A 288,358-nucleotide genomic window follows, 5' to 3' on the forward strand; every position below is an offset into this window, starting at 1 on the left:
CCCTTCTCCTTAGACTCAGGGCAGCTTACAACATGTTAGCAATAGCACTTTTTTAACAGAGCTACGCTATTGCCCCCACAATCTGGGTCCTCATTTTACTCACCTCGGAAGGATGGAAGGCTAGTGTCTGACTGGTGTCTGATTGGTGGAGATCATCATCAAGGGTTTTCATCCTGCAGAAGATAGGTTTCCTATTTATCTATCCATCTATCTATCTATCTATCTATCTATCTATCTATCTATCTATCTATCTATCTATCTATCTATCTATCTATTTGTTGGATTTGTATGCCGCCCCTCTCCGTAGACTCGGGGCGGCTAACAACAATGATAAAAAAACAGCATGTAACAATCCATTCCAATACTAAAATAACTAAAAAAAACCTTATTATAAAACCAAACATACATACAAACATACCATGCATAAATTGTAAAGGCCTAGGGGGAAAGAATATCTCAGTTCGCCCATGCCTAACGCCAGAGGTGGGTTTTAAGAAGCTTACGAAAGGCGAGAAGGGTGGAGGCAATTCTAATCTCTGGGGGGAGTTGTTTCCAAAGGGCCGGGGCCGCCACAGAGAAGGCTCTTCCCCTGGGTCCTGACAAAGAATGTCAGTCTAAGTAGTTATTAAAGGAACGGAAAGGCTTCTTTTCTTTGTTCAGGATTTAAAACGGGAGAAATTCCCCCCAATTCCCTCCTGGTCCCCAAATAGCTCTTCAGGACAGATAGATATTGAAGGAGGAATGAAAAATAATAGCAATCCTGTTCCCTTTTTTCTTTCTTTAACATAATTAGAATTCCTTGAAGTGCTACTCTGGATACAGCCTATTATAACACTTGCTACATTTAGCAAAACCTGACAGCTGAGCAATTACTGTAAGAGTACATTGTAGATACAACATATGGACCATCTCTTCCACTCATTAATAACTACTTCCTTAGAAAATAACTTCTAAATTATATGTGCTTGTCAGCACCCATATAACTTAGAACTTTTGTCTTAACACTAATACTCTTACAAGTTAATTTAATATTCTGCCTTCACACATACAGCTGGCTTCGTGTTCACAACATGTTAGACAATCTTAAAAAAAAACCTGTATGGTGTGGGGATAAGGGAGGAGTGACCCATTTTATTTTATTTTTTTAATGTGCGAGAACTTTCTTTCATTGAGATCTTTAGGTCAGACAGTTCTAGAACATTTCAAGATCTTTCCATGTCATCAAACTGTCCATTCATCTTTCTGACCCAGAACTGCCACAGAAGCAATAGATACTGGACTTTGGGAGAGGAAAATATAAAAGGAGGTCCAAAATGGAACATCCTTATTAGAAATAAGAACTCTTTATCATTTGGCTCCTGATGAATTATTTGGGCAATGCAAAATCTTTTTTTTTAAATTTCACTGAAAGCTTGATTATGTGAAAAATTATCTTGACGATGCAAGAATCATACTGTACAATGAATTAAGATCTCAGATTCTTATTAATCATGATGTTGAAATAATAAAATAATATAACCGACAATAACATTAACGTCTCTTAAAATTAATGTCTCTTAGAAACCACCATTAAGAAGTGTATTTTAAACATGTGAGCTATTTAATAAAAGAAGAAACAAATTGTAATAATTGGATATCATCAAACTTTTTTTCCCAAATTGCCTGTATACCTAATGATCCATTTGTTATTCAGCTAGCACTAATAGTTTCATTTCAAAAATAAAGCAAAACAATCTCCACACTACCACCGCCAAGCCCTACTAATTTGCAAGCTATGGTTGCTGAAATAATTTGCATTTAAACACTTTATTTCTCTAACACTCTATTTTTACCCAATGTTTTGGCATATATTGATGATCACTGCATGCAAAGAGAAGTCTGAATGTAAGAAAGCTGATAAACATTAAACTATTTTATTGGATTCTAATAATCTAAATCAAATTAGGTTTGCAGGGTCTTTTTAGCATTGTATCCAGAATGGGAAATGCTCCAGATCTATTTATGGATGCTTAATGACAAATACTGTACATTATCTAATTTTAATCTTCTCATCTTGGCCCTGAAATGACAAATGAATCTCTCCATTCTTCCCCATTTTGGGATGCCTTTCATAGACTAAAATAGCTAATTTATAGTGTAATCATACTTAAATGATATTCTGAAATTTTCCACATATACATCACATATACATCCATACATACCTAGCATGCTATTCTTTTTCAGCTTAAGAATCATTGTGGAAATCATTATGACAAGAAATCATCAAGGAACATTGTATGAAATACAGTTGGGGAATATAGATACAATGTGTTTACAACATCATTCGAGATATTCTTTGGATTCAATATTTGGCCCAATTGAACTATTCACAATTTTGCAGTTCTTATTTAGCATAACATGCTGTATTCATACTGTATCTTTTGTGGGTGCTTTATATTATTTATTATTATTTATTAGACTTGTATGCCTCCTCTCTCTGAAGACTTGGAGAGGTTCACAACAAATACAAAGCACAAATCGAATATTAAAAACCCATTATAAAACAGTCATACCATCCAATTAAACCATACATAAAATGAAACAGAATGGGTCGGTTATGTCCCCCAATCCTGGTGGCATAGGTGGGTTTTCAGTAATTTGCAAAAGGCAAGGAGGGTGGGGGCAGTTCTGATCACTGGGGGGAGTTGATTCCAGAGGGCCGGGGCTGCCACAGAGAAGGCTCTTCTCTTGGGGCCCACCAGACGGCATTGTTTTGTCAACGGGACCCGGAGAAGGCCAGCTCTGTGGGACCTAATCAGTCACTGGGATTCGTGGGGCAGAAGGCGGTCCCGAAGGTATTCTGGTCCAATGCCATGTAGGACTTTATAGGCCATAACCAACACTTTCAATTGTGACTGGTAACTGATTGGCAGCCAGTGCAGACCACGGAGTGTTGATGAGACATGGGCATATTTAGGAAAGTCCATGATAGCTCTCGCAGCCGCATTCTGCACGATCTGAAGTTTCCGAACACTTTTCAAAGGTAGCCCCATGTAGAGACCATTACAGTAGTTGAACCTCGAGGTGATGAGGGTATGAGTGACTGTGAGCAGTGACTCCCTGTCCAAATAGGGCCGCAACTGGTGCACCAGGTGAACCTGGGCAAATGCCCTCCTTGCCACAGCTGAAAGATGGTGCTCTAATGTTAGCTGTGGATCGAGGAAAACGCCCAAGTTGCAGACCCTCTCTGAGGGGGTCAGTAACTCCCCTCCCCAGGATAATGGACACTTTAAAAGTAGAAAATGATTAAAACAGTATAAAACAGAAATATATAACCTCACTGTTACTAAATGAATATAAAAATAAGAATGTTATTTTCTGTGTCTCGGTCAGATGTTGCATTGTCAAAAGATGTGCTCTTATTTCACATAACAAATATCATGTGGAAACTGTGCTTTAATAATAATATGCAAAAACTGTAAGGGAATTGAACTCAAGAGGGTAGAAATAAAGTGTAGCCTGAATTCATTTGGGAACATTTTTTTAAAAAAAATGTTTGCATCCTCCCTAATCTAAGTATAACTAACAAATTAATTGTGGAAATTGAATATTCAATTATTTCCCTTTCTTACTTCTAAGATATCTCAATGACAGGCAAAAACAAAATGGTTCATAGGAAAGTCATCTAAATAAATTATTTAGAATGTGAAGACTAGAGAAAAAGGAATGAAATTACTAACTGTCTCATTAAGGTTCTATAGCCATACTTTAAAAAAAAAAAAACCAAACAGATATATAACTAAAATAAATATTACAAATAAAGTAGTCAATATAGTACTTAATCTCATCTAAATTTGTTTCATTTTTGTTTTGGAATTACTATGATGATTGTAATAAAACAATATGTTATTCCGTAGACAAGGGGTTAAGATATTTTAGAAGTAAAGTATTCGAAAATCAAGATATCTATACCTCTTAAACAATCTGTGGAAACTATGATGTTTTCAGCCTTGATTGTCCATATTCAGGAGAAAAAGCCAAGAATAGAATTGAACTGATAGAATGCATGAAAATTCCATTTTCTCTATAGTCTTGGTGCATGCCAAGAGACAGAGCTTCAAAATCACTTTGAAAATGCACTTAGAATAGGGACCGTAATATTGTTCTATTTTTATGTTGCTACTGTTGCCATTTTCCTCCTTTTATCCCTTCCTTGTGGATGTTGCTAATTAAAAACAAAACAAAACCCAATACTATTCATGTGAGCTCACACAATTCCATATTTTCTTAATCCTGGCTTCATCCCTCGTTTTCACCCGAAACTCCAACTAGCTGAGTCTATTAGATGAAAAAGACCATATGCTTAAACTATGGATCTATGTTGACTAGAAAGGAAAAACAGAAATGGCATGAAGGAAAAAAAAATAGAACTAACCCTCTCCTTGAAACCCTTCACTAATCTATATATTGTTTATAGCTTCTAAGCAGGATTTGAGTGTTGTTGAGCCTCAATCCTGTTTAGAAGCTATAACCAATATAACCTAAGGGTTGAACCTCAAGGTAGAAACAAGTGAGGGCAAAGATATAAGAGGCTGCTTTTTTAAAAATTTGGAATTGCAGCAAGTCTAAAATTCAGCAACCTCGCTGATGAATAGAGCTGCTTAATTGACAGTTTTAATACCTTTAATACCTTTAGTTTGATGTTCTACTATAAATTAGAAATAAAGATTGCTAATGAGAATCCATTGGAGTTGAACAGTTTATTCAGATAAATAAATATGGTACAATAAAACAAACAAACAAGATACTTCGGCAGTCCCAGCATCAACAATCTCGGTTTCTATTAGACACTACACAGGTTTATTAAAAAAGAGTGATCTTGTTTCATGATGCATTACTTCAGTTCTCAATCATTGTCATGTAATGAGTCAGTGACCATTTGAAAAAAAAGTGATCTAAGCTTTGAATGCCTGCCACAGGGATTACCCACTAATTACCCACCACTACCCACTAACCTCGATGAATTTAAACATCAGATAACAACAGCGATCAACTCAGTCAATTGTGATATGCTGATACGCACCTGGGAGGAATTATCTTATTGCATTGCTGTTGCCCATGCTGCAGGTGGTGACCACATTGAACACTTGTAAGACAGGAAATAAAAGTTGATTGTAAGTAGAACACTTGTGACTTGGCTGGTGTTTTGTTTTACTTTTCCTTAATAAAATATTGTGTCATGAAATTGGTTTATTCTTTTCGAATAACCCTGTATTTCAAAATAATTTACAGTTTGAAAGGCTATAGTTTAGGTCACAGGGGGAGGCAAAGTTGGCTCTTCTGTGACATGTGGACTTCAACTCCCAGAATTCCTGAGCTAGCATAATTGGCTAAGGAATTCTGGGAGTTGAAGTCCACAAGTCACAGAAGAGCCAAATTTGTCTACCCCATTTTAGGAGATGGTGAAAATGTATCTTTTTTTAACATAGGTGTTTAGGCTTTTAGGTTACAGACCTGTGGTTCAACAATAATTATTATTGCTATTTATTTATTTAACTGATTTATATTGCCACTCTTCTATCTAGAGAACTCTGGGTGGTGAATAGGTTGTGGTGTTTTGGTTTAAACTCACAAAATCCATTGCTATTGATCCTGCAAGCTAGGGCTGAGAGTAATTGAAATCCAGAAGATTATTCATTTCTTTTTAATATGAATGTATTATTTATGAATGTCACTGCATTAACTTGTAGAGCTGAAGAATGTATAAGCTAAAGAAGAGTTTGATAATCTGATTAGAAATCAGAACTATTATAGGCCACAGGCCTCAGTATTGTGCAGCTGTATACTAGCTTGTAGATACAACTGTTAAATGTAAAGTATCAGATTAAACCATTTTTAGTTCAATGGTAATTACATTACAAATTTTGTGCAATTTATAGGTTTATACTTCATTGTCTAGACTTGAACTATACCTTTAAGGCTCAAAACATTCTTCTTTCAATATTATTTTTAATAACTGAGACCTACTTCCTGTATTTTTGAAGTCTCCATATTATCTTGACTTGCTGCAAAGAAAATGGTTTTATCATGGTAGTGTTCCAGATTTAATTAATTTGTAAAATGAAAAGAATGAAACGTGAAAAAGGTTGGTCTTACAAGGACAATAACATACAAATATTTCACTATTAGATAATAACATTTAATAATGCATTAGACATGAATGAAGAAAGTAAAGTCAGCTAGTATATTACCTGTAAAACCTGGAGAGGTCAAAGCTGAATTAGCAAGAAGAATATTTAATCAATTTTCCCCAGACATCTGGTCCTGTTGCCTGTGATTTCCCCCCCACCTTTTTTCTGGGCAATTATCCATCCGTTAGCACAGATTTGTATTTTTAATTGGCCTGGCCCACACCTGGCACATCCAGATTCCCTGTCTCAGAAGCAAAGAGATTGAAAATTAGTATCTAGAGGGAGGAGGAACTTAATTTTAAAACACTCTGGGATGGACCTGTTTAAAAATCATTAATACAGAAAGGCAAGAATAATATGCATGATGAGAAAAAGAACTAAAACAAAGAGATTAATATAGCAAATGGTTTGCCAAAATAGAAAGATAGCTCTCTGATGATTGCCAATGTCAATGAAAATTTAGCCTCACTGGCTTTGCCATGGAGTGGGTTCTGCCTTTGTGTCTCTGTGTGTGATTGATTAAAGAGATAGAGAGAAAGAGAGGAGGTGAAAGAGAAGCTACAGTATTTTTCCCAATGAAGCTGTAGTGAGGTTTGTGGGAGAAAAATAGTGAACAGGTGTATAAACCTCCTAGAGGGTAGCACCTCTCAGCTGGTTGACAAGCCAACAGGATTGGATTGTCAGCTCCTCGGCAGGTGTGTAGACAAACTGCAGGTCATCTTCACTTGCTTTTGACCTTGTCTACTTCTCAGACTTGAGTTTAACATTGAAGTTCAGAACTCTGTAAAATACTAAATATAATGGAAGTGAATATATAGCTGGACCTAAAGAAGAAAACTCAAAGATTAATATATTTTGCATTGTAATCTTATCTTCAATAATGTGATCCATTAAAAATCACACCTTTGGTGTTTTTGGTGCTACAACCATGGGTGGATTACTGCCTGGATGGTGGGGGACGCAGTGGGGTAGCAAAAATGGAGGTCCATTCCAGAGCACCCAATTTGCACTGAAAGATGTTGAAAGAAAATGCAGGGTGTCCTGCATAAGCCACACCCACGGTGTGGTAGTAAACATTTTGGTAGCCCTTCATTGGCTACAACCATGCCCCATCCTAAAAAAAGATCCAGACTTAAGATTTCGTTTGACTATTTAGAAGAAATATTACACCAACAAAACTAGAGAAAATATTGGATTCTTAAGAATATACATCACACTGTAGGAAATATGTTTCATGGAACTACAGTAACTTCAGAACACCTTTAGCATATCTCTTCATCCTGTTTTCCACTAATGGATTGGTCTTTCTGGATCTTTTAAAATTTCTAAATCCATTCCTGCTTTCATATTGGTTCTCCAGCAGTCTGATATAGGAGTTTGATGTAAATTGCTACAAGTGGTTTGGTAAAATAAACTCTAAAAGTTTTCGGATTCAACTAGCCTAAGATTAAGACAGCAAGAATGCCTTCAGAGGATTGGAATCCCTCAAAAGATGTCTGACGTACTACATACATATTCTAAAAAAAATGTGACATATATGAGAAATCAGAATGCTTTTTCTTAAAATAATATATGTGAAAAACTGCCAAAGCTAAAAGCAAAGGGTCTCACAACAGTCAACTTGCATGTCAAGTGACAGAAGCAGGAGGAGTTATAAGAGGAAGTATGTTTATCAGGTGGGGGTTCCTACTTACCATTGCTACTAGTGCAATGCGCGTGCAGCTCCGCATTGCCAGTGTGCATGCATGTGCATCCCAGCGAGCTTTTGTTTCTGTGCATGCAAACGAAGCAAAATCTCACAAGAGGACATGTGTGCGAGAGAGATTTTGGGATTTTTTTTTTTGCTTCTGCACATGCACAGAAGCAAAAGAATAGCTGAAATCTCATGCATGCATGTACCTCTTGTGAGATTTTGCTTCGTTTGCATGCACAGAAGCAAAAGCTCGCTGGGATGCACATGCATGCACACTGTTTGTTTGTTTGTTTGTTTGTTTGTTTATTTATTTATTTATTTGTTTATTTATTAGATTTGTATGCCGCCCCTCTCTGAAGACTCGGGGCGGCTAACAACAATAAAAAAGACAATGTAAACAAATCAAATATTAAAAATAATCTAAAAAACCCCAATTTAAAAAACCAATCATACATACAAGCATACCATGTATAAATTCTATAAGCCTAGGGGGAAGGGAAAAAATTTCAATTCCCCCATGCCTGACGACAGAGGTGGGTTTTAAGGAGCTTGCGAAAGGCAAGGAGGGTGGGGGCAACTCTGATATCTGGACATGTAGACATGTTTTCGCTACCAGTGCGCAGTGTGGCGCGTACCAGGTAGCAATCCAATACTGATGTTTATGCATATTTTGTTTAGGATCCAATTTGGGTCCATCACTGGGGCCAAACATTTAGTCTTGCAAGCTTTTAGATTCGTGCTGGAGCCCATTCTCAGGGAACTTCTCTCTACCAGAACATGTGCTTTTGGGATATTTTGCATAGTATTTACAGTATGTGGTGCCCGGTTGTGTATTTTGTTGTTGTTGTTGATTGGGGTGTTGATGGTCAGTTATTAAGTTGTTTGCCAATTCTTTTTTTTCATATAACTCTTCAAAAGAAATTACTCATTTTCAGCTTACTACTCTCATGTTCTTATTCTTATTAATTAGATTTGAATGCCGCCCCTTTCCGTAGACTCGGAGCAATAATAAAAACAGTGTACAATAACAAATCTAATATTTAAAAATATCTAAAAACCCATTATTTAAAAAGACATACACACAAGCATACCATACATACCGTATATACTCGAGTATAAGCCGACCCGAGTATAAGCCGAGGCACCAGTTTTTGCCACAAAAACTGGGAAAACTTATTGACCCGAGTATAAGCCAAGGTTAGAAAATGCAGTGGCTACTGGTAACTTATAAAAATGGAAACCAATAAAATTACATTAATTGAGACATCAGTAGATTAAACGTTTTAGAATATTTATTTTAAAGAAAACCAGTAAACTAGCTCTGTAAATTTAAAAGAGGGTAAACAAAAGTAATCTGGTAATAACAATAAATTAAAAAGTAAAAAAAGTAGCTCAATCAGCAACCAAGCTAAAACCTATTTCTAAACCTAACCCAGGGCTCTTTAAACTTGACAGTTTTAAGATTAGTGGACTTCAACTCCCAGAATTCCTGCACCAGCCATGCTACTTCAGGAGTAGGAGTTGAAGTCCACAAGCCTTAATCTTTCCAGGTTTGAAGACTCTTGCATTTCTAACCCTAACCCAGGGCTCTTTAAACTTGACAGTTTTAAGACTAGTGGACTTCAACTCCCAGAATTCCTGCACCAGCCATGCTACTTCAGGAGTAGGAGTTGAAGTCCACAAGCCTTAATCTTTCCAGGTTTGAAGACTCTTGCATTTCTAACCCTAACCCAGGGCTCTTTAAAATTGAGTTTTTAGAAGCCTGGAGAGAGCTCATGCTGTTCCCCTCCCCCCCTTTAGCTTGCTGGCTGGCTCGTTGGCTGGATCTTCCACCCCATCCACCCTCCTCCTCGCCTCCCTTTACTGCTCCATGTGTTGTGCAGGAAAGCAGATTTGCTAAAGAGATCCACTTGGGACGACAGCAGGGGGAGGAGGAGGAAAGGAATGAGCTGTTCTCCTCCTCCTTCCCCAGCTGCCGTACCAAGTGGATCCCTTTAACAAATCTGCTTCTCTCTCCAGTTGGGGGCTTCTAAAGCCTGGAGAGAGTTCATGCCGTTTCCCCCACCCCCACTTTAGCTTGCTGGCTCTCTCCTCCCCCATTTCCCTTTATTGCCCCATGTGTTGTTCCAGGAAGCAGATTTGCTAAGGGAGGGCAGCAGGGAATGCTGGAGGAGGAGGAGATCCAGAGTAGCCTGCAGCCGCAGAGGAAAAGGAGGAAGAGGAAAGAAAGAAGAACCCTCGCCGACAGCATAATTATTTATTTAAGTACCGGTATTTTAAAAATAAATTTAAACTCCTTGTAGCGGCAGGAGAGCGAGAGAGAGAGAAACGAGCCTTTTCCTCGGAGGAGCAGTTGGCTGGCGTCTTTGCTTGAGCCGGGGAGAGGAGGCAATGGCCCCACCCTCCCCACAGCTGCTTCTCTAGGAGAGCGGCTGTGGGGAGGGTGGGGCCGTTGCCTCCTCTCCCCGGCTCAAGCAAAGATGCCAGCCAACTGCTCCTCCGAGGAAAAGGCTCGTTTCTCTCTCTCTTGCTCTCCTGCCGCTACAAGGAGTTTAAATTTATTTTTAAAATACCGGTACTTAAATAAATAATTATGCTGTCGGCGAGGGTTCTTCTTTCTTTCCTCTTCCTCCTTTTCCTCTGCGGCTGCAGGCTACTCTGGATCTCCTCCTCCTCCATTCCCTGCTGCCCTCCCAAGTGGATCTCCTTAGCAAATCTGGAGCTTCTGTCTTCTCGCAAGTGCCTCCTCTCCCCGGCTCAAGCAAAGGCGCCAGCCAACCACTCGAACGGCGCACAAGAGGGGGAAAATGGGAAGCCAGTGAGGTGGGGGAGGGGTGAGAAGACAGAAGCACGAATCCACCCCCCCCTCACTGGCTTCCCATTGCGTTTTTCCCTTCTTGCATGCCGTCGGAACTGTGGGAGGGGTGGGGCAGGTGCCTCCTCTTCCCGGCTCAAGTAAAGGCACCAGCCAACCATAGCCCCAAGAGCTCCGGCATCGTTGGAGCTGCGGAGGATGTAAAAGTGTGACCTCCACAGCCCAGTCCCTGCGTCTAGCCTTCCCAAAGGCACCCCCGAAGCTGCCTCAGCAGGCACCTGCAATAGCTCCCTCCCCCGCCCAAGCCAGAAATGTCTGCCGGGCTCCCGCGGGGTGCCCTCTTGTGGTGATTCGGCGCCCTCTTGTGGTGACCCGAGTATAAGCCGAGGTCGGGTTTTTCAGCCCATTTTTGGGGCTGAAAAACTCGGCTTATACTCGAGTATATACGGTAAACTATATAGGCCTGGGGGGAGATGTCTCAATTCCCCCATGCCTGACAGCAGAGGTGGGTTTTAATGAGTTTATGAAAGGCAAGGAGGGTGGGAGCAGTTCTAATCTCCGGGGGGGAGCTGGTTCCAGAGAGTCGGGGCCACCACAGAGAAGGCTCTTCCCCTGGTTCCCTCCAGATGACATTGTTTAGTCGACGGGACCCAGAGAAAGTCAACTCTGTGGGACCTAACTGATCGCTGGGATTTGTGCGGCAGAAGGCAGTCTCGGAGATATTCTGGTCCGATGCCATGAAGGGCTTTATAGGTCATAACCAATACTTTGAATTGTGACCGGAAACTAATCGTCAACCAATGCAGACTGTGGAGTGTTGGTGTAACATGGGCATACCTGGGGAAGCCCATTATTGCTCTCACAGCTGCATTCTGCACGATCTGAAGTTTCCAAACACTTTTCAAAGGTAGCCCCATGTAGAGAGCGTTACAGTAGTTGAACCTCGAGGTGATGAGGGCATGAGTGACTGTAAGCAGTTCCTTAACATGCTGATAAAATACTTCCAAAAATTTAAGAAGGCAGATATCTGGAAGAAATTTGAAGCTTTTGAAAAAGTATTTGGAAGGAGGGAATAGTAAATACTTATATAAAGTAAGTTATATTCATATGGGAATTCGCAAAGATTGAATTACTCATATTCTTTGTTTTAGCAGAAGTATGTTTCATTTTATCGCATAGCTTGATTTGAAAGTTTGGTCTCTGGAGAACATATCTTAACATAGATATTTTTCTTTGGCTGAGAATTTTATTGTGAAATGAGGTAACAGCACAATACATGAAAAATATCTTGACTTTTTTCTTCTATTTTCATCTTGTCAACTTTGAATTCTTGCCAAAGCTGGATTTATTTTTCTACCAGTATACTTTTAGTGCCTCAGAATTGCCCTCATTGTGTCAAATGTATATTTTCACTGCACTAACTTCATATTCTCCTGTGACTATAAAGTTTTTTTAATCTTTTAATTTTTTTTCCTGATTTTTCACCTGTTGCTACTGGGGGTTGGAAATATAACTTTTAAGCAGAAAGAATAAAATACTCATATTTAAATATATGTTTAATGAAGCGTATAGTGTATATTCCGAGTGTCAAAAGAGATAATTCTTCTGAAAGGTAATTGCAATTATTTTATTCTATGCAGAATACCAGTTAACTTGTAATATCATCTACATTAGCCAACTAGCTGCCGCCACCCTCCTTCTCCTCCTCCTTCTCATCATCACGCATGCATGTGACATCCCCCCAAACCCCCCACCCCTTGCATGAATGTGCATCTCCTGCATGCCTCTGCCTTCAGTGCATGTGCGACAGAGATCCAAAAACCAGTTGGCCAGTGAGAGGCTCAAATGCATGAGCGGTGGAGCTGAACTGGGGTGATAATTTATGTGCCTGCCGAGAGGGCTCTATGTGCCACCTATGATATGCATGCCTTAGGTTCACCATGCAGCTCTAAGGGGATCACAACTAAAAACACTTTTAAGACATACAGTAGAATTCTTTTACTCAAAAGAATAAAAGATAGCAAAGATGACAAAAAACAGATTGGAACAAAAGAGGAAATAAATCCATGTAATCAAAGAGACTTAAGAGGTTTGACTCACTCTCACCAAAGGCCTGGGACAAAAGCTACAAGCATCTTCAAAACACCAGTAAGTTGATGCTATGTCAATCTCAGGAGGATGAGATTCCAAAGGATGGGTGCTACTACAGAAAATATGTGGTTCTAGCTTGGTAATTATTTGATTGACTGACTGATTAAAAATATATATGCCTCCCATCTCACCAAGAGAGTTACCATTGGTTAATGAAAAGGACCTGGAGTACCACTATCCTATCAGATCTAATTGGCTAGGCAAATAGTATTCATATTTCTGTAGCTGAAATTCAGTTTAAATCAATTCTTAGTGGCATATTTATGCATTCTGTGCATAATCAACTAAGTGATGTTGTCCCAAGGGTGCTTTTCCAAAAGGTAACTAGACTTCCTTGTTCTTTTTCTTTCCTTGAAGATGTTTCACTTTTAATCCAAGAAGTTTATTGGATGAAAAGCTAAATGTTTTCAAACAATAAACCAACAAAGTCCAGTTGCCTTCTGGAAAGCACCCTTGGGACTGTGTATACATTGAATGAGAGGAGAAGACCATAGTAGTTTCTATCACCTAACGTGGTAGCATCTCAACCTACTTCACATAGATTAAAGGGAGGAGAAGGCCTGAGAAGAAACAAACTGGTGGGGCATGATCCAATTCAAGACAAGGATAGAACTTTAGATCAGGGGCAATGTTCCCTCTAATATTTTTCGGTGTGGGCAGAAAAGTATAGTGTCTGAGCGGCAGTCCCTTTGGGACTCAGCAGCATAGAAGTGTGTGTGTGTGTGTGTGTGTGTGTGTATATATATATATATATGTCACATGGTTTTTTTGCTGAATTTGAAAATTAAGGGAGACTAGGATAGATCTATTTCGGCCTTATTTCGGCCTCATCAGCTAGACATACCCTATATATATACATGTATGTAAGCAAGCAAGCAAGCAAGCAAGCAAGCAAGCAAGCAAGCAAGCAAGCAAGCAAGCAAGCAAGCAAGCAAGCAAGCAAGCAAGCAAGCAAGCAAGCAAGCAAGCAAGTAATTTCTTTTCTCTGGGCGCTGGCAGAGCTTTATTCCCTCTCCAAGGAAAATGCTTTGTTCACTCTGGACTGCCAAAGCCTCCTTAAGCACCACCAAAAGGCTTCTCTGACAGCCCGAAAAGCCCGAGATGGCTGGGATTAAAGGGGGAATGGCAGGAAACTGGCTGGGCCTTTGTGCTGCTCTCAAATTTCCTGGGAAATTTTTCCGGGCTTGGGTTCTTAAGTAGAAAATGGTTCTTAACTGTTCTGTCTGGGTTCCCCCAGATGCCAACACCAACTAAAAAGAGTATCCAGACACGCTGGTAAAAAGCAAAGTCATTTTATATCTTTGAAAACAAACACAGATAACAAAAACTGTTCTTACAAACTGGAATGCTGTGAAGCTTCACAGAAGAGTCACGACGGCCAGACAATACAACAGGCTTCTTGCTGGCACACACACCACTGTAGATAATAAAACCCACACCTCCCCCAAGTTTTCAGCCTTCGAGGCCACAAGCCAGAATCAGAGCCGCCAAGGATCGAAGCAAGGTCACAGGACTCCCAAAAGATAACTCTCCACAATACAGGAAGGGCGGGCCTGCCTTTTCAACCTTTCTGAGGAGAACCACACCCAAAACCAGCTGTTGCCTATTAGGGATGGAAGTACCTGGCTAATTGTCCCCTTCTTTGTGCTGCCCTTCTCTGCCTCATATCTATGATGGCTTGTGCGTTCTCATCTAATGACTCCAGGCTACTCGCTGGGGAGAGCTCCCCCCCCGGGGGTCTCAGGCTGTTCCCCCTCCTCCTCGTCCTGACATTCCTCTTCCCCATCTGCCTGGTCCTCCTCCTCCTCCTGTTCCTCGTCCTCCCCCTCTGAGCATGGAGCCGGCAGAGTTCCAGCCGTTCCCTGAGGAACCTCAGACTGAATCACAACATTAACAAGAGGCAAAAAAATCTTGAACATCCCTTTATAATAAACAGAAAGATCAATATATTAGACAAATGGCCTATTTGGGATCTATTCATTAGAACATCCTATTTTAGATGTGGCCAGAGCCCAACTATTATTATAATATGATTTTTATCTGAATTTGACCATATAATTGAACTGAAAATATAGATCTGCTTACAGTAAATGGTAGAAGTGACACTGAAACCATAGCATAAGGCAGAGACACCAGGAAATGGACTATAAATATGCATACACATGCACATTTATGTATGTGAATATACATATTTGCATAAAAATTCAGGACCTTTTTCCTCCAGTAGCTACTTATATAGTTTAAAAAAGAAATTGTAGAGGACCAAATAAAACATATTTAAAAAGATGAAAATTACCAGCCACTGACAAAGATTTTGAATAGCTACTGTACTTAACAGCTTTAAAATTGTATATATATATGTGTGTGTGTGTGTGTGTGTGTGTGTTGATAGGTATATAGAGTAAACATATCTACAATATGATTTTATCAGAGGTGAGATTACATAATTTTCCTACCTGTTCACCCAGTACCGGAAAATGTGACTAAATAGGATGGTATAGCCCCAGGGTGGGTTGGTGGGATGGACCTACCCACCGCAGGTTGCTACTATTGATCTAAACCGGCTAAATACCACCTCTGGATTTTATACAAACAATAGCATGAAAAAATGTTTTTAGATTAACATTAGATACAGATTTGATAAATGTAAGACTTTTTTTATTTTGTTAGAATGAGTCAATTATCACATCTTCCTAGTCTTGAGAACTCAAGAGGGATTTTTTGTGATGCTTAAAGAGGAACAATTCAATCTTGCACAAATATTAGACTTAATTGCTCCACACAATACCAAATGAATGACTGTATTGACAATCCAAATGAAAATTAATCAGTAGGGGAGGTTTTTTTGCGGGGGAGGTAGTTCTTGTGTCACCTTTCTCTGTGAACACTTCAAAAGACAGAATGCACCCAACAATGTTTTCAGGTTTATATTGCCACCAGACATATTAAACTGTCAATATAATGAAGCTAAATGAAGCCCATTATCTTTTGACATGATATCCAGCACCATCTGGAAAGCGTGCAAATAAAAGAATTGCAAACAACATTGAAAAGCCCACTAGAATATTCTAGAATTCTGTCTATGAATGAATAAAGGTTTTGTTTCACTGCTTCCTTCCATAGCATTCTTACTGTATTTCTGCTGGCTTTGTAGGCAACAATTGCAACTGTCAAATGGTTTGTAGACCTATGCCCAATGACAAGTTGTGAAAACTGATTTCAATTAATCAATAGATAACTTACTATATGAGAAATGTGTCTCCCAGTAGACTTTCCCAATGCAACCTTAAGGATTGAAACTGAGTACATAGCCAGATGGATTTGTTAAAATCAAATATTCCCAATTGTGAGCTGGCAAGAAGGTTCTGGCCTAAATTGTACAGTTCACTTTGCTGAGCCTTTTTTCTCTTTCAGAAATAGTCTTATGAATGCTGTTGTCCATAAAGTTTTAATGCAGGACAAATTAAAGAAGGTGATTAGTGAATCTCCATAGCCCTTCTTTCTTCTTGTGTTGGATGTGGAATAAAACAAGAGCATGAAAGCTGGGTAATAAGGGCTACTTTATTAAATATAAACATAGAAGACCTGCAGAAGTCACTAAATGGGGTGGAAGTTCCTATGTGTAACATACTTAAATGGGCGTAACTCCAGCCTGGGCATTGTTAGTCTATCTTTAGCTTACGCCCAGCCCTGTAAGCCACGCCATTAATCTTAGAAGCCACAAAAGCTAGCTGGTAGAATCTTTAGATTCTTTGTAACCTCTGAGTTTGTCATTTCCTATAGCAGTGTTTCCCAGCCTTGGCCACTTAAAGAACTTCAACTCTCAGAATGCCATGCATCTTCAAGTAGCCAAGGTTGAGAAACACCCTATTACAATGAAGACAATGCTTACTCAAAAATTACTACAAGATGTTTTATAGATGGTATTTGGGTTTCTCAAGATTAGCAAAAATTTATCCAAATTTGAATTCGACATGTTGGAAATTTATTTATTTGTTTGTTTGTTTGTTTGTTTGTTTGTTTATTTATTTATTTATTTATTTATTTATTTATTTATTTATTTATTTATTTATTTATTTATTTATTTATTTATTTATTTATTTATTTATTTATTTATTTATTTATTTATTTATTTATTTGGCGCCCCTCTCCGAAGACTCGGGGCGGCTAACAACAGTAAAGAAAACAATGTAACAAATCTAATATTAAAAGAAATGCAACAAAGAAATTGGCACCTTCTTTCATTTGTGGTGGAAATGTCCCAAACCAAAAGGATTCTGGAAAACAATTCATAAGTGGCTATTGGAGATAACAGAAATGGGTAAAGAACTCACTCCAGAATGTATGCTTTTAGGAATAAGGATGAAAAAATACTCCACAAAAAATACAATATTTAATTACCCACATAATTATGGCTGCAAGAATATCATAAACACAATTTTGGAAAAACAAAGAGACCCCACCAGAAAACAATATCATAGACAAAATTTACAGATGTGCAGTGAAATGATCCGAGTAAACTGCTTTGAGTTAAAACGCTTTATTCTTTCACAGAGAAACAACAGCCGCGGCTTACTTTCACTGCCGAATGCAATCTGACAGGAGACGCGTAAGCCCGGTAGCACAGGAAAACTTTCGCCCGGCAACAAGCGACGCCTGACAGCTCTTTTAGTTTGGCGCCCAAAGCCCAGCGGCCAATCAGAGGTAAGTAAACAGTCCTGTCTGACTCTAATGACTTTTGCTTAACAATAACTCTTTAACTAATTTCCCTGGTAACAGAAACTTCTGGATTTAACATCCCTCCCCCTTCTGGTTGATTTATTACAGATGTTCACTCAGATAAATATGTAATAAATTCGTCCAAACGGGCTGGTCTTCTGGGTGCCCGCTCAGACCTTCGTGGTTCTTGGAGGACCTGGGTATCCACCGATGAAGATGGCTCTTCCGGATGAGACTGTCCAGCACCCCCATGGCTGGAGCCTTGCGGAGCTGCAGCTGCGCTGGCTTGACTAGGAAATCCAGGTAAGTCCCAGTCTATTTGTTCCTGGTTCCTAGTAGGTCTTGAGTAATTTCCTGTGGGGTGTGAAGGAGGAGAGGCCCCATTACTTATGGCAGCCATATTGTCCCTTATACTGGCAGATGCCAATCTCCCTCTAATGTGATCTATGTGCCTCTTCCAGAGGCGGCCATCACTTAGGGCAATTGTATATGTTTTTGGACCTGTTTGCTCTGTGACTATTCCACTCTCCCACAATGTGCCCTTATCAAAATTTTTAACATACACATTTTGACCGATACATACCGAGCGTTCCGGAGTGGTGACATTTACCGTTTTTAACTGGACATAGGCTGGGTGCAGCCTATCCAAAGGTGACCTTAACTTCCTCCCCATCAGTAATTCAGCCGGGCTTCTATTTGTAGTCATACTTGGTGTGATATGTTGCATTAGAAGGAAAGTGTCCAGTCTGCCTTGAATTTCCCCTGGGGATGATCTTTTGATGGCCTCTTTGGCCACTCGGACATACCTTTCAGCCATCCCATTAGCCCACGCTGCGTGGACTGAGACCAAAGCATGTTTCACCCCCAACCCAGCGAGGAACATTTCAAACTCCTTGGAAGTAAATTGGGGCCCATTATCCGATACCAGAACATCTGGACACCCATGTGTCGCAAACAATTTCCGTAACACCTTTGACACTGATATTGTTGTAGTGGACCCTAGTAACAGTATCTCCAACCACTTGGAGTATGCATCCACCACTATTAAGAACATGTTATTGTTCACTGGCCCCGCTAGGTCGATATGTATTCTTGACCAAGGGCCCCTAGGGGTGTCCCACTGTGCAGGGGTGGTTTTGGGAGGATTTGGTCTGGTCTCCTGACAGGACTTACAAGTAGCAACCCAGTCCTCTATAGCCCTGTCCAGCCCTGGCCACCATAAATACCCCCTAGCCAAGGCCTTCATCCTGACCACCCCGGGGTGTCCTTGATGCAGCAGCTGCATCACTTGAGGCCTTAGGGAATGGGGGATGACTACCCTATCACCCCACAACACACATTCATGCATAACCGACAGTTCTAGACGTTTTGTCTTAAACTCACCTACTATTGGGTCATCCCCATTGGCTGGCCATCCTTTTAGAATATAGTGAAGGACTCTTCCTAAGACAGGGTCAAGTTTTGTTTCCTTGGCTACCTCTTCTGCTGTCACGAGGGATGGAGTGCCTATGTCTATTAAGAGGACATCTCCAGCAGGGGCTGGGTCTACCACCTGCTGACCCAATGGGCAGCGGCTCAAGGCATCGGCATGATTAATTTGAGAGCCACCTTTATGCACTAGAATATAATCATAGCCAGCTAAAAATATAGCCCACCTGGACATGCGGGGGGACATGAATGGAGGAGTAGGTTTCCCAGTGGCTAATAATCCCAGCAACGGTTTGTGGTCAGTAATCAATTGGAAAGGGCGGCCCAACAAATAATTATGGAATTTTTTAACGCCGGCAACCAAAGCTAAAGCTTCTCTATCAATTTGGGCATAATTTCGTTCAGCCTGGGATAAGGTTCTTGAAAAGTAAGCTATAGGTGCCTCCTGACCATTTGGTAATAAATGGGCTAGGACAGATCCCATCCTCGTCGCCAATGAAATGATCCGAGTAAACTGCTTTGAGTTAAAACGCTTTATTCTTTCACAGAGAAACAACAGCCGCGGCTTACTTTCACTGCCGAATGCAATCTGACAGGAGACGCGTAAGCCCGGTAGCACAGGAAAACTTTCGCCCGGCAACAAGCGACGCCTGACAGCTCTTTTAGTTTGGCGCCCAAAGCCCAGCGGCCAATCAGAGGTAAGTAAACAGTCCTGTCTGACTCTAATGACTTTTGCTTAACAATAACTCTTTAACTAATTTCCCTGGTAACAGAAACTTCTGGATTTAACATGCAGAAATGGATAGAATGACCTTGGAGATTAAGGGAACTAGGAACTCAGAATACCATGAGATTGGGAATAATTGGTATAATTGGATTGACAAGAAAGGCAAAAGATAGAGATAAAGTGTGAAAGGGCATATAAAAAACGAGAAATATATAAACGTGTAATGTGATATATGTACTTATGAAGAGATAATGAAAGAAATGTAACAAATATGAGAAAACAGGCATAAATCTGTGTTTAATGTTTTTAAAATTTGGAAAAAATAATAAATAATTTTTTTAAAAAAGACAATGCTTACTCTGTCCATGATACAGGAAAGGCCTAGAATTCCCAGTGAACACACAAAAGTATCTCAAATACTCATCTTTTGAGGACTGATGTGCAACTATTGTAGCATGTCTGCTTCATGAGACATTCCATAATTTCTCAATAGGCATCCAACTGGATCAGCCTAGCTTTAAAGTAGTGTTCAAGATAATCATTATCATCATCTTAAAAAGTGGTGTGTTGGCTTGAACCACAGTGCCCTATAAGTACCAATGATGATCATTGTTGATCCTTTTTTTAAAAAGCAGGATAGTTAACCTAGTCCTTTGATGGACATGCTATTTTAATAATTTACCCTGCCCTGGCATAATGGCATTCAACTAAGTTTTGGGAAATGAAAGAATGGTTCTACATTGTAGAGCATATTCATAGAAGTCTCCTGAGGTTTCATAAAGCAGATAATTTTTACAAGATACAATAGATTCCTAATTATTATTATGAATTCTTACATCACTATTACACATGGAAAAATATTGTTTACTTCAACCACTGGAAGAATATAACAAAGACATATATTCAGGTACCTTACCCATAATTAGGAGAAAGCAGGAAGGTTTCAGGCTAAATAAAATGCATACAATGAATTCATAGATATGGTGCAGGTGTATTGCTACCAGAAGATACAATAAGGCATCTGAATTGTTGGTATTCAGATGCCTTAAAGAATTGTTTAGAGAAATACACAGAGGGCAAGCTACTAGCCATATTTCAGCAATTTCTGCTTCAGGGTCAGCTGTTGGGTGGGAGACAGAAGCAAGAAATTACCGTTGCACTGAAATTCTGCTTGCAAACTTTCCCTAAATATAGCCTTATTTACAAATACTGAAAGAAATAAGCTTTGTCCTTCTTCCCCCTCCTCCCATCTCTGTCTTTTTACCTTTATGATAGCAGTAATCCTAATAGCAATGTTGTTTAGTAATTTAAGCTTATTTTCCTTACATTACAGATAAGGCACTGAAATCAACACAGTATGTCTATCTGAGACCGAAACCATATAAAGCTCTATTAAACTCGGTAGAGATTTGTCCTGAGTAACATGTAGAGGTTAGAATCCATCATCTTATGGGTACATTTCAGAGACAGAATTTGGACAAAGAATGATCAGCTCTAGAATTAGAGCTGTAATAATGTAATGGGCTAGAATAATGTGATGTTAGTCAACCTGTATCACATTATTGGTTCTGATGCAGTAAGATGTTGCGCTAACTAGCAGCCATATAGCATAAGTGAATTATAAAGGCTTGATTTGGGGCAACATTTAGGTTCTGTGTAATTCTGAATATCCCTCCTTATTCAGTAGTATATTGCTATAGTGCCCATATGGCATTTACTGGATCTTCCCAGGAAGTTTGGTTGACACCTGTGGTCATTTATGTTGGTCTTTGACAGGACCCAATGAAACAATTCTTATCTTGCTGTAGCGCATTAAAAAATTAAGGCTGGTGCACGCTTTTTAAAGGCTGTGCAGAGACAAGGGTGGCAGGGGGTCCCCCATCCCCACCGTGGCGTTTCGTGCTTCCTCCTCCACCTCCACCTCAATGGCGGGTGCTCCCTCCCCCGGCGGCAGCATTGCTGTTGCTGCTGCTTCTGGCTGGAGGTTGATGGCCAGGCTGGGTGGGCGTGGGGAGTGGAACCAGGGGCCTTGGATGGTGGGAGGTGGGAGTGGGGTGGCAGTTTGCAAGGGGGCAAGGCGGGGGGTTGGCCTGCACTGGGATGGAAGGGGGAGGCTGCGGCCGTGGCTCTGTGGGGCTTTGAGCTGATGTCAAGGCCTGAGCCCAGGAAAGCGGCATGCTTTTCAAACACACACTTTTCAAATGCACCGCTTTCCTGGGCAGCTGGCTTTGCCTCTTCTCCCGCCACTGCGCTGGGGTCTGCCCCCTGCTGCCGGGTCTCCTCTGCTGCCCAATCCCATGTTGGTGCCAGGGGCGATGGGCCTGGAACTCATCCCCGAGCTTCACCTCCTCCCCTGCTGCCACACTGGGGGCTGCCCCCACCATCAAAGATGAGTAAGAGATGACAGCGGCCCGCATTGAGAGCATGGACCCCACCACCAATGAACAGGTAGCAAGAGGGGGGTGAGAGAAAGAGAGAGAAAGAGAGAAAGAGAAAGAAAGAAAGAAAGAGAGAGAAAGAGAAAGAGAGTGAGAGAAAGAAAGTGTGTGTGTGTGAGAGAGAGAGAAAGCAAGATAGACACAGAGAGAAAGAAATTGAGAGAGAGAAAGCAAGCAAGAGAGAGAGAAAGAGTGTGTGTGTGTGTGTGAGAGAGAGAGATAAAGCAAGAAAGAGAGAGAGAAAGAAAGCAAGAGAGAGTGAGAGAGAAAAGGAGAGGAAGGGAGAGAGAGAAAAATGAGAGCAAAAGGGGGAGGAAAAAAAGAGAAATGAGAAAATGATTGAGGCAGAGAATGAGAGGAAAGAGAGAGAAACAAAAGAGAGAGAAGTGACTCTTGATATGGTAAATAACAGAGAAAACCCCCCAGCCCTCACCTGTTTTTGGAAATGGTTCAAGAGTTTACACACACACATACACACACATGGGGGGGAGAGATAGAGATGGAAAAAGAAAGGAGAAGTGAGAGGGGAAAGGAATGAGAGAAAAAGGGAGGAAGAGGGAGAAATGAGAAACAAATGAGAGAGAAAAGGGGGGAGACAGGAGAGGTACCCAGAAATGAGACAGTGGTAGAAATTTGAGGAGGGATGATTGATTATTAAATATGAATTGACTATGGAATGATGGTAAAATATATATTTAGGTGTTGTTTAATATTAGGATATATTAATTTGTAAAATTGGATTAGAATTTTAGAAGTATATAGGTAAAATTAATGGAAGATACATAGAATAAATAAGGGGTTTATGATATGTATGTCTGATTTTATGACTTTGTATTATGGATTTAAAATATATTTGGAAATGTAGAAGATTGATGAAAGTTAATAATGCTAAATGCTAAGTCCTGAAAATTAATTGAGCTTGGAAATGTTGAATGAAATTATAGAAAAGCAATGTTTGTTTGTTTGTTTGTTTGTTTGTTTGTTTGTTTATTAGATTTCTATGCCGCCCTTCTCTGAGACTCGTCTTACTTGCGTTTAATATGAAAAATAATAAACAAAATCTATGAAATTGCTGAAATTGATAAATTGACAATGGAAATTCGACAAAAAGACAATACAGAATTCTACCAGACGTGGAAAAGATGGTATAACTGGGTTGACCAAAAAAACTACTTAAAACTTTAAATAATCACATTACAGTCAAATATGTTAATTACAAGCAATCTTGTTACTCTTTATTATTCCTTTACTACAAAATACTGGATATAAGTGTGAAACATACTCAGCCAAGATTTATGTAAATATATGAATATAGAAAACAACAGTGAAAGCTGTAACAACAAGGCCAACTTGTAGGTTGGCAAATATATGTTAATTTGTTTGTTTTGTTTTGTTTTTCTTTTTTCTTTTCTTTTCTTTTATTTCTTTGTTTCCTTTTTTCTTCTTTCTTTTTCTTTTTTCTATATTGTAATTGTCTTGTCTTCCTTTTAGTGTAAATAAATAATAGAGATTATTATTATTATTTTTTAAAAAAGAAAAATATGATGTGACATAGGAACAGGAAGGCAAATTGGGGCTGTGGGAGTGTGGGTGCAATTAAGTGCATTATCAGCGTAGAATCATTACATTGTCACAAGCAGTCCAAGTCCAGCCCACCCCCCTACCCCGCATTGAATCCCAGAGATACTTATCTGTTGTCAATTTAGATTTGAACTTTTGACTAGATCTAGTTGACTAGATTCTTACATGAAGGCTTGATCAATAAATCTTTCCAAACTGCAACTTAATGCATAGTCCTTATCCTTTGTGTCTGACAGTTGAGCTTTTTAAAAAAATCTTTGGCTAAAAAAACCAAGAACAGCTCACTTAACAAATGACAAGAACTGTATATATTTAAACAGATACAAATCTGGTATAAAACTTTCTCTCTTTTTCAATAGATGCAAGAGACATCGATATATACCCTAAAAGTGGAATGACTTTTTTAAAAGCCTCTTTACCTTGATTTATTCAACGCTTTCTTTTACTTATCTATAATTCTAAATATTAGATATAAGGAAATGAGCTGGTGAAAATATAACTAGTTAATAATCTTAACACAGTTCTACCGTACACCAGCCCACTCCTTTCTTCCCTTTACTCTTCTTCTTTCTTTTTTCTTTCCTTTCCTTTTGTAGGTCTGTATGTTTATGGACTGTTTTGTTTATTTGTTTTGGTTTATTGTCAAAGTATACAATTACTGCCTATGTAATTCGTCATGTTTTTCATTGTCAATCGTAATTATATGTTCTTATGTATTTAGTGTATATTTGTAAATAAAATATTTTAAAATTAAAAAAAAATCTTTCAAATTGCAGTGGTTGGATACTTAGCCCATTTTAAAGGGCTTTATTAATTATTTTGAAGGGTGTCATTTATGAAAAGGGGACATCCCCCTCCCCAACATATTGAAATGCTGACACTATATGGTCTAGCTAAGGTATTGTTTGTGTTGAAAGAGATCTATTTATCTAACTATCCATCACATTCATATCCTGCCTTTCATCCATCAGACTAAGGATGGCATGCAGGGGATTTCTGATTTTATACCTACAAAACTCTGATGAGAGAAGCTGAAAGATAATAACTTGCCTATAATAACGATATCTGTTTCACGGTTGAGTGGGGATATTGAAAGAAATCTCCCCTGCTGAAGTCCTGTACACAATGCCTGCTAGCACACTGGATTTCAGTGAGAATCAATCAAAGCACCAGCAGCATGTGGGGAGTTTATCTAGCAACTGGGATTGTTCTGAAGGAACAGGTATGTTCATTCACAGCATTGGTTATGAAAGTATCTAATCCCACATGTCATGTCAATCAGAGGCTGTGATCTGACAAATTGGCACCAGAACAAAAAAGACTGGGCTATCATTTCCAATAACAGGGATTTTGCTGAGGACTTCAACATCAGGAATAAAGTCTCTCCTTGAAAACTATTTTACCAGAGCAGACTAAATTATTTAAAATACTTCTGCTAATTTAGGAAAATGAGGCAGCGGAATCTGAGTTTTTCCCAAGGGATCTTGAAAGACATTGAGCACAGACCACAATGAGACGAGTACTTCTGAAGTGAGATTTTATGAACCTGTAGGATTTTTAAAAATATGGGTTTTTTTACCCACAGAAAATAATGAGAATGTTATCTCTGCTATCTCTGAAAGATCCCTTTCCAGAAAGATTGGAACAAGCTGTAACACCAGAAGCTGTGGCGGTAGCACTGACAAAGTATCTTCATAGCTAAAATCAAAAGAAAGGTTATAATCAGGCAAAACTGGAAAAGCATGCTGAATTGTGTGTGTGTGTGTGTGTGTGTGAAAGAGAGGGAAGGTGGGGGGAAGGAGGGAAGGGAGGGAGGGAGAGAGACAGAGATAGAGACAGAGACCAAGAAACAGATGGAGAGACAGACAGACAGACAGACAGACAGCTTAATTTCCTTTCTCCTCTGGATTATTTGAATTTACCTTCTTTCTAATAAAAATGTGATGCTACAAATAGAATATCCTGTTTTGCCTTTACAATGCCAGTGAGAGATAAATTAATCCAAGAAATAGTGAGATATTGGACTAGAAGCCTGCGTTGGTAAGGTATCAATCAAACCCACACTTCAAGCCTGCTTGCTCTGCTGCTGCAAAGGAGATATGATTAAACAAAAAGAGGGGAGGTAAAGGAAGAGAAGGATGGGGAATTAGCATTTTGGAGAAACAGAATGTAATACCCAATCATGGGAGCCACTGCCCTGTGGAATCTGCAACCTTTTGAGAGAAAGTGTTTTCCCCAAAGTGGTTGGTCAAAAGATTGTTCTGCCGGGCTCTCTGGTAGGAGCCTCCCGAAAATTCAAGGGTACAAATTTTAGACACACACACATTTGAAAATTCAAAACAATGTTCTTTATCACAAAATTCAAAATAAACTAAGCACTCTTTTTGTATTGCAAAGAGCACTCGTCCCAAAACCCGAGTCCGCGGAGAGGGGCGGCATACAAATCTAAATAATAAAATAAAATAAATAATAATAAAAAAACAACCGGGTAGTCTGTACAATTTCCCTTAAGCAGTCATTAAGTACTTAGCTAGCAGCTGTGAAGAAACTTCACATCCCTTCTTCTTCCAACAAAGTGAGACACACACACACACACGTTGCTCTGCTTTGGTTTCAAAGGCGTGAAAAATCAACAAAGTCCAGAAAACAGCAACATGGGATTCCTGAAGAACTGCGATCAGATACTCTTCCACAACAGCCAAACCCACATGCTGCTATTTATAGCAGCAGCCCTAATTACTAGAGCCCGACCCAAACACAGGTGGCCTCTCTTATCTCCTGTATTATGTCCTTACTTGGTTTCTTCTATGCATAATTCTGTGCTTGCGTGGGTCCAAGACGTCTTCATCCAAATCAATGGAAGATAATGGAGATTGACTGCCTGGGCTGTGTGCCAAGCCCCCCTCTTCCAAGACACTCCCACCTTCTTCTTCGTCCGAGGAAACTAAACTCTGAACTGACTCTGTCGGCAATAACACAGGCCTATGACATGTTGAAGTTTCCCCTGCATCCACCTCCACATTCCCTGAGGCAGGAGCTGAGCCAGAGCCAACCACAACAAAGATATTGAATGGTTTTACCCTGAAAGAATTTTTCCACAAGAGATGTCTGAATTAATTTCTAATTGTACAATTCTAAAAATATTAATAGTCTGTATTAGTTTAATGCATGTCTTTTCTTCTTTCTAGGTTCAAGATTTCATTAATACGCATAGGGAAGTTCAGGACTCTGGATCAGGTTACATAAACCCATTCAATCTCTGTGAATATATTTGTGTGTGCTGAGGACATTTTCAAATTATGCATATTGCACCATAAAATGACAAGATTAACTAAAATTCAGGTCTTATATAGTATAGCACTGGTACCAGAAAACTCTTTTGTAAAACAAATGGCATATCAGAAGATCATATGAAAGAGAGAGATGCTTTAAATGGAAAACACAAAGACAAATTGCTAAACAATGATATGCAAAATAAATACAGCAGACAAGCATAACAGCAGGTAATTATGTAAGTGAGGTAATCATTATTAGGCTGTGAGGAATGAATTTTATCACATTCTGTAGTGTTGCAGTCAATATATTGTAGATAACAGACTTGTGCTGATATTAGCTACCCAAACACATTCAACTAATTTAGCAAGTGCAGCCTGGTAATGAGAATCATCAGTAATGATGTCTTTGTTGTTGTAACTGCAGTAAAACAGAGATATGCTGAAGTCTGAAAATTGCTGAAATGAATTAGAAATGTTCATAAAGCCTGCATTCAATGAGAAAGAGAAGGGATTATGCTTAATCGGGTTCCAACTTTTACAACTTGCACTCTGAATATTCAGTATAGTGTGTCAAGAGAGTTTAATCCTCGAATATAGTTAGAATACCAATGGTTTAAATCCTGGTAGCTAGTGTTGGGCAAACCAAACTTGCAAAGTTCGGGTTCGTATCGAACTTTGCAGTGCTCGGCATGCTGAACCCGAACTCGAACTTTTTAAAAAGTTTGGGTAAATTTCGGGTTTGGGTTCGCCGTTTGCTTGAACAACGCGAAATGCCGCTGCCTGGGAGGAGAGTGGGGAATCCCATTGTGGGATAACCCACCTCCTTTTGCTTGCGGCACCGTAAGCAAAAGGAGGTGGGGAATCCCATGATGGGATTCCGGGGGCGGGGCTTTGAAATCATGGAGATTACTTCCTGGCTGGCCGAAATGGGGAGGAAGGAGTCTCCGGCATGAGTGATGTTGAGTTGGCCATGCCCACTCTGGCACCCTAAAGTCAAACACAACCCTGATACAGCCCTCAATGAAATTGAGTTTGATACTCCTGCTCTAGAAAGTACATTTAGTCTTTCACAAATCAAACACACCAGATTCATTGTTGTGAGCCGCTCCGAGTCGTCAGAGAGGGGCGGCATACAAATCTAATGAAACAAACAAACAAACAAACAAACAAACAAGTAAATAAATAAATAAATAAATAAATAAATAAATAAATAAATAAATGAATAAATGAATAAATAAATAAATAAATACCTTCTAGGGAAAAAATATCTTGTCAAAAGTATCAGCAAATTTTCTTACTGCAAAAATATTTCAGTCTAGAATTTTCTTCTATTCCCTGAAAATAAATTATATCATCATCTTCAACAGTTGAGTAAAAAGCAAAACAATCACATAACTTATAGTGGTGCTTTTAAATATCACGTTTCATGTACTAATTAACCTTTCTAGTCCCATAATTAGGAAAAGAAACCTGGGATTTCAGCAAACCCATTTTCTCTTTGCTTGCCTCAGTTGTCCAGAGGGACATATTGACAAAGTTTAATGGCCTTTGGTTTTTATAGTTCCATTTTTCTAAGAACTGAGACTTCAAGTAGAATCTTTAGTGCATTTATTCAATACAATTTAAAGAGATTTGGAATAGCCTAACCTGCAGAAAATGAATAATCGTGAGGGGGGAAGATGTTGAACCAATGAAAGTGATAAGTAGCCCTCCCTTACTTCAGTTACTTTGATCACTGTATCATTCAGGTAAGGAGAACCATCCAAATTTCAATAGGTCTTCTAGAACACTTAGTCGATTTGTCTTCTTTGACTTGCCCTTTGTGCTGTCAGTTGTTTCAAACAATACATGGAGGTTTTATCCCTGCAATTTGCCACACCTGAAAGAGGCCTTCAGATCTTACCCCACCGATAATTTGCCACCAATAATTTGTGGTAAAGAGTTTATGTTCAATCTTTTGTGGTGCTGGTGGTTGTTTGATTTTCTTCATATCTTGAACTTGTTGCAGGGTGTTTCCCACAAAAAAAACCTTGGAAGTGTCAACATTGGGAGTTTTACTCACTCTACAGCTACCAAAAAGCCCTGCATGGAACAGTTCTCCTTAGAGGAAAATTATTTTGATCTATTTCAAGAAGTATAGAAGAACAAGACTATATAAATACCTGTAAAGGGTAGTGAAAATAACCTTTGGAAATAAAAAGAAGAGCCACAGGCTAGACAATGGTCTCATAAGAGAAATATGAGTTGAAAAGAAGGGTGATAAGAATTGAAAAGAAGGGTGGATAGAAAAAGCATGTTATTTCACATGGTTTTGGTTTCCTGCCTTGATCAATGAATGTTTCAAGTATGAGTGTTGAATGATTGGTTTGATAGGTTTTACCTCTTTTAATAGAATTAATAGTTGTTTTTAATGTAGTATTAATTGGATTTATATTATTGTTCTGTTTGTTTGTTTTTATATATGCTATGAGCCGCCCCACATACAAATCCAATTAAATAAATAAATAAATATGGCTGTGTTATGTCTTCCTGGCATTCTTTCCAGTACTCGCTGCCTGAAATAATTATCCCATGCTGCCTTAGGATAAGTCTCACTCGATAAAAAACTCTGAATCCCTCTCATCATGTCTTTCTTATTGTGATTTTTTTTGCCTTTACTACTTAGCATACATTGAAACAAATCTAATATGTAGAAATAACAGAACAAAACTGGAATCCAAAAAATCACAGTTTTGAATTTTGCCTCCTTAGTTTATTGGCTTGGAGGATTATTAGGTGGAAAGAGTAACTAGTAATATCCAGGAGCATTTGTGATGGGTGGGATCAAAGCAGTCCAGATAATCACAACTGCACAAGTGAAGCCCCCTCTCTTTTGTGCAGCTGCTTGTGATGCATGTAAACTTAAAGTCATTACCAACATCCTACTTTTCCAACACCATGTCTCACAAATACCCTAGTGGTATCAGAAACCTTTATTAATATTTGAAAGAATCTTATTCATAGCATGCATACCATACAATTTATAAATGTTTTGTTATAATTGAACAAACAGGCTGAATACTCATATAACCTAACATTTAATGATGTCAGATATTCAGCAATCAATATTATATTTGTTTTGGAAACTCACCCTTTATAGAGCAACAATCAGAATTTAATAATGTAACAATTTTCTTGCAGGAAGTGCAGCATTTTTTATATTACTCTCCTTAATTCACCTGCACAAAATAGAAATATCTAATACTATTTTTTTTTCTAAATAGCACACAGTGAATTTTGAAGTGAATCAGATCGTTCATATCCAAAGCATGGGTGGGTTTCTCTCGGTTCGGACCAAATGGCCCGAACCTGTAGGGACCAACTGAACTGGTGGTAGCCACTGAACTGGATTGGCTGGTGTCAGTCTGTGGGCATCGCCATCTTTAAAAAAATAGCAATTTTTGAAGTATTTTCCTGTTCTGCTGCTTGTAAAAGGCCCTCTCACCTGTCGCTGGGTCTATACTAACCTTTATTCCTTTCCACAAATCACTGCTGATTGGCTCCTCAACTGTGTTTTGGGCTGATTCGAGCTACAGAATGTTCTGTCTGGGTCACTCCGGAAGCTATGACCAATCCAAAAAGATAAGCCAGACACACCGGTAGAATTCAAATACAGTTTTATAATGTTCAAGAGAAACGAAGCTAACAAAAAATGTCCTTACAAAGCAGGAAAACACTGGAATTCCAAATATATATACGAAGGCAATTGTCCATGCATCAATATAGGATTCTTGCTGCCAAGACGAGGCTGTAGATAACAGACATACACCTCCCACGGGTCTTCAAGACTGCTGGGCCACGAGCCAGGAACAGAAACGCCGAGAAACAATGCAGGTTACAGTAACTCCAAACTGATAACACTCCACATGGCTTCAAGCGTTTGCCTGCCTTATAAACCCCTGCTAATGAGGACCACACCCAAGCCCTGGTGTTCCTTATTCAATGCTGATAATATTTCTTCAATTGATCCTTCCTTTGATCTAGACGTCTCTGTCGCATGTTAATGACAGCTTGTGCTTCGTCCCCTAATGACTCCAAAGTCTCCAAGCTACTGGCTGGGGAGAGCCCCTCCCCGGGGCTCCCATGCTGTTCTTCATCGTCATATTCCTGACTGTACTCTCCCCCGTCCGACTGCCCAGACCCCTCCTCTTTGCTGTCATCCTGTTCTGGGCATGGAGCCAGCAGAGACGCAGCTGGTCTTTGATCTGCCTCAGGCTGAACCACAACACAGAACATGCACAGTTACATAATTGCACACACAGCCCAATATTTTGCCTTTTCCTGACGAATTAGTTTCTTGCAGGAAGTGTAGATGTAACTTTCTAACATTTTAGTAACAGGCTTTATAGATATATAGCTCATCATATGAAATGATCATCATCTCACCCTTTCATTTTTTTTTCATGAATAGATAAAGTTGCTGTAATAAAGGTTATTGCTCCCTGCCCCCCTTGGGTCAGAGCCCCGCGCTGCCCAGCTGCTCTGGCTCTCTGAACCATACCCACCCCTGCCGATCCTCCCTTCACTGTTTCTTTTTGGCGGGGGAGAGAAAGAATGAGAGAGGGAGAAGAGAGAAACAAATGAGAGAGAGAAGGGAAAGAAAGAAAAAGGGAGACGAAGAGGAAAGAGAGAGAAAAACAGAAATGAAAGTGAGAGAAATTAGGGCAAAAAGGCAGGAGAAACAAATGAGAGAGAGAGAGAACAAATGAGAGAAGGAAGGAAGGGAGAGGGATAGGTACACAGAAATGAGAGAGACCTGGAGGGAGAGAATGAAAGAGAGGGGAAAGAGGGGAAAGAGAGAGAAAGAGAGAAGTAGAAAGAGAGAAAGAAAAGGGAAAGAGAGGGAGGGAAAGAGAAGTGTAGAGGAAGGAAGGAGGCAGGGAGGGAAGGAAGGAAGGAAAGAAGGAAGAAGAAGAAATGGAGGGAACAAGGAAGGAACGAAGGAAGGAAGGAAGGAAGGAGAAATGGAGAGAACAAGGAAGGAAGGAGGAAGAATGAAATGAATAGAGGAACAGAGGAAGGAAGGACTTTTGGGGGGTGGGATTTTTTATTTTTCTCTCAACATACGTTCAAACAATACAGTGTACCATCTAATTATCCATGAATGAAATGCAGTATTTTGTTAGTAGCTAATATCAATCATCAAAAAAGTTGCAAAAGTTTTTTTTTCTAATTTTGTCATCCAGTTGCATACATTTTCTTTTAATTAAATTCCCTCCTTAATGTTCAAGGCTCGCCTTGAAGGGACATAAATAGTACCGGTACATGGTACAGGTTCCACCAGAAATCTGACAACACCAAAGGGTTCACCTGAAGAAAAAAGGTTGAAAAACACTGGAGTACTCTATATTTCAGTTGCACAGTGAAGATCCAGGGGAAGTCATGACAGAATCCAAACTGAGTAACTCACCAGGACTCCTAAGTGAATGCCTCACATCTCAGTAACTAACTCACACTGGATCCTGAACTTTATCTTGAGAGACATATATTTGCTTTCATTCAACAAATCTGGAGCTGCCAGCCAATACAGTAAATACATTAGGACAGGGAATGGAAGGTACACTGGTGCACTTATGCACACCCCTTATGGGGCATGGGGGCATTTTAATGGAGTCAGACAAACAAAGGGGAAGTTTAAGCAGCCTTGAATGGAAAAAGAGATAACTAAAAATAAGCAGCTGTGTAAGATTAGAAATAACTCTAAAATTTTGACTATTTTTAGTGAGGATTTAACATAGAAATTGAGTATTTTGTTACTTTGTTGACCAGAATTTTGGATTGGAGAGCAACATCTGGTGGTGGGGAAAACAATTACAACCTTTTCTCTTTTTTTATCAATTATCCTTGACTTGTAAGCTTTGAGAAGTTTTAAGGAGGGTTTGTTTTCTTACAAACTGTTTGATTTCAACAATCAAATAAGGTGGATTAATAGAATCTTAAATTGAAGTAAAAACATTGTGGAAGCAACAAAATGTCACAGGAATTAATTGAAATAATTAAAGTGATGCATGTATCATAAAATTTGAACATAATATTCTTTGCACATATTTACAGTCATTGTATATTTCTTTATTTGATTTAAAACCTATAAGCATACCTTTGCACAAAAATACCCTATTATCTTTTTACTAGCTTTATTTTCCTTCAAGAAGGCTCAGATACAGTAGTTTTTTGCCATAACATTCATTTTTATTGCTTTCTAGGGTGCTGTAAGGGTGTGTTCATGTGTTTCAAGTTATACATAAATTTGCACCTCTACTTAACTTTCAGAAACAAGTCCTTGCTCCCCCATCTTTCTTTGAACCTGCTCTTCATCTTTCTTTCATGAGTTCAATACTGTATACCAAATCTCCATGGACTCTTAACTGTTTAAGATCTTTGTGTTGGCCTTTAGATAATTAACTTCTTTCGATCTATTTTACACTTTAGACTGTTGATTGAAATGGCTGAAAAGTAAAATGATTATTTGATTGCTTGGCATGCCATTAGCCTAAAATATTCTTTAGGAAAATATATTATTTATTAATTATATTCTTTGTTTTGAAACTCCAAAATATCTTTTGTAATAAATTTCAGTGTTCCAATCTTACTAAAACTAGCAATGCAGGAGGTCACAGTTCATATTACAATAGCAACCCTGGAACTGGGAAGTGTGCTGAAAGAACAACCACTCCCAACAAAATCAAACACTATTCTTTGAAGCAAGGGAAGTGGTTCATTGTTATTTTGACATAGCACCGGCTTTTGAAATACCATTTCTCTATTCAAAGAGCTGGCATGAAGAATGATTGCCAGTGTATATCCCAGGTGTCAGTGTCATATGAATTCATGCACTGTCAGTTGAAAGACTTGTTAGCTTAGTTCAGGTAAAAAATAATAGCTTATGCTGAATTCAACTGAACAAATACTGGCATCTGAGAGATAATGATCTTAATGATGAAAGCGATGAGTAAATAATGAGTATACTGTAAAGTACATGTCATACATTAGACCTTAAATGGCAAAGTCTAATGAACAACTGCATGAGAAAATGTAACTCACTGACAATTCTAGTCCTATCATTTTCAGTGAGCAAAAAACAGCCCCCAGAGCATCAAAGCTTAGGCTGTAATGAAAACCTTTTCATTAAAGTGCCACAAGATTTTTGTTTTCACTGGAATAGATTAATGAGACTACTGCAAATAACTTTGATTGGATCACAAGAGTTATATTTAAGTCATGACTGTTCCAGCATGCTTTAACCTACATTGGTATTAAGGTTTGTTCCATTTTTAATGCATGGACTGTCATTTTTATTGTATAGGAACCCCAATTAAAATAGAAAAGTAATGCCACAAAGCTTTCCAATAAGATTAGCAGCATTTTCCGGGAGGTTTTTATAGATTCACATATGACTTTCTAAAGCCAAGTTAAAATTAATCTCAAAGAAATGCTCCACAATTGTTCCTGAAAAAAAAATTCTACTGGAGTGAAAAGTTTTATTACTTTGTCAGAAATTGTGTCCTACTTAAGTTTATTTCTGCATCCAGAGATTGCCTCACAGTTCACATCAAAGGCCTTGTAAGTGCAAATATTGTGCAATATGAACCTCTGTTCATCAAGAAGTGTCCTTGGAGAAGACACTCTTAAGGTGAAAAATCCATGTCTTGCTACATCAAAGAATTCATACGAGGTATGTACTGTTCCCCAGGTACTCAAGGGATTGTTCAGTACTTCAGTGGTTCTACTGCAGGACAGAGATAGTAATCCAGAAATATGTTTCCTTGGAGAGCTTCGAAGAATGGTGAACTGAGCAATGAAAATAATAATGAGAAGTTGGCAGCCTATAGTATTTCTTTCCTCCCAAGGTTCTCTTAAATTGTATTTTTTTTGCCCAGCATGTCTTTAATCCAGCTGTAACATAACATACCTATCATCTCTTCCCATAAATTAGGCTACCAGCCAAGAGTCTATTCACTTAAAATATTCAGTTCAGAGCTCTGCTGTTTAAATCACACTGCTGAATTCTCTAGCCGTCTCCATTCATTAAGCACGTGTTAGCCCATTACCAAACTTTATAATAGGGCCCTGAAATGATGCAGCTTTTAATTATTAGTTAGACATATTAATTTTTTTTAAAGTACAGATAAGAGGAGTCAGCAATAGATATATATGTGGAAGTGCCCTTGAATATCTGAAGTAAAATACCAATGATGTTGAAGGAGATGCAACAAAAAACAATTTCATGACCCAGCACAATCCTTTAGAGAAAGGTTAAAGCAGTGAAGGTTGTGGGTTTTTAAAAATTTGATTCAGTAAAAAAGTGGTGGCTAATGTAAAGAAGAAAGCAGGTAATTTTTTAGGGGAAAGCACACTGGACAATTGCCCTTGAAACCTAGGATCAACCAGGAAAGTTGAATGCTGTTAGAGAAAAGCAAAACATACCGTATTTTTCGCTCTATAAGACGCACCTGCTGATAAGACGCACCTAGATTTTAGAGGAGGAAAATAGAAAAAAAATATTTTGAGCCAAAAAGGGGAGAGGAAGAGAGGAAGGAGTGAAAGAAGGGAGTGAGGGAGGAAAGAAGGGAGGAAGGAAAAGGAAAGCAAGAAATGGAGGGAGGAAAGGAAGGAAAGAAAGAAAGAAAGAAAGGGGGAAGGAACAGGAACAGAAGAAGGAAGCAAGGAAACTTATGAAAGGGGAGAGTAAGAGAGGAAGGACTGAAGGGAGGGAGGGAGGGAAGAAGGTAGGAAGGAGAAAGAAAAGAAGAAATAGAGGAAGGGAAGGTAAAAGAGAGAAAGAAAAAGAGCAAGAAAGAAAGCAAGAAAGAGAGAAAGAAAATGAAAGAGAAATAAAAATAGAGAGGGGGAATGAAAGAAATGGAAGGAGGGAAGGAAGGAGAGAAAGCAAGAGAAAGAAAGAAAGAAAGAAAGAAAAAAGAATGAAAGAGCAAGAGAGCAAGAGAGAAAAAGAAAGAAAGAAAGAAAGAAAGAAAGGCAACTTCAAAGAAAGGCTCACTGAGCATCTCTCTCTCTCTCTCTCTTTCTATCCCTCTTTCTTTCTTTCTCTTCCTTTCTCTCTCTCCTCTTCCTTTATCTCCTCTCTCTCCCTCCCTCTCTTTCTCTCCCCCTTTCCCTCTCTCTTTCTCTCTCTCCCTCTCTTGCTATCTCTCCCCCCTCTCCCTCTCTCTTTCTCTCCCCCCTTTCCCTCTCTCTTTCTCTCTCTCCCCCTCTTGCTATCTCTCCCCCCTCTCCCTCTCTCTTTCTCTCCCCCCTTTCCCTCTCTCTTTCTCTCTCTCCCTCTCTTGCTATCTCCCCCCCACTCCCTCTCTCTTTCTCTCCCCCCTTTCCCTCTCTCTCTCTCCCCCCTTTCCCTCTCTCTCTCTCTCCCTCTCTTGCTAGCTCTCCCCCCTCTCCCACTCTCTTTCTCCCTCTCCCTCTCTTTCTCTCTCTCCCCCTCTCTTTCTCTCTCTCCCCCCTTTCTCTCACTCTCTCTTTCTCACTATCTTGCTGTCTGTTGCTCTCACTCACTCTCGTTCTCTCTCCGTTCTTCTCAGCGGTGACGCGCGCACGCCCTGCCCGCCTCACCTTTGCCGAGAGCTCTCAGCAAGGGGGTTGTAGGAGAGGCGGGGCCGGCGGCAAAGGTGATATTCAATGTCGGGGGCGCACGGGTGGTTGCACGCGCTCCCTATCTCCCTGCTAGCCCACTCGGAATATTCAAAATAAGAAAAACCTTAACCGGCAAAGGCTTTTCTTATTTTGAATATTCCGAGTGGGCTAGCAGGGAGATAGGGAGCGCGTGCAACCGCCCGTGCGCCCCCGACATTGAATATCACCTTTGCCGCCGGCCCCGCCTCTCCTACAACCCCCTTGCTGAGAGCTCTCGGCAAAGGTGAGGCGGGCAGGGCATTGAATATCGCCTTCGCCGGCCTCCGCTGAGAAAAGCCTTTGTCGGCATTTCCTCTCGGCGCAGCGGCGGGCGGAGAGAGGGAAGGGGGGGCAGCCGCGTCCCTCCTGGCCTTGGCGGGCCGCCCGACCCTCCCCACCTCCTGCAAACGCGGCGGGCGGCGGGTGGAGAGCGAGGAGCCGGTTCCGGCGGGCAGGGCTTGGCTGGCTGGCTGGCGGGGGGAGCGCCGCTGGTGGTGAGGAGGGAGACCCTCCTCCGGGAGGGAGGGGGCCAGGCAGCAGCTAGCCAGCCAGCCGGCAGGATGGCGCTTCCGACTCCGCAGCCTCCCCCCCCCTCCCTGCCTGCATCTTCGCTCCATAAGACGAGGCTGATTTTTCATCCTACTTTGGGAGGAAAAAAACTGCGTCTTATGGAGCGAAAAATACGGTATATAATTTGAGGGGGAAATGTTGTTCCCAGCTTTTAAATGTTATGTTCCAATTGCTTATGTCTAAAACAAATTAAAAATTGCTTACATTCATCATAAACTTCGCTTGGCAATGAAAATTATGCATTTTTTCTATAGAAACAGACGATTTGGCATCTTCTCATTTATGCAGTCAGACAAAGAACACTATAGGCATTGCAAATTTACACAGATTACCAAAAACTGTTCAGAAGTGTATGGTTTTCCGAGATTTACGACTATACTGCAAATCAGTTTCACGAATCAATCCCCAAATATAGTTGCCCATCATGTTTTTGTTATCTTGTCCTTGGTAACAGCGTTCAAAGTTCATAATGTCCTGGTGAAAGCGCTTGCCTTGCTCCTCCGAATAAGCTCCCATGTTCTCTTTGAACTTATCAAGAGGAGCATCAATGATATGGATTTTGAGTGACATCTTGCAGAACTATTGCAGCATAGTTCTTTATCAGAGTCTGAAACAGTTGTACATAGTTTTCATCTTCCTCTGATATGTGACTTGGCTTTCATCTAATAAGTTCCATTGCTTGAGCCTTGATGTCAGAAGCTCAGCGTTGGACTTGGTGAGACCAAGGTCTCTGATCAGATCGTTGAGGTCTTTTTGGTTAGGGTAGTCTGGCTTCCACTCCTCATCTGCATATGAAGAGAAATCGTGATCTTCAACGTCTTCCACGGTGTCTGACCTGCTGCTTTCTTTTGAAGGTGGTGTAGCTCTGTCTGGAGGTGTTGGTACAGGAAGTTCAGGGCAGTGTGGTACTGGGGCAATACATGAAGGAATGTCAAGATACGTTACAGGCGGTGAATTTTTGTCAGTGCGATGTTTGGAAGGGTCCACCATGCAGAAGTAGCAATTTGTTGAGTGATCAGTTGGTTCACACCAAATTCTTGGGATAGCAAAATGCATGGCTCTCTTCTCTCCACTGTACCAACCTATAAGCAAACAAATTAAAATTTGGATTGAGAATTTGATTTACACCTATTTCACACTAATGACTAGTGATATTTACAATACTAACACAGTTAATCTGCTATTTAAGAGAGTAGCATTTATCCACTTACCTTCAAGAGTTTTCGTGCAGTGCTCACATGTGAAATGAGGAGCCCATGGTTTGTCTTGGTCACCAACAGGCATGGCAAAGTATGCTTTTTAGACCTCACACATCTTAGCAGATGCTTCCACAGAGTTCTTTTTCATTCTTGTCTTTATAAACTGGCCACATACATAGCAAAATGCATCTGATGGATGTATGCAACCTCTTTATGCCATCTAAATTGACTAAGTTGCTGTGTACTGTAAGGAAAAAGGATGTCTCTCCAAACTTGATAAAAAAAAATGGTCTTTATTCCATGCAGTATTAAAGTACAAGGCTGTACTGAGGATTCAGCAGAGCAAGATTGATCACCCGGTACCAGTGTAACGCAATATATATACATTTACATTCCTAAGCTTCTTCTGTAATGGGTGTGGGGTGAAGTGTGAATACTGTCATTATCAGAATCTGAATAGATATTGAATTCACACCTGTCTATCTAAGTCTTCCCCTTTGTCTGTGATGGCCATTGCCCACTTACTATGCAATCCCAATCAATTAGATCCTGTCTCTCCATCTCTCAGGAAGGGCTATAGTGGCTGTATATAACTGTAGTAGTAGTAGTAGTTGTTGTTGTTATTATTATTATTATTATTATTATTATTATTATTAATTAGATTTGTATGCCGCCCCTCTCCGTAGACTCCATTATAGATAGTTATACAGCTACCTACAATTCTGTACAGTGCCAGAAAGGTCTAGGTAATTCTGGACAGTTCTAGAAACTTATTGATAGTTCTCACAATTCCAGAAGCTTCTTAAGTACTGAATATCCTTAAAAATAGATCAATTTCAAAATATCATTGTGCTGACCACAAAAGCAAAGTTTACAGGGAATAATAACTTTTTTCTATTTATTTAAGGTACAATCAGGAAAACATACGTAACAACTGGGAACATTTTTTTTTTAATTGTTACATGGTTCTCATTGAGTATGTATGTCTGAGTCAGTTTTTCACTCTTGTTACTGCAAAGTCTTGGCAAAGTTTCTTGGAAGTGATTTGCCATTACTTTCTTCCTAGGACTGAGAGAGGGTGACTGACCCAAGGTCACCTAGCCAGCTTTTTAACCATGGTGGGTTTAGAATTCATTGTCTCATGATTTCAAACTTGATGTCTTAAAACATTACACCAAACTGCCTCTCATCACCTCAATAATAATGACTAAGATTAATGTAAGGGTAGGTAAAGAGTTAAAACAGTTCATGGAAAAGTATGGTATTTTTTAATGCTGCATATTATAACTCAGGGGTGTGTTCCATTTACCTTTGTCTCTGGTTTGCATTCTGATATTTTGCAAACGTGCATGCATGCTCCACTCACAAGCACACGTCCCCTCAAGCAATTTCACTTCTGTACATGCTCAGTAGCTGGAATTGGCTCAAAATACAGCTGAGAAGCTGTTCAGCTGTGCTTCTGGTGAAGAAATAACGGTCAGTATTAATCCGGGGCGGGCAGGTGGGCCATTTTTCAAGCAGCAAAAGAGGAGAAGCCATCCAAATACTGATTCCCATCTGCTCCATGCCAATGTAACATTTTTTTCAGGATCTCCGGGAATCAAAAAACATTCAGAATGGTTTGTAATTTTTTTAAAAAAGACTACTTATTCAGGTTTCTTATGCTTTATCAGCAAGTTGGCATTTTCTGACACGTTCAAACTTTAGAAAGGTAAACCAGAGCTTTAGCTGAATTTAAATGTAGCCCAAAACCTCGAGTGTATTACTTGTCTGATTCCATGATAAATTATTATGTAAGAGAGATCAGTGCAGCAGTAGGAGCTACTGGGTCAAAATCTCCCTTAGGACACTTCATAGAGGTTGTACAATGTTACTGCGGAGGGCCAGACCATGCTCAAAAGTTCTGTTTCTTCTTTGAATTCTTATGTCTCAAGATGAATGAATGTTTTCATAGTTAAGCCTTTTTTCTACTTTGTCAGAAGAAAGCAACTATTAAAACAATCAAGAATAGGAATACAATTTGTTAGAGAAACCAGAGAAAAGTACATCTTGTGTTTTTACACAAGGAAATGTTCTTACAGGTGAAATTTGAAAAATTAGAATAGCGTGGAAAAGTTCATTTATTTCAGTCATGCAGCTTAAAAGGTGAAACTTAATATATGAGAGAGACTGCTCATAACATGCAAGGCAAAATAGTTCAAGCCATGATTTGTCATAATTGTGATGATTATGGGGTACAGCTCATAAAAACCGCAAATCCACAAGCTCAGAAAATTAGAATATTACATGAAATCAATACAACAAAGATTGTACATAGAACAATATCAGACCTCTGAAAAGTATGAGGATGCATATGTATTCAGTGCTTGGTTTGGGCTGAAGTATTATGGAAGACCAGGATGCTTCATAGCATCCTTCAGCTCTTCTGTATTGTTTGTCTCATATCTCTCATCTTTCTCTTGGCAATGCCACATAGATTCTCTATGGCAGGCAAGTTTGCTTGCCAATCAAGCACAATAATCCCATGGCCATTGAACCAGGTTTTGATGCTTTTGGCAGTGTGTCAGGTGCCAGGTCCTGCTGGAAAATAAAGTCAGCATCCCCATAAAGCTCATCTGTAGAAGGAATCATGAAGTGCTCCAAAGTCTTCTGGTAGACCTTGGACTTAATAAAGCACAGTGGACCAACACCAGCAGATGACATGGTTCTCCAAATCAACAGACTATGGGAAACTTTACACAGGACTTCAAGCATCTTGCAGTGTGTTTAACTCAATTCTTCCTCCATACTCTGGGTCCTTGGTTTTCCAATGAGATGCAAAAGTTTCCACAGTCTTTCCGCATGGCTCACAGATTTGGTGAGCCATGTTATCTGCTGGTCTTGGTCCACTGTGCTTCATTAAGTCCAAGGTCAAAGTCCAAGGTCTAGCAAACTTTTTTGAGTTTCATCTGTAATAGAGCATAGTGTTTACCCCGTGAGGAGAGTCACTGATGATTATTAAAACAGTCATGTGGTTTTAACTGTTTTGTCAAAATAATGGGAAGATGAGCCTAATTCTGTCAAAGATCTTAGAATACTCATATCAAATGATCTAAGTGCCAAAGTCCACTGCAAAATAATAACTAAGTGATCCTTTCAGTCTAGCTCCTAGTGTGAATGGGAGTAATAAATGACTTAATAGAGCAGAATGTACAGTACATTTGAAAATGAAGTTTGTCTAATTAAATTTCTAAATGCTTTTAAAAGGTTTTGATAAGCTTCAATTGTACTCAAAAAAATAGAGAAAAAATGGACGAATTTAAAGAAAAATATGCAATTATATCATTTAGATAACTTTGAGGGGGAATAAATAAAAGTGCCTAGTATAGGTTCAGATATCATCAGTGTTGTGGTTCAGCCTGAGCAAGATCAAAGACCAGCTGCGTCTCTGCTGGCTCCATGCCCGGGGGAGGCTGAGAGCGAAGAGGAGAGTTCTTGGCAGCCAGACTGGGGAGATAACAATCTGGAAAGCGATGAGGAAGAGGGGCCTGGGAGCCCTCCGGAGGGGCTCTCTCAAGCAAGTAGCTTGGAGTCTCTGGAGTCATTGGATGATGAGGCACAAGCTATCATTAGTATGCGACAGAGACGCATAGATCAAAGGAGGCAGCAACTGAATAGATATTATCAGCGTTGAATGAGGAACACCAGGGCTTGGGTGTGGTCCTCATTAACAGGGAAGGGTTTATAAGGCATGAGAACCATTCCAGCAGCGTGGAGTGTTATCACAGTGGAGTTGGAGTTATCTGCCTTTCCCTCAGCGTTTTGTTCCTGGCTTGTGGCCCAGCAGTCTTGAAGACCTGTGGGAGGTTTGTGCCTGTTAGCAACAGCCTCATTTGTCATAAGGATCCTGTGTTTTTGTATGAACAATTGCCTTTGTGTATCCATTTGGAGTTCCAGTGCTTTCCTGACTTGTAAGGACATTTTCTGTTGGCTTCTTTTCTCTTTACCATTATAAAACTGTGTTTGGATTCAACCGGTTTGTCTGGCTTATCTTTTTGGGTTAGTCATAGCTTCCGTAGTGACCCAGACAGAACAATCAGTATATAAATAAAATTCAGCTTGACATCTTTAGCCCTATCTGTCCAAATTATGCTGGCAAAATTCATCCCCACTTCCTTAAATCTGTGGAAAGCAAAAAGAGGAGCAACAGACTTTGGTTTAATTCAAGCAAGACTGATGTCTTGCAGAGCCCTGAGCTTTGGGAACGTCCGTTGTTAAGATTGCATGGAGTTGCACTTTCCCAGACAGAATCAGGGCACTATTTGGCAGTCCAGATGTATAACTGGTTAAGATTATATAACCTTATATAATCAGCAGAGTAAATTAGTTGATAACTTATAGTAGCAAATAGAGGGTGAAGTAAGGATGGTGAGATAATGAGAGAGGCACTACAAACTAATAGCTTATTGAACTGAACAAGTACATCTTTCCTGTGACAACTTAATGTTGATGTTTTACCATTTCTAAGGGTTATTTTCTAGCAGCCTTATTCCCCAGCACTGCTGGGAATTACTATCTCCTTATTAGTGTCTCCTAGAATCCTAATCAACTTCCTTTGTGTCTAAAGGTTTTATGGCTGATTTAACAGTTCATTGTCCCAGAGAAAGTGTATTTTTGGAGTGGGTAACTTACTTGCTTCCTATAACATCATTTTCTCACAACAGTATGTTCCAGCTCACCTCTACATTGTCACCTTGTGTGGGAGCCAAGAATAATTCTTTTTAAAAGTGTGTTGCTGTCTGAGGCAGTCATAGTTTAGATTCTAAAGAAGGAATGGAAGTGAGGATCAATACAACTAACCATACTTTATTGATTAATTCTCTATTAAAGTTCTTTTCCAGTCAACTGCAGTGAGTATGGGGAACAATGGGACAGATTAACCATGACTCCTCTTCAACTCAGGAATTACTCACTTTAGGTTTTGAAAAACAAATCAGGAAGCAGCAGCATGATTTAGGCATCAGGGAGGAAATTAGCAGAGATTAGCTGTATCGAGAGGTCCTTAATATTCTCTGAGTGTGGTTGTTAGCATTGATGATGTTACCTACCTTGGATAATTGAATGTCTGCAAGAAAACAACTAAGCTCAGAGAACACCAAGGACCCCTTATTTCAACCCTAAATAATCATTCTTTTTTATTAGCTATATTATTAAGTGTCTAATTGGGACCTAGCTTCTAGTTAAGACAAACATGGGAAATGATTGACTAAAGTATGATTTTATTCTTTTTATATTAATGTTTTTTAACTATGGTATGTTTTTTAAATAAATATATCAGCCACTTAAGTGAAATGAATCATGTATAGAAGAATTACAGGTGACAATCAGAACATATAGCCAGGGAGATAAAATATTCTGGCCAGGTGGCAAAATTTCAATAATATATTGTTTTTAGATTTACTCAATGTATACAATTTTAGGGGAACTTTTTTTAAAAAGTTAATTTTTCCCCTAAGATTTAACCTTACTAATTATCAAATGCCTTCATACAGAAACAGAAGATGTTTATACCCCATTTTGACAACCAACCTTTAACCTTAGCATTATTATAAATGTTGTTACACAAGAAACACCCTCTTAATTTGCATTTTTTGGGTTTAGGAAAAATTGGACAATGACAGTTTTGCTTTACAACTATAACTTGCTTTGTTGCCATTTTTTTCTATACATGTAGCTTTCTCCTTGAAATGATGATGATAGCAATAGCACTTAAGAGTGATCCTATTGACCCCAACAATCCGGGTCCTCATTTTGTCAGCCTCAGAAGGATGGAAAGCTGAGTCAACCTTGAGCTGGTCACAATCAAATTTCTGGCAGTCAGCAGAGTTAGCCTTCAGTACTGCACTGTAACCATTTGTGCCACCACGGCTCATGTTATCTACTTGGCTGTATATGACTCCACATTTTTCAAACTTGTACTGTTTGTTTGAGTGTTTCTATGCTCTGATTAGTGTCAGCTTTGATAGTGTCCAGCTTTTATATTATTTGAGCAGTGGGTGAGCAGTGTGATCGGGCAGTAGGAAAAGCAAGTAGGATGCTTGGCTGCATAGCTAGAGGTATAACAAGCAGGAAGAGGGAGATTGTGATCCCCTTATATAGAGCACTGGTGAGACCACATTTCGAATACTGTGTTCAGTTCTGGAGACCTCACCTACAAAAAGATATTGACAAAATTGAACGGGTCCAAAGATGGGCTACAAGAATGGTGGAAGGTCTTAAGCATAAAACGTATCAGGAAAGACTTAATGAACTCAATCTGTATAGTCATAGAAACATAGAAACATAGAAGTCTGACGGCAGAAAAAGACCTCATGGTCCATCTAGTCTGCCCTTATACTATTTTCTGTATTTTATCTTAGGATGGATATATGTTTATCCCAGGCATGTTTAAATTCAGTTACTGTGGATTTATCTACCACATCTGCTGGAAGTTTGTTCCAAGGATCTACTACTCTTTCAGTAAAATAATATTTTCTCATGTTGCTTTTGATCTTTCCCCCAACCAACTTCAGATTGTGTCCCCTTGTTCTTGTGTTCACTTTCCTATTAAAAACACTTCCCTCCTGGACCTTATTTAACCCTTTAATATATTTAAATGTTTCGATCATGTCCCCCCTTTTCCTTCTGTCCTCCAGACTATACAGATTGAGTTCATTAAGTCTTTCCTGATACGTTTTATGCTTAAGACCTTCCACCATTCTTGTAACCCGTCTTTGGAGGACAGTCTGGAGGACAGAAGGAAAAGGGGGGACATGATCGAAACATTTAAATATGTTAAAGGGTTAAATAAGGTTCAGGAGGGAAGTGTTTTTAATAGGAAAGTGAACACAAGAACAAGGGGACACAATCTGAAGTTAGTTGGGGGAAAGATCAAAAGCAACGTGAGGAAATATTATTTCACTGAAAGAGTAGTAGATCCTTGGAACAAACTTCTAGCAGACGTGGTTGGTAAATCCACAGTAACTGAATTTAAACATGCCTGGGATAAACATATATCCATTGTAAGATAAAATACAGGAAATAGTATAAGGGCAGACTAGATGGACCATGAGGTCTTTTTCTGCCGTCGGTCTTCTATGTTTCTATGTTTCTATGTTTCTATGTTTCTATGTTTCTATGTTTCTATGTTTCTATGTTTCTATGTTTCTATGTTTCTATGTTTCTATGTTTCTATGTTTCTATGTTTCTATGTTTCTATGTTTCTATGTTTCTATGTTTCTATGTTTCTATGTTTCTATGTTTCTATGTTTGATGGCCCGGTTTCTTTTTTATCACACATGCTTCCAAACATAATTGCTTTCTCCAGTAAATTTCCTCATTCAATAGTCAAGGAGATGAGATACATTTTCATTATTTTGCTATCTAGTGATATGCCTGGTGATACACACTTCAGTACTTGCTTCTTTCCCTTGATATGGTTCTCCACAAATGCTCATCATTTTGTGCCCAATCAAATAATATTGTAGGTGCTGATTTCTTTCTGGAAATCCTGTTTCTTTAGATGGACAGAGGCAGAATAATTTCTTAGTGTATAAATTGTCTTGCTTTGACATTGATGGCCTTAAGTTGATTCTAGCATCAATGGGCCTTGCAGAAAATTAGAAGCTTCCATAATTCTTTTTTTAAAGAATATACAAATTTGGATTAAGTACGTCTAAGTGGAAAGATTTACCCACTATTATCTTATGCACAAGTGTAGACCTATCTACACTTATCATCAAATACTTGGGCCAAGAAGTCAAAATAGCATTCTTTTCAGAAAGTCAAGGCTGTTTTACCTTGCAGCTGTGATAAGGTGACCGGCAGGCATCTCCAGTTTTGGATGGTGCCTGATTGGATCATGTGGTGGACATGCAGCTGCTGGGCAGGCTCTTGAACTTTCTTTTAAAAATGTTATTTTGACTATATATCACCCACACTCCATATAATCCCCCCTCCCATTTTCCCAGAGTAGAAAAATGGGGCAGGCCTTAAGGTAAAAGATGGCTTCCAGGTCTGACAACCATTCCATCGCATAGAAATAGTCAGATACTGATAAAGAGTCTATAAATGAAATGTATCATGAGGTAAAAACAAACAAACCATAACTTAAATACTTGTACCAGCTGAGTTTGCATCATAACTTTGCTTCATGTATGCCGTCATTGTGAAATAATGTGGTTTGGCTGGCACTACTGTTGAATTTAAGGCAAATATTCTCCCAGTCCATGAATTTGTCCACAAATTTATCTTAGCCTACAAATTTTACCATTAACTATTGTCTGTGGTTTGAAACAATGTATTTTCCAAGTTTCCAAGAGAGACTGTTGATTTCTCTCACACTATACAGTATTGTATTTCTTTTCCCTCATCTCTCTCTTCTTTCTTTAAAAGCTGTATCAGAAAAAAAAATGTTTTTTTTTCCACATGAGAAGTAAGAGATAATGGGGTCAGCAAAAAAGGCCATTCATTGAACTGATGGAAAGAGCTACTTCTTCTGTTCAACAAAGGCATTGCCTCCTGGGATGCGGCCTGCTGAAAGAGGAATGTACAAATGTTTTTGTACAGCCTTTAAAAATTACTATTATAGGTTAAAAAAAAAAGCGGTGAATTGATTCCCATGAAGAAAGCCCTGAAGGACCTTTTCAGAAGAAGACAAAGCATTTTCAATGTAACAATAAAATCAAACTTTTGATTGATTTTATGCAGTGCACACATTTTAGTGAGAGAGCAGCAGGTGTCAATCTGAAGCTTTAAGGAAATTATTGTGCACCTTCAAGAAGAATTTAACCATGGAATTTGTGACTTCTGACATAAGTATTTTGCATCTTTCCTGAAGAGTTGGAGACAGAGAGAATGGGAGGTTTCAGGGCTCAATATGAATTTATATATAATTTCTTTGGATTTTAGTACTCTAGTATAAAAAGCTTGGGTGAGAGAGGAAAAAAAGTTATTTGTTAAAATGGTCAGTGCTAACATGCTGAAAAAAAGATATCAAGTCCCGAGTTGAAATCAGATAGTCACTTAGTAATTGTATTCCAAATGAGCTCACCTGCTGTTCTATGGGGGGGGGGGGGAATCAAAGGTAGAGTCCTTTGAGGGGTCTTTGATGCTATCTAAGCTTGGTTCTTATCCAAACTAGATAACATAATCAATGCTAGATAACATATACTGGTCTAAGCTGCTGGAGGAAAGATAGAATCTCTACCTCAGGTATGCTAAAACATGTATACTATCCAAACAATAGCATACATTGTTGTTTAAATTAAACACAGTGCTGGAACACTTGTGAAGTCAGATTCTCAAATATAACAAGGTACACCCAGGAAATAGGGTCAATATAAAGGTAAGAGGAAGTATTCCAAAATGCAATTGGCCTTTTGAAACTTAAGAACTGCAAAGCAATTTGGATTTCAAAGATCATTCTGATACAATAAAGGCAGTTCTAAGAGGTTGAAGATGGACTTCTTTACTGACTAGTGCAAAATCTGGAGTTGCTAATCTTTAACCTTAGAAAATTCTTTACTGCAAATCTTTTCTTTGAGCACAGATTTTATTCATACGCACATACATAATGTTCATAAAACTATTCGTTATTATATGTTTTGGACACAGCATTGGATTATAGAAAAATAAGATTAAATGAACAATATTAATGTAAAATTGGTGAATTAGGAAGGCAAGTGCATCAAAAAAAAACTCAGTATCTTTTGAATTGATCCAGTATTGGTCAGAATTCCATTCTACTTGATATTGTTTGACATGTCTTGTCAAAGATATTGGCAATTGCACCAAAAATATCTGAACTGGCCTAAGAAAAACATCTTCATTAATAAGTCAATACTTATCTATCACAGACCTTTAATAATTAATTTTATAAATTATTAAATTATTAAAATTCATGCTGAATTCTTTGAATTCTTGTATATGGAATGCTTTTTAACCTTTCTGTTTTAGTTCTATTTTGCAGCATATCAAATATAAACTCTATCTCTATGTTGTCTTTAGTAAACAGATTTCATATTTGCAATCAAAGGTTATCTTATTCCATAAGGTGTTTTTCCCCCATAAACTAAATAGTTTAGATTTAGTAGGAAAAGCAAATCCCCGATTCTTTCTTTTCCTTTATGTATATATTCCCAATATTATAAATAGAACATATTGATAAATCATTAATCAGTGTTAGTTCAACAATTTCTGCAAATGCACCAAACAAAATGCAAAGAGATTGTTTTGTTTTATTTCTTTCAAATTTTTCATAATTAGGCTGCAGCTGTTGAGATTTATTTATTTTTCAAAAAAAGAAGTGTAAATCTGGGTTTGAAAAAACTGTGGAAGACAAATAAGATTGTTGTGGTAATTGCAACAGAAGAAAGATATATTTTGCTATAAATTTGCAATTGGGTAAAATCCCAAGAAGACAAATGATTGTTTCATATCTTTGCATGTTTATGTCTTCATGACTGCAAAAGCAGATGATCAACTGATTGAAAACATCTTCAGGTGAGATTAGATATTATGCCTACCTGAAAAGGCTTAATTTGGTACTCTAAGAAGCTGGTTCTATGCAAAATATCTTGATTGAGAGGCTGATCTGATGGTATCACAGAATACATTCATTCTAGTACAATATTGCTTGATTCTGTTTGAATCAATTTATCTACCATTGCTTGAGTTGATGATGCCGTTCAGAATAAAAGAATAAACTATATCTATTGTTACAAACGAAACTGTTTCATTTGTACCTATGAATACCTAAAGCATTCCTAAGGTTAAGGTTCTATAATTCTTGTTTATGAAATATTTTGATATCTAATGACTGGAACTATTTAAAATGCATTTGTTTAAAATTACATATATTGTTTAAGTATTTTTATTAGTTTTAATTACAATATAAGACTCACACAACATAAAACAAGTGTTTTGTTAATTGTGCCCACCACCAGACAAACTTTCATACCCCACCACCAATCGGGGGTGTTTCTTGTATAAACCATTTTAATCCAAGGGCAAAATATCTATTTACATATTATAAAGTGATTCCAATTTGTTTCTTGTAGCTTGTTCTCGGATTCTACTCGCCATTTATCATCTTACCTTGTCCCATTGTCCCATCAGTTGTTGCAAGTCAGTTTCATTAACCAAATTCATCCTTTTGTCCATAATCTCAAATTGAATGTGGTCCACCATGTACCGGTACCAATTTTGCATTGTCCATTTTGTCACATCATTCCAACCCAAGACTATTATCGCCTGAGTGCTTTCTATCGCTGTTTGTTTTACTTCTCTAAATTCTCTCATCTCATTACTTTTGACTAATACTGCCATTTCCTTAGTAATTATCCATCTTATATTTAACATCCTATTAATATCCTCTTGCACTTTTTGCCAAAAAGTGTGCACTACTGGGCATTCTCAAAACATATGCATAAACACTCCTTTATCTTGGCACCCATGCCAACAAATAAAATTACATATATTTATGATAAATAAGTGATTTCCTTTCTGTATCTGTGTTGTTTTGTAATATTTAAGAAAATTGCTTTATTCTTTGGGGCCATAAGGTGCTAGAATAGAAGGTAATAAGATATGAAAGAGAAGGTTTTTTGTGCCTCTAATATGTTTATATGAGAGCAAATTTACTGATATTCTCTTCTTTACCCATTATAAAAGATCTCCATCCTTTCTAGCATCTAGGAATTATTATTATTATTATTTATTTTCATTTATAACTATACATTTAGTACTAGATTTCGTACTATACTAAGTTAAATTATTTAATTCTATTTTTTTTTTAAAAAGAAATGTGCTAGACACATGAAAATTCTGATTTTAAGCTAGATTCATGAATACCTCTGTTTACATAGTGCTCTGACGCTAATTAACACACATATGTGCTGCTCAATATGCTTGCTTGTTCTGAACTGAGTATTACTAAGTAAAAACCCTACTGTGCATGGCTGGAAAGGTATGCAAATGACATATTTCTGTTTTGTTTAGCAGACATTCAGTTATCCCCTCCCACGCCCATCCCAAAAAGCTATTGCATTTTATTAACCAGCCATTTACTTCTATGTTTGTACGAAATTATCATTTCAGTCCAATTGAACTAAAGATTCACAAAACGGTTTATGTACAAATTTTACACATGAAAGTAAATTATGTGTTCTCCCTGACTTTGTCAATCAGCTGGAGATCTATTATGGATTATTATTTTATTGTTTATATAGTTTTATAGCTTATCTAGTTATTTAAGTATAATGCAATTTATGTTTAGGCAGAGATGTAGAGATAACATTTATTCTGATGATATAGCTCAGTGATGGTGAACCTATGGCATGCATGCCACAGTGATACATGGAGCCATATCTGCTGGCACATGAGCTGTTCCCCTAATTCAGCTTCAGAGTGCATGTGCATGTCAGCCAGCTAATTTCTGGCTCATATGGAGGCTCTGGGAGGGCATTTTTAGCTTCCAGAGGGTCTCCAGGTGTTGGGGGAGGGTGTTTTCATCCTCCCCATGCTTCAGGAAAGCCTCTGGAGCCTGGGGAAGGTGAAAAACAGCCCTATTGAGCCCACCAGAAGTTAGGAAACAAGCCATTTCCAGCCTCCAGAGGGCCTTTGCATGGGGGTGTGGGGGATCATTTTCACCCTCCCCAGGCATTGAATTATGGGTGTGGGCACTCACACATGCATGATAGCACATGCACACATGCTTTCGGCACCCATGGGATAAAAGGTTCACCATCACTGATATATCTTAATGAATGGGGAACCCAATATGTTATTTGATCTTATTAATGACTAATCATCTGTTTATTACACGCTATCTAACCAAAAGCTCTGGTACCTGTAAAGAATTATAATTAAACTTGGTCTGGCCAGAGAAAGAATTTTGAATTCTATGAATAGCAATAGACCTTGGACATATATACCATTTTATAGTGCTTTCTAAGTGGTTTACAGAAGTCAGACTATTGCCCTCAGCAATATGAGTCCACATTTTATAAGCTTCTGAAGCATGGAAGGCTGAGTGAACCTTAAGATAATCAGGATCAAACTTCATGCAATTATATAATAAGATAATACTGCATTCTGACCATGGCACCACCACAACTCCTTAAATCAGGCAATTCAGAAAAAAATACCATAGATAATATTACAAGATCCAAATGTCTTGATTTGTTCATTAGAATACAAAATTGGATAGAATTTGTGCCAGACTGAGTGCTAAGTATGGGTGCACTTTCTATTTCAATTGCACTTTCTATTTTTTCTATTTTACACAGAAATATTAATATCGTCAGAGCACAGGTTATTTCTAGCCCAGTGTCACTGATACAAATTGGACCAGCTGTCTGGATTTCAAGTAAATATGTTACGTCTCCAGTTTTAGAAGACAATTGGCAGGTTTTTTTAGAAGACAGTTGAATCTGATGCCTTTTACATGTAAATTTATGTAACCTGCCACCAAACAATGTCCTTCTATGTTAGGGCTACTATAGCTGGATTACAAACTTCAATCTGCTCTTGTGGTTCAGTTCTTTAGTCGCATTAACTGTTTATACCTTGATAGATGTAATTTCATTAGAATTATCTGACAGCAACCTTTTCTTTGAATTGTTAAATTCCTTGTGTGTCCAATCACATTTGGCCAATAAAAAATTCTATTCTATTCTATTCTATTCTATTCCTGTCATCAGATACTATCCAGTTTCATTGACTTCTTTTAAAAATTCTATTTTGCTTTGTCCAAGTATTGTAGCAGGATCTTCTCCAGTGACTCTGGTCTTTATCTTCTACATATTTAAACTTTACTACAGTATTCATGTTTTCCAGTGAGTTGAATGTTTTCACTAAATCTAAGCAGTGGAATATTTATTATTCTGGAGATTTAAGTTATTCTGAATAATTTCCTCTAACACTACATTTGGAAGCCATCCATGTTTCTTTATTCATCTGTCACAACCATATTTTACAGTTGGCCATGGCTTTGCACAACACTACATACCATTAACATCTAATATTATATTGGATTTAATTCTCACTAACAGAGATGAAATGGTAGAAGATGTTGAAGTTACAGGAACCTTGGGGGCAAGTGATCATGGAATATTGGAATTCAATATTATGGAAACACAAGCCGTAGAACAAAGTAAAACTAGAGTCTTGGACTTTAAGAGAGCTAAGTTCAATAAACTTAGAGAGTGCTTGGGAAGGATTCCACGGATGAGAATCCTCAAGGGGAAAACAACTCAAGAAGCTCAGGACATTTTGAAAAGCGAGATTATAAAAGCCCAGTCTAGCACAATACCAATGAAGAAGAAAAATACCAATGAAGAAGAAAATAATAGGTCCTGAAAGAAACCAGCATGGCTGCATAAAGAACTCTGTGACAAATTGAAAGACAAAAAGGACAAGTATAAAAAGTGGAAAGAAGGGGAAATAACTAAGACAGAATACCATCAAATAGCCCAAGCCTGTAATGATGAAGTGAGGAAAGCTAAGGCTCACAATGAACAAAAGTTTGTGACAAAATTTAAAAGTAATATGATGTTTTTAATTTATTTATTATTTGGATTTGTATGCCGCCCCTCTCCGAAGACTCGGGGTGGCTCACAACAAGTGAAACAATCATGATAATCCAATTAATTAAAATATTTAAAGATTTAAGAAAAACCCCATATACTAACAGACACACACACAAGCATACTATGTATAAATTAAACGTGCCCAGGGGAGATGTTTAATTTCCCCATGCCTGACAGCAAAGGTGGGGTTTAAGGAGTTTACGGAAGGCAGGAAGAGTAGGGGCAGTTCTAATCTCCGGGGGGAGTTGGTTCCAGAGAGCCGGTGCCGCCACAGAGAAGGCTCTTCCCCTGGGGCCTGCCAACCAACATTGTTTAGTTGACGGGACCCGGAGAAGGCCCTCTCTGTGGGACCTAATCGGTCACTGGGATTCGTGCGGCAGGAGGCGGTCTCGGAGATATTCTGGTCCGATGCCATGAAGGGCTTTAAAGGTCATAACCAACACTTTGAATTGTGACCGGAAATTGATCAGCAGCCAATGCAGACTGCGGAGTGATGGTGAAACATGGGCATACCTAGGTAAGCCCATGACTGCTCTCACAGCTGCGTTCTGCACATTTGTTCCTAGCAAAATTATCAAATTGAATTCATGGTAGTAACAATAATAAATATTGATTGATTATTAAATGGTGTTTTATTCAATACTATATAAAGTAGTACCTGGTGATATGAATCCCTTGTCATACAAACTTTTCAAGATACGAACCCGGGGTTCAGAATTTTTTTGCCTCTTCTTACGAACTTTTTTCGCCTTACGAACCCGCCACCACAAACGCCGAATCTGGAAGTTTGGCAAAAGTTTGGGTTTGGGTTTGGGTTCGGGAGAACACTGAGAAGCACCGCGACCCGGCAGTCACCTTCACAGAAGAGTTGTGGAGCTGTCGGCCGGTTGGGAGGCTCAAACGGAGGTGAGGAATCCCAATAGGGAATTCCAGGGGCAGAGCTTTGACGTCACAGAGACGTCCTTCCTGGCTGGCCAAAACGTGGACTCAAAACTCCATCCCTGGAATTCCCTATTGGGATTCCCCACCTCCATTTGAGCCTCCCGACCGTCCGACAGCTCCACGGCTCTTCTGGGAAGGTGACAGCCGGACAGCGGCACCTCTCGGTGTTCTCCTGAACCTGAACGCTGAACCCAAACTTTTGCCGAATTTCTGCGTTTGGCATTCAGGAGAATGCGGAGAAGGTGACAGCCGGGCAGCGGCGCCCAGCCGAGCGCCGTTTTTGCTATTTTTTGTGGGGGGCTTGCACGCATTAATCGTTTTTCCATTGTTTCCTATGGGAAACATTGTTTCGTGTTACAAACTTTTCACCTTATGAACCTCCTCCCGGAACCAATTAAGTTCGTAAGACAAGGTATCACTGTAGTTAGATCATCAAATGTTTAGGAATAACTTCTTATGCATAAAATGCTTTTTTATTTTTATTATTATATATGTATTTACTGTATTACAAACATTATATATTAATGTATTTATTTTAACTCAAAATTACAGATTTGGGGATTTGTATGTCATTCAGAATCAGATGATTGTATTGGTTAATAGGGCCTGTAAATAAAATTTAAAATAACAAAATATAACAACACAATGTAATACATTTGAATATTGTGTTCAGTGAAAATCCTACATATTTGCAATTCCTTTGCTCTTTTTTTAAATAAAATTATACTACTGCAGCATCATGTGTCTCTTATTACTCCTTTCTTATATGTTTTTTAAACACTTCTTTTATACTTTTGCTGAGATAGAAACAAAAGATGTCCAACATCCTTTCAACCTTATTCTTTTCTGTACATTTTTGGCAGAATCTTTCTTTCTCTGAAATTATGCAAAATTCAGCTCCCTTTGTGCCTTTATAAGCACAAGTGCACAACCAATTTTAAATTATAAAAAATATCAAAATACCTATATCATAAATATTCAATTTCTTCTCCACATTTATAACATTATCAAAACTTTATAATTTGGTCTTAATTACGATGTTCTGCAAACCAATAACAACAAATTAGCAGGATTAAATAAGTTCCTTGGATGAGAAGTGAAACATTTTCAAAGAAAATGACCAAGAAAATTATGTTGTCTTTTTGAAAAAACATCTTGGGGTCAACCATTGTATGGATGATTTATAATCTCCTGACAACAAAAATAACAACAATATAATTTGCTTTTCAGATGTGTGTGTGTGTGTGTGTGTGTGTGTGTGTGTGTGCAATGTGCTCTTTTTCTCCTTGTGTGATGTGGTGATCGAGAGTTTTCTTGCATTCCAGCTCTGAAAGGAAGTGGACATGAGAGCAAATTGTCCTTTGAGCTTGTTAGGAAGTTCTTGTAGGAAAGCTTAGCTATCTATAGGATAGATAGCTATCCTATCCCATTTAACCAAAGATTAGCACACTTTATCTATCTAGGACAGTTGTTCTTTTTCACTGATCATGCAGCTTTGGGATAAATGCACATGTAATGGTGAGGGAATAAGTGTCCCATTTTATCATTCATAATCAATGACATCAATGCTGGTGCTCAGTAGAATGATAGATATTATCCAGAAGTGTCTTACAATAAAGTTCTGAAATGAAAAAGACAGTAGAATAAGATTACACTTGTATAGATATTAGAATGCTCCAGAGGAGAACCATTGTTGAAATTAAGAGGACAGTCTTAAAAAAATTAAGTTGCTTGCAAGCAAGCCTTACCAAATTCATTCTATAGATTTTAAACAATTCTAAACAAATCTATAAATGCATGTTCTGTAAGATGTAATCCATAAATGGTGCTCCTTTATTAAGTTTGAGCTATTTGTTTTCATGAAGTAAAGGTTAAATGGGAGAAGCAGAAGAAGTTCAACTTCTTTGTGGAGGTATAATACTAGAAGTTCCTCTAATTGAAGCAAAAATGTAGAGACAAAAGGAACATATAGCCCATGTCCTACATTTTCTAACAAAGTGATGACTCGGGTTTTACACATATATTTTACTTAACCTTTTTAATTTCTAGGCCATTAGCCCCAGTGGCTTTTGTTCCAGCCAACTTCCTAAGTTCAAAGTTTTAAGTCACAATTGTAGCATGTTTAAGCAAAAATCATAGCTCCAGTCTTTTCTATTTTACCCTCTAACATTTTATTGTTAGAACACTGCTAACATTTTAGTGATGCTGACAAAGTTCAATTTCATCTTTTGAAAGGAAATAGAGATCCTGGGAGGGGGGGGGGATGTTTCTATGGAAAAAAAAATCAGGGAATGGGTGAATCAAGAACTGAATAACATTCACTGTGCACTCATAACATGCAATTTTTTTGTCATAGTGACAAATGAAAGCTGTCAAAAGCCTTATGTGGAATCCCAATGGAGTATGCAGAATCAGACTGGAAGTATTCTGTCCCAGTGTGGAGCCCCCCCAAAATAAAATGCACACCACCAGATTTAGTTTTAAAAGTTTACTACTGATAAAAGTCTTAGCAGTTTTGAGTCTTTTCTAAAAGAAGGCAATACAGTCTTCACTACACTGCCAATAATGTCTTAGCAGCTGGCCAGAGTTCAAAGAATGGGTAAACACAATAGTAATTACTAGAAATTCCTTATCATAGATTTACAGAGGATGGCTGGAATCCTGGAGTGAATTAATACAGACAAGAATGTGGTTCTTTTAAAATCACAAGCGGAGACAAGAGATGCAGCAAGAATCTGGAACAAAATGGTTTTGTCCTCTGCACTGAAGCGTCACGTGGCTCTGCTTTAAATAGCCTGAGGGCATGACCCAGTAGCCAGCAGTGCAACTCATGAGTAAGCCTCATCCTGAGTAACCACTCTTGCCTCCCATAGGTCCTGTAAGTCCTAGCATCAAGAAGAGGCTCTTCCTGTTCTCCTGAGTCACTCATCTCAGGAAGTGCAGAAGCCCTGGTTGCTTTTCAGCCTCTGACATTACATCCTCTTCAATCTCAGGCTTGTGCGCCAGGAACACAGGTTATTTGTACTGTGCCTCCACTGTCTCTGAGTCCTCTGGATCCATTGCTATTTGTGCAGGACATAAATGGGCCACAACAGGACAGATCCTTTGAGGTTTTCTATTCCAGACACCTGCTCAAGCAGGAGATACTATACCATTTCAAAGAGATAGCTGTACAGCAGTGGTGGGATTCAATGAAATGTCTGCAGGAAAACAAAACCAGATCAGTGAGCACTAAGGACTCAACCCTGAGATACATATTTATTCTCTTTTATTAATAGCAGCGTCTACATAAAAATCTGGGAATATTCACAATCTCAACTAACCCCTTTAACTTCACCACCTGTATTATTTATCTGCAAATATATTAAAATATATTAAATATATTAAACCCCAGGGAGGATCTTTTAAAACAACAACAATAATATCTTACTGTCTTTTCCTGCTCATTATTGAACCAATTACTTACCACTGCATGTTACATACTTGTTTTCATTCCATTCAATTACCAACCTTAGACTTTATATTCATACTCAACATTTTTAGCACTCTCTTATTCATTTTTATAACATACTTTCTCTAAGACAACATTGAGATGAACTTTCTGTCTCACATTTGTATCACTTTTCATTGATCTCCTAAAGAGTAAAAATATAGTTCTCATGCTTACTGCTTAGAATAAAACATGACTGCACTTCCCAAACTCTGTCCATTTTTTCCTATTGCACACTTTTTCTTAAAATTGTGCCAAACACTACTTTAAGCACATTCATAAAACAATAATTAAATGTAGCTTTTGCATTTACTTCACTTCAGAATTCAAAATTTTGGAAAAAAGAATGAAGCAACTGCAATGACTTGTATAGCAAAAAGGAGAGGGAATTTATTATTTGTGTGTATTTTGTCTAAATATGTTTCTGAATTCCATGTTTGGCAAAGCTAATACCACACAGCTGAAGATAGCTAATAACCAGCAGGAAATACAGTAATAGATAACGTGGTTCTGTATGCACTAAAGGCTGGAAAATAAGATTTCTGGTGCAAATGATGAGTGACAGAGGGAAAGAAAACAGCCATGTAATTTGATTTACAGACCTCATGTAATCTAATTGTAATTGAATAAAAAAAATGTGTACACTGAACAACCTCACACGTGTTTGAACAAGCTATATTAACTTTAGATAAGAGACACTGCTATTCAATAGTTATATTTTCATTTATTGAAATGCTTCATTTTTCCTTCAAATCAACATTTCCCCCAGCTTGTTTGCTTTGTAGGAATAACTGTTGGAGTAGGACTTGTCAGAATGAAATAAATAAAATTAAATATTTGTTTTGATCATAGAACAGCAGAAGCAGGATGGGACACAGTCATTTAAACCAATACATGAGGATCTAAATGGGGTTTTAAATCTAAAAGAAGAAGGTAGGAATATTAAATAAATGTGGGGGATTATTAAAAATTAGTAATGTGGGAGACTATAACAAATTACAAATCATTCTGATATAGCAGACTAGTTACTCATTCAATCTCATTATCTGCGCAGAACCTGGCAACACTGTAAAGCAGCAGGGTGGTGTAAACTACTCCTGGGTACCCTGAGTACAAGTCTGTGCATGTATCCTCAGAAATATACCTTGTTACCAAGCACTGTAATGCTATGTAAACTAATGATCCATGGAAGTTACGATTTTCTAATTTTTAAAAAGAGAACTTCTAACTGTGTGTGTGGCTTTTGAATAATGGATAAGGTAAATTAAAATGTTCTTGCTATATCTGGCCTGTAACCATAAAAGTTATAAAAAAGGTTTTTAAAAAGTTTTCATCTTTTTGCAGTTGTGTGATTGTCTGGATTTTTTTCAAGCCAGATATGATTGGATTAGATTACTCAGATTGAAATGTAAAATAGTATCCTGAATGTGAGCACAATGTGAGATTATTCCATGCAACCCTGCTATGACATATTTTGCTAATCTCCGCTATCTCTTATGCTATACTTCACAGTCTATGTCATTACAATGAAGTCTCACCTCTACAATTTCTCCGTATGTTGCTCACAGTACCCATGGTAGATTATTATCCCCAGGTTGTTTTGCAGCCATATGAACAATATTTCTAACCAGGGCTAAAAGTCCCTGTGTTGCATTTCTACACATCATCAGGTGTTGTCATTTACTTATTCTTGATTCTTTCCCATGCAATGGCATTCTCATGTATTTTGCATTGGTTTATACTGGATTCATTATAATTGATTACATAGGGAAGTATTTTCCCCCCATAGCTGGAGATAGGTTCCTACTAGTTGTAACTAGTTGTTTAGAACTGCTAGTAAACTGGTGGTGATGTCACAGAGCCGGTTTATCGGTGCCATTCCATGGGAGCTGCTGGCTAATTTTTGCATCTGCACATGAGCAGAAGCTGACTTGCCCGCATGGTGCAGGAGGAAGTAAACTAGCAGTGAGATAAGTTAAAACCCACCCTTGTCCATAGTCTCATTCTCTGATTTGATCCCCTTCATACATCACTCCCATTGTTCTGTTTCATTTTTCTTATGTGAAGTTTCAATCATCTTTGTAACTCCCTGTCTAAATTTCTATTTTTATTGATTTAATTGACCAAATATTACTCTGTTCTTACTTCTTCTTCCAACACTTTGACTAAGAGAGGATTAAATCCAAATGTCATTTTTTTCTCCCTTTGCTGCCACCAGCTATTTTGGGCTTAAAGTAAACTGAACGTTCACGGGAGTTGGAGACAGAAATCCATTTACATTTTTTTTTCTGACAGTGATCTATTTGTCAGTCTATCTATGTACATAGGTATAGACATAGGCATCATAAGAAGGCTGTGGAGCTCTGGATTGGTTAATTTGGTAGAAATCAAAATGTAAGTTTCACTGGGACCTTGTATGTAGTGGCTAAGATATTAATGATTACACTGAATTAAATACCGATTACACCAAATAATAATCATAAACTGTTTTTTGAAATGTTGGAATCAGATGCACTTGAAAAAGATTGTGGTAAACTTCTGTTAATCAATATAACATGTACTGCAATTTGTACATCAAATGCTAAATAGTATGGAAGGAACTCCTATTTTTCATCACTATTTTTTTGTCCATCATGAAGAAAGAAGTCATATTGGAATTTGCAAATAGCAATATCAATATCAATAGCACTTAGACTTATATACCATTTACAGTGCTTTACAGCAGTTTACCGAGTCAGCATATCATCCCCAACAATCTGAATTCTCATTTTACCCACCTCAGAAGATGGAAGGTTGAGTCAACCTTGATGCTGATGAGATTTGAACTGGTGAACTGCCAGCAGTCAGCAGGAGCAGCTTGCAGTACTGCACTCTAACTACTGTGTTACCAAGATGCTTAGCCTTGAAATCTCTTGAAAGGATACAATATTATAATTGCTACATAATTTCATCTCATTGGGTTGATATTTCAACCCTTTCAGCTTGTTAAACTGTCCAGAAAGAAGCCCATTTTTTCTGTAACTGCTGTTTAGACCAGCTTTATCATCGCTTATTGCATATAATAAGCGTTTAAGGCTAAGGTTATGGCTACTCAGATAAAATTGAGAATATTAAAAAGGTCACAATAATTATAATCCAGGTTCATGTTCACAATAATAATCCAATTCATGTTCTAAATACCTGGCACTAAATTATAAGGGCAATGGACAATTGATATTCTATTTTCACATTGCAATTTAATAGCCCTTTCCTTTTCAGTATTATAAGTTGTTCCTTAAATTCAAGAATGGTTCTAGAGCTTCAGATGTTGAATTCCTAAAGGTCATTTGAAACTTTGAAGTAACAGTGTGTAGAAAAACAGATTTTCTTCCTTTCTTTCTCTACACTTCAGTGTTAAAGAAAAGACTCTAAAAATAGCATTGGAATCATGGATGGATAGCCACATGAGCTCTCTACTTCCATTAATAAATGGGAAGACACAAGCAGCATCTGCAGGATTTGTCCATCATATTTGTAAAGCATGTGCGATGCAACAACCCTATTTTTGTTTGTTTCTTTGTTTGTTTTTGCCAAGCATGTATAAGATACAGATATAAGTATAAACATGTTTGTGAACACATGAAATGGATATAGGGATAGTAGGCATTATGGTGCACTTATGCCTGCCCTTACCGACCTTTTAGGAATGGGGTGAGATCAAAAGTAGATAGTCCAAGGTTAAAATAATGGGGATTTAGTGAAGAAACCACAGAGCCAAGTAGTGCATTCCAGGCATTGACCATTCTGTTGTTGAAGTTGTATTTTCTGCAATTTAGATTGGAGTGATTTGTCTTAAGTTTATATCTATAGTGTGCTTGTGTATTGATGTGGTTGAAGCTGAAGTAGTCATTGACAGGTAGGACATTGTAGCAGATAATTTTATGTACTACACTTAGGTCAGATTGAAGACAGCATAATTCTAAATTGTCTAAATCCCAATTTTCAAGCTTGGTGGCATAAGGTCTTCTATTGCAAGCAGAGGAGTGGAGGACTCTGCTCATGAAATATCTCTGGACGTGTTCAATTATATCAATATCTGAAATTCAGTGTCGATTCCAGATAGATGAGCTGTATTTGAGAATTGGTCTAACAAATATTTTGTATGCTCTAGTTAGTAGTATAATATTACCTGAGAAGAAGCTACCCAAGATTAGGTTAACAACTCTTAATGCCTTTTTGGCAATGCTGTTAAAGTGGGCTCTGACACTAAGTAGAAGGTAATGGATTGGTTTATGATCGATTCCATTACTTTTAAAGTGATGCAACATAAAGAGATTGGTCTATAATTTTCAACTAGGCTGTGGTTTCCCTTTTTGAAGATAGGGATGACCATGGCTAGTGACCAGAGTTTGGGCAAGATTTTTCAAAGATTATGCTTAAATGTTCTGCTATGGCAATGGAAAGCTTTTTTAAAAAAGTAGGCACATAATCCATCAGGTCCAATAGATAGAGATGGTTTTAGGCTGCATAGTGCCTTTTCAACATTCTGTAAAATTGCTATGTATTAGATCATTGTAATTAGTTGTGGAACAACCTGGAAATATAGGGCATGAGCCATTGCTGTTTACAAAGACTGAGCCAAAGAATGTGTTTTAAAGAGGCATGCTTTAATGGTTTCATCATTACAGACTTTACCATTAGGTCCTTTTAGGAGTGGGATGCATCTTGATTCTTTAAGATTGTTGTTTATAAAATTATAGAAGACATAGGTGGATTTCGTGCACAGAAGGTTTTTCTGTTGTTTGGTGTGATGATTGGTGTATTCTATCTTTATCTAGTGGCATAAGGTTTTGTAGTGGCTTTTAAAGTTAGCTATGTAGCCATTTTTTAAAAAAAAAATTGCTGAAGAGGATTTTTTTGGATTGGAGCTCCTTTATCATTATGGGTAATTTGTTCCCCCCCCCCTGATTTTGGGGGTTATTAGTAGTATGTATAGTTTTATGACTCTTGACTTCAAGCATAAAAATGTTATAATGGTCTTCAGCAGTATTACAGCCAGTGAATAGAGTTTGCCAATCAGGAGTTGAGATGTTATCATTTATGAGATGACCACATTTGCTCTCTCGACAAAGGGGTAAGCAGGAGTTCAGATCCGAATTATAAAATATAAATACTAATTCATAAATACCATATTTTTCAGAGTATAAGAAAAAAAGAGGGTAAAAATCTGTGTGGATCTTATTCTATGAATGTAGCCAAAACTAGTCTCTGAAATGGAGATACAGAAAAGAAGCCTTTCAAACGGAGCTTCGGAAAAGAAGCATCTCAAACAGAGCTTCGGAAAAGAAGCCTCTGAAATAAAGGTTTCAGAGGCAGAAAAATAAAGCAAGGAACAGAGCTCACAACCAACAAATCTGTTGCTAAAATTCATCTCTGAGAACATCTGATTAGGGGTATTCTGGGAGCATCTGCCAATCAGCTAAGGTATGTCTTACACGGTAAATAAAATTCAGAGAAAAAAAACCTATTGAGTGTTGTATTTCAGGAGGATAGATAAATTATCTCCATTTAATGTCCTCTGCCTCAGTATTGTGAAATGGTAGCTGTGAACCTGAGTGACAAATATGGATATGGTATGAATGGATAGATCAATGGGACCTGGCCTGGGACAGTATTTTGCTGGATGCTGAAGTTTGAACAAATCATTAGAGCATGCTTCCCCTAATACAAAGCATAGCTAATACAAAGCATAGCTAATACAAAGCATAGCTTCATACCAATAAGAACATCTCAAGCTCCAGCTAGATAAAGTTCATTCATAATGGTCATTTGCAAAACATAACACTTTAAAATATGGATTTTAAATCTTTTTTCCCATATACAACTAAGGCAGCGAACATACCTATTATTATTATTATTATTATTATTATTATTATTATTATTATTTATTAGATTTGTATGCTGCCCCTTTCTGAAGACTCGGGGCGGCTCACAACAGTAATAAAAACAATATAGCAGTGGAACAAATCTAATATTAAAAAACATATAAAACCCTATCATTATTTTTAAAAAACCAAACAGCACATTCATACCAAACATTAAAAAAAGTATATTAAAAAAAGCCTGGGGGAAAGGTGTCTCAACTCCCCCATGCCTGGCGGTATAAGTGAGTCTTGAGTAACTTGCGAAAGACAAGGAGGGTGGGGGCAGTTCTAATCTCTGGGAGGGAGTTGGTTCCAGAGGGCCGGGGCCACCACAGAGAAGGCTCTTCCCCTGGGGCCTGCCAAACGACATTGTTTAGTCAACGGGACCCTGAGAAGGCCAACTCCGTGGGACCTTATCGGTCGCTGGGATTCGTGCAGTAGTAGGCGGTTCCGGAGGTACTCTGGTCCAATGCCATGTAGGGCTTTAAATGTCATGACCAACACTTTGAATTGTGACCAGAAACTGATCGGCAGCCACTGCAAGCCGCGGAGTGTTGAAGAAACATGGGTGAATCTTGGAAGCCCCATGATGGCTCTCTTGGCTGTGTTCTGCACAATCTGAAGTTTCCGAACACTTTTCAAAGGTAGCCCCATGCAGAGAGCGTTGCAGTAATCGAACCTCGAGGTGATGAGGGCATGAGCGACTGTGAGCAATGACTCCCTGTCCAAATAGGGCCGCAACTATTTTCCTCATCACAACAATCTTGGGAGGTGAAGGATTAGTCAAAATTCCTTCCAGTGGTTTTTCATGCTTAAGACAGGGCTAAAACTCCTTATTTCTAAGTCAACATATAGGTATGTTTCTGTCCATTGCATAGCAATAGCACTTAAACTAATATACAACTTCATAGTGCTTTACAGCCCTCTCTAAGTAGTTTATAGAATCAGCACATTGCCCCCCAAGAATCTAAGTCCTCATTTATTTACCAATGTCAGAAGGCGGGAAGGCTGAGTCAACCTTGACCTGGTGAGAATCAAACTCTTGGAATGAGGAGTAAGTTAGCCTGTAGTTAGCATTCTAAGCACTGTGCTACCTTGGATACATTCACCGTCGGTTTTCAGGAGCAAGGTCTTCATTACAATGTGGAAGAGAATACCAGCAGGTTAATCTTCTCTTCTTACTGCCAGCAGAGGGAGGAAGTTCACTAGACACAGGTTGTTCTCCCTCCCTCTCTTAAAACAGCAATTGGTTTTGCTGTTTTGCTGCTCTTCTTTCAGTCATATAAAATTGCAACACACTGAATACCAGTAGTATATTTAGCATTATATACATTGATGTGGGTAAAATTGTTGAAAGCATATTTTGAAATACTTAGCACTATGAACAATTACATGTAATAGCATAAAATTATGGCTGTTTGTTTAACCTTACACAATCAAGCTCCAGTATTTGTGTTATTTTTCTTTCCTCTGCAATTTGGTATATTCATTTCATTTGAAACAAATCTAGTGCTCTTGTTCAGAATATGTAGCCATCGATCAAAAGCACATACAAAATTATCTTCTAAAGAGTTTGAGGTTGCTGATATCGCAATGCACCTGAAATGTAATCCGAGTTTACATTATATCTATCTAGCTATCCGCTTTCTGTCTGTCTATCGTCTATCATCATTTTCTAACTTATCTATATATCATAATTTTTTCAGCATAAAAAAGTTGATTTCTTTCACAAAAAATATGGATAAGGAAATACGAAAATATTTCTCATAGATTCCAGAAAGTTGCAAAATAAACATAACAACAAATATTCTAAAATTACATTTTGGCAAAAAATGGTTGGATATATAAACTATTGCCAGTGAATACAACTTCATTTGAAACATCTGTTTATAACTAATGTACAGAGTAGATATTTTCTTGAGATATTATAAATAAACATATTTAGAGAAAAGCCTGTCTTTATACACAATTAATTTTATTGTAGATGGATGATACTGAAATATAAAGCAAACATTTGGAACCATGTTGTAAACACAACATATCTACTTGGAAGAATTATACATGGGTACATATCCACACACAACCATTATTTGGGGGATGAAGCACAAGTAATCGAAATATAATAGAGGCAGTCCTTGACTTAGGACTATTCATTTTATTTATTCTTAGGATCACCCTTTGCGAACTTCTGACAAGCAAAATCACTGGGGAAATCAGATTCCCTTAACAACTCTGTTGCTAATTTAACTGCAGAGATTCACTTAACAACTCTGACAAGAAAGATAATAAAATGAGGTAAAACACATTTAACAACTGTCTTGTTTAGCGATTGACATTTTGGGCTCAAGGACTACCTGTACATGTATTCAGTTTTTTGTATGTTGATGACATAATAACTATATACACCGTGTTTTTCGGAGTATAAGACGCACCAGGAATATAAGACACACCTTAGTTTTTGGGGAGGAAAATAGGGAAAAGAATCTGCTTACCAGGTATTCATCTGGCTAACATCCTTAGTCTGGTCAGCTGCAGCACATTATCTTACTCCTGGTTAAGGGCTTAAAAAAATTATTCTGAGAGACTAGCAATTAAAGCTTGCAAGCCAGTAAGAGCTGGGAACATCATTAGCACCTGGAAAGAAACAGTCTGAGCAAGTAGAGGTATGGAAAAAACCCTGCAAAGGCTTAGGGCTTGGAAAGCATTCTTCATTGCAGAGAGTAGCAATGAAAGATCTTGCAAGCGGGTAAGAGCTGGGAACATCTTTAGCACCTGGTTTGGGCTGGAAAGAAACATTTGGAGCAAATAGAGAATGAAAAAAATAATAATCAAAGACAGGGTTTGGAAAACATTCTTTCCAGAGAGTAACAATGAAAGAGCTTGCAAGGTGGTAAGAGCTGGGAACATTGTTAGCACCTGGTTATGGCTGGAAAGAAACTTACTCAGAGCAAGTTAGAGTAATGGAATAACCTCTGCAAACACTTAGGGCTTGGAAATCATCCTTCACAGAGAGTAATAATGAAAGAGCTTGGATTATTATTTTTTTATTATTATTTATTACATTTGTATGCTGCCCCTCTCCGTAGACTTGGGGCGGCTCACAACAATAACAAAGACAATGTAAGAACAAATCTAATAATTTAAAAAACACTAAAAAACCCATTATTAAAAGCAAGCATACACACAAACATACCATGTATAAACTGTATAGGCCTGGGGGAGATGTCTCAGTTCCCCCATGCCTGACAGCAGATATGGGTCTTATAAACTTTACGAAAGGCAAGGAGGGTGGGGGCAGTTTTGATCTCCGGGGGGAGCTGGTTCCAGAGGGTCGGGTTATTATCAGCCTCTTTTAGGGAGGAAAAAGGTGCATCTTATACACTGAAAAATACAGTAATTTCTTTGATGGATTTATTTTTCTAATTTGCTCAATGAATATATTTAAAAAATCTCTAATTTTGGTTTTAGCCAATTTAGATAGAATTTAATATTATTTATTATAATTCTGATCTTATTGCCAAGGCTTTTTGACTATCGTCATTACAATCTCAGATATTTAAAAGCATGGTGAGAGTAAATCCAGCCACCCCAAACACGATTGTTCTCTTCCACTTCCTAAAACTGTTAGCAGAGGGTGATGTTGTAAACTGCCTAATTGATAAAGCATATTTACCTAAACCAACAGTCAGTTCCTGTTATTCCTCAAATAGATTGATCCTTGCTCAGCCTGTACAGCGAGAGAGCGAGAAGCAGGAAATGAGGAAAAACATCAGTCAGAAGGAATACAAATTAATTATGAGCTGATTCTCAATCTCAGAGAGGTTTGATCGAGTTTGTTTGAACATGGATGCATCATTGATAACTTCTGGATAAGGTAATTTTCAAGATGCTACACCAGCAACCGAAAGACTAAGGTTCTGGTTCACCATCGATCATGAAATCTCACTGGATAATTTTAGTTTTTGTTGTAGGGAAAACTATAGGAGGTAGTACCTCAATCTCTATCTTATTATCCATCCGTCTGTCCGTCTGTCTATCATCTAATAAATGCATAATATTAATATATTTCAAGAAGTCTATTTAATCTTAGAAGAGTGTCATTCTAGTATCTTTGTCTTCATCCTTAAGTATAAAAACAAATTTATTCAAGACAAATAATGGAAAGATAAAGGATTTAGAGATTTGTTAAAAGAAAGCATTACTGCTGAGTGGATTTTGCAGAAGGATTTAAGTTTCAATTTACCAAGAGAAGATAATATTTGTAGCTCAGGGTTGAACTGTTAGTCCTTGGTGTTCTCTGAGCTTAGATGTTTTTCTTGCAATTGTTTCATTCCCCAACTAGGTAGCATAATCTTCACTGAATCATTATACATTACACGAGTTGAGTAATGAAACATGTTGAGGAAAACAACCAAGCTCAGAGAGCCAAAGAGGTCTCAAATGAGTAAAATTCAAGAATTTCTTTGTTACTCATTTAGATTTTATTTATTAAGTTTATGAAAAAATATTTAAAGAATGATGTGCATTTATTCCCTTTAAAAGCTAGGATTATAACCAATATGTTATAAAGCTCTTATAAATATTTCAAGTTTCCCTTGAAAGCTCAAAGGGGAGAAAATATGGGATCCATACCTAATGAATCTTATTGACTGTTTACTGCATACAATTCCTTTTAAAACCACCACGCCACTCAATAAAATTAAATTATAAAAACTGTAACTTTTAAAGTTTATGTTAGTGGGGTAACAAGGTGATTTACACATATTACTGTTGTTGCTGGCAATGGTGATGATAATCAATTCTTTTCACTGAAAGTTTCTGCAGAAATTGGGAGAGTCACTGAATAATTTTTCACTAAGAGTCAGGTATATTGTTATGTTTCCAAATGACTATAAACTGCTACAGCTTAAGAAATTGATGTGATTCATTTTAGCCATTATACTTGCAAGTGAAAATAGAGAATATATCCAATCTGCACTCATAAGCCATTTCTGTCCTTTACTCATACACTCTAACTCTAAGTTAGACCTAAGAATAACCTGCTCTGAATGAGATACTTTTGTCAAAAGTTTGAAAAGATTGTACAATATTTCCATGACTACCCCCTTCAACTTTCCATTCTTTAAATAGAAAGAAAACAATCTAGCTCAGAGACTATCAAGACTTATTTATTTATTGGATTTGTATGCCGCTCCTCTCCATAGACTCAGGGCGGTTAACAACAGTAATAAAAACAGCATATAAACAATCCAATATTAAAACAGTTAAGAACTCTTATTATAAAACCAAACATACATACAGATATACCATGCATAAAATTGTAAAGGCCTCGGGGGAAAGAGTATCTCAGTTCCCCCATGCCTGGCGGCAGAGGTGGGTTTTAAAAAGCTTACCAAAGGCAAGCAGGGTGGGGGCAATTCTAATCTCTGGGGGGAGTTGGTTCCAGAGGGCCGGGGCCACCACAGAGAAGGCTCTTCCCCTGGGTCCCGCCAAGTGACATTGTTTAGTTGATGGGACCCGGAGAACACCCACTCTGTGGGACCTAACTGGTCTCTGGGATTCATGCGGCAGAAGGCGGTTCCTGAGATAGTCTGGTCTGGTGCCATGAAGGGCTGTATAGGTCATAACCAACACTTTGAATTGTGATCGGAAACTGATTGTCAACCAATGCAGACTGTGGAGTGTTGGTGTAACATGGGCATATTTGGGAAAGCCCATGATTGCTCTCGCAGTTCCATTCTGCACGACCTGAAGTTTCTGAACACTTTTCAAAGGTAGCCCCATGTAGAGAGCATTACAGTAGTCGAGCCTCAAGGTGATGAGGGCATGAGTGACTGTGAGCAGTGACTCCCGGTCCAAATAGGGCCACAACTGGTGCACCAGGTGAACCTGGGCAAATGCCCCCCTCGCCACAGCCGAAAGATGTGAGCTGTGGATCGAGGAGGACGCCCAAGTTGCGGACCCTCTCTGAGAGGGTCAATAATTCCCCTCCCAGGGTGATGGACGGACGGATGGAATTGTCCTTGGGAGGCAAAACCCACAGCCACTCCGTTTTGCAATTTTGATCTACAAATATTCTGTTCTATCAGACGTATCGCCCAATAGTTTTTGGGGTACTTTGCATATCAATCAAGAGTTACAATTACTATACTAATTAAACAAATATTTTATTAACTATTTTATTAATTTATCTTTGTTAATTTTTAAAAGTTAAATAAAAAACTATTTATTTATTTATTCGATTTTTATGCCGCCCTTCTCCTTAGATTCAGGGTGGTTTATGTTAAATACTCTGTTTATGCCTGAGGTAACTGTTACTAGGGAAGTTATGCTAATAGCCAGCGCCTGATTGGTTAAGGCGCTGACAGCTTGTTTTGGGCGGGAGAAAAAATAGTATAAATACAGCCGGTTTTCCATTGCCCAGCTGAGACACGTTCCAGCTGATTGTCACTTGCAAAAAGAGCTTAATAAAGAACCGTCTCGTAGCTGTGTCTCAAGACTCTTCACCTGGCGACGAGAGAAGAACGAACCTACGCCTGCTGGAATGGAATCCCTGGCCGTCGGGAGAGCGCCGGAATACTTCGACCCGGAGAAGTCTACTTGGGATGCCTACCTCGCTAAATTCGACGTTTTCCTCGAGGCTGCCGGCATGAGAGACGCTATCGACGATCGGAAAAGAGTGATTTTCCTGAATTACTGTGGAGCGGAGATGTTCGACCTCGCACAGACACTCACCGACCCAGCGCCAGTGAATTCGGTTTCCTGGGACGCTTTGAAAACGAAGCTTTCGGCTCACTTCAAGCCAACAAAGCCGGCGATCGTCTACAGGCACCAATTCTCCAGAATGGGCCAGACGGAATCCGAGAGCATCAACCAATTTGCTACGCGCCTAAGAACCGTGCTGTCAAAATGCCGCTTCGAGAACCCGGAAGCACGCCTAATAGATGCTCTTATCTTCGGCATGCGAAATGCAACCGTCAGAAACAAACTCCTTACTGAGGAAGAACCTTCCCTGCAACAAGTCATCAAACTCGCTCAAACAGCCGAGGTGGCTGAATCTGCGGCAAAAGAGCTGAAACAGAACGACAAGCAGGAAGTCGTAGCCCACATCTCCTCTCCTAATCCACCGACCGACTCTGCAAATGCAATCAAACCATCTACCAGCTCTGAAAACGACTGCTGTTTTATCCGGCAAGCTTTTCCTCGACCCTTCAAGCAATCACAACAATCTCTTCCTTGTTCTGGCTGCCGTGGCAACCATTCCCGTCACCGTTGCCCATTCCGAGATTCAAATTGCCACCGTTGTGGTCGCCGAGGGCATATCGCTGAGGCTTGCCGAGCCTCCCTACCGGAGGAAGCTTTCTCAACTCCACGGGCTCCACGTTTCCAAAATCAACCGCGCGAAAACAAGGCATTCAAATCTTCTAGTCGCTACAATTACTCCAACTCTAACCGCGACTACTTAGGAGGTAACAGGGGAATTTCCATTAATAACACTGTAACTGCTAACAGATCTAAAATTAACATTTCTTTACTTTTAAATTCTCAACCTTGCCAGATGGAACTAGACACTGGCTCTAGCTATAGCATTATGCCATGGTCTAAGGTCAAATTGTATATGCCTCATGTTAACAAAACTGATTTATTGTATTCTGATGTACTTATTAAGGATTTTCAAGGGAAAATTATACCTGTTTTAGGCCTGTTAACTGTCCCAATTGTACACAAAAAATTTGCAGCTACCCTACCTTTACTAGTAGTGTCTGGACCCACCCACTCACTTTTGGGTTTAGACTGGATGTCCCCCCTTGGAATAGAGATATCTGGCGTTCACAGAATATCTAATACTATGGTTCCAGATTTCGTCAAGGAATTTCCTGACGTTTTTAGTCCAGCTTTAGGATCTTATAAAGGGCCCCCTATTTCATTCTCCATTGATCCTAGTGTTCCTCCTATCCGACTAAAACCACGTAGGGTTCCCTTGCCTTTGCTCCCTAAACTTGACGCTGAACTTGATAAGCTCATTCATCAGGGTATTTTGGTCCCTGTAGACCAAGCTCCATGGGAAACCCCAATTGTGACTCCTCTTAAGCAGGATGGCTCCCTGCGAGTCTGTGCAGACTATAAGTCCACTCTGAATAAGGCTTTAAAACATCATCCCTACCCAATACCTGTAGTGCAACATTTACTCCATTCCCTTGGGGAGGGTAACCTGTTTGCAAAGATTGACCTCGCGCAAGCTTACCAGCAGCTCCCCGTAGACGGCCCTACCTCTTTAGCCCAGACTATTGTTACCCATAGGGGAGCTTTCAGATGCACCCGCTTACAGTTCGGGGTCAGTGTGGCACCAGGACTTTTTCAGAGTTTTATGGAGCGCTTATTAATAGGAATTAAGGGAACCTTGCCTTATTTTGATGATATTCTTATTTCAGGAAAGGATCAGGCCCAGCTAAACTCAAGAATACGGGAGGTGTTAACTAGGCTAAGAGACAAGGGGCTTAAGGTTAAACCTGGTAAATGTGTTTGGGGTACAAAGTGTATCCAATTTTTGGGATATAATATAGATGGCGAAGGAATCCATCCTACATGCGATAAAGTCAAGGCAATACAAGAGGCCCCAGAGCCTAAAAATAAGACAGAGCTGCAGGCTTTCTTAGGCCTCCTTAACTTCTACTCTGTTTTTTTAAAACAGAAGGCCACAGCGGCAGAACCACTTCACCGTCTATTGCAGAAAGAAGTCCCATGGAGTTGGGGGAACAGTGAAAGTAAAGCCTTTTCTCAAATAAAAAACCTTTTAACATCCAAAAGTGTAGTGGTACAATACAGTACTTCACTTCCCTTACGCCTCACCTGTGATGCTTCACCTTATGGAGTGGGTAGTGTTTTGGCTCATGTGCTGCCTAACGGCACTGAGGCCCCTATAGCGTTTTTCTCTAAAACTCTGTCAAGCGCAGAGAGGAATTATAGTCAACTTGACAGGGAAGCTCTGGCATTGGTCGCAGGGGTTAAAAAATTCCATCATTATATTTTTGGTAGACATTTTGAATTGATTACAGATCATAAGCCGTTATTAGGACTCCTAGCCCCAGACAAGCCAACTCCACCCTTCATGTCCCCACGATTGATAAGATGGGCCATTTTTTTATCTGCCTATGATTATACCTTAACTCACAGGGGAGGGACTAGTATTAACCATGCGGATGGCCTTAGCAGATGTCCTATTTCTGAGTTAGTACAAGACCCTGCCCCCTCTGCAGACGTATTACTCATTGAGTTAGAGGATAAACCCCTGACTACTGCCACGGAAGTGGCAGAACATACCAAACAGGACCCTATTCTTATGAGAGTAATAAATTGTGTGCTACGGGGGTAGGATGCTGATTGTAATAGGCCAGATATTGTGGATTTCAAAAACAAAAGGTTGGAATTATCAATTGTTAAAGGTTGTTTATTATGGGGTGACCGGGTCATCATTCCCAAAACATTGAGAAAAAAAGTGTTACAAATGCTGCATGTAGGACATCCTGGTATTGTAAGGATGAAGGGCTTGGCAAGGGGCCATTTTTGGTGGCCAGGACTTGATTCTGAAATTGAGGGATGGGTGGCAAGGTGTGACCCCTGTCAGGAGTCTAGGCCAAAACTCCCTAAAACCACTCCAATGGATTGGGACCAACCAAAAGGGCCTTGGTCCCGTATTCACATAGATTTTGCTGGCCCCATTCAAACTAAGTATTTCCTAGTAGTGGTTGATGCATTGTCTAAATGGGTTGAGATTATTGTCCTGCCAAACATTACAACATGTGCTACCATAAAAGCTTTACGCCATTTGTTTGCCACACATGGTTGCCCAGATGTATTAGTTTCTGACAATGGGCCCCAGCTTACTTCCAGGCAATTTGAAATGTTCCTGGACCAATTAGGAATCAGGCATGCGCTCATATCTCCTTTTTCCCCGTGGGCTAATGGATTGGCTGAGAGGTATGTGCGTGTTGCCAAGGAGGCTTTAAGAAGGGCTGGCCCAGGGGAAGTGCAAGAGCACTTAGATGAATTTCTATTGGCCCAACATATAACCCCAAATGCCACAAGCCGAAGAAGCCCTGCTGAAATTCTTATGGGCAGGAAACTCAGGTCTACTTTAGATAGATTGCACCCCATGTACTGTACAACTAATGTTATGCCTGTTGATTCTGAGAGACATTTGTTTATTGGGCAGTGTGTATTTGCTAAGAATTTTGACAAAGGCCTTAATTGGCTCAAAGGGACTGTACTGCAACAAAAAGCTCCTAAAACTTTTGAAATATTGTTACTCGATGGCCGAGTATGGACTAGGCACATCGACCATCTGCGTAAATGCCCTGAATCCGAACTGGATAGGACTGCAGAAATTTCAACAGGAATCAACGCAACACCAGCCGAAATCGAATTAAAAATGGACTCACCACTTTGTTGCGGCTCGCCCAGCCCATCGACCTTCCCTACGACAGCCGAGACCGATGTGGTGCCCACTTGTTCTGTTCCAGGCACCGGAGCTCAGCTAGGCCCACTGGAGGTCCCAGAAGGAACCAACGATCCGACATCCTTCCTCGCCAACAGCGGAAATCCAAATGAACTGCGCAGGTCAGCCAGGACAATACAAAGACCGCAGCGATTGGCTGACTATGTCACATGGCTCTCTGTGTAATTGTAAGTTTTTTTTATCTAAAAAGGGAGGGGTGTTAAATACTCTGTTTATGCCTGAGGTAACTGTTACTAGGGAAGTTATGCTAATAGCCAGCGCCTGATTGGTTAAGGCGCTGACAGCTTGTTTTGGGCGGGAGAAAAAATAGTATAAATACAGCCGGTTTTCCATTGCCCAGCTGAGACGCGTTCCAGCTGATTGTCACTTGCAAAAAGAGCTTAATAAAGAACCATCTCGTAGCTGTGTCTCAAGACTCTTCAGTTTACATCATGTTAGCAATAGCACTTTTTAACAGAGCCATCATATTATCCCCACAAACTGGGTCCTCCTTTTACCCACCTCAGAAGGAGGGAAGGCTGAGTCAACCTTGAGCCGGTGATGAGATTTGAACCGCTGACCTACAGATCTACAGTCAGCTTCAGTGGCCTGCAGTACAGCACTCTACCTGCTGTGCCAACCCGGGTCTTAAAACTTCACAACTTTATTAATTAAAAACAAACTTTAAAATGCATATTAAAATACAGGCTAAGTAAAAAATACAGGACATGTTAAAAAGTGGCAAAAAATAAAATAAAACAAATATACAGCAATACTGAACTTTAACATTTTCCCGTAGAAAGATAATAATACAATACAAGGTCTTTCTAAGTTTAGATAAGTAAGTGAATATCTTCAAATACTAATGACATCCTAAAAAATATTTGAAGTATATTCTCTTAATTTTAATCTAATATATAATACATTTTCAAATATGAATAACATAGTTTTAAAAAACCACAATATTTTTTCTAGTCAAATCCAATCTAATTTTCAAATCCCCAAACCATAAACTGTTTTTCTCCTTATTTTGAAAGACATCTAAGAGCAGTTTCTAAGTCACAACAGATTTAGTCAAATTGTTGTCCCTAAGCAATACAGTCAATTTCACCATTTCAGCTAGCTTCATTAATTTCAAGAGCCATCTTAAAGAGAAATTGGGACGATAAGGTAAATAGGCATTTCTTCCTTTGAGAATGCCAATCAAAAGGAATGTGCTTATCTGGAACAAAATAAACCACAGCAGGCAAGTTTGGCACAACACTTGAGCTGATACTAGCTAGAAAACACAACTTCTAAATTGGAAAACATAAGCCAAAGGTCACATTCAGAGGGTGGAGGTAAATGGAACGTGAAAACATTCTGGAAAAATGTCATTTTTTTCCAGAACCTTTTGATTCATAGCATGTCAACAACTTCTGTATATATCCAGAAGTGTGCCTTTCATTAGTTGTTTACTTTATTATTGATGTCAGCTACAATCCCCACATCTGCCGCAAAGAATTATCTTACCTCTGTAGAAGAATCTGTCTGTATGTGAAATATACTCAACCCTGACATGATGGAGCGGCTGTGGGTTTTGCCTCCCAAGGACAATTCCATCTGTCCGTCCATTACCCTGGGGGGGGGGATTACTGACCCCCTCATAGAGGGTTTGCAACTTGGCTGTCCTCCTCGATCCACAGCTTACATTAGAGAACCATTCTTTGGCTGTGGCGAGGAGGGCGTTTGCCCAAGTTCACCCGGTGCACCAGTTGCAGCCCTATTTGAACCGGGAGTCACTGCTCACAGTCACTCATGCCCTCATCACCTCGAGCTTCGACTACTGTAACACTCTCTACATGGGGCTACCTTTGAAAAGTTTTTGGAAACTTCAGATCATGCAGAATGCGGCTGCGAGAGCAATAATGGGCTTCCCCAGATACGCCCATATTTCATCAACACTCCACAGCCTGCACTGGTTTCTGATCAGTTTCAGATCACAATTCAAAGTGTTGGTTATGATCTATAAAGCCCTGCATGGCATTGGACCAGAATACCTTCGGGACCGCCTTCTGCCGCACGAATCCCAGCGACCGATTAGGTCCCACAGAGTTGGCCTTCTCCGAGTCCTGTCGACTAAACAATGTCATCTGGCGGGACCAAGGAGAAGAGCCTTCTCTGTAGTGGCCCCGGCCATCTGGAATCAACTCCCCCCAGAGATCAGAACTGCTCCCACCCTCCTTGCCTTTCGCAAGCTCCTAAAAACCCACCTATGTTGCCAGGCTTGGGGAAGTTGATATGCCCCTTAGCTAATACAAGTTATATATGGTTTTGTTTGGGTTGTGTGATGAACTTTTTTATGACAAGGGTTTTTATCTGTTTTTAATATTGGATTTGTATATTCTGTATTGTATTGTGAACCGCCCCGAATCTTCGGAAAGGGACGGCATACAAATCTTTATTTATTACTTAGATTTGTATGCCGCCCCTCTCCGAAGACTCGGGGCGGCTCACAACATGTGGAAACAAATCATAAATAATCTGACAATTTAAAATATTTAAAGATTTAAGAAAGACCCCATATACTAACAGACATACACACAAGCATACCATATATAAATTAAACATGCCCAGGGGGAGATGTTTCAGTTCCCCCATGCCTGACGGCAAAGGTGGGTTTTAAGGAGTTTACGGAAGGCAGGAAGAGTAGGGGCAGTTCTAATCTCTGGGGGGAGTTGGTTGATTTTATAATATGTCCTTAACTCTTACTGGGGCAACGAAAAAAGGTTCACCATCACTGATCTATATCTACCTATCATCTATCATCTGCCTTTCTATCTTCTCTCTGTGTCTCTCTCTGTTTCTCTGTCTCTATATCTCTGTAGCTATCTATCAAGCCACCCAGCTCTATTTCTGTAACTAAATCTTTACAGAGCACTGTGGCATTTCTCTCCATGCCAGTTCATGACCATATTCCCCGTTCTATTCTTTTGCTGAAATCTTCTTAGTTCCTTAGTCTTCTGAATTACCTTCATTTATTTCTTTGTTTGATGGTAAAGCCATCAACCATCTCACTTAGAGCTACCTTGTTTCTACTTATTCTAAGTGTGTGCTGTTGCTTTCTTGTTTCCATACAGCCTTTTCTCTTTCCGCCTCTATATCCCAAATTAATCAGATAAACTCAGCTAGAGGCATCCCTCTCATCAGAGTGGGTCTATATAGAGCTTGTTGGCTTTTTGATTTGCCAGACTCCTTTGGGCTCTTCACTAAGAAGAAATGGGAAGGAAAACCTTTCTTTGCTGAGGTCCTTAGGTAATCATTAGAGGAGCTTCTTTAAAGATATGCTAAAAAGAGCTTTAACTTGAGTACTCCAAATCCACGAGAAACACCTGCTCAGATTTCCTTTGAGTCTAAAACGTGTAGGAGAAGGGCATTTTTCTTCCTATGCCAAATTTAAAAGTGCCCCTGAATTAACATAGAAATAGGAACAGGTGTTGCTTTTGGAAAATATTCTCAATGATCAGTAGTGTTAATCTCATACTTCAAGAGGTTTCCTTGTGTTTTTTACTGTATATTTCCCTACTGCTCTTTTCTGGATGAACTATTTTATAGTCTATCCTTGCAAAGTACAAGCTAACAAGTGCCGCCTGTCATTTTAGTTTCCTGGTTATCTTTGGATCCTATGTATTCCCTTCTTTACAGATGATTGTGATTTGGTTCATTTGACAGCCTATTACAACTTGTCAGAGCTAATTTTCCAGTGCCAAATGGCTGAATTGTAGGTAGCTGTGCAATTTGCCGGGGCTATGTAAATATGTATATGTGAGTATACATACATACACACTCACACATATATAGTGTCCCTTACAAAAACATAATAAAGCTATAGCTCAATTTTAACATAAAATCTCCCAAAATCAATTTATATAAGATCTATGTAACTTTGGGGTTATTACTTTATGTTCATCTGAGTGCAAGTGATCAATGACTCACTACAATCTTATACTTTAGAAAACAAAACAATTGTTTGGATTATATCTAATTGTTGGTATTTACTGTATGGGTTTTTGATCACATATTAAGTATTATTAGGTTGGTTTGGAGGGGGTCTCAATAAAATTAGTATCTATGACCTGGTGGCAAAGTCCATTTAGTTATCCTGGCTGAAATAATTTTTCAAAATGGAAAAAACCACGCATCTGTAATGAGTACTTTTATTATATATGTTTCTATTTTCCAGGATTAAAAGAATGGTGCAGTAAAAGAAATTAATTCAAGCATTATTATTATTTTCTATTTTAATATAACAAATATTGGAAAATTTAAAAAGCTATTAATATAATTTTAAAAAGAAAATGATGGGAGATTGTATTGGCTGTAAAGAAACACAATAGAAAAAGAGATTTATTTACCATATCTATGGCCTCAACGATTGAACTGGTAAATTCTTGATTTACTAATAGGGAAAAAGGAATTTATTAATTTCATATGTCTGTTGAATGGAAAATTAGATTTTACATTTGAGTGCTGCCATTTCACATATATAGAAAATGGTGAATAAGATTTTTCAACAATGAAAGGGTAAACAGATTTTGTCTATAGCATCTCAAATTTCTTAAACCAAGGTACAGTAACTGAAGATTTATAAAATAACCAAGAAATTCCTAATAGATTATCTATGTAAGTACACTGCTCAAAAAAATAAAGGGAACACTTAAACAACACAGTATAATTCAGAGTAAATCAAACTTCTGTGAAATCAAACTCTCCACTTAGGAAGCAACACTGATTGACAATCAATTTCATTTTGTTGTCTGCACATTCAACTTTGTACAGAACAAAGTATTCAATGAGAATATTTCACTCATTCAGATTTAGAATTGTTATTTGAGTGTTCCCTTTATTTTTTTTTAGCAGTGTGGGTGTGCGCATGTGTATTATTATTATTATTATTATTATTATTATTATTATTATTATTATTATTATTATTATTATTTATTAGATTTGTATGCCGCCCCTCTCCATAGACTCGACTCACAACAATAACAAAGACAATGTAAGAACAAATCTAATAATTTTAAAAACCCTAAAAACTCCATTATTAAAAGCAAGCATACACACAAACATACCATGTATAAACTGTATAGGCCAGGGGGAGATGTCTCAGTTCCCCCATGCCTGACGGCAGAGATGGGTCTTAAGAACTTTAAGAAAGGCAAGGAGAGTGGGGCAGTTCTGATCTCTGGGGGGAGCTGGTTCCAGAGGGTCGGGGCCGCCACAGAGAAGGCTCTTCTTCTGGGTCCCACCAAACAACATTGTTTAGTCGACCGGACCCGGAGAAGGCCAACTCTGTGGGACCTAACCGGTCGCTGGGATTCGTGCGGATGTATGTATGTATGTATGTATGTATGTATGTATGTAGGGTTGTTATTTGAGTGTTCCATATTTTTTTTGAGCAATATATGTGTGTGTGTGTGTGTGTGTGTGTGTGTGTATGTATGAATTAAAGAGAGAAATGGCACCAAGCTATTCTTCTTTGTTACAGCTAGGAAGTGCAGGGTTTAAATCAGGGGTGGATTCTTCCCGATTCGGACCAGATTGCTCAAACTATTAGCACCCCCTGGTGATATGACAATGGTTTCACAAATATGGTGGTGGTGGGGAGTTGTGTGGCAGTCCATGGGCCCTGCTATCTTTTGGGGGGGGGATTTTGGGCAGAATTTTATGTCTTTTAATGGCTTCTCTTCTTTTTCTGCTTCAAAAATAGCCCTCCTGCCCACTCCCAGGCTAATTCTCACCTTTATTGCTTCACCTGAAGCCCATCTGATCAGCTCCTCAGCTGTGTTTCGTGCTGAATCCTGCTACAGACCATGAGCAGAAGTGAAATTTCATGGGGTAGATGAGTGCACATGCGAGCGTAGTGAGCGCACGTGGAGAAGGGAAGTAGAATCCACCCCTACTGTCGAACTCAAAAGAACAGATGATTAGATGTTTCTCTCCTCTTAGATTTTCAGCTCTTCCAAAATTATTCCTAATACTGTGATGTGCCATTACAATTCAACCACTGACATTTTCTGTCTTTGGCCTACCAAGTAAAAAACAGAGATGTTTTTAGCCTGTGGTATCCCAGCACTTACCAGGACTATAGTCTAAATGTTACTGTGGGTATGACAATTATTCTACCCTAATTCTGTCTGGTTCTAATTTGCAGCACTGAAAACTCTGTCTCTTTTAACAATAAGCAGATATATGTTAACATCTGTTATTAAGGATATATTACTTTTTTAAATTAAGGAAATATTACTTTTCCTGCTGACCAGAAGGATCTTGCTGTAGACAGAAGCAAATAAAAACAGACTCTTGAGTAAGATACAGATAATGAAAATGAAATGGGAAGTAAGAAACTCCAGTTGCGAAACTCAGCTATTTTTTTCTTCTTTTAATCACAAGGAAAAGCACAGAGGCACATAAAATGTGTGAAGAAAGGCGGAGAGGAAAGATCACACTGTTAATTAAAATGCAGTACCTTCTGTTGTTTGCCAGTGACATGTTGCTCCTGGTTAAATGCATTTTCTTGCTCAATGAAGATAGATCCAAAGTTATAAAACTACAATTAGTGGGAGTTCTAAAAAGTTTAACTTTTCTTACAGAAATTCAAATGGGGTCTCAAGTCAGGATTAACTCTTTGCTTTACCTGCCTAATTTGCCTCTCCCAATCCAACATACAGGTAGGAAATGGCAAGAGAGCAATTCTTAAAGAGTCACACTTCCTATAATGCTCCATTGCTGCTTTCCATTTCAGAATTGAGTATCAATATGTATTTATAATGGAAAACTACAGAGAAACAAAGTCTTTCTTTCCTTCTACATGAATGAATTGGCAACTGTATTCGGATCAGAAGAATCAAACTTTAAAACAGGAGTGCCAAACTCAAGGTGATTTGAAGTCATCTAGGGTAGACAGGTGTTCACTTACCATTTTCTTCCCTATTTTAACTTGTGTTCCTGATGTTTTTTGTGATGTTGTTTTTGATAAGTTGAACTGTTTTTTCCCATTGTGTAAAGACAGATGCAAAAAACAAGTTAAGTAGCTCTGCTTTCTCCTTGTTGCTTGTCACCTTCTTGCTACTTTCTGCCCGCAATGGACCAAATGCTTCCTTGACTTTTTAAAAAAAAATATGTTGAAAGAATATTTTTTTTTTTGGTTACTTTTTACTTTTGTTGCAAGCTTTTGTTCATTGTGAGCCTTAGCTTTCCGCATTTCATCTTTACAGGCTTGGGCTATTTGATAGTATTCTGCCTAAGTTATTTCCTCTTCTCTCTACTTTTTATATTAGCGCCAGCGGACTCACCCCGCTGGCGACGTTTGCAGGAGGGTCAGGGAGACACTGGACTCCTGGCAGCCGCCATCTTGGGTCTCGGCTGAAGTCTCGCGAGGCGAGACTTCGGCCGAGAATCAGGCCAATCATGGCCTGACTGCTGATGTGTCCGGGCGGGGCCTGCCGGCCCTATTTAAGGGCGTGCAGGCCCGGGCTCGGCCTTTTCGCCCGGACCTCAGCAGAAGGCAGACACCCGGTCGGGTGTCTGCTTGCGGCCGCCATTTTGGGCAGCCTCGTGGCGCGGAGGCCTTGTCGGAGGCCTCTTTTGTGGCGTGGCAGTAGCGGCTGGGGTTCGGCGGAGAGGCCACCCCCCATCCACCCCCGGCGAAAGGACTCTTCTGCCTCATTGGAGGCCGGAGGTTTGGCTGCCAGTGGCAGTTATCCCTTGGGACTTGGCAGGGGCTCCCGGTGGGAGAGCGATCATTTTTTCCCCTGGGGATCGGGGCTAATGGGGGCCCTTGTAAGGGGAGGGGAGTGGCTGGCCCCGCTTCTCCTCGGGAGCGAGGAGGGCAGCGGGGGTCAGTTTGGGCTCCCTTTTGATGGGTAGCAGCCCTACTCCTACTCCCCTGCCTTTCTAGGCAGCGGCCTTCATTTTCTTTTGGGGCCGGGGCCTTTTTGGCTTTGGCTCCTAGTTCAAAAAATAGAAAAGACACACACCTACAATAAAATGACATAAATAAATTCATACATACATAAATAAATAAATAAATTAAAAAAAAACACCAAATCGGGTTTGGATACTGTAGCCTGGAGGTTAATCATATGCCTTGCAAGGCAAAGGTTGCAGGTTCAAGTCCCAGTGCGGGTGTGGCCAGCTGATGAGGCCACAATAAGGTCAAAATAGGTCTATCCTAGTGGTTATCCAGCCCGGGCAGGTGGCAGCCTTGCCAGGCCCCGTGGGACTGGCAATACCCTGGGTGCCTTATACACCTTTCGGGGCAGTTGAGGTTGCAACACATTCGACCTCTGTTGCACTCCTTCCTTGGCCCGGGCAGGCCTTTGTCCCGCCGGGTTTCGGGGGTGAGTGCAATGGTTTAGGGTCTCCGGCGGGCACCTGTACTCAGGTGTGGTCCCCACCGGCTACGGCTGCCCTCCCTCGGGCTCCCACGACGGCTTTTCCGTTGGGGCCCGGGGTATCTAGGGCGGGAGGTTGGACCCTGCCAGCTTCGGCTGCTATGGCTCTGGCCCCAGTGACGGCTTACCCGTCGGGGCCTGGGGTGTTTAGTTTCGGAGCCTTTACGGTTTGAGCTGTCCTCAGTTTGTGGCTCCCATGCCGCTTTCGTTTGTCCTAGGCCTAAGATGGGGAAGGACCAGAAGGGTGGGGGTCAGGCGAAGCAGCCCCTGCCTGCTGGGGGTAATGGGCCCCAGTTCAATTAATCTTGTTGTTCTTAAGGGTTGGTTAAAAAACTACCACCCTCGCGAGAGAGCGGACGCTCTTCTGCTAGGTTTTCTGAGGGGTTTTAGGATCCCTTACAGGGGGGTTAGGAAGGCCTTCGTGTTTGACAACCTTAGACCGGTTGTGGGACATGAAGACATTGTTAGGGGGGAAAATAAAGAAGGAGGCCCGAACAGGCGAGTGGTGAATGTTGGTGGATTCACCACTTGTCTTTTACAAAAGGGGAGTCAGTGAATGATTTCATTCCTGACAAACTTTGTTCAGTCTGGTACGCATCCTTTGATGTGGCCGTGGCCATAGTTAGGAAGTGGGGTCGGAGCCCTTATGGGTAAATGCGACATTAAGTCTGCATTCCGGCTCCTCCCCATTCACCCAGACGACTTCGAGCTCTTGGGCTTCCTCTTTGAGGGCGGTTTCTATGTAGACAGGGCTTTACCTATGGGTTGCTCTGTCTCATGCTCTCTTTTTGAGAGCTTTAGCACCTTCTTGGAGTGGGCGCTCAGGAGGAGCAGTGGTCTGGGTTCGGTCGTTCACTACCGTGATGATGTCTTGATGGTGGGGCCTGCATGTTCAGAGCGATGTTTTGCTCTGATGCAGGACTTCAAAGCCCTTTGTGCTCAGTTGGGGGTGCCTCTAGCCCCTGAGAAGACCGAGGGCCCAGCCACCAAGATTACCTTCCTTGGTATTGAATTGGACTCAGAGGAGCAATCTTCTAGATTGCCCCTAGATAAGTTAGTCTAGACCCGGGCTACGCTTGATCTTGTGTTGGGCTGCAGGAAGGTCACTCTTAGGCAGCTGCAGGAATTAGCGGGGATTTTGAATTTTGCCTGTCGGGTCGTGGTGCCTGGACGGGTTTTTTCCCTGAGGTTGTATAGTGCGATGTAGGGGCTACGTTTGCCCCATCATCGTACCCGCTTATGCGCCACGGTCAGGGCTGACCTCTGCGTATGGCGGGACTTTTTAGAGCGTTTTAATGGGTTGTCCTTTTGGAGGCACGAGCTTCTTTTGGAAGCTGAGTTGCAGTTGGGTTAGGATGCTGCGGGGCTTGTGGCTTTGGGGTCGTGTTAGGTGACCAGTGGTGCTGGTCTGTCTGGCCTCCGGAATGGAGGGCCTCCCCCCCCTGGTTAAGGTCTTGACCTTTTTAGAGCTCTTTCCCTTGGTAGTGGCCTTAGAGCCTTGGGGGGAGCAGTTCAGGGACAGGACTGTGCACTTTTGGTGCAACAACTTGGCAGTGGTCCATGTTGTGGGTGCCCTGTCCTCTATGAGCGACAGGGTCATGCGGCTTGTCCGCCATTTTGTGCACAGGGCCTGTCTCTGAATGCTTTGTGGTTTTTTTGGGGTTTTTTGGCTAGACATGTCCCCGGGTTGGATAACGGAATTGCTGTCGCCTGTCCCGTGGTCAGTTGTCCAGGTTTTTGGACCCTGGCCCCGTGGGCACGTGCGTCACCTGAGGCTTTTCCCGACCCCCTTGGAGCCTGGGTGGGCTCCTGGGCAGTGGAGAGTAGAGGCCTGCTGGGCTATGGCCCTCTCTGGGGTGCCTGACACTCTGGGGGCTTAGCAGCTGGCAGATAAAGAGTTTTGGGGGTTTCAGGCGGGATAAGGGTTACCCCTATAGTGGGCCTGCCCCAGTTGTATACCTGGCCATATTTTGCATCCAGCTTAGGCAGCGTGGCCTTTCAGTTAGGACTATTAGGTCCAGGTTAGCCGGCCTCGCCTTTCGGTCCAAGGCGGGGGGGTTTACTGATTTTTTCTGGTGACTTCCGCATTCGGAAGATGTGGGCTGGCTGGGAGAGGAGTCTCCTCCGATGCTCGTCGGGCCCTGATGGTGCAGCAGCTGTCGCTGATTAGTCAGGCTTTGGACGGTCTGTGTGCCTCTCTGTACGAGGCCCGTCCTTTTAGGGCAGTGGCTTGTGTCAGGTTTGGTGGGGCCCTATGGGTTAGCAAGGCCAGGGCCGTATCGCAGGCTGACGAGTCACTCCGTGCCTTTCATTTCATCCCTTTAGTCTAGCTGGGTTCTAGTTTCCAGGTTTTTTGGATAGGCCAGGATCGATCCCGCCAGCTATGGCACGCTCGTTCCGTATCGGCGCTGCCACTAGCGCGGAATTACGGTTTCTCGATACGAAGGATTTGGGGAAGTCGTCCGCTGGCAGTCAGCGGCCTGTTTTAGGGTACGAACGGCCGGCTGAAGGTCTGGGGTGAGTGTTAGGCCAGGTTTACCTTTAGCCCTCTTCTATGCAACCCCATCTGGACGAGAGCGATGGTGTTGCTCTGGGGTCATGGAGCGTTTTTTGGGATGGCCACTCAGCAACAAGTACCATCGGGGGGGGGACCCAACTGTCGTCGGCAGATGGGTCATTGTCGTCTGGCTGGGGGAGAAGGGGTGTGCGGCGGGAAAGGTGTTTCTGCCGCTATGGCTGGGAGGGCGGCATCCCATTGCTGCGCCCAGGTGGTTCTGGGAGGGCGGCATCTCATTGCTGTGCCCAGATAGTGCTGGGAGGGCGGTATCCCATTGCTGCGCCCAGTTGGTGCTGGGAGGGTGGCATCCCATTGCTGCGCCCAGTTGGTGCTGGGAGGGCGGCATCCCATTGCTGCGCCCAGTTGGTGTTGGGGGCGGCATCCCATTGCTGCGACCAGATGTGTGCTGGGAGGGCGGCATCCCATTGCTGCGCCCAGTTGGTACTGGGAGGGCGGCATCCCATTGCTGCGCCCAGTTGGTGTTGGGGGCGGCATCCCATTGCTGCGCCCAGATGTGTGGTGGGAGGGCGGCATCCCATTGCTGCGCCCAGTTGGTACTGCGAGGGCGGCATGTCATTGCCGCGCCCAGTTGGTGCTGGGTGGGCGGCATCCCATTGCTGTGCCCAGATAGTGCTGGGAGGGTGGCATCCCATTGCTGCGCCCAGATGGTGCTGGGAGGGCGGCATTCCATTGCTGCGCCCAGTTGGTGCTGGGAGGGCGGCATCCCATTGCTGCGCCCAGATGGTGCTGGGAGGGCGGCATTCCATTGCTGCGCCCAGTTGGTGCTGGGAGGGCGGCATCCCATTGCTGCGCCCAGTGGGTGTTGGGGGCGGCATCCCATTGCTGCCCCCAGATGCGTGCTGGGAGGGTGGCATCCCATTGCTGCGCCCAGATAGTGCTGGGAGGGCGGCATCCCTTGCTGCGCCCAGATGGTACTGGGAGGGCGGCATCCCATTGCTGCGCCCAGATGGTGCTGGGAGGGCAGCATTACATTGCTGCGCCCAGGTGGTGCTGGGATGGCGGCATCCCATTGCTGAGCCCAGATGGTCCTCGGAGGGCGGCATCCCTTTGCTGCGCCCAGGTGGTGGGTCTTGCACCTCGGTGGCAAGGACCTGTGTGGGCCTGGGGGTCTACTTTGGATCCGTCAGGCTCGCGAAGACCTGCGGTGGCTTCGCACTGTGGGGCCCACCACCCAAGTGGTGTGGTCTGGATCCTCCCGAGGATCACTTGGTGGGACGCCATTTCCCTTAGGGCCCTTCACAGGGTTAGACGTGGAGTCATTAAGGCCCTGGGTATGGTAGTCAGAGAGTTGGGTGGGGTGGTAGTGGCCCATCCCCTCATCACCATAGATCAGCTGTGGCTTTACCTGGCTGCTGGTCTTCCGCTGTCAGAACAGAGGAACACCATTTTTCTTACGGGACCTGCAGGGGTCTCTGCGTGAGCTGGCGCAGTTAGAGGGGGGAGATCTGACCCCCGCTCCGTGGCAGGTTAGGGGCGGAAAACTGGGTGGTGGTTTAGCAACTGCGTGTTCTCCGTTGGGCATCTTTGGGGATGATTGACAGGTTCTCTCCAAGCTTGTGGTGGAAGCGACCTGAGCAGTTGGGGGGAACCTGTCTTTGGGTCCCGCACCTTTAAGTCCCCTGTTAGGGGTTAGCCGGCGGGACCCCCCTCATGCAAGTGCATGGCAGGGTCTCAGGTGAGGGAGGGGTCCCTCACCTGGACTAGCATGGAGCTACACCCATAAGTTGCCCAGGAAGTTTATCTGACGTCATTTTTCGCCCCGGAAGCAATTGTTTGACCCTGCAGGTCCATTGTGGGGTCATAGTTAGGTATATTAATTTATGCTAATTTAGTTGAATAAATTATGCTAATTTATTATTAATAAAAATGACCCAGTTTAAATCCAGCTCTTGTGTCCGTGTCGTTACTCCGTCTCTTCTGCAATGGTCCTTTTTGTCTTTTAATTTGTCACAGAGTTCTTTATGGTGGTTTCTTTCGGGACCTATTATTTTTCTTCATTGGTATTGTGTGCTCTATTTCTGTAAAGATGTAGTTATTTATTATATACAGTGCAACTCCACCACCTCTTTTATTTGGTCTATTAAACAATTTAAATCCCTCTAGTTGTATATTCCATTGGTCAGTCTCATCCCACCAAGTTTCCATAATGGCAGCTATATCATATCTTCCCTCACTTAGTTGAATTTCTAATTCATCCTGTTTATTTCTCATACTCTGTGTATTGGTGTATAGACATTTAAGTTTCTTGCCACCTGTTTGATTAGTGCACATGATATGCCACTCACTATTAAATGTTTGCTTGACAGCAGGGTTGATAAACTTACCCATACTCATATCTATGTTGTGTGCACTGTTAACCATATTAATTTCAGATTGCTGTGGACAACAATATTCTGCATCACTTAAATCTCTGTCCTTGCTGTTCAGTTTAAATGTTTATGCAGGAAATCTATGAATTAAATACCAAATAGCTCAGTCCCTTTCTTTGATAGATGCAAACTATCTCTTTTGTACAGTTTTTCATTGGACCAGCTGCAGACATCATGACTAATGAAACCAAAGCCTTCCCTTTTACACCACTCCTTTAGCCACACATTAAACTCTACTATATGTTGGCCCTCCCTGTTTGTTCCTCATTCATTCATTCATTCATTCATTCATTCATTCATTCATTCATTCATTCATTCATTCATTCATTCATTCATTTGCCACTCACTCCAAAAGGACTTATATACAGGTAAAACCTCTGAAAAGATAAGGCTACAACCTATACTACTATGTTCATACCCCAAGCTCTGGAAGCCATTCTGCATAGAAAGTACATCTTTTGGGGACAGATAATCTGTGCCAAGATATATAATGGCATCAACATCACAGTCCATACTGGCATTCTTGACTATCTTAAGTATACGCTTCTTGTCTCTTCTGGCAGTAGCACCTGGCAGACACCTGACCTCTTTCAAACTCTCGATATCCTTTCCTAAATTTACACCCCTTACAATTGAATCACCAATCAATAGGTGGCTTCTCTTTTTGGTTACCTTGCTGTTCTTGTGTGACTGATGTGTAACACCTGATTCACACTTTCTTCTTTCAAAATAAGTTCTTCCTTTTGGACCATGGTCCCCTGCTTGTTTGAATTATCATTATCACAACTATCTTGACCTGTCATTTTACTGTCCCTATTAAGGTCAGCAAAGGCACTATATCTGTTATGCTGGAACATAGCAAAAGCTTTGTGTTTATATTAAACAGCTCTCACCCTGCCAGATCCCTCAGTTGTCCATACTGCCCTTATACTGCAGGATCTTTGTGGTAGAGGGGGGCTGATAGTGGGGCAGCTCAATAGAGTGGAATAGCTAAATTGGACGCCTAATATTATTTGTTTGTTTGTTTGTTTATTATTTTGTCCAATACACAATAATATACAAAGAAGCTTATAGAGATATAGTAGAGAAGATATAGGAGATATAGGAGAGACTATAGGACAGGGGACGGAAGGTACTCCGGTGCTCTTATGTACGCCCCTTTCTTTCTGCTTGCAGAGCACAGATTAAAGATTCTAGATAGGTAATCTGTCTACATAGACTAGTAATTTATTTACAAAGAAGACAGTATCCAAATTTTAAAAGAGTACTTTGAAACACCGCTGCAAAACAAGCCAGCCAGTAACTCCAACCACAGCTTCTGTGAATTTAAACAGCCAGTATCTCCACCCCCAGCTTCTGAACTTTAATTACACTTCAGAATATCCTATGTATATGTAATCATTCTACATCTTCAATATACGGTTTAAGAATGATTTATATACTATACACTTTAAGAAAAAACATATTGTCAGTGTGTCTCTGCGTGGACATGTTTGTATGATTTAAGATTGGTTCATTGAGTTGGCAAATTTTTATTTCATGTATAAAATCTTCACTATAAAAGACTGTACAAAAGGACATTTAAAATAGTAATTTAACAGGTCTCAGGAGGTAGACTCTATATAGTTCTATAATATAGTTTAAGTTTAAAGCTCAAGATCACTTGGGTTTAGTTCATGCATGAGAGTATTTTTCAAATATTTTACTCTGCAGAAAGTTTATTTTTTATAAACTCATTTGCCAAGGTATTATTCGCATCTTCCTTATTGCCATGACTATAGAATATGTTTAGGATATATGCTCAACTAATGAGAGTACAGGCAATGAATGTGTTTTGACATTAATTATTGATATTAGAATAGGTACTGTATTTTTTGAAGTATAAGACACACCCTTTTCCTCCCTAAAACAGGCTGATAATTTGGGTGCATCTTATACTCTGAATGTAGCTTCCCCCACCCCAGTCCTAACTAGCTGCTAATGATCTTTCCAGCTCTTACCTTGCAGGCTCCTTCATTGTTTCTCTCTGCAAATAATGTTTTCCAAACCCTAAGCCTTTTCTATTTTTTTCATTGTTCTAACTTGCTCCAAATAAGTTTCTTTCCAGCCCTAACTAGGTACTAATGATGTTCCTAGCTCTTAACGGCTTGCAAGCTCTTTCATTGTTACTCTCTGTGAAAAATGTTTTCCAAATCCTGTCTTTGTAGGATTTTTTCATTCTCTACTTGCTCCGAATGTTTCTTTCCAGCCCAAACCAGGTGCTAAAGATGTTCCCTGATGATCTTTATTCTGTTGACTTCTGTTTGACTATTGATGCTCCCTCCTTCGTGAGCAAGCTGCTGTGGCTGCGTCCCAGCCAAAACGGAGGAGCGGTTCTTCATCGTTTGTCCTCCCCCTCTGGGGCAGTGGCGTTCTGCCCCTTGGGACCAGGTGACCCCTTGTTCCAGATCGAGCCCTCCAAGCTCGATCGAATCACAATTTATGATCCCCCAATGAGAAAAAAGGAGCGACGGGGACGGAGCTCTATCCCTGTCCTCCCGGCACGGCTCGTTCCTCACCCGGAAGTCTCTCAGGAAATAAAATGAAAGCATCTTAATATGGTTGTGTCTCATAAAATAATGTTAAAGACCTCTTTGTGACCACATAGAATCTGTAATTTTGTTTTCAACAATTTGAAATGATTTGCCAGAAAATGGGTAATTGGAAATATTTTTTTTAAAAAAATAAATTCAAATACTAATCTTTAGGCATTGGAGTTTTTGATAGTCTTCCATCCAAATATCTACCAGCACCAAATCTTCTTAGGTTGTTCAAAAAAGAATATTGCTTTCTCTTAAATTTTACAAATTAGACTAATTTCCATGAATTACTAATTCCAGTTGTATAGAATGCCATACATATTTAACATCAGGACAGTATGTTAATAAAATAAAATAAAATAAAATATTAATAACATTAATTTGTTTAATAATTAATAACATTAATTGCTTAATAATTGACAACAATGTTGAATACAGTGCCAATGTAATGAATTTCCCTTTGATGTATGACAAAGGTTTTGAGTTATCTTATATACATACTGTTATTATACCTGATACTTTTAAATATTATGACAATTGTCTAATGTTGTCTTGAGAATTAGGTCAAAATGATATTGTTGGGTGTGATATCTTGATCGTTAGAAGGAATTATAATAGTCAGAGTGTTAGTGAAAGTAGAAAATGGAATGTGAATATGAACTTGAGATGACAGCTGAAAAGGCATGGTGAAAAGACTTGTGTTAGAGAATGTGTAATATTCCAAAGGAAAGAATTGAGAAAAAGTAAGTTTCTAAGATGAAAGAAGTCAACCATGCTGATTGAGATTCTATCTTTACTTCACTGGTATAACTACCTTGAAGAGGCAGGAGAACAATGCGATTATTGGCTAAGACCAAAAGGAGATGCTGGTACTATCAACAGGACGGGGAGTTCAGAATTACAAACTCTGTGGTCACTACTGCAATGAATTCAGAAGTGGCAGTTTGAGGGTTAAGAGTTAAATCTCAAACTTCCTGAAGGCTTACTCTGATTAGAGATAGTGAGAAGATGGTGGAGGAGTCAAATCAGTTAAGGTCAATTTGTTATTTGTATATGTTTAGAAAACCTGGCAGTAGACTTAGATATGCATACAGTACGTCACAGAAGTGAGTATACCCCATCACATTTTTCAAATATTTAAGTACATATTGTTTGATGTGACAACACTGAAGAAATGGCACTTCGCTACTGTTGTGTTTGGGCTTGGGCCAGCTGTTGCTCCCACAGATGGGAGAGATGCGGCACAAAGTGAGTGCGAAAGCCTGGCCAACAGCCAGGAAGACGTGGCAGACAGCCCTGACAGGGAGATGCGGCACAAAGTGAGTGCGAAAGCCTGGCCGACAGCCAGGAAGACGTGGCAGACAGGCCACTCGTTCAGAGGAGTTGGCAGACAGCACGAAGGACCCAGCAGACAGCCCAGGGGATTTGGCACGCAGCCACTCAGACAGTCTATCCTCCTTAGATTCCGACGCAGAATAGCTCATAGACATGCGTAGCCGGAGAGCCATGAAAAGGAGGGCTCAATTAAAGGACTATTACCGGTGATCAGAGTAGCACCTGGGCTGGGTGTGGTTCTTATACTGAGGGCTGGGTGTGGTTTCCCTAATGAGGGCTAAAGGTATAAAAGGGAACAGAGGCAAAAGGCAAACTGTGGATGTTTATCTGTGTGACTTTGTGGTTCCTGCTCTGAAGTTTCTGTTCCGTGCCTTTGTCTTTCTACCCAGCCTTTTCAGGCACGTAGGAGGTGAAACCTCTGGGACTAGCTGTTTGCTCTCGAGTCTCCAAGATTCAAAGGACTCCTGAAACATTTCTGCTCCATGCAGGTTGTCTTTATTTTCTTTTTCCTGTGTTTTGTATTTGGCTGATTTACGCCTTGCACTATCGTTTACTCCTGACAATAAGGACTGTTTTCGTTAACCCTTTTTTGTTTGTTTAATACAAGTTTGCTGATTAGAAAAGCACGTGTGTGTTTGATTTCTTTTCCTTGGACTGTTACTAATCACCTGTGCCCAGTCAGGCAAAACAGCTACAAAATAAAGTAGTGAGTATGCAGCTTGTATAAACTCCACCCACCCATCCGGGACACTTTTGCACATGCATATGTGAACTGGTAGCAATGGGTTTGAGAACCCACTATTGCCCGTAGCTGACTCTCCATTAAATATAGCATCTGAACATATATGAATAAAATTTTCTTTACTTTCTTTAAAAAGGAAAGCATTATAGTAAAACATCTGAAGATTTTAGCAAGCGGATAGCACAGAGATACAAAACTTACTTATCAAAACCAAAAGCCAATCCTGCTTTAATTGAGCTTTATGCTGTTTCTTATCAGATCTGAATTAAGTCTTCCAACTGCTTTTTTGTCCAACAATATAATGTCTTTATAATATAAAAGAATATTCTTTTATTTCCATATCTATACATTCAAAATGAATATAGCCACAAAAATCAGTGAAAGGCTGCTAACTCTTGATTTTTATTAATCTCTCTGATTTTTAAAAATGTTTCCTGACTTTCAGCACATAAACATAATTTAATTCTGAATCTTAAAACATACAATGATTCATATTAAATATATCTAAGGGACCCACATTATTTGGAAATACATATACAGATAATGGGCACCGTTCTTCTTCATTTCACAATACTAATGTAAGAAGCCTTTTCAGAAGCAATAGCAAACCAAAACTACTTCCCAGAGGTAATTATGGAAAAAAGCCCACAAATATAATCAAAATGCACCAATATATTTTTGGGGAAATACACTTTCACAAACATTGTTTTAACAGCAATCGTTAAAGTGCAGATATAAATTTAATTCCAGTGAGGAAACAAACTTACTTTTTGTTAGCAGGTTAGCCTAACACAGACGAATTATTATAAGTCGGGAAAAGCCTGTGTGTGTGTCACTGTGATCTTCATTAAAGAAACTACAGTAAAGAGAATGTTTTATGTATTTTAGGCACAGAGCTTCATTCACAGTAGTTACTTTTCTCCCTTTAGGACACAGTCTTTTCATTAGCAAGAAAGGAGAAAAGAAATTCAAAACTAGCTCTCTGGAAATGATGCACTCCAACTGTTTCAATTTCTTTTGTTTCAATTATCTTTTATTTATTCACTTGTTCATTCCTTCAAAAAGCAACAGAAAAAGTTTCATTCCTCTTTGAACAATACTGCCCTGTCTAGGTTTTGCTGAAACAATAAATAATGTGTGCCTATGTATATTTTCGTATATGTGTATGTCTGCATGTGTGTGTGTGTGTATGTGTGTACGTATATATATATGTATGTGTGTATATACATACAGGTATAAATAAGAGTGTAGTTATATGTTTTTGTAGATTAATTCTGTCAAAATCAATTTCATGTCCTGTAGTTTTGAAATACAGTGGTACCTCGTGATACGAACCCCTCGCCATATGAACAACCCGAGATACGAACTCGGGGTTCTGTAATTTTTGCCTCTTCTTACAAACTTTTTCTGTCTTACGAACCCACCGCCACCGCTGAGAAGCCCCGCTGCCCGGCTGTCACTTCTCGGCGTCTTCCTGAACCTGAACGCCAAACCTGAACTTCCAGGTTCGGCATTTGGGAGGCCACCGAGAAGCCCTCTGGCTGTTTCAAAAGACGACAGCCGGGTGGCGGGGCTTCTTGGCGGCCTCCTGAATGCCGAACCTGGAGGTTCGGCAAAAGTTTGGGTTCGGGTGGCCGCCGAGAAGCCCCGTTGCCTGGCTGTCATCTTTTGAAACAGCCGGGGGGCTTCTCAGTGTCCTCCTGAACCCAAATGCCAAACCCGAACTTCCAGGTTCGGCATTCAGGAGGCTGCCAAGAAGCCCCCGGCTGTTTCAAAAGATGACAGCCGGGCAGCGGGGCTTCTCAGTGGCCTCCTGAACGCTGAACCCGGAAGTTCGGCAAAAGTTCGGGTTCGGGTGGCTGCCAAGAAGCCCCGCCGCCCAGCTGTCACTTTTTGAAACAGCCGGGGGGCTTCTCAGCTTCCTCCTGAACCCAAACACCAAACCCAAACTTCCGGGTTCGGCATTCGGGAGGCCGCCGAGAAGCCCCCCTGGCTGTTTCAAAAGACAACAGCCAGGCGGCAGGGCTTCTCGGTGGCCTCCCAAACGCCGAACCTGGAAGTTTGGCAAAAGTTCACGTTTGGGTGGACGCCGAGAAGCCCCGCTGCCTGGCTTTCGCTTTTTGAAACAGCCGGGGGGGCTTCTCAGCGTCCTCCTGAACCCGAACGGCAAACCCAAACTTCCGGGTTTGGCGTTCGGGAGGCCGCCGAGAAGCCCCCCGACTGTTTCAAAAGGTGACAGTTGGGCGGCAGGGCTTCTCGGCGGCCACCCGAACCCAAACTTTTGCCAAACTTCTGGGTTCAGCTTTGGGAGAATGCTGAGAAGCACCCGGCTGTTTCAAAAGGTGACAGCTGAGCGGTGGCGGTTTTTTGCTTTTTTTTTTCGCTGCACGCATTAATTCATTTTACATTGTTTCCTATGGGAAACAATGTTTTGTCTTATGAACTTTTTGCCTTACGAACCTCCCCCGGGGACCAATTAGGTTCGTAAGACGAGGTATTACTGTATTGGAAAAGGGAGGAAGTTTTTTATTCTTTTTAAAATGCATTCTTATGTTCTGCAACACGTGCATTTACTCTCTTATTAGGTTGTCCAATATATGTGGCTGGGCAGATTTTACATGGTATTTGATAAACTCCTTGGTTTTCTAGCTGGATCTTGTCTTTGGGGTTTCTCGGACCTTTTCCAACACTTCAAAACCACAGGACATAAAATTGATTTTGACAGAACTAAATTAATTTCCAAAACAGAACACTACAACAAAAGAATAATAATGGAAGCCATTGAGATAGAAAAACATCCCCACAATATGAATAAGTGAGATGATACCTCCCGCCTACCAGAAATCTGGAAACCAGCCCTCATTAACAAACGTATCCCAGCCATACAAACTGAAACCAGACTCAGAACAACACAGGACACTACCACCAATCATCTCCACCAGATCCAAACCCACACCCACCCTACAGACCAAATACAACCACCATCCAGAAGCCAAACTACAGCAGTGCTCCCAACTGTTGCAGCCCCCTCTGACTTGTACACAAAGCAAACCGACAAACACCATAAACACATGACCAGACCACAAAGTCGCAGCCAAACAAAAATTGTTACACCCCAGACACAAATTACAAAACAGCTAAGTAGCCTGAAGCTCCAACTACTCAGGATATCACCCACAATCCACAAACATCAACTAATCAGTGTACATAAATTACATCAACAACCCCAGGTGTTACCCCACTGACTCACCAGGAAGTTTCAACACAGCTTGCAGCTGCTGAGCCATCACACCACACCCACCCACCCACCCACCAGTATTTATAGATGGAAGGCAGCTCAGGTCTCACTGTGTTTGCCCTCGCAGAAGGACAGAAGCACCAGCCTGAAGATGACGAGTGAGACCTTGTCAAAACGTCACCAGAAATATCTCAATCCTACACAGGAAGAAACCTGAATATGCCAAGACCTTCATATATATATAAAACTAGACTCTTATTTATACCTGTATGCTTGCTGTTTCCATTTTCAAATTAAACCTTCTTTATTTAATTATCTTCTCCAGCTGAGCATCCTATCCCTTATTTTATCATGATTCTTTCTTTTATCTGTGAGTTACCCATGTAATGTTAACAGCAATGTACAGTCTTCTATAATAAATGTCAATTATTAGCCCTGCACACATTTCCACCCTACAAGATGCTCATCTAGGGACAAAAAGATGCCCCAAATCATACAGTAGGTCAGAAAGTCGCTGGAATAAGAAATATGAGTTCTAACTTGGAAAGACACATGTATCAGAAAGATATGGATGCCCAGTGGAATACTTTAATTGCTGCACTATATTATTCTGCCATGTTGGCTCATCATGTTGATTATGGTGGTGTTGATCCTGGGTGGGATAAGGGAATGCTGTTAGGAGTGTATACTCCAGCATGATCACCCAAGTCATGAAGATCATCCCAATTGCTCAGCTCAGGCAAACAGGCATCCACAATGGGCAGCTGTGATATTCGATGAAAGGTGAACTAACTATACCTTGACTATTACTATTATATTCCAGCCACTCATGCAAAAGAAGATGAAGTTGGTAGGTTCGTGATCACAGTCCATTTTAAAACATAACTACATGAGTATTATTTACCTTTTAAGTCAATTATTAACAGTAAAGTAACCATAGTAAAAAAAAAAATTGCAGACTATCACTCAGTAGAATAGCAGTGGAGACCCTGAAAAAATATTTTGTTGCTGAGACATTTTTTGAATTAATTTCATTTATATTGCCATCCATCCCACATAAATAACACTGAATGGTGTACAATAAAACAAAACATTAAAAACAAACAGTAAAAAATATATCATAATTAAAACAATTACCAAAATGACGTTATAACATTATAAAAATTAAAAAGATTAAAAGAAAGTATCTTAGTACCATGTACAGTGTAATTGTCTCTTAGTTCTTCATTGTCTTTAGATCCTCAAGCCTTCTGAAATAATCACATTTTAAGAGACATCTGGAAGGTTGCTAGAAATGGTGCCAAAGACCAGAAACATGTAGATTATGGTTTGCCTGTGACTAGTGTTGGGCGAACCCAACAAAGTTCGGGTTTGGCAAACTCACCCAAACTTTGCCGTGAAGTTTGGGTGAGTTCGCTGAACCCGAACCCGAACCTTTGCTTGCAGCAAGCCGCTGCGGCGTCCTTTTCTGTAAAAATAAACAAGGAGGTGGGGAATTCCCCACCTCCTTTTGCTTCCTTCTAGTTTTACAGAAAAGGATGCCGCAGCGGTGCTGCAAGCAAAAGGAGGTGGGAAATCCCACAAAGAGTCCATGTGACGTCAAAGCCCCGCCCCCGGAATCCCTTTGTGGGATTTTCCACCTCCTTTTGCTTTCAGCGCCGCAAGCAAAAGGAGGTGGGAAATCCCACGATGGGATTCCCCACTCTCCTCCCAGGTGGCAGCGTTTCGCAGTGTTCAGCCGAACCCGAACCCGAACCTGAACGTTACCTGAACTTTTTAAAAAGTTCGGGTTCAGGTTCGGCATGCCGAATACTGCAAAGTTTGGTACAAACCCGAACTTTGCAGGTTCGGTTCGCCTAACACTACCTATGACATTGTATGGAAGCATTAGTTGCCCTTTGAAGAAACAGGATAGAAAGAGTAGGTACACTTTTGAACTTTGGACCAGCTGATGGGACTCTCTGGCTTCAAATTAAGGCAAATGGCTCAAACTTTAATAATTTGATGTATCAGTATTTTTTTCCATCCAGCTTTTTTACAACAAAACACCATCTAATAAGCAGTCCATTTCATACATCTGGATAAAGACCTTTATATGTAACATCGTAGGGCAGCATATTAAATAAATAAATAAATAAATAAATAAATAAATAAATAAATAAATAAATAAATAAATAAATAAATAAATAAATAAATAAATAAATAAATAAATAAATAAATAAATAAATAAATAAATAAATAAATAAATAAATAAATAAATAAATAAATAAATAAATAAATAAATAAATAAATAAATAAACAAACAAACAAACAAACAAATAAATAAGAATGTACAATTTTTAGATTATTATTACTATTACTATCACTATCACTATTATTATTATTATTATTATTATTATTATTATTATTATTATTATTTAGATTTGTATGTGCCCTTCTCCAAAGACTCGGGGCAGCTCACAAAATACAATTTAAAACAATGTGTACAACATATCTAATTAATTAAAAACTACAAGCTAAAATCCCAACTAATCGTTGACAGCCAATTTACAATACTTGGTATATAACATAATCTGAGTTTGATCCAGTATCTGTTTGAAAAACTTTAATGATTTTTAAGATGAGAAGAAAATGAGGAATTGCTAGTTTATTAACAATAACCTGGTTATCAGTTATGCTAATTACAACTGAAGTGGGGGCTGATAAGAATACAAGTCACTGTCTCCAAACATAGTGAAAATGTTGACATAAGAAACATAGAACAAGAGGAAGAAAGAGGTCATAAGCAACATCTAAGTTAGAGAATGTGTATTAAAATATAACTGGCTAACAGAATGACAGGAAAGAAAGAAAACACTGCTTAGAGACACACAGTACGGCTTTTGAATTGAGAGTTCATAAACTCTCAGACATAGGCTTCAAAGCATATCAGTGTGGAGTATTGGGAAATGTAAATAATTATTTTCATAATTACAGCTGCCCTTTTTGAGGAAATACATTCACAGAAGTTTCTGCTAAGCCAGTACCTAAAGAGTGCAGTTCATGCTAGTTCACACATATTTGTGCAACTCTACATTAAAAAAAATCACTACTAGCTGAGTAAAAACACAATGGGTTATGGCCAACCCTTACAACACGTAATTATCAAGGTTGGTGTACATTAGGCCATGACTACCACAATGGATGTTCTGACTGGAGGGAAAATCTTTAGGAGAACATTCTGCAAGTCTTCAGATTGCTTGCAGAGACTGACCCTGAAGACTGGATGAAATTCACCCAAGCTGCTTTCCAGGGTGAAAGATAAATGGAACTGATGGTACATAATTTCCTGGCTACAACTCTAATAAACAAAGCTGATCTGAAAATAGGTAGAACACCAATCAATTTATTCAATATCCTTTAATAGGGAATATCTGAAATATCTACCTACTTACCTACCTACCCACCATCCATCCATCCATCCATCCATCTATCATCCCTTTGCCACTATACTGATAGTGTAGCTGTTTTCAAGATTCATTCGAGTCTATCAGAGAAAATTTTCTATACTGATTATATATTGAGCAAATATCAGCCTCTGCAGTGAAGGGCTACCATAATTGTTACTACCACAACTATGGGTGTGGCTTATGCAGGATGCCTTGCATTTTCTTTCAACATCTTTCAGTGCAAATTGGGTGTTCTGAGGTGGAACTCCATTTTCACTACCCCACTGCGTTCCCCCCATCCGGGCAGCAGCCCACCCCTGAGCCCCTGCCTGCTTTTGGCAGGAGTTTAAATAGGGAGACCTTTTGGGAAGGAGCCATCAAAATTTCCCTGCTCCACTTCTTTGTCAGACTGGAGTGAAAACTTCCCAGCTTCTCAGGACATAACAAGAATGAACCAATTTCAGAGCTCTCAAAGATATAGGAGGATGAAAATTAATGTGTCTGTTGAAAATAGGTCTACAGGAGGAAAATACTGTTAGAATATATAAGCTATATTCCAGGTCGGTTAGATCTCTTTGACACCTTATGCTATTGGAATAAAACAAAACATACAAAATGCAGCCTACTGTTCTTTTCAGCTGCGCAAGAACGCAGGTATCAAAGAATATATATCTTGTGACTTTTAAATGATTTTCTGTTTTTTTTTTGTTCTTATTAAGCAGTGAAAATAAGAAATGAATAAGTAAAGAATAGTAAAGTATGTAAGAATTAAAGATAAGATAGAGTTAGGTTTTTTTCCCAGTGATTATATGGGTATATCAGTTTTCTGAAGAAAGTACCATTTATCCTAGAATAAGGGTGGGCAACTTTTAAAAACTCATAGTAACTCAACTGAGTTATTATTTTTCACCTTGCTTCACCTTGCTTTTTTTCTCTTTATGTTTGGATTCGGGGAACTGGGTGGAAAAGGATTCTCATTTCCAACCTTTTTTTTCTAAAGCAATGTAACCAAAATTTGGCCATTTTCTGTTATGAAGATATCTTTATGTGTTTTATAAAAATATACTAGAAAGGCACGGCCGGCGGTTCTTACCGCTGGCCGAAGATTGCACCCGGAGCCGGGAAAACACGGCTTCTGTGTGGTGCAGCCGGTCCCCGGCTCCAATCTTGGCAACGGGTGAGATCGTTGACTTTTGGCCATGCACCAGGGCTGGGATCTCGCCCGCCGGCCGGAGCTGCAAAAATGCAACTTTTGTGTGGGCAGCCTGTCCTGGACTCCGATCTCGCTGATGGGCTAGATCGTTGGCTCTTGGCCATGCGCCAAGGCACGTGGCCTTCTTGGTAAGGAGGGCGGTCCCTGGCACACTGTATAAAAGGAGCGGCATCCTGGGATCTCCTCCTTTTCACCCCAGCCATCCCAAAGTTAACACCCGCCCGCCCTCCTCTATCTTACAGTGTGCCTAAATGGGGTTGCCTTGATTCAGTTTTACAGAGGAACCATTCAGCCTTGAGTCATCTGCACCTCTATAATTGTTTGGTTGGCTCTGCAATGATACAAGACAGACACAGACTTCAACTGATAATTAGAACTATAGAAAAAACAATTGCTACCAACCTGCCTTCCATTAAAGACCTGTATACTGCACAAGTCAAAAAGAGGGCTGTGAAAATAACTATAGACCCCTCACATCCTGGACATAAATTGTTTCAACTTCTACCTTTAAAATGACATTATAGAGTATTGCACATCAGAACAACTAGACACAATGACAGTTTTTTTCCCCCTGCATGCCATCACTCTGCTAAACAACTAATTCACATGGGGCTACCTCTGAAGAGTGTTAGGAAACTTCAAATCGTGCAGAATGCAGCTGTGCGAGCGGACATGGGTCTTCCCTGATACACCCATGTTTCACCAACACTTCGTGGACTGCATTGGTTGCCGACTGGTTTCCAGACACAATTCAAAGTGTTGTTGATAACCTATAAAGCCCTACATGGCATTGGACCAGATTATGTACGGGACCGCCTTCTGCCGCATGAAGCCTAGAGACGGGTTAGGTCCCACAGAGTTGGCCTTCTCCGGGTCCTGTCTACCAGACAATGTCATCTGGTGAGCCCCAGGGAAAGAGCCTTCTCTGTGGTGGCCCCACCCCTCTGGAATCATCTCCCTCCAGAGATTCGCAATGCCCCCCCCCGCCTCGCCTTTCGCAAGAGTCTTAAGACTCACTTATGTTGCCAGGCATGGGGCAATTAGATCAAGTCCCCCCCCCCATTTACTAAATGAGATTGTGGCTGACTGATTTTAATATATTGGGATTTTAGTTTGTAATTTTTAATTAATTAGATTTGTTGTTGCAGTGTTTATATTGTATCCCATGAGCCGCCCCGTGTCTTCCGAGAAGGGCGGCATACAAATCTAATTATTATTATTATTATTATTATTATTATTATTATTATTATTATTATTATTATTAATAATATTTCCCACAACACTGTCAAACTATTTACTAAGACTGTATTACTGTATTACTATTATTCTTCTCATCCTTCCTATTACCTATCTTCTCCTACTTATGATCTTGTTGCTTATTTATTTTTTATTTACTTACTTACTTACTTACTTACTTACTTACTTACTTACTTACTTACTTATTTATTTTTTATTTTTTATTTTTTTATTTATTAGATTTGTATGCCGCCCCTCTCCGCAGACTCGGGGCAGAATACAAATTTTTATCTTTGTGATTTATATTGTTTTATTTAGTTTACTGGTATGATTTGATTGCTTATTTATTATCCTCTGACTATCACTAAGTGTCATATCTTATGATTATTGATGAATATATATTTTATGCACACTGAGAGCTAATGTACTGAAGACAAATTCCTTGTGTGTCCAATCACACTAGGCCAATATGGATTCTATTTAGCAATAGCTATTTTATTCTATTCTATTCTATTCTTCTTTATTGACCAGGTGGTATTGCTGTATATTTATTTATTTGTTTGTTTGTTTAACATTTTTTTAGACAATGTTTGTTTGTTTAACATTTTTTTAGACAATGAATGTTCTTTTTAGTGGAGGTAATATTTTGATTTCAGAATGTTCTTTCTATCTCCCTTTGCTGTTTAAATGATTAAAGTCTGCAAATACCTAGTATTCTACTGGCAGCAATGATCAGGAGTGGCATTGAGATTGCTGAGGATTGGGGTGGTGTTCCTATGTAGATGCTACCACACCCTCTTTCTAAATATTAATTTTGATAGTGACTTTTTTTTTGTAATCCCTTAAGGGGAAGATAATTTTTGAATGCTTATCAGTTCTACAAGCAGCAGATGGACATTCAAAGTTATTCCAATAACGTCTTATAGAATCTCACTAAAAAGGAGGCAGATGGCAAAGCAAATTGCTTTAATTTTAATAAAAAGCTTTCATTTACTCTGATTTTAGCACTGGCAAATAGCTGTGAGTCAGCTAATGTGCAGATGATTGGAATTTATCCTTACTAGTGTTGGACAGTTTAGAGGACTGGCATCAGATAGCCAGCCTTTGGCATATGAAGCTGTCAGACTGAATGCTGCTTCAGCCTGATGATTAATTACAACAAACGGATGGCTCTTTTGGTGGTCTTGGTATGGAAGTTCTCCTCTTTCCTAATGTTTCTTCCCATTTTAGAAGAATGATGGTTTGGTCTATCCCAGTTGTCTCTAAATTTGACAATGTTAAGACCTGTGAACTTCAACTTCCAGGATTCCCCAGCCAGAACTGGATTCTTACTTAGAAAAAGTCTGTCTTTCTGTCTTTCTGTCTTTCTGTCTTTCTGTCTTTCTGTCTTTCTGTCTTTCTGTCTTTCTGTCTTTCTGTCTTTCTGTCTTTCTGTCTTTCTGTCTTTCTGTCTTTCTGTCTTTCTGTCTTTCTGTCTTTCTGTCTTTCTGTCTTTCTGTCTTTCTGTCTTTCTGTTGGTCTGTCTGTGGAATTATGGGAGTTGAAGTCCACAAGGCTTCACGTTGCCAAGTTTGGAAACTCCTGGTCTAGGATGTTAGGGAAGTTTATGGAACTGTGCATGTTATTGGGGTTCAGATCAATGAATGGGACAGTTTGCTGGTGATACTACGAAATACACAGTAAAGAAATCTGCCAGAATTTCAGAATGAAAGATGGAGAGGATAGTGAGGAAGGATTTACTTTTAATGTAGTTTTAAATTGGCTCTAATGTCATTCAGTTAGATAGGGTGCAATCAAATTGATAATGGGAATGGCAGCAGACCACATTTTTCCAAGCAGGAACACAATGCCCATATTTTTCAAAATCTCAGAGATTCATCCACACTTTTAAAACATACATTTTAATTAATTTTCTGATGCACTCTTCATTATCATACTTATAAGCATGGTTATTTAAGTAATGATTTAGATATCTCTGCTGTACCTACATGGATGTAAATGACAAAGAATGACCTTCTTAGGTTTTTGAGCTGGTTAGGCGATCAAACTGATAGATAAACAAATAAATGTCATTCATTATATCATCAAATTATATATTTGGGGGAAAAACCAGATTTCCATTTTGTGTCTAATGTCAGAAAAAGCCTCCCTACTTTAAAATAGTAAAATAAGAAACCCCATCAAAGATAAAAGAAGAAAAATTTGACACACTGTAATCTGCCCACTCTGCTAGAGTGGGTAGATTAGAGCCATCTTTGCATTTATTAAGCCTATTATTTGAAAGGTTAGCGAAAACAGATGCCCTGCTGAGATTTCAATGTTGCACAGCTTCTTACAAAATGCACACAATAACCCAAGTTAGAATCCTGTTCAGAATGGAGTTATTTTAAAAATGTGCCATTCAGTCTCAGCGTCAGCTCAGCATGCAGGGTGTTATTCTAAGGTGGGGAAAAATTACATGGGAATGATTATAATTACCTGATTTATGGATTTTGGTGCTTTGAGGTATCCTTGCATTAGGCTTCCAACTTCACATGCAAACATTCAGCTGTGTGATGTTTTTCACGTGAAGTTGGTTAAGCTTCTTCTCAAAAGTACTAAAATACTTTTAAAAATTGCTGTCATACATTATTTTGCTGGAGAGCATCAGAGCAAAGCAAAACATCAAGCATTAGATGAGAGCTGCCAAGAAAAATGGGATAGGATATGATAGAATAGAATAGAGTAGAGTAGAGTAGAGTAGAGTAGAGTAGAGTAGAGTAGAATAGAATAGAATAGAATGGAATAGAATAGAATTCTTTATTGGTGTAGTGTGATTGGACACGCAAGGAATTCATCTTGATGCACATGCTTTCAGTGTACATTAAAAAAAAAGATAAGTTCATCAAGAATCATAAGGTACAACACTTTATGATACTCCAGGTAAATATAAGAAATCAAATCATATTAGGAACCAGTCAATATAAATCATGGGCAGGCTACCACTGGATGCGCCGCTGTGCGCGCATCCAGTGCGCCCCTGACATGCACCCTTGACCGGTGCGTGATTCACCTTCTGCACATGCACAGAAGCCATATCTCATGTGAAGATGCGCGTGAGTGATTTCAGGGTTTTTTTTGTTTCTGCCCTGCTGCAACACCCCCTGGCCTGTTCCCATCCGCCTGACGCACTGCCAGCTGCCGCCCCACCACCCCCTGCCTCCTGATGCTGGCACGAGTGGCCTCCATCACACCACAGCTCTTACCTTTGATCTCCTGGTTGATGGGCCATGGTGCGGGAGCAGGCAGGGCGGCCCTGATCTCTGTGCTCTCCCACGTGTACTGAGAGATGCCTCCGGCATGGGAGAGCAAAGAATAGGCCACCTGTCTGGAGCTTAGGTGGGCAGCTGTTGCTTGCTGGCACCAGCTATTGCTCTAGGCGCCGCAGCAAGATTTGGCTGCTGTGCATGTGCTGCAGCAAAAGCTTGCATAGACGTCCTTGCGGCAGCGAGATTTGGGTAAAAATTGCTGTTAATTTTTACTGGAATTGCGCTGGCTGCACGTACATGGCACGTGCACACCCAACACCAACGGAGTGGGCCTATGTGCTTCATTGCCGCTGCTGGAACCACGTTCCGGGCATTCTGGGTAGTAGGCCCCCACTGATATAAATTGTAAGTATACAAGCAACAAAGTTACACTCATACAGTCCTTTATGGGAGGAGATGGGCGATGGGAATGATGAGAAGATTAATAGTAGTGCAGACTTAGTAAATAGATTGACAGTGTTGAAGGAATTATTTGTTTAGCAGAGTGATGGCATTCAGAGAAAAAAAAAACTGTTCTTGTGTCTAGTTGTTCTGGGGTACAGTGCTTTATAATTTTGAGGGTAGAAGTTGAAGCAGTTTGTGTCCAGAATGTGAGGTGTCTAAATATTTTCATAGCCCTCTTTTTTGACTCAAGCTTTTGTATTAGCTCAACTTTATTTTGCCATTCCTTTTTGTTGTTGTTTTGCTCATGCATGAAATTGCCTTCATCAACTAAAGACATAAATAAATTTCTGTTACCCCTTTTATTTTTCCTATCTAAATCACATGACAGTGGTTATACCAACTCTGGGTCACATTTGAGATCCCAACAGTGATCCAGTACTATTCTACAAATTTTCCGACTGTTGTTGGGCAACTTTATAATAACCATCTAAACAACACATTTTAAGATTGGATATAAGCACAATCAATCTTGGACAAAGAACTGGCCACATTTTCATTTCTAACCATTCCACTTTCGATCATGTCTTGGTTCTATGCCATCTTACTGAATTTCTTAGTTGCAACAGTAGATCTGTACTATAGATGATTTTGAAATTTTATAATATCAAGATAAATCTATTTGGCAAAGGTTGAGTAATATAAATATAGACAGGTGTCCCCTGTTCCTAAGTGAAGACCTTTATAAAACCCCTTGATTAGAATGAGATGCAACACTGAAGGCATTTTGTCTGACCTAGTTGCTTTTCTAAAAGGAGTTTGGCAAGGCTGCACCTTAACCCCAACTTCATTCAACCTCTATTAAACTCCCTAGTAGAGAGAATAATTGATTCAAACTCCTTTCCTCATTCTCCTCCAGATAATAGATATTCCACTCCATTAACAATATGTTGATGATCGTTCATCCTCTTACTAGCACTTGTATGACTTAGGTGAGCACTCAAAGCTTTTACCCACTCCTCTTAAGATGACTTACCGATAATTAATGATCAGAAAATTAAAGTGGTAGTTTTTGCCAAGAAACTCAATGATTTAAATGGGCCACTGAACTGAAAGAAATTAATCAGGTTAAAAGTGTCAAGGATTTGGTTTACAGGCACCTGGAAGATGTACAGTACATTGATGACTTTGCTTCATAAGCATAAAAGAATATAGCAACTATTCCATATGTATATGTATATGTTGTATATGTTGTATATGTTGTATATGTTGTATATGTTGTATATGTTGTATATGTATAATATGTATAATATGTATAATATGTATAATATGTATAATATGTATAATATGTATATGTATAATATGTATAATATGTATATGTATATGCATATGCATATGAATATGTATATATTCAAACAAAGGATAATTATGTTGCTCATAAAATATTTCATAGGGAGAGACAACCAATGGCATGTCTCCTGTGTTTTAACAATCTATAAAACCCAATAGGGTTGTTTTATGGAAAAAACTGGAGGAGGAAGGAGGATTGGGTATGTTCATTACTTTAAGTTATTTATAAAAAAATAATAAAGGATAGAAATAAATATCTAAATATTATTACCATCAATAAGATACAAAAAAGTTGCCTTTCTGTTACAAGAGTGAGGGAAAATAAATATTGTCTAATAAAATTGGTTTTCTTTAATAACTTAAAAATATTTTCCTTTTTCTTTATATATTTTTTTTATTTTTAGTCTATTGTGTGGGTGTGTATGGTCAAAGATCCAACAAGAGCTCCTCCATAACAGACAAAAAGGCAATGACAAACAAAGCTACGTTATCATTCCATACATTGCAGGAATATCTGAAAGACTCGGGAAGATTTTCATCCTACACAACTGCACACTTTAAACCCAAGAATACATTAATGCAGAAGCTTGTCAACCCCAAGAATAAAACATCTGAGGCAGATCTGAAACAGTTACTTCACTATTTTAGCTTCTCCTGTGCACTAGATTCTCAGACCTTGTTTGATATTCTCCCTTCAACAGTTATAGATATTTACTATAGTGTCAATGGGTAGGACTACAGTACCTATCCATGCAGGGCAATCACTACTGAGGCCATCACATATATGCCTTTACACTGTCCCTACAGTCAATAAACTTTCATGAACATGTTTTATAAATCATAATGAAAGTTTTCTTTGTGATTTTGTCCTCTTGGATAAAGAACTGTTTGCAACACATAATGTTGCTAAATTTTGCCTAGCAGCAATTAAAATCCATAAACAGATAATTAAGGGTTCTTGGCATGGTAAACTCACTGAAAATTCCTCTTTTATTTTAAACTTCATCTTCATCTATTTTTAATTGCTGCCACAATTACTGATAGTGTGCACATCAAGTGGAAAGCAATTCCTTTCAAATTTTAACTATTATATTCTGTTCTAAACATTGATTGAAAAGAAGGACACTTGCTGTCAATTTGGATTCCCTGGTTTATAAACCTTTATTTTTGGGGTCTTAATTCAACTCTTAATACCCAAGTAAAAATACCATATAATATAATAACACTATATTATATTATTCCCTTAAATATTCTCATATATATATATATATATATATATATATATATATATATATATATATATATACATACATACATACATACATACATACATACATACATACATACATACATATATATATGTCACATGGGTTTTTTTTGCTGAATTTGAAAATTAAGGGAGACTAGGATAGATCTATTTCGGCCTTATTTTGGCCTCATCAGCTAGCCATACCCACTGAGACTTGAACCTGCAACCTTTGCCTTGTAAGGCAGAGAATTATCCTCTAGGCTACAGTATCCAATCCCTTCAGCTCTGCACCAGGGAAGTTGGGCCGAGAGGCAAATAAGGAGCTGAGATGTTCCTTCGGGTGCAGAGGTGCAACTCAGGAAGTCTAAAGCATTATTTCGGAATTATTTTTGAAGTGTTGTCTGCTAAATGCAATGTACATGTATATCAAGAAAACTACAAAAGAAATAATTGCATCATGTGAACTTTTATGTTTATTACATTTTTGTTTATTACTTTCTGTTGATTTTGCAAAGGAAAAAAAAGAGTATTTATAGGAACTTGATTTATTGTAGATGTAAAATTTTCTAACAGTGCTTCAGGCTAAAGTGATATCTGTTGCTGGTGATAAAACTTTAAGTAAAATGACATAATTAAAACATTAGCGAGGAATGAATAAAAGATGCAAGCCTCCATGCCCAGGCATTCAGCTGATGGAGCTACAGCTGTGGTACACCTAACTGACAAAATATAAATATTGTCTTGCTGCATAAATGAACAAATTAAATCTTAAAGCAGGATTTACTGATAAGATATTGAAATCAATCTTTTAAAAAGGCATTTTAAGGATATAAACAACTATTGTAAACATCCTGGGCAAAACTAAACATAAAAATGAATTGCCTTTGAGGCAGAAGAAAATAGTTTCTTACAGTGAGCAATATTGCAACTTTTCAGCATGGGTCTAAATCCCATTGCAGTACACACACACACAGAAAGAGAAAGATAGAAAGAGAAAGGGGTGAGAGGGAGGGAGGGAGAGGGAGAGAGACATAGCCACATACTCCATACATTAATTCATGAGACGCTTTTGACCATCATGTTAAAAATATTGAAATTCTTAGATGAACACATATGCTCATGTCTGTAATATGGTGGGTTTGGTCCTTAGTTTCCATAGGTGGAATCCCAGCAGTTTCTCCCAAAAGAAGGGTAACTCACTTTAATCTAACAGCATCCTTCTCCCTCCCTCTTAAAGCAGAAAACTTGAAGATCCAGATCAAGTTCACACAGTGAAGTTGTTTCTTTGGATCATCAGCATTGTTTTATTGGTGAGCCATGGTGGTACAGTGGTTAAAATTAAGTATTACAGGCTGCCTCTGCTCACTGCCAGCAGTTTGATCCTGATTGGCTCAAAGTTGGCATAGCTTTCCATTCTTCCCAAGTCGGTAAAATGAGGAGCCAGATCATTGGGAGAAATATGCTGAGGGCTGTAAAAACACTATGGGGTTTATATAAGTCTAAATGCTATTGCTATCGGTATTATTGCTTTTGGAGTAATTTCTCCCATTTGCAATAGGAAAAACTTTCCCTAACCCCCCTCCTCTTCCCCCACCCATTTACATGTACATTAGAAAAAAAATGCATGGGATGAGTGATAAAACTAAATAGTTGTTTAATTTATATTCAGGTCAGACCTGGATTTGAGACAGACAAGAAGAAATGTTAAACCAATCTATCTTGTTGAATGTGCATAGTTACCTTAATGATAAAGGATATTCAATCTGTCATTCAATGATAATCAGAAATATGAGAAAGAATTTATTCATGGTCAGGAAAAAAAATCTGACTAGCATATGGAACCAAGCAAAATAGATATGGAATGTTTTCTCATATTTATTGTATTGTAAATAAAAGACAATTTTGTCCCAGGTTCGTAAGGAGCTAAATATAAACATATAAACCCTTCAATTCAATGATTGTCCCATGGATTTATTTCTAGATATAGAGGCAAATCTGTGCTTTTTTAAAAGGTTTTTAAAAAAAATTTAAGCAAGAAGAAAAAGAAATGCTTGTTTGTATGTTTATAGGAAAGAGACTGATAAAGGTAGAGAGGCAGCAGAGAGATAAAATCAGAAATTAGACAATTAGTTGTTTTTCAAACTGATTTTATGGATCACCTCATAAAATCAAGAGATACAATTGTTGGTGACAAAGTTAAAAAAGATGTCTTTAGCTGCCAAGGTTAGAACCCATAAAGATAGTTTCTCTGCGGCTATCAGATGGGAGTGAATTATTTAAGGTTACGCGGCATCATTCAATTTTCATTTGTGTATTTTAATATTTAATATTAAACCCAAATGAATAATTTTCTGGCTATTCTCTCTGACCTACCAGTCTCAGTATTCAAACTCTATATCCCATGTTCAGCTTTCAGTTGTGATATCAGACTATGAAATGTTCTCCATAGAAAGAACATTCCTGGTGGACATAATTCTAAACCATTTCCACAGAGAGATATTCATACAAAATATTACGAAAGAAGAGAAGCTTAGCCATTAAAAGTAGAAATGCTTCACAAAGAGATCCACCCAAACAAAGAGCCGGGGTGGTGCAGCAGGTAGAGTGCTGTAGTGCAGGCCACTGAAGCTGACTGTAGATCTGAAGGTCAGCGGTTCAAATCTCATCACCAGCTCACAGTTGACTCAGCCTTCCATCCTTCCGAGGTGGGTAAAATGAGGACCCGAATTGTGGGGGCAATATGCTGGCTCTGTTAAAAAGTGCTATTGCTAACTTGTTGTAAGCTGCCCTGAGTCTAAGGAGAAAGGCGGCATAAAAATAGAATAAAGGAAGGAAGGAAGGAAGAAAGAAAGAAAGAAAGAAAGAAAGAAAGAAAGAAAGAAAGAAAGAAAGTAGATGGAAGCCTGTGCTATTTTATTTTAGACACAGGAGAATTTTTTTAAAAAATGTCTGAAGGCATTTATCTGACAACATTTCAGAAAGACTTATGACATGCTTTCAGAAATAATATGGCTGCTTTTAAATGTAAACTTCCAAATGCTGTAATAAGAAGACTTCACCCCTGCTCTGAATATTATTTATGGCATTTTGATCTCCACAGTCTAATTTACTGAAGTGTTTTTCCTCAAATTCCAGAGGAATGTAAGCAGAAAAGTTCTTTCCAACAAAGTGGTGATTATTGCATTCCTGAATGAACTAAGGCAAAGAGGGGATAGATATCAAACCAGTAAGTCTTTTCTTATTATCTGTGGTATAACAAAGCTGAGCATTGATATCCAATCAAACCACAGCATTATTCTTCACAATAAACATCATTACTGCAGCATCTGGGTTGTCTATGCATATATCTTGTTTCCTAAATGCAGCGCTTCTGCTTTTCATTTAATGAAGTCGGGGAATGGCAGAGGAGAAGATAAAAACAGCTGAATGCATCTAATCATTGCCTGACTTCCTACTGTGATACATTATTTTGATGCTGTACTATCACTGTACTATATTTAGTTTTAATGGCTTAGAAACAGCATGGATTTAAGAGATAAGGATCTCTCTCTCTCTCTCTCTCTCTCTCTCTCCCTGTGTGTTTGTTTGTGTGTGTGTGTGTATCAATATCAAATCAGTGAAGTGGTGGATGTGATGTGCCATTGCCTGGAAGCTGTAAGGGTCTGGATGGGGGCCAACAGGCTCAGGCTCAACCCAGACAAGACGGAGTGGCTGTGGGCATTTCCTCCTAAGGACTATTAGATCTGTTCGTCCATTTTGCTGTGGGGACAAAAATTGATTACCTCAGACTGGGTCTGCAACTTGGGTGTCCTCCTAGATCCACAGCTGAACCTTGACCATCACTGAAATAACCGAGAAACACGGTCTCCAAATAAAATCCCTTTTATTCTCTACAGGCTCTGAGCGAGCGGAAAAACACTTTCACTGTATACGCGAGTTACAGAAGAAGCGCGTAAGACCAGAAGCTCGGCTATTTAAAGACTTTCCCTCAGCAACAGCCGGCGGCTGACAGCTCTTCCATTTTGGCGCCCTCTACAGCAGCCAATAGGAAGCAGGTAAACAATGCCTATGGTTTCTTTCAATTCTGCTTAACAACTCTTGTTTAACAAGTTAACCCAGATACAGAACATTATAGAACATTACAGAATTTACAGGATTTAACACCCCTCCCCCTTCTGGATGATTTTACAGATTTTTATTCGGTCAAGTAAGTAACAAAGTCTTCTAAGTGAGGGGGTCTTCGCGAAGTCCGATCTGACCGTCTAGGGTCGCTCATGACTTGTGTGTCCACCGACGAAGATGGTTCCTCTCGTCCTGCAGACGCGTTGCTCCCATGACCAGAAGATGGCAGAGCTGAGGCAGCGCTGGAGTGGCTATTTCCCCCAGGTAAGTCCCAATCAACTGGTTCCGGGTTCCTGTTTGTCCTTGCGAAATTCCCTGTGGGGAGGGGATGAGTGTTATCTTTATGTCCTTCACTCTCGATTTTCTCCACTCTCCCCCTAATGTGGTCAATGTGCCTTTTCCAGAGGCGGCCATCTAGTAATTTCACCATATATGTTTTGGGACCTGTTTGGTCTTGCACAATGCCACTTTCCCAATGCTTCCCTGCATCGAAATTTTTAACATATACCTTTTGTCCCACGGCCACTGCACGTTCAGGTATTAGTATATTGTCCGGTTTTAATTTGATGTAGGAGGGGTGCAGCCTATCCAAGGTTGATCTTAACCTTCTCCCCATTAGCAACTCAGCAGGGCTTTTCCCAGTGGTCATACTAGGTGTTATGTGTTGGGTCAGCAAAAACGTGTCTAACCTCTCCTGGATGTCACCTGGAGCTGACCTCTTAATGGCCTCTTTGGCCACTCTAACATAACGTTCTGCTGCTCCATTAGACCACGCTGCGTGGGGCGAGGTAAGTGCATGTCGGACCCCCAGACCAGCTAGGAACACCTCAAATTGCTTAGATGTAAATTGGGGCCCGTTGTCCGAGACTAATATGTCCGGGCACCCATGTGTTGTAAATAACTTCCTTAATACATGTATTACTGCTGATGATGTGGTAGATGTTAATGGCACTATTTCAAGCCACCTTGAATACGCATCAATCAGGATTAAAAACATATGATTCCCCACTGGTCCAGCCAGATCAATGTGCACCCTAGACCATGGCCCTTGGGGACTGTCCCACTGTGCAGGGGTGGTTTTAGGCGGGTCTGGCCGCGTTTCTTGGCACTGGCCACATGTTGCCACCCAGTTCTCAATTTCTTTATCCAAGCCTGGCCACCACAAATACCCCCTTGCCAATGCCTTCATCCTCACCACCCCTGGGTGTCCCTCATGTAGCATTTTCATAACCCGCGGTCTCAGGGCAGTAGGGATGACCACTCTTTCCCCCCAGAGAATGCAATCATGCATAACTGATAGTTCTAGCCTCTTTGTTTTAAATTCACCTATTAAGGGATCGTCCCCATTAGCTGGCCAGCCTTTTAAAATGTAATTCAGAATCCTGCTCAAAATCTTATCTTGCCTGGTTTCCAATGCCACCTGCCTGGCAGTGACCACAGGAGACTTATCTAATTCGATAAGGAGTACCTCTGCAGCGGGCGCTGGGTCTTCTACTCTCTGTCCCAATGGACAGCGACTAAGGCCGTCTGCGTGATTAATAGCAGAGCCCCCTTTATGAATGAGCTGGTAGTCATATGCGGCTAGGAAAATAGCCCATCTGGACATACGGGGAGACATGAAGGGAGGAGTTGGCCGTCCCGTGGCTAGCAGACCCAAGAGAGGCTTGTGGTCTGTAACTAATTGAAAAGGTCTTCCAAGCAGATAATGATGAAATTTTTTCACCCCGGCTACCAGCGCCAAAGCTTCCTTGTCAATTTGTGCGTAATTGCGCTCAGCCCCAGATAGTGTCCTAGAGAAGTAGGCAATGGGAGCCTCCTGCCCATTAGGAAAAATATGGGCCAACACACCGCCCACCCCGTACGGAGAAGCGTCGCAGGTGAGCCTCACAGGGAGGGTTGAGCTATATTGCACTACTAAGCTATGGGACGACAAAAGATCTTTAACCATGCTAAACGCCCGTTGTTCCTTCTCACCCCAATGCCAATCTGTCCCTTTATGGAGGAGCCTATGTAGGGGTTCAGCTGCTGAGGCTTTCTGTCGTAGAAAAACAGCATAAAAATTTAAGAGCCCTAAAAAGGCTTGTAGCTCTGCTTTACAAGTTGGGGCAGGGGCGTCTTTAATGGCTCTAACTTTTTCTTCTGTGGGGTGAATGCCCTCAGCATCTATACGAAATCCCAAAAATTCGACTGAAGGGGTTCCCCATACACATTTTTCTGGTTTAAGCCGCAGACCCTTATCTCTCAATCTAGTGAGTACCTGTCTAATTCGACTGTGCAGCTGGGCAGAGTTGTCCCCACAAATTAAAATGTCGTCGAAATAAGGGACCACCCCATCAAGGCCCCCCAATAAGCGCTCCATTAACCGCTGGAATATACCAGGAGCAACACTCACTCCGAATTGCAGGCGCGTACACTTAAAAGCACCCCTGTGCGTTACAATAGTCTGTGATAAGGCAGTGGCTTCGTCCACTGTCAATTGCTGGTAAGCCTGTGCAAGGTCCAGCCTCGCGAAGATTTTCCCAGACCCCAAGGTGTGTAACAGCTGTTGCACCACTGGAATAGGATACGAGTTGTGCTGTAGTGCCTTATTAATAGTGGATTTGTAATCAGCACAAACTCGTAGGGAGCCATCTGGCTTCAGTGGGGTTACAATTGGTGTTTCCCAGGGTGCATGTTCCACTGGAACCAATATACCTTGTGCTTGAAGTTTTGTTAATTGTTCATCTAGCTTAGTCAGCAAGGGCAAAGGTACCCTGCGAGGTTTTAATCTAACGGGAGGAACAGAAGGGTCTAATGAAAAAGAAATAGGAGGTCCTTTAAAGGTACCCAGACCAGCACGGAAAACCTCAGGAAATTCAGTGACAAAATCAGGGGCAGTAGAAAATGTCAATTTGTTAAGACCTGTTACCGCTAATCCCAAAGGTGCCATCCAGTCCAACCCTAGAAGGGAATGATTAGCCCCGTCTACAACTAACAGAGGGAGAACATGGTTCACATTTCTAAAGGTAATAGGAACCCTGGTTTTACCCAAAATCCTAATTGGGTGACCCTGGAAGTCATTGATAGCAATGTCCAAAGGTTGCAATTCTTCCCGTGCCAAACTTGGTATATACAAATGTAATTTATGCCAGGGCATTAGTGTATATTTCGAGCCAGTGTCCAATTCCATATGGCACGGCTGATGGTTTAAAAGGATGGGGACAACAATTTTATTAGGGGCAGGAGGGTAAACTGTAGAACCACTGAAAAAGCGGTTACCTCTGGCATTCCAAGGCCGGCGGAAACCCCGTCCTTGTGGGCGGAAAGGACGGTAGGCTCGGGGAGCAGGAAAGGAAGGCTGTTGACCTTGTGGAGAAGAGTTGTCATCTGGCAAGGCAGCACGGCAAGCGGCGGCGATGTGGCCTCTCTTCTCGCATCTGTAGCAGAAGGCGTCCTTAAAGGGGCAGCGCGACCGTTGATGTTGCCCTCTGCACCCGGCGCAGGCAGGAAAAGTTGACCTGGCTTGTCGTTCTGGTGGTCCTCGAAGGTAGCAGCAGTGGTCATTGTAGTCTTCATAGTCGGCGAGCTGAACTTCAGGTAGGCGGCGAGCCGAGGGACGCTGAGAGTCTGTGATCTTAAAAACAGTTTGCAGCTTGTCATTGGATTTTAAATCAGCTGCCGCAGCCTCAGCTACCTCAGCTGTCTGAGCAGCTTTAATCACGTCTTGTAATGTGGAGCTCTCAGTTGCCAATAACTTGTTCCTTATGGTAACGTTTCGCATCCCAAAAATGAGGGCGTCCGTCAATCTGGCTTCCGGATTGTCAAATTGACATTTCGCCAGGATAGTTCGGAGCCTGGTCGCGAACTGGTTAATAGATTCCCCATCTGATTGAGACATACGGGAAAATTGATGCCTATAAACTATGGGCGGCTTCGTTGGTTTAAAATGGGCAGCCAATTTCTCTTGTAAAGTAGCCCATGGTACAGCATTGGGAGGTTCGGGATCTGTCAAAGTCCCGGCTAATTCAGAAATATGCGTGCCGCAATAATTCAAAAATAAAGCGCGTTTCCTGCTGTCCTCAGCCGTATGTAGGCTGGCAGCTTCCAGGAAAATCTCAAATTTAGCCATATAGGCTGCCCAAGTTGACCTTTCCGGGTCAAACAACTCGGGAGGTTGAATAAGCGAAGGGGTCGACATATTGATTTTTTTCTAAAAAAAAAATCACCGCTAAGACCCTCGTCGCCAATGAAATAACCGAGAAACACGGTCTCCAAATAAAATCCCTTTTATTCTCTACAGGCTCTGAGCGAGCGGAAAAACACTTTCACTGTATACGCGAGTTACAGAAGAAGCGCGTAAGACCAGAAGCTCGGCTATTTAAAGACTTTCCCTCAGCAACAGCCGGCGGCTGACAGCTCTTCCATTTTGGCACCCTCTACAGCAGCCAATAGGAAGCAGGTAAACAATGCCTATGGTTTCTTTCAATTCTGCTTAACAACTCTTGTTTAACAAGTTAACCCAGATACAGAACATTATAGAACATTACAGAATTTACAGGATTTAACAATCACCTCTCAGCTATGGCCAGGGGGACCTTTGCCCAGGTTCACCTGGTTCACCAGTTGCGGCCCTACTTGGACCAGGAGGTTCTGCTCAGGCCTTCATCACCTCCCGTCTTGATTATTGCAATGCACTCTACACTCCAAATTGTCCAGAATGCAGCTGCACGAGCTGTCATGGGTGTATCTCGGTACACCCATATAACACGTGAGCTGCACTAGCTTCCTATTAGTCTCCAGGCACAATTCAAGGGGTTGGTTATTGCCTATAAAGCCCTATATGGCTCAGGGCCAGACTATCTATGGGACTGCCTCTTGCCACATACCTCTCAGAGACCAATTAGAACACAGAGAGTTGGCCTCCTCCAAGTCCCGTCAGCCAAACAATGCAGGCTGGCAGAGCCGGGAGGGAGGGCCTTCTCTGTTGCCACACCGGCTCTATGGAATCAACTTCCCCCTGATATCCATACTGCTCCCACCCCTATTGGCCTTGTGTAACGCCACAGAGACCTGGCTTTGCCAACTGGCCTAGGGGACATGAACCAACAACATCAATGGCCAAATTGTATGCATGTTTAGTATGCATGTTGGGTTAGCTTATTATGTTTATTAGGGTTTTAATTAATGTTTTATAACTTAGTGTTATATCTGACTTTTTTTATTGTCTTGTATTTTATATTGTTGTAAGCTGCCCTGACTCCTTCGGGATTGGGCGGCATAGAAGTCAAATAAATAAATAAATGAATGAATGAATGAATGAATGAATGAATGAATGAATGAATGAATGAATGAACAAACAAATAAATATACAATATCTATCTGTCTGTATGTATAGGCATGAAAGCCAACTGAATGACTTTGGGCTTCTCAGCCCAACCCATCTTACAAGGTTTTTGTTGTGAAGAAAATAGAAGGCAGGAGTATTAGATATTTTCCATCATGTTTTCATTTTTTCCTCCTGTCTTTTAGCAAGGATTTGCTAGTTTGCACTCATACCAATATATGCCGTTACATATACTGTACATCTGCAAAAAGCAAGGAAACTGTTTCATAAAAATCTTCCTGACCTGAAAATTATGCACATGTTTTTGTAAAAGCTATTTTAAATGACAAATTTAAATGACAATGCACATGTTTTTGTAAAAGTTATTTTAAATGACAAATTTAAATGACAATAAGTTATTTCAATAAGTCAATACTCTGACAAATGAAAAATAAAAAAAATGCATGAAGTCACAAAAGAGGGAAGGCAATTCCAGAAAAGAGATAATCCATATAATTTGATGTTTAACTTCCCACTCTGCCCTCACCCAGAGAGACTAAACTAGTTACACCTTCAAAAGTGTCCAGTCTGCTAGGAATATCTGTAGAGGGGTATCTTGAGGAAAACATCCAGGGAGAAAAATCAATAGTGCATGGGCAGGTAGAAAATAGTCCCACCAGAACCTTGTAATAGTCAGTAGTTGGAAATAATTGAAAAGAAAATAATTAAAAGGTTTCCCCTTGTTTTAAGATTTTCTTGTTATTATTGTTGTTCCTTGCATTTTCTTCCTCAGAATTATATTGAAGAATCCAGCATTGGTGAGCATCACTTTCAAAGTTTCTTTTGCTCTTGCCTTGCATGTTTACAGCTGCAAGCTAGTTAATGTTTCTGATACAGGCTAGTATTTTTTTTCTCCCCAGTGTACAATGGAGGAAAATAAATCTGAAACTGGTCCAGCTACCTATCAAATGGAAGTGGTAGCAGCTGATGAAGAAAATGTTCTGAAAACATTTCATATTTGTCATTTTATTCCTGTCCACACTCTGATGCCACTGCAAAGGCTATATTTAGATAGTTGATTAGAGATATGATGGGGAATAAAGTAAGGGGGATAATGAGGATGAGGAGGTTGGTATCAAGAGTATGGTATGCAAATATATCATCGACAGATGATGCTGTTAATATGGCTCTACAAGAGTTGGTATGCAAATATTTTCTTTCATTTCTAAAAAGCTCTTTTTGTGGGGGAATCTAAAAAGTTCAAAATTTTCTTGGGACTACTTTACAGAATTGTCATCAGGAAATTATCCGCTGGCAATGTATTTTCTTTGTTTTCAATCTCTGTTAACAGACTTAACATTAACTATCCTACAACCCAAATAAAAAACTATTTTCTCACTATCCTATAAAAGGAGCAAGAACAATAATAACAATTTTTCTTCTTAATGAATCCTGAAAGTTTATCAAAATAAAACATTGTTTGGAGGCTGCACACTAAGGGAGAGAAAGACCAGTAAACAACAGCAACAACAACTTCGGTCTGTATGTTTAAAATTTATTTCTTTTCCTTCTCTGTAAATTCCAGAGATGTTTCTCTTAAACAAATTTTCAGAACTACAAATGGGAAAATATTCAGCACATATTTCATGTTTTTCTCTTTAATATTTTTTTGGTTCACCGTTTTAAATAACTAAATAAATTGACAGATATATGTATATATAGCTCCAACCTCACTTTGTTCGCAGCAGAGCAAAGCTACCTAAGAACGCTTCTACTTAAGAACCACTTAGAGAGGGCTGTAAAAGAACTATGAAGCAGTTTATAAGCCTAAATGCTATTGCTAAATAAGTTATCCTGATAGATGTGCTATATTTTGGTGGATCAGTCTGTTCTCTCTCTTTCTCATTACTATTCTTATTTTACATTTTCTTCTACAACTGAACCCATCCCATTGGGTTTACAATCCCTAGTGATCACAGAAAAGGAAGTGAAAGATCTATTTCACAGACAGAAGCCTAGAAAAGCACCAGGCCCAGACAAGATAACTCCTGCTTGCTTATAAGTCTGTGCTGACCAATTGGCCCCCATTTTCACCCAAATCTTCAACAAATCACTAGAGTTGTGCTATGTTCCTTCCTGCCTCAAACGCGCTATCATCCCAGTGCCGAAGAAGCCCTCCATCAAGAAACTGAATGACTACAAACCAGTTGCTCTAACATCTGTAGTTATGAAAACCTTTGAAAGGCTAGTGATGTTCCACTTGAAAACCATCACAAGTCCACTGTTAGACCCCCTGCAATTTGCATACTGAGCAAATTAACAGATGATGCTGTTAATATGGCTCTACACTACATTCTTCAACATCTTGAATTTCTAATGTCCTACGCTAGGGTCCTCTTTGTAGACTTCAGTTCAGCATTCAATACCATCATACCGGACATTCTCTTAACCAAACTAAATCAGCTAGCAATACCTGAACACACTTGTAAGTGGATCACAAGCTTCCTACCAGACAGGAAGCAGCAGGTGAAGCTAGGAAAAATCATATCAGATACATGTACAATTAGCACAGTTTCCCCCCAAGGCTATGTACTCACACCATTTCTCTTCTCTCTATACACTAATGACTGCATCTCAAATGATCCATCTGTTAAACTACTGAAGTCTGTAGATGATACAACAGTGATCGGACTCATTTGAGACAATGACGAATCCGCATACAGACGGGAGGTTGAACAACTACCCTTGTGTTGTGACCAGAACAATATAGAATTGAACGCACTCAAAACTGTAGAAATGGTGGTAGACTTTAGGAGAAACCCTTCCACCCTTCCACCTCTCACAATACTAGACAACACAGTATCAACAGTAGTGACCTTCAAATTTCTAGGTTCTATCATATCTCAAGACCTAAAATGGTCACCTAACATCAAAAAGCACAACAAAGAATGTTGTTTCTGAGAAGCTCAAATTGCCCAAGGAGCTGCTGATCCAGAGGAATCTACAGAGGAATCATTGAGTCTGTCATCTGCACCTCTATAACTGTCTGGTTTGGTGCTGCAACCCAACAGGACTGACACAGACTTCAGAGGATAATCAGAACTGCAGAAAAAACAATTGCTGCCAACCTGCCTTCCATTGAGGACCTGTATACTGCACGAGTCAAAAAGAGGGCGGAGAAAATATTTATCCTCTCATCCTGGACACAAACTGTTTCAACTCCTACCCTCAAAACGTCGCTACAGAGCACTGCACACCAAGACAACTAGACACAAGAACAGTTTTTCCTGAATGCCATCACTCTACTAAACAATTCCCTCAACACTGTCAGACTTTTTACTAAATCTGCACTTCTATTTCTACTAGTTTTTCTCATCATTCCTATCATCCTTTTCCTCCCACTTAGTGTGGTGGTTAGCTCTGGCCCAGCTCCTGCCTCAAGGAATGTGGAGGTGGAGGTGGGGAAAGCATCCACATGCCACAGGCCTGTTTTGCTCCCTACAGAGTCTGCCAGCGAATTATCCTCTGACGAAGGAAGTGTGGGTGACATGGAATAGGGGGGTTTGGCAGACAACTCAGGAGGAGATCAATCATCTTTATCTTCACTGGATTCAGATCAGGAATGTATGACTGATCCACACAGGCGTAGAGTTATGCATAGGAGAGAACAACTTAAGAAATATTACAGACGATAAGAGAGGCCACTTGTGTTTGGGTGGGGCTCCAGTAATTAGAGCTGATGATAAAAATAGCAGTGTGTTGGCTTGGCTATTGTGGAAGGTTATCTGATCGTAGTTCGTCAAGGTGAATTATTGTTTCACTGTTTGTACGCTGAGAGCATATGCACCCAGACAAATTCCTTGTGTGTCCAATCACACTTGGCCAATAAAATTCTATTCTATTCTATTCTATTCTTATTTTACTTGAAATGTTGTCATCACCAGTCGACTCTTTTCAAACAAAGAGCAGTAGCTAATTCATTAGCATCACCCTAAACCTTTTAGAGAGAGAAGTTTGTTTTTAACTAAAGTCTAGACTCTTTTCAGACAAAGAGCAGTAGCTAATTCATCAGCATCACCCTAAACCTTTTAGGGAGAGACATTTGTTTTTAACTAAAGCCAAAAAGTTACCAAGATTTTGGAGTCCTTAGTCATTTTTCCTAAACAAAAATCATAGCAAAACTATGATGAACCTTTTGTGTGTGAGAGAGAGATAAAAATTGAAAGAAAGAGATGCATTCACATGAGTTATTCAGGCAAGCAGCTAATCAGGACCATTATAGTTTATGAATCTTTGTAAATGGCATCATCGTGTATTGATGGCAAAGAACAAAAAAAGCTTAGCTCTGCAGTACAAGTCAATGAACCATCTCTGTGGGAATCTAAAATGAGATTTAGAGTACTAAGCAAGTGCTATAATAAAGAGGAGGCTGAAGCCACTTTGCAAAATATATACTCAGCATTCCAATAACATATCACCACTTTGAGTATTATCAGAATCAGAAACAAAACAGGTGTGCTTCCAATTTAATTTTATATTTCCAGAAAATATGTGAAAGAAGCATTTACCCTATGACAGAGATATCAAACTCAATTTCATTGAGGGATGCATCAGGATTGTGTTTGACCTCAGGAAACCAGATGGGCATGGCCAAGGTGGTCATTGACAGCTCATCACCCATGTTAGGTGTGCCTATGGTGGCCTGAGCACTCTGCCAGAGAAAAATGGACTTCTGTTTTTGTTAGGAGAGGGTCACAGGAGGCCGTTACAGCTGAAAACAGAACCTGGAATGGCTATGTGCAACCCTCCCCACCTCTGTTTCTGCTGGCAGAGGCACCGCAGGCTGGTCCTTCGCTGTTGGGTGGCCCCCATGGACCAGATCTAAGCACCACATGGACTGAATCCTGCCCACGGGCCTTGAGTTTCACACCTATGCCCTATGACTAATGGGTTACCATTTTCTCCAGAATTTGTTTTGAAAGATTCACATGAAGTATTAGTATTGCTTTATAAAACCTTACTAAGACTACATCTGGAATACTGCATCCAGTTTAGGCTACCACATTACCAAAAACATGTTAAAAACTTTGGAAAAAGGGCAGAGATGAGCATGATTAAATGCCTAATACTAAAATACTAAAAAATATGAAGAATGGTTGCAGGAACTGGGTATGTCTAATCTATTGAAAAGAAGGACTGGGCCCAACATTATGGTAGTATTGCAGTATTTGAGGGTCTGAAACAAAGAAGAAGGGGTCAAATTATTTTCCAAAGCACCAGAAGACAAGACAAGAAATAATGGATGGAAAACTAATCAAGGGGGAAAGCAACCTGGAATTAAGGAGCAGCTTTCTAACAGTGAGAACAATTAATCAATGAAACTGCTTGCCTTCAAATGTTGTGGGTGCTTCATCACTGGAGGTTTTTAAGAAGAGACTGGACAGCCACTTTTCTCAAGTTGTATAGGGTTTCCAGCTGGGCAAGGTAGGTTGTATTTAAAAGACCTCCAAGGTCCCTTTCAGTTCTATTCTAATACTGATCTTTTCCTCCTCATTTCAGACTGATAGCAACTATTGGGGCATATTAGGACCTTTGACACATGAGCTACAAGAACTTTTGATGTGAAGCTTTATTTATTTTATTTTTATTTATTTGTTTTGTCCAATGCACAATATTACACAATGGGGGTTATAGAGGATATAATCAGGTAGAATGTATTAAAGGGGGAATGGAGGAGAAAATGAAGGAGTAAAATATAACTATGAGAGAATAGCAGGAAAAGATATAGGTATAGAAGAGAAGATATAGGAGATATAGGAGAGACAATAGGACAGGGGATGGTAGGCACTTTGGTGCACTTATGTACTTACGTTTCTTATGAGGAAACACAGCCAATATCTTGCCTTTCAGTAAAAGGGCATCATTGAGTGGTCTTAGTAATATAAATTGCAGCAACACCATGTCAATTATTTTCTCATTGGGCAACTATTATTGACTCAGTGCTCATTCTCATTAAAAAAAAGAGGAGGAGGAGAAGGAGAAGAAGAAGAAGAGGAAGAGGAGGAGGAGGAGGAGGAAGAAGAAGAGGAAGAGGAAGAGGTGGAGGAGGAAGAAGAAGAACAACAACTCAGGAACAGCGTACAAGAAGAGAATCAACAGATATCTACATGATTATAGGCCTTTTACCTTCAACAATGCCAGCTATGTCCCAGACCAAATAAAAATAAAGGATTTTAGCAGCCCTGCCAATGCTAATTCCATTTTAAAATATTTCCAGTCACCTTTTTCATCATCCCTACAATCTCCAGAAAAAAACCTGTTATTCTTTCTGTGTTGAAATTCTAATACTGGGACAAGGAAAAGGGAGCAGGATTAGTGAGATTTCACAGAGGCAATGTGGCCCAAAAGATTCCAAACCCACTGACCTTTTTAAAAAACTCATTTTTAATTGATTTTAAAATATAGAATATAAAACACACACACAACAAACAACAAGTGCTCACTGAGCACTTGTATGTTGTGTGTGTGTTTTATATTCTATATTTTAAAACCCACTGACCTATGCAAAATAGTCCCTAATGGGTGGTAAATTAAAATTAGAAGAACCAGTAGAGACAAAATAGACAGACATATCTCTTTACTTTCATGGCTGTCTTTCCTAAGTTTTGAGCAACAAAATTATATTACAGAAATATCAAAAATAATGGATAGTTAAATTGCAATTTGCACAGAGGTTTGGTGAATGCAGCTCCCATCAGATTAAGGGGACCAGAGGTCCCGCCTTCAGCGGGACAGTCCCACTTTTGAATGATTTTTCCCACGTCCCATGACGGTTCAAAAATGTCTTGATTTTGGAGATCGTTCTCTCCCCCCCCAGTCCCGAAGCCAGGCAAAGTTTGCAAAACGTTTGGAGCAAACGCGTGCACAGCCATTCCAGGAAGGCTCTGAGCTTCAGCCCTTTGGCTTTGGAGGTGGTCTCTCCTGCAGCTGCAGCACCCCACCCAGCTGGAGCTTCCCTGGTGGTGGTGGCAGGTGAGCTTTGGGGCCCAGCAGTGGCAGTTGATCTTTGCAGCTCTCAGGTGGCAGGAAGGGCTTGGAACCGAGGTGGGCCTGCAGGGGCAGCGGGGCCAGGTGCAGGGCGGCAGGATGGGCAGTGAAGGTGGCACCGCAAAGCAGGGGTCGAACTAGGAGCGGGAGGGTGCCAGAAGCAGCGGTACCAGGCAGTAGCCACGGGGTGGCGGCGGGGTGGTCAGCTGCAAGCAGGAGCTCCAGGGTGGAGGTACTGACGGCAGTGGCTGGATTTGTTGCTGAATGCCGTACATGTTGGCACTGTGCTGGCAATGGGCGCAGGGCTGGCACCTTTGTTCCGGCCCAGCCAGCAGGCCAGTGCCAGCCCCGCGCCCATGCCAGTGCAGCGCCAGCATGTACGGCATCCAGCAACACGTCCAGCCACCGCTGTTGGTGCCTCTGTCCTGGTACTCCCTCTCACAGCAGACCATGCCCCAGCAGCTACTGCCCAGTGCCAGTGCTGCTGGTGTGGTGTACGAGAGAGAAAGAGAGGAAGAGAGAGATAGCGAGAGAAAAGGAGAAAGAGAGAGCAAGAGAGAGAGAGGGGGGAGAGAGAAAGACAGAAAGGGAGGAAGGAAGAGAGAGATAAAAAAGGAGAGGAAGGAAGAGATAGAGAAAGAGAGAGATAGCAAGACAGACAGACAGAGAGAGCAAGAGAGAGATACAGAGAGAGAGAGCAAGAGAGAGAAAAAGTGAGCAGGGGAGAGAGAGAGCAAGAGAGAGGGGGGAGAGAGAAAGACAGAACGGGAGGAAGGAAGAGAGAGAGAAAAAAGGAGAGGAAGGAAGAGACAGAGAAAGAGACCGAGAGGGAGGGAAGGAGGGAGAGAGAAAGAAAGAGACAAGGAGGAAGGAAGAGAGAGAAAGAGAGTGAAAAAGGAGAGTGGAAGGGATGTAGAGAGTTAGAAAGAGGGAGGGAGAGAGAGAGAAAAAAATAATTTTTTTGTGAAATTTTTTTTCTGCAAATTTTTTTAGCCCCCTCTCCCCCCCCCAACACACACACATGCACACAATAGTGTCCCTCTTTCCAAATCTTAAAATCTGGTCACTTTACATCAGATCCTATTGGAATTTTCCAGTTCTGGCTGAGACAAGCATGCCTCTCTACCAAAGAATGTAAAGATAGCAGAAACTCAAAAGCTGCTGCTAGGACATGGGTCTCCAACTTTGGCAACTACAAGAATTGTAGACTTCAACTCTCAGAGTTCCTCAGCTGGTTGAGTTAACACGTCTTAAATTTGCCAAGGTTGGAGACCACTGTTCTAGGAGACTAGTGTAAGCGTATATTAATAGTGCATAAGTCAACTGTAATCCATTGTCTTCACCCAGCCTGAGCTACCTCACAAAAGGTTTGAAATGGAGGTACCAAAACCTCTCAATTACTTCTATGATTCAAATTTAACAGACAAATAAGCAAGCAAACTTTGAAATGACTATATTATTTAAATAGATATTTCCATTCCATTGTTCCTGCATCACTTTCCCGCAGTTTAACAGGCATATGAATTTCAGAATAAACCAAATATATAAATATTAATTGATGGAAGCAATGGAGGAAAATTGCAGTCACTTTCAAACTGATGTTATATAATTTCATAGAATATATGAACAACTGTTTCAGCATATGTGATTTTTAACATATGATTAAAAAGTATAATCAGCAAGAAAAATGCATTGTCTGATTAACAGATATCAGTGTTGTTATTGAATTATTCAGAATTTCATTCAGAAAGAAATCCTTTTGAAAAACAAATGGAAATTAATACATTATTGTTTTTGGACATGCAAATGCCTACCAATTTTACTTTCCTTTGAAATTTACATTCAGTGACACATATTGGCATAAAGTTCATAAAGTATTTTATGAAGGAAAAAAAAAACAATTCAGCATCAAAAGATACCTTTAAATATAAAGCTTTTATGTAAGTTGAAAGCTCTCATTAAAGGTTACAGTAATCTAAAAATGTATACTCCTTTATAGTTCAGTCATTAACTTGAAAGCAGTACTTTCACTAGAAATTCATAGTTTGGAAAAATCATCTCCTTTTAAAAATGATGTGTCTGACTATCGCAATTCTAATAAATCAGCTCTCCATGGTCAGATGTATTTTGACAAATGTGCAAATTTAAGAAGAAGAAATATGGTATAACCCTTCCATTGATCTCGCTGAATAAAAGCTCTAGTCATCCTAGCAAGATTTTTTGTAATAATTTTATTAGAAGTTTTAATTACAATAAAAGATATTAAAAACTAAAAAAGAACAAAAATGCAAGAAAGAAAAGAAAAAGATAGTCCCTAAAGAAAGCAACTTCTCACTTTCATCCTGACAGATATAGAAAAATTCCTAATCTCTTCACTTACTCTTAATTAACAAATATGAAAGTCTTCATCAAATAACTAATTTCTAGATAAACACATACATTAATAATGTCTTCTCCACCAGTTATCAGCAAAAAGTACAATCAGAGCTCTAAAATAATAAGATTAATTAATGTACATAAAATATTTAACAGCTCAGCTCTTACTATAATATAACCCTGATTCAAAGGCATAAAATAGTCCAAATATCCTAGTGCAAGCAAATCCCTTCCCAAAGTTTAATGTGACAAAGAGAGAGCATTTCTCCTTTTAAAAAAAATGACAAGCTTCAATACAAAACATAGCTTCACTAGTAAGATCGGGGTGAATGAATTAATCTTTTCCAGATTTACTTTAAATATGTTCATTCATTTATCTTAAGCGTCTCATTCCACAGCCTTTCCTGTTAAATTGCTTAAGAAATTAAATACTTAAGGACGTGTTTTAAATTCAAACACTGCAGAGACAGTTGAAAAGACTGAGAAGGAAGAATTACTTTTTTTTCCAAATTTGTCTCTTCTCAGTTGGGTTTAGAACAACTCACTGCAGCCAATTCACCACAGACGTCTTGCCACACCCAACTTGCCATGGGACCACTCAACCTGGACAACCCACTGTGGACAATTCCATGCAGGATAACCCAACGCGATAAATGTTATCCGCCAATGTTACCTATGGGTTTATTAAAACTTTTGACAGTTAACAGATAACATTTATCATGTTGGAATTGTTCACAGTGGGTTGTCCCACTTGGTCAGGTCAAGTTGTCTTGTGGTAGGATGGCCATGATGAGTTGGCTGTAGTAAGTTGTACCATTCCACTCTTATTCTGAAGGCAAATGTGATACATGTGGTATGTCTTATTAGGCAATGTTGCAGTAATAAATTATTAATTGTATCCAATCTCCACAAGAATCAATATGACAATATGATTCAACTTCATATTGTCACCAACAGCTCTGCTGTGTATCACATGCAACACAACCATTTCTATATGTGTTGCATGTGATACATAGTAAAAACAGCGGAGCTTTGATCATACTGTTGTGACCATCATTTTGAAGGTTACTTGCTCTAAGTCCGTGATGGTGAACCTATGGCATGCATACTAGAGGTGGCACACAGAGCCCTCTCTGTGGGAATGTGCATGGTTGTCAGCTGCTCTTCCAACTGGTCTCTGCGGATACTAGAGAACCATAAAACAGCCTGAAAATGGCTCAAAACGGCCTGAAAAAGCACCCCCCCCCAATGGCCAAAAGCACCCTAAAACAGGGCATTTTCTGGGCTGTTTCTGGCCTGAAAAATGGCTTGAAAATGGTCAGAAAAAAAGACTTGAAAAATGTCTTGAAAATGGGCCAAAAACAGGATATGTGCGCTGGCCAGCTGTCCTTTGGGTTTTGGTGCTCTGATGTGTACACATGCCTTCTGGTTTGGGCACTCAGTGCCGAAAAGGATCACCATCACTGCTCTAGGCTATGGGCACCCCAGTCCAGCCTTGAAGTATTTTTATCCTTTCTCTACCCAAAGACAAATAAATTATTTTAAGTTAAGATGTTATGAGCAATCAGACCATCAAATTCTCTTAACATTTAAGATGTGGAGCATTTAAGGTCAAGAGCTGCAGATTGGAATGAAAATAGTCTGGAAGCAAATAAAAAGCAGGGTTTGACATACATAACAGGGCAACAGTAGGAACAACGCTTTGCATTGGAAATGTTAGGGTCAGAATCCAAAGTAGCTGCTTTGACCTTATCAGAAGTTGTCAATGCAATCATGGGATGCTTTCATCAAGAGGGGAAGTTTTCAGTTTGAACAACAAGAACAAAATGTTTCTCGCTGCAAACATTTTGAACCTGGAAAACACTTTGCACATTTTTAAAATGCACTTCAGAACACTGAGGACAAATAAAATTCTACATGCAATTTTCAGGCTATTTTTAAAAGATAGAGGGACGTGTATGTGTGGGAGAGAGAGGGGCAGGGGGGGAGAGATAGACAGGTTTTTTTTCTGCCTAAGGCAAGCTCACATTTTCTAACTCCAAATCTCATCTGACAAGTGTGTCAGTGTGTATGAGTTTTGTTTCTCTCTCTTTTCTGAGACTGTCAAGAGGAAGGGGCATTCTTAACAGTATCTCTTTACGCTGCCACTGTGGGAAGATTTTATTACAGATGGACGTAAGCCACATCAGTTCTCCCTATTTTACAGACCTGCTGGAATTACAAGAGGGCTTTGGATCCTGTAGATCAATGCCCTACATGTCAGAATTCTGACAGTAGGAAAGCATGAACTGTCAACTTTCTACAGGACACAGAAGACGTTTGCACTTCCTTTCTGAAAATGGACATATCTCACAGCCTTTGGAGAAAAAGAAAAGATTAAACAAACACACAAACTCCCACACTCTAACTGAACTATTATTCCTATTGTTTTCCTGATATTCTAAAATGTTTTAACCTTCCCCCTATTTATGGGTTATGTTGTGTATGGAGTGCTGTACCCCCAAAGTTGCATGCCGGTCTCTGATTGGCTAAAGCACAACCGGCAAATTCAAAGGGCTGTCAAAGTCACTCCTTCAAGGTAGCCAGGGAGCACAACTTGATTCTAGCTACCGCTACAGCTTGCTCTTTACAAATAAAGAAATAGAAACTGCAGCATCTCATGTCCTCATTGGTTGATCTAATATTGGTGATGAGGGTACTGAAGAACAAAGCACCACATGCAACAGCACCCATCTTGTTCACCAACCAGAAGTAAAACACCTACACAATGGGAAGAACAATGGCTTCACAGATCGCACCAGCTCCAGCCCTCTTCAATTCAAAAAAAGGAATCCTGGAAGAGCTACATGTCCAGTTTCTATACATTTCTACAATCAAGCAATCTGCATGACAAACACAATGATAGGAAGAAGGCTCTCTTCTTTACACACTGTGGCAAAGACATCTACAACATAGCCCAGACTCTGGTAGACCCAGAAGACATGATGTCAACACTGCAAGCCAGGCTCACAGTCCACTACCAGCCAGCAGCCCTGCTGGTGGTGAGTTGGAATTAATTTTACCACTGGAGGCAGAGGGAGGGGGAATCAATAAATGACTTTGCTGCTAGTCTTAGAGAGATTGTGGCGAAATGTACATCTAAAGATGCCGAGGACATGATCAAAGATTAGAATCATCCTTGGGATGAGGGACCAAGTCTTACAAAAAAAGTTGCTGGTGAAAGAAGATGCGACCTTCTAGACAGCAAAAGCAGCAGAGGGCTGTCACCTCATCCTCTTAAGCTTGGAATTGAAATGGCTTGTAATAGCCACCTGCACCGGAAAGTACTCCTCTTTGGACTGTATGGCAATAAGGACACTAGTTAGTTAATCAAAATACATTTACTGTAGCTGGCCAAATGAATCAGCTTTGGGGTGGGTGCTGCTTGTATTGTATTTGTATTTATTGCATTTATTTATTAATTGGATTTATATGCCGCCCCTCTCCGAGGACTTGGAGCAGCTAGCACTGCTATGAACTCAGACTCCGCTCGATCAACCAAGTCTCCATATTGTGGCTGTGTCCAGATGCAAGAGATCTACTAATAGTAATCAGCTGTAGCCAGACTTGAAGAGGTGGTGTAATGACGCAGAGCTGACTGCCCACAGGAAGCAGGCCATTCATCCCCATTGCTAATGACTGATTGCAGTGTGGCTGCAGCCCACATTGGTGCACTACCCACTGGCAGCTTGAAATGACCACTGCCCTGGCTGAGCTGTGCCCTCCAGACCCCTTGTAGGATCTCATTGTCCCTGCCCTGGCTAGACTTGCTTTATCACATGTCCTAGACCCATGCCTTTCCCACAAGTCATGAGCCTTATAGGGCTTAGTCCTGTCAGAGGTGGCAGAGGAATGGCAGCCAGTGGGGGCCTGATCACAAATGGAGGAGGACAAAGATAGAGTTTGCAGCCCCTCCATGTCAGTTGCTCCTGGGACAGGCCATTTGTCTGTTTCTGCCCCTTCTGTTCCATAGGAACCCTGTGGGGATAGAGTGCACAGAAGCTTATGGCAGCTGCCAGTGAGTTATTGATTTTAATGAGCAGCAAGACGGAGGTCTGCCATGTGGGCTCCCAAATAGGCTGCTGCTATAAGATGGAATCAAGGCTTCACCGCTGTGACTCTCCAAGGATAGCCACCACAACAGTTGCTGAATGCCTCAGAGGCAGAAATAGGTGTTCACACCAGCGTGAGGAGACAGGTGGAACAATTTGGCAGATAGAGGTTAAGGTCAGCAAGCTCTCACACAGAAACTGCCAAATTTCTCCTGCAGGAGTTTAAAATGCTGTGCCGGCTATTGGAGAACAAGCCCCAGCCGGAGGGAGAGGAACAGTGGAACAGTGCAAAAGTTGAATGCACAAGCATTTGACTTCTGCAGTTTAATGTTGCCTACAATCAGAGATTTTCTCTCCCTTCAAGCGTTCAGTAGCCTCTGAAGTATATGTGGCTCAATTAGGTCTGCAAGTGCCAAATTTAAGCCAAGCGACCAGAATAAAACCCTTAGACATCTGGGCTAGTAGAGTGAAGCTCTCAGATATATAGCCACTTTGGCTGGAGGCATGGCAAGCAGCTGGGCTGAAGCCCATAACCACCCTCTATCCAGGTGAAAAATACAGCTATCACTGGGGAGGAACTCACGCTAGATGAAGTCAGCGTCCGAGGAAAACAATTCTCAACAGTTAACACTTATGACTGGAGAACCTTCAACGATGGGGACAGAAGGCACATGTCCTTTAATGGTCAAGGACTGAGTCAAAAGGTGGGGAACCAAGGCAGAGGGGGAAATTTTATTAAATCAGACTCAGTCCTCATTGGTCAAAGGGCAGTATCTTCCTATTCTTGGAGGCTAGTTCCTCCCACTATGGAGAATAGACAATTTGACAGTGATTTTAACTGGAGAAACTGTCCATTTAAACTATCTCTAACACTTTTAGGGCCATTTGTTATGACACTTTGAAAGATCTCCTAATGCAACAAGATTTTGTTTCCTTCAATGAAAAGCTATTGTTGGAAAGCAATGGGGTGCTACCCACTGTACTCACTGTTTCTCAAAAATAGAGATAAGCTTTTCAGCTTTGTGCTTCTTGTAGTAGGGTTCTTCCCTAGCTGTTACAGCAAGCTATTTCAAACAACTTTTTCCATGTATCTGAAGAAAATGTGTTCATTCCCAGTGGTAAACATTACTGCAAAACCTCCTCTTGCAGAGACATTTTGAAGACCTGGAGTGAAGTCCTACTTTGAAAACCAAAAGATTGTCCTTTCCTTTCTCTTAGCTAAAACGCTGCACTGGCATTTTTAGGAAGAGGGATAATTACTTTCCATACACTATATGAATATTTCACTTCCCTTTATATCTCCAGTATTATCATTCGTGTGTGTGTGTGTGTGTGTGTGTGTGTGTGTGTGTGTGTGTGTATGCATGTATATCTGGGTATACCAGGGTGATTTGACAGAAAAAAAAATCCCTGGTACAAGCTGAGAGGAGGAGAGCCTGTAGTCTAGAGGCTAAAGCCACTGCCTTACAAGACAGACTCTGCAGGTTCAAATCTCAGTAAGGGTATGGCTAGCTGATGAGAGCATAATAAGCTCAAAATAGATCTATACTAGTCTCCCTTTTCATTATTAGCAAAAATATGCTATGCATGTATGTGTGGGTGGGTGGGTGTGTGGGTGTGCAAATGAAGAGGCAATCTCTGGAATGTTTACAATTTATTTAAAGCTACTAAAAATTACCAAGTTTTCGTTAGTCCCCACTGACTTTGTCAGAGTATTAAAATCCCCATTGAAGAAATGCTTGCTTTTATATAATGCTGCTCAATTTAGTCATTGCACCCTTTATGATTATACCTGCAATTTGCATTTTTTAGGACAATTCTTGATGTGTCTGTGTGTGTATTGCTGAAACTCCTTGTTACAAGTAGTCCTCAACTTAAAACAGTTCATTTATTGACAGTTCAAAGTTACAATGGCACTAAAACAAGTGACTGTTTTTCACACATGAATGCTGCAGCATTCCAGGGCCACATGATCCAAACTTCAATGCTTGGCAGCTGACTCACTTTGGTATCTTTTTGCCAGTCTGGATTCCTGACAACTGCAGCCTTCTTGGCAACATTTTCCACAGTGGCTTGCCCTTGTCTTCTTCCTAGGGCCGAATAATTGGCCCAAGGTCATCCAGATGGCTTTGTATGTAAAGCAGGACTAGAATTCACAAGCCCTCTGGTTTTCAGCCTGGTGAGTAAACCATTATACCAAACTGGCTGTCAACAGTTTTGAAAATGAATACTATTTGGGATACAATTCTGGATGAGCCCTATTGCAGCACACCAAAGAGATAAAGAAAACTCTTGTCTACAACTTACCAATTTCTCTGACTTGTACAGCCCAGACATAATAGGCCTTTTTTTTTGATGCATCAAAAATATCAAGATTTGCTTAAATTATCTACAGCTACATTGCTGAAACTTTAACCCAGAATTAGGGAGGCAAAGAGGTTACATTTATTGGTTAGTGAAAAATAATTGAAAATAGTGTGTTGTTTGTATAATTGGATAATTCATTAAGCACAGCACATTTTTCTTTGTTTCATGGGGGAAACTATTACAAAAAAGGAAATGACAAATGGAAAACAGAGGAAAATATAATGGGAACCTATCCCCATCAATCACAACCTAATGACAACATTTAAATGACAGCACTAGGTAAGAGTCACCAATATAACAAGATTTTGGCACCCAATCGAGCTGAGATTGCAACATTAGGTCATTTCTGAAACAGGATCCTGACAAGAGAAACATTTCTGAACTCAATTTATTTCTCCCCTAGAAGGCTTTTAAAGGTTGAGAAGAGGGACAATTTAGTATGGTTTTCCAGGTCTATATGCATCTATAACTTGGTTCATGGAGACATTTAAATATCTGCATAACTTGAACTCTCTGACAACCATAAATTGCCTGATATGAATAAGGATCTTATAGCTTCATTATGATTTGTCTTTAGTGTCCTGAGACAAAGGATGGTCTCCTAATGGAAAGTTTGACTTCTAAGTAACCTTCCATCAAAAGATGTTATGATGAGCACATGAAAAAAATGTATTAGCTGAAATTTGTTTAGCAATCTTGCATGGGTTCTGACCAGTTTTTGGACCACTGTAATCTTTTTAATGATTGGTGATTAAAAACTGATAAGAGTTTTTACATTCAATCTGAAGATGGCCAGAATAAAAACCAAATAATTCTCTTCTACAATTTGGTCTGCACCATTATCTTTTGGTGTTACTTTTGATTTCTAAAATTGTCACCCGAATGCTTCAGACCATAACTACCCCTTATTATATCAAAAATCCTCTTTGGTGCCCATATTTTTTTCTCAGGAAACTGGATGCCTCTTTTAAACTCCATTCCCAACAGCAGAGAGAAGAATAATATTTTTTCTTGTAGTCTTATCATGTTTACATTTTTATCCTTCCAAACATTATTTGCAACTGAAAACAAATTGCAAAATACCCAAAAGATTACACAGTAAAACATGGGTGTTTGTCATTCCATTCCTTTCCTTTCCTCCCTTGTCCTTCCCTTCTTCCCATGACCTTTCTCCTTCCCCTTTTCTTTTGTTTTTCCCTGAATATGCTATTCCAAGGAGAGCTTTTACTGTCAAAACCAGGTGTTAAAGGTTCATGAAAACTATGATGGGAGATGTGGTTTCATTGAAAGAATCACTCACGGTCATCACAAGATAGTAGCTAGCTCTGAAACATGCAAACAGTAATCATGGGATTATAGGATGTTGCAATGATTTTAAATACTTAATGACTCTAAAGCTCATCTTGCTCATTTGACCATGGAGATGCTAGATAGTTGTAAATGTGAGGACTGGTTATAAATTTACTTTTGCACAGGGGTGAAATGCTCCCGTTTTGCTTGTGCCTGTCAGTTGTTGGAGAGCTGGACAGGAAGGCAGCTCAAGGCTCTGCCCACATGCCCAGATGCCACCATTTGGATTCTCTTACCCTCTGCGCAAGCACAGAATGTTTTGTGCATGCAGAGGGTAAAAGAATTCAAATGGTGGTATCCAGGCAGGTGAGGGAAGCCTCGTGCTCCCTTTGTGACCTGCTCTCCAACAACCGACAGGAATGAGTGAACTGGGAGGACTTCACCCTGCTTTTTCGGCACTGTAGCTTCAAATAATTGCTAAATAGGGCAGTTGTTGAACAGGACTACCTATAATAAAGTCACTCAGTCTCTGAAGACACACTTGAACATTTTATAATGTGAACTGGCAGTTTATGATAACACAATTACAAACTATGGATTTTGGCGGGAGATTTGTAAACATGATTAAAACAATTTATCGTAAACAATCAGCAAAGGTCATGATAAATGGAGACATAACAGAGAAGGTTAATATTATGAAAGGTACAAGACAGGTCCTCTATGCCCATTATTATTTGTTTTGACATTTGAGGCATGAGATAGAAATATAAGACAAAATGAAGAGATAAAAGATAAGAGAATTAAGAAAGAATATAAATTACATTTGCAGATGATTTGGTGTTTATTTTAGAAGAGCCACAAGAAACAGGGCCAAAATTAATTGATTATTTATTTATTTATTTATTTGTTTGTTTGTTTGTTTGTTTGTTTGTTTGTTTATTTGATTTCTATGCCGCCCTTCTCGAGGCGACTCAGGGTGGCGTACAATATTATAAATGCAACAATATATGAAAGAAATCTAAATTACTTTAAAAGAATTATACAAATTACTAAAAGTGTTAAAATCCCCATTTACAATCATACACATACATCCAATTCAATAATTCATAATATCGCCTGAGACAATCTCATAACTCATGGCCCCCATGACCACTGGCAGAGGTGGGTCTTCAGAGCTTTATGAAAGACCAGGAGGGAGGGGGCACTACGTATCTCCAGAGGGAGTTCGTTCCAGATGGCTGGGGCCACCAAAGAGAAGGCTCTTCCCCTAGGTCCCGCCAGATGACATAGAACAAATATAAGACTATGGAGAAGTGGTAGGGTTGAAAATTAAGATTCAAAGACAAAATGAAGACATCACAGAGAAGCAGAAAATGGAGCTTGTGGGGGGGAAAATAGATATTCAGATTACTAAAAAGGTAAGATAGTTAGGAATACATTTAATAGCAAGATGTCTACTGATTAAGGAAGATAATTACTACAAATTACCATCTTTCAGCTGTGGCGAGGGGGGCGTTTGCCCAGGTTCACCTGGTGCACCAGTTGCGGCCCTATTTGGACCAGGACTCACTACTCACAGTCACTCATGCCCTCATCACCCCAAGGTTCGACTACTGTAATTCTCTCTACATGGGGCTACCTTTGAAAAGTGTTCGGAAACTTCAGATCATGCAGAATGCAACCGCGAGAGCAGTCATGGGCTTCCCTAAGTATGCCCATGTTACTCCAACACTCCGCAGTCTGCATTGCTTGCCGGTCAATTTCCGGTCACAATTCAAAGTGTTGGTTATGACCTTTAAAGCCCTTCATGGCATTGGACCAGAATATCTCTGAGACCGCCTCCTGCCACACGAATCCCAGCAACCGATTAGGTCCCACAGAGTGGGCCTTCTCTGGGTCCCGTCAACTAAACAATGTCGGTTGGCGGGCCCCAGGGGAAGAGCCTTATCTGTGGCGGCCCCGACTCTCTGGAACCAGCTCCTTGCCTTTTGTAAACTCCTTGCCTTTTGTAAACTCCTTAAAACCCACCTTTGTCGTCAGGCATGGGGGAACTGAAATATCTCCCCTGGGCCTATACAATTTATGTATGGTATGCTTGTATGTATGTCTGCTTAATAATGGTTTTTTTAAAATATCTTAAATTATAAATTATTAGATTTGTTATAAACTGTTTTTATTGTGTTGTGAGCCGCCCCGAGTCTACGGAGAGGGGCGGCATACAAATCTAATAAACATAAACATAAACAAACATAAATTGAAAAGAAAAATTGAGGCAGACTTGGAGAGATGGAAGAATTTACAACTATCATTAATGGGAAGAATAGAAATAAGTAAGATGAATATATTACCAAGATTTGTTTTTATTTCAAACAATACAGATAAAATTATACAAAATATATTTTGAAAATCTTAATAAAATAAAAGTGAAGTTTATATGTTATTTGAAGATAACAGAATTGGATAAGATCTCATAAGAGCAAAAGAGTAAATGATTAAAAAACTGTATAGTTATTTACTTAGTATTAAATTAGAAGAAGAACTAGTAAAATAAACAATGATAGTATGGGCAAAAAATATGATATACAATAGGGCTAGATAAATGGCAGCAACTATGGGAAATAAATTATATATTAACAATGACAACAGCATATAAAGAGAATTTGTATAAAATGTTCTATAGATTGCATATGTCACTGGAAAGACTGGCAAAAATGTTTTAAAGATAAATCAATTAAATTTATTATTTAGATTTGTATGCCGCCCCTCTCCGAAGACTCGGGGCGGCTACCCCGAGACTGAGATTGTATTATCATATATGGTGGACATGTGCAGAAGCAAGAAATTATGAGCATAAATTCGAATATGGTTAGAGAAGATGACACAGTAAGATATTGATTTAAAACTAGAGCTGTTTTTGTTGGGTATTTTGTCAGAGAAATGTAAAAAAATGTATACGTGATTATTCATATAATAACTGCAGCTAGAATTGTATTTGCACAAAATTGGAAAATGGAAAAAAATCCTACAAATGAAGAGGTAATTAAGAAAATACTAGAACATGCAGAAATGAATAGATTAACATTGGCAATTAAAGGAAGGAAGAATCGGAGTATTATAATACAGTGATACCTCGTCTTACGAACCCCTCGTCATACAAACTTTTCAAAATACGAACCCGGGATTTAAGATTTTTTTGCCTCTTCTTCCGAACTATTTTCACCTTATGAACCTGCCACTGCCGCTGGGATGCCCCATCTCCAGACTTCCATTGCTAGCTGAAATGCCCATTTTCACACTGGTGGGATTCCCCTGAGGCTCCCCTCCATGAGAAACCCCACCTCTGGATTTTGAGATTCTGCAGGGGAATCCTAGCAGGGCAATTCCACCAGCATGAAAATGGGCGCTTCGGCTGTCAACGGAAGTCCGGAGATGGGGTTTCCCAGCGAGGGAAGCCTCAGCAAAATTGCAGCATTTGCGATGTTGCAATTTCACTGAGGCTTCCCTCGCTGGGAAACCCCACCTCCAGACTTCCATTGCCAGCCAAAGCACCCGTTTTCATGCTGGTGCGATTCCCCTGCAGCATCGCAAAATTCAGAGGTGGGGTTTCCCATGGAGGGGAACCTCAGGGGAATCCCACCCGCACGAAAACCGGCGCTTCAGCTGGTAAAAGGGGTGAATTTTGGGCTGTCATGCATTAATCGCTTTTCCATTGATTCCTATGGGAAATATTGTTTTGTCTTAAGAAATTTTCCCCTTATAAACCTTGTCCTGGAACCAATTAAGTTTGTAAGACAAGGTATCACTGTATATGGGAGCGATTTTATCATTGGATAGAAAATGAATATGGACAAAAAGAGATATAAAATTAAATAAAGCTATTTTAATAGAAGATAAGCTAAATTGAAATATAAAAGTATATGTGTGTGCGTGTGTGTTTATGTATATATATGTATATATATGTGTGTGTGTGTGTGTTTGTATATATATAAGTATCTAATGGTATTAAGTATAAAATAAGTTGACACAAAAACTTTGTACCCAGATGACAAAATAATTGATTAATAATGTAATGTTTGTTAAGAGAAAAAAAACTTATTTAAAAAAACCCAAAAAGAACACAGATGAAACATGTGAGAAATTATGTCATAATTGCTGTTAATTTCAAAGTGACTATTTAAGAGTCTGAGCATTTCACTCTTTTTAGAAAGTGTGCAGAGTAATTTACATATTAAATACTCATTAAAATGAAAAATGTCAATGCAGAAAAAGAGCAAATAAATTATGTCAATTTCTATTTTTCCACTTATAATTATTAATCCATAAATAAAAAAAATCTACACTAAGATGAATTTATATGTCAAACTATATGGTGATTGAAAAAAATTACAATTCTTTTCAACCTTTTCCTATTACTTTCAACAAGAATATTCTTAAAGGGCAGATAACTATCATTTTATTCAATGTGACAAGTAAAAAAAATCTACTGTTTCTGTCAATTGCAGTATCTCACTAAGCAATTGAATTGTTTTCTGAACCATATTGTAAATAACAATGATTATTCTGCCCTCCCTTTGAAATTTATAAGAATACAAATGTACTAAAGCACCACCAGCTGTCAGTTGGTTAGATATTATGACCATGGGATCAGCAGAAATATGCTGGTGACAATTTACCTCTTTCCCAAAATGATCCAGAAAATGCAAGCTATTGTGATAGCAGAGTAAAGTATGTGATATGCAATTGAAACAATTGTGTATAGCAGTTCACAGGTGATACATAAAATTACAGGCCCCCACATTGAAAAAGCCACATTTGCCAAGTAATCAAGGCCATGATTGAGGATTTTTTTTCTTTTCTGGGGAAAAAAAGAAAAAGAAAATCCTGTTTTAAGTTGCCAGAAATATACAAGGTCCATACCAGTTATATTGTCAAGCTGTGTACTTTCTACTGCTGTATGTAGCGGCAACATTTTCTGTGTAGATTTAATGTGGATTCCTGATGACTGCTGCAGTTTTCTTGAGAAGATTTATTATTATTATTATTATTATTATTATTATTATTATTATTATTATTATTAATTAGATTTGTATCCCGCCCCTCTCCAGAGACTCGGAGTGGCTCACAACAACAAAATACAGTACAAATCTAATGATTAAAAAAAGTTTAAAATCCACTAATATAAAAAACAGTCATACATAAAATGGAATGGCCCAGGGGAATCAATTTCCCCATGCCTGACGGCAGAGGTGGGTTTTAAAGAGTTTGCGAAAGGCGAGGAGGGTGGGGGCCACTGTTCCCTGTAAGCTGTGTGCGTGAGCATGCGCGCACTCCAAAATACCCCCCCATGCACCATTTTCCTCGGGTGCGCGCTCCCCATCCCCCAGTCCGCAGGGGGGGCGGGCGGGGAGGCCCGGGCGGTAGAAGGAAGCTGCTGCTGCCCCTGCCTCTCCATGGTGCCCCCCGCCCGCCTGATCCGCCCCCTCTCCTCCTCCGCCACCTCCTGCCTTGGGCGAGACTTCTCCCTCGACGGTCACTGCAACTTCGTCTCCTTGTCCTCATCCATGCTCCCAGCAAGAGGGATGCAATTGGTCAGGACGTGGCAGCCCCACTCTTTGGGAGGACGGGGCTGGAACAGAGGGGCAGCTGCGATGGGGCTGGCTAGGCAAAAGTGCTCCCAACGAAGGGGCTGTGAGAGGGTTTTCTCTGCGCACTTCAGGAATGCCCACCCCGCCCCTCTCACAGCCCCCTCTCTGGGAGCGCTTTCGTCCAGAGCTTTCAGCAAGGGGGCTGCAGTAGAGGCAGGGCAGTGCTCGGAGAAAGCGCTCTTGCAGCCCCCTCACTGACAGAGAAAGAGGGGGGGAGAGAGAATGTAAGTGAGAAAGAGAGAGAGAGAAAAAGGGGGGAGAGAGAGTTAGCAAGAGAGAGAAGAGAAAGAAAGCAAGAGAAATAGAAAGAGTGAGAGAGAAAGAAAGCAATAGAGAGAAAGAAAGAAAACAAGAGAGAGAGAGAGAGCAAGAGGGGGAAAGAAAGAGCAAGAGGGGGAGAGAGAAAGAGAGAGAAATGTCTCTTGATTTAAAGCATGTGGTAAAAAGCACCCAAATAATAACAGGGAAAAAAAACCCAGCAGTTTGTGTGTGTGTGTGAACTCTTGAACCATTTCCAATAGCTCACCTGTTATTGGAAATGGTTCAAGAGTTCACACACACAGAGAGAGACACACACACACACAAAGGGGGAGGAGACAGGGATGGAAAAAGAGGAGAAGATAGTAATACTAATAGATTTTGGTTTTGTTTTATTATTAATTTCTTTTAATTAAAAAAAGGAATTTTTTATTTATTTATTTATTTATTTATTTATTTACTTACTTACTTACGTACTTATTTATTTATTTATTTGTTTGTTTATTTATTTATACATTTATACTTCTATGCCACCCAGTCCCAAAGGGACTGTCGCTATACTTTTCCGCGCACACCGAAAAAAAATTAGAGGGAACATTGGTGGGGGCAGTCCTGATCTCTGGGGGGAGTTGATTCCAGAGGGTCGGGACCGCCACAGAGAAGGCTCTTCCCCCGGGGCTCACCAGACGACATTGTTTTCTGGGACTGAGGGAGAATGATTTGGCTCAAGGCCAAATCATGGCATAATGCCTCAGGCAGGATTAGAATTTATGTTCTCCTGGTTTCTAGTCTAGTGTCTTAACTACTGCAACAGACTGGTTTTCAGGCTGCCAATTTACTAAAGGATAAATATTTGGGGTTTTGAGCGGTTTGGCACTAGGTTTTAATTTTGAGTGGGAATTGTGTAGCAGAATTGGATCTCTCTAACCTCATCCTGTAATAGTCAAAGACAGCACACTTTGATACAAGGAAGAGCAGTTTTTTCCCGCACTTCCCTGACAAGAGAATGTAACATACATAGATCAGTACTGCGTTCTTGAGTACAGGTATGTTGGCAGGGTGGTAGGACCCTTGTTCGCATCTTTTCAGATATGAAAACATGGGTTTTATACAAAGGTATCATTTTGCTGATAGAGTAGGGCTGTCATGCATCGCTGTGGCGGAGTCACGTGATGTATCATAACTTTTCCCCCTTCACAAAATAAGGCATGGGTGTGGCCAGCGTGTAACGCATTTGACTGATGGGCCATAAGATTGACACCCCTATGGCAGAGGCATTCACTATTAAGAAAAGATCCTGTCAACATTCCAGGATATACTTTATTTCTGTCCCTAATTCAACCAAATCTAGGCTGTCTTAATACATTGTCCAAGTGTGGGGGAAAATCACACTGCATTGTTTTCTACCATGTTCCTTTTAATGAAAGAAGCTGTTTTAGAAATTCTTTCAAGAGAAGAAAAGCATTTTCTAGAAATTCTCACAGCAGGAGGAATTTCTTGCAATTCCTGATGCCTGAAAGTTGACATCATGGTGCAACTCTCCATTGTTTTGTTTTTCACCAATAACTATCCTATCTTCTTCATTTCTATTGAGAAATTCTGAACATTGTCCATTATATTTGTTGGACCATTTCATAAATCCATTTGTTCTCTCATTCTCTATTGTTGTTGTTGATTATGATCTTTTATTTTATTTAAAATATTTATTTTAATATTTTTAATATTTTATTTTATATGGTTTTATTTTAATATTTTAAAACACCCTTACATAGGCTGACTAAATTTGCTTTAATGTAACTTTCTGGTTTGTGTACATCATATGCTGTATGAATTTTCTTAGAAGAGAATGATGAATGGCACCAGATTGACTTAAAGTTGTTGGCCTTTTTGCAATGTTCAGTATTTCATTTTGGCAGATCATAGAATCTTGATTTGTAGAATTGTTTTCCCCCTCCTTTTTTTGTTTTTCCATCTCAGAGCAGAATGAAATATTCATGAGGACAATAATGGAGGTTGTAGAGTAGATGGAGGGAAAAGAAGTCCCATCTCACAGCTAAAATTCCACTTCCATAGTATTGTGTCTGTTCATATGCTTGTCACTAGTTTAGAATTGTTTTATATTGTACATTAACTACACAGGCCCATTCCCAATTTGTAAATTCGGTTTGTCCTCCATTCTTATACAATTAAAAGGATATCAAAGTAGCTTCCTTCTAAGTCTGCTACCTCTCCTTTCTCCTTTTCAGAATTCATACAAAATCTCCTTTAACAGTTAGTTTTGGGGGTATGATGGTGATACGCTCCTAATCTTAATGAGATACTGCTACTGCCAAGGGTCCACCTCATTGCTACTCAATACCTTCCTACAAAAATTACAGTGAGTCATGGCATATAGATGATAAAAGTGATGATGATGATCATATTCATCCTCTTCTTCATCTTCATCATCATTATCCTTTCAATGCATTAAGGGTGGCCTGCTTCCCAGTAACAGCTGGACTGAAAATGATATGCATGCTCCTGCTGTCAAAAATTATTTGGGGAAATAATTCAGGAAGGTGTATAAAGCAAAAACAACTTCAGCAACTTTTGTTTATTATTCATCTCCCTACTGAAGCAAATACTCGCAAAGCTTTGGGGATTCACGGAGCATATTACCTTCTTTGACAGAATCATGGTATTTCTCCAATCATGGGCCAATTACATTTGGAGTTCATCTCAATTCAATATACATTCTACTCTCTCGCTCTCTTTTTTAAAAATAAATTGTATTGATTTTTATAATATAAATGAATACACACAACAGAAAACAGTGTACAGTGCTCACGCCACCCAACAACAATCATTCGGTCCCTCCACCAAATGAGAGTGTACTAATTTATAATATTTTAAAACCAGGAACATCAACATATTTACAAAGTGTAAAGTGATTCCAATTTGTTCTTTATGTCTCGGTCTCGAATTCTACTAGCCATAAAACCTCTGACAATGTCCCATCTTCCCATCAGTTTTTCCCCTTTATTTTCATCAATCGTATTCATTTTAATTTCCATAATTTCAAATCGAATGTGTTCCACCATGTACCGATACCAGTTTTGTATACATTCTACTCTCTTGATTAAAATTTAGTTATGTTGCACCTTGTCGTTGTCCATCTGGATTGTCTTCAGCTAAAGTCCAATACAGTGATACTTCATCTTACAAACGCCTAGTCATACAAACTTTTCAAGATACAAACCCGGGGTTTAAGATTTTTTTGCCTCTTCTTACAAACTATTTTCACCTTACAAACCCATCGCTGCTGCTGGGATGCCCCGCTCCGGACTTCCGTTGCCAGCGAAGCACTTGTTTTTCTGATGCTGGGATTCCCCTGCTGGGATTCTCCTGCAGCATTGCAAAAACACAGAAGTCCAGAGATGGGGTTTCCTATGGAGGGGAACCTCAAGAGAATCCCAGCAGTGCAAAAACGGGTGCTTTGGCTGGCAAAAGGTGTGAATTTTGGGCTTGCACGCATTAATCGCTTTTCTATTGATTCCTACGGGAAACATTGTTTCATCTTACAAACTTTTCACCTTAAGAACCTTGTCCCGGAACCAATTAAGTTTGTAAGACTGTATTCTTAAAACAGACTAGTTTTTTAACTAGGATTTAGGGTGCTTTAGGATGCCAGTTTCTATTTGATTGGCTTCACTCAGCATAAAGTATTTGAGAAAATATTATGTCTTCTCTTTTTGGCCAAAAGGGTAGCTTCTATCCTTCTCTTTTTCTATTTGGATGCCAAAATAGTAGGAGATCCTTCTACATTCTTTCAGCATCATTTCTTTGTTGGACATTTTTCTACATTCTCTTGACTCTTTCCTCATGGTGGTAGCAGATGCCTAACAATCTACTTAGATTAGAGTATATGTCCATCTGCTGTGTTTGTATCTGGGAAAAAATGGTAGAGGTCTTTGCTTTCCTGTCATGCATTTAGTTCAGCTTTTCATCCCAGGTTATAGCTGCTTGTTTTGGACCACTTAGATGTGTGCACCACTGCTTCAATAGCCAGTAATCCAGTATTTTTCAACATTGGCAACTTGAACATTTGTGGACTTCAGCTCTCCCAGAATTTCCTAGTCAACGTGTCAGTTAGAGAAATATAAATGTTGAAGTCTTCTCATCTTAAAGTTTCCAGGGCTGAAAAGGACTGGCATGGTTTTATTTTTTTTACTCAATTTCTATAGCTGGTTACCTCAATGAATGACTCTGTCAGCTTCCAATTCAAATTGATGCTTCTCTGGAGCCTGAATCTCTCAGTTCCCACTTTTCTGATTTCTTGAAAATAAGTACCAGCTCCCTTGATTTCTCCCTACCAAAAAAAAATCAGTTTTATTTCACTTTCAGGTTTCATATAGCAACTGTGCTGAGCAGTTCCCTTGTTTCTTCACTTACAGGTACATTAGATTCATCATAGTTCTTGCTAACCTTTTGGCTAATCTTTAGCCATGATTCTGGCTTTCTGACACTGGCCATTTATTTGGATCTCATGGATTCTGTGGATAGTTTAAGAAGTTTCTGGTAAATATATTTCTTGGTGTCCTCTTAAAGTCCTGTTATGTGCACAACTCTTTCATGTCTGGATTTTTTGGGTGGGGTACAATTACTTTGCTGGATTTCTCAAAGCATCTCAACTCTGTTGTTTCATCTTCTCCTTTGGCACTGTCTTATATACTGATCCAGCAGGCATCTACTGAGATTTGCATTCTATGCTTGTGGATTATTTATGGGAAATAAGGTGTGATATTGTTACATTATTCTTATTTTCCTTCTGATCAAAATAAATAAAAGTACACATTAATGGCCGAGTTCCTCTTATCTTTTCCTACCAGTGTGCACCACTATGATTGTGCATGCAGGCACATCCCCTTGCACAATTTTGCTTCTGCACATGTACAGAGGGGCGATTTTACTTCTGTGCATGCTCAGAAAGCTCCAAAATTGCCAAAAATTAGGAAAAAATATGGCAGCATGCATAGAGTGGCAAAGACAGCACCGGAGCTGTTGCACAAAAATTGCATCATCGGCGGGCAAGTTTCATAGCGGGGCAGCAGACCACACTGGTAAGAACTCACCTCTAGTTTGTATACAAGGATATGAAGATTCCAGTATTATAAATATCCAATCATCACTCCTTCCCCATATCTGCAATTCAGTTTGGTTCTCCTTTCTTTGGGTACAAGGCATGAATCCTAGAACTAAACACCCTAATGTGCCCTAGATTGGGTTCTGTCCATGCTTTAACTCATACATTGTTGCATTTGTGGTTTTGAACTGTAAACTAATTTACACATTGATGACAATGCTCATTGTTTCTTCCTAGTACTTACTTGCAAGTGCTAGGTTAGGCAGCATGCATGTCGTTGTTTCCTTACCTTACCATTCTGTTCTGTGATATTGGACAATGTCATCCGGTGTACAGTTCCTTGCTTTGTCACCCACCATGTATTTACTCCCTTTATATATGGTCATAATTTGTTACCCATTGAAGCATACAGTACATTCTTTACACTACTTTAATACTAGCTCTTCTTGCATAGTAAATAACAAAAAAATAGATTTGCATGATTGTTATTAGTCAGCTGTAAATGGCAATGGGCATTTGCTTCTGCCTGATGTATAATTACTTGCATGATTCCCTCCCCCCCCATGTCTTGCTTTATTTATCTTGGACAGTCGGACTGATTTTCACATGGCTGTATTTTTGGGTGCTTGGCCAAATCTTCTTATTGCTGAACAACATTTGGGTTTCTCCTCTGCTGCAGCTTCAATTTGTGTCCATTATGTTCCTCCTTTAGCTTGGCATAGTATCATTATATATTGAGATTCTCTGTCCAACCACTGGAAGAATGTACATGGAGAAAGGTATAGTCAGGGATGAAATGCTACTGGTTCGGACCGGTTCTCCCGAATTGGTAGTAAAAAATGCTACCCATTCAGGCAAACCAGTATTTCCAATGATTAGCTGGATGATGATCAGCTGTGATGTGTAATTTATATCAGCTAGAAACATTGGATGTCCTGCTTTCTAGCAAATCTAAATCATATGGCATAGTGGATTCTTCCCCCTTGCTGCTCTACTTACCTTTGCAGTGACATGTGGGCGCACCATGATAGCAGACTCACAGAACCAATAGCAGACTTCAGAGGATTTCACCACTGGGAATAGTCTTAACTAAAATCATACTTTACTTAGTTTCATTCCTCTAATGTCATGGTACCAGGCTGTCACAATTCTTATGATTGATTATGTGCCATTAAATTGGTATCAGCTCTGAGTGACCAGATAGATGGATTTTTCTCCCCAGCAACTCGTACTTAATCTGCTTGTTTTCAACAGTACAGTGATCCCTCGAGTTTTGCGATCTCGATCTTCGCGAAACGCTATATCGCGATTTAAAAAAAAAAAATTAATTTTTTAAAAAACCACTTCCGCTTTTGGCTTCGGGAGTCAGCTGGGAAGCGGCGTGGCTGTTTTAAAAGGTCGCAGCCGGCCTGGGGGGCTTCCCAGCACCCCCCCGAACCCCCAACCTGGGTCTTCCCGGCCGCCCACGCAAAGGGGAAACCCCGGCTCCTCGCTGATGCCCGCCGCTCGCCCGCCCGCCAGCAAGAGAGGGAAGACCCAGGGAAGGTTCCTTCGGCTGCCCAGCAGCTGATCTGCTTGGTAGCGCAGCAGCAGCGAGGAGCCGAATCGGGGTTTCCCCCTTTGCGTGGGCAGCGGGGAACGCAAACTCCACCATCTACGCATGCGCGGCCATAGAAAAAAAGGGCACACATGCGCAGATGGTGTTTTTACTTCTGCAACCCTACATCGCAAAAAATCGATTATCGCGAGGGGTCTTGGAACGGAACCCTCGCGATAATAGAGGGATCACTGTATAGCTATAACTGAATCCATTTATCTTATTGTTGTTCATCCTTTTATTTTATTTTATTTTCTTCTACCTTTCCCACTTGTCTAGAAAGCTAGGTCTTTGCATAATGTGTCTGAAATAAAAATATGTTTCTTCCCATGAAGTCATGCAGTTGCATTAATTTGAAATCCACTTCAAAAAAAAAATCAATTTTCTTCAGAGTACACTTGATAATTAATTCTCCATTTTGTCTCACATAGTAATGATTTCCTTTACATTTTTTACTTTGCACTATTTCTTGTTGTGATCAGGCTAGATTTGGGACACAGGGGCCTGGAATCTAAGCATAGGCTAGATCTGGAGCAGCATATTTTACTATTAAAGACAAATAACTTAGCAGAAAGATTTTTAGAAAATTCCTGGTCTAGATACTGAAAAAATATAGTTGATTTGTGTCAGAATCTAAATTCACAACTTCCTGCTTTTTCCTAATAATGTTATTGGTTGCCTGAAAATCAATGTATTTTTTATCTTTAGGGGTTTTTTTAAAAAAATGGAATGGAATAGAATGGAATAGAACAGAACAGAACAGAACAGAACAGAACAGAACAGAATAGAATAGAATAGAATAGAATAGAATAGAATAGAATTTTTAATTGGCCAAAGAGCAGGACCTGTCATCCATTCTCTGTTGTTTTTGGTTTCTCACTATTTATAGTACTTTTTCCTCTCTGCTGGAATGTTTCTCTTCTCCTCACCATCCCTGTTTTCCTTGATTGTTCTTTATAGTGGTCTTCAACCTTGGCAACTTTAAGATTTGTGGACTTCAACTCCCAGAATTCCTCAGCCAGCAAAGCAAAGCTGGCTGAGGAATTCTGGGAGCTGAAGTCCCCAAGTCTTAAAGTTGCCAAGGTTGGAGACCCCTGTTTATAGGACAAGGGACTTGCTGATTATCAAGGCCTATACAAGTGAATCCAAATATTTCCTTGTGCTTGGTTTTGCAAACTGAGTCATCAGATTTGGGGCAGATTTTGGTGTTTTTTCCCCCCAGTCAGAAATATACTAATTAAAGTATTCTAAGTAGAGTTAAGCTGTATTTCAACTCTCACTGCTAGTGCATATCCTGTAGTCTTATAGCTTTCTGCCAGGTGGTTAGGAGAAGAGCAATCAACATTTCTTCTATATTAATATATATTCTTTTTCAAGATGCTTTACTATCCTATACATCACATTCATGTGCAGATTCAGATCTTTTCTCCTTCTCAGCCACTTCTTGCATAGCTTTCTAAAAGATCATTTAGAAATTGCATTTTTAAAGTTACATTGTACATCTGAGATGATTTTCCATAGATGAAAAAGAATAGAGACACTCACTCTTCATCAGGCATATCATTCCTGCTTTTTTGTTCCTTTTATCCTTGATCCAGAGTCTTTCTTTGTTTAGTACAAAGGCACTCCCTTGTAGCTTCAAAAACATTTTCATCATGAAATACCAAAGTGAAAATTCTGGTTGTTCCAAATTCTCTATAATTAAATCTTTCTGCTTTCCCATTACAATATTTGATTTAACTGCTTAGGATGTCCTTCCTTCCTTCCTTCCTTCCTTCCTTCCTTCCTTCCTTCCTTCCTTCCTTCCTTCCTTCCTTCCTCCTCCTCCTCCTCCTCCTCCTCTTCCTTTACCTCTTCCCCTTTCCCCCTTCCCCTTCCCCTCTTGTCTTCTACTATGGACCCTAAATCCATAACCATGCTGTTTCTTTGGATTCTATATTCTTGTATATATTATCTTGGAGACCAGGAATCTGATCTAAGCAAGGATTTCTACAGCATATTTTGTAAGTTTACTTAAAAGAAAAGCATGTGTTAAGCAGTAAAGACTAGTATTCAGTGTGCTTCATAGCAAAATGAGATTCCAGAGGTAATTGCTCCTATGTAGCTATGTCTACGGAACAAAGGAAGGAACAGCCTAAGAGTAGAAAAGTTGAAAACAAAGAGAAGCCTGAGTGAAAGATAAGGTGGAACAAAAGGGAACTAGCTTGGGATATGACCTCCCTCTCCCCAGTCCCTTATCAAGACTAAGTGCAGACAGTCATGAAAGAAGGATAAGAACTGTTTCACCAATTCCAAACTTCAGCAGATGGTCTAGATTCTAGAAGGATACTGTAGACGAAAGGTCACTGAGAAATGAATGAGTGTTACAAGTAGGAATGATGCCTCACTCACCCTGGCTCCTCTGTAGGTAATCAAGTAGGAATAGCTCAGTAAGGAAGCCTGATCTAAAATCTTGTATGACAAATTCCTTGTATGTCCAATCACACTTGGCCAATAAAATCCTATCCTATCCTATCCTATCCTGTTGGACTGACCACTTTTTCATTTTCTTTTATGGCCATAACTGGATGCAATGAATCAGAATGAATGTCTAGATTTGCCTAACTAATGATATTCTGTACATATGATCCTCTCTAACTTTTTTTTTTTTTTTTTTTAAACCTATTAAACTACATTTTACACAAATCTATTCTACGGAGAGGACGGCATACAAATCTAATAAATTATTATTATTATTATTATTATTATTATTATTATTATTATTATTATTATGTATTTTATGCAAAACTGTTTTAAGAATGAATTTTTCTTTACTTTACATTTTAGAAAAAAACATCTTCACCTTCCTTCTATCTTTTTTGATTCCCTTTCTTACAATCAACATAAATGGAATGCTGTCATTAAGCAAAATGTATGCATTTTTGATGTTGTCTTTGGGTTGAATTCTGGGGTGGGGTTCTCCTGGTTCGGACTGGTTCACCTGAACCAGTAGAGACCCACTGGTGATGTCATGATGATGTCACTGAACCGAATCAATTGGTGCCAGTCTGCCCTCTTTTTTTTTTTTAAAAAAAAAATATTTTTCCTCTTCCGAGCATGCACATAAGCTGAGTTCCGACTGTGTATACCGTTGCCATCTTTTTTGGGAGCTTTTCCCCCCCCTGGATTTTTTGTTACTGCGCAGGAGGGAGCCAACAGCAGTGAGGTAAGTTGGAACCCACTCCTGGTTGAATTATATCATCTCTTATACCAGTTAACCATATAATAGATCCCTATAGGTCTGAGCTCAAATAAGAAGCAAAGATCAGGATTCAAGGCAATGCCAAGATTTGCTGAAGAAAGAGAAAGAAAGAGAGGAGGAGGAAGAGGAGGAGGAGGAGGAAGAAAGTTAATGGTTATTTTTCCTGCAAAAAAAATTGCTGTCCAAGCAGCCAGTAAAATCTAAGCACATCGGTAGTTATATCATAACTGAATTTATAAAATATGCAAAACTAAGGCTAGTCATTTAGATTAACATTCTAAAAAGTAATACATTTTGGCTTGCTGTACCTGTATATCAACTTATCTGTCCATGTCTTATTACCTTCACTTATCCTCTATCAGGTCAATCCTTCCACACTTCACCTCATTTATCTAGTTGGATGACTGATCTTGACATGTCCTTGTCAATATCTTCTGCTTTCAATTTTCAGTTCACAGCTATCTAAGTCAGCTTTGCCTTTCAGATTTCTATGCATATGTATGCTGCCTTTGGCTCATGTTGTGATTTCCTATATTATCCAATTGGTAACCTATAGAAACCTAGAATCCAGACTTAGTGCTCCACTCTCAATTTCATTTCCAGATTGTCTGTCTGTCTGTCTCTCATCTCTCTCTCTTCCTCTCTCTCTCCTATCACAGAACTAGTTAAGAATAACATGCTTAGCTTTATACCAATCACAGAGTAAAAGAAAATAACATTACTTATTATTGAAAAGAAGCCACTATGTTGAAAGAAAATTAAGTTAATCTCAAATACTAATATGTTGAAAAAGCTTTCCAAATTTCACTGCAAAGACAAATATATAATGGTAGTTTACATTATGAAGATTTTGCTAAATGTGAAAGTTAACTCTTGATGTGTTTGGTTATTAGCACCAATGAGATGGATCATTAATTTTAATAGTGTCGACATGTTCTCACTATGCTATTTGCGTTAATATCAATCAAACATTTATAAGTGCTATATGCAGTACTTATGAAAAAGGACTCTTTCAGAGATCAATAAACTGAACACTCTAGAAATTATTTTCTTAATTATTCTATTAAAAAGTCGATGCAGTAACACAAATATCAGACAGAGAGGTTCTTCTAGAGCAATTTAAACCCATAGCCAGTTTTAGTTAACCTGAGGAGACATGTCTAGTTTCTAGTCCAGTGGTTCTAGTCCAGTGATTCTGGACTAGAAATTACATTTTCATCTGATTGTTTGAAATAAGGTGCTAATTGTTGATTCCAGTAAATTGTCTGGAAGATATTTATAATTTTTAAATGTTTGTGAAGGATTTATAAATTGTTAGAAAAATATTTTAAGGTCTTTGTTAGCAACCACTAACAAACTGGAAAACAGAACAAAGATCATATTTTGCTTCATAAAATTGTTCATAGAAGAAACCGAAAGGCACAGACTCTTCCACAATAAAAAAGGCATGTTTTTGACATTGTGTTCTTTGATTTATCTTTTATGGATTTGATTCCCCAATGCAACTGTTAGTTCTTACGGACTTAAGAGGGAGGAAATAGAGAGAGAAAAGTAGAATCAGGAAGATTGACTGACATTCTACTTCCCAATGGCTTTAGTGTTTTGAAGAATTTTGAACACTAGGTATGGCCAACAAGCTGAACTATGTTCAGAGAAGATGGTATCATTGTGGATAGGTAATCAGGTAAACTGCCTGAAGGTCTGTAATCAAATGGAATAAGGTTGAATTCCACTTGAGTAACCAAGCATACAGTCTTGTGGAGTTTAGGGACAACAGTGCCCCAGGAGTAATTTTGACACCTTTCTTCATTGTACTAACTATTGGGATACAACTTATTGCAAAATGACAATGAAAAAATAATAATTTCCATATTGGATTACACATACTGTATATGTATATGTATATGTGTATGTGTATGTGTATGTGTATGTGTATATGTTATGTATATGTATATGTATATGTATATGTATATGTATATGTATATGTATATGTATATGTATATGTATATGTATATGTATATGTATATGTATATGTATATGTATATGTATATGTATATGTATATGTATATGTATATGTATATGTATATGTATATGTATGGAATGGGTGGACAGGTCCAGCTGGTGGTCAATTTTACTGGTTCTATGAATTGTGCAAAACCATAAAAATTGGTTCATCTGAACCCGTCAGAACCAGCTAAATTCCACCCCTGCCTACATTAATAAAGTATAGTTTTAGTCAAACTTGTTCCTCAAATTGACCTACCTTAAAGGGCAAACATCAGTCTTGAACTCTTATTATATTTTCTCTTCACTTACTCTCAAATCCCAGTGATGGGTGGAACCAATTTGAGCTTCTTTCTCATGCCTTTCTCTCCTTCCTGGGCTTAATGGGTTTCTGTCTATCTGCCCAGCCTACCATTGTCTCTTTTTGGTTAAATGGGTGCACTTATTCTACATAAAACTACTATTTTTGTTCACTTGCTTTATTAATTCTTTTAAGGTCCAGGGAAATCCTTGCAAACAACAATTAAGTTGATACTTTGTTCTTCAGTGTGCTAGTTTTCCCCACTTTAAAAAATGCTAAGGAAAAGAACTTTGACTATCTTTGTGTCAATGACCATATTTTGAAAATGAGACCATTCTTTTGATTTATGGTCTTCAAATCTATGGCAGTCTCATAAGATGTTGTAAAAAAAATAAACTCCTACTCTAAGATGGATAACAGGCTTGGACATTGCTTACTACTTCCATTGACCAGCAAAATATATAAACCTAATTGCAGCTTATCTGTACACAGGTGAGGAATTCATACACGCTTAGAGTCACACTATAGTTAAAATGGACAGCAAATAAATTCAATAAACAAATAATAGGAACAGCAATAGTACTTAGACTTATACTGTGTTACATAGTAGTACAGTGATCCCTCGATTATCGCGAGGGTTCCGTTCCAAGACCCCTCGCGATAATCGATTTTTCGCGATGTAGGGTTGCGGAAGTAAAAACACCATCTGCGCATGCGCGCCCTTTTTTTCATGGCCGCGCATGCGCAGATGGTGGAGTTTGCATGGGCGGCGGGGAAGACCCAGGGAAGGTTCCTTCGGCCACCCAGCAGCTGATCTGCTCGGCAGCGCAACGAGGAGCCGAATCGGGGTTTCCCCTTTGCGTGGGCGGCGGGGAAACCCCGATCTTCGTCTGCTCGCTGCTGCTGCGGCCGCCCAGCAGCTGATCTGCTCGGCAGCGCAGCAGCAGCGAGCAGATGAAGATCGGGGTTTCCCCGCCGCCCACGCAAAGGGGAAACCCCGATTCGGCTCCTCGTTGCGCTGCCGAGCAGATCAGCTGCTGGGCGGCCGAAGGAAACTTCCCTGGGTCTTCCTCGCTGATGCCCCCGCTCGCCCGCCCACCCACCCACCGCCACCCGCCAGCAAGAGGGGGAGACATAGAGAAAGAGAGAGAAGGAAAGAAAGAGATGAGAGAGGGAGGAAGAGAGTGTGAGAGAGGAAGAAGCAAGATAGAGAAAGAGAGAGAGAAAGAAAGATGAGAAAGGAAGGAAGAGAGTGATGTCATCGGGTGGGAAAAATCGCGATATAGCGTTTCGCGAAGAACGAGATCGCGAAAATCGAGGGATCACTGTATACAGAATTATCTGGGCAGTATACTAATATTAGTATATTACCCTGAGCAATCTGGATCCTCATTTTACTAACTGCAGAAGGATGGAAGGTTGAGTCAAGCTTGAGCTATTCAGAATGGAACTTCTGGCTGTTGGGAGAATTAGCCTGCAATAATGAATTCTAACCACTGCACCACAATAGCTTGGTAAATAAATGCTATGTCACATCAAGCATAAACACCATTTTGCTTTTGTCCTTTCTTTGCCTTTCCCTAAATCACTAAGAAACTATGTGTTTAAAAACCCATGAAATTAATGTGAAAAGTTAATTCTTCTCATTCATAAAATAGGATTTAAAACACATAATGTTGTGATCTCCAATATTATTTGCCATTTGAAAAAAGAAAATATTAACTTTAGTCCTAACAATGTCCATTAACTCAATGTCCATTAACTCAAGCATTATTCTTTATGTCAAATTCATAAAAATAATATTTTAGTTTTCTCATGCATAGTGCTAGCTCTGGGCCATATTACATCAAGCTCGCCTTTATATTTTTCATTATTCTTTCTTAATTGACAGAAATATCTTTACTCCAGGACTTTTCTCATTTTAAAAAATCTGCAGAAATTGAAATTGCCCAAGGTATTCTCCCTTCCTTCCAGTTTTGATCTTAAGACCTATGCTAAAATTTGCCCCAAACCAATATAGTTCCTGGGTTTTCCAAAACATACTAGCAGTATAAGGTTTTTTTAAAAAGAGTAATAAAGGAAAACTATGTTTTTTCCAACTTTCCCCCTCTGCCCTTTATATACCCCCAAATCCAGAGAATTGTGCATGATCTACAGGGGAAAAAAGAACTTTGGGGATATGTGTTTTATAAATAACAGCTCTACGCAATCAAATGACAAGCTTGAATGGAGGACATATTGCAAAGCAATTTGCAAAAAATGACAGAAGGTCAAATCCTGAAGATAGACATTCCTGAGTGGTTCCTTTGATCTGTGTTTCAAAATAAGTCAACTTGAGCTGCAATATTTATTTTATTTAGTACTTAGATCAGAACACAAATATTGTTTGGATTTGGCACTTCTTTATAGTCCGTGAATGCTGTGATAAAATGCTTTCAAATTCCTTAAAATGAAATAAATACATTCAGAAAAGTGAGTTTTCAAAGAAAATACTTTTAAAAGCATATTTAATTATATTCCTTTGTGGTGGTGATGCCAATGATAATGATGGACATTAATATGAACATGATGCTTGGGAAACAATGTGATGTAGGTGGCTTGTCTGCAAGGAAAATCAGGTTCTAGATCATCCTCAGAGGCAGAATGGCTTTGGGCCAGTCATGCTTTGTCAGTCCCATTTATATGGGCCCCATTCATAGGGTTATTGTTATGAGCGACAGGGAACAGAAGGAAGGACTATTATGTGCTCTGTCGAGCTCTCTGGTAGAATCCTCCCGAAAAGGCACAGATACAATTTCACACACACACACGTTTGACAATTCAAAACAATGTTCTTTATACTGAAAATGCAAATAAACAGAGCACTCTTTTTGTATAGCAAAGAGCACTCGTCTCCAAACAAACTGGTAATTTGTACAAGTCCCTTATCAGTTCTGAGATACTTAGCTTGCAGCTGTGAGGCAATTCACAGTCCTTCTTCTTTCACAAAGTGAAACACACTTTGCTCTGGTTTAGTTTCAAAGCGGGAAAAAAGCAGCACACAAAGGTCAAAGTCAGCAAAGCAGGCACGAAACACAATGATCAGATAATCCTCCACAATGGCCAAACCCACAGGCTGCTGTTTATAGCAGCCTCACTAATTACCACAGTCCCACCCAACAGGTGGCCTCATTTTCTTTGATAATAATCTCTCAGATGTTGCTGCCTATGCATCGCTCTCTGCATGCGTGACTGTATCATTAACTCTTCTTCCGAATCCAAGGAGGAGCTAGATAATTGATCTCCTTCTGAGCTGTCTGCCACACTCTCCTCCTCCCTGTCACTCATGTCTTCTTGGTCAGAGGAGCCTTCATCAGCAGATTCCACTGGGAGCAAAACAGGCCTGCAGCATGTGGATGTCTCCCCCAAATCCACAGTCCTTGGGGTAGGAGCTGGGCCAGAGCTAACCACAACATTATGTACACAACACATGAACAAAAATCAGAACATAGATCTAACAATTTATTTCCTCCTTCTCTTCCTCCATCATGCTGGTCAAAGGTGTTATGTCCACTGTTAAATAAAAAAGAATTGTTTCTAGGCAAATTCCCAATACTTGTTGTTAAGCAGAAATCACCCAAAGCAATGTAAACTGTTTACCTGTTTCCTATTGGTTGTTGTATTTGGCGCCAAGATCGGATAGCTGTCAGCCGCGGCTTGTTGCTGGGCTAAATGTTATAAATAGGACGGCTTCTGGTCTTACGCGTTTTTCTGCTGGAAGCGCGGCTGAGTGAAAGTGTTACAGCCGCTTGTTAACCTCCTGCTGTGAATAAAGAAAGGAATAGAAGAAACACATAAACCAGGGGTGCCAAACTCAAGGCCCATGGGCCAGATCCAGCCCATGGGTGCTTAGATCTAGGTTGCAGGGCCAGTCTGGACACATTAAAGGACTGGCCCACAGTACCTCTGCCAGAGGAAACAGAGCTCACAAGGGCCACATGAGGCTCTCCTGAGCTTCGTTTTCACTAGCAGATGATTGCAGGAGGCCATCACAGCTAAAAAATGGAGCTCATGAATCTCAACTGCAGCTGTCAGGAGCTTTGTTTTTGTTACTGCTCTCATTTCTCTTTTACATCTATACCAGCAAGTGATAACTTGCACTAGAAGCCAAACATATGTAAGGAAGCTCCTGCCATCAGTCTCAAAATGTGATCAATATTTTTACCTGAAAATATGCTTGTAATCTTGGTGAAATTTAATGACAAAAGAAAGAAGCTCATTATTTCTAAAGGACCAAGAAAATATATGCAGATTCACCAAATGTGGTATGTGGTAATTGGATTTAATCTAAGCAAAAATTCAGTGCAAATGTAGAAATTTCCCTTCAATAAGTCCTTCAGTGTGCTTTTGTAAAAGGATAAGTTAATTATGACAAAGAAGTGCAGTTGTTCAGTGGGGGTAGATACATCCAAATGGGGAAAAAAATCCCAAAGAACCAAAATGGATGCTGCATATATTACGAATAAAGTCTTCTGTCTATCCCCACCCCCAGAGTGAAATTCCAAACCATACATATTTATTAATTTCGCATACACAATACAGAAATGTAATATCTGCCCAATGAATTGGTTTTATCATTTCCCTCTAAAATAAATAGAATAAAATGAAAATACATATTACTTCTCTATTTTTATTGTGAAACCAGTAGTTATTAATAAATAAAAGACATTTGAGGATATATGTTTATTATTTATATCCTTACCACTCAAAGGTAATAAATCAAATAATCAAATATAGTATTTGGCGTTAGTATTGTTTTCACACACACACACACACACACACACACACACAATCTCTGTTTCTGTGAAGCAATAAAGTGTGATATTCAGGAAGGCAAAGATTTTCTCAAACTGTCAGCCATTACATGTTATTTACAAGCAGCTTGTAATGTCTTCTAAATATAATTGTTAACATTTTGTTTTCACCTTAAGATATATGGCCTGTCAGAGTAATTATCATTCTTTTCAATAGTTAACTTCTCTTGAGATACAGGTACATTATTCTCCTTTTCTGATTCTTGCTTTTCAAAAAACCTTCATAAGATCATTTCTGAACCTTTCACACATTGTATTTGTTGACTTGTTTTTCAATATAGCTATTCAAATAAATTATTTCCAAAACCCCAGTTTTGTGGCTTGGAAAAAGTACTTGAGTCTATTATTAAAAGGAAGGAAAATGTTCTTATCTACTATTTAGCTGTGACAGCACTCAAGTTTTCAATTAATGTGAAGGAAAAGAGAAAATTATTAGGAACATTTAGTGTTTGTCCCCAGTTAAATGCAAGCATTAAACTAATAATAATACAGACTAATGCTGAGTATCAATTTAGTGAGGGAGGGAGGGGAAGAATATAAAAACTGAGAAACTATGCTAGAGTATATTATATACTGTAACTGATTAAATATTAGTGAACTTTCATTGTAAACAACCTTTCTTGTTTCAGCATTTTGAAACATAAATTATTTTTTTATATTTTAATTCCTACTATTGTGACTCAAACCCAACCTTGGATAGATGGAGAGGGTTGAGATAAGGGCTGAAATAAATGGTTTCTATGCCAGCGTTGGAAAACAAAACTGAAGCAAGTGCCAAATAAATGTAGATTAGTTTACACTATTTTGTTTTCTCATATTTACCTATGGCTGCAAAAGTTGAACCATGAAAAAAACTAGACAGGAGGAAAATCAACACATTTGACTTGTAATGTTGGAAAAGGCTTTGTACATTGTTCAGACAGCAAAGGTGACAGAAAAGTAAGCACTGGAGATTATAAAATCAGGCATATCACTGGAAGGCAAAATCTCAAAATTCTACCTTTCTTATTTCAGTCATGTCATGCAATCAAACTCACTGGAAAAGACAGTTATGTTTGGAATAGCCAGCAGTAAAAGAAAACAAAGCCATCTAAAAAACACAGTGGCTAGACACCATAAATGACATCCAAAAGACACAGTGGCCAGACACCATGATCCAGGGCATAGAAAAATGGAAACAATGGGGAAAAAGTTGTACAAGATCATGATATGTGGTCCATAGAGTTGCCATGAATCAGACATGATTGAATGGACAGCAACACCATTGTCTTGCACATTTTATTCTTTTGGTTGTTTGTGCAAATCATCAGAAAAAAATACAGCGGAGATGTTGACCTTCCTCCAGTGATGCAAATCATAATGCTATTAGGATCCTTTGAGACTCAGCAATCTCACAGCACAGGGCCAGCCTGATGTTTTATTCTCTAAAGAGAAACATGTATTGCATCTCTTTATTCTTCATTAAACCTGTTGAATGACAACCTGTATGATATTGACATGATTTGCTATTTTTCTATGAGATGCAATATCAATTGCCTGAAGGATTTGCATCATTATGCCTGAGAACAAGGCTGATCTAGTAACCTTTTTTAAAAAATAAAGTAGCTCATTGGGAGTTTTAGATCAGAGACTAATTAGCCTTTTCGTGCTTCTTTCATATGGCTCCTGGGAAGCTGGAGTCCACTGAAAGAAAATTGAAATTATCTCAGTTGAGTTTACATTTAGTAAATTTACCTGAGGGGCCATTCCTGATTCAGTACCTCTGGTTTTTTTTTCATTCCAGAAATGTTGTGTTTAGAAGTTCAGCACTGTGAAAGATTGGCATAAATGAAATCATCTCATTATATAACATAAAGTTTATTGAATGCTATCATTAGTAAGATGTTAATGTCACTTGCATGATTAGGAAAATGGCAGAGATATAAATATATGTATTATATAAATAAGTTTTTAATAGTATGTAAAGGCATGAGACAGAGATGTAGAATAAATAGAACATTAGTGGCATTTAGACTCTATATGTTAAACAGATGGAAAAGTTTAACAACCTTGCTCAGATGCAGATAGAGACTTTTATTGCTAATATCTTTCCAGATTCCTCATGTAAAATTTAGGATGGATTGGTGTGCAGGTATTTTGGAAAGTATTGGCTAGGAATTCAAGCTAGCATCTGCGAGATGTACAAAGCAACACCTTTAGGAGAAAACGCATGGAGATCTGACCCTTTTCTTATTTTCTTGTTCAAGGAATCTTTCTTTATTCAATCAAACTGAAACTGGATTCTAAATGAGGATTAGGTAGCTAAGGCCAGTTCTCCCCTGTCCTTGATTAATTTTCATAGCATCTTCCTATCCTGTCCTTGTTGATACACATGTAGATAAAAATATACCGCAAAATATTTACAGAGCAAGCCTGTAAATGCATTCTAACTTAGAACTAGTCTCTCCTGTGCATTAAGCAGCTTACATGTGACAGTGTGGTTAGGATTTACAGTTCATAATGTTAAAGATTTGGACAGCAGAGAATCTGACCGTGCATACCTAATACCAATGTCACTATAGAAGAAGAGCTTTGGAATTCTAAGTGTCTCCCCCCCCCCCCCCCCCAGATGACACCATAAGCAATGCCTCTACAAAATATTTGCAACACAAATGTTCAGCTGTACATACTGTGATTCTTGTAAAATGTCAATTTGGGACATAGAAACATAGAAACATAGAAGTCTGACGGCAGAAAAAGACCTCATGGTCCATCTAGTCTGCCCTTATACTATTTCCTGTATTTTATCTTAAAATGGATATATGTTTATCCCAGGCATGTTTAAATTCGGTTACTGTGGATTTACCAACCACGTCTGCTGGAAGTTTGTTCCAAGGATCTACTACTCTTTCAGTAAAATAATATTTTCTCATGTTGCCTTTGATCTTTCCCCCAACTAACTTCAGATTGTGTCCCCTTGTTCTTGTGTTCACTTTCCTGTTAAAAACACTTATATTTGGTTTGGCATTAACTAGAGCAGGTAGATTCCAATAATGAAAGTGTAAGTGTAAATAATTGCAAAGTGTTCGTTTGTTTGTTTGTTTATATCCCATCTTTATTATTTTGGTAAATAACTCAATGCTGATGTTCTATTCTTCTCCGATTTACTCCACAATAACAAACCTGTGAGTGGGGTTGGACTGTGAGAGTTTGACTGGATCAAAGTCACTGTTAGTCCTATATAGAAAACAGTTGGGTTTGCAATGTAAAAGCCAGCTAACAATGAATGTTTATTTTTATTGAAGTACTATAGCTTTAAGAGGTAGTGTTGTAAATTGCCATAAGAGGGAGCCAGAAAGCATGATTCTCTCTCTTTGCTCTCTCTATTCTTTCTGCTGATTCACTGTGACAGATGTAGTAAGCTCTGTGTTAGTCTGATGGATTTTTAAGCTGTAATGTATGTCTGATATGTAAGACAAAGACAGGCTTTGTAATATTATTATTGTATTAAGAGATATTGACTGTTTAACTTGACTGTGCTACTTCTAAAATACACTTTAATGTACTGTATCTGTTTTGTATGATTGAACGATTATTTATATCTTCTGGATATCCGCTAGAATCCCACATTTTCCTCTGTGCATGTCTTTGATAACTCAAGGGTTCTGCACACTCCTTAAGAGTCATTCAGCTAGCTTCCATGCCTAATGCAAAGCTATAACTCATTGACTCAAGTTACTAAATATTAAACCTTGGTACATCAAATCAGAAGTCAACATAGCTGGCATTTTTCCAGAAAATCCCTATTGACTGGACCATTGCTGCATTAAATATATTAAGCAGTAAACAAAACCTTCTCAATTATTTCAAAACCCACAGCATCTATACTGCCACTTTTTAAAAACTCTCTTAATTGATAGGTTTGTGAAGGCTTTAAAATGTCTTAAGGGAAAACTCTAAGCTATATTATATGAAGGAAGTTTTATAAAACTGCATTTATAAAACCCCAAAAGCTTCTGGAAATGTTTTTTTTTCCCACAGATGTCTATGGAGATTCTCAGTCTTGCAAGTCATAGTGTCTCAAATATGTTTTTTCAAAAGAATGATGATCATCTAGTGTCCTTATATTGCCCCTATAATTAAGTCTATTAACTACTCATCCTCTTCTTTCCTTTCCTTCTATCTTTTTTCAGCATTTGAGCCCTCTCCAGAGAGAGAGGTCTTCACATAATGGACCCAAAGCCAAATAATATGATTTTGGTCATTTATTCATTGAGTGAGAACTCTGGATTGATTTGTTAAATGATCCATTTGTTTGTTGTTTCTTTGGAGGTCTACTGTATTATCAGGAATCTTCTGCCTTCCCTTCATTCTCTCTGGAAATATCCATGTTGCTAATTACTCATGGATTTGGTTTACGGTCTTCTTTGAATTCAACCCCTGAATAATTTTGCATTTAAATATCAATTACACAGTTTTCAATGTATACGTGAGAATATTTGCAGAATTCCTCTGCAGAGAAGGCAAGTGCCATAAAATATGTCAAGATATCATTGCACAAATGATGAAAATTAATTAATGCCATGAAATCATAATGGCTTCTACCAGATGCTCTATACTTAGCACAATGTGTATAAGACCTCTCTCTTCAAAATTTCTGAGCTTCCAACAATCTGTTGTTTATCATCATTGAAGCTGTGCCTCAAACAGAATGCATACTAACACAAACATATTGTGAAGAAATGGAGGACATTTCCTGCATATGCAACATATGAAATTAGATCCACGGTATGATTAATTTTAGAATTGATAAAACTGGGCTTCTTTCAACCTGAATTCCAGTCTTTGTATATAGGGAATAGCAAAGAAAAACATGTCAGAAAACCCAACAGCTAAAAAAACCCCAACCCTAGTCATTAGACAAAATAATAGTACAAAAATCAGTATGAAATTATAAATACTGCTTAAAAGAATATGATGTGTATGTGAAACAGCGGGATCATCTGTGCCACCGCATTATGTCTATGCTTGTAGTCAGTCTGTGCGATCTTTTTGCAGCAGCTGAGTATGTGATCGATTGTTATTATATTATTATATTATATTATTATTATTATTAATAATAATATTGTAATCATCATCATCATCATTATTATTATTAAATAGGATATGTAAATAGTTATGGTAAATAGGTTAATATGCATCCTGCCCACGGATTGGCTAAACCACGGCTGGGAAATTCAAGAAGCTATCTAGCTGCACCTAGCAGAAAAAAGTTTTTAAAAGGGCAGCACAGCCACGAGCTGGCATTCTTACTTACTATTTTGTACTTGTTCCCTTTTGGTTATTTTGTTACTGTTTCTGCCCGATTCCTAATAAAACGAATCGGATCAGACCCATCTTTGTGCATCCTTACAATCTAACAACTGGCGACAAGACAAGTGAGACAACACCTGAATACAAGAAGAAATGGAAGCCTCAGCAGTTGCAAAAGCTCCCAAGTTCTTTGACCCAGAAAAGGGTACGTGGCAAAAATACCTGGTGAAATTTGATATATTCTTAGAAGCACTCGGCCTCCAAGATGCTGAAAGCAACACAAAAAGAGCCAGATGTCTAAATCACTGCGGCTCACCCATCTACGATATGGCAGAAACCTTAATCCATCTGGATCCCCCGACCTCAGTCTCATGGACCACACTAATTACAAAATTATCACATGGTCCAAAATGAAGATGAATCGATAAACCAATTTGCCACTCGTCTGCGAAGAATCCTCTCAAAGTGTAAGTTCGAAGCTCCTGAAGCCAGGCTAGTAGACACCCTAATTTTTGGAATGCGGAACGCAGCACTAAGGAACAAATTCCTCACAGAAGACAAACCGGTACTGCAGGCTGTCCTCAAGGCTGCACAAGCCATAGAGATATCCGAAGCAGCCGCTCAAGAAATGAAAAACCCCACAACCATGGTGAACGCAATACATATGGAGAACGAGTGGTCAACAGACGCCTCTGCAACAGCAGAACACCAGAATCAAGATGAGGAAGCCTGCCTACAGATTCGGACATCTTACAAAGGAACCCCCCAGCTGGAATGAAGTGCCAAGGATGTAAGGGGAACCACACTTGAGCGAAGTGCTCTTTCCGGGACGCAATGTGCAGCCGCTGCAAAAAACGGGGTCATATCACCAAAGCATGCAGAGCTGTTCTCCAGGATGACTTCCAGCTGCAATCACGGATCCATCGGCCACATGAAAACAGCTGGCACAGCAGAGACACCCATCCGCCGCAATCGTACGCAAGGAGTAAATTACACCAGGTCCCCGAATCAATCAAACTTTCCGTTTCTTTACTGCTTAACAGCCAACCCTGCAAAATGGAATTGAACATGGGTTCCAGATACAACATCATACCCTGGCACAAATTTAAAATGTACTTGCCAGATGTAAAATGGGAACATTTTGAACAAATTACAACAATTATATGGGACTTGCAGGGAAATGGAATTCCGGTATTGGGAAAAGTGGAGGTAACAATAACTTTTTAAAACAAAACGTTAACCTTGCCACTAATTGTAGTAGATGGGACAAAACATTCACTGTTAGGAATGGAATGGATGAAACCCATAGGAATAGAGGTCACCAGGCTTCATAAAATTGTGCAAATAGAGGGCACCGACTTTATTAGGGAATTTATATGTGTTCACTGATGGCCTGGGAATATACAAGAGGCCCCCAATTTCCCTCAATTTAGACCCCGCAGTAACCCCACTGAGACTGAAACCCCGTAGGGTACCTCTACCACTCTTACCAAAGCTAGACACACAACTAGATAAGCTCATAGCGCAGGGCATCCTAATGCCAGTGGATTATGCACCCTGGGAAACCCCTATCATAATGCCACTTAAACCAGATGGGTCGCTGAGGGTGTGTGCTGATAACAAATCTCCGTAGAGTCGTGAATGAGCCAACTTCCTCCATCACCACTCTGACTCTTCTGATATGCACAGGTCTGTATAAGAAAGTCGATGCTCTCCGTGATTGGATGACTATATCACATGGATTAATGAGTGACAGTTGTCATGGACTAGGAGGGGAGGAGTGTTGTGTATGTAAATAGGATATGCAAATAGTTATGGAAAATAGGTTAATATTTATTTATTTATTTATTTATTTATTTATTTGTTTGTTTGTTCGGTTTTTATGCTGCCCTTCTCCTCAGACTCAGGGCGGCTCACAACATGTTAGCAATAGCACTGTTTAACAGAGCCAGCCTATTGCCCCCACAATCTGGGTCCTCATTTTACCCACCTCGCAAGGATGGAAGGGTGAGTCAACCTTGAGCTGGTGATGAGATTTGAACTGCTGACCTACAGATCAACAGTCAGCTTCAGTGGCCTACAGTACAGCACTCTACCTGCTGCGCCACCCCGGCTCATATGCATACTGGCCGCGGATTGGCTAAGCCGTGACCGGGCAATTCAAGAAGCTGTCTAGCTGCGTCTAGCGGAAAACAAGATTTTAAAAGGGCAACACAGCCACGAGCCAGCATTCTTGCTTACTGTTTTGTACATGTTCGCTTTTGGTTATTTTGTTGCTGTTCCTGCCCGATTCCTAATAAAACAAATCAGATCAGACCCATCTTCGTGCATCCTTACAATCTAAGAATATTTCAGAACAGAGTTATACAAATATTTGCTGAGAAGAAATTGAAAATAAGGAAGTATTTAGATGAACATTATAGACTACTGTTCAAACACTATTGGTAACTATTATTACTAATATTAGATACCCAGAATATAACTTAAGAATGACCTGGAAATTTTTTTTTAAGTTTATATTTTACCCTACCTTATCTTACCCTGTCTTTCTGTCTGTCTGTCTGTCTGTCTGTCTGTCTATCCGTCTGTCCATCTGTCCGTCTGTCCGTCTATCCGTCTGTCCGTCTATCCGTCTATCCCTCTATCCATCATCTACCCATCTACCCATCTACCCATCTACCCATCTACCCATCTACCCATCTACCCATCTACCCATCTACCCATCTACCCATCTACCCATCTACCCATCTACCCATCTACCCATCTACCCATCTACCCATCTACCCATCTACCCATCTACCCATCTACCCATCTACCCATCTACCCATCTACCCATCTATCTATCTATCTATCTATCTATCTATCTATCTATCTATCTATCTATCTATCTATCTATCTATCTATCATCTACCTATAAAAAAGCTTTCATGAATGCTACCTACATTATTACGAACAACCATATGTTCTCTTAGACATTTTCTCCATGCTATCATTTTCCTTAATTCTTTATATCCTAGCTCTCATAATTAGACCTTCAAGATTTAATTCTTTTTACCTTTTTATTATTAAAACCCACCTGTCATTATCACTCATTTATTTTTATTAAAAGCATGCACTGTGGATTTAATAGACCTTAATCATCTGTTGTTCTGTCTTACAATGCAACAATTTAACTCAACATCTGTTAAAGTCACAAATTCTGCTCAACTGATATAACTGAAAAGCAATTATGCCTGCATATAAAAACATTTGCAAATTGCAAATAAACATAAGGATGGTAAAATGAAAGGAGAAAAGTGAGCAAAGAAATAGAGCTTAAATTTTATACTAAACACAAGAGTGCAAATTCAAGACCATGTTCTTTTCTGACACATTGTTAATACAGCAATACTCCTACACTCACCACCCACATGCTAGGGTCAGTGCATTTCTTCAATTATAAATAGGATAGTTAATGAACTCTAATATTACTTTGATGAGGGCATTACATTGTTCTTTTGAATAGGAATAAGAATGGAACAGAATGGAATAGAATTATTGGCCAAGTGTGATTGGACACACAAGGAATTTGTCTTTGGTGCATATTCCTTTTCAAGAATTAAAAAAAAAACATTCAATACTGGTTTGATCTGTTCAATAAGTCATTGGTTTGTTTTCTTGGCTGACCATTGTATTCTCAGGAGTAGCAGTAATTGTGGCCAAATATCAGGAATCTGAAAGCACTTTTGTAGATTAACATTATTAAGATGCATATCTAAATGTATAAAAATGTATGATGCCATTATTCATAGAGCTTCTTCTTCAATAAGACACCTTTGTTCTCTGAAATGCCTCCTTAGTATGGACCTTCCAGATGTCCTCATTCAATTTTGATGGCATAAATGGGGGAAAGGGATCAATTGGGAATCTGATTTGGCATATTAAGGCAGTTCTAGAGCCTGATGGATAAGACTTCTACAGTATTTTTTCCAAAGCCACTGTGACTCACCCGAGATGTGTTTCATCACTGCTTTTCTTGCAAATCATGACAATTTTCTCATGACTAAAAATGTTTGAAATGATTAGGTAACTCTAGGGTAGTTCTCTCATTTCTCTTCCAGCATAGCTTCACAGTGTAGCTTTGCTATCATCATCATAATCTAATGTTTGTTTGATATGGAAGACTCAACAGGAGCTATGTAATTATTGGAACAACTCTTAGTTTCATTGAGAAATTTAAGCCCTCCACTATGACAAGGTTTATTTATTATTTTATTTATTTATTTATTTTGTCCAATACACAATGAGGGTTTTAGTGGGTATATATCAATATACACATAGTAAAATACATGATGAAGGTTATGGAGGAGATACTCATAGTAAAATATATCTTAGAAATAATAGAAAAGAAGATATAGGAATAGAATATATCAATGAAAGAATAGAAGAAGAGATATAGGAATAGAGGAAAGGTATAGGAGATATAGGAGAGCAATAGGACAGGGGATGGAAGGCACTCTAGTGCACTTGTACTCGCCCCTTACTGACCTCTTAGGAATCTGGATAGGTCAACCATAGATAATCTAAGGGTAAAGTGTTGGGAGTTTGGGGATGACACTATGGAGTCCGATAATGAGTTCCACGCTTCGACAACTCGGTTACTGAAGTCATATTTTTTACAGTCAAGTTTGGAGCGGTTAATATTAAGTTTAAATCTGTTGTGTGCTCTTGTGTTGTTGTGGTTGAAGCTGAAGTAGTTGCCGACAGGCAGGACGTTGCAGCATATGATCTTGTGGGCAATACTTAGATCTTGTTTAAGGCATCTTAGTTCTAAATTTTCTAGGCCCAGGATTGAAAGTCTAGTCTCATAGGATATTCTATTTCGAGTGGAGGAGTGAAGGGCTCTTCTTGCGAAGTATCTTTGGACATTTTCAAGGGTGTTAATGTCTGAGGTGCGATATGGGTTCCAAACAGATGAGCTGTATTCGAGGATGGGTCTGGCAAAAGTTTTGTAAGCTCTGGTAAGTAGTATGAGATTGCCAGAGCAGAAGCTACGTAGGATTAGGTTTACAACTCTTAAAGCCTTCTTGGCTATATTGTTGCAGTGGGCTTGTTTATCATCAGAATGGTGATTTCTACCATTGTCATGAAAGTAACAGAGTTTCCCTCCCTCCTCAGTCTGGTAAATAGTGAAATACAATAAAAGAAATCCTAAAGTGTTTCAATATGCCATTTTGTCTGGTAAAATAAATGTCTTAGTGTGAGATGGTAAACGGATAATATGCTTATCTTCGAAGAACTAATCTCTCTTCCTGATTATCCTCTATTACAATTGATGAGGTTCAGATTTGCAGTGTTTTTTTTAAAAAAAACACTCATCTGCAAAATGGGAATTTGTGTTCACAGCCTACTCTTGCTAAAATAAATCAGCTGTGCAGAATCCAAATGATGTTGTATATAGGCAAAACAAAAAACAAAAAAAAACCAACCACGGAGTTTAAGCTGGAATTTGGCCAGCAGACAGCAGCTGACTTAAAAGGAAGCACAATTATGCATGCTTGTTGGGTGTGATAGCAATAAGAATGTCTGAGTTAAACTAGCCAGATGGATTTTTATAGGAAAGCTAATGTGAAATCTTAATGGATATTAAAGTTTCTTGTTAGCATTTGTAAATCAAACATTCTTATATCACTGGTGTTTATTCTCTTCTGGTTTCTTTCTTTTTTTTAACAAAAAGAAGAAAATATCAGTTTTGCATAGATGGGCTATTGTTTTTTCTTTTCCTTCAGTGCCTTTAGAAAATATGTATCACTAAGCTCAGATTTTAAATTAATAATTTGTTTTTATTCTTGGTTTAAATTGGGATTTCATCATAATCATTTAGGGCATCATAAGCCTGTTTTGTGATGACATTCTGTGACTTTGATAAAAATCTATGAAAAGTCCCATTCAAAGCCCCTTCAGAGAATAATGCAACTGTCGTCAATGAAGTCATGTTGAATTGCTGTTTCAGTAGTCAGAACAATTTCTGTAGCTTAGTCAGGAAAGGCTAAATAGTGCTAATTGGAAGTAGTTATGCAACGACTGCTTTCCAGTGATAGGCTGCCAAAAATTTTAATGCCACACTATGGGTGTGGCTTGATGATCATGTGACCGGGTAGGAGTGGCTTGCTGGCCATGAGACCAGGTGGGAGTGACTTGACAATTATGTGACTGGGAGTGGCAAAGGTCATGTGACTGGGTGGGAGTGGCTTACTGACCAAGATAAGTTTTCAAATAGGTGCTTGGACTCTTTTTCAGTTGATTAAGTCACATTATTTGAATAGCCACAAAAAGGACAGTAACATTTTAACGTTTTGTATTGAACTACAAGGTTCAGGAAGATAACAGATTAGGCAAGTAGCTCAATATTCTTTAATTGCTATAAAAGTTCAGTTCTAGATAATGATTAAAATAATTAAAGTGTTTATGGGTAAAAACATACTATTTAATTATTTCCTATTTTAAAAGTAATTAAGGATCATACTAAGGTACTAAAGAAGGAAGGACAGTGGGGGCAGCAGCCCATTACTGCTGCTTTCTCACTACAATTTATTTCCTCACAAGACAACATTAGTATATGCAGAACTATTGTTATAAAGACACAAATAAGGGAAAGTCTGTTTTCTTAGGTTAAAATCAGTCATATTGATTCCCTAAGGTTATCTATACTTTTGATTATATTGTTTGTTTGTTTGCTTGTTTATGTATGTATGTATGTATGTATGTATGTATGTATGTATGTATGCATTTATTTATTTATTTATTTATTCATTCATTCATTCATTTATTTATTTATATGCTGCCCCCTCTCCGCAGACTCGGGCTGGCTAGCAACAGCAATAAAACAGCATATAATAATAATCCAATACTAAAACAGTTAAGAACCCTTATTATAAAACCAAACATACGTACAGACATATCATGCATAAAATTGTAAAGGCCTAGGGGGAAAGAGTATCTCAATTCCCCCATGCCTCGCGGCAGAGGTGGGTTTTAAGCAGCTTACGAAAGGCAAGGAGGGTGGGGGCAATTCTAATCTCTGGGGGGAGTTGGTTCCAGAGGGCCGGGGCTCTTCCCCTGGGTCCCGCCAAGCGACATTGTTTAGTTGATGGAACCCGGAGAAGACCCACCCTGGGGGACCTAACTGGTCGCTGGGATTCGTGCAGCAGAAGGCGGTCCCTGAGATAATCTGTCCCGGTGCCATGAAGGGCTTTATAGGTCATAACCAACACTTTGAATTGTGACCGAAAACTGATCAGCAGCCAATGCAGACTACGGAGTGTTGGTGTAACATGGGCATATTTGGGAAAGCCCATGATTGCTCTCGCAGCTGCATTCTGCACGATCTGAAGTTTCCAAACACTTTTCAAAGGTAGCCCCATGTAGAGAGCATTACAGTAGTCGAGCCTCGAGATGATGAGGGCATGAGTGACTGTGAGCAGTGACTCCCGCTCCAAATAGGGCCGCAACTGGTGCACCAAGCGAACCTGGGCAAACGCCCCCCTTGCCACAGCTGTATATTCAGTCTATCAAATTATATGACCTTGTGTCTCAAACAGCTGACTCATGGTAGCTAGCAAAGACTAAAAAACCCCCTAAAACTATCATAGCAAGAAATACATTTTGATTAAACCTTATTCTCAGAAATAATAAGTTTTTTTAAATACTTTAAAGGTTATATTCACTGCATATGTGTACACTGAACTTTTTTTTAGGTTGTGTTGTGTTGGAATGAAATTGAAAGCATGAAAATATATCCAAAGTCAAAAAATGAGTCATTCAGTTTTGCCACCTGATTGCTACTTAGAACTGGGTTTTTATAAAGATTCATGTTATTGACCATTTCCTATATGAATTTCTGCTTCTAATTAATCAGGGGTTATATTACTTGCATGATTATATTACTTGCAGTTTCCTGTGTTGTTGCTGTTTTTTAAAAGCTTAAAACATCCAAATACTTTTAGGAGAAAATTGCATTTAGGCTAATGGGATTTATTTCTACATAATTGAAGCTGACTAAATACTGCATCTCCCCCCCCCACCTCCCATCATCTAAGTCTTGGGCCTGGGGGATTTACTTAGACTTTTTGGGCTTGGATCTAGATACAGGTGATTTTTTTTCTTCCCTCCCCCTCCTTTCCTTCCCTCCATCCTCAAGTAGGATCTGTTAGTACTTTGCAACATTTCCTACTGAGTCTTTTGTAAAGGTCACCATAACCAAATAATTCAAAGTAGGGTTTTTTCCCCAGCAAAAGCTTGTAATTTTTCTATCACTCCCATTTAAAATGCTTTTCTACAGTCCATTAGCTGAGATTTCTTTTTAACAAGCTTTTAGCCCACTGCACTTATTTTCCCATTTTAAATTAGTCCATAGATGACCATAACATTTTAAAAAATATATTTTTTCTTATCTGCCATGAAAGACTATATATTTTAAACACACACTGATACACCCAACATAAAATCCATTTAAAAAGAGTATCCTTGGGGTCTCTCCCCTTAGGACAAGTATCTTTAATCAGAGACTGGCATTGCCATCTTGTTTCTCCAAACTATTTTCAGGAAACTAGATTCAACTAGATTCAACTTACCGTATATACTTGAGTATAAGCCGAGTTTTTCAGTCCAAAAAATGGGCTGAAAAACACAACCTCGGCTTATACTCGGGTCATTGACAAAGTCACCACAAGAGGGCGCCATTGCTTGAGCCAGAGCGAGGAGGCACTAGCTTTTTTCCCCTCTCACTTGCCGTAGGAGCTGTGGGAGTGGTGGGGCTGGTTCTTCCTCTCCCTGGCTCAAGCAAAGGAGCCAGCCATGTGCTCCAACCGAAAGGGGGGGAAAGCAATGGAAAACCGGTGAGGTGTGTCTGTATGTGTGCCCCCTCTCCCCCCCACCGTGAAAAAAGCCAGCTACCTCTTGCTGAAACCCGGAGGCTTTTTTTTTACTCCCTGTGTGTATTTGTCAACAGGTTTACAGTAACTATTCCTTGCTCTCTCTGCATTGCCCTTAGTTGGATTAAAAAGGCCCCCTGCTGTCAGATTCTCCTCCCCCTCCTTTGAAAGGGTTTAAACTGTTTAAAAAATGGTATTTTGTGGTAGTTGCTATCCTTGCTTGGATAGGAACTAATAAGGAAAGAGCTAGACAGGAATTCCGAAAGTGTGTTTGTGGATCTTTAAAAGTTGCCTTTTATAAAGTGGGTTTGAGAGCAAGTTTCAATTAACAAGTATGAGGGGAAGAATTTTACATATTTTAAAAATGAGTTTGATTCTTAATAGGACCTGCATATTTAGGATACAAAACCACAAGAGCTGTCTGTGTTTTGCAAGTTTTGTTTGTCTCACTAGTCTGTCTGTCTGTCTGTCTGTCTGTCTGTCTGTCTGTCTGTCTATCATCTATCTATCTATCTATCTATCTATCTATCTATCTATCTATCTATCATCTACCTACCTATCTACCTACCTACCTATCTGGTTTTCTATGCTGATAACCTCACAGCAGCTAATGCTGAAGCTCTGTTTGGATATACAGATTTAATTAATTAATTAATTAATTAATTAATTAATTAATTAATTAATTAATTAATTAACTGGATCTGTATGCTGCCCCTCTCCAAGGACTCAGGGTGGCTCACAGCATATATAAAAACAGAACAATAATGTAAATCCAATTAATGATGAGATGATGAGAAGGAATCCTGTTTTAAATTTACAGAGCTAGTTTACTGGTTTTCTTTAAAATAAATATTCTAAAACATGTAATCTTCTGATATTTCAATTAATGTAATTTTATTGGTTTCCATTTTTATAAGTTACCAGTACCCACTGCATTTTCTAACCTCGGCTTATACTCGGGTCAATAAGTTTTCCCAGGTTTTTTTTTGTGGCAAAACTGGTGCCTCGGCTTATACTCGGGTCGGCTTATACTCGAGTATATACGGTAGATTCTGTTCTAGAGGCAACAATCTGAAGATAATTTGCAGCAATTTCTATGGTGTTGTCAAGTGTGAAGAGTCAGGATCATATATTTAGTTGCAGTCAAGAAGATTGGTAGCTGAAACCTATGCACAAGAATCTAGTCATCTAGTTTTTGGTGCTAAATTGGCATCAAATAAGAGACAACAGGATTCAAGAGAGGTTGGACTTAGAACATTGGTGAGGATATAACAACTCTAGACTTATGATTCACTTAACTCCATCCCTGGCTCTGCCTGGTTTTTTTCTCCTCCTACAGGTGCCCTGGTGTTCCTTATCACATCCTGACCACTGACCCAAAATGATCAATTTGCCATTTTTGATACATGATTCAATGGCAAGTTGCTCTACCCTGAAAAGAAACCTAGAAGAATGAACGAGGCAAGTAGGAATGCCATGTTAGTCTGATGTTGTGTTTTGGGTCTTCCAGCTAGAGGAACCACTGATAAGAATGCAGCATTGGGATTTGTCCAATGTGTGAAACTGCTATATATATGGCAAGAGAGGTAAACCTACAGTAACCACAGTAACTACTATACCATTGTTCCTTTAGAGAACAAAGAGTATATGATTTTTTTTCTTTTTTCTTATTGCCATTTTCAGCAAAGGGTTGCTGTGGAAGCAAAAGATGGAACAACAACCAAACACATTGGAAAATTGTTTATTGCATTTCAGGCACTGTCCTTTAACCTAGGATTTCTCTGATATTTTATCCCCTGAAACATTTACAGCTGCTATTATATTTTGCAATTACAGTGAACTGAGGCAGAAAATAGCAGTTCAAAAATGTATTTGAGTAATGAAGTTTCAACCATTATTTGAAAGACTCTTGGGTTTTTTTTAGTGAATATTTAATCTTCCTACCAGCATGAATTCCTAATTGAACTTTAAGTATTATTGTTCTTAGACACTCCTAACTGCTTTTTTAAAAACACTGCTAAAAATGGAAGATAATATTGAATAGAAGCTACATCAGTCAGTCTCCATGAGCTACACTTATTAAAAATAATTCTAAAACTCTTCTCCAGTGTCTTCCAGTTATCGAAATGAAGTTAAAGCACATAACTTATATCAGATATGCAGATTCTCTTGCATGTATGGTAGAAAACCTGGATAGAAGGTGCTAAATAACATAACACAGGTAATTCTACACACAAATTTAAGAAGCACTTATATAGGAAGAAGAACTTAAGAAGAGGCTACATAGACAAATGATCAAAAATCAAGAGATGGATTGATTAATCAGAAAAAGTCATGTTGCACCAAGCATCAGCCAAAGAAGAGAACCTATTTCATTCTTAAGTGCTTATGGATACAGCTTACTCAAATAACAAAGTGGCTGTAATCTGAATGTGCATCTATGCGTGTGAGAGAGAGAGAGAGAGAGAAAGAGAGAGAGAGAGAGAGACAGACAGACAGACAGACAGACAGACAGACAGACAGACAGACAGACAGACAGACAGACAGGAGAGGGGAGGTAATCCTGATGACATTCTCCATTCAATAGGCAAAAGACAATCAATCTCTAGGTAGCAGTGATGAATCCAGGAGGTAGGAAAGTGACATCCCACAATAGAGATAAGAATATCATTATTCCTTCTGTGATCAGAAATTCTCTAGAGGGAAGATAATTAATGGTTTCAATAGAAGGCAGAAAACTATTAGTTCTACTGGTAGGTGTATATAATATGAGACAATGGAAATTGAATAAAGCTAGAGGGGACACAACATTTGTGACTTATATACTGTAAGTTCAGAAAAAGATCCAACAATAGAGCATTAACAATATTTTTGAACAAAATTGAAGGCTGCCACCAAAAGAATTTCAGTTACTAAAGCTATTTAAAAGCTGGATTCAATTTCTAGAGTGCAGGGTGAAATTGCATTGATTCTTCTATCATTTTTTATTATTATTAAATTATATTTTCTAATGGAAGAATATATAGCTCACATCTGAACTATGGAATCCTTGGTATACCCCGACCTTGGTTGTTTGTACCCTGAAAATAAGACATAGCCTGAAAATAAACCCTAGCATGTTTCCATATGCACCTAATATAAGCCCTACCCCAAATATAAGCCCTGCTTAAGAGGCTGTGCAGCTGACCACCAGCCCTTGTGTCTGGTTGCTCAATGTGCAGCAACTACAAGGCAAGAGTAATGGAGCTATCCCATGTACCAGCTTACCTCACAGTCCCCACAGTCAGGCCATTTCTGCTCCAAACTTGTCTCATGGTAGTGGCACTAGCAGCATATGCATCAGGAGCTGGATCACTTCTTCTGCTAGCTCAAGGCCACAATGGAGCAGGAGGCTGAGTGTGTTAGTTTTGCAACCATTAGGCAAAGAAGTGTCAAGGCATGGATGGCCACCACTAGATGGATTTGCAGCTGGCAAGCAAACAGTACTCAATAAACAGTCCTTAATGGTACTATATCCACATGAAGCAGTAGGATACCACAAGGCTCTGTCTTAGTCCAGTACTCTTCATTATATTCATTAATGGCTTAGATGAGGGAATAGAAGGGGAATTCATCAAATTTAAAGATAATACTAAACTCCAAAGAGATCTTGACAAACTTGAACAATGGGCCCTATCCAAAAAATGAATTTTAATGTGGAGAAAAGCAAAGTTTTACCTTTAGCAAAAGCAATAGCACTTAGATTTATATACCCTTCACTAAGCAGCCTTCTCTATAGCCTTATATAGCCTTCTCTAAGCAGTTTTACAGAGTCAGCATATTGCCCCCAACAATCTGGGTCTTCCTTTTAATGACCTTGGAATGGTGTAAGGTTGAGTCAAGCTTGAGCCTGGTGGGATTTGAACTGCCAAATTGAAGGCAGCCGATAGTCAGCAGTGTGCATTACTGCACTCTAAGCACTGTGCCACTGAGGTTCATTTAGGCAGGAAAAATCAAATTTATAAGTACAGATTAGGTGAGACCTGGCTCAAAAACAGTGTGAGAAGGGCCCTAAAGTCATAGTGGATGATCACTTGAATATGAGCCAGCAATGTCCAGAAGCAGCCAGAAAAGCTAATACAATCATGGGTTGCTTAAAGACACATAGAATCAAGATCCCATGAAATATTAGTGCCCATTTATAAAACCTAGTAAGGCCACACTTGGAAATATGAAGAATAGCTGCAGGTTTGGGGTTTAGCTAGTGAAAGGAAAAGAATAATTAGGAGTGACATTATAGTAATATTTTAGTAATTGAGAGACTGCCATAAAAAAGAGGGAATCAAATTATTCTCCAAAGAACAGGAGAATAGAATAGAATGGAATGGAATGGAATGGAGTGGGGTGGGGTGGGGCGGAATAGAAGAGAACAGAACAAAACAGAATAGAATTCTTTATTGGCTAAGTATGATTGGACACACAAGGAATTTGTCTTTGGTGCATATGCTTTCAGTGTACAGAAAAGAACAGAAAAGAAAAGGGCAGGACAAGAAACAATGTTTTGAAGGAGAGAAGCTATCTGAAATTAAGGAGAAACTTCCTAACAGTGAAGAAATTAACCAGTAGAACAGCTTGCCTTCAGAAATTGTAAACGCTCCATCACTGGAAGCTTTTAGGAAGGGAGTAGACAGTCACTTGTATAATATAAGACCCACAAGGTCCCTTCCAGCTCTATTCTGTTTCATGCCAGTGTGAGGTGCGTGGGGCAGCTCCATCCCTCCCTCCCATGTCACTTGTCCTCCTGATCCATTGCTGAAGAAGTGGGCTGATGGTCACACGGGTTCCTGTTGGACAGGGTGTTGGAGCCATCACCATAAAGTGAGGTAGGTATCAGGGTGTGAGTGGTCTGGCTACACGGTCCCTGAGATAAAGTGGCTCATGAAGTAGCTCCACCCCTGGCCTCATGGTGATGGTGCTAGCATGTCACATGGCCCCACTGCAAGCAAGCAGAAGTGGGCCTCCTGTACATAGGACAAAAATAAGATACCCTCCCCCCCAAAAAATAATCCCTAGGTCTTATTTTGGGGCTCAACATATCTTATTTTCAGGGAAACATGGATACTTATTTCATTACCCAACTAAGTAACATCATCAATTTGAATAAATGTGGGTTCTTCTCCCTGCTTATATATGGTAGTTTTCCCTGCTAGTTTTGGTGGGGGTATGGTTCAACAGATTACAATCCAACTTTATTTCATTTAGAAAAACCTGATTTTCAGATCATTTATCTAAACGTGCCATTTTCTTAATTCAAGCATCTAATCTAAGTTTCAGCAGAAATGAGCACTCATTGTAATAAATTTCAAGTGACAACAAATTATAAACTATTGACCCACCAAATTCAAGTTAGTTTTGAAACTGCTTATTAAGGCTGGTCACTTTTTGTAATTTAAATTAACTTCATCATTATGGTTCTCTTAAAACACTTATAGAATAGCTTAATGACAAAAAGCCCAGATAGATAATTAAAGTTAATATACTTTGAGATATATAGATATATATTTTCTTAATTAATCCAGAAGAAATAAAAATTGTGTCCAATTGCAGTCTTTTCTGTAAATATAGCAGCTCATAATGCTAAAAGAATGAGAGGGGGGAAAAGGAGGGGGAGAAGGATAACTACAACAATGATATTGACAAAAGAAGCTTCATTTTGAAGGTTGAAACACCTCTGCTATCAATTTATATGTACTTGTGTATCACACCGGACTTTGTGGATGGAAAATACATAACTATTCTATTACGCATCCATTTGGCTCTACCTAAAGTGGTGGAGAAAAGTAAACACGAAATATTATTTATTTTTTTCTCAAATCACTGCATGGATTCTGCAAATCAAATTAGTTTCTGTTGACTTTTGAAAAATTACAGTAGCCTTAACTAATCAAGCATTTGAAGGAAGCCTGCTTGTCTTTTGCATGAAATAACAAGACTTTCTTTTTCCATTTTCCACTCTAGCAGGCCAAAAAGAGCCTGACCTGAGTACAAGTGGAAAACAAAACAAAATCATAACAGACGAATACTGCCTTGGTGGTTAAATCATCCAATACTTGTGCTCCAGTATACAATAGTAGATGTTACAAAACTTGTTAGTCCTTCATCACTTAAGGACTTTGGGCAACCAGCTAGAAAGATTGACTGCTCATGTTGTTTTCTTACAGTTTTAAAAACTGTAGCCTTACCTAGAAAGTACATTCAACTGTTGAATTATTCTACTAAGGGAGATTTGTCTTTGGATTAACATTAACTTTATTTTGTTTTGCAGTTTTGCTTCCTTTACTGATGCCTGAAGGATGGATAAACCTGAAATGTTGTCTAGATACATTACAATTATTAACTTGCTAGCAGAACAGCACTGAATAAATTCAGCATGGTTATCTTTCTTTTTGTGCCCATTAAATTGTTTCAGTATTTGCCAATTCTTAGAAATGGGGCACAGTGCAACAGCTAGGTATTCAATGAACTAAATTAGAATTTATATCTTTATGAATCAAATTATCAAAGAATGCTTACCTATATGTAAAGTAGGAAAACAAAATATAATAGATGAGTATGTCTATAACTCTACTATAAAACAAATTATAGATTTTGTTTTAATCTAGATTGCATTTAGTGCTCTTGGATTTTGAGATGAGACAAATAAACATTTTTGCTTACACATACTCAATGTAATGTATTGTGTCAACAGAATTTACTTCAACACTAATAAATGTGTCCAGGAAATGAAAATACTTAAAACCCTTTCCAAATTCAGTACTTTCCTATTTATTGAAAGAGGTCAAAAGATAGCTTAAGTCAGTATTTAAATGCAACATATCGATTTGTTCCAGATTCCTTTATTAGATTTTAGCAGGTTTTGCCTCTCTATTCCAAGTAATGTTATTTATCCAGGAAGAAAATGGATTTTTCAACTTGAATATCATTAAGAATCCACATACTTAGTTTACATCCATGTCATTCTAGCAGTCATGGGATTCAAAAAATTTTATTACAGGTTCTGTGGGCGAGGCTTGATGGGCATGATGTGACTTGGTGGGTGTGGCGGGGGAAGGATACTATAAAATCTCCATTCCTTCCCCCTCCAGAAGAATGTTATTACAAAATCCCTATTTCCTGGTGATCAGCTGGGACTCAGGAGGCAGAGAATAGATTGGGTGGGGTCAGTCAGAGGTGGTATTTATCAGTTCTCTGAACTACTTAAAATGGTTGCTACTGATTCTCCAAAACTTGTCAGAACCTGATGAAAACAACCCCTGTAGTAGACATACGTGAACAGCTTTTAAATGGTAAAATTTTAAGCAGTTTATGTGTTCAATGGTCTCATGTTCAGATTTTTTGATCTGCTATAAAGGTAGGTTGGGATATACAGTAATTAATCACTCACTATATTTTAGACTAGAGCCCTGGTTCCCAACATGGGGCCAACGCCCCACAGGGGGAAATTTCATTTTTAATGGGGACAATTGGATCCTTGTTTAAATCTAATTACAGTGGTCCCCCGAGTTTCGCGATCTCGATCATTGCGAAACGCTATATCGCGATTTTTCAACCCGGAAGTAAAAACACCATCTGCGCATGCGCACCCTTTTTTCTATGGCCACGCATGCGTAGATGGCGCCGGGCAGATCAGCTGCTCGGCGGCTTCCCTGGGTCTTCCCCCTCTTGCTGGCGGGAGGGCGAGTGGTGAGCATCAGCGAGGAGTTTGCGTGGGCGGCGGGGAAACCCCAGCGCCACTTCCCAGCTGAGTCCTGAAGCCAAACACGGAAGTTCGCTTCAGGACTCAGCTGGGAAGCGGCGCGAGCGAACGGCGTGGGCGGGCGAAAGGCGGGCGCGCGGGCAGACAGGTGGCGGACAAGCGGTGGGCGGACAAGCGGCGGGCGCGGCAGCAGCGAGGAGTTTGCGTGGGCAGCGGGGAAACCCCAATCTTCGGCTCCTCGCTGCTGCGGCGGAAGTTAAAACACCATCTGCGCATGCGCAGATGGTGTTTTTACTTCCGCACCGCTACTTCGCGAAAAACCGATCATCGCGAGGGGTCCTGGAATGGAACCCTCGCGATAATCGGGGGACCACTGTAATGGTCTTTTAGGCTTCCTCTGCATGAGTAGTTCACTTTTTCAATAATAAGAATTATATGTCATGGAGGGGGGGAGGCCTCAGGATATTAGAGATGCTTAGGTGGGGCTTGACCAAAAAAGGTTAGGAACCACTGGACTAGCGTCTTCATACAATTATTGTCAGAATAGAATTCATGCATTCCTGAAAAAAGGTTGAGGAGGCAGGGACAGTGTGGGCACAGTAAACATTTATTACTGTGACATTATTTTTCCTTTGCCACATGTTGATTCTTGAGCAGGTAACTCTTCAAAAAACAAAGTCACCTTGGTTCGGCCACGAATGATTGAGAGTATGGGTGTTTTTTTATGGGGTATCAAATGTACTTTTATACTGCTTTTTACTCTTGTTATGATTGTAATCTATATTTTATATTGTTTTATTATTAATAGCCACCCATTATTATTGTTAGAAAGTCCATTTGTAATTGGGTGGCATATAAACATTACTAATAAATAAATAAGTAAGTAGATAGGTAGGTAAATAGGTAGGTAAGTAAGTAAGTAGTAAGTAAGTAAGTAAGTAAGTAAGTAAGCAAGTTGATAATAGTACCAGATTAGTCTACCATTAAAAATGTTGAAAAGGTAAAGTTAACAATATATTGGTTCATTGTATTGTTAAGAAAACAAAATAAGCTGAAATATAAAAAATCAGCAGTTGATTCACTATTTAGGAACAGAGAGTGATAAAGCTCCAATGAGTGGCATATTCACTCATAATTGCTTTGGTCTGCAGCATTCTCTGCGTAGAAAATTGTAATATTAACAAAGCAAAGCAAAACACAGAGGTCTTTAGAGCCTTTGACACACTGATCTTTTGAAAATGAGTATAAATGAATTATTTTGAAATAGTTTTCAAAGGAAGGAATAGCATGGGAGGGGAATGTGATTTAATCTTAAACCTTTTAAATAGCTCTTCTTCTTAGATGTGTAAAGATAATTTGATCTTGATCATACAAAATATGGCCTGAATTACTTCTGGTTCTTTTCATAAATGTTTGAAGAGTAGTTGAATTTTAAACAAATAACACGATAGCCCTGTACATCTTTTCCTAGTTCTTAACATTATAAGCTGGATTGAGATAGGAAAATACTCCTTTTTAATGATGTCCTATGACTCTCGGGTTTTAAAGTATATTCCTTGGAGAAGTTCAACTGTATTGATTTTCTAACATCAAGCAAGGACACTTCAATTCTTCTAGGCATTTTATTGTTGACTAAGAAAACATTGCAGGAGTGCTTGGAGTTTTATTTCTACAACAGTCAAACATTTTATTTGTTTATTTATCATCCAGTACTTCCACAGTTCTTTTAGATTATGCCACACCAAGCAATGAAGATGAGATCACCATATTTCTTTTTATTTCTTTACTATAGTTTTTAATATTCCATTAATTCTGCTAGAGCAGAAAGCTGATGGTCATGGACTGCCATGGAACCCCTGTTTTGTGTCCATTCTGGAATATGCTGTACAGCAGTATATTACTGGATATTAATGACCAGCAGAGATGCTGCTTGTGATAAATTAATGCTACCAAAGATTCTACTGGTTGTAATTAGAGGGAAGAATAGGTGAGTTATGGGTTCAATACCTTTTTTCCTAAAATCAATACAGTGACCGTTTCTTTAAAAGATGCAGAATTATGCCCCTCAAAAATGAAATAGGCAAATAGGTGAAAAATAATGGAAGCAGTTTTTCAAAGTTTGCTAAAATGGATAGACAGACAGACAGACAGACAGACAGACAGACAGACAGACAGACAGAGACAGACAGACAGACAGACAGAGACAGACAGACAGACAGACAGACAGACAGACAGACGATAATAGATTCAGTACAAATAATAAAATTATAGAATAAATCTTAAACTATACATAGTGCAGACAACACCTATTGGATTAGCAGTGACAAAAATGCTGGGTGGTTTTTACAATTGCTGATTGATAAGCAACATGAAACCTGGACTCTTAGGCTTATATTATGAATTATTCTTGCTATATAATTTACAAATAAATTAATCTTATTTTGGACTTTTTGTATGATGCCCTGATTATACAATTTCCACCTCATTCTAATATACAGTACAGTGGTACCTCGTCTTACGAACACCTCTTATAATGAACTTTTCAAGATACGAACCTGATTTTTTTTGCCTCTTCTTCCGAACTATTTTTACCTCTGCTGGGATGAAGGGGTTTCTTTTTTTTCTTTTTTGAAGAAAGAAAAGGGAGGGGCACCTTGGAGAGAGCAAAAGAGTTTGCATTAAGAAAGAAAGGAGAACTGGAGTGCTTGCAGAGGCAATGAAAGAATGTGTTTTGAAGAAAGAAAAGAGAGGGACGGCTTGGAGAGAGCGAAAGAGTTTGCATTAAGAAAGCTATGAGAACGGAATGCTTGCAGAGGTAATGAAAGGGTTTGTTTTGAAGAAAGAAAAGGGTGGGGCGGCTTGGAGAGAGCGAAAGAGTTTGCATTAAGAAAATAAGGAGAACTGGAGTGCTTGCAGAGGCAATGAAAGGATGTGTTTTGAAGAAAGAAAAGGGAGGGGCGGCTTGGAGAGAGAAGTTTGGGATTTTCCTGAAGAATTTACATGCATTATTCACTTTTACATTGATTCTTATGGGAAACTTTGTTTCATCTTACGAGCTTTTCACCTTACGAACCTTGTCCTGGAACCAATTAAGTTCGTAAGACAAGGTATCACTGTATTTAGATATCTATTTGAGATAGTATACATTTTGTGTTAGTTGTACTTAGCTTTTATTGAAACAAATGAAAATAAAAAAGCCACACTCAACTTAAAATCAGTGGATTTTAATAAAAAGTGAAGGAACTATTTTGGGTAGATCTGAATTTTTGACTTGAGCCCATCACTACTATGGGAACTCATTACTCCCTTAGAGCAGGAATAGATTATATCATCTTTCTCCTATTTCTAGCCCATTACACATATGTATCACATCCACATTTCTGACTTTCATTCAGAACTGAATTCTTTATGACCAATGATCCTTCTTCAGAATAAATGTTCCCCAGTGTTTCATTTTATTTAAGTGGAAGCCCCTGTTCTAATTGTCTGAAGTGCCCTCCTATCCAAAGGCTGGTCACTGGTCACTCTAGGCAGCCATTTCATGGCAGGACTAGAACTCACATTCTCTTAGTTTCAGCCTCCTGCCTTGACCAATAGACCAACTGGCTGTCTAGAAATCTAAGGAATGGCACAAGGACTATGCAGGAAGGATCAATCCCTAGAAGTCCGGAATTGCTGGACATAGAACTCAATCTGTAAGTGTATAATCTTTCCTGCATAGGAAGGACAGGAAACAGAGGACCAATCAATTACATTTTGTAATTGTTTACATATTTTAAAATAAAATTATAAAAATAATCCAGAACAATTCACAGCAGTTCATATTGAAGTTGTCTTAAGAAATGGCTGAGAAGAGGAAACAGGCAACTTAAATTACAATGTAGACTTGCCTTCTATTCAACTCAGTATGTTTTATTATTTCTCAGGATAAAGCCAATCCGTTCCCCTTGAAACAGAGCAGATTCATTTCTTGTTGACTCACCCTTAAGAATCTTGGGCATCGGATCATAATTTTTCGCTGTTTGATTTAATAATGATCACCAGCAAATCCAGCGGCTTGCCAAAAGTGATGACTGCTTTCAGAAATTTCAAGGCAAAGTGATAGGGATCGCTGTTGCAGCCTTGACAGCATGATGATTTGATTACTAGTGAAATTGTAAACCTGACAACATTTTCTTTGATTAAAACCCAGAGAGAAAGAGTTCTATCTCAGCAATCTGTAAAACAAGACAGCTGCATAAGGTAGGTCAGTATTCATCTCCGGTGTATTTTGACTGGGAAACAAAGGCTTTTCAATTTTGGCTGCATACTGTTTGAACTACGACATCCCCAGTTTATGCCTTTACACAACCAGCTTCAGAGAACCTGGCCACTTGGGTACAGCATAGCAATGCTACATTGATGTTTTCGTTTTGTTTTTCAATCTATAGTCCCTTCAGCAATGCAGTGGTTTAAGAAGTTGTCTCGTGCCCAACAGCTTGGAATGAATATGAGTGAGCTGGGAGTGAGGGGTCAATAGCAGAACAGCTCATCCCTTGCCCCAGCAGCAATTTCTTTGACCTGCCTGGAGATGCCAATTTTTTATTCAACCCCTGCTGAACTCCTTGCCGTAATATCACTGTGTGAAAGGTGACACAGAACAAGAAATCTCAGAGACTAGGGTCTAAGATCCTTGATCTCACATCTTTTCTAACACCAGCATTTGTAATTTAATATTGATATTGACTCCTTTGTAATTGTTCTTAAGATCCACTCAGCACTTTTTTCCTAACTGGCTGCTGGAGGCCATCTGGTCTAGGCTACTCTCCATTCAGCCTTATTACATTTCTCGTTTTTCACTTAAATGTTCTATCAGTGGAATTCACCCAAGGCAATAAAGAGTATCTCATGCACATCAGTTTCAAATGGTCCTATTAGTCACTGCAAACAGGACTGTCAGCACAACATAGAAGACAGATGTCTAATGCCACAATTTTGGGGTTAATAGCGAAATGATGTCACATAGCACTATTTCTTCATCACTGGATATTCATCAAACCTTATTTGCCTAAGGTTGCATAACATGGGGGGGGGGAATGTGGAACCACATTTGAACAATAACTCAAGCATCATAGTACAACAAGTAGTCAATCAAGAATATTTTTTCACTGAAAAAGAAAGCTAACGTCTTGGACAAATGAGACTTCTTTGTGCTTTAGAATAGTTGCTGTCATTGCTAAATACGTGAAACAGAGGTATGTGCTAGATTTCTCATAGATTGTTGGAAAATCTAATTCTAATTCAGAACCAAGGAAAAGTAGCATTAATAAAACAACATTAATATTTTTTTTTAATGGTGCATAAAATGATTAAGTAGAAGCAATTAGATATTTATTAGCAAATACAGGTTCATACAATCATGGTTCAATTTCTCAGTTGGATAAAAATTTCCAACAAGTATTTCCCTGTAGAAGGGCTACAGATTAGCAATGCATCTATTTTATGGGCAAGACAAGCCATCGATTCACCTAGTTATTCAACTAGTCAACCAATGGGTGGCTCAAAATGAAATTTTGTTGCTCTATAAACTGTCGGGGGGGGGGATTTTGCCCCAAAATGTGATGGTAGTGACATAAAACAAATAAAATAACATCAAATCAGCAAAAGTATGGAAATCTAAATTCAAATTCAGTGGTGACAAGCAAGGCTCAAGCCACAGCACACTTTTCTTTGTAAAATATGAGTGATTTATTGTGATGTTCATTGTAAATAGCACTGTGATTCTTAATAACTGAAACATTTCCTTTCTTTTTGCAAATATTCATGTTTATCCTTATGGTTAGGAGAACTCAATTATTTATGACCACAACTATCCCCCAAAACTCATGAATATAATTAGAAGTATAGGCTTGCTAAAGTAACTCCATAATTGTATAGATGTCAGTCAAAGAATATAATGCCCTTTTTTATTCTCATTCTCACTGCATCATTGCTTTGCATTTTCTGTTTCTAGTGAGGATTATAGTTATATGTCAAGGTATATATCTGTCTGTATGGGTCAAAAATTACAAACCTCAAGATTAGGAACAGCCTTATATGGAGCCTCTTCTTTTTTACTTCTAAGCATCTGGATTGTCTTAATATACAATGTAGCCTCAACATATCCAAAGGTAATAATCTTATCTTGGACCACTGCCTTATAAAGAGCAAATAACTGCTCTCAATCCCAAATCAAGTCTACTAGTGCTCCATGTTTCAGGAAGCATTATATTGTCATAATTGTCATTATATTATAATGATAATAAATGCAGTAGATCTTTGAATATGAATTTAAATGGGAGTGTATACAGAATATCATAGTTAAAAAGAGATGTGTTCACCTTTCTAGGGGAATGCTGGAGAGATATCTAATCTGAATGACATATAGACAAAATATCTTGTGAATGTTCTACAAGTATTGCCTTCCTTATCATAATAAAATATGATGTAAGGAGATCAAAGATGAATATGCCATCAGTGTACTTGTAGATATTTTACCAAGATCTGTTCATTTCTTGGAGAAGTCTATATGATGGCAGTTCTTAGTGATGAAAGACTGAATCATTATCTTTCAGAATAATGTGTCACTACAGCTCTGTGGAAATCTTAGTAATGGTTGTATATCTTTGACATGCTGATGAATAATCTTTTCTACTTCACAGATTTTTTTCTTAATATGCTGTATTCTAACATCACTGTTTGAAAGTTTATGTTACATGTCTGGGCAGGAATAAAATATTTTCAAGGCTATTTCTCTAAGGAACATAAAATTAATCCAAACACATACTATATATGAATATTGTTTCCACATATTTTCCAACATGTGTTATATAAATATTACAACTAGCCTAACAATCAACAGAATAGGGGTTGGCCCTTTTCAGTAACAAAATAAAAAATTTCGTGGAGAATGTCTGAGTTCAAAACTCTGTCACCTTCAGTTAAAAGTAAAGATCTTAGATAACAAGGCAGAGAATATACAGTATATATATAAAGGCTGCAAGTTCAAATCCCAGTGAGGGTATGGCTAGCTGATGAGGCCAGAACAAGGCCGAAATAGATCTATCCTAGTCTCCCTTAATTTTCAAATTCAGCAAAAACATGTGACGTGTGTGTGTGTGTGTGTGTGTGTGTGTGTATGTATGTATGTATGTATGTATGTATGTATGTATGTAACATATTTTTGCTGATAATGAAAAGGAAAAGAGACTACAATAGATTATTTCGGGCTTATTTGCCTTCATCAGGTAGCCACACATAAATATTACTCAAAAAAATAAAAGGAACACTTAAACAACAGAATATAACTCCAAGTAAATCAAACTTCTGTGAAATCAAACTGTCCATTTAGGAAGCAACACTGATTGACAATCAATTTCATTTTGTTGTCAGCACATTGAGCTTTGTACAGAACAAAGTATTCAATGAGAATATTTCATTCATTCAGATCTAGGATGTGTTATTTAAGTGTTCTTTACTTTTTTGAGCAGTGTATATGTGTGTGTGTGTGTGCACACATAAACACACACACACGTATAATTTTTTAATATAATTCTGCTTTAAACATTGGAAAGCTACTTCTATTTGCAGCTAGTAGCATTTCTCTGCATTACAGGTCCATGTTCAGTTTCAATCTTTCTTTCTCAAAAACAATGCTGAGTCCCAGGAGACAGAGGAAAAATAATGCCAAGGGGTATTGAAGATCAACCAGTCAAATTAAAGCAAGCTCAGGGAAGAGTTCAGAGATGCATAACCTGTCAATTCAGGAGAGCCTGCTCCCAACAAAGGCTTGTGCATACTTTGAGTTTCCCCAAATCCTTCTCCTAAAGGTGTCTACCTTTAAGAATATCCACTCCCAACCAAATCATTTTATATTTTCTTTCTGTATATGTATGAGTAAGAAAGAGACAGGGGAGGGAGAGGGAGAGAGAGGGAGAAAGAGAGAGATAACGAAAGAATGAGAGAGGGGGCAGAGTCTCATTCAGCACATTTAATTTTACCAGTCCATTTGGGTACATGCAGCCTCCACTTCCATCTCATCCCAACATCTTTACATGAGGTTTTATTTGGTATTATTACTTTTTTACCTACTTTGATCAACTCAATGTAGCAAATACAGTGGTACCTCGTCTTACAAACTTAATTAGTTCCATGAAGAGGTTTGTAAGTAGAAATGTTCGCAAGATGAAACAATGTTTCCCATAGGAATCAATGTAAAAGTGAATAATGCGTGCAAGCCCATTCAAAAACTCACCCCTTTTGCCTTATTACCACTGGCATTCTGATCCTTGTTTGGGGGTGGGTGGAGGTGGTGGGCAGGGGAGAGAGCGGAAGCTGCACAGAGGGAGCCTCATGAGTGGATTGACATGGGCAGGAAGCTGGGGCTTCCACCCTCCTTGAAAGTTTTCAGGGATAGCGCCCAGCAAAGGGGAATCCAGGGGAGTCCCTACAAGGCGGCCAAAGCAGCGGGCTTTAATTCCTCCTACTTTCCATCCATGCAGACCCTGCCAACCGCCGAGGAAGAAGAGAGCAGAAGGACCCCCCGTGAGGAACTAGAAGGATGCCTGTGGGGCTGGGTGGGGAGAGCCTGGCAGAGGAAGAGGAGGAAATAGGTGCCAGGCACGGAGTGAGAGCCAGGTAGCCTTGTCTGAGACTGAAGCACTGGTCCTTGCTATAGCCAGGATTCCCCATCTCTGGGCTGCTGCTGCAAGCAAATGGGAAATCCCAGGCGCTTCTGCCCGCAACAGTCAGCGTTGGCAGTCCAGAGGTGGGGTGGCAGTCACAAGGAATGGAAATCCCTGTGGCAGTAAGGGAGCACACGTGCAGTAAGAGAGCCCACGCACCCGGGCTCGGGTTCGTAAGGTGAAAATGGTTCTTAAGATGAGGCAAACAAATCTTAAACCCCAGGTTCATATCACAAAAAGTTTGTATGAGGAGGTGTTCATAAGTTGAGGTATCACTGTATTTCTAATTTTCCTGCTTTCTTCCCCACCCCACCTTCCACAACAACAACCTATGAAGAGGGTTGGACTGAGAGTGAGTGCCTGGTTCAAAGTCATACAAAGTCATCCCTAAGAGAATCCTGGAACTCATATGATCTGGATTTCCAGGTTAGCAGAGTCTTCGGAGAGGGGCGGCATACAAATCTAATAAATAAATAAATAAATAAATAAATAAGTAAGTAAGTAAGTAAGTAAGTAAGTAAGTAAGTAAGTAAGTAAGTAAGTAAGTAAGTAAGTAAGTAAATAAATAAATAAATAAACAAACAAACAAACAAACAAATAAACAAACTACTATACCAAACTAGCTCTTACTAGATGTGCTGCCAGACTGAGGTTTCAGTGGTAAAAGTGACCCCAAATTGCTCCTTACAAATTCATTGATTTTTCCACCTTTGAAGAACGTTAGGTGCATCCAGAAATTAAGCTTTATCCTTTTCAATAACATCACCACCCTTCTTGCCTTTAGCAGATCATGGGGGCAAATTGTGATACACATACAATATTCCCCTGTCCAGAGAAAATTGCTTATATATTTGACATCATGACACTCTATGAAAGTTTGGTAGGAAGTATACAGTTATATTAAAGGGAACAAAACTCTTTCTTTTTGAAGTTACATATAACAGGAATGACAGCCTGTTTGTCATAGTGGTTATGGACATTGGGAAGACAAGAATTCTGGTCCCACTTTCATAAGCACAAAGCCAGCTTGGGCCAGACACTTTCTTTCAACCCTATGAAAAAGGAATAGCAAACCATTCTGAAAAATTTTGCCAAGAGGAATTCTTCAGCACACTCAAAAAATTAGACATGATTCAATAAGGAAAAAAAATCATGCTTAATCTAAATGGTGACATATTTCTCCTCCAGTATTTTAAAACAAGTTTTAGAATATATTGGTATATGTTTCTGCCTTTCTGCTTTCTCGTTCTTTTTATTTTGAATCCCTGGGAACATACACTTCTGTGTATTGGCTTCTGTTATATATTCTACCTGCAAATGAAAGCCAAAAAGGACTCTACCATAGATACATACCTCATATAATCCTTTTTTTATTTTTCCATTCTACTGATTGCAGCTCATAGATGCTTTAGCAGAAATGTTATAGTGGCTGCCCACAGATTGGATGGTTCGTGCACAGGTCACACCCACCCTAGCTCCATGAAGGGGGAAAATGTCTCAAAAGTCATGTGATGGCAACCTGATGCTATGAGTTTGACATCTGTGCTTTAAAGGAAAGTTTGTACCCAAAGCCTATTGTATTTATTTTAAATAATTGCTTTCTTAGCAACTAGGTCCACCTTTATTAGTAATATATCAGTCTCAGTATCTACCATAGCAATTTGTTTTCCCAAAGATTGCTTCTCATTAATTTCCTCAGAGTTAGTAATTAGAAACCTACACCTTTGATCATTCTTCTTCTTTATTTCAGTAATTTGCCCTTCTAATGAAAGAATTTATGATTTGTTTTCAAAGATTCCTCTTCCTCTTATAGTTGCACTTGGCTTTCACAAAATGTTCAATTTTCCTTCCATACACTCAAAGATTATATTGTGTCATTATTTTTCAACAAGGCTACATTTACTCTTTTCTTTGCATACAATATTTTCTTCACATCTGATTAAACTCCATTCTAATTATAAATTGCTTGTTTGAATACTTCATAAAAATCTGCCTGAACCTTTGGAATTTTATATTTCATAAAAGCTTTCTGTTCACTCTCCTTGTATAAGACAGGGAATACATTTCATAATTCTTTCTGAACTTGTCATCTCTTAGGAGTTCTTCAAAATTTTCAGACAAGCCTAAGGGTCCTCAGCAGGAATGTATGAACCAGCCTTTAAGAATAACTAGACTAGGTTTTTGTAATTTGAGTATTTCCAACTCATTTTTCTTCTTCTTAAACTTAAACCTTCTGTCTCTACCCTCATGTTCCCAAATTCTACTTTACTAGAATATTCTTTATTCCACAGCATTTGTTTCAGATATTCTAAGTATTCTTCATTTGCTCGGTTTTTCTCACTTCTTTCTTCTACACATTTCTGCAATATACAGTTAGTTAGTTTGTTTTATAGAAGTCTCATTTTTTTTCAACTTCAGAAGCAAAATCACACTCCTTGTATTTTCTTTTTAACTAAAGCTGCCTTTGAACAACAAAAAAAGGGCTGCTGTAACTGCCTGGTTTATTTATTTGGTTGGGGGGGTTGTATATTTAATGAGATAAACCTGTTTTGCATTACTCACTTTTCCATTTATAGTTACCAAGTAATGACCTTATAACATTTACCTCATAAATTGTTTCATAATACTATCTCTCTCCTTTTCTTTTAGGACTGCAAGACAAGGAACAAGAAAAAATATCTGGAGCTATGTTATTACATGTGCTGACTGCAGCGATAATTTTTTAATGTGCAAAAATGGAAAGCTATATTAATCCCAAGAATGGATGAATGAACTGATGGGGCTTGCAAGAATGGTTGAATTAAATACTTTAATCAAAGAAAAGAATACACCTAGTTTTATTTCTACTTGGAAAAGGTTTTAGACTTTGTGTTCAAGACAGAAAAAAAGTGGAAGTTTGACTTTAGGAGTTGCTGATTAAGTAAATATGTTGTAGAAATACACTAAGTATGCAAAAGTCAAAAGTTGAGGCTGTAGTTTACTATTTTTATTTTATTGTACTGGAAAAAAATTGGAAGTTAACACCTCTATCTTCTTTTTCCCTCTTATTTTTCTTTCCCATTTTTAAGCTCCTCAATTTCCCCACTTATACTTACTTATATTATGAAGAAGGTTGGACTTTAAGAAGTTGATTGGCCTAAAGTTATTCATTGAATTTCCATGCCTAGGATGGGACCTCAGGCATTCATAGCCTTACTCACAAAAGGCATTCCACCCTGTTAGTTCTTTCACTTTAAAAATCAGTTAGTGGTAAATCTCTATACAAGAAAGTTGACAAATTGTTAAAGCTTTATAAATATTGCATATCTTTCTTCAGCAATACAGACTCTAAATTACTGCTGAATATGAATTCAACAACCGTTTTGCTTTTAAAACATAATTGTTTTTACCTTTGACAAACATTTATTCTCAATGAGAAAAGAAAACTCCAATAATGTACTGGCCTTTAGCCCTAAGCAACGTAATTATGTAATTATATTTCTGATATACTGTATATATCAGATCTATTAACTAACCATTTTTCTTATTTGTTTTTTAAGTGTCATAGCTCCAGCTTTTCATAAATAGATAATAAAGATAAATTAATTTCTACCCAATGTGAGTCTGTTAAATTTCTTTTTTTTAATTTAAAAATAATCTTTATTAAATATACACATAAAAAAAAGACAAACAATCAGACATACAAACACATAAATACATATATAGTTGTATATACACATAAATATACACTTCTGGTTTGACGTCACGCCAGTGCAGAACAGCCATTGAAATCTTCGGGGCTGTATCAGTTATTTTCATTGTTTTTGGCAGCTCAAAGGCAATAGCTAACTTGGATGGATGAGTGATTCGAAGGGTTACTATCTAGGGGAAAAAATAATACCTCAAAGCCCGTGGAGGCAAAGCAGACATGGGCATTTGTGGTGCCACTGTGTGGTGGAAACAGTGAACCTCTGTGACTTGAAGACCTTTAGGATTCTTGAGGCCTTTGCCTAGCAAGAAGAATCAAGGGAATTTTTAAGATGACAGAATTATTGTGCATGTGGGATTCTCACATGCACAATAATGTGATTCTCACAACAGATGCTGGAGTTTATCCACCTCTTAACGTGTGATAAGTAGTCTTTTTATTGGTTGCCCTCACAAGCCCTGAAGAATTTATCATAGGTTTTACTGCAGCAGACCATGGTTCATATCAAGACGACGTTAAGCTCTTCATTTGAAAGGATGCTTCATGTATAACTTTGTGAAAGTGGATCCTTCCTTAAAGCATTGCATTAGGCATGTATTCTATTGCTGTGTATATGTTTTCAATTGCAGTTTAACCTGAAATCCTATCCCCCCCTCTTATATTTTCAGTAATACAAGTGATTGTCCTGTTTGTCTCATGACACTATAAACTGGAGTAAAACAGAATTCCAAAGTTGTCATGTTTTAGAATTTTTTTTATTGACTTCTCTGATTTATTCTATTTCAGTAATATATATTCTTAGAAAACTTTATGAGGTTATATTGAGGAATATACTAATGATTAAGAGTAGTTTACATTAAAGATTGATACATAATTTAAGAGGTAATTTCCATATTATATAGTTAGGATATTGTTTTAAAACAAATTTCTCCTCCATGTTATTTGGAAAAGGTTAGACCATTTGAGATTTATTTTTGTAGTAGAATTGCTTTACTTAGTTTTTGCTACTTTAGATGGTTTCTTCTGCCAAATTATTTACATAGGTGATCCTCTCCAGTCAGGGTTCATATAATGAGTATTACTTGATGAGAAGATGTGATGTTAACATGGCTTCTCTGACAATGCAGACATTTACATAAAAGGGAAATATATCAACACAAAAGAAAAAAAATATCCATTATTTTGGTAACAATTTATTCCACTATTATATTAAAAGACATGCTTTTTAATGTAGCCGATATGTACATTACATATTTGCATATGTTTATCAATTATTATATATCTTTGAAACAAATAATATTTTTATTACTCTGTGAATATGCTGAAAATATTTAAGAAAATGTTTTGGACAATGCACAATGCATTTCAATCACATATACAGTGGTACCTCAAGATACGAACCCCTTGTCTTACGAACAACTTGTGATACGAACCCGGGGTTCAGCAAAATTTTGCCTCTTCTTACGAACTTTTTTCGAGTTACGAACCGGCGTTCGGAGACTGCTGGGAAGCCCCGCGGCTGTTTTAAAAGGTGACAGCTGGGCGGCGGGGCTTCCCTGAAGCCTCCCGAACGCCGGTTCGTAACTCGAACAAAGTTCGTAAGAAGAGGCAAAATTTTGCTGAACCCCGGGTTCAGTTCGGGAGGTTGCTGGGAAGTCCCCCAGGCCGGCTGCGACCTTTTAAAACACCCGTGCCGCTTCCCAGCTGTCTCCCGAAGCTGAACGCGGAAGTTCGGCTTTAGCATTCGGCTTCAGGAGACAGCTGGGAAGTGGCGCGGGTGTTTTAAAAGGTCGCAGCCGGCCTGGGGGGCTTGTCAGCACCCCCCCGAACCCGGGTTCGGGGTTCGGGGGGTGCTGGCAAGTCCCCCAGGCCGGCTGCGACCTTTTAAAACACCCGTGCCGCTTCCCAGCTGTCTCCCGAAGCTGAACGCGGAAGTTCGGCTTTAGCATTCGGCTTCAGGAGACAGCTGGGAAGTGGCGCGGGTGTTTTAAAAGGTCGCAGCCGGCCTGGGGGGCTTGTCAGCACCCCCCCGAACCCGGGTTCGGGGTTCGGGGGGTGCTGGCAAGCCCCCCAGGCTGGCTGCGACCTTTTAAAACACCCGCGCCGCTTCCCAGCTGTCTCCCGAAGCCGAACGCGGAAGTTCGGCTTTAGCGTTCGGCTTCAGGAGACAGCTGGGAAGCGGCGCGCCTGTTTTAAAAGGTCGCAGCCGTCCTGGGGGGCTTGCCAGCACCCCCCCGAACCCCAAACCCGGGTTCGGGGGGTGCTGGGAAGCCCCCCAGGCCGGCTGTCACCTTTTAAAACAGCCGTGCGGCTTCCCAGCAGTCGCCGAAAGCCGTTTTTTTGCGGGGGGGTTTTTGGTTGCACGGATTAATTGACTTTACATTGTTTCCTATGGGAAACAATGTTTCGTCTTACGAACCTTTCGTCTTACGAACCTCCTCCTTGCACCAATTAAGTTCGTATCATGAGGTATTACTGTATCTTCCTTCTCTGTTCATTAATAATTTCTAAATTATGTGAAAGAAAGAAAGAAAGAGAAAGGGAGGGAAGGAGGGAGGGAGAGAGAGAAAGAAAGAAAGAAAGAAAAAGAAAGAAAGAAAGAAAGAAAGAAAGAAAGAAAGAAAGAAAGAAAGAAAGAAAGAAAGAAAGTGTTGCTTAACAGTAGCATAAGACATTCTGGAATCATTTCTGTATTTTTCATCTCACAGCCACATATTATTTTTAACAAATTAGGTTTCTTTCTGACAATCTGCAAAGCCTTAACATAATATTTGAAATTCAAGCTGTGTTTGCAGCGTTGGACATCATGACCACCAATAATAATGATAATAAAAAATCACTGATGGATAAAACTGAAGCAAGTATGCATTCTGCATTGCCAAGGGCAACAAAATACATTTTTGCAATAAACGAAGAAAATATACTGCAGCAATAAAGCTACTGATATGAAAAGTACATTAGAAAGGCTTGCAGTGCAGAGACATGGATCAGACTTCGCTACATAACTTAGTTGTGATATATGTAGTATGTAGTAACATACTTGATCAATCAAATTCTGGTGTCAACATTCAAATCCTATCTATGTTTTCCTAAGTATAAGACAATAATGTTATTAATTTGAACAACCATAATTTAACAGTTGCCTAAGATGGAAATTATGTAGAAAGAAGACATAGTCTAGTTTTTAAAAAAGTAGAATTCTGTATAGAAATCTGAAGTCACTTTGCTCATCATTGATCACATACATACATACGTACATACATACATACATATATACAAACAAAACAAACAAACAAACAAACAAACAGTACAAATCTGAAAACTGAGTTGTAAATTTCTGTGGGCAAGTTGGACCTGCTATTCCATTATGCAATGTGCTTTCTTTCTTCCATACTTCCCAGCACAGATAACATGTAATTCTTTCAAAATGGTAGTTACTTTAACAATGGTTTCCCCCCCCCCCTTTCTAACTTAGGTTCAACATTTTATAACTCTAGATATGTAGATCTTGATTTAGCTGAGGGAATGTCCCCTTCACTCGGCTTTAATTCAATTTATTAAGGGAATTAATGAACTGAAAAATAGTAAAATATTAGCATTTTTCTTTAGAAAATTGGGCCATTATTGGCAATAATACTTGTAAATATCACAATGTTATTTTTATTATCTCTCTTTTGTTGAAATATCAGCATTAATAAAATACATCGTATAAAATTATTTTCTGTAAAATAGAAAATAAATGTGCATTCTTCTGTAGTATCTATTTTCTAGCTGATTATGTGTGGAGATTGCTCTTCTCCCAAAAGGGAAATAAAACAATAGCAAAATAACTAACACAAAAGAATATCTTCAAAACCCATTTTAAAAATTCAGCTATGGCCTGAACATGATGGAATATTTTTTTTCAAAACTGTCATAAAAAGCCAAAAGCAGGGAGGATGAATATATCAATATTCATATATTGAATATATATTCAAAGTGAGAGAAATCTATAAAAGACTTCTATAAATTTACAATACACTCATAATAACATATCCCATATTTTCTGAGATCAGAAGAGGTGCCAGAGGTGAAATTCAGCAGGTTCTGGTGGGTTCTAGAGAAACAGTAGCAGAAATTTTGAATAATTTGGAGAATCGGTAAATACCATGCCTGGTTGGCCCCAGAGTGGGGTGGGAATGGAAATTTTGCAGTATCCTTCCCCTGCCATGCCTACCAAGAAACAGCAACAGAACTGGTAGGGAAAAATTTTAACCCCTGGCTAATACTGTATGTAAATTACTCTTACTAGGAGAAAATCATTACAATTTACAGAAAATGCAAACTCAGTGGTGACTATGGAAAGACCTTCCACAGGGCTGTGCAAACTTTGGGGCACTATTCCAGAAGGCATCTTACTGGGCCATTTTTCAGATTCCTTTGCAAATGCAGATCTTTTTTCTTTGCAGATATAATTTTTATTTCCATTTCTTTTGCTGTTAACATTGACAGATGTTGTGGTAAATTTTTAATTTAAAGGGAGATATCTATCTTTCCTGAGAATTGCTTTAATTCTTTTTCTTTTCTTTTTATCTAACACAAAATTGTCTGTTTTCTCTTGGCTTTTGAGTTGAATACTATAGTGTTAAAATATCCAACACTCCCAACAAAAGAAAACTCTGAGGCTTGAGTTTCCTCAAAGTTCCATTATATTAGAGATGTCATATTGGCACATCTGGGAAAGTACTAATATGAAAGCTTCCATATTTTCACCACCTAAAAGAAAGTCCAAATCCCTGCATCAGCACCCACACCCACATGTCCATCACATTTTCCAATCAATGCACTGTCTCAACTGGAGATCCCTTCCAGTTACACCCCTCCAGGTGCAGGGCAGAATGGCCTTGTCTCTCAGAGAAAGGAATGTTATTTTACTACATATCTCCCTAGCTCCATCCAACCCCCCTTTCAGTTTCCCATAGCACCAAATGTGGCAGGCCTGAAGATCCAAGGACACAGAATAATTTCCAAGCCTGACAATCCTTTCATGAGAGCTTTACTTGCATTCCAAGGCATTCTTAAGTTTGTACAAGTATTTACATTATTTTTTAAAGTTCAATTAATCTTTTTTTAAAAACAATCCTTGACTGTTGCTTCCTTCTGTAACATTTCATTTGATTTCCATTTAAATATAATAGTTTTTTTTTCTTTACAAACCATTCTCAAGTCAAGGGGTTATGATTATAAAAGAGTTTTGATAAAATCTCTACTTTATAAATTCTAAGTAAATTCTTTGAAATCCAAATCATATCTATTCTTGAAAAGAATCTATTTCTTTCTGAAAAATAAATGTATTCTTTAGAATTAATTTTTTTTGCCTCTCCATGCATCCCAAAGCCTTAAGGTATCCATCACACCAAAGAGATATTTCATAACCTACCTTCAGTGATTTTAATATTATTCTTAGATGTTCTGAAGAATAACAATGAAGATACATTTTATTGCTAAAAAAGCCAAACATTGTGGATATAAATACATGCATTAATTCAGTAGATTCTAAAGGTTAAAATACAACTGAAACCAGAGACTTTTCTTTTGTGACTAGTGGACAAGCAAAAAGAAAAAAAGGCCTTGGAACTTTGTTTTTACATGACAGCTATAATATGTACTCAAAATTGGAAGTACTGCCTATACTTGAATATCTATAACAGAGTTGGTGAAGATGATGGAACCTGCAGCGATTACTAAGAATGAAAATAAGATTACTACTTACCATATTTTTTGCACTATAAGACCATATTGCTCCAGACCATAAGATACATCCAGTTTTTGGAGATGAAAACAGGGGGGGGGGGGGACCCAGCATCCATCACTATTCAAATGGTTAAGGTCATTGCAGCAAACAACAAAATGCCTGGTCAGCTTCAGCACCTTATCACAGCCTCATTTACACAAGCAGATGATTGTGGTTGGATCGGCCTCCTGGAATACCACTAATCAGCTGTTCTACATGTTCCCTTCTCGGCCTCCACATGCTCCATTTTCAGCCTGCTGCCTGAAACGAGCCAAAAACGAGATGCACAGAGGCTGAAAATGGAACACGGGGAGGCTAAAAATGGGGCAAGTCAAGGGGGCATGTAGAAACTGAAAATGGCTAATGGTAGGGCCAGGTGGGTGGGCAGGACTTCGACAACATTTGTTTTATAAGACGCATAGATATTTCCACCCATTTTGGAGGAGGGGGGATATGGTTTTATCTTTGATCAGAGAAAAAAAAACTCCATATCTATATCTGTTGTGTTTGGGCCTGGGCCAGTTGTTACCCCCACATATATGAGAGATGCGTCACAAAGTGATTGTGAAAGCCTGGCTGACACCCAGGAAAATGTGGCAGACAGCCCAGAGGATGAGGCAGATGGTTGAGAGGAGTTGGCAGACAGACCACAAGACCTGGCAGACAGCCCAGGGGATTTAGTAAACAGCCCGTCCGATAGCCTCTCCTCATTGGATTCAGGTGCTGAACAGCTAATAGACATGCGTAGCTGAAGAACCATGCAACGGAAGGCTCAATTAAGGGACTATCACCAGTGATCATAGTAGCACCTGTGGCTGGGTGTGGTCCTCATAATGAGGTCTGGGTGTGGTTCCCATAATGAGGACTACAGGTACAAAAGGGAACAGAGACAAAGGCAAACTGTGGATGTTTATCTGTGTGGTTTGTGTGACTTTATGGTTCCTGCTTTGAAGCCTCTGCTCCGTGCCTTTGGATTTCAACCCAGCATTTTCAGGCAAGTAGGAGTTGAAAACTCTGGGACTAGCTGTTGCTCTCATGCCTCAAAGATTCAGAGAACTCCTGAACAGTTTCTGCTCCGTGCAGTTTGTCTTTGTTTGCTTTTTCCTGCACTTTGTATTTGGCTGACTGTTCGCCTCAAACTGTGTTTTACTCCTGACAATAAGGACAGTTTTCTTTAACCTTTTCTGTTTGTTTAATACAAGTTTTCTGATTAGCAAAGCACGTGTGTGTTTGATCTTTTTTCCTGGACCATTAATTATCGCTTGAGCCCAGTCAGGCTGAACATATATCAATAATAATAAGATCAATAATAATCCTTAATAGACCCTTATATAAAACAGAAAAATACATTTGTGATTTTGATGATTATAAACAATAGATAATGAAAAAGTGAAGATTTTGTTATCATGTAGAGTAAGATAATTTTGTAAGCATACAATACTTACGTTCTCTCAAAGAAAACCAGTTCTTTCTTTCCTTTTCTTTCTTTCTTTCTTTCTTTCTTTCTTTCCTTCTTTCTTTGTTTTTCTCTTTTGTTTCTTTACTTTACTAGTTTGCATTTTAAAAAATTAATTTAAAAAGCCTCTAAAATATATATTTTTTCAGATATCTTGTCTAGCTATGAAAAAAAATCACTCCGTTCTAGACTCCCCCTTATGAAAATGCTAATTTTCATATGAAAACTCTCTAAGTTATTTCTAAGACTGGATTTTATCTTCATTTGGAGCATAAATTCCAAATAGCATGGTCTTTGCTCTATATAGTTCAATATCCATTCCAAGAAGTCTACCATGTTTTATAAAAGGCAGTAAAATTTCTGCCTTTAATTGAGAATTAATAAAAATAATAATACAATTTTTTTTAAAAAAAATTTATCCATAATCAAATCAACACTTTAGAAAAATTAAAAAATTCTGGTCCTCAAATGAGTGTAATATTTTTACTGTCCTTTTGCATTTATTATAACTTTTGCAAATTCTTCCTATAGTCCCCATTTGAGGTTCCAATTTCCTTTATATTTTGTGACCATATTTACTTCCAAGAATATTGGAAGCTTGTTCTTTATATATTTAAAAAAAATCTTTGCCTTCTGCAACTTTATTTTTATATCACTTTTTCTTTCATTATTTTATCATCTTTATTAATTTTGTATTAATTTTTATTCTCTTAATAAAATTATTCTATTATTATTTCTTACTTATTTCTATTTTTCTATTCTATTATTAATTATATTAATCATATTTTTCTATTATTTATTTATTTGTTTGTTTGTTTGCTTGCTTGCTTTCTTGCTTGCTTGCTTGTTTGCTTGCTTGCTTGCTTCCTCCCTCCCTCCCTCCCTCCCTCATTTATTTATTTATTGGATTCATATGCTGTCCCTCTCTGAAGACTTGGTGGGATTACAACATATAATAAAAAAACAATAAAATACAATGACTAATCCAATTAATTAAACTAGATAACTAACTTAAAATCCCCAATATTTTAAAAATTAATGGTACACATTCAGACCTCAGTCATACATAACATTAATCAGCCAGAGGGCCAAGATCTAATTGCCCCAAGCCTGGTGACACAAGTGAGTCTTAAGACTCTTGCAGAAGGGGAAGAGGGCAGTGCGAATCTCTGGGGTGAACTGATTCCAGAGGGCCGAGGCTCCCACAGAGAAGGCTCTTTCCCTTGGCTCCACCAAGCGACATTGTCTGATTGACAGGACCTGGAGAAGGTCAACTCTGTGGGAACTAACTGGTCACTGAAATTCATATGGAAGAAGGCTGTCCCACAAGTAATCTGGCCTGATGCCATGTAGGGCTTTATAGGTTATTACCAACACTTTAAATTGTGTCCGGAAACCAATAGCAACCAATTCAGTCCACAGAGTGTTGGAGAAACATCTCTAGAAAGGCCTATGACTGCTCATGCGGCTGAATTTTACATGATTTGAAGTTTCCAAACACTCTTCAAAGGTAGCTCCATGTAGAGAGCATTGCAGTAGTCGAATCTCAAGGTGATAAGGACATGGGCGGCTGTGAGTAGAAACTCCCTGTCCAAATAGGAACGCAACTGGTGCACCAGGCAAACCTGGGGAAATAACCTCCTCATCACTGCCGAAAAATGATGGTCCAAAATCAGCTGTGGATCAAGGAGGACACCCAAGTTGCAGACTCTCTCTGTGGGGATCAAAAGTCCCCCTCAGAGTATCCTTGGGAGATAAAACCTATAGCAACTTTGTCTTGTTGGGGTTGAGTCTGAGCATGTTAACGCCCATTCTGACCCTTATTATTAATTAATTATTCTCTTATTTTATTCTATTTTATCCATATATTCAAGTTATTTCCATAAGAAAATACATAATACAGGAGGACTGTCTGGTGAGAATAAGCAGCAAGATACACAAGTATGTCTAAATTGCATCCCACCTGTCCTTATTTTAATGATGGATTATTTTTCCCAAAACAACAACAAAAAATAAGTCAAAATAACTCTTTATAAAATCAACTTCTGTTTCCCCCCACCCTTGCAATCAGAAAGCACTCATTAAGACAGAATCGTGCCCATTTTCTGTGTTCCAGACCACAAGTTCTGGTTTGCTTAAAGCATATGGACAGTATTAATAAGTTTTAGTTTATTTTTTGTCAATTTACCACATCAAAAATATAGCTTCACTTCACAAATTCAAATAAAAAAGGTATGTGTGTGTATAGGATATATGGCAGTGCATACATAGGTACCAATTACCTTGATCTGAAAATATAATTACTTCTTACGTTCTTTAGTGGGCAGACTTGATTGTAACCTTGGCAGTTCTGCTAACTATGTATTTTAATGCCTGTAGAAAATAGGATAGTCTGCTCTTAAGGCTCTTAGTAATAATCATAGGAGATCCTTGGCCAATGACAGCAACCAGGATGTCTAGAACTTCCATTTCTAGGTGGCAAGGTCACATAGTTTATCAATTTATGATTGTGTCATGTAACAATGTCATTTCTGGTTCCAATTAACATTGTTAGGTGAGACTATTCATGAAGGCGAATTTGAAGGGTCACACAATTCAACACTGTGGGCCAACAATGGGCTATTTTTGCCTTGTGTAGTTTTAGTTTGAGGAATCAAAATGAAAAGAACACTATGCCTTTCCAAATAATAGCAGACTAAGATGTTCACAGTCAGCTAGATTCTGATTTTTTGCATTTAAATTCTATGTCCCAACCCTGTTAGCTTTCATAAGGCTCTAATAATCTGCCTATATTCCTGAGTCTGGGGCTTTGAATGTATTAAAGGCCAAATTGGCTTTTTCCGTGCCAACTCAGGAAGCCCGAAGTGCGCAAGAAGCAGCTGATTCAGTTCTACAGAGGAATTATTGAGTTTTTCACCTGTACCTCTTTAACTGTTTGATTTGGTTCTGCAACCCAATGAGACAGACACAGACTTCAGAACTCCAGAGAAAGAATTACTGCTAACCTGCCTTCTATTGAGGACCTGTATATTGCATGAGTCAAAAAGAGGGCCGCGAAAATATTTATTGACCCCTCAAATCCTGGACATAAAATTTTTAACTCCTACCCTCAAAATGATGCTATAGAGCACTACACACCAAGACAACTAGACACAAGAACAGTCTTCCCCAAATGCCATCACTCTGCTATCCCTTAACACTGTCAAACTATTCACCAAGACTGCATTACTATTATTATATTACTATTATTGCTATTAGTATTAGTATTCTCATCATTCTTATGCATGATCGAAGATGGATTTAGCCTGAGACACAGTTGAGGAGCTGATCAGCTGTGCTTTGAGTGAAGAAATAAAGGTCAGTTTTAACTCGGGGTGGGCAGGAGGGCTTTTTTCAAAGCACCGAATAAGGAGAAGCCATCCCAAAACACGAAATTTGGCCAAAAATTCAGAAAAAAATATGGCAGTGAGCATGGACAGACATAATGGGATCTTTGATACCAAAATGTTATCACCAGTAGTCACTAACAGTTCAGGTGATCTCATCCAAACCGGGAGGAACCCACCCCTGCTTGGATACCACAAAGCTGAATGCTTAGCTGCAAGGGCAAGATTGAAAAAATGAACTGGAGGTGGAGTTGACATTAAAACTAAGTGTTGGATATGGGATTGGATATCTGACTGGAGTTGGAATGAAAGTTAGTGGCAATCTGCTGTGTGCTATGATCTGTAGGGCTGGTCCTGATTGCATTAGTAAAGCCTTGAGTCCAGTACAACCATGAGGAGACAGCAGGCTTTTGTTGGGGAATATCTGCAACAAACCACTGGGCTACTAGGACCTTCAATTATATAGTTGGCAATTAGCATACTGCATCAATGTGTCTTCGACATGGGCCAGTTCAATACTCTGCATTTAGGGCAACCTGCTGTTGGCCCTGGATCTCAGAGATTCCTGGGATTGATGATGAAGTTAGTGCATGGGATAGTTAGTGCAGACTGTAGCCCCGAAACTGTGAGCTCAAGTTATCTATATCATTCTCAGCCTCCACATGCTGGGTTACAGGTCCACACCATTCAAGCCCGTGTGATGTATTGTTATCTTTGATGGAGGAAAAAATTAAAAACTTTTACTGGAAAAAAATTATATAATTGGCAATTAGCGGATGATTACTTAAGGCCCCATGTTCCTTTCTGCCTCTGGGCATTTGTGTGGGTTTGTGTTGGTCCCATCCTGTTTCAAAAAGACTTGAAAACCTGGAAATCTCCCAGGCTGTAGGGTAGAATTGAAGTCCATATATCATCAAAGTGTCAAGATTGAGAAACACTGGGGTAGAATATAAATTCTCTAAAAAATAAATAAAGTAAATGTGGTTCCCTTATTAGATGTATGTATGACTATATATAATTACTATCAAAACAAGTACTATCTATCTATCTATCTATCTATCTATCTATCTATCTATCTATCTATCTATCTATCTATCTATCTATCTATCTATCATCTGCCTGCCTGCCTGCCTGCCTGCCTGCCTGCCTGCCTGCCTGCCTGCCTGCCTGCCTGCCTGCCTGCCTGCCTACCTACCTACCTACCTACCTACCTATCTATCTATCTATCTATCTATCTTGGTAAAGACATGTTATGGTACCTGGAGACAATGTTCCCTCATGGGCGGGGGGCAGGACCGAGAAGCCAGGGGCGCATTTGGCCGGAGGCACTGTGGGGAGGCAGGGGCGGCCACGGCTCCCTTTCCTCCTACTGCCGCCCCTCCCCGCCCCCCCTGTGGGCTGGCATGGGGATGGGGAGCGCGCGCCCATGGAAAAGGGCACGGGCGGGGTATTTTGGGGGGTGCGTGCACATGCGCACAGCTTACAGGAACGGTGCCTGGAGAATTACTTGCTGGTAGGGGCTTAGTATGATTGGTTATCTTGTGATGTACTATATGTGTTTTGGTATTTCTGAACTCTCTAACCCTATGGCTTTAGGCAGGAGGACTGCTGTATTTTTCGGAATATAAGATACACTACTGGGGGAGGAAAATAGTGGAAAAAAATCTACTGATCAGATATTCATCTGGCTAGTGTCTTGAATCTGGTCAGTCTAGTCATTATTTTATGCCCTGGTTAGGGCTGAAAAAACTTTATTTGGAAGAAGAAGCAATGAAAACAACCCTGCAAAGACTTACGGCTGGCGGGAGAACTTGTTTGGAGGGAGTAGGAATGAAAAAATTCTGCAAGTCAGGAAGATTGTTAGTACCTCATTAGGGATGGGCGGGGAGTGTCTAAAAAGCTACATTCAGAGTATAAGATGCACCCAAATTTTCAGCCTCTTTTAAGGGAGTAAAAGATGTGTCTTATACTCTGAAAAATATAGTATATATACAGATAAATGCCAACCTTGTATTCTTTATATTGTGCTTTGTACTTTCTGCATTTTTGCTTTATTTTAATTTGTGAAATGCCCCCACACCCGCCCCAAAGCTGTCTTGGGAGGCATCTCAATCTAATAATAAATTAGAACAATAAATTAAAATTTATATGATGTGAAATGATTTATCTAAAAATATCTGACCCTGCTGTCCAGACCAAATTATTGAAAAAGAAAAGTTGCTTCTTCTCCTTCCTTTAGATTCATATGGACAGTGCTAACTCTATGTCATGGTATTTCTGTCTTTGTAGAAAATTAATAGCCATAAATCCAAATAAACATTTTGATATAACATATTTTAAACCATCATATCTCCAATTGAAATGTGATTTACTATATTGATATGTTTTCACCCTTGGCAAAGATCTTCAAAAAGAAATAGATAAACAATATCAATTATCCAATATCTTACAACTGACACATTTATTTTATTTTCCTCCAAGTCCAATCTGATTGCCTGTAAACCATAGAAGTGACTTTGAGTATAATAAAAGGCTATTTCTGTAAATCATTCAATGACAATCTTGAACACTGCTCAGATACTTTTAAGAATATTTTCCCAACTAAAATGATAAAATATGGTAGTCAGTCTTAAAAATGCTAGCAGAGAACTAATATACCGTACTCAGCTCAAGTCTAGGATTGCACTTCATCAATTTTTGTTACACCATAAAACCAACTGGTAAATTAATCAACAAAAGTGCCAATTGATTTAGCAAGGAAAATCAAAATTAAATCCTGAAGACAAAGTTTATATAGAAGAGTGTTATTTTAAGAACTGCAGCTCCAGAGATAGGTACTGCAACAGAAAATATGCCTCTTTGTCCCATATGGTAACAACATTTAAAACATAAGAACATAAGAACGTAAGAAGAATCATGCTGAATCAGGCCAAAGCCGATCGAGTCCAGCATTCTCTGTCACACAGTGGCCCACCAATTGTATATGGGGATCTTGAGCAGAAAGAGAAGGCAAGACCCTCCCTTTCCCTTGACTCCCAACAAATGGTACTCAAGGAATTTAATAAAAAAGACCTTGAGCTTACTCACTCTGCCTTGTACCAGGTACCAGATGGGCAGAAAAAAATGAAGATAGGTGGTGCCTCAAGTAACCAGACCATAAAAAAAACTTTTAAAATTATTTATTTAGCATTTTCATATAATTACTGATTTCACAAAGACATAATTATCCGTAATAATTTTAATACAATCAAAAAGATCTTGAATTGCCATCAGAAGCTATCTGACAACCATTACATTTGCATAACAGTATTGACACTTGGACATACTGGGAAGACCTTTTATGATTCATAGCACTGCATTTTGTATCAGCTGTCGCTTTCACCCAAGTTTTCATCCTTGCACAATTGAGATTCCAGCAGGTTAGACAGAAGAGTCTGTACAACCCTCATTCTACTAAATCCTTGCTAATTTACAGAGGCTATTTTCTACATGAACAAGCCCAGAAGTATATTCCATATTCATTGGGCCATAGCTCCTATTTGGCCCAGTCTGATGATCAATGTTCAGGAATGAAGAGTGGAACATTGCTTACTATTGAACAATTCCATATTTATTTCTTATAATGTCTCTAGGTTATTTTAGCAATATATTTTCAGACCTTGCCTGGAATTAGAGGGTTTGGGAATAGTTCATGCTTATGCTTATAACAGATGGGTTATTTATTGGTCTACGGGCATGAAAGATTGACGAGAGAATGCTAAGAGAGCCAATATCTATGTTAGCACATATTTATGGAAGACAAGGCAGCAAATGTTTATGGGGACAGTCGCTAGCAACAATTCTCTGTGATCAAGTTCTCTAAATATGCTCCCCTTACAAACTAGGTTGTCAAGGTGACACTAACTTCTTATTTATTCCTGACAAAAAAGAGAATGACATGCAAAAAGGAATGAAAGCAACAATCACAGTATAAAAATAAGCCTATCTTTTGTAAATAATTACCAAGCCATATTCGGGATTGGGATTAAGAAATAAATGCATTCCCTAATCATAATGAGCAGAGGCTTCCATTCTTATTGTTGTAATATGTTTTGTTTAAAAGATCTGGTGATCTATGTTTATTCATATGCGAGGATTGACATAAACAAAAACAATTACAATTCACTTTTTTACAGATTTCAGCTTTTGTCTAATAAACAAGAGAAATTATGGCAGTTTATTTTAACGAATTTGCCCAACTTTTAAGGTATTTGTGTATTGGGAAGAAACATTATTTTATCCATTGTTTTCTTTAGTTGATAGCATTTACGTGACTAGACATTTTCTAGGTAGAGGAGAAAAGTTTTATAATGTTACTTTTATAAAAGTGAACATGAACTTGATCCCTCCTTATATGGGCATTTATATGTACTGAGTTTTCTTGTCAAATAATTCAAAAGGTTTCTTAAAGCCACTGTGGTGTCTGGATGTGCTATACAGTGATCCCCCGCTCGTTGCGAGGGTTCCGTTCCAGGACCCCCCGCAACGAGCGGGTTTTCGCGAAGTAGCGCTGCGGAAGTAAAAACACCATCTGCGCATGTGCAGATGGTGTTTTTAACTTCCGCAGCGCTAGCGAGGAGCCGAAGATTGGGGGCGGCGCGGCTGTTTTAAAACGTCGCCGCCGACATGGGGGGCTCGCTAGCACCCCCCCGAACCGCCAACCCAGGTTTGGGGGGGTGCTAGCAAGCCCCCCATGTCGGCGGCGACATTTTAAAACACCCGCGCGGCTTTCCAATGAGTCCTGAAGACAAACGCGGAAGTTTGACGTTTGTCTTCGGGACTCATTGGAAAGCTCCGATCGTTTTAAAACAGTTGCGCCATTCTCCGCTGACTCCTGGCGAACTTCCCCGCTTTAGGAGTCAGCGGAGAACGGCGCGCCTGCTTTAAAACGATCGGAGCTTTCCAATGAGTCCCGAAGACAAACGTCAAACTTCCGCGTTTGTCTTTGGGACTCATTTGAAAGCCGCGCGGGTGTTTTAAAACGTCCCCGCCAACATGGGGGGCTCGCTAGCACCCCCCCGAACCCGGCAGGAAGAGTAGGGGCAGTTGCTGGGAAACCTCCCAGCCCGGCTGTAACCTTTTAAAACAGCCGCGCGGCTTTCTAGCAGCCTCCGAACGCCGAACCCGGAAGTTCGGGTTTGGCGTTCGGCTTCGGGAAGCTGCTGGGAAGCCGCCCAGCTGTTTTAAAAGGTCACAACCGGGCTGGGAGGCTTCCCAGCAACCTCCCGAACCCCGAACCCGGAAGTTCGGCAAAAGTTCGGGGTTCGGGAGGTTGCTGGGGAACTGTGACCTTTTAAAACAGCCGGGCGGCTTCCCAGCCGTCTCCCGAAGCCAAACGCCAAACCCAAACTTCCGCGTTCGGCGTTCGGAGGCTGCTGGGAAGCCCCGCCGCCCGGCTGTCACCTTTTAAAACAGCCTGGGGGCTTCTCGGCGGCCTCCCGAACGTCGAACCTGGAAGTTCGGGTTTGCCGTTCGGCGTTCGGCGTTCGGGAGGTCGCTGAGAAGCCCCCAGGCTGTTTTAAAAGGTGACAGCCGGGCGGCAGCGTTTTTTTGCGGGGGTTTTTTTTTGGTTGCACAGATTAATTGACATTACATTGTTTCCTATGGGAAACAATGTTTCGTCTTACGAACCTTTCATCTTACGAACCTTCCCCTGGAACCAATTAGGTTCGTAAGACGAGGTATGACTGTACTAAGATTTCTGTCTAAAGAAGAAAGTTGCTACAAAGAAAAAGGGAAATGATCTACAAAATCACCTGAGCTCAGGGATAGTGTTTTTTTTTTAAAAAAAAACCCTCACAAACAGGGAGAAAAAGTTTGGAAATATCTTCTTGACATTATTTGGAAGGTGTTGCTTCCTTCTGTATACTTCTTTGTACTGTATACCTTTAATCTTCATAACATACAGAAGGAAGAAATTAAAGCATTTTAAATTGCACTCAGCTGGTTTGTTGCAATTTGGTTGTACCTATGAGAGAAATAAAAGTATTTTTGACTGCTTAGAAGTATTTTAATTATTTCTGCACAAAATCTGTTCTACATTTCCCCAAATGTGTTTTTCCTGTGTAAATGATGTTTGTATTTTCTGGTTCAGTCTCAGGATGTTTTAGATTTCTTTATATAACTTCTGATGGTGTTTTCAGATTGTCTTGCACTAAATGAATAAAACTTATATATCCATGATTTTTTTTAAAGAAAACAGGAAATGAAGATGAACTTGTGAAACTTGATAGAACATCCATGAAGATTTGGAAGTTGAGTCATAGCAACTAGATTTATTTTCTAATTGGTTTGAAACATTTTGCTGCTTATCGAGGTAGCTTTTTCAGTCTCAGCAAGGTTGTTATGGGGACCTTAACATTGTTATATGGAAGTGAAAATTGGGTACATTAGGAGAAACATAAAAAATAACTGAAAGTTAAAGATGCATGTATTTAGATAGATAGAATAGAATAGAATAGAATTTTATTGGCCAAGTATGATCGGACAGATTTAGTAAAATGTCTGACAGTGTTGAGGGAATTATTTGTTTAGTAGACTGATGGTGTTTGGGAAAAAACTGTTCTTGTGTCTAGTTGTCTTGGTGTGCAGTGCTCTGTAGCGACGTTTTGAGGGTAGGAGTTGAAACAGCTTATGTCCAGGATGCGAGGGGTCAGTAAATATTTCCCCACCCTCTTTTTGACTCGTGCAGTATACAGGTCCTCAATGGAAGGCAGGTTGGCAGCAATTGTTTTTTCTGCAGTTCTGATTATCCTCTGAAATCTGTGTCGGTCCTGTTGGGTTGCAGCACCAAACTAGACAGTTATTGAGGTGCAGATGACAGACTCAATGATTCCTCTGCAGAACGGTATCAGCAGCTCCTTGGGCAGTTTCATTCATTCATTCATCCATTCAATTTTTATGCCACCCTTCTCCTTAGACTCAGGGCAGCTTACAACTTGTTAGCAATAGCACTTTTTAACAGAGCCGGCATATTGCCCCCACAATCCAGGTCCTCATTTTACCCACCTCAGAAAGATGGAAGGATGAGTCAAGCTTGAGCAGGTGATGAGATTTGAACCGCTGACCTTCAGATCTACAGTCAGCATTAGTGGCTTGCAGTACAGCACTCTACCTGCTGCGTCACCCCGGCTCCAGAGCTGGCGCAGAAAGAACATTCTTTGTTGTGCTTTTTTGATGATGTTTTTGATGTTAGGTGACCATTTTATGTCTTGAGATATGATAGAATCTAGAAATTTGAAGGTCTCTACTGTTGATACTGTGTTGTCTAGTATTGTGAGAGGTGGAAGGGTTTCTCCTTACATACATACATGCATACATACATACATACATACATACATACATACATACATACATATCTGCCGTCAGGCATGGGGAAATTGATCCACCCGGGTCGTTTCCACTTTATGTATGGTTTGTCTGGGATGTATGACTGTTTTTATGATAAGGGCTTTAAATGTTTTTTTTAATCATTGGATTTGTACTGTGTTTTGTTGTTGTGAGCCACTCCGAATCTTCGGAGAGGGGCGGCATACAAATAATAATAATAATAATAATAATAATAATAATAATAATAATACACATGCACATACATATACACACACACGTGTGTGTGTGTGTGTGTGTAATGGATATGGATATGCAGTGAAGGGCTACCAAAATTTTTGGTACATACATACATACATACATACATATAAACATATTTTAACAAATGAGAGTAGCCATGGATTCTGATGATATCTGGCTAAATTATTGACAAAATATTCATACATTTCCCTTTTCCTTCTAATACTAAAGTGAAATTAAGATTCCTGACATCCACTAATGTGAATTTCAATGAAATATTCCCATATATTAGTTTTTCTGAACAATTTAATTTGTCATATTGAATGAGAAAGGTCAAAATTACAGAATGAATTTTTAGCTCACCTGTGTTTCTAATAAATATTCTCTCACAAATCATCCAGATGTAAGTTCTGATGTAATCTAATAAAGCAAAAAGCTAAATGGCTAGAAATAGAAAGGTATTATTGTTGTCAGAAAACAGATTATAACTCCAAGATGATCACAGAAAGAAAGAGACTTATAACACAACACCATAATGTGCAATGTCTAAATTAATGACAAAGAACTAGGTCAGGAAACAGCTTCCAAACAGAATATTATTAGATTTTATTTCCAGTAATGTCAAACAGGAAGGTCATTAAGAAAATTACATTTCCTTAGCAATACCTTCTGCAAATTATGCAACAGTTAAATACACTGGCTTTCATTCAAGATATTTTTGTTATTCAAATATTATTAAAATCTGGGACTTCTACAGAGAAAAACTGTGAACTAAAGACAGCGTGAAAAAAATGACAAACAACAAAGGGTCAGCAAGTAGACTGACTCTTTGGAAACTTTCCTGATAAGAAAAGGATGGAAGATCATCAAAATGCTCTCCAAACACTTGTTTCTCATGAGAAGACCACAAGGCAGCAATCCCCAATAGGGTTTGAGCAGTGGGGAAAAATAGAAAAATATTGCTTGCTTGTTTACGTCAAGAACACAAAATTTGCAAACTTTTATTTCTAATGACTTTTGGATTGCTTGTTAACTACTTTTAAGCTATTGGACATCTATAGATTGAACACACCTAAAAATACCATGTAAACTTTATGTTATTAGTGAAAGAAAACTTTAATTGTAAATTTAAGATTTTTTAAAAAAAATTAAAATAAAGAGGAAAAAGCTAAATAAGATTTTTTAAATCTTTGGGTCAATGCTTATTACTTATTAGATTGCAGGCATTTAGTGAATTTTGCTCATTTTTACCATATGTAGAATATTTTATCCAAAAATGAAGTACTTCTCATATAGGTTGTTTTAATTTTATTGCAAAACAAAACAAAACAAAACAAAACAATTAAGCTCTAATTTTGCCATGCCCTCTAAATTATATAAGCATTGTTGTAGAATGCTATACAATTCTAAAAGCTTGAAGAGCAACATGAAACATAAGAGTGCTCTAATTCATAAAATGCTCTAAAATAATTAGCTCACAAAAAGTACTTTATTAGAAACCTTCCTATTTCTAATAAAATATAGCTTGATAGAACAAAAAATATATTCTGTCACTCAAGCAAGCATAAGGTACCAATAAGATATCTTTCTCTATTTCTATACACTTACCATATATATTCGAGTATAAGCTGAGTTTTTCAGCACAAAAAATGTACTGAAAAATTTGACTTCAGCTTATACTTGAGTCACTGACCAGGAAACTCCCGCACAGCATTTTCCAAAGGCTGCCTAGTCCAGATGCAAAAGGCAGGGAGGAAGGAAACCTGATGGCTTTGGCAACACAAGGCCTGCTTCTGCAATTGCTAGAACCCAGCCAGCAACACCCCTCAGCTGCCTAATTGGCAGCAAGCTGAACCAATCACAGCTCCTCCTCTACATAGAAAGGAAGCACTGGGAGAGCTGCCTCATTGGCAGCAGGTTGAACCAATCACAGCTCCTCCTCTATGCAGCAAGGAAGCACTGTGGGAAGGGGGGAAGGGTTGAAGGGACTTTTGGAAGGAAGGAAAAGTGGATGAAACATGATCTTTTTTTCAAGGGGAACAGCTTCAGGGAACTTGGCTTCCTCTCCTGCTCAGAAATAGAAGACCCTTCCAGCAAGCCAGCAACATATTTTACAAGTAAAGTAAGTTACCCATTTAAATTTGATTCATTTCTAGTAACATAAGAGGTACTTTTGTAATAAAATGTTGCTTCAAATGTGGATAACTGTGTAATTAAACTTTTTCTTCCAACTATACTTATCATACCCAAGAGGATTGTTAATGCTGACTTGTTTAAAACAAAGGTTAGGATAATATAATAGTATGAATTTTGACATTAATCATTTGTTCTACATAATTAATATGAATAGATTTACCTTTTTCTTAGAGTGTGGTTTCTCCTTATGCAAGATAAATATCATGTAGAAGAAAGATTTTACAATTAATGATTGAGTAACCCTGAATTGTTATTTACTGATCTATTGGGATAGTAATGATTTTAACTTCTGAAATATGTTTTAAATGGAAAATCTGAATATTTATCATATGGAAGTTTGATTTAAGCAATTGTTTTGAAATACTGTAATATATAAAATCCCGATTATTAAGAAAATTATGATATTGTAATGAAGATTAAGATAACAGGTTTGATTACATTCCTAAAGATATTTTAAGAAGTTTTTGGTTATGATAAAAGAAGGATTTTTAAAAAAATATTTAGGAAGGGGAAGAAGTAGTAGGCCCAAAAATGGAAAAGTGCAAGAAATAAAAACCATTTTGGAAGGAAAAGTTGCATAATAATAATAACAACAACAGAGTTGGAAGGGACCTTGGAGATCTTCTAGTCCAACCCCCCTGCTTAGGCAGAAACCCTACACTACTTCACACAGATGAGTATCCAACATCTTCTTAGAAACTTACAGTGTTGGAGCATTCACAACTTCTGGTGGCAGGCTTTTCCACGGATTCATTGTTCTAACTGCCAGGAATTTTTCCTTAGTTCTAAGTTGCTTCTCTCCTTGTTTAGTTTCCTCCCCATTGCTTCTTGGTGCTTTGGAGTATAGGTTGACTCTCTCTTCTTTTTTGGCACTCCCTGAGATATTTATTTATTTATTTATTTATTTATTTATTTATTTATTTATTTATTTATTTATTTATTTATTTATTTATTTATTTATTTATTTATTTATTTATTTATTTATTTATTTATTTATTTATTTATTTATTTATTTATTTATTTATTTATTTATTTATTTATTTATATAAAATTAATAAATAAGTAAGACTCCTACCCTGTTTCCCTGATAGTAAGACACCCCCGATTGTAAGACATATCGGGGGTTTCAGGGGGGTCGGCTAATATAAGCCATATGTCTTACTTTCGGAGAAACACGGGGGTATTGCCGCCTCCCTCTCATCTAGCTGCGCGCCGCCTCCTGCCCATGTCCGCACCGTCCCCCTCTCCATACGTCGCCGCGTCTGCCACCTCCCTCTGATCTTAATGAGCGCCGCCTCCTGCCCACTTCCGTGCCGCCCCCCCTCCATACGTCACCACGCCGTCCCCTGCACTTGTCACTGCCGCCTCCTGCTTAAAATACGGTAATGCACACAATATTAATCATACATCAGTAAAACATACACACTAGCATACTGGGGTATCATCTGCTGTTTTGTGGTGAATACAATACTGTTCAGGTTGTTAATAAATGTTAATTTTATGGTTAAAACAAAAAATTCGGCAATTTTTTTCCAATATAAGACATACCCCAAAAGTAAGACATAGTGGGGCTTTTGGGAATAAAAAGAAAGTAAGACACTGTCTTACTTTCGGGGAAACACGGTATCATGTCTCCCCGGTCCTTTTTTTCATTAAACTAGATATACCCAGTTCCTGCAACTTTTCTTCATATGTTTTTTTTTAATTCTCTTACAAAAACAATTTTAAGAGGCTACAGTAGAAGAATATTCAATTTTTATAAGTTACCAGTAGCCACTGCATTTTCCACCCTAGGCTTATACTCGAGTCAATAAGTTTTCCCAGTTTTTGTGGCAAAGTAGGTGCCTCGGCTTATAATCGGGTCGACTTATACTCGAGTATATACGGGTAATTTTAACTACTAATGGCTGTTATCAAGGATTTGGTATGTTCAGTGAAATTGAGCAGCCCATGTACTGTATTGGAGGCAGACCTGACGTGTGTGACTGAGAACTGATTGGGCCTGGAGGGAGAAGTTCCTCTCTTGGAAAAGTGTCCAGCTGGGTTTCAGGTATGGCACCAGGGAAGTGGGGGAGGAATGGCAATTATAGCCAAGAAGACCTTCAAGCCACATAGGCTCAATGCTCTTGAGATTGCAGGTTGTGAGTCCCTTCTTATGAGGCTGGACCTAGGGGTACAGGTGGACTTGTTGCTCACGTACCTGCCTCCCAGCTGCGTGTCAACAACCCTGCCTGTGCTACTCGAGGAGGTAGCCGGGCTGGTGGTGGAGTCCCCCAGATTTATTGCCTTGCGGGATTTTAATCTGCCGTCGCTCGTTGAATCCTCTGGGTTAGTGCAGGAGTTCGTGGCCACCATGGCAACCATGGACTTGACCCAAGTAGTTCAGGGCCTGACCCATGAGACACTCTCAACACACTCTCAATATGGTTATCCTCTCGGAGCAGTTCAGTAATGATCTGATACTAAGGGGCTTAGAAATGTTGCCTTTGTCATGGCCAGATCATTTCCTATTGCAGCTTGATTTTAAGGCTCCAATCCTTCCCCGCAGGGAGGTGGAACTGATTAGGAGGTTCTGCCCCAGATGTCTGATGGATCCAGAAGGCTTTCAAAGGGCGCTTGGGGTCTTGCCAGATTCACTTGTACACAGTTCAGCAGTCTCTTGCTGCAGCCTGGAATATGGCTGCAACAGAGGCCCTAGACCAGTGGTTCTCAACATGGGGGTCGGGACCCCTTTGGGGGTTGAACGGTCGTTTCACAGGGGTCGCCTAAGACCATGGGGGGAAAGGCAAATTTCCCCTCGTGTTAGGAACTAAAACTTCTATTCTGGCTCCTTGGAAATATTTTTACAGTCGGACCTATCAGCCGTTTACAGTGGGGGTGTCCCTCTGACCTTCCTGCCAATCAGCTTAAAGCTCTGTTGGGAGAATTGGCTCTGGGCTTATGGTTGGGGATCACCCCAAAATGAGGAACTGTATTAAGGGGTCGCAGAATTAAAAAGGTTGAGAACCACTGCCCTATACTGAATTGCACCTTTCAACCTCTCTCTGGCAACAGACCCTGGAGGTCCCCTTGGTTTACCAAGGAGCTTCAGGGAATGAAACGCTAGATATTCCCTCCTGACCAATGAATGTTTTTTTATGATTGTTGAATGAATGGTAATGACAGCTTTTTAAATTAGATTTTTTTAAAGAATTGATTTAAATGTATTATTAATTGGATTGTTTATTATTTGTAGGGATTGTGTAAGCCAAATATTAGCTATGCTCTAGGATAAACACAGAAACAGTTATCTGAAATAGCATGGTGAAAATTTGCCCAGAGACAGTGAGTCATACAATAGCCATGAACTTTGGACACAGTAAGAAAAATCCCTCAACAGCGCTCCTGGCATGAGATAAGACACTAACAGTGTGATTGGCTGGCAACTCAGCTACCGATAGGTGCATAAAGTGAGAATTTAGTAGCCTATCATAAGCTGTAGATGATACCTTTTATAACCAATTAGAAGCTTAATAGAAATAGCCTATGAACAGTTGGGTGCTCAGAAGCCTTAATTTTGCATATAGATATAGCCTATGAAAACTTGCGTATTCAAAAGTTTTATTATTAGCCTATAGATTTGAAAAACCTTATATTTGTAGCCTATAAGAAACGTATATTAGGAAAAATTAGACTTGTATTTAGCCAATAGAAAATTACTAGTTGAAACCCCTTCATTTGCATATGAAGGGTATAAAAGAGGCATATTTGTAACAATAAAGCTTTGTCACTTTACCCAGACCATTGACTCCATGTTTCATTGGTAAGCACTAGTAATGGTTTCAGGATCGGGCCTCGTAAAGTGAACCATCACAGGGTTGTCGAGACCCCCGTCCAGCGGGGATCGCGTCTCGTCAAGTGGTGACCCCAGACGGTGACTGATTGGCCTTAAGGACATCGCTGAGGGGGCAACGCTTGGATCACGCATCTCAGCGCACTCAACCTCCCATCTCTTACCAAGTGCACAAATACGTAAGTATGGGAGTACGGCTGTCTTTGCAACAGGAACTTCATGTTCGGGAATTAGGACAGATAATTGAAGCTAATAAAACTTATTTTTAAAAAAAGGGCAATATCCCACAAAGAAGGGATTGGCCAAATTATTATTATATATCTGGCAAGAATGTCCAAGTTATCCTCATAAAGGAACATTACAAACTGAGGCATGGACAAAAATAGGTGAATATTTACATAAAGAACCAAAAAATTAGACTTGTATTTAGCCAATAGAAAATTACTAGTTGAAACCCCTTCATTTGCATATGAAGGGTATAAAAGAGGCATATTTGTAACAATAAAGCTTTGTCACTTTACCCAGACCATTGACTCCGTGTTTCATTGGTAAGCACTAGTAATGGTTTCAGGATCGGGCCTCGTAAAGTGAACCATCACAATTATTGTTTTCTGTTTTTTGTATATGCTGTGAGCCGCCGCGAGTCCTCGGAGAGGGGCAGCATACAAATCCAATTAAATAAATCTACAAAATAATTCTATAAAATGTAGTTTTGCCTATGATGTCCTTTAAGCTTTGCATTTTTTTTCTTTAGAGAGAAAACAGTTCAATTCAAATCTAGTTAGATATTTCTATGCAGGTTAATCACATTTTCTGCTCATATTACTCTTGTCTCATCTATATTTATAAATCCGATAAACAAGCAGTTTCTTGGTTTTTTTAAATACTTTTTACTAAAAATAACCCCCACCTTTCAAAACAGAAGGTAAAAGCTAACACCAATTTATAAATATTGAGAAAGGAAAAAAGAAAAATTAAATTAAAAAGTGCAGGAAAAAATTATTGAAGAAAAATAGAAAAGAAAAAAAAAACCAACCCCTCTCTCTAAATTTATACCATCTTACTCTTCTTTATATAATAATAATTTATTAGATTTGTATGCCGCCCCTCTCCGAAGACTCCTTTTTATCTCATCATCAAACCATAAATCACAACTTCACTTCTTAATTTTCATGCAAAAAATCCATAAGCTTGATCCTGTTAGAAATAAATATAAATAATTTCCTTTCTTTAAACAAAAAAGTTAATTTATCAATTTCAACAAAATCTGTCAACATCACTAATCATTCCTCCATAGCAAAGAGCGTTAAGTCTTTCCGTCTCTGTACCTAGAATAATTTCATTGCTGTGATCATATGCTGCAATATTTTTTTTTTTACCTATTTAATCTTAAATAAAAAAGTTCTGGCTTCAAATAAACATTTAAAAATGTTCTACATTAAAGTATGTATTTGGATCCATTTTCTTTTTCTTTTGGCTTTTTTATGTCTACCAAGCCACTAAGCAATCAGTTTCTTGAAAAGTTGATGATGTTGGAAGAGATAGTAAGAGTATACAAGCTACACAAGATGAATGCCTTTTTGGTATCCCACCACACTCCTTCATTAAAAGGAGATATGTTTAGTGGTGGAAAGAATGCCTCCTTTTTTTCCCAGAGGAGACAATACCTCTTATTGTTTGGACAGTGACAAGTGTTTTATCACTTTACCTTTGATTGAGAACTTCTACATACATTTATTTAATTAGCAATTATTAATTAACAGTAATGATTTTTCCCAGTTTACTTTCTTTTAAATGTGCTGGTAATTCCAAAGATTCTTCATCGGAAATGATTTGCAAGCACATTAACATTTTTACTAGGGCTCACAAATGTCTGGTGTCTGCATTAATAATAGTTACAATTATATCTCATTAAAAGACTAAGCAATAGTAAACAGGGAAAGAAAACCAGAGCTGTCTATTCTAATCAGTGCATTATATTTTTTATTAACAACTTTGGAATAGAAGATTGCATTGAGAGGCAAATTGCATATTAGTTTGATTGCACTGTTAAATAAGTAATAGACAAAATATGAATATTGCAATAATATTTGCCATTTCATTTAGAAATATCAGAGGATTAGCATATTATGGAATTAATATATATTAATATCTTAAAAGTTACAACGCAGAAATCAGACATAACATGCCAGTTTCAGTCTTCATACTGATATTATAAATGATAAGAAAAATGATTCTGTATGCCATTATTTCCACTAAGCAGAATACTGGAGCTATATTATGAGAAAAAGATGGGAGTAAAAAATTCAAGATCAGACTTTTGGAAAGAGAAAGAGAGAGCTCTAGAGGTATTTTTTTTAGGTGGTGGGATTATGCTTTCAGATCAGTATTGATTTCTGGAAACTGCCCAGACTTGGCCATGCAGTTTTTAATGGCCCTTATTGTTCTGTCTGGGTCCCCCCAGACGCCAACACCAACCAAAAAGAGTAGCCAGACACACTGGTAAAAAGCAAAGGCAGTTTATATAATTCAAAGCAAACACAGGTAACAGAAACTGTTCTTACAGACAGGAACACTATGAAGCTTCAAAGGTTTCACGAAGGCCAGGCAATAAAACAGGATTCTTGCTGGCAAAAACAACGCTGGAGATAATAAAACCCACGCCTCCCCCAAGTCTTCCAGACTTCTAGGCCACAACCCAAGATCAGAGACGCCGAGAATCGAAGCAAGGTCACAGGACTCCCAATTGATAACTCTCCACAAGACTGTAAGGGCGGGCCTGCCTTTTCAACCCTGCTGAGGAGAACCACACCCAAACCCAGCTGTTGCCAATTCAGGGATGGAAATACCTTTCTAATTGGCCCCGTCTTTGAGCTGCTCGTCGCTGCCTCATGTCTATTATAGCCTGTGTGTCTTCATCCAATGAATCCAGGCTACTAGCTGGGGAGAGCACCCCCCCCGGGGGTCTCAGGCTGCTCTCCCTCCTCCTCTTCCTGACGTTCCTCTCCCCCGTCTGCCTGGTCCTCCCCCTCCTGTTCACTGTCCTCCTCCTCTGGGCATGGATCCAGCAGAGATCCAGCCGGTCCCTGAGGAGCCTCAGGCTGAATCACAACACTTATAAGGCCGAAATAGCACTATCCTAGTCTCCCTTAATTTTAAAAATTATAACTCTGTGGACAATAGTACTTTATCTCTTACGTAGAGAGATAGGTCATGAAGTCAACCATCTCTACCTCATAATTTGAGAAAAAATATCAATTCTTATTACACTTGCATCATTCCCAAAAAACAAAGTTTTGCCTCGAATTTGGATGATGATGATGATGATGATGATGATGATGATAATAATAATAATAACAATAATAATAATAATAATAATAATAATAATAATAATAATAATAATAATAATAATAATAATAATAATGGAGTCTGGACAACTGAATGGAGCTAGCAGTGTTGGCCGGATGCCCTTCCTGTCACCAATATGGAGTTCTGTTTAACAGATATATTCTCAGTGTGCCCAAAGAGAGAAATATCTTCCTCTACCTAGGATCAAACTCACAGCCGCCTGAGTGTGAAGTGAGACCTCCACCTCTAGGCCACCACACCAGGGGAGATCGAGTGAACTGTTCCAGGTAAAAGGGTTTTTTTGTGAGGTGGTGGGATGGGGTTGTTTCAATCTGATGGACAACTTAAAATTGATTGACATAAGGAGACAGAAAAAGGGCAATTCAATCAAGTACATTCATTTGCCAGTTAGAAAAATTCTAACAAAATTCTAACAAAATGAAACTTTGTTGCATATATGATAAATGCAGTGACATTATTATATGCTCAAAGTGGAAAAATTCAACACTACCTACAATGGAGAAATGGTTGGTAAATACAATGGAACTGGTAGAGATGACCTAACTGACTTTCTTAATTAAAGAGATAATATCCATATTTATTGCTGACTGGAAGCCCCTTATATGCTTTTTGCATGAAACAGAAAAAGAATGATCTTATGATTTAAGACTTAGATTTAAAACATGTTTTAGAAAAACACATTTTTTTCTTTTTATAACCATAGAGTAAAAGATAATTTCCTGACTGTAGTTATATTTACTGCAGAGAAGATTGGAAACTACTTTCTATTACATTTCATATTTTTTTCACCTTTTGTATTTTCCTTTTTTCCCTTTCTTTCTTTACTTTATATTAGTTATTGCTAATTTTTACCTGATTTTCAAAAGTCTAGGGAACCTACTGCAACCTGCTAGGTATGCTATTAGGGAACATAAATTAAACTTAGCTTACCTCACAGGGTCAGAGTGATTATAAATAAATGAAGTAAGAACTGCAAAGTACGTTTCAACACTTTACACACCACTGAATATATTTCAAAATATCTTGCCAGGCTTGTTAATAAACAGTAATATGTATACCATGGCTTCATTAAGTCTGCAACCATTTTAATATACTCCGAATTAAGCTTACTGAATTAAAAGAATTATAGCTCTCATTTGATATGTGTACAAACTATGGCTAAAATGCAACTCTTTGGAGAAGAGTATCATGATTCATGACAAAGGTTTAATCTAAATGGATTTAATAAACATGAGTCAAATTAAAGTGAACTCAGTAGTTAGACAGATTCCATTATAATCAAATTTTTATGCTCCAGGTTCTATGCAATTTTATGTTTAGATTTGGATTGTAAAAATTTCCAAAACCAGAGCAGACATAAACATCCTTTGGTCCTTCTGGCAATGTACCATCATGCATTTAACTTCTAACATGTTTATTAGGGCTCCTGCAAGCAACAACTTGGAGGCCTGAATGTTTTCCCATTCTTGAGCAAATTAATATTTCCATTACTTCCTGTGTATGAGAGGAGTTCAGCTATGTTGTATGAGTCTCAAGATCAGTGTCCCATATATCTTCTATGATAATAGTATAATATATTTCATTTTTAAAATTATATATTGATGTTATATCTTTGCTTAATCTGAATATAATTTGGTGATCGAATCTACCTTCTTGAAACCAGACCAATAGATTACAATTTCCTAAACCTGAACTAAATAATGTTTCAATGACTTTCTGGTGAAGATAGGACTTCAAATATTCTGCAGGAGTCTCAAAATCAGAATCCTCCAAATGAAGATGATAGAACTTTATTTATTGGTGACTGAAACTCCTAATGGAGAAAATGATGTAATATTTGGATGATTAAATAGGATAGATTATAGAAAGAAAAGAGTGTACTTAACTGTTGAAAACATTGGGAACCACTTCTTTATAATTGTTTTCTTTCTTTTTTATTCTTATGTTTACTTTTCTTTCTTTCATGTACTTTTAGTTCTCCTTCAATTCCTTTCTTTTTTCCTTTTTCTTCCTTACTCTATATTAATTTATATTAGTTTTTACCTTTTGTAAAAATGGTGCACATGTGAATGCATGCAGTGAAGGGCTACCAAAATTTTTACTACCACACTGTGAGTGTGGCTTATACAGGATGCCCTGCATTTTCTTTCATCTTTCAGTGCAAATTGGGTGTTCTGGGGTGGAGCTTCATTTTCGCTACCCCATTGCGTTCCCCCCCCCATCCAGGCAGTAGCCCACCCCTGAATGCATGTATGTATAGATGGATGGACAGACAAATGAAATGCTATATTATGTTTGTGTTTAAAATATACAGTATATTTTACATGCTGTTCAGTATCAGGTTGTTATCTGGTATGCGCCACACTGCCCACCGGTAGTGAAACTGGAGCTGTGCGCACAGCTCCACAGCTCCGGCATGTGCATGCATGCCTCCCAGCAAGATTATGTTTCTGTGCATATGCAAGAAGCAAAATCTCACGAGGGGACACACATACGTGTGAGATTTTGGCAATTTTTTGCTTCTGCGCATGCATGGAAGCAAAAAATACATATGCCAAAAATCTCTCACGCATATCATCTCAAGATTTTGATTCCTGCTCATGCACAGAAGCAAAATTTCGCTGGGATGTGTGCCCATGCACACCAGCAACTCGAAGCTGCACGCGCATCGCACCGGTAGCGGTGGTAAGTAGCAACCCCCACCTGATGCTATTGTTATTCACACACACACACAGAGAGAGAGAGAGAGAGAGAGAGAGAGAGAATAACTATATTGTATTGCGACACGAATCCCAGTGACCGGTTAGGTCCCTGACCCTCTGGAATCAACTCCCCCTGGAAATTAGGACTGCCCTCCTTGCCTTTCACAAACTCCTTAAAACCCACCTCTGCCGTCAGGCATGGGGAAATTGATTCCCCCGGGGCATTTCCATTTTACGCAAGGTTTGTCTGAGATGTATGATTGTTTTTATCTTAAGGGTTTTAAATTGTTTTTATCATTAGATTTGTAATGTGTTTTGTGTTGTGAGCCGCTCCGAGTCTCCGGAGAGGGGCGGCATACAAATCTAATAAATAAATAAATAAAATAAATAAATAAATAAATAATAGATCTCCTATGATAAATTTGCTTGTAAATTGGTGATAAAATGTATCTTCATGTAACCAAACCTTCACATTAAAACACAGCTGCACAAGCAAAGTTTGAATATACAATAAAATCTTGTTGGAATTAAATTAAGCATGCAATTTTATGCTCCTAAATCTTGCCACAATTTGAAAAGTAGCCACTTTCAGTCAGACTGAGATAAAAAAATAAGTAAGTTGGTTGATCACTATAGCAAAACATTTATGTGTTATAATGAACTATGGCCAATTTTATTTCAAATACAGTGATCCCCCGGGTATCGCGATCCCGATCATTGCGAACGGCTATATGGCGATTTTTCAACCCGGAAGTCAAAACACCATCTGCGCATGCGCGCCCTTTTTTTCTATGGCCACGCATGCGTAGATGGCGCCGGGCAGATCAGCTGCTGGGCGGCTTCCCTGGGTCTTCCCCCTCTTGCTGGCGGGAGGGCGAGCGGCGGGCATCAGCGAGGAGTTTCCCCACCGCCCACGCAAACTCCTCGCTGCCGCTCGCCCGCCCTTTGCCCGCCCACGCCGTTCGCTCGCGCCGCTTCCCAGCTGAGTCCTGAAGCGAATTGGCTTCAGGACTCAGCTGGGAAGCGGCGCGAGCGAGCGGCGTGAGCGAATGGCTTGTCCGCCGCCTGCCTGCCCGCTCACCCGCCCTTCGCCCGCCCACGCAGTTCGCTCGTGCCGCTTCCCAGCTGAGTCCTGAAGCGAATTGGCTTCAGGACTCAGCTGGGAAGCGGCGCGAGTGAGCGGCATGAGCGAATGGCTTGTCCGCCGCCTGCCTGCCCGCTCGCCCGCCGCTCGCCCGCCCTTCGCCCGCCCACGCCGTTCGCTCGCGCCGCTTCCCAGCTGAGTCCTGAAGCGAATTGGCTTCAGGACTCAGCTGGGAAGCGGCGCGAGCGAATGGCGTGGGCGGGCGAAGGGCGGGCGAGCGGCAGCGAGGAGTTTGCGTGGGCGGTGTGGAAACCCCAATCTTCGGCTCCTCGCTGCGGCGGAAGTAAAAACCGATCATTGCGAGGGAAGTAAAAACCGATCATTGCGAGGGGTCCTGGAACGGAACCCTCGCAATGATCGGGGGATCACTGTACAGTGATCCCTCTATTATCGCGAGGGTTCCATTCCAAGACCCCTCGCGATAATCGATTTTTCGCGATGTAGGATTGCGGAAGTAAAAACACCATCTGCGCATGCACGCCCTTTTTTCTATGGCCACGCATGCATAGATGGTGGAGTTTGCGTTCCCTGCCGCCCACGCAACCTTCCCTGGGTCTTCCCCCTCTTGCTGGCGGGCGGGCGAGCGGTGGGCATCAGCGAGGAGCCGGGGTTTCCCCTTTGCGTGGGCGGCTGGGAAGACCCAGGGAAGGTTCCTTCGGCCGCCCAGCAGCTGATCTGCTCAGTAGCGCAGCAGCAGCGAGGAGCCGAATCGGGGTTTCCCCTTTGCGTGCGGGAAAACCCCGATTCGGCTCCTCGCTGCTGCTGCGCTACCGAGCAGATCAGCTGCTGGGCGGCCGAAGGAACCTTCCCTGGGTCTTCCCGGCCGCCCACGCAAAGGGGAAACCCCGGATCCTCGCTGATGCCCGCCGCTCGCCCGCCCGCCAGCAAGAGGGGGAAGACCCAGGGAAGGTTCCTTCGGCCGCCCAGCAGCTGATCTGCTCGGCGCAGCAGCAGCGAGCAGACGAAGATCGGGGTTTCCCAGCCGCCCACGCAAAGGGGAAACCCTGGCTCCTCGCTGATGCCCCCGCTCGCCCGCCCGCCGCACGCTGCCCGCCAGCAAGAGGGGGAGAGATAGAGAAAGAGAGAGAAGGAAAGAAAGAGATGAGAGAGGGAGGAAGAGAGTGTGAGAGAGGAAGAAGCAAGAGAGCGAAAGAGAGAAAGAAAGATGAGAAAGGAAGGAAGAGAGTGACGTCATCGGGTGGAAAAATCGCGATATAGCGTTTCGCGAAGATCAAGATCGCGAAACCCGAGGGATCACTGTATAACTAATTCCAAGTGTGACATTTTTAACAGGATTTACTTTATTCCCTGACTCTCTTTTTGCTCTTCTGATCCCATTAGATATTGGTGGTACGGTATAGAAGGTAATACACAACACAACCTCAGATAAGTACAGACATTCTTGAATAGATGTGTAGCTGTATCAATTGGATGGAAGCATAAATGCATAAATAAATCTCAATATGTATCTTCTTAATTTGTCATAATTCTCAAGAAATTATTAATTTATACTCTCAACTTCCCATAATTCTTGAGCTTTATGACAGTATAGAAAATTAGGACAATACCAGAATAGATACATCTTGTATGATAACATAATTATTTAATAATTTGATACAATATACTTATATGATACTCCTAGACACATAGAGAGACACCATCCAAAGAGGGAAAATGGAAGAATGCAGAAAGGAGCAACAAATATGATTAGGGGACTGGAAGCTAAAACATGAAGAATTGTTACAGGATTTGGTATGGCTAGTCTAGCGAAAAGATGTACTAGAAGTGACACAATAGCATTGTATGATAGTGTTGTGGATGGCTCTGGTCCAGCTCCTGCCCCAGGGAATGTGGAGGTGGATGCAGGGGAAAATTCAACATGTCACAGGCCTGTGTTATTGCCAACAGAGTCAGTTCAGAGTTTAGTTTCCTCAGACGAAGAAGAAGGTGGGAATGACTCAGCAGAGGGGGGCTTGGCACACAGCCCAGGCAGTCAATCTCCCTTATCTTCCATTAATTCGGATGAAGACGTTTTGGATCCATGCAAGCACAGAATTATGTGTAGAAGAAACCAAGTAAGGACATATTACAGGAGATAAGAGTGGCCACCTGTGTTTGGGTGGGGCACCAGTAATTAGGGCTGCTGCTATAAATAGCAGCATGTGGGTTTGGCAGTTGTGGAAGAGTATCTGATCGCAGTTCATCAGGAATCCTGTGTTGCTGGTTTCTGGACTTTGTTGATTTTTCACGCCTTTGAAAACAAAGCAGAGCAACGTATGTGTGTGTGTGTGTGTCTCACTTCCTTGGAAGAAGAAGGGGTGTGAAGTTTATTCACAGCTGCTAGCTAAGTACTTAATGACTGCTTAAGGTTAATTGTACAGACTAACCGGTTGTTTTGGGATGAGTGCTCTTTGCAATACAAAAAGAGTGCTTAGTTTATTTTGAATTTTGGGATAAATAACATTGTTTTGAATTTTCAAACGTGTGTGTGTCTGAAATTTGTACCCTTGAATTTTCAGGAGGCTCCTACCAGAGAGCCCGGCAGAACAGATAGCATGTGCGCTTGTGCTTTTGGCACCTGGGGAAAAAAGATTTGCCATCATTGGTGTAGGGTCTCTTGTTTGAGCAGGCAGCTGAACTAGAAAAACTTCCTTTCAACTCTTATTATTCTGCTAAAATTCTTTTGGTGATATAACCAAAGATTATGGCTTGATTTTAATAATTTTCAGCTTTCTTAAGATGGTGATTGTCTTGGGAAATTCACTGAACACATTGTTTACATACATGTTGTTTTCATACGTATTATTCAATTGTTTACATTGCCGCCGGCGACTCACCGCTGGCGAGGGTTGCGGCGTGGGCCGGGGAAGGAGGCCGCCATGTTGGGGCGGAGCCTGCGGCCCCCACGTCATCCCCGGGGGCCGCAGCGTGTTGCCTGGGTGCATGGTCACCCAGTGAACCGGGCAGGAGGGAGGCAGCCCTATAAAGGGGCTGCCTCGTGGCGCAGTGCCTCCTGCCCGCCGGCGCTGGACACCCGCCCACCCTCCCTCTGTTACAGGGTGCATATGATGGGTCGCCCTCGGTGGGGCCGAGTAGGAATTTTTTGCAGTCACAAGGAATTGGCCGAATTGTGGCTGTTTTTTCGCCTACTCCACTCTGTGCGTGGGAGTGTGTGGTTAGGGGGTGGTCTAACCAACTAGCGCCCCCCCCTCAAGGTCACTGGGGGGGGGACGGCCGGAAAGGGGGCGGAAATGGGCGTAAGCAGCAACTGTGTGATCTCCTTTAGGGGCACCTCTACTGAGGTGAGGGGCGATCTCCTTCTCGGAGTACAGGGCTCGACCGGCTTGGGTTCGGGGAGGGGGTCGCTCCTGTGGCTCGCTGCCTGTGGCGTATCAGAGACCAGTGGCGAGCCATCCCACACGCCGTGGGGGCGTGTCATTGGGCAGGGGGCAGGTGTAATTTTACCTGACCCTGCACCCGGGCAAGGAGCTTTCGCCCTAGAGTTGCTCAAGTGAGTTTGTTGCAAAGTTAACTCCGCCCCCATTTGATTTATGCACCTTTGCAGGTCACGTGGTTAATTGGCTAAATAGTTAATTTGAATTTGTTTAATAAAAGTGACCCTATTTATACCCATACCTTTGTGTCCGACTGTTACTCCGCCTGCGCCGCAAACTTGTTATTAAATCACCAATTCTCATCCAAATTCGAGGCAAAACTTTATTTTTTGGGAAAGATGCAAGTGTAATAAGAATTGATCTTTTTTCTCAAATTATGAGATAGAGATGGTTGACTTCATGACCTATCTCTCTACATAAGAGATAAAATACGATTGCCCACAGAGTTATAATGGCTAGGAGAGAACTGTAGATAAATAATACCAAACTGTTTACATGGCAATCTTTTCTGTCATATCTATCCATCTATATTGAAACACATTTATCTGTACATATATTTTCCAAATGCCCTGATGCCAGAAATTTTCTCCAAGTGACATTTTGCATTTTTAACTAAATGCAGTTTTACAGCTTGCTATGTATTCATCTCTGACAAGGAAATCTACAGCCTATCATTATAAATCCTTTATGATGACCCTGTCACCCATAGTATTCCTCTAATCATAGCTATGGCACTTGCTATTTGTGTCATTTGAAGAAATATATAAGACTATAAAAGTGAAGGTCCCCCCCCGCCCCATTTCTGACGTTGTTCAGGAAGCTATAAAAATAACATTGAAAAGAATCCATGCAGAATTTCAAACTGCGGTGAATTAAATTTTGTTTTCCATTTGTCCTTGACTGGATTGGTGAACCAATGACCTTCATTCTGCAATCAGCAAATAAGATTTGTTTCTTGTATTATTTGTCTCTTCTGTCCATGAAAGCAAGGACTTCTTACGCTTTGTAGCAGAGGCGGAGTAACGACACGGACACAAGAGCTGGATTTAAACTGGGTCATTTTTATTAATTAAATTTGCATAACTTATTCAGATAAATTATCATAAATTAGCATAAATTAACTATAACCCCAGCAAGGACCCACAGGGTCAAACAATTGCTTCCGGGGCGGAAAATGACGTCAGAAAAACTTCCGGGGCAACTTATGGGCGTAGCTCCATGCTGATCCAGGTGAGGGGCCACGCCCTCACCTGAGTCACTGCCATGCACCTGCATGTGGGAGGTCCCGCCTTCTAACCCCTACAAGGGGAAGGAAATGGGCGGGACCCAAAGACAGGTTCCCTCCAATTGCTCAGGTCGCTTCCACCATGAGCCTTTGGAGAGAACCTGTCAATCATCCCCAAAGATGCCCAACGGAGAACACGCAGTTGCTAAACTACCACCCAGTTTTCCGCCCCTAACCTGCCTACCCAAATGACCAGAGGTAAGCCAATTAGCCTCAACAGGGGCGAAGCACCCCCTAACCGCCTATCTGTTGCTGCAGTGTGGAATAGGCAAAAAACCGGTCACAGCAAATGCCGAGACCGCCAAAAATTCCTATTCGGCCCCCAAAGGGCAACCCTCGGTGGCACACTGAAAGATAGAGAGGGCGGGTGGGTGTTCGCTTTGACGTGTCCAGGGCAAAAAGGAGGCCCTGGAGCCTGCCCAGCCCTTTTATAGGGCTGGCAGGCTCCGCCCTGGACACCTCATTGGGTAGGCCGAAGCCACCCGAAGTTGGCCGAGATCTCGCGAGATCTCACGAGATCTCGGCCTTTCAAGATGGCGGCTGTGCCGAAGGCCGTGTTTCCCTGGCCCTGCCACAAAACGAGCCGGGGATGAAGTCACCGGCAGGTATTCTTCTACCTTTACTTTATTAGTAAAATGATCTCTTGATTTCATTTATGATTAGAATTATGATTGACATTCAATTTTCATATATATATATATATATACATATACATATACCTCCTACATATGAAAATATGTAGGATAATATATCAGAGAAAAATGGATAGGAAAAAATATAGAAAATATAGAAAAATAATAATTTTTTGAAGAGTTTTGCACAGCCCTACTTTCTATCTTACTATTCTCATTTAAATAAGTGAAATGTTTGTTTATTAGATTGATATGGCTGTCCATCTTATCATAGGCCACTCTGGACAGCGTACAGTAATGTAAAGCTATATATCAAAGCTAGCATTTGAATCTGGCATCCTGATACTGTATAACAAAAAGCTCCATCTTCAATTATTATAGATATTTCTTAGCACCAGTTCTCCCTAATTTCAGGCAGAAAATATGCCAGATCTGCTTTATGATAACTTGGGAATTTCTACGTACAGTACATTCCATATGTCCAACCACTATTCCAATGCACAAAGGATCAGGCTACTGAACAAAGTCAGTTATAATTTCTCACAATGTTCGTAAACTCCTTAAAACCCACCTCTGTCGTCAGGCTTGGGGGAACTGAGACATCCCCCCCTTTCCTATATAGTTTTGTGCATGATATGACTGTGTGTATGTATTTTATATATTGGGTTTTTTTCTTTTTAGACTTTTTAATGTAAAACTGTTATTTTAGATTTTAATTATTAGATTTGTTACCATGTATTGTTTTTATCACTGTTGTGAGCCGCCCCCAGTCTACGGAGAGGGGTGGCATACAAATCTAATAAATAATAATAACAATAATAATAATGTTCTGGAGCTAGGGAAAATTAGGGTGCTACCCAATGTACAAGACACACATGCTATGTTTGGATATTATATATTCAACTTTTGATGCAGCAGACCAATAAACCTTTTTTTACTCAGGCTGTCTACTTGGCACCTTTTCAATTAGCAAGACTTAGGATCAAGTGATAGTACATTTGGTCCAATTGCATTATCAAGTTTTATTTTATGCTTCGAATGCTCATGATTTGCATTTAACTTTACTGTTCTTTTTATTGTAAGTACAGCATTGTTGTAAGTTTTTTTTAAGGCTTTAGTTAATTGTTTCTGTTCTGACTGCTTGATTTTTACCATGAAGTTTACATACAATCTATACGTAAAAGAAGAATTTTGTCAGCCTTGATAGCTTCAAGGCAGGTTTAGACAGATTCATGGATGCCAAGCATATAGATGGTTATTGAAACGGATGTCCAAGTGCTGCCTTTATGTTGGTTGAGGCAGGCAGGATTCCCTTGAGTACCACTTGTTGGGGGTCAAGGGAAAGGGAGGGTCTTGCCTTCTCTTTCTGCTCAAGATCCCCATGGACAATTGGTAGGCCGCTGTGTGACATAGAATGCTGGACTCAATGGGCTTTGGCCTGATTCAGCATGGCTCTTCTTATGTTCTTATGTTCTTAAGAATCAAATATACCGTATACCTGCAACATAAATAAAAAAGGAAATAATAGAAACTATAAGTTTCCATAGAAAGTCAGTAATGGTCAAGGCACTGGGCTAGAAAACCAGGAGATTGTGAGTTCCATTTCCTCCTCTAGGAATGTAGCTATTTAGGCTAGTCTTTGTCCAGGAAGTCATCAATAGTCAACACTAACTCAAAGGGACCAAAATCAATGAATATGTCTATATACATGGTTAGCAAAAAAGAAAAAAAAAGGATCTACTTCTGATGTGACATCTTTTTTTAAACAGAAGCAGCTCCAAGCAATTTGCTCTCATTCTTTTAAGTATTTTTAATGATTTAATATTGCATTATGTTTGGGAAAAATACATTTATGCTGAAAACACGTAGCAAGGGAGAGTCTACTTTTTATTAAAACAAATTAATAACAAAGATTTATTGTTATTCTATGGTACTTAGAACACTACAGATAAGTATCATGTATCACCTGAACACATCAGATTCAAGCTAATACCTTAGAGTAGATTTTCAGTTACTTGGTCAGCTGCAATACATTTTCCTTTTTTCTATTTCCAACTTGCTAAGAAAAGCCCAATGTCTATAATAGAGGTTCAAAAATAATTGCAGCGCGCAACATCTACCAAAGTATTAATAATGCGTCTTCGGAGAGGGGCGGCATACAAATCTAATAAATCTTAAATCTTAATCTATTTAAAGACTGTCAAAAATTTAGGAATTATACTGGGGTATAAAAAAGAATCTCATGAAATCTAGAACCAGTTGTTTATTATTTCTGCTAGAAAAGCAGAATAAGAAAACCAAACAACCACCTTTACCACGTTGGCTTCTTTATTGTTTAAGACATATATGGTAATAAGCAGAAAATAATCAGAAACACAGTGAGACAGAGAGAAAAAAAACCATGCTTTGTAGGAAATATGCATTCAGGTGTTCCATATAATTAGGCTTGGTGTTTTGTTTTGTTTTGTTTTTGCCAACTTTGTCAGTAAGTTCTCCAAGTTAAAATAAGGATGCTATTTTTCAACACTTAATGAGCAATCTATTTTGTAACATCCACAAACTCTATTCTTCATATTCTTACCCCAGCCTTCAAATGTGTCCAATAAAAGAAATATATACCATTGTTTTGTTTCATCTGTCAGACAAGAATTAGACTTTGAAGTCATTATTGTTGCCTCTGTGATTTGTGTGGGTTTTTAGGTATTTTTGTGTGGAAGGATGGCAGCAGGTTGGTTTCAGCCCAAAACACATCTAAATAAGAATAATAATGTATAAGAATATAATGATTCTAAATGGAAATGCAACTGTTTCTCTCATTAATCTGTTCTGTTATTTTTAGGTGTATACTTTTAAAAAATCTCAGCATTTCTTGGGCTACAGGAAATAATGGCTTTTTTCTGCTGCACACATTTCATTTTTTTTAAAATGAACATATAAGTCATCTTGAAATCCAGGTATCACTGCAGGTGACTATAACAGTTCATCTTTGGATAACTGTTCTGTCTCTTAGATTTATTTTTAACTCATGCAAGGTTGTTGTCCTAATGGCCTATTTCTCCATTTGTTGCCCTTAAGGAAATTCTTCATCTTCATCCTCATTGTTTTCATTTTCATTGTAATTGTTGTTGTGGTCACCACTGATTAATAGTCAAGGCTATATACCCAACACAACACACCCAATATACAATTAAAATGAATATAGGTAGCACAATAAACATCTGCATTGTCATTCTACTTAACAACTGTTTGTCATGATCCTGACCAACAAACCCAAATCTCAGAGGCTGAGGTCTTCCTCTAAGGATTTCTTTATTGGGTGCATCATATCGGCATGATCAAATGGAAAACCAATGTTAAATGTTTCCCATGGTTTCAGTATAATTAAAATAGGAAATAACCACACCCACCCACAAAAAACGTCACAGGTCACATTGGCCATTTAGGTTAATTGGCGGGCTCTCTAGGCACTCCTCCCTGTCTCTATCCACCAACTCTAGAGATGATTTTGGTCCCAATGAGAAAGTTCTGTGTTTTGTCTAGCAACATACTTCATCCTCCTTCCCACTCCCTCCTCTTTATGGCAACTGAGGAATAGAAATATGGCTTCTGCCAGGTTTGATTCAAAGTTTACAATGTTCTTATGTAAAATCTGACACAGAATTCAACAAGCAATCACAGTGTTGCAGCTTCATATATAATTCTAAAACCTTGATTCACATGTAAGATACAGACAGGATCCTATTCTCCAAACCTTAGAATGTCCTTTATTTTAGCAAGCAAAGTGAATTCCATTTTTTTATTGTCATTTTTTTTTAAATTTCAAGGCAACTTTGAACATTCACACCAGTATTCAGACAAGGTCCATCCCATAAGCATAAGGGTTAACTACTCTTTCTTGACTTTAATAAAGTTCTGATAAAACCATGCTTAAGTTTTTAAATCTTCTTGTTTTGCTATCTTTTTGCTGATGGATTTTAAGAAGAGATATAAACTTTGTACCAAAATTTTCAAAAGAAATCAGTGTTTCCAGGCTGAATATTTACCTACCATATCGGTTCTAACTGGAAAGTATTTATTGTATTGAACATCTCTGGTAAAAAAAAATATTCTTCTTCTTCATTGAGTGGGTCTAATCTCAGAGAAAACTAAAATCATAGTCTAGATGCTGACTCCATCTCACTCTCTCAAGATATTTATTTATTTATTTATTCATTCATTCATTCATTTATTTATTTATTAGATTTGTATGCCGCCCCTCTCCACAGACTCGGAGATAGAATGATAGATAGATAGATAGATAGATAGATAGATAGATAGATAGATAGATAGACAGACAGACAGACAGACAGACAGACAGACAGACAGACAGACAGACAGACAGACAGACAGATATTGTATATATAAAGTCAGACCACAGGTATAATTTATTATTTAAATGTTCTAAATACTTTTTCTAATTTGACAAATGTTTTTTTTTAATATTGTAATTCGCCTGCATTTCCTTCCTTCCTTCCTTCCTTCCTTCCTTCCTTCCTTCCTTCCTCCTTCTTTCTTTCTTTCTTTCTCTCTCTCTCTCTCTCTCTCTTTCTTTCTTTCTTTCTTTCTTCCCAACCTTAAACAATCAAGGATTGCAACAAATTATATTGCGAAGAACCACATAAGTACTCATTATAGCACCTTCCCTCTATGTGCATTCACTGAATTATCCTCCTTAGTGGTTCCCTTTAAGGTATATTAATCCAAACCATTAAATACTTGGGCTAAACTACATCTGATACAATTATTTTTGTGCCTTGAAAATGTCTCACTAGTAGAGACTGAATATTGTTGGAATTTAAAGTTTATTGCATTTCATTTGCTTCTTTGTATCATTCAAATCACCACCTCCTATTAAGCAATTTCATTATCAAGTTGTCCAAATAGGCCTTTAAAGAGTACCAATAACAATTAATTTGTACTTGAGAAGTGAGTGACAAGAAGATATGCCTTCATTGGTATGAGACAAATTTGTTAACATTTAGCATCTAGTGCCTGAAGATTTCATGGGAGGGAGAAGAAGTCATCACAATTTAATGAAATGCAAAATGTAATGGAAACCAATCTTCCTAGCCTTATTGGGCATAAAATGCTTCATCCTTTCTTCAAAAATTCCTACTACATCAGGAAAATTGTGAAGATATTTTGCAAAGGACCCATGCCTCTGTCTATCTCTTTTCTACCAAATATTGCCCTACATTGCTTGGAAAGAAAAGAAGTAGTAACAACAGCAACCTTTCAAAAGCATAATGTTACAGGTCATTTTCTGAGTCTTAACTCAGCTTAGGCAATGATCTGATTATTTTTAACTTTTGATTATGGACACAGAAGTTTCCAAGACAATTAATTGGAAGCTAGATATAATATAGTAGGAATCTGTGCTATGTAATCCTTGGGTTTTTCTTCCAATAAAAGAAGAGAAAAGAAAAACAAATAAAAGATGCATTTAGCTTTTGTGTTCACTGTGAATTTAGACAAAGAGTTAGAGCTATTCTAGTAGAGGTTTGCAAATTCCAATTTGGAGCAGGCAAACATGGTTCAGGTCAGATATAAGTGTACTTTCTGTACCTGTTGGATTCTTCTTCAAGGTTCTGTCTCTTCTTTTGGACTGTCATGGTTGCTGTAAGACTCCAGGAAAATATAGATTGGAGTCAGGTGACGGTTCCTACTTATCGCCACTACTTTACTACTTTTGTGCATGCACAGAAGCAAAATCTTGCTGGGATATGCACACATGCATGCTGGAGACACAGAGCAATGCATTCAGTTCCATTTTCGCTACTGGTTCACAGTGTGGCCCATACCGGGTAGCAACCCGATACTGATTGGAGTTTAAGAGGAATTCCAGAGGTACTGACAAATGTCCTGATACAGTTTCCTCAATGATTATTTAACTCCAGACATACAATTCCTTCATTTAAGTCATTTAAGGGTCTTTCACAGTCCTTTGAGCTTTTGACACACCATACACAGTGAGGATGCCCATACAAGAACATAGAATAATTGCAAGGGAGTTGGAAGGGACCTTGGAGGTCATTTAATCCAACTGTCTGCTCAAGCAGGAGAATCAATACCATTTCTGACAAATGTCAGTCCAGTCTCTTCTTAAAAGAGCTGTAGTGGTGCAGCGGTTAGAATGCAGTACTGTAGGCTAATTCTGCTGACTGCCAGCAGTTTGATTCCCAATGGCTCAAGGTTTACTCAGCATTCCATCCTTCCAGTGTTGGTATAATGAGGACAAAGTTTGTTGGGGGCAATATGTTGACTCTGCAAACTGCTTAGAGAGGGTTTCGGATTCTTTGAAAATAGCCCCCTCTCCCCAATCTCTGTGGCAGTCCCTCAAATATTGAAACCCTGCTATCATATCTTCCCTAGTCCTTCTTTTCACTAAATTAGGCATACCCAATTCCTGCAACCATTCTTCACGTGTTTTAGCCTCTAGAGATACCATGCACTTAGCAATAGCATTTAGACTTATATACTGCTTCATAGTGCTTTTAGGCAGTATATTGTCCCCAACAATCTGGGTCCTCATTTTACCCATCTCAGAAGGATGGAAGGCTGAGTCAACCTTGAGCCAGTGGTAAGATTTGAACTGCTGAACTACAGCTAGCATTTAGCCTGCAGGGCTGCACTCTAACCACCATGCCACCCCATCTCTTTAGTCTGAATACTGCATGACCTTTCATTTTGGAAGAGGATGATATTGATATTGCACACATGCCAGGAGGGACCCCAAAATTCACACAGAAAATTATTTAGTAAGTGAATGAAATCAGTAAAATAAATACAGAGATAAATCTTTTTTTTAAAATTTTTTATTACAAATATTTACACATTTACATACAATATATGTTTTATATTAATACAAGGCTAAATCAACGCATAACAAATAAACAAACAAACAAACATGACAAACAAACAAACAAACAAACAAAAATATTCTTAAAAAAAGGTCTAATTGCTTATTTAAGTACATTAATAACAATAACTATTCACTTAGCATATTTTATAATATTTGTACTTGTATTCCCTTCAGGAGGTAAGTTTTGAATGACTTTTGATTTTAAATTATTTTCTGGTGAGGTATGTTATGTCCTCAGCGTATACCATTTTCTCTTGTAGGTTGTCACTGTTCTTTAAATCATTTAATTCTTTCTTATCCGCCTTCTTTTATTCGTATTCTATTTCTTTAATATCATACAAATCTTTCTTTATAAAAAGGTTTTTTTGTATATATGTCTTTTGTATTTTTTTTTTCTATGTAATAAAAAGGATATAAAGTATTGTTAATTTGGTTTTTTGTTTTGAGTTTTATTTCTTTTCTTAAACCAGTTATAAAGATGTATCCAGGTTTTATCATGTTCGGAATCTTCTTTATTTTTTAATTTAATTGTTAGTGCGTCAAATTCAGCACAGTCTAATATTTTTTTAATTATCAAATCGTCTTCAGGTGGTTCGGGTTGCTTCCAATTTTGAGCTATCGTTATTCTAATTGCTGTCAATATATGAATTAATAAGTAATGTTTGTTTTTTTCAATTTTTTGATCTATAATTCCCAGGAGAAAGGCTTCAGGTTTTTTATTTATCTTCATTTGTAAAATCTCTTCTATCCAATTCTGCATTTTGTTCCAGAATTTTTTTATTTTTGGGCAGAGATAAATACAGAGATAAATCTATGTTGAAAGTATATCGAGAAGATCCAAGATGTGGAAACTACAATATGGTAAATGTGACTTAAAAAAATAAATCTAAGCATAGATTAGGCTTTCTTGGATAGAATCTTGATATTTTCATTTTTAAAAATGAAATAATAACAGCTCTTGGGAAAAAGTTAAATTTAAAAAGATTACTTTTATAATAGCTGCATCTAATTCCTAACTTTAGAAATTTTGCCCATAATGTAAGGGCTGAGTTTTAGGATCTTGGAAGCACCATTCTTTTCTCTTCCCTTTCTTTTTCTAACAAGACAATTCTATGGGCAGGTTAACCTTGAAATTCAACCACATTTCGCTAATACTATGTATGCCAGAAGGAAAGTTTGTAAGTTGTTGACCTTCTTTTGCTCAAGTATCCCATTACTGCAAATACTGCATATATTAATATAAATTCCTCTAAGATGGAAGTTTGCATTTCATTACTTTTTAGGGAATGTTACATAAGGTTAAAATATTTCTCTAGAGAACTACCGTGCTGTACATTTGATGGATCATTTATTCTCTGTTCCTTTTTTCCATGTGTACATGATCATTTCTTTTAATAGTTTATTTGAGAATGAACATGTACCTTCTTCTTAGTTTGTGTCTGGATATTTTCTGCCTGTTAATAGCCTGAGAAAATCCCACAATGTAGAATCCTGTATGTTAGAAAGCCAAGTTCTAGAAATGGACTGTCATTATCTGCCATTACTATTAGAAATGCATCATAAGCAGTAATGGGCAGCCAAAACTTTTACTGCCACACTGTGAGTGTGGTTTATTTTGTGGGTGTGGCTTGATGGTCATGTGAACAGGTGGGAGTGGCTTGAATGATCATCATCGTTCAAGTGAACTGTTAAGTCCTTTATTTACAAGGTCATCAGTGTAACTCACTGGGGTAAAAATTTGCTTTGCATTTCCCATGCTCTCCTTCCTGGTCACCCCCTGTTTCAGGCTTGGTAGCTAGGCAAACGAGTGCCAATTAGCTGTTGAGAAAAGAGGGGGAAGGAAAAGGGCCCCCTGCAATTCCTGCCGGTGCTGGTCTCCCTGCTGCTTTCTGAGGAGGAGGAGGAGGATGGTAGGGGGGGATTTAAAAATATCAAAAATCCAAGGGAGAATTACAAGGTTATTATTGCCGCATGATGCCTTTTCATCTCAGCTGCAGGCGGAGCAAGTGCTTTGCAAGGGGAAGAAGACCGCAGCCCAGACTGCTTTGGCACGGCTGGCTCGGCTTGGCTCAGTTCTCCTTTTTCCCCATGCTGCTGCTGCTGTGCGCTCTTTGCTTTTTTCCTGTTTCCTCCTCTCTGGACTCAGGTAGTGGCCGCATGCGGCTAGAGGGGAGCTGGGCAGGAGAAAGGTAAGCTCATCCAAGGCCAGGAAGAAGGAAAAAGGAAAAAAGCAAGGAGTGCAGACGCAGCAGCAGCAGGATGGAAAAAAAGGAGAGCTGAGCTGAGACTGGTAATCCAGGAAGTGACTGTTGCCCTTCAGCTGGAGCTGTGCATGCAGCTTCATTTCCACCAATGGAACTGTGTTCCACCCCATCCTGCCTGCTGCCCACCCGCTGAGATTCATAAGTGTCCTTAACCAAAATATTATTATGTCTTTATTTCATATTGACTTTTCTCATATGATATTTTCTTATACACCGAATGCAGCCATTTTTGCTGTCCCAAAACCCTGCCCCTTGTTGTGGTTGGCTCGTTCGGTTCATAATTTACAAAGACTTTTGTGAACTGCTTCAGGATTTTCAAGGACCTTGTGGAACAATTCACAGTTAAGTTTCAGTGTGAGAACTCTTGAAGGGGGATAGCTGTGACGTCTTCAGAGCTGCCTTTTATCTGCTTTGCTTTTGTTTTATGTTTTTTATGTTTTTCACAGCATTCAAGGCTTGTATATGGGAGAGCACTTTGGCTGATTAAAAGTGCGTTTTGGACAGTATTTTCCTTTTGATAAACCAACTTTGTTTACTTTACAAACGTGTGTGTTTGAATTTCCACTTTGGACTTAATTGGGGGCTTGTAACGTGAAGCCCGGCATAACACCCCTTTTCCATATTTGTGAAAAGGGGGCCAGTCTTTCACAAGAATGGACTGCACACAGGGTCAGGAAAACCTGCAGAGAGCTCCTGGGGCTTCAGGGAAAGAAAAAATGCCCAAATTTTTGCAAAACAAATGGGTGAAAACCAGCCCATTTTTGCAAGGGGGGGCATTTTTGCCTTCCCCCAGCACCCAGGAGCTCCCTACAGGCTTTCCAGACCCTTTGGCCACCCCATTTTTGTGAAAAAAAATGGGCAAAAAATGGGCCATTTTTTTTGCAAAAATTGGAGTTTTTGCCTTCTAATTATCTAGCATGACTGGAGGAGGAATTCTGGGAGTTGAAGTCCACTAGTCTTAAAGCTTACACGTTTAAGGCTTGTGAACTTTAACACCCATTCCTGAGCTATCATAACTGGAGAAGGAATTCTGGGAGTTTAGCCCACAAGTTTTTAAAGCTGGCAGGTTTGAAGTTTGTAAAAAGTGTATATGGTTGTAAAAAGTATACAGTACAGTCTCCTGTCCTATTGCTCTCCTATATCTCCTATTCCTTTCTTCTATCCTTATATCTCTCCTTCTATTCTTTCATTGATGTGTTCTATTACTGTATCTTCTTTTCTATTCTTTCATAGATATATTTTACTATGAGTATCTCCTCTATAACCTTCATCATGTATTTTACTATGTGTGTGTATATATACCCACTAAAACTCTCTGTGTATTTGACAAAATAAATAAATAAAATAAATAAATAAACTTGTATTTTATTAAATAATATACTACTACACATTTTGCTTCAGAATACCTTTTTCCTCGTTTTCCACCTCTAAAATCTAAGTGTGTCTTATACTCCAGTGCATCTTATACTCCCCCAAAATGGTAGTTTGGTATCTTTGACCACAACCGCCATATAAATTACAATATTTTTAGTAGATTTGTTTTATATCTCATATGTAATAATATGGTAATTGCCACCCTAATGAACTTTAAAAGTATAATAAAAGCAATGAACATTTTATTAAAAAAAATACTTTCTTAAACACACAACAACAATAACAAAACAGGAAAATGATCCTCAGAATGACTCCCCAGATGCATTAGCTACTGCCTTTTTCATTTTAAAACTACTGACTTGAAAATTTCCACAATTCCAAGCTGATACACTGTGGTCTAAATATCAGTGGCTTCGAAGTTCTTTGTCTGTGAACAACACATATTGGGAAACAGAGCAGTATAATTAGAACTCCAAATACACAAAAGGGAAGAAATAGAAAGATTTGGGCTTTGTTTTTTTACAAAACAATTATTAGCAATGAGAAGGAGTTCATTTTAATCAGCGGTATACTGCACCCACAAATCCAGCTGCTATTAGTAGAGGTAACATCATTGATGTTTACTAGCATCAATGATGTTTTGTAATTTGGGTACTGAAACGTCTTCAAGAGAACAAACAAGCTCAAAAGATCCCTCATTTCAACCCTGAGCTACAAATTATCCCTCATTTCAACCCTAAGCTAGATGGACCATGAGGTCTTTTTCTGCCATCAATTTTCTATGCTTCTGTGTTTCTAAATATTCTCCTTCATTAGCACTACTAATAGAATGCTCCAAATTTTTTCTCCTAGGTTTGTAACATTGTAAAGTCATGAATCACCAACTTTTAAAAGTTCTAGCTAGCAAGGAGTTCTAGCTAGTAAGGACACAGATTCAATACATAAGTCACAATCTGTCTTTGAAGTAGAGAAAAAAGAGGACCAGCTATTTACTTATTTGGAAAATCTGAATTCCCCCTCTTAATCTTTCTCAAGCTTGGGGCTTTTAAATAGACAATAAAATAAGTTTGGACATTTCTAGTTTTATTAAAGGTAAAATCCTTCAATTGATTTATTTTTATTTTCTCCAAAATTTGTCACTAGACTGTTGTTTGAAATTGTTATGGGGATGACAGGTCCTACTAGTTTGCTGTTGTTTTATTGCATTTATACCTGAGCTGTGACTACCCCGAGGACTGAGATATAAACTTTACTACATGGGTATACTGGAAAACTTTTCAGGGAGTAATCACCATAGATAAATCCATATTGTAGGGTACAAAAGAATCCCACGTATGGAAATACTGTAACTTGCCAGAGGCTATTGCAAAAATTGTAGCCAGTGAGAAGAGATTTGAATGTATTTAATAAAAAAGGTATAGAGAAAGATGCTAACTAGTATAAGTGAGAGTGTGTTTCTCTTTAGTCTTGATACTAGCAGCAGATTCCAGAACTGAACATTTTCTAATTTAGTATTTAGTAACACTTATCTTAAAAAAAAATAAATTATGTAAACAACCCATTTTCCATTAACCAGTGTATCATCTAGGTACAAACATTTGTGACAACATTAAAAATATACAATGTTATTAATTATTTAATCTCATCTTGGCTTTATTTCCAATATCTTATGTATTTAATATTATAGAAATTCCACGGTGCTTTATTTAACTCTGGTAATTGTATTAACTATTAATACATTCTCTATAATTTAAATAACTTTTTTTTACTATTAATCCTTATGCCTATTTTCTAACCACCAGTAGAAAGATTCCAAAAATGTACAATAATCAGTTTGTTTTTTCTCTTTGATACTACAGTGATCCCTCGATGATCGCGGGGGTTACGTTCCAAGACCTCCCGCGATAATCGATTTTCCGTGGTATAGTGGTGCGGAAGTAAAAACACCTTCTGCGCATGTGCGCCCTCGCCGCTCGCCCGTCGTTCGCCGCTCGCCTGCCCGCTCATTCACTCGCCGCTCGCCTGCCCACCCGCCGCTCGCCCATTCACTCGCCGCTCGCCCGCCCACCGCTCACCCGTTCATTCGCCGCTCACCGCTCACCCACCCGCCACTCGCCTGTTCACTCGCCGCTCACCCGTTCACTCGCCGCTCGACGTTTGCCGCTCACCCGTCTGCCACTCGCCCGTTCACTCGCCGCTCGCCCGTTCACTCACTGCTTGCCGTTCGCCCGCCCGCCCACTGCTCGCCCATTCACTCGCCGCTCGCCCGCCGCTCGCCCGCCCGCCGCTCGCCCGTTCACTCCCCGTTCGCCACTTGCCGCTCGCCGCTCGCCCTCCCGCCGCTCGCCCGTTCACTCGCTGCTCGCCGCTCGCCATTCGCCGCTCGCCCGCCTGCCGCTCGCCTGTTCACTCGCTGCTCGCCGCTCGCCTGTTCACTCGCTGCTCGCCGCTCGCCCACTCACTCGCCCGTTCACTCGCCACTCGCCGCTCGCCCGCCCGCCCGCCCGCTGCTTGCCCATTCACTCGCCGCTCGCACCGTTCGCCGCTCGCCCACCCGCCCGCCGCTCGCCCGTTCACTCGCCGCTCGCTCGCCCGCCGCCTGCCCGCCGCCCGCCCGTTCACTCGCCGCTCGCCTGCCCGCTGCTCAGCCGTTCACTCGCCGCTCACCGCTCGCCCACCCGCCGCTCGCCCGTTCACTTGCCGCCCGCCCGCCCGCCGCTCGCTCGCTCGCTCGCCGCTCGCTCACCCGCCCGCCACTCGCCCGTTCGCTCGCCGCTCGTTTGCCGCTCGCCCGAAAGAGTGAGAGAAAGAAAACAAGAGAGGGAAAGTGAGAAAAAGAGAGAGAGCAAGAGGGGGAGAGATAGAGAAAGAGAGAGAATGACAGGAAAGAAAGAGAAAGAGACAGAGAAGTGATTCTTGGTGATGACGTATGACGTCATCGGGTGGGAAAAACCGTGGAATAGAAAAAAAACCGTGGAGTATTTTTAAATTATTATTTTTAAAAAAACCGTGGTATAGCGTTTCGTGAAAATCGAGACCGCGAAAATCGAGGGATCGCTGTACTGTCAATATATTCATTTCTGCACATTCTAATATTTTCCTAATCAGATTCTCCTCTTTAGGGATCTCTTCTTTTTCCAATATAATCCTGGCTGCTGTTATAACATAAATAATCAAATATAAATTTTCTTTACTATAATTTTCTGGTAAAATCCTCAACAAAAATATTTCAGGTTTTAAGTCAGTATGTTGTTGTAACATTTTTTCCAGCCACATTTTCAACAACATTTTTTAGCTGATTTATATTTAAACATCTTTGCCAATCTTGCCGGTAGCCAATGCCATCTATAAAACATCTTATAAAAAATTTCTTATATGCAATTGATATTGTTATTTTATAGTTTCTATCCCTTAGTTGCTGCCATTTAGCTAGTTCTATCCTATAATCAACCATTGTTTCTTTCACTTGTTCTACTAATTTAATACTCAATAAATAGCTATACAGGTTTTTTATCCTCTCTTCTATTCCCGTTAATATCTTTTCTAATTCTATCAATTCTGTATAAAATCCATATAAATTTACATATTTTCATACCTAGATTGTAGTTGAAATTGTGTATACTGATCCCTTTTGATTCCTTGTTTTTCAAAAATATTTTTATATCTCACAGTATTTTTCCTATTCATAATATTTGGAATTATTAATGCTTCCATCATTGAAAGCCAGACGGGTATCTTTAGGTAATGTTGTTCTCTAATTTTCTCATGAATAAACAGTAAAGCATTTCTTATATAAAGTCTTTGAAAGTACCAGTGTATCTTATTTTTCCCATACCATAAAAAAGCATGCCAACACAATTGCAAATCATGCCCCTCCAATGTCAATAGTTTTGCATTTCTCAATACAATCCATTCTTTTATCCACATTAACACCGCTGCTTGTTGGTATAGTTCCCAATTTGGTAGTCCAAATCCTCCTCTCATTCTGGCATCCTGTAACAGTTTTAACTTAATTCTTGCTTTTTTTCCTTGCCAGATATATTTAATAATCAGTTTATTCAGGTCTTTAAAATATTTTTTTCAGCCTTATTGGAATTGTTTGAACTATATATAATAGCCTTGTTGTATATTCATCTTAACTGTAACTATTCTTCCCATTAATGATAATTGCACATTTTTCCATTTTTTTCAACTCTTCTTAATTTGTTGTATCAACTTATAATTATCTTCCTTTATAGTTAAACATCTTGAATCCCTAAGTATTTTACTTTCTTTATAATCTGAATGTCTAACCTGTTCATTAATTCTCTTTTTTGCTTTTGCATAATATTTTTTACTAAAATCTTAGTCATTTTTTAATTTATTTTCAGATATGACACTTCACCATACTCTTCTGTTCTTTTTAACAATTGTGTCCTGTTTTTTGTGAGTCTTCTAAAATAAACAGTAAATCATCTGCAAATGTCTGTAATTTATATTCTTCCTTTTTTATTTTCATGCCTCTTATCTTCTTTTTCTTTCTAATATTTCTGTTTAATACTTCCAATGTCCGTACACTTATCTATTGGTCACTCTAAAGCCATCAGAAATGACAGGGAGCTTAATAAATACATTACTGGTGTCTTCTGACCTTCAAATTTTAAAAAAAGGAAAGAAAGGAAATTGAGGTCTTGACATGAAAGCCAAAATCAATATGGTAAACTCTATGCTCCAAATACCATCTATATTAGGTTCTCCTATTTATACCTGCATATCGATAAAGGATGTGTTTGATAATTTGGATCATTAAAATTATTTTCCTCTCTGCATTGTCCATGGATTCATAATAAATGTTTTTCCATTACAAAAATCCATCATTTATTGTAACATTTTCTCCATTTTATACAATTTAAGACAGATTTTCATGTCACCTATATTCAGTTGTTAGGCATTATTGGATGTTCTGCCGGCGTGTCCTAACCGCCCGTAGTCCAAAAAGACACACACCACACGATAGAAGGAAAACCAAAAGTCTTTATCAACAGAAAAGCAGAAAAAACTCCCTTTTTAAATGTCAAAGGGATTTTCTGGTACACACAAGGCACATGTTAAATGCAATCCAATTTCTCACCCAGTAATTGGGAAATTGAGTTCAATTCCAAAGTCCAGAAAGTCCACACACAGTCTTGAACAGGGGAGCAGCAAAACCACGATCTTGACGAAACTATGAATCAGATAAACCTCCACAAGGCTAAACCAGCATGCTGCTCTTTTTATCTGTAGCACTAATTACAGCAGCCCCACCCAATCACTGGTGGCCTCACTTATCTCCTGTAATAATCCTTCAGTTGTTCTCTCCTATGCATCACTCTACGCATGCGTGGGTCCGTCATAAGTTCTTGTTCAGAATCCAGGGATGATAAGGATGATTGATCTCATCCTGGGCTGTCTGCCAAACTCCCCTCTTCCCTGCTACTCACGCTTTCTTCATCAGAGGAGCCTTCATCGGGAGATTCTATAGGGAGCAAAACAGGCGTGTGGCAAGCCAAAGCACCCGTTTTTGCACTGCTGGGATTCCCCTGAGGCTCCCCTCCATGGGAAATCCCACCTCCTAACTTCTTCTTCGATTTTGTGATGCTGTAGGGAAATCCCAGGAGGGGAATCCCAGGATCGCAAAAACGGGTGCTCCGCTGGGCACCGCTGCCTGGCTGTCACCTTCCCAGAAGAGCCATGGAGCTGTCAGCTGGTCAGGAGGCGCAAACGGAAATGGGGAATCCAAATAGGGAATTCCAGGGGTGGAGCTTTGACGTCACGGAGACATCCTTCCTGGCCGGCCGAAATAGGGACTCCATATCTTGGTCTCAATATCTTCTTTCCTAAGTTTCTTGGGCTTGCAAAATTCTGGTAAAAGCCTGACCTTCTTGAATGCATTAGACTCAGTGCATGCAAAGCTTGTTTCCGATGGTCTTCTAGGATCTGACTGACAGCTCACGAACAAGTAATAATAATAATAATAATAATAATAATAATAATAATAATAATTTATTAGATTTGTATGCCGCCCCTCTCCGAAGACTCGGGGCGGCTCACAACAAGCGATAAAACAATATTGTACAGGCACAAATCTAATATTAAGAAAAAACTAAAAAACCCTATCAATTAAAAACCAAACAGCACATACATACCAAACATAAATTATAATAAGTTTGGGGGAAAGGTGTCTCAAATCCCCCATGCCTGGCGGTATAGATGGGTCTTAAGTAGTTTACGGAAGACGAGGAGGGTGGGAGCAGTTCTAATCTCCGGGGGGAGTAGATTCCAGAGGGCCGGGGCCGCCACAGAGAAGGCTCTTCCCCTGGGGCCCGCCAGACGACATTGTTTAGTCGACGGGACCCGGAGAAGGCCAACTCTGTGGGACTTTATCGGCCGCTGGGATTCGTGCGGTAGTAGGCGGTTCCGGAGGTATTCTGGTCCAATGCCATGTAGGGCTTTAAAGGTCATGACCAACACTTTGAATTGTGACCGGAAACTGATCGGCAGCCAATGCAAGCCACGGAGTGTTGTAGAAACGTGGGCGAATCTAGGAAGCCCCACAATAGCTCTCGCGGCTGCGTTCTGCACGATCTGAAGTTTCCGAACACTTTTCAAAGGTAGCCCCATGTAGAGAGCGTTGCAGTAATCGAACCTCGAGGTGATAAGGGCATGAGTGACTGTGAGCAATGACTCCCTGTCCAAATAGGGCCGCAACTGGTGCACCAGGCGAACCTGGGCAAACGCCCTCCTCGCCACAGCCGAAAGATGATGTTCCAATGTCAGCTGTGGGTCGAGGAGGACGCCCAAGTTGCGCACCCTCTCTGAGGGGGTCAGTAGTTCCCCCCCCCAGGGTAATGGACGGACAGATGGAATTGTCCTTGGGAGGCAACACCCACAGCCACTCCGTCTTGTCTGGATTGAGTTTGAGTTTGTTGACACCCATCCAGGCCCCAACAGCCTCCAGGCACCGGCACATCACTTCGACTGCTTCGCTGACTGGACATGGGGTGGAGATGTACAACTGGGTATCATCCGCATATTGATGATACCTCACCCCATGCCCTTGGATGATCTCACCCAGCGGTTTCATGTAGATATTAAATAGCAGGGGGGAGAGGACTGACCCCTGAGGTACCCCACAAGGGAGAAACCTAGAGGTCGACCTCTGACCCCCCACTAACACCGACTGCGACCGACTGGAGAGGTAGGAGGAGAACCACTGGAGAACAGTGCCTCCCACTCCCAACCCCTCCAGTCGGCGCAGAAGGATACCATGGTCGATGGTATCGAAAGCCGCTGAGAGGTCAAGAAGCACCAGGACAGAGGACAAGCCCCTGTCCCGGGCCCGCCAGAGATCATCCATCAACGCGACCAAAGCAGTTTCCATGCTGTAGCCGGGCCTGAAACCCGACTGCTGGGGACCTAGATAATCGGCTTCTTCCAAGGACCGCTGGAGTTGGAGCGCCACCACCTTCTCAACAACCTTCCCCATAAAGGGAAGGTTGGAGACTGGACGGTAGTTATTAAGCACGGCTGGGTCCAGGGAAGGCTTCTTGAGGAGGGGGCGCACAAGTGCCTCCTTATAAGGAGCCGGGAAGGACCCCCTCCCCAAGGAGGCGGTGACAATCTCCTGGACCCAGCTCCGTGTCACCTCTCGACTGGCCGAAACCAACCAAGAGGGACACGGATCCAGTAAGCAGGTGGCAGAACTCACAGCTCCAATGGCCTTGTCCACTTCATCAGGTGTCACCAAGTCAAACTCCTCCCAGACAGATGGACAAAGACGTTTAGCCCCAGTCACCTCGACTGACTCATTGTCAGCCGATACTGCTATGCAATTGGAGTCGAGTTCAGCTCGGATCCGAGCGACTTTATCAGCGAAAAACGAGTTAAATTCCTCAGCACTGCCCTGCAAGGGTTCCCCAACTCCCCCCTGATTTAGAAGGGAGCGGGTCACCCTAAACAGGGCAGCCGGGCGGGATTCCGCTGATGCAATCAAGGCGGCATGGTACGCGCATCTTGCCGCCTTGAGCGCCATTTTGTAAGTCTTAATAAAAGCTCTTACAAGTGTTCGGTCGGATTCGGACTTACTCTTCCTCCATCGCTTCTCTAGACGTCTCTTCTGGCGTTTCAACTCCCGGAGCTCCTCGTTGAACCATGGAGCTCTACGGGGTCTAGTGCCACAGAGAGATCGCAGTGGCGCGATCAAGAGCCTCCGCTGCAGCCTTGTTCCAGGCCTCAGCAAGAGACTCTGCCGAGCTGTGGACGAGCGAATCTGGTAAAACCCCAAGCGCCTTCTGAAAGCCCTCAGGGTCCATCAGCAGTTTTCTTCCTGCACACCAGGATCAGACTTCCAATGACCAAGTCCATTGATCTAATTTGCAGCTATCTAAATATAAAAATTTCTGCAGAGCCTAATGAATGCTTCTAGAAATGTGTAGTGGCTATGTAACTACACATTACAAATTGGGTTCAGTGTTGAAGGTCTGTGAGATACTCAATGTGATTTTTTTTAAAAGAAGCAAAGACAAAGAAACAGAAAACTATAATTATATAATGCCACCTTAATACCGGTTACTGTTTTGTGCACGGCCCTCAGAGCGAACTCAAAAAGTCCCTTATTGCATGGTAAAATCATATTCTTTATTGATAAATGCACACACAGTAAAAGCAGGTTTAAAATGGCTAGGGAAAAGGGAGTAATTTCTCTCTCCAGAATGAAGCATCAACAAGGTCTGACAAAGATGCCAAACTCAGCCTAAGTGGCATTCCTTAGATAACAAAGTCCGTTTATCATTCAAGAATATGTAGCAGCTCACCAAAATCCTGGGCAAAAATCATCCAGCAGTGAATGTCTTTTTCTGAGGCAGAAACCATGGTTTTGAAACCTTTTCAAGCACATCTCCACTCTAAAACCTCTTCCATTGAACGGCATTGACCCCCCACACTCAATTACCCAACATCATTTGTTTTTATACTCCCTGGAAGTGACATTATATCCAGTGTTCCCTCAAATTGTTTTGGGGGTGGGCGGAAAAGTATAGTGTCTGAGCGGCAGTCCCTTCGGGACTGGGCGGCACAGAAATATTAAATAAACAAATTAAAAATAAATAAATAAATAAATAAATAAATAAATAAATAGATGGATGGATGGATGGATGGATGGATGGATGGATGGATGGATGGATGGATGGATGGACGGACGGACGGATGGACGAATAAATAAATAATCAAATAAACAAACAAACAAACAAACAAATAAAAAACCCACCCTGTTTTGCCTCAGAGAATTTCAAAATAAAATACTGTACTGTGTGTCTATAACAGTGGGCTCATAATAGGGCAACTCTATCAATATCAAAATGCCACTTAAATAGTTGAGCTAGTTTCAAACTAGATTTTGATTTTCTTTCTCTCTTCCTTACTCCCATTCTTTTTCTTTCTCTTTTCCCTCCTCTCTTTTTTCTATCTGTTTCTCTCTCTTCCTCTCTTCCTCTCTCTCTCCTTCCCTCTCACTCTTTCCCTCTCGGCTTCTGGGCAGATTTGAAAAACTCTGAGTTGATGATTATTTTTAAGTGAGCGATTGCTCACTGCTCAGCTTAGAGGGAACTATGATCACATCCCAAAAGGCTAAGGCTCTAAGCTAATACCTTTTACTATGCAACTCCTCTTGCCTCTTCAGCAAACTCCTATAGCGAGGAGCTATCCACTGATTATCCATTCTAATGTCTTCCTCATCCTCTGACTAGGACCACTCTCCCATTATATCAGCCCCATCTAGTGGTTTCTCGGGTTCACTCAGATCACTTTCTCCCTCGCTCTCACTCTCTGCATCAGCGGGCAACCCCACTGGCCCAGGGCATCTAGAGGGGCCTGGCTCATCATTCTCAGAATCTAACATGACCTGAGGTGGACAAGGAGCACTCACAACAATTACCAGCAAAATGTTAGAAATGATAATTTAAAGCCAACCAAGCAGCATAAGAATGTAGAGGAACAAAGCTTAATGGGGTAAAATTAGCATGGATTCAACAAAAAATCACAAACTTTTTTTTTTAAGAGAAACATTTACATGGATGAAGATAACTCTGTCAACGTTGCATTTAGGGATTTTCAGAAAACATTTGAAAGTTCCTCATCATAGACTCTTGAATAAACTTAATTATTAGATAAGAGAATCTATGGATGTGTAATTTGCTAGAAACAAAAATTTTGAATAGAAATAATTTGGTAATTTTCTCACTGAAAAATTGTTGGCAACAGGTAATTTGAACTTGTTCATAAATAATTTTGTCACAAGAATAAGCAGAGAGTTTGCCCAGTTTCTGGATAATACTAAACTGTTTAAAACACTAAATACTAAACAAGAGCTCCAAAATCCAAGTAAGTATTCGTTAAGCAATAAATGCAATTCAAGTCAATATGGTGATGGACAGCCTCCTTTCCTAATATTGTGTATACAGTATATTAGGAATATCTGTAACAAACCAGGAACAAGAAATTGGAAGATGGTCAAGGGAAGGTGTCAACTCAGTATATGGAAACTGTGAAAAGATAAATTCCATACTTGGGATCATTTAGAAAGGACTAAAAAACAGTAACACTCCAATGCTTTTAAATAAATCTACAATATGTCTGCATCTGTTCTACTGTGTACAGCTGTCATCATGCTTGAAAATGAATAGAGATAGAAATAGTGCAGAAGAAGGTAATTAAAATGTCAAGAGGCTTGAACTCCTTCCTACAAGAAAAGGCTAGAATATTTGGAATACTTTAGCTTGGAAAAAAGTATCTTATGGGCAGTGAAGGGTTACCAATTTTTTTACTACCATACTGTGGGCGTGGCTTATGCATTTTCTTTCAACATCTTTCAGTGCAAATTGGGTGCTCTGGGTTGGAGCTCCATTTTCGCTACCCCACTGCATTCCTCATCCCCAACCCGGGCAGTAGTTCACCCCTGCTTATAGGTTTAAAATACTGTAATACATACAGTAGTATGAAAGACAAGGTGATAAAGTACTAGGATGCACTGGCGAATTAAAGGTGATTTTAAAAATACAAGAGGGAATACATATTGACACAACACATCATAAATAAATAAATAAATAAATAAATAAATAAATAAATAAATAAATACATACATACATACATACATACATACATACATACATACATACATACATACATACATACACAGGACCTGGTGTTGACCATTAAGATAAATGATTTTAAAGGATTGTTTTCACATTTAGGCTGTACACTTATGTTAAGTCTAAGATATTTGAATTTTTTCTGAGTTTTTTTCCTTTTTCTTTTTAGTTCTCTATCTAAGTGAATTCTTGATACCAACTTGATGGCAAATCAAATATATCATTATCATCCTCACTTCTAATTTCTCTTTGTTATTTTGCTGTTCAGTAGTAGATATCACATTTAATCTTGTTTGTGATAGCCACTGTACCTATTATAATTGGTAAACATACACCAAGACCATTGAGGCTAATAATGCTTCATAATAGGTGATCTGTAGAATCTTTGCATACTAATTCAGACATGTTTGTCACAAAAACACATTTGTCACTCCAACAATAGCTAGTATTGCTGAGAAAAGCAGCACACAGATGCACGTACCCCAAAAAGGACAGTGCCATAGCACATTAATATTCATGAGCTTAAAGTCATTTAACTTCAGTCAACACTCATTTTCAGAGTAAGAAGGCACTGGCAATTATCCCTTTTATTGTGAAGAAAGAGCAATCACATTTAAGCACTTTGTCATTCTACTGGTAATGAGTTGAGTATGACGTACAAAAGGAAAGGAAAGGAAAGGAGGAAGAGAAAAGGAGAAAGAGGAAAGAAAAGGTATACTGCACTCTTGAAATACTTGCATCATAATCAAATTTGAACTGTTTAATTGGGCCACCCAAATTCTCATAAAGTTAAACTAAGCATTAGGAAAATGCTGAAAGCTAACAAAAAATCATTTGGGAACCAAAACGCATGAAATATATGCTGGCAAAGACCATTCTGATCATCTAAAATGAGAAATAAGGTGAACATGTGATTATTTATGTATAATACCAAAAACTATTTTAACTACAGCATTAATATCATAATTAGCAGAGTGAAACTGAATTGATCTGATAAGGTTTAAAAATCCAAAAAGAGCTAGAAAACATTTAAGTATCAAGGAAAAGTACTGTCTCTGTCAATGAGCTTCTGAGCAGTTCTGGAACCATTATTCTAAAATAACTTCTAGAAATAGTTTAAGTTCTAATCAAATCTCCACCCTACTTTTGTTAGGTAGACACAAATGAAGTATTGACATATGTTGACATACATAGCATAAATTAAAAGTATAGCTACTTCAAATAAATCACATGTAACCCACATTGAATGCAGCTTTTTTAAAAAGGGCTATGATCCACTAATTACCAAGGATTTTGTCTGTATGCTACAGATATTTCTGCCACAATATGCTTTTAAATGTCAAATTCTACACAATGGTAGAAGGAACACTGTCAGACTTTCTACTAAATCTGCACTTCTATTCTACTAGTTTTTCTCATCATTCCTGTCACCCATTTCCTCCCATGTTGACTGTATGGCTGTAACTTGTTGCTTATATCCTAAGATTTTTATTAATATTGCTTCTTCATTGCTTATTTGACCCCTATGACAATCATTAAGTGTTGTACCACATGATTCTTGACAAATGCATATTTTATTTTATGTACGCTGAGAGCATATGCACCAAGACAAATTCCTTGTGTGTCCAATCACACTTGGCCAGTAAAAATTCTATTCTATTCTATTCTATTCTATTTTATGGTAGAAGGAACGTGGTAAGACAGGTCTTTCTCTTTTGTACATATGTTGCCTTATATTCAAGAAAGGATCACTTCACTGACAATTCAATTTTAATTCTTCATCCTCAGCCACAAACATCTCTGTTAGAATACTAGAAGCTATGTCAGTTCTCCTACTATTCTCCTGAGGTTGCTGTGACCCTATGTCTAAATGAAGCCTTTAGATTTGCAAGCTGTCTAGGGCTTGTATAAGACTTTCTGAATATTATGGCTTTTCACATGTTCAGTGTTGGGAAGTGTCCTAATTACTTACTCAGCAAATCAAGAAAGCTAATTGCATACATTGTGCACTTGGAAAGCAAAGAACAAAGAGAAAAAATTACGGTTTTTCAAACCAACAGCGTAAAACACTAATTTTGAATCTTTATTTAAAATAACATGCCCTGTCTACAAATATTATGTATTCATATGAGGAGCAAGTCATGTTTCTTTTAGCTACAGAAAGAAAACCTGTGGAGGGCAAATGTGATTCATTCTGACAAGGTGCTCAGTGCCACAAAACACGACCATTCACCTCACTGAGATAAACTGGAGCTGTGATTTGCCTTGGCAAAATGCTTTGTGTCACCTTACAGACCCATCTTTGTCTTCTTTGGCATTTGCAAGGAGGAAGCGATGGAGGGGAATGAAGCAGTGATAATGGTTGGTGAAGTAAAGCACGTTCATGAAGAACCCCTCACTCTTCAAAGAATGTATGTCACAAAATTGTATGTGCGTGTATGGATATGGATACAGGGGGCATGATGGCTCAGTGTTAAACACACTGAGCTTTTCAGCTGAAGATCTGACAGCTTGGGTCGAAGACCTGCTCTCCACACAACAGGGGGAGTTGCTGTTACTTCCCTCAGCTCCTGCTCACCTAGCTGTTCGAAAGCATGCAAATGCAAGTAGATTAATAGGTGGGAAGGGTGATGAGTTCTCCAGACAATTCCACAGATACCTCTTTAGGTATATTTAGGAATATTAATAGACTCACTAAATTACAGTGAGTGAGTGGGGAAGCACAGAAGGTAACAGAATTCTCAGAGAATGCCCAGCAAATTTATATAATGTAATACTAATTTTGTAATCTGCTGTTTCTGCAGTTTCGGCATTATTGCTCCTCTCAATTACCATATTTTTTCAGAGTAGAAAATGCCTCTTTTTCCTCCCTAAAAGAGGCCGAAAATTTGGGTGCATCTTTCTACTAAATCTGCACTTCTATTCAACTAGTTTTTCTCATCATTCCTATCACCCACTTCCTCCCATGTTGACTGTACTGTATGACTGTAACTTGTTGCTTATATCCTAAGATTTTTATTAATATTGCTTCTTCATTGCTTATTTGACCCCTATGACAATCATTAAGTGTTGTACCACATGATTCTTGACAAATGTATCTTTTTCTTTTATGTACGCTGAGAGCATATGCACCAAGACAAATTCCTTGTGTGTCCAATCACACTTGGCCAATAAAAATTCTATTCTATTCTATATGCTGAATGTAGCTTTTTTCGAACCTTTTTTCCCCCCGGCCCTAACTTGGTGCTAATGATCTTCCCAGCTCTTCCCAGTTTGCAGGCTCTTTCATTGTTACTCTCTCAGAATGTGGCTTTTTTTAAGCCCTAACCAAGGGATAATAATGTGCTAAAGCTGACCAGAATGAATATCTAGTAGGGAGATTCCCCCCTCCTATTTTCCTCGCCCAAAACTAAGGTGCATCTTATGCACCAGTACATCTTATACTCTGAAAAATACGGTAACCTCAGGGTATCCCGGAGGCTAATTTTATTTCCCCAAATTCTATATCTCACACAGCTTTAGAATTCTTTTTGCACTTACACAAAAGAAATGGAAAGAACTAGAGTACTCCCTAAGGGTATTCCTGGGGAAGCCACTTAAATTCTCCCTCCTTTCCACCAATATAGCACATAGCACAAATAAATAATTGCAGTTGTTCCATTGCAGTTTCCAACTCAAGCATCTGCTTTCAAGTAGGTAGTGTCACCTCGCAACTATTTTGGCAGACTTCCACTGGAAGGGGGGGAAAGATTTCTAATGGACTGAAGTAAACATTTGTGACACAAAGTTGATTATCCAATACCACACAATGCATTATTAACAAAAAACGGGCACTACAATTAGGTATCACTTAAGAAAAATAAAGCAGGTGTTGGCCAAATTAAACTTGTAAACATGTGTAGTGAAGCAAAATGCCAGTGCTATTTAACAGCTAAAAGCAAAGCATGACTCTCTGATTCTTGCTAGAATAGTAGGATGTTGTAGAGAAGTGGAAAGATGCTTAGCTTTTTCTCTATTTGGTACTTGTAGATCCCATCATCCAGTGAACTCCATATGCTCTGATTAGTCTCTTCCCTGACATCCCTTGAACCAAAAGTCACTGACCGAGTGACCCATAATTGAATATGCCAACCCAAATTAAAGAAATAGAGATCCAGAGTATCGTATCTAAATTAATATCTTAACTTTGCATGTAGCCCTTTTGCTCTACCAATTAGGAAAATGAAAGATAATGCTGTTGGAAACTGAAAGAGACACTCTCAGGCTGAAAGTCTTGTAAATTAAACAGACCTTGACAGTTGTCTCATTTGATTGCAGTCTCCAAGTGTACAGAACTTTATGAAATGACCCTCTGGAGAATGCAAATTGAAGGGCTACTACTAGAATTCATTGTTCTTTCTTGATAACAAAATCACATTTCCTTCCTAATTAAAATGAGAGGTGCACATCTTTTCCATATCCAAAAGGTCTTGCCTTTTAATGTGAAAATTATTCAGGAAACCCTTTCTGTTTATGACTCAACACAAATTATCCTTTTGAATTTCCCCCCGGAATAATGGCCAGTATGTTTAGTTAAATTATTTATCCACTACCTCTGAAGAAAGACAGTTTTCTTCACCATACCACCTTCCAAATCTGTAAACATCAAAGTGCTACATGTTTCTGGTGTACAAGATATTGAACAATATTTTTCTTGGTTTATTTATTAGTAATCATTATTCCAATTAAATGTTTTTAACCTATATGAGAGAAAAATCCTAAAAGAAAGACAAAGCAAGTAAAAATAATCAATGAATTAGCTGTAATTAAGTCGAGCAAATAATAGGTCGATAACCAGGCTCAAATTTGGAAGGGAATTTTGAGGATTTTAACATGCTTTTAAAGACAGAAAGTAATTAATAGCCCCCAGCAGAAACTGAGGAGGCTTGTAGAAATGCAGATTTGGTAATCCATTAAAGTCAGGATATTTCAAAACTGCAGCAAAGTTTGACAGTTAACAAAAGCAGAGTGATAGGATTAGAAGCAGCCCCTGATCCTAGATCCAACACAGGACGAAAGCCATTAGCTACAATAGGAATTGCCCAACACCCTTTCAGAACCCAAGTCCTTTCATTGCACCCTTAGAGCAGTCCAAACTGCTCTAAAGTCACAGAAACCTGGGAGCTCAAACAACAAACCAGAGGTTGGCCAGATTATCTCAGACACGAACCCAGATTTTGCATTTCCTTTTGCCCATAGAGCCTGCTATGATCCCTACATAATCGCTACATGACCCATAGGAATCTGACAACAGCCAATAGAATATTAAAGGATATGTTCTTGCACAGGAACAGGAAGCTCAAACACAAAGCCCAAAGAAGGTATAAAAACCACCACTCTCAACTCCATTTTGTCACCTTCTCAGAATCACATGTGGTTCTGCTTAATCAATAAACTGTCTTTCCAATCAGCCTTCATGTTTCCAGTGTCTTACCCCCAGCTTGGAACTGAACCAGATAGATATTTCTTCCCACAGAATTCAATCTAAAAGTTCTCAATTTTTTTTTTTAAAGTCTTATGATAAAGTACATATTGATCTTTATTTTGGTGTTCTTTTTAACAGTAAAATGTATGTAATCTATGTAACTTACTTGTTGGAGCATTTCAGACTCTACTTCCAACTGGTCATTGATAAGTTATGTCTACAGAAATGAAAGCTCAGTTATTAAAAATTCCTGGTCCTCTTTCAGAACAGCTGTTTATCTTACATTCAACCATTTCAAAAGAACTGTTTATCTGCAGTTCTAGCTTCTGGAGCTTTTACAGTAAACTATATAATACTAGACTACTAGTCTGGGCTCTAAGAAAAATACAGATAAGAAAATCTTCTTCTCTGAGATTTACTGCTTACCAGCCCAGATATCAAAGCCCTACATAATTTGAAGAACATAGACAAAAATAATAATGTAAGATCAGAAAATCTCGAGAGACCCTGGTCCATAGAATCTTCAAGAAACAGACACAACTGAATGGGTAATAACATCACTATTATATAATTTGAAGATGTATCACTTCTGTGCACATCATTTTATTCTTTCATTTTCAAGAAATGGTACTTTTATGTTGTATTTCAAGCCATGTATCCAGTGAAAGGCTACCAAAGTTTTTACTACCACACTGTGGGCATGGCTTAGGCAAGATGCCCTGCATTTTCTTTCAACACCTTTCAGTGTAAATTTGGTGCTCTGGGGTAGAGCTCCATTTTCACTACTCGACTGCGTTCCCCACCCCCATCAGGGCAGTAGCCCACCCCTGCATGTCTCCCATGTGATGAAATATCCATGGTGCCAGGAATCTTCTCATCAGACAATCAGAGCACTGGTCTTTCCTATGAGGAAGAGCAGAGCTATAGTTCAAAGCTGGCTCAAAAGAAAGCTCTTTCTTTGGATGTGATACCTGATATTAGGGCTTTCCCCATGCCTTTTTAGATGACTTTTCTTGTTGAAAGCCATAATGCTAAAACATAAAACAAGTCTCTCTCTAATAATGTATTTAAAAGTAAATATATAAAGACAGGAGAGCATTGTAAACAGAACAAACAAATGGGACTTGGGGAGACTTATTGCACAGAATAAATTATATGCTATGTTGGAGCCATTGGGGACTATCTAAGCATTCAAACATATCTGTTACAAGTTCATATGAACCATCTGCTCTTGTGTATTGATAAATCCTATCTTGAAAACATTCCTGCTCATTAATGTTTGTGTGCATTTTGGCAGAGAGTTATATCTAATCATATTGTTGTTGCTCACAGTTGAAATGAGTTGAACTCTGCAGCAAATTGTACACTTTCCTTTCTACTCCAGCTAAAAAACAGAATATAGGGTAACTTTACTTCAGCACAATATGATATTGAAGCTTTGGTATATTGGAAAAAAAATAGTTCCCTAGCAATTGTACTGTTAGACAGAAAAAATGATCTGATTGACATGCTTAGAACTTCACAGTACCATTGCTGTTACTTTCAGACAAACTTTGGCTGTGGTGTTGCCTACACTCTGGAATGTTGTGTCCCTAAAGCTCAGGATGCCCATGCTGCTACAGCTTTCTGGATGTTTTCAAGAACTATCTCTTGATTATGGATTTCTCATTATGGTTACTGACATTATAACACATTCTGTTATAATGTTTTGTTACTGTTTTTGATTTTCTCATTTATTTTTCTTACTTTATAAAGATGTAGACTGTTTTATTTTTATTAAATCTATATTTTACAAAATGCCCAAAAATGTAAATTGTGCATATTATTGGTACCATGATTGGTGATGCTGTTAGTCAGACTAAAGCTGGCAGGCTTCCTCTATGTTGAGTCTGCCTGTCTTGCTTTTATAGTCCAAGCTACTTCCGACAAGGTTTTGATTTCTTTTCTCTGAGTAGAACGTTCAATTCTTCCAATTGTGCATCTGTGAGTACTTTATTTCATATTATAAATTGACATTGATCAGCTAGCATCTGTTCTGATATTTCTGATTCTGGATGTTGTTCTTTCAAGAACTTGGGCATTCTTTTCAGATAATCCTCTTCTCATTGGACTTGATTTGTAATAGCGGAACATTTCACAAAGCACAGTTGCCATTGCTTTTGTTATTGTTGCCATTCATATGTATTAAGTTCTTCCAAGAATCAAGGACATCATAAAGTATAAACACGGCATATGTGAGTGGATCCAAGCATCTAACAGATTTTGTCAATGACCAGCTTTCCTAAGTGAAGTCCAAGATTTTGTCTAATCTCATAATCCTGACTTTGAACCAGGATCAGTTGATCAATCTGCTACAAGCTTTGACTCATGGACTGTCCCTGACCAGTCTGCTCCCTACTGCTTCAGTTTGGAACTCTTGTAAGCCAAATTTGCTGACTTTTGAAGGAAGCTTGTCCCTACATTGCAAATGTGTATATTTGTAAGCCTCATTTAGTAAAGTGAACACAATCACCTTTTTGTGTGTTTGCAGGTGCTTGGCTTCAGACATATCAGTATCAACTTAAGATATAAGTATCAATAATATCAAGCTAACCGCCATGATGTAAAAAAGATCTTGAGACTCTAGGAAGAGTGCAGAGTCGAGCAACAGCCATGAAGAATGGTTGTAGGAACTGGGTATGTCTAGTTTAATAAAAAGAAGGACTAGGGGAGAGATGATAGCAGTATACCAATATCTCAGGTGCTGCCACAAAGAAGAGAGAGTCAAGCTATTGTCCAAAGTACCTGAGGGTAGGACAGGGTGGAAACTAATTAAGGAGAAGCAACCTAGAATTAAGGAGGAATTTCCTGACGGTTAGAACAATTAATCAATTCAAAGTGTTGGTAATGACCTACATGGCATCGGGCCAGATTACCTGTGGGACTGCCTTCTGCCACAAGAATCCCAGTGACTGGTTAGGTCCCACACAGTTGGCCTTTTCCAGGTCCCATCAACTAGACAATGTCACTTGGTGGGGCCTACAGGGAAAGCCTTCTCTGTGGCGGGGCCGGCCCTCTGGAATCAGCTCCCCCCAGAGATTTGTAAGGCTCCCACCCTCCTCACCTTCATCAAGAGTCTTAAGACTCATCTATGCCACCAGGCTTGGGGCGATTAGACTCTATCTCCCTAGCCGATGAATGTTACATATGGTTGTTGTGTGAGTGGGTATGAGTGGGGTTTTTTTGGGGGGAGGAAGGGGTTACAGATGAGTACACTTGGTTTTTAAAATTAATTGGATTTGGTATTGTTCTTTTTTATTTGTTGTAAGCTGCCCGGAGTCTTTGGAGAGGGGTGGCATTTAAATCCAAACAAACAAACAAAAAGACAAGAGAAGAGCTTGACCTCGATGGGGGCAAGCAGCACCAGACCAGTGGGTCATGGCACCAGATTGCCTGGCAAGGGGCTTGGCCTCAATGTTTGTGGCTTGGCTTATCAGACAAAGCTGCCCTAATTTGAGGCCTTTGGTCCAATACTTGAGGCCATTGGCCTACTTGGTAGGAGAAAGGCTTGTCCTCAATGGGGGCAAGCAGCAGTAGACTTGCAGGTAATGGCGCCATGTTGTCTAGTGAGGGCCCTGGCCCCAATGCTTCACTGTACCTGCAGAGGTGCCTGTATGAGTTGGTGAAGGTTTGGGGGGGAGCAGGGAGCCTAAATAGAGATTTGACCCCCTGCTGTGGCAGTATGGTGCCGAAAAAAGGGGCTAACAGCAAATGTGTGTTCTCCTTTAGGGCATCTTTGAGAAGGTGATGGGTTGGCCCTCACCAGGAGTCCAAGGCTACCCGGCCCGGTGATTGGGGAGTGGGTGCCCTTGGGCTCATCTGCTACAAGGCTACAGGCTACAAACCAGGTAGAGTCTTCCCACATGCCTTGAGCGTGCCTAAGAGCAAGGAAGGTCAATGTCAAGGCCAAGGCCAAGGGCATCATTCCTTTGCTCAGCAAGGAGCTTCACCCATAGTTGTCCAAGAATGTTTGAATGTGAGTCACCCCATTTGATTAACTTCTACAGGTCCAGATAAGGTGACCCATAAATCCCAGCTCTGTGGTCTGTCTGTGTGTGTGTGTGTGTGTGTGTGTGTGTGTGTGTGTATGTATGTATGTATGTATGTATGTATGTATGTATGTATGTATGTATGTATGTCTTTTTATCCCTCTTAGGAGCAAAGTCTCCCAGTTATCTCTTATATATTTTCTGTATGTTTATTGTTATTTTGTCATGTGTGTTTAATAAAAGAATAACTAAAAAAACATTAGGAAAAAATAGAAGCAAAGTCTCTTCATTAGTGCTGATTGGCTATTATAGAATGAAACACAGACACAAATCCCAAGAATAGCACATAATATTTTTATTACACTCCAGAAAACAACCTTAATGTGGGAAAAATCCACTGGGTTAATGGGACATCTATTTTCAAAGCATTAAATTAGCCACTAAAGAAATGTAACCAATCTATCCTTTTGCAGTCAGTCAGATTATATTTGGCTCATCATCATGCATCATTAAATATACTGGGTTGTTGTTGTTTTGCTTAAAATACAATTACCTTTTATCATATGGTGGTAATTTCCTTTACCAATGCAACATACTGAGATGGGAACTATTGCTTTGTTGCTAATATACTAACCCAACTGGTTCAATATTTTTTCAGGGAGAACTTACATGCATGAAAAGCAAAATATAGATTAAAATTCCTTTCCATATTTACTAAAAAGGCAGTGAGTAGAGTGTGGCTCTACTGGCATACATGAGGAAGGGACCAGGGCTAATTCAGAGACTCCTTAACTTTCTCATATATTATTCTATCACATAAGCATATTTGCCTAATTTCTCCCTTGAGGTGTTTAGCAATAGACCAAGGGTTAATGTGAGAGACAAAGATATTTCAAATATCATGAATAATTTCAGATCAAGCTTTTCAAGGTTTGATAAGGATGCAGCCAAGTGACAAAATCTGAGGATAGATGTGAAAAGGTTGTTTAATGGTAGCTAATTCCCATAAAGCACATTTGCTTTTATTTAGGGCTTTTAAATCCCCCCCCCCCCCCCGTTACACATTTGCTTTGCTTTTTAAAATGAGCCCTTTTGCCTACAGGAATATTCATAATTCATAAATCTTGTCATCTTTCTTACATAAAAGGTTTCAGATACAAATTTGGCCTTTTTTGATAACTTGGTAATAAACTCACAACACTGCAAATATGTCTTGGGAAATCTCATCATAATTGGGCATAACTGAAGATGATCCTTCAGTTTGTTTCAACATGTCAGTTCAGTCTACAGATCAATAAAGTATTTTAACGGACAAAGATTTAGATTGCTCCTGGTCAAAATTCCTAATTCTGTGACACCAGAAAAATGGTATTGGCACAATTCAAAACTGGGAGAACAAAATGCCTCAATAATACATAGAACATCATTGATCAATGGTGACTGCATCCTCCTATTGGTGGTTCAAAATAAGAAATGTCATTGTTGATTTGTATAGATTCTGAGATGTAATTAGTACTTGTTTCTTTCCCTGGCCTATGCTGTGAAATACTGTGTTTTGATTCTAGTGGTTTTAGTTGCTTTGTACAATGAAGAACAGCACAAGCATTCTATATTGAGAGGAAAATACTTATTTTTGTGCTAAAAAATTAGAACATTAAGACTGGATCATGATGAAATGTTGATTTTTCATATATTTCATTTTCTTTAGATACAATTGACTCATATTTGAAATTTAGTGAGCTTTCTTCTAGTGAATTTTGCAGGAATTTTTAAGGATAAGTAATTCCAGAGACTCATACATCTCTAGACTGCAGTCCAAGACAAACTTTGTTATTGAAGCTGCACTTTCCTTCCTAATATTTTTACATTTGTTGAGTTTCTTTGCCAAGCTTTCTGCAAAGGAAAAACCATTTTTTAAATTAAATGTCCAGCTACTAGAAGCAAGGGCTCATTGACTCTTACTTTCTTCTTGACATATTTTGTAAGAAAATCATCATTAAGTAATCCTGTGTTGGTCAGGTTAAGAGAAATTAGACTAATTTTACAAGCTTCTTATCTATTGAGATTCTTAGTCATCCAGCTGAATATATGTTAATCAGAATAAATTACTACTTCCTTACATACTGATAGCAAATGAGAATGTCTAGATTATGGATTCTAGAAACTTCTAAATCCCAAAGGTGCTTTTTCAAAAGGCAACTGGACTTTCTATTTTTCTTTGAAGCTGAAAAAGCTTCTTGGATGGGAAACAAAACGTCTTCACAGAAAAACTAGAAAGTCCAGTTGTCTCTTGAAAAAGCACCTTTGGGATTTAGAAGTTTCCAGAATCCAGAATCTAGACATTCTCATCTGCTATCAGTATGTAAGGAAGTAGTAATTTATTCATTCATTCATTCATTCATTCATTCATTCATTCATTCATTCATTTATTGGATTTGTATGCCACCCCTCTCTGAAGACTCAGGGCGGCTAGCAACAATAATAAGACAGCATATAATAATAATCCAATACTAAAAACAATTAAAAACCCATTATAATAAAAACCAAACAGACATACAGACATACCATGCATAAAATTGTAACGGCCTAGGGGGAAAGAGTATCTCAGTTCCCCCATGCCTGGCGGCAGAGGTGGGTTTTAAGTAGCTTACGAAAGGCAAGGAGGGTGGGGGCAATTCTAATCTCTGGGGGGAGTTGGTTCCAGAGGGCCGGGGCCGCCACAGAAAAGGCTCTTCCCCTGGGTCCCGCCAAGTGGCATTGTTTAGTTGACGGGACCTGGAGAAGACCCACTCTGTGGGACCTAACTGGTCACTGGGATTCGTGCATCAGAAGGCAGTCCCGGAGATAATCTGGTCCGGTGCCATGAAGGGCTTTATAGGTCATGAAGGGCATTTATTCTGATTAACATATATTCATTATTTAAAATCAAATTGCAGAAATATTTTCTAGAATATTCTCTTCACAATACTGCCATCCAGAACCTGTTAAAAACGTACTAAGCCTTATATTTGATTACTCTGATTTTTCTTCAAAAATGTTATGTTGTCATTGAAACTATGATTAGCACAATGGTCAATACACATACAGGTATATAAACACACACATATACATACCCACAATTAGACAATCAAATACAGACAGGTGTAAAGTATTGTTTGGAAATAAATTATGTATGTATTACTCCCCAAAACATTATTAATTTATGAATTTCTAGTAAGCCCATTTCACTCCATTTTTATTAAACTTGAGAGCTGTGACCTATCTACAGATTCTTGTTAAATTAGCCTAATTTAAAAAATTGAAACACTGGGAAAGGGAATACATACTTAATGCAACTTTAAGTTAAGGAATACAAATAAATGGGAAATATTCTGTTTAATATTTACTTGAGAGCTTCTTCCTGTTAGAGGAAAATATTCTGTAATTTTCTAACATTTCTATCAAAATGTTCTACTATTTTCTACCATTCTTATGAAATTCCTTAAATTACCGGTATATGTCCAGGCAAGAACTGTTTGTTAATATAGTAACCTGCAGCTCCAATCAGATTTACTTCTGAACTGTGATCAAGAATCTAGATGGGTTTTGGACGATCCAAATAAGTTCTATTAAGCAGTTCACATCTACAATAAAAGTGTCTGATTCTATGCATACTATGACTTAGTATTTATGCCGTAGAGATTCTGCATGTGCAATTTGTATCATGACTATTAAATCTTCGGAAGGAAGAAGGATGTTAAGGCCGGTCAGTTGAACCAATGGTTTATTAAGTACCAAAATAAAACAACCAACTACAACTATGAACAAACCAGGACATTGGGCCATGCCTGGCAGCTATTTAGATACACTGCTGCCAGGCGCGGCCAACCAATTAACGCTCTGCATTTTCCCACCAGAAACCCAGGACATCACAATGACAGTGTCCATTGAGAAAGTATTTTTCTTAATCTCTATAGATCTCTTTTAGGCTATTTACTTATTTTATTTATTTATAAATAAATAAAAGGTTCCCTTATTATAGTTTTTTGGCAAACTTCATTCAACTAAGAAACGAATCCTATTGGAGAAAAATGATATTTTAATATTCTTGTGTTTATGTCTTCTTTAGATCCTATTAAAGAAATGAAATAGCCTTTCACTTTTTTTTTCATTGTAAGGCAGCATAAATCTGTATGGAATCAGATGACATTTCACACTATAAATGAATGAATGAATGAATGCTGACTTTCTCCACAGTTTTTGCTGCCTCTATGTTTTGGTTATGTGGGATTCTTCTCAAATGTGAAATCTTAAATACGTAATAGCGGACAGGTTAAATGCAATTTGTAAATATTTTACCACTTTGGAACTGTTTGCCCATTACAATTTGATTTAATGTACCTGCATCTGCGCCCTGTTGGAACACAGATTTTAACAGGAGAGATTTAACATTATATGGCTGATATATTTTGGCTGGTCCTGAATTCAACATATAAAGTAACTAGTAGCTGGATAACCATGCTTTGCTATGAAACTATGTGATTGGGCTTGATAAATGGAGAGTTAAAGCATGAACTTTAATGAGTAGTTATGATCAGCCTCTCCTCTCCTCTTCTCTCCCTCAGGCTTTCCCCACAGAAGTCTCTCCTATCTTATCCCTTTCTCTCCTTTTCAGGTGAGATGGGAGAGTAGAACATTTAATTCCTTAGCATCAGAGCATGTTAGTAACCATATAAGAAGTACTATGATCCAAGTCTTCGGAGAGGGGCGGCATACAAATCTAATAAATTATTAATTATTATTATTAAAAAATCCTTTCTTAGCAAATACCTAGAAGGAAGAGGAACATATATGCCAAGTTTCAAGTTTTTAAGCTTTACAGTTTTGGAGATTTCATGATCATGAGTGAGTTGGTATTTGGCTTTTATACTGTGTATATAGAAGATGAAAGAGGAAAATAAGTACAATCGTTGCTTGTAAATATATGTGTTTGTATAATTGCATGTTTGAACTGAATTAATAAATTAATAAGCAAAATGTTTATTTTCTATTACAATGTTTATCTTGCTCTGTTAGGGTTGTGTTCCTTTTTTAAATCCTTGCATCCTAATATTTTATTAGCAGAAACTCTTGTATTTCCAGTATGATCATATAATGTTATTCAAATCAATCTGTGGCTGGGCAGTTGCTGTAGGAAACAGGTATCAAATCCCAGAAATGGGATCTGGGGAGAAAATTATAAAGAAAGTGATGTTATTGTTATGATAAAACATTGTCAAATATATTTCCACTCAATTCTATAGAATCTTATCTGCAGAATGCTTGGGAGTCTTAGCATCCTTTTTGTGTGAAGCCACAAGATTACTGTATTTTTGCATGTCAATAAATAAACTTTGTTGCAAATCTCAAATCTCTTTGGTTCCTTATTGGCACAGACATTCCCATGAAATTATAAAGGGTGAAAGAGCACTAATTCTGGCTACTTGCAGTATTTGGTGCTTGTGGGTCAAACAAGTTTCAAACACATTTTAAAAATCCGCTTACTCACACTTATCTTGAAAATTAATAAAACTTCTTTGCCTTATGTAACATGACTTTTATGCATTATATTATCACTATGCAATATCACTGAAATTTATCAGTGATAAATTTTTCAGTGATATTCCCACTTTGGTAAAATAAAATAAAATAATAAAATAAATAAAATAAAATAAAATAAAATAAAATAAAATAAAATAAAATAAAATAAAATAAAATAGAATAAAATAAAATAAAATAAAATAAAATAAAATAAAATAAAATAAAATAAAATAAAATAAAATAAAATAAAATAAAATAAAATAAAATAAACAAATAAACAAAACAAAACATAACATAACATAACATAACAACATAAAATAATAAAATAAAATAAAATAATAAAATAAAATAAAATAAAATATTCAAGTTTCAAAGTAAACTTCACAAAGGACTGGTTTGTCATTTTTCTGTTTGAGTCTAGTTCTGTACAAACTGCATTTTTAATGTAATGGAAATCAATAAAATGATTTACCTCACTCTTTATACTCAAGCTTCCAACAGCTCTGTCACAGATGATGAAACTGAGGAAACACACTAAAGCTTTAATGAGAAAATAGTGAAACATCTTGAAACAACCAGGTGTGTGTTTGCAAAGCTCTTCATGTTCACATTCCCTCCTAGGCAATCAAGTGGCATGTTCTGTACTAAATTGCTAAGACTGAAGAGAACAACAACAAAAAATCTTAACCGACAACTTTACCCTCTACAGCATGTAGCAGATAATAATGAGAAAATATGGTTCTGCTTAGGATCAGACTGAAAAGCTCTTGAAAACACAAAAGATGGACAGTTCATTAAATATCCCTCTTTTCTCCTTAACATCATTGAAGGGGTGGTGGGAGGGAGAAAGATATATTTTATTTTTGGATAGTCCTTTAATTTGAAAGTTGCATATCTATATTGCTAAAACTAGCAGTTTGCTTCAGTCACTTGTTAGTTTTTAATAATCTGAGAAAATGGCAGATGGGGCAGGGGAATAAAGAGTTGAGCTGAGCTGAGTTCATTTTCAAGACTCCTGAAAATTATTTCATACTTCTATATAATATATATATAAAGTGACTTTTAGTGGTTTTAAACTCAATAGAAGCCCGGGAAAAAATACTATAGAAATGTAATACTTATCCTACAATCAAGTCCAAAGCACTTCTTCGAAATATATATAACTACATATCTCTGTATCTCTGTCTTCAAACCTTTGGAAAGAGTATTAATTTACTTAATTTTTTTAAAAAAATGAGTTCCTGCGTTGAAACACCTGCTTCCTCCGTTTTGACAGAAATTTGCCTGAAACTATCTTTGTACCAAAATGTTCTTTTTCATCTGTGAGGAAAATACAGAAGAGTTTCCCACAAAGATCTGCTTGAATAAAGAAAAGAGAAATTCTCTGACATGTGTCAACAGCATTCATTGCCCTCCACAAGCTTTTCAGAGGCCTGATTTTTAATGCTGTTTATTCATGTCACTGTGTAATCTCCTCTGGAAATTTATGCAATGCCTCATCAAAGATTCAGAGTTGAGTACGCCATCAGCTCAATATCCTTTCTCCAGCGACACAAGCCATGTATCTTGAATTGCTATGAATAATTTGCAATGCTATATACACCAAGTGTTGCACAGGGAGATGAGGTTATGTTACCAATTTTGATGAAAAGAAATCTTCATTTTATGTGCTTGGCTGCTGATGCAAGCTTTACTTTGCCCTAAGAATTACATTCATTCATTATTTTAAAAAAAACTTTCAGAAAAACTAGTCATTCATTATCCTTAAGAAGCATTTGTGAAATAAAGTTAATCAAGCATGGCCTTTAAACTGCCATAAGATTCTCCTGAGGTCAGAATTGCATTCAGGTGTGGGCACACTAAGGGTTGCTTCTTACTGTATAGTGAAGTATCTTTTAGGATCAAAGAAGTAGAAAGCCAATGCCACAGAGCATTCATCTTAAAGACTTTAGATCTGTAAGTGAATGGTTCCCAAACTGAGCTATATCAAATGCAATGATCACAAATTGTCCAACACTTCCCCCCCCCCCAAACCATTCTCGTTAAAGAGAATGTAAAGTTAACAAAAGCAGTGATATTCACAGACATAGAGACCTTTAACAAGGATAGTGTGATTAGTCAATGGTAATCTAACTCAACATTTGTATTCTGATCTGGAACAACATTTTCTTAATTCTTCCTTCCTTAAACACTCATTTACTAGAGAATCCATTGATGATTTTTCATCAATGAAAGCATGGAACTCTTTACCAGACTCTGTAGTGTCATCCCCTAACCTCCAAAATTTTACCATTAGGCTATCCACGGTCAACCTCTCCAGACTCCTAAGAGGTCAGTAAAGGGTGTGCATAAGTGCACCAGCGTGCCTCCCGTCCCCTGTCCTAATGTCTCTATTATGTTTCTACTAGCTCCATTTATATGAACTCTATTATTCTCACTGATTATTGCTTCCATATTATTCCTAATGTCTTATCTTCTATTCCTCTGTTATTGTATTTTACTATGATTATATCCACTAAATCCTATATTATGTATTAGACAAAACAAACAAACAAATAAACAAACAAACAAATAAGTAAATCTAGTCCTGCAGAAATGAATCACTGATCAGATTTTATCATACCTTCAGCAACATCCACTTTATCTTCAACTTTAGTCTTGATCTAGCAAATTATTTGATATCAAAGTAAATCTATGCAATGAACACATAAAGTGCCAAGTTATTCAAAAAGTCTACAGATGTTATGCACATTTACACATTCCAGCTTCCACTCACAATACATGAGTAAATCCATAGCAAAGTTCTATCTCACAACCATTGCAATCAGGACCAGCAGTATCACAGGCCACAACAGGTTTACACACAAGATCAGAGGCATTTTTGCATGCATTTCCTGTGATTTATACCATTATCTACTATCAATGCCCTTCTGAATTTTATGTAGGACAAATTGAACAAACTTTGTGCAAAATGATTAATGGACCCAAATTTCACATCAGGAGTCAAAGCAAGGACAAAATGTTATCAGAGCAATTCAACCTCCCTGGACACTATTGTCAACTATCTTGGAAAAATGAGATTCTAACATCATCATTGAGTAAGAGATTGCTGAACTAACAATCTCCAAAGGCTTCAAGAAACACAGTGGGGTTGTTAACACATTATAGTTGTAAATTGAGAAGGTAATGACAATCTGTCTCACATTTAACCTCAATCTGTATAACCAACCTGTTTTCCATTCCACTCCAACTTATCCCCATTTAAATACTATATAGCATCAGCCTAACCAAACTGTGCATCCAATGAATTCAACTCCAGACTCCTAATGAGTAAATGGCAAGATTCCTCAATTTTACAGCAGCTGTTCTGTATATGTAAGTATGTTCCTGCCTTTCTTTATATAACTATCTTTCCAATGTGCTGCAGGTTACTTAAATTCCTACATTTGATTTTAATCCCAAGGACAAATATTATGAACTAACCTTATTTTTCCACTCTTCCCAAATAAATATGAAAGATGCTATGGAATAATGGGGAGCATTATGAATAAAATATCAGCACCTTTGTTTGGTCTGATGATTAAAGATTCCAGATTAGAAACTGGGAGATCATGAATCGTAATCCTACTTTATTGCATGAAATGTGGCTGGTAACTTTGGGTCATCAGTCTCCCTCAGCCATACTTACTTGACAGGGTTGTCCTGGGAAAATAGGAGGAAGAAGGGGTATTAGGTATGCTTGCCAACATGAATTATTTATAGAAAGAATAAAGACAGAAAATAAATAGATGGATGGATGGATGGGTGGATGGATGGATGGATGGATGGGTGGGTGGGTGGGTGGATAGGTAGGTAGGTAGGTAGATAGATAGATAGATAGATAGATAGATAGATAGATAGATAGATAGATAGATAGATAGATAGACAGACAGACAGACAGACAGATAGATAGATAGATAGATAGATAGATAAGATAAAGCTGACAAACTTTACAAACATTCTATTGTATTTCTGTTAAGCAGTAGTTTCTCCGTACTCCCCCAATTCTTTTAAAAGCTAGTCTCCATTCTGTAATAACTTTAAAACCTGCTTTATCAACCATAACTGAACTTCATTTCTTGATCTCCGTATTGCTCTCTCACACAAAAAAGAATACTTCAAAAACCTCAAAAAGAATAAATTGGTAAATTTGAGGTAGATAAGCATAATCAAGCTTTGAATGTCCTGTGATATTATATCAACATCCTATTCAGATGAAGGACAGTATTATCTTCAGTTCCGTTTATGCAAGGCCCAAGATAGCAGTGCTGATTGTTGGTCATTAACCAGTTTAGGAGAACTTAGAAGACCCAACTAGACTAATCTTTCATATGAAATTAATGCATGTTTCAAATCAGAGTTAAAAGTTGAAAATGACTGTTAAATGAAGGAAAGAAATACATTTGAGAGTTGTCAGAAAAAGGAACATTAGTGGGTTCATCACTGAAATATGAAAAGCTAATTTGCAACATTTTTCAATATTGAAAAGAAGCCATGTCTCTCATGCTATTTCTATCTGACCATAGTATCATCATCATAGTAGCATTACATAATAGGGTGCTAATTGACCCAGTTTCAGATATAAAGCTCTCAGTCCAATGTATTATGTCTCTGGTCTAATACCTGGTTTAAAATCTGCATTCAAAGCTAAAAGCTTTCAGTTTCTCTGTAAAGAGGAAAAAAATCATACAGTTTTATCTGAGTCTGGATGCAAGCTTGCCTATCAATATTGTTCCTCCCACCTTCCTTGAACTAGAATAGAATTTATCAAAAAATAGTATTGCATGTATGTAAAATCTTAAGAAATGATGTCTAGTATTAGGTATAAAAAATTCCAATGATCTATTAATAATTCTTCCTGTATTGTTAATATATGTGCTAGCCAATTCTGCAGAAAATAAATAATGGCATTCATTAAACTACTTTATTCTAAATATTTTAGATTGCATCAAAGCAAAAAAAAAATCACAGGAAGTCTTATTTAATCAATCAATGTAAAGGAACAAGTGTTTCTTTGGCATGTCTAACCTCAACTTTGAATAGTCTTCAGTTGCTATAATCTATCAAATTTGTCCTGGAAAGAAACCCTATTGACCTCAGTAGGAATTTTGCATATGATCTGCTTAGTTGCATATATATACAGCAAGTGTGTGTGTGTGTGTGTGTGTGTGTGTGTGTAACATATTTTTGCTGATAATGAAAAGGAAGGGAGACTACTTTACATCTATTTTGGGCTAATTTGCCTTGTACTGGGATTTGAGCCTTTAGGCTACAGGCTCATTTCCTGTATCAGCTTGTACCAGGGACACACACACACACACATCGTATTTTTGGAGTATAAGACACACCTTTTTCCTCCTTAAAATAGGCTGAAAATTCAGGTGCGTCTTATACCCTGAATGCAGCTTTTTTAAAGCTTTTTCCCCCAGCCCTAACTAGGTGCTAACGATCTTCCCAGCTCTTATCTTGCAGGTTCTTTCATTATTTCTCTCTGTGAACAATGTTTTCCAAACTCTTTTGTTCTGCGTCAACTATACAAAATAGGAAGTCGGTGAATCCCTGCACCAGACTGGTCCACGTGATTGCAGTTGTGGGTGAGGAGATGTGAGATGAACCCTAACCTGGGTGGAGTACTGGAGAGAAATTAGTATCGGAATGGCCGAAGCATAATCCAAAATGGCTCTGCTAATAAATCGAACCTCTTGTGTGAGAATCGGATTGGATTCTTATATATTTCTCAGATGCTATTTGGGGCATTGACATAATAATGTGGGATAAAATAATGTGCTGAAACTGACCAGAGTAAGGATGCTAGCCAGATGAATATCTGGTAAGCAGATTCTTTTCTCTATTTTCCTCCCCCAAAACTAAGGTGGGTCTTATACTCTGGTGTGTCTTATATTCCAAAAATTACGGTACATATATACACACAATTGTGAATTCCTTTACTTTCCTCATGAAATCCCCCTCTATAATCAAATATTATACTCATTTGCTTTAGCCTGCTCTGACATATACAAAGTCAGAACAACCTCCAGTGTCAGAACATAGCACAATCTTTATACAGCAACTAATCTGTTAGAATATTAAACCATTGTCCCTGACAGATTAATGAAAAGATAGGTAGATATGTAGATAAATGGATGGATGGATGGATGGATGGATGGATGGATGGATATGTATGTATGCATGCATGCATGTATGTATGTAGGTAGGTAGGTAGGTAAGTAGGCAGACAGGCAGGCAGGCAGGTAGGTAGGTAGGTAGTTATGTAGGTAGGTAGGTAGATAAATTTCCCACCAACTAAGACATCCCCTGATAATAAGCCTAATCAAGCTTTTGAATAATAATAATAATAATAATAATAATAATAATAATAATAATAATTTATTAGATTTGTATGCCACCCCTCTCTGCAGACTATTGAATACATGACAATAAGTCCAAGTGCTTGGATGGATGTATGGATGGATGGATATGTATGTATGTATGTATGTATGTATGTATGTAGGTAGGTAGGTAGGTAGGTAGGTAGGTAGGTAAGTAACTTTCCCACCAACTAAGACATCCCCTGATAATAAGCCTAATTGAGCTTTTGAATGCATGGCAATAAGGCTAAGTGGTTATTTCAGGGTTCAAAAAATATAAGACAGGTCTTATTTTGGGGTATACTGTACATGGTAGGTAGATAGAGACATGAAGTTACACAGAGAGTATGATTTTTTGCAAGAGTAGCTGTATGCCTGCCAATTGAGGCCTGGCAGATATTTCTTACCACTTTTCGCAAGCAATAGACTTAAAGCAATAAGGAAAGGTGTTGTGGATGAAATAAACATCAAGAGGGAAGTAGGATCACAAACTTCTCAAATTCTAAAAACTATACCTAAAATTCACAAAAAGTTTCTCAGGTAACACAAAAGATTCTATGTTAGCTATCCCATCTCTCTCCAGATATGTTACTATATAAAGACTAAACTAAATTGGTTACTTCCATTTAATTTGCTGTAGGGAGAACTTTCAATGAGTTTTAAAATAGTATATGATAATTATTTAGAAAATGAACCTCCTAAATATATTTAATGATAAATGGAGCACTATCACCTGAGCTATATCTTGTGGTTTATACCTGACAATTTAATTTGGACTTCAAAATATTTAGGAAAGACTAATTAGATAGATTAGTCTTGATAGATATTTTCTCTTAGATTTAGTTGTTGATTGGTTTTCATGCAATGGAATGAAAAACTGACACATAATTTTAAAGTTTTAAAGTTTTAATTTATTATAGATTCCAGATAAGAAACTGTGGCAAAGTACTCTCTAAAAGAGGAATGGAAAACCTCTTTTTCTCATCTAGTATAACTAGAAATCATAGCTGCAAGGAGACTAGTGAAAATCATGGAGTTTTTCATTTTACAACTAAAAAACAAAGGGATTTTTTTTGTGGGAATTGGGGGGAGAGGAAGAAAGGATGCTAAGTTTCTGATCAGATTCAAAGGAGAAACACATCATAAATGGTTGATTGGTAAAGGTAGAAAACAAAGTATAAGTATAAATTTCCAGTTTCTTAGTGGAGAAAAGTACAAAGTAAACTTCTTTAACTTCTTTCCTGGATTTCTGTAATCATCAATGACCAGTGAATGGGTCAACTTTAAAGATGACACTGAAGTATTGATGAATTTTGGAAAAGTAGGACAGAAAGAATATTGACACTTTTGAACAAAAGACTCTGAGAGTACAGTGGATAGTGAAAAGAACAAACCAATTGATTGTTGAACTATTCAGTTGAGAGTTATCACTCAAGCTTCAAAATATCAGGATCAAATAATCCTTCTTCCAGCACCATGTGCAAAGACCCAACTCTTTGGAAGGGCTCTAATGCTGGGAACTATGGAAGGAAAGAGAAGAAAGAACAACCAATAGCAATAGCAATAGCTCTTCACTCCTCTACCCATAACAGAACACCCTACGAAATGAGACTTACAATCCTGGGTCTAGAAAGCTTAGAACTATGAACTCAAACATGATCTAAGTATTGCCCACAAGATCATATGCTGCAATGTCCTGCCTGTCAAAGACTACTTCAGCTTCAACCACAACAACACAAGAGCCCACAACTGATACAAGCTTAATATTAACCGCTCCAAACTTGACTGTAAAAAATACGACACTTTACCCTTAGACTATCCATGGTTGACCTCACCAAGTTCCTAAGACATCAGTAAGGGGCGTATATAAGTGCACCAGAGTGCCTACCATCCCCTGTCCTATTGTCTCTGCTATACCTCATCTATCTTCTCTTCTACACCTATATCTTTTCTGCTATTCTCTCATAGTTATATTTCACTCCTTTATTTTCTCCTCTATTCCCCTTTTAATACATTCTATCTGATTATATCCTCTATAACCCTCACTGTGTATTATTGTGCATTGGACAAAATAAATAAACAAAAAACAAACAAAAAAACAAATAAATAAAAATAATAAATAAATAAATAAATAAATAAATATACATTTATTCATGAGTGCATCTTTGAAAGACTGGAAAACATGCTAGAGATAGATGATTATTGAGAAAATATATATGATTGCTAATAACTTGATGGGGGTCAAAATATTGAATGTGGTAAAAATTAAATATCACTGTGATATTTTTAAAATTTGGTAAATGGTCTTCCAATGGGAGTCACAGATGGGATTCTGATAATTCACAAGCTTCTCCAGCCCTCATTTATATTCTTAAACAGTTAAAACCCTTAAAGCAGTCTCTGGACTACCCCAGATAAATTCCTTCTCAGTGAAAAGCAAACTTCTTTCTGTTCTCATTTGTGCTCTGCAATTGGAAGGGTTTGGGGAACTGAGACAACCTCTTGGATTTTGGAACCATCTGAGATTAGGATTTGGATTGACATGCATAAATGATAAAACAGTCTTCTCTACTTTTATTTAGCAGATGGAGTTTTGACAAGTGAATAGAATAGAGTAGAATAGAATAGAATAGAATAGAATAGAATAGAATTATTATTTATTGGACACACAAGACAAATTGGACACATAAGCATACAAATCTAATAAATAAATTCCTATTTGTACGGCCTATTATACAGTTATGAAAAAGAAAAATCTTAGTCATTCATTAAAAAATGCAGGAGCATTATATTTGCCATCCTACACAGCTCAGTTCTGCTTATCTCCCAATATTTTCTAATTAGGTAGAAATATTCTGTGTATTCCTTTGTTTAGATCTGTGTTCTTGCCATCAAACAATTTTCCTATAAATTTCCTGCTGACACTATGCAATATTGTGCCTGGCATGAGACAGGAAGCCATTTCTTCCAAGGCAGTAGAACAATTTTGTTTAATTGAGCTTTGACAATAATGAAAACATTTGTCTCTTTACAACAACTCCAACCGACTTTGATTAAAGATATTAATAAACTTCAAAAGGGTAAATCTAATTTCCCATTTGGAATGAAGAGCAATGTTCCATGGCAATAAAGTGATTAGCTCAGAGTTATTGGCAGGGTGACTTTATCCAGGCTTCTCAGATGCTATTTATATTGACCCAAGTGCATCTGGAACCATTGCTGAGGTTAATCCTGCGATGCTGGGTGGTGTGTTTGCTAAGCGATATCCAGGATAAATAGTGCTTGATCTTAGTCACTCAGAAGAGTCAGAGTGATTGTAGCATGTTCCTAATATATAAAAATGTTTGAGCTTCACTGACTTACTGACTCTTTAATTTACTGGTAGGCTCCTTCAGCTACTAACAGAGTATTGGAAACATTTACAAACTTAAGTCAAAGGATTAGCAGAAGAAAAGCATCTGAAAAGAACACTGCCATTGATAAGGGATAGTGCAAGGGCACATAATTGAGCTCAGATAATTGTAGGTGTGTATGCATATGTGCAGAAGAAAAAAAAACCAAGAAAAAAATACAAATAATAAATGAATAAATAATAAATGAATAAATACCCCCCCATGCCAAAATAAATACCCCCCATGCCCCATGTGCAGAAGGAAAAAAAGAACAGAAAAAAATCCCCCCAAAAAATATTCTTTAAAAAATAGCAAAAAAAAAAATTTTTTTTAAAAAAGTTGGCAGCCCCCACAGACTAGTAGCGATGGAACCAGTTCCATTATATCATCATGACATCACCAGCAGGTGAACTGGTCAGAACCAGGCGGAACATACCTCTGGAAGGGGGAATCTATAAAGAAATCTAACAAACAAATTAAGCAATGCAATATACTCTCTTTTATTCATGTTGCAAATAGGAAATTGTGCATATGTATCCATTCCTTCTACATCCACCAATCAGTATTAATCAATAACGTAGTTCCAATTTCTCATTAAGCAATGATAAAATCCTCCTTCCTACATAATATTACAGTCCCAAGCCAGTTTGGACTGGTTTGGGAGAACCAGTAATAACAACTTGTGGGTGCATCCAACCATCTACCCCCATGCTACGCTTTTTTATTTAGGAATGTTTTGAAGCTGTGCATATTTGTGCAAGCTGTGCATGGTCACATTTTTGTGCTAGGAGAACTGGTAGATAAATTATGTGAATCCCACCTCTGGTGCCAAGATTTTAACAGCTATCTTTGCTGATTGAATCTTGTACTTCCAGCTATTGTAAAACCAATTCAGGATGAATGTACAGAGGACATCAAAATTTCAGTACTGATATATATAGCCTGCCACTCATGCAGCCAGTTGTCTTCTCCCCACTCATCCAGCCACTCCACCAAGTCACAAAGGTTAAAAACTGCTTATCTAACAGCAGTCCATTTATTTGATGCTGAAAAAGAATTAGATCTTCTTTTTGGAAGGTTATGAAGCAGCTTTTGAGCTATTGTGAATTTTTACAAATCTAAATTCTGCTTAGACTTTCTAGGTTTTTTTAAATTAATTGTTTATCTTGCCTGTCTGTCTGTCTGTCTGTCTGTCTGTCTGTCTGTCTGTCTGTCTGTCTGTCTGTCTGTCTGTCTATCTATCTATCTATCTATCTATCTATCTATCTATCTATCTATCTATCTATCTACATCATACCAATGTTCCCTCTAATTTTTTTTCGGTGTGGGCAGAAAAGTATAGTGTCTGAGCGGCAGTCCCTTTGGGACTGGGCGGCATAGAAAAATAAATAAATAAATAAATACATACATATATACATACATACATACATACATACATACGAAAAAAATTCCCTTCTTTTTTATTCAAAGAAATTAATACTAAAACAAAACCAAAATCTATTACTATTATTATTATCGGGCAGGCGGGGGGCAGGGCCGAGAGGCCAGGGGCGTGAGGGGGCCGGAGGCATGGTGGGGAGGCAGGAGCGGCCGCGGCTCCCTTTCCTTTTACTGCTGGCACCTCCCCCCCGCTCCCCCACACAGGCTGGCAGGGGGATGGGGAGCGCGCACCCATGGAAAAGGGCGCGCGCGGGGGTATTTGGGGGTGCGCACCTGCTCACGGGCGCAGCTTACGGGGAACGCTGCATCTTACCACATATTAGAATTCTTTATTCGAATTCTTTATTGGCCAAGTGTGTTTCAACAGACAAGGAATTTGTCTTTAGTATAATAATGCTCTCTTACTCCTTTTCTTCTTAATTGCATTTTGATATTTATTAATTTATTAATACATTAATGACATGTTTTAGATAAAAACACACACTTCCATTACTAATGTTATATCATTATGCTAGCTTGAAATTATGTCTGGGTACCTTAGAAATTAGATTTAATTGGATGTGATAATACTGAGTGTCAATAATTTTGACACATTTAATAACTGAAGTTTTAGATTGTATATAAACATATAAAGTTTCTCAAGACACCTTTTTACAGAAATAATTGAAATTCTCAATTTTGGAAGCAATGAAACAAAATATAGACAGATGGTTTAAAGTACCTTTGAGAGTATCGGACAAGGTAAATATTACAAGTACTCCTTATTTATGATCATACCTGGGATCAGAATTTCTGTTGCTAAGCAAGGTGGTTGTTAAGTGAATTGCACCCTGTTTTACAACATTTTGTTAAGTGAATCACTGCAGTTGTTGACCTAAACTGGCTTTAAATATTGACTTTGCTTGTTGGCAGCCATCTGGGAAGGTGACACTGGCACATGGTAACCATTGTAAACATGCCAGTTGCCAAGTACCCAAATCTGATTATGTAACTATAGCTGTAGTGCTCATAAGTGTAAGGACTGGTTATAAGACACTTTTTTTCAACGCCATTTCAACTTTGTACAGTTGCTAAATGAATGGTTATAAGTCAAAGAATACATGTATTAAAGGAAAGCAAAACTTTGAAGCTAATTTACATTCCAAAGGCTTTCTATTTTTATTTTTCCCCATGGTATTTTGACAAAAATATATACCATTCAATAAATTGCTTTTGCAGGAATGGAAATGGAATATAATAATTACACAGCACTAAAAGCAGAAATGTACATATAGTTTGCATTAGTGGTTTGTTGATGTGTGTTACATGTCAGCATTTGAAAGGATTTTTTTCCAATGAAACATAATATACAAAGGTTTGTGTGTTTTTCCCTTAAACTACATAATTAATATAAATTCTCTAAAGAAAGGAAACCATAATATAATTTTTCTCATAGCATATTCTTTATCAAATACATTTAATGGATACAAGCTCTTTTAAAATTTCTCTTGGGACATGACATTTAAAATTGTAGTTTCAGACATGTCTGCCACAAATAAATGTGGGGGTTTTTGGTTGGTTTTTTTTTCTTTTTAGATTTGTTTTAATATCATCATTAGTACTATGAGAAGTGTCCGATTTAGGTAGGTATTGCATATCTTGTCCCACAAATATTCATATAGGACCATGATGGCAAACCCATGATACACGTGTTATAGGTGGCACACAGAGCCATATCTGAGGGCACATGAGATGCTGCCATATGTCAGCTCCAGCAGGCATGTGTGTGTTGGCCAGCTGATTTTCTGCCTTCCAGAGGGCATTTTAGTCCTCTCCAGGCTTCAAGAAAGTCTCCTGAAACCTGGACAAGGCAATAAATGGCCAAACGGGCCTACCGAAAGTTCAGAAATGAACTTCTGGTAGGCCCATTTGGTCCTTTTTTCACCATCCACAGGCTCTGGAGGCTTCAGTGAAGTCTGTGTGCATGTTCGAGGGCATCTCCAGGGAGGTTATGCACACATACATGAGGGGAGAGCATTGCATTATGGGTGCATACACACACACCCTTTTGGCAACTAAGCAAATCACTGACATAGGGTTTAATTTTTGCCCTTAATATGAAAATAGCCTTACAAAAGTCGTGAATAAATTTATATGGCCAGTGTAACAGGAAACATTGGACATTATTTTTTAAATAATATGTTTAAATAATGACTTTTCTGTTGTAATACATGTAACATGTAACCAATGAGACTTCCTGAATGATAGAAACTTACGTTAATTTGTACTAGCAATATACATTATACCTATAGAACAAGAAAGATTTTCCAGAGCTTGGTAAGCAATGAACTGAAAACTGTAGTTACAATTTCAGTGCCATTGAATGACATGCTAACAGTGGGATTCCAAAAGATCGGCGGTGCTTGGAAAAAGAAGTGGGCAGGAGAAAAGTGATGCATTTTTCACATTTTATTTAATTAAGTGTACACACAATAAAAAGCAACCAAATTAATAATATTTTTACTCTTGTAGATTCTAGTATGGACATTAATAATATGGACCTTATATGGACATTAATATGATTAATAATATACATACAGTAGATTAGTCTTTCATAGTTATGAAACAGGAAAAGAAATGTGAGATCAACCACAATTAGGACATATTGGTTTTAAGTGCATGGTTATTTATAATTTTCCCAGGTAGATCCCCAGTAATTTCATTAATGCTGTTCTGTTCGAAAAAACTTCCTAATGTTATGTTCCCGGGTCTATTTGACCCTGACTGCAAATTGATCATTTTAGGTACTTATATTTGGTCTTTTTGAAAGCTTTTTTCACCTGGAAACATGTTTGAACATTTCTGCACACAATGGAATGAAAATTGAACTGAAAAAATTAATCCTTATTGGTTTATTTTGCACATAAATGTGCCTCCCCCCCGTTTTTGTGAAAGTTTTTTTCAATTTATGGATAGTTTTGCTTGCAAAATGCAGTCTATTTTACTAAAGTTGGTGTGGGATTGGTAGCTTGAACATTTCTGCACACAATGATATGAAAATTGAACTGAGAAAATTAATCCTTATTGGTTTATTTTGCACATAAATGTGCCTCCCCCCCGTTTCTGTGACATAGTCTTCACTTTATGGATAGTTTTGCTAGCAGAATACATTCAATTTTGCTAAAGTTGGTGTGGGATTTGTAGCTTGAACATTTCTGAACATAATGATATGAAAATTGAAGTGGAAAAATTGATGCATATTGGTTTATTTTGCATATAAAGTTATTTCAATTTATATAAAAATTATGCTGTTAATTTCAAACTTACATACTTTTTTTAGTAAAATGGATTTCTTTCATAAAATTAGTTATCTGGCTACAATGTGGTTGATTTTCAAAAGGATATTCCAAATATTTCTAGACAAATATGTATAAACAGTGACAATAATGGCACACAGCAAGGCTGGGGGGGGGGTCCCTTTTGTGGCAAAAATAAACCAATAAGAACCATTTTTTTCAGTTCATTTATATTTTTCTTATATTCAGAAATGTTCAATTTAGTATATCAAACCTTTTGGGGGAAAATTCCTTAGGGATTTGTAGCCTTAAAAAATAGAAATTGACACGAAATTCAGAAAGGATGGGGGGAGGGGCTTTTTGATCAAAATAAAAATATAAGTCTCAATTTTTCCAGTTCAATTTTCATATCATTATGTTCATAAATGTTCAAACTAGTTTTCCAGTTGAAAAAGTTTTCAAAAAGATCAAATTCAAGTACCTAAAAAATATATTTTTGGTCCGGTCATATACGAACAGAAACAGATTCGAAGTTATGATTTTTTTTTGCCCAGAAAACAATTAGCCACCACCCCAAAAATATTTTTTGATGATCAGCATTGTTAAATTGAGTAAATGGATGCCTAAGATTTTAAAGAATATTTCGGATTTGGAGCATTAAAAAAAAAAAAGTGAAAATGGTTGCAAGCAGCCGAGGGGGGGGGGAGGCCTTATTTCTGATGTTAAAAAACCAGTAAGAATCATTTTTTTCAGTTCCTTTATATTTTTCTTATATTCAGAAATGTTCAAGGTACCATTCCCACACCAACTCCAGTAAAATAGACTGCATTTTGCAAGCAAAACTATCCATAAATTGAAAAAAACTTTCACAAAAACGGGGGGGAGGCACATTTATGTGCAAAATAAACCAATAAGGATTAATTTTTTCAGTTCAATTTTCATTCCATTGTGTGCAGAAATGTTCAAACATGTTTCCAGGTGAAAAAAGCTTTCAAAAAGACCAAATATAAGTACCCAAAATGATCAATTTGCAGTCCGGGTCAAATAGACCCGGGAACATAACATTAGGGAGGTTTTTTTTTTCAGCAAGAAAGAAACCTCCCACCCCCCAAAAAAAATTCTCATAGAGAGAACCCCTGAAATGATGAAAAGTCATGAAATTTCAAGTTTCAGATATGCAGGGAAATTTTTTTACAGGGTCTCAAACTTTGATTTCGGGTCTCACAGACCCGAACAGAACAGCAGGGTTAAAAAAACATAAAGCCAGCCTTAAGCAGCTCAAAACAAAACAGTGGGTTAAAAACACTGTTCTCATATTCAAAATGTTGTGGTGTATTGCTGATTTAAAAATCATTTCAATTTTCCATGCTCATTTCTTTTTCCAGTAATTATTCAATTATTTTTTTAAAAATGCTCTGCATAACACCTCTCTACTTTCAAAAGTGTTCCAGTTTATATCTGGTGAGAAAAATCTCAATCTAGATACATTAAATGATTAAAATTGAAATCTCCAGTACAGAGTTGGTATTCAGCCAGTTTGCACCAATTCACAGAAATTTGGCCAAGGTTACTGATTGGTAGTGATGGCCAGCTGGCCATGCCCGCAAACCAGTCCCCCGGTCCCCCAGGTCACTTGCTGCACCTTCCATGTTCATCACCATCATGCTCTTGCCTTGAAAGTCCAATGAGATGTGCATGTGTGAAGAACATGATGGAGACAGAACAGCTACAGCTTTTCCCACAATCTCTGTTACTTTTCAGTGGCCTGCAGCCAGCCACCACAGCCACAAAGTAGCTATTAAAGAGGTGGTGGCTGAGTGGCTTCTTTATCAGCCACTTTCCAGCAGTGGTGGGTGGCTGAGGATTGCCAAAAACTACAGTCAGCTTCTGGACTCTGGACCACCCACTATGGAAGGTAAGCAACCCAAACAAAGAGATGGGGGCAGGAAGCAGGACTAGGGCCAGAGCCGTAAAAGGAAGAGAAACAGGAATGACTGTTGAAGGGAAGACAGGGGTAAATAGGTGGAAATTCCCAAAAAAATTCCTACCTTTTCCAGTGGGTGTGGCTAGGTGGGGGGGATGTGATTGAGTGGGCATGGGTGTGAGTGACATCAAGTTGGCCACACCCACTCAGTCAAATACACCCCCATCTAATCACAGCCATTAAACTGTTAGCGAAGATTTTTGAAATCCACCATTGCTCCAGTACTTACTTGGGAATCACCCCAACTAAAATCAATGAATGTAACAACAACTATTGTCAAATTCCTTTTCAAATAAATGTATGAGAAAGCACAGATGTGTGTGTGTGTGTACTTTTCTGCCTTAATACATGGAGCTGTTTTAATGTGTGTGCCAAATATTGGTAAAATTAAATCTTTGTCTGTGGTATTTGACCTTAATGATCCATTCCTACATACATGTGATTAGTATTGGCATTATAAAGTGTTCACCAAGTATATAAAAAGTAGCTTTCCATACCAAGCACTTAGTCAATAAATGTTCTAATTGTTATTGGACTATTTCTGCTATGGAATAACGCATACCTATTCAGTATCAACTATTTGTAGGAAGATAGAAAATCATTAAAAAGAAAAAAGAGACTACTAATAAAAATATTTGGCCAAAGCTATTAAGCTATGTCTGATTTATTAATCAAAAGTGAATAGCAATATGCTATATAGTGTAGATTTATTTAACATTTCTCCTCCTTAAATTATTTTTATATAGAACAGGTAAAAAAGTAATTATTCTAATTAGGAAAAAGTCCTCCAATGGTTTAATTCATCATCCAACAAATCAATATTTAATTAACAATGTGTCAAAATCAAACTATTTGGCATTAGCTGCTTCCTGGATAAGTATGTAAGGTAGCAATAGCATTTTTCACAGCTTAGCAAACCTAATTAAAAATACATCACTATCTGAAATTTGACATTGGCTCCTCCTTTGCACCAGTTTTAAACCATGAAGCAAGTATTTTATCAGAAAACCCCACTATTTTATGAATAAATATGATTTGCCACTAGCCTGTAGAAGGATACAGGCAAGTATCGTATCAGTTTTTAATAATCGTACTTCACCTGTTATCCATTGGTGGATCACATCCTATTTTTTAAGCCTCCAATTAACCATACAACTAATTGGTTACAATTGTTGGCTGTCTGGACATGAATCTGGGAGGTTTACTATTAATTCACATATACATGTTGGTATTAATTGGGCTGCAGTCCTATGAGGCAAAACAGATGTTTGAACCCTTCATTCCATTCAACTGGCCAATAATATAAAATTGGCAGAAATCTCGGTCCTTCTGTTCTTAGTGTCCTATTATTCTTAGCAATATAGTTTCAACTCTTTTAGATTACATACACATTACATAGAATATAGAATAATATTCTATGTAATGAATATTCACAAGGGACCTTGGAGGTGTTCTAGTCCAGCCCTCCATTCAAGTAAGAGACATTATACCATTTGGGAAAAAAGGTTGTCTAGTTTCTTTTTGAAAGCAGTGATGGAGTACCCACAATGTCTCAATGCAAGGTATTCCATTGGTTGATTCCATTCCATGCTCTAACCATTAGGAGTTTTTTCTCAAGTTCTAAGTTGCTTCTTTCATTGGTAGTTTCCATCCATTGCTTCTTATCTTGCCTTTTGGTGTTTTGGAAAATAGTTGCTAAAGTATTTTGGAAAATAGTTTCCAAAGTATTTTGGTAAATACTTTCCAAATTATTTGGTGCTTTAGAAAGTAGGTTTCCAAACTATATGGAAAATAGTTTCACCACCACCACTCCCCAACCATCAAGAGGGGAATCAAAGTACAGTGGTACCTCTACCTACAAACGCCTCTACTTATGAATTTTTCTAGATAAGAACTGGGTGTTCAAGATTTTTTTGCCTCTTCTCAAGATCCATTTTCCACTTACAAAACCGAGCCTCCAAAACTGTAACTGGAAAAGGCAGGTAGAAGCCTCGTGGGGCCTCTCTAGGAATCTCCTGGGAGAAAACAGGGCCTCCACCTTCCCTGTGCTTTCCCCAATCTCATGCATTATTTGCTTTTGCATTGATTCCTATGGGAAAAAATGCTTCTTCTTACAAACCTTTCTACTTAAGAACCTGGTCACGGAACAAATTAAGTCCTTAAGTAGAGGTACCACTTACAATGAACCAAATGAATACAATGTTTCTGAATTCAGTGATGCAGACTGTGTTGCTAACAGTATCTTAGTATAGCAAAGCAACAGGATAGCCAAGTTGAAAATGAAGAGGCAAGTAAACTGTTAGAGAAATGGAGAAAAGTTTTAAACTCCAAATATAGTCAAAATATAGCATAGATGCACATTACATTGCAAATGTTCTTGTCTACATGTACAGAATAACAGAAAAAAGGTGCAAAAATCTAACAAAGCTTACAATACATTACTCAGTTTCCTTCAGATTATAGCCCCCATCAGATAGAAAGCTGTGAGAGAAAAACATCTTAAAAAACTGTTTGGGCTTGTCTCTTTTCTTCATCTATATTCTAGAGTTAATATCTGTACTAAGCAGTGACAATGTCTTCCTAAACTATGTCTTCTATAGTAAAGGGTCATAGACACTGCAATTCTCAGACAAAACTAAATGATATCCATCTCAGCTTCCATATTACATAATTTTTAAGTAGCAAAAGGAAGGATTATATTTGGAGAAGGATAAGATGTTCAATGAAGCAAAGGATTGATATGATCAACAATGTCCTGCTTCTTCACAAACTCTTACTAAGATTTGCTCCAGTATGTTTCATGTTTTATAGCAATCCATTTGGTACAAATCAAACACAGTTCCTTATAGAGACAAAGTTCTATTCTAGGAATGCTGTGCAATTACAGCTGCTTGTCACTGTTTTGTCACACACAGATGTTGCAAGTAGAGATTGGAGACCTTTTCTATAATTGCAAGTTTTAAATGCCTGAAGTGAGTACTACTTGAGTTTGGGGAAGGTAAAATGTCTAACAGATAAAAATCTTCACAAAATAAAATGAGCACAGAATGTTCAACATTATGTTACCTTTAGGCAGCTTTATAGTGTGATCATCCTTCGTTAACTGCAAAGTTTTAGTTTCTACATCTCCAAGGAATACTCTGGAGTATTGGAAAGGAAAAGAAAAAAAACCCAAAAAAAGTATAGTCAAAAGGATGTGAAGCAGCTCTCTGAGAAGAAGAAAAGAAGTATAGTTTGTACAAGTAGAAAATAAGCTTGTACAATACTTTCCCATTGGCTATACAATGATGGGTGGGTCTTATGGCAGTTGAGGTCCAAACACTTGGGACTTCAACTTAGATTTCAAGAAGAGTCCATCATGTCTTCTTAAATAATTTGAAATCCATCTTCTGAAAATAGAGCTTTTTAAAATTATATTATAACTTTCATTGGATATAGAAGGTTTACTGTTCTGTCGGGCTCTCTGGTAGAATCCTCCCAAAAATTCACAGGTACAAATTTCAGACACACACACACGTTTGAAAATTCAAAACACTGTTCTTTATAATGAAAATTCACTTAAACTAAGCCCTCTTTTGTTATAGCAAAGAGCACTCCTCTCCAAACAAACTGGTAATTTATAAAAGTCCCTTATCAGTCCTGTGATACTTAGCTTGCAGCTGTGAGGCAATTCAAAGTCCTTCTTTCACGAAGTGAAACACACTTTGCTCTGGTTTAGTTTCCAAACAGGAAAAAATCAGCACACAAAAAGTCAAAGTCAGTAAAGCAGTCATGCAACACAACGATCAGATAATCCTCCATAATGGCCAAACCCACAGGCTGCTATTTATAGCAGCCTCACTAATTACCACAGCCCCACCCAACCACAGGTGGCCTCATTTTCTTTGATAATAATCTCTCAGTTGTTGTTGCCTATGCATCACTCTCCGCATGCGTGGCTGTATCATTAACTCTTGTTCTGAATCCAAGGAGGAGCTAGATAATTGATCTCCTTCTGAGCTGTCTGCCACACTCTCCTCCTCCCTGTCACTCATGTCTTCTTGGTCAGAGGAGCCTTCATCAGCAGATTCCACCGGGGGGGGGGGCAAAACAGGCCTGCAGCATGTGGATGTCTCCCCCACATCCACAGTCCATGGAGCAGGAGCTGGGCCAGAGCTAACCACAACAGTTTACATAGCAGGAAAAAGTGTGAAAGAGATCTAGCTATTTATGGAGAATAATCAGATGTAGCCTAATATCACAGAACATGTATAATGACTCTCTTTCTGTCCAATAATGAGTATCTCTGAGATATGGGCTTCAAGCACACAAAGGACATTAAAACTGAGTATTAATTTATCATACAATATAGACACATTCATTTTTAGAACTATATCTCTTTTTAATGTGCTACAGAAAGTGTTTTACGAGGTCTTAGATTATATGATCCTTGAGGCCTCTCTGTCTTTCCCCTCTCTGTCCCTGCTCTTTTTTATTCTGCTCTGGGGCTTAGACTTGGTGGGGAAATTAACTAGCCTTTAGCATTGTATCAATTTCTTCAAATATAAATTTGAACTTTAAAATCTCTTCTCTCAAAGAACACTCATTTTATTAAGCAACCGTATTTCTTTTCATATACCTTGGGCAAACAGTGTCAAGAGTCTTCTGTGTATATTTTCCTTTGCTGCAATGAAATGGAAAAAAACCCCAACTTTAATAGATTGCTTGGCAAATATTGATTACTGTTGAAATGTAGATAATATTTTCTTCATTGCAGCTGCTTTTATTAGATGTCACCTAACGGTGAACAAAATCAGGATTTTTTTCTGCTTGAAAATCTTACAACTACGAATAGAATACATATACTCCTTAAACTTAATTTTGTTTTCAGTTCACTTCTTTTAGTCAAAAAAGTGAAATAAATACTTCATCTAAGGATGTAGCAGATAAAAACACATTTTTGAGAAAACCAGAAATTTCTCAAAATTCAGCTGGTGCAAAAATAATTAATAATGTCAGGTATTCAACACAAGTTACACTACGACTACATCAGTTGGTTGCTAATGTGTTTCTAGGTGCAATTCAAGGTGCTGCTTGCCATCTTTAAAACCCTCCGTAGCTTGGGACTGGATTACCAGAGATACAGTATTCTCTAAAGTTGTTTCTACTCATCCAATTTGATCCAGCAAATTGGGCATACTACAGCAGAGGTGGGTTCTTCTCAGTTCAGACCAGTTCTATGGCAGACTTGATCTGGCATCCATCCAGGCCTATCACACCCCTAAACTGGCTCTCTTGGTGGCACCATGGGTAGCACCATCTTGTTTGTTTGCTTCTGTGCATGTGCAGAAACTGGTTTGTTAGCACTGTGCATGGCTGCCCACATGCTCGGGATGCATCAAGGAGCAAACTGGCAGTGAAGAAAACCAGAACCCCACCCCTGTACTACAGGTCCTATCAACTGAGTAGATTGGCTAACTGGAACTAGGACATGCACCTTCTGTGCTATAGAGTGAAAGGTCAGAGGACCCAACATTTATCTGCCAGAGGAAATCCTACAAACAATAAATTGGCACCCAAAATTGAGAGAGAATGAGAGCGAGACTGAAAACTTCCTTTCCTAAAAGTAGAATTAGGGGGGGGAATTAAGGCTAGAGTGGGTTAAAACTGTATTATACTCTTTACAAAAATGTATTTGCAGAGTTGCTGTACTATTGAACTTTGAATTCGAAAAAGAAAAGAAAAAATGATTAAAATTTATCAGCCTGTACTTACAGTAGAAAAAGAGGGAAGATTCTCTTCACAATGGAATGTAAGGGAATTATTTGAGGGATAAGAGATTTTCAAAAGAATTATTGATCCTTTGTTCTTTATTGATCTGTCTAATTAGAAATTCTGCAATATGTGTATGCTTCATTCATTTTATATCTTGGTATTCATAGCTAAACCAATTTTGGTTTAATGGCAATGTGGAGATCTAAACCCAGATAAAATAAAAAATGTATTCATTACACCAGACCAAAGCCAAAACAGCTCAGTTCACGAGATGTCCTTGGATGTCATTGCATAAGCCCTTGGCTTATGGTTTCCATGCATATTACATTGAATTCCCATGAGCCCATCCAATATCTGAAAAAAACACCCCACCAAATACTTGTCTAAGTAAATAATTCTGATGACCATCTTCCAGCAATATATGGCAATAGTTGAGAATAGAATATTGTTCTAGAATATTGTTGTTCAGTAATTGTTCTAGAATATTGTTGTTCAGTAATTGTTCTAGAATATTGTTGTTCAGTAATTGTTCTAGAATATTGTTGTTCAGTAATTGTTCTAGAATATTGTTGTTCAGTAATTGTTCTAGAATATTGTTGTTCAGTAATTGTTCTAGAATATTGTTGTTCAGTAATTGTTCTAGAATATTGTTGTTCAGTAATTGTTCTAGAATATTGTTGTTCAGTAATTGTTCTAGAATATTGTTGTTCAGTAATTGTTCTAGAATATTGTTGTTCAGTAATTGTTCTAGAATATTGTTGTTCAGTAATTGTTCTAGAATATTGTTGTTCAGTAATTGTTCTAGAATATTGTTGTTCAGTAATTGTTCTAGAATATTGTTGTTCAGTAATTGTTCTAGAATATTGTTGTTCAGTAATTGTTCTAGAATATTGTTGTTCAGTAATTGTTCTAGAATATTGTTGTTCAGTAATATGACTGGCAACCAAATTACTTTATTAGTCATTTAACCAGACATTTATATAGCTTTGAAGGAAACTAAATAATTAATTTCAAGCATTCCGTTACTCTTCTACCTGATTGAAATGTACATGGTTGAAGGTTCATCTTTACAAACAGACAGCTAGAAAAGGTGATTTGGCCTGCCTGACCACTCTATGTTACTGATGTATGATTATCTTTCAAAATATATTATTCATTTTAGGTTGAACAACTTAATAAGACCTGGTATAACTCTGTACCACCCACCCACCCACCCCATCTGTTGGATTAATGGCTGATGACAATAGCACTTAGATTTATATACTGCTTCACAGGGCTTTACAGTCCTCTCTAAGCAATTACAGAATCAGCATATTGCCCCA

Source organism: Erythrolamprus reginae, chromosome 3, assembly GCF_031021105.1.
Source record: "Erythrolamprus reginae isolate rEryReg1 chromosome 3, rEryReg1.hap1, whole genome shotgun sequence".
Lineage (NCBI taxonomy): Eukaryota > Metazoa > Chordata > Lepidosauria > Squamata > Dipsadidae > Erythrolamprus > Erythrolamprus reginae.